At 42.8% G+C, this 276043-nt stretch overlaps 1 protein-coding gene across 1 annotated transcript; it reads left to right on the top strand.

Annotated features, from left to right (window-relative positions):
* Positions 1 to 86823: 86823 nt before the first annotated feature.
* LOC126175673 (sodium- and chloride-dependent GABA transporter 1-like) lies at positions 86824 to 246006 on the top strand. The gene is made up of 13 exons (XM_049922597.1): positions 86824 to 86868; positions 125040 to 125389; positions 156874 to 157008; positions 163986 to 164114; positions 164294 to 164396; positions 173489 to 173621; positions 187245 to 187483; positions 198322 to 198538; positions 210704 to 210856; positions 220524 to 220727; positions 221519 to 221689; positions 236347 to 236520; positions 244798 to 246006. The coding sequence occupies exons 2-12, from the start codon at positions 125050 to 125052 to the stop codon at positions 236482 to 236484; spliced, it is 1962 nt and encodes a 653-aa protein (XP_049778554.1). The 5' UTR covers positions 86824 to 86868; positions 125040 to 125049; the 3' UTR covers positions 236485 to 236520; positions 244798 to 246006.
* The last annotated feature ends 30037 nt before the right edge of the window (positions 246007 to 276043 follow it).

Genomic DNA, 276043 nt, shown 5'->3' with positions numbered 1-276043 from the left:
ATTAAAAGAGTTGAACCCCTCCAAGCCCGCACTAGTATGGTGACCATCATAGAAGTTCTACTGCACCTCTGCATTTGTTAGTTTTTTGAATACAGGCATCAGAGAATGTGGAAATGAGATGTTGTCCTTACGTCTGGCTACGATTACCCATTGAAGCGGGCCCATCGCAATATAGAAAGTGGAGAAAAACGTTTGAAGAATAGCGAGGTTAAGGGCAGATGGGAGAAAGTGCCATGGCAAGCGCCAGGGGCAAAAAAACCCTCCACGACTGTCTTGAAGGGTAGTAAGAGCAGTAGCGGAATTCTTGCTATCTGTGACAGACACACCCAAAGGTAGGGTTGGTTGGTTGTTGGTTGTTTTGGGGGAATAGACCAAACAGCGAGGTCATCGGTCTCATCGGATTAGGGAAGGACGGAGAAGGAAGTCGGCCGTGCCCTTTCAAAGGAACCATCCCGGCATTTGCCAGGAGCGATTTAGGGAAATGACGGAAAACCTAAATCAGGATGGCCGGACGTGGGATTGAACCGTCGTCCTCCCGAATGCGAGTCCAGTGTGCTAACAACTGCGCCACTTCGCTCGGTGGCTAAGTCAGAAGTCGGTATCATGTAGTTCGATACCATTGTCATAGTCATCTGTTCACCATAAAGAGATCAGTCGGAATCTGTGCGAGAGTGCAATATGCTGCTGTGGGCCCCCTCTGCAGTGCTATGTCAGTTATTTGGCGCAGCAGCAGCAGCAGCAGGCCCAAATTGGTTGCAGCTTCGTCCTCCAGCGTCGTCTTCTTGCAGCTGCGTGCCATAGTAGCTCCCCGACCAAGTCAGGCGGTAAGGCTCGAGCACTGCAGCCTTAATTGCCAGTAGGAACGTCTGGCTGCTACATCTACTACGTTTGCTCTGCATTCTATGACTGGGAGTCCTTTTCGGGCAGTTTGGTCTCATCCTGTTGTTACTCATTTAGCCCCACCCAGGAGGCACGTGTGACATAGGGTATGTCACGGACGCGAGTAACATTGCTCAATCTCCAGATTGTGACTGTGCAGCTGCCCTGCAAATAAATCAAATTGTCGGCGAATGCCCGAAACGAGCCTTCGGAGGATCAATAAAAGACATCCACCATGCATCACCTGAAGGGCTCAACTGGATCAACAGATTGGACTTAGAAATATAAGAACATGTGTAATGTGTAGATAATTTAGTATAATACACTACTGGCCATTAAAATTGCTACACCACGAAGATGACGTGCTACAGACGCGAAATTTAACCGACAGGAAGAAGATGCTGTGATACGAAAATGATTAGCTTTTCAGAGCATTCACACAAGGATGGCGCCGGTGGCGACACATACAACGTGCTGAGATGAGGAAAGTTTCCAACCGATTTCTCATACACAAACAGCAGTTGACCGGCGGTTCTAGGCGCTACAGTCTGGAACTGAGCGACCGCTGCAGGTCACAGGTTCGAATCCTGCCTCGGGCATGGATCTGTGTGACGTCCTTAGGTTAGTTAGGTTTAATTAGTTCTAAGTTCTAGGCGACTGATGACCTCAGAAGTTAAGTCGCATAGTGATCAGAGCCATCGGAACAATTTTTTCTTAGAAAAGTAGGTTTGCCTTTCCTTAATCTTTCTTCTAAGATAAGGCGTAAGGTCAGTATTGCCTCACGTGTTCCAACATTTCTACGGAATCCAAACTGATTTTCCCCGAGGTCGAATTCTACCAGTTTTTCCATTCGTCTGTAAAGAATTCGCGTTAGTATTTTGCAGCTGTGACTTATTAAACTGATAGTTCGGTAATTTTCACATCTGTCAACACCTGCTTTCTTTGGGATTGGAATTATTATATTTTTCTTGAAGTCTGAGGTATTTCGCCTGTCTCATACATCTTGCTCACCAGATGGTAGAGTTTTGTCATGACTGGCTCTCCCAACGCCGTCAGTAGTTCTAATGGAATGTTGTCTGCTCCCGGGGCCTTGTTTCGACTCAGGTCTTTTAGTGCTCTGTCAAACTCTTCACGCAATATCGTATCTCCCATTTCATCTTCATCTACATCCTCTTCCATTTCCATAATATTGTCCTCAAGTACATCGCCCTTATATAGACCCTCTATATACTCCTTCCACCTTTCTGCTTTCCCTTGTTTGCTTAGAACTGGGTTTCCATCTGAGCTCTTGATATTCATACAAGTGGCTCTCTTTTCTCCAAAGGTCTCTTTAATTTTCCTGTAGGCGGTATCTATCTTACCCCTAGTGAGATAAGCCTCTACATCCTTACATTTGTCCTCTAGCCATCCCTGCTTAGCAGTTTTGCACTTCCTGTCGATGTCATTTTTGAAACGTTTGTATTCCTTTTTTCCTGCTTCATTTACTGCATTTTTATATTTTCTCCTTTCATCCATTAAATTCAATATTTCTTCTGTTACCCAAGGATTTCTACCAGTCCCCTAGAACTTAGAACTACTTAAACCTACGTAACCTAAGGACATCACACACATCCATGCTCGAGGCAGGATTCGAACCTGCGACCGTAGCGGTCGCGCGGTTCCAGACTGAAGCGCCTAGAACCGCTCGGCCACAGCGGCCGGCTAGCCCGACCTGGAGCGAAAGCCCCAGTTCTTCTGGTGTCAGGTTGAAGGCCATATGGCTGCAATGCCGCGAGGTGTGTCAAACGCTCAGGGGAGCATGACAGTCGCACCTGCGGTAGAGGCAGAGAGGAAACGCCAACGTGTGCCCGCTGTGTAGTACCATACGTAGTCAACTGGCGAGGCTGCTCAGCCTTCACGAACAGTAGCCAGACCCTAGGTGAAGTGACGACACCAGCCGCAGGGGTGCACCACCGTCCGACAAAACTTAAGACGACTCCGCTAAAGGAAGATCCACCGGCAGCTCCCACTGCCAGCAGGTGGCCAGAATTTCCCCTCAATGTCGCAAACGGGAGGACGGGAGCAGCTGCCCGATCCTAGGAAGACGCAGCAGCAGACGACGGACGACATGAGAGCTGCAATGCGCGACGTAGTTCCTGAGGTAACTGCGGCCCTCAAAACAGTTAAGAGATACATAGCGGCCGTCCTTTCTGCAGAGAAGGAGGAGGACTGCCGCCAGCTGTGGCAGCTGCTTGCAGAACTCGCTCCCGACCTCCGAGCGGAAGTAGGCGTGCCAGCGCCACGGAAGGAGAACAACGGTGCTGTCAAGCAGGCGGCCGTCCCCCCAGCAAACGCAGAAATGCGAGGAGCCGCCTGCGCGACCCCTGACGAGAAGAAGGAAGCAGACGAACGGGCGAAAGATTAGCAGCTTCTGCCTCCCACTGAAAAGGCACCCGCAGGCAAGAGTTAACAGCCGGCCGGTGTGGCCGAGCGGTTCTAGGCGCTTCAGTCTGGAACCGCGTGACCGCTATGGTCGCAGGTTCGAATCCTGCTTCTGGCATGGATGTGTGTGATGTCCTTAGGTTAGTTAGGTTTAAGTAGTTCTAAGTTCTAGGGGACTGATGACCTCAGAAGTTAAGTCCCATAGTGCTCAGTGCCATTTTTGAGCCAAGAGTTTACATCGACGACTATCACCAAACGGGTGGTAGATTGTTTATTATTATTTATCGTATGATGATACAAATATTGGATGAAATACATAATTTTAAGAGTATACAGTGAAAGAAATGACAAGCAAAAGACACGTACAGAATCAAATGTTCAAAGTACACTACTGGCCATTAAAATTGCTACACCAAGAAGAAATGCAGATGTTAAACGGGTATTCATTGGACAAATATATTATACTAGAACTGACATGTGATTACATTATCATGCAATTTGGGTGCATAGATCCTGAGAAATCAGTACCCAGAACAACGACCTCTGGCCGTCCTAACGGCCTTGATAAGCCTGGGCATTGAGTCAAACGGAGCTTGGATGGCGTGTACAGGTACAGCTGCCCATGCAGCTGCAACACGAAACCACAGTTCATCTGGCGTATTGTGACGAGCCAGTTGCTCGGCCACCATTGACCACACGTTTTCAATTGGTGAGAGATCTGGAGAATGTGCTGGCCAGGGCAGCAGTCGAACATATTCTGTATCCAGAAAGGCCCGTACAGGATCTGCAACATGCGGTCGTGCATTATCCTGCTGAAAAGTAGGGTTTCGCAGTGATCGAATGGAGGGCAGAGCCACGGGTAGTAACACATCTGAAATATAACGTCCACTGTTCAAAGTGCCGTCAATGCGAACAAGAGGTGACCGAGACGTGTAACCAATGGCACCCCATACCATCACACCGGGTGGTACGGCAGTATGGCGATGACGAATACACGCTTCCAATGTGCGTTCACCGCGATGTCGCCAAACACGGGTGCGACCATCATGATGCTATAAAAGGACCTGGATTCATCCGAAAAAATGACGTTTTGCCATTCGTGCACCCAGGTTCGTCGTTGAGTACACCATCGCAGGCGCTCCTGTCTGTGATGCAGCGTCAAGGGTAACCGCAGCCATGGTCTCCGAGCTGATAATCCATGCTGCTGCAAACGTCGTCGAACTGTTCGTGCAGATGGTTGTTGTCTTGCAAACGTCCGCATCTGTTGACTCAGGGATCGAGACGTGGCTGCGGATAAGATGGCTGTCATCTCGACTGCTAATGATACGAGGCCGTTGGGATCTAGCACGGCGTTCCGTATTACCCTCCTGAACCCACCGCTTCCATATTTTGCTAACAATCATTGGATCTCGACCAACGCGAGCACCAATGTCGCGATACAATAAACCGCAATCGCGATAGGCTGCAATCCGACCTTTGTCAAATTCTGAAACGTGATGGTACGCATTTCTCCTCCGTACACGAGACATCACAACAACGTTTCACCAGGCACTTTTTTAACATTTGTAGACTTACAGAAAGCTTTTGACAATGTTGATTGGAATACTCTCTTTCAAATTCTAAAGGTGGCAGGGGTAAAGTACAGGGAGCGAAAGGCTATTTACAATTTCTACAGGAACCAGATGGCAGTTATAAGAGTCGAGGGTCATGAAATTATGCAGTGGTTCGGAAGGGAGTGAGACAGGGTCGTAGCCGATGTTATTCAATCTGTATATTGAGCAAGCAGTCAAGGAAACAAAAGAAAAATTCGGAGTAGGAATTAAAATCCATGGAGAAGAAATAAAAACTTTGAGGTTCGCCGATGACATTGTAATTCTGTCAGAGACAGCAAAGGACTTGGAAGAGCAGTTGAACGGAATGGACAGTGTCTTGAAAGGAGGGTATAAGATGAACATCAACAAAAGCAAAACAAGGATAATGGAATGTAGTCGAATTAAGTTGGGTGATGCTGAGGGAATTAGATTAGGAAATGAGACACTTCAAGTAGTAAAGGAGCTTTGCTATTTGGGGAGAAAAATAACTGATAATGGTCGAAGTAGAGAGGATATAAAATGTAGACTGGCAATGGCAAGGAAAGAGTTTCTGAAGAAGAGAAATTTGTTAACATGGAGTATTGATTTAAGTGTCAGGATGTCGTTTCTGAAAGTATTTGTACGGAGTGTAGCCATGCATGGAAGTGAAACATGGACGATAAATAGTTTGGACAGGAAGAGAATAGAAGCTTTCGAAATGTGGTGCTACAGAAGAATGCTGAAGATTAGATGGGTACATCACTTAACTAATGATGAGGTTTTGAATAGAATAGGGGAGAAGAAGAGTTTGTGGCGCAACTTGACAAGCAGAAGGGACCGGTTGGTAGGTCATGTTCTGAGGTATCAAGGGATCACAAATTTAGCATTGGAGGGCAGTGTGGAGGGTAAAAATCGTAGAGGGAGACCAAGAGATGAATACATTAAGCAGATTCAGAAGGATGTAGGTTGCACTAAGTACTGGGAGATGAAAAAGCTTGCACAGGATAGAGTAGCATTGAGAGCTGCATCAAACCAGTCTCAGGACTGAAGACCACAACAACAACAGTTCTAAGTTCTAGGGGACTGATGACCTGAGAAGTTAAGTCCCATAGTGCTTAGAGCCATTTGAACCAGGTCGGGCTATAGAGCTTCTGCCTTCACAGGGCAGCTCGAAGATGCAGTCAGGGCCGTCTGCCGCTTGTAGGTCGACGGTAAACACGGATGGCTTCTTCTTGTTCGTCCTGTCGCGCTGCTTGAGCACTTCGTATCCTTTCTGGACCGTTGCTTCGTCGAGAAGCAAGGGCAGCCTCCTGAGGAGCGCCTTGGTGGGCTTCCTTCGCTGCTGTGGCTTCTTCACCAGGGACACGGCGACGGTGTGGGTAGCCACAGTGCCATTAAGAGCCCCTTGCTTGCCGATATTCGCTGCCATCAGGTCTATCATTCTCAATGGAGAGATGTCTGCCGAAGTAAGAGTGATTTCAGGTGTGCCGCAGGGGAGTGTCGTAGGACCGTTGCTATTCACAATATACATAAACGACCTTGTGGATAACATCGGAAGTTCACTGAAGCTATTTGCGGATGATGCTGTGGTATATCGAGAGGTTGTAACTATGGAAAATTTTACTGAAATGCAGGAGGATCTGCAACAAATTGACGCATGGTGCAGGGAATGGCAATTGAATCTCAATGTAGATAAGTGTAACGTGCTGCGAATACATAGAAAGAAAGATCCCTTATCATTTAGCCACAATATAGGAGGTCAGCAGCTGGAAGCAGTTAATTCCATAAATTATCTGGGAGTACGCATTAGGAGTGATTTAAAATTGAATGATTATATAAAGTTGATCGTCGGTAAAGCAGATGCCAGACTGAGATTCATTGGAAGAATCCTAAGGAAATGGAATCCGAAAACAAAGGAAGTAGGTTACAGTACGCTTGTTCGCCCACTGCTTGAATACTGATCAGCAATGTGGGATCCGTACCAGATAGGGTTGATAGAAGAGATAGAGAAGATCCAACGGAGAGCAGCGCGCTTCGTTACAGGATCATTCAGTAATCGCGAAAGCGTTACAGAGATGATAGATAAACTCCAGTGGAAGACTCTGCAGGAGAGACGCTCAGTAGCTCGGTACGGGCTTTTCTTGAAGTTTAGAGAACATGCCTTCACCAAGGAGTCAAGCAGTATATTGCTCCCTCCTACGTATATCTCGCGAGGAGACCATGAGGATAAAATTAGAGAGATTAGAGCCCACACAGAGGCATACCGACAATCTTTCTTTCCACGAACAATACGAGACTGGAATAGAAGGGAGAACCGATAGAGGTACTCAAGGTACCCTCCGCCACACACCGTCAGGTGGCTTGCGGAGTATGGATGTAGACGTAGATGATGTGTGAGTCGACGGGCTCGACGCCGACTTCGTGCTTACTGCAGTTCGCCATCTGATCGTACACTGCTGTCCATCCTGTTCCTTTGTGCTGGATCTACAATAGTGGTACAGGTGTCCGATCGTCTCCTTACTGCTTCTGTGGTCGATCAGTGAGTTCACTGAGCAGAACCACTGATGGGCCCTTTGCTGAGGCGGCTTTACCCCGGCCTGCTTTCTTGCGTTTGCCCACGCTGCGGCGTGAAAAAACAACGATAAAGTTTGCTCTCGTCGTAAAAAGGACGTCAGAGACAATTGTGCTCAATTTGCGACTGCCAGCAGCACAGGCACGACTTCTCAGTTTGCCGTCAGCCTCAGCAGCGTAGCACACAATAGCAACGTTATACTCGCCTCACTGCCGCGGGCTGACTTGAGTCTCGTCAACATGACCTTCTCTGGTGTAGGGCAGCAGGCACCGTCTGCTTCCCTGGAACAGGAACCTATGCCTCGTTTTGTTATAAGTTGCTTGCTAGCTCAGGTCCAGACTCCATCACGCTGCCTCCTCTGCTGGTCACTCAAATTTGCCTCTTTCTCTATACAGTTGGCTCCATTTTACCTGCCCACTTGTTATGCTTCCTCGATGGCTTCCTGCGGATCGTCCGCCCCTTCAGCTACCAAGTCATGGGGAGGACGATAGCAGTCGCCTCGACCTCCGTACAAATGTGGCCGCTATCACTGGTTTCCAGCAGCCAACAGGTACTTGGCGTCGCGGAGTCAGCCATTCCAGGACGTAAACAAAACCAGACTCACCATCCATGGCCTGGTGCCAAAAACAGAGTCTCGTCCTGCCGCTGCTGCCCACAACCTCTAGCGCTCGCTCCAAGTTGTTGCCACTTCCTTGCACCACCACAGACTGCTCTCTGGTATCACACATTGTCACTCCCTGTGTCGCTGTGGTGTTGCGCTTTTTTTTCAGTTTTGCACATGCTCTGCCACGGCGGGAACACATTACCAAAAATGGCTCTGAGGACTATGGGACTTAACATCTATGGTCATCAGTCCCCTAGAACTTAGAACTACTTAAACCTAACTAACCTAAGGACAGCACACAACACCCAGTCAGCACGAGGCAGAGAAAATCCCTGACCCCGCCGGGAATCGAACCCGGGAACCCGGGCGTGGGAAGCGAGAACGCTACCGCACGACCACGAGCTGCGGACACACATTACCAGCACTGACGCCAACTGACAGGTGGGATGGGACAGTGTATACAGTATACAGATGTAATTGGATGTTGATTCTGGAGAGAAACGTTCTGACCTACCCGCTGAGGATAATTTCCCAAATTCTGTGTTTGGGTTCCATACTTTTTTTTTTTTGCAGGGAACAGTAATAGGAGAGAATAATCTTGTAGTGCTGCTGACCTGAGCTGTCAAGTCCAGTATATCATATTCTTAGTTCGATTAGACAAATGTTCATAAAAAAGGCAAACTATTTGCGAAGATGCTATGTATGATCTGTAGCTGATAATTTCCAATGATGTGGTTCAGTGTCGAACACCTTTCCGAAACCTAGGAAGACAGAATTTATTTACCACTTTACTTGCATCTATTAGCTGCAGTATATCGTGTATGAATAAAGCTGACTGATTTTCATATGAGTGGTTTTCCGTGGATACGTGCTAAATTCTTGAGAATTGTTTAATTCATTTAAGTGTTAAACATTGATACGGTGGTATCCTCATGGTTGAATAGATTTTTAACACGGGTTTTTACATTTCTGCTTTCTGTCTGATATCTTCACTTTCAGCACCGGACTGATATACGTGAAACTGAATGGAAGGACTGTACCAGCCCACGACTTTATGTATGAGCGCTTCTTAGGATTGTCTGATATATGTTTCATAAAGATCTGACTGCGCAAATTATTATGGGATCCATGAATGTCGCTGCTTACATACGCACGATTTGCTATTACCTTTTCTCTGTCTGTTTCTCTGCAGTCACTTCTGTAGCAAGAGTGCAATAGTCTCTGCTTCCGCAACATTCTTCAAATGGTAAGGTTACATTAATGCTGGTCTTTGCCGTCTTTTATTGCCTTACTTGCAACTTATTGATCTAGACCCGGACAACGTCTTTCAGCTTTAACCATAATTTGTTATATCTTGACTAAGTTTTCTCATGCGATGCAAACATTAATACTGATATTAATAAATTAAGCTTCCCTGGAATGTGGCTGAAGGGGAGAGTAACGAAACTACTGCCTATGGCTCTATATTGCCTACAGGGTGGCTGCAACCACTGATTACAGTTCAGTTTTAAATCAGTGTTAAATCAATGTTCTGCAACGGCACAAAAAAATAATAATGAAATGGCACGCTACTATAAATGTCCGTATTTAAGGCTAATAGTTTGTAATAAAAATGAAAGTTTATTTAAGCAAATTCATAAACACTGTTCACTGATAGCTGTTGTGAACCTGAACTGGTATTAACAACGAAGCAATTCACCAAGTGTCCTTAAAACAAAGTATTAATGTCTGTAACTTCATTTCTGAGTGCCATTACAACTGTAGTGAGGGTCACATTGTAAAACTTTTGTTCTGAGGGCTGATGTGTCCCAACTATTCCTCAGACCACAAATAAATACAGGCGACTAACTCACGAAAACACTCTACCAGCATCCACAACTGTAAGTAATACAAGTTCTCAGAAATGCAATCAAGAAATTGGGAAAGCCCGCGAAACCGCTGAATAAACTGTACACATTGCGTCTTATCAGCGAATTTTCCACAAGTCTTGAGGGCACAAAAGCGAATAATTTGAAGTTCCAACTGGAACGTACTACCGATTTACCACACAGAGTAATGCAACTCCTGGTTCTGATGTGGTCGAAATCTGAGTCCCTTCTTCTGCGTCAAGCTGACGCTGTACTTTCCGAAATTTCCTGTCATGAGGCTCAGAATTCGTTCCCAGCACGAAATAACAGTTTTTGTATTCTTACTGTCAGCTAAAACATAAGTACAGAGGAGGATTCAAGCTTTAGTGCTGATGTAGTCGGCGTGGGATGCGTGGCGTAGTCCGAATGTTTACGACAATATCGTTGTGTTGCGTTTCCGTTAATTAATCTCTTTAATAGAGTCGAGAGGGAGTTGAGCGTCCTTGGTTGTTTAGGACTGGTATTGGGAACACAGAAAAATCTTTGTCAGGCATGGTGAGCTGCCAAATTAGCGAAACCATATGAAAACTTTTAATCTTACACTATAAGAAAAGAAAAAACGCGGACTTCGAAGGAATTGTCCGAATTGGACAGAAATCCGACGATATGATGTATGATAAAATTACAGTTTCAGAAAAATTAGATGATTTATTCAAGAGAAACCTATTCGAGCTCCCGCGCAGCCGCCGGCTGCACACAGCTGTGACTCCTGCAACATTGGAACGTGTGGACACTCATTCGAGGTGATCGTCGGATCACAATCAAATACCTTCCTGCTCAACTCGACGTCTCTGTTGGTAGTGCGGACACACTCGTACATTACTTGGTGTACTCAGAAGTGTGCCCACCGGGTTTCTTGCCACCTAACAGAAGACCATAAAGAGCTCCGAAGGACCATCTGTGTGGAGTTGCTTGCTCGTTAAGAGGCTGAGCGTGAAGATGTTTTTTCGAACATCGTCACAGGCGACGAAACATGGGTACATGATTTCGAATCGGAAACAAAATGGCAATCCATGGAGTTGCGCCACAACACCTCTCCTCTGAAGAAAACGTTGAAAGCCGCACCCTCAACAGGTAAAGTCATGGGACTCTGAAGGGGATCTTATGTTTGGTATCCTCCCTCATGGTGCAACGATCACCTCTGAAGTATGTTGTCCTACCCTCAGGAACCTGAAGAAATGACTTCAGCGTGTTCGTCGCCACAAAAATGGAAACGAAATTCTACATCTACATCTACACCCATACTCCGCAAGCCACCTGACGGTGGCGCGGTTCCAGACGGAAGCGCCTAGAACCGCTCGGTCACACGGGCCGGCTTCAGTACTTTAGATGACCAGAGTATCTTACTTAAAATCTATCGTATGTTTGTCTTTCACATATATGCTAAACGATAGTCGTTGAAGGCTGACATACGTCTGTTTTTCTGAATTTATTTCATGTTGTAAAGGGAGTTTGCAATCTTACTTTTCAACGTCGCCACGAATCATCTCGAGAACGTAACGCAACTTTTTCTCTCCAGCTCATCTATTCGTAAGACTTGTCCGGTTATTAATCTTCTCCGGTTATTCCAGTAACTGACTAAAGAGTGTATAGTTTAAGTCTCATTCTTCTTGAGACAGATATAGCTCATTAACATGCGGTCGACGTCTTTTTACTAACAAAGGCCGCAGTGCAACGCTCGTTTCCAGGCACAGACACATCGTGGCATCCAACCACCTCAGGGAGATTAAAACAGGTCCTGATCTCCTTGATAGGAAAGATTCTAAGCTAACGTAACTTCCTTGACCCTACCACAAACTGACGAAGGAGATCGGACGCACTGTAACCAAGCTGTCGGCCGATGTTATCGGCCGGCCTCTGGCGTCGGCACCTGGCGACCTATGTCGGTGCCATGGTGAAAGCAACCTAAGAGCATCCACCACTCGCTCAACTGCCTGCCACCAACAGCCACTTCTTTCCTCTATGTGGGTGCGTTGACCGCGACGTGGGAGAGACCGCTGCAAGCGCAGGAAAGGCTGCACTTGCTGCCTCTGTCTTACTGTCAGCAGGAGGAAATACCTCAAACCTATTCGTTAGAAGTATAAGGCTAACCTTCCACCGATGTACCACATACAAATCCTTTCTCGCGACACTGCTTTCAGATGTGGGCACGTCCCTCCAGACAAGAGATGACGACGTGGTGTCAAACAGAGGTTTTCTGTGGACCACGTCGGCAAAACGAGCAGATGGCAATCTCCGCAGAGCCTTCGCAACTGGAGACTGTCCTGCCATTCCATCGCCTGCACAGTTCACAACAGCCATATGCGGCCGACCGACAGCTGTCAACACAGCTTTCAGCTGCCGCGATCGACAGACAATTCCATCGCGATCTCGCTACGGTCACAATCCCAAGCCATAAGTACACGTGAATTTAGTTCTTTCATGGACAAGAGCTAGAGGAGTTCTGTGGAGGACTAGATTGTGATTCCGTAAAAGCTACATGAGTAATGACAAGTAGCAGAAATGAGAACGGCGAGAAACTTAACATCAGAATTGATGGCCAGGAAGTAGACGAAGTTAAGGAATTCTACTACCTAGGCAGTAAAATAAACAATGATGGTCGGAGCAAGGAGGACATCAAAAGCAGACTTGAAATGGCAAAAGGACATTACTCGCCAAGAGAAGTCTGCTAGTATCAAACATAGGCCTTAATTTGAGGAAGAAATTTCTCAGAATGCACGTCTGGAGTACAGCATTGTATGATAGTGAAACACGGACTGTGGGAAAACCGAACAGAAGAGAATCGAAGCATTTGAGATGTGGTGCTACAAAAGAATGTTGAAAATGTGGTCTGATAAGGTAAGGAATGAGGAGGTTCTGTGCAGAATCGGAAAGGTAAGGAATATGTGGAGGCCATGGTAAGGGGAAGGGACAGGATGAGGCACTGTAGACGACAAAAACTATAGAGGAAGACAAAGATTGGAATACATCCAGCAAATAACTGAGGATGCAGATTGTAAGCGCTACTCTGAGACGAAGAGGATGGCACAGCAGAGGAATTCGTGGCGGGCCCCATCAAACCAACCAGAAGACTGATGACCCCCCCCCCCCCCAAAAAAAAAGGCAACGTCGAAAGCAATTCATAAATTTGTGCTGCTGTTGCTGTCGGAGACACAGTAGTCTGATAGCGTGTTATCAGAGACATCTTGGCTTCCACTGCAGAAAGCATGACAAACAGAACAGGTTTTGCTAGCTCGACTTCTCTCTCCACTTAGTTTCCGGTACCAGGAGATGCTGCCAGTTCAGGAACAAATACCCAATAAGAGACTTGTTGAATTCCCTCGACGTTACATCAGACTCGTCTCTGAATTCCTTCGACGTTAGAAAATATTTCATGTGGTGACGGCCATGCGTCAGAGTCTGAGAGAAGAGTACCTGCCTTAATGACAAAGTTCTCCCCCTGTTTTAGCTTCCACACAGGTCCTTTCAGAGTGATGAACAGGCGAATCCAAACGTATTAAGAATCAGCTGACTTGACGCCTTGGTAAAAGCGACAGTTCAGAAAGGACTGCTCGTCCCGAAGATGTGGCTGTCCCACAGGGTATCTGCTAGCAGTAAAGTTGTGCGTCGTTTTTTCCCTTAATTTAGGTCCACAGGTGACTGCGATAGTAACGAACTACAAGAACTGCACGAAGATAAGAAATTTTTTATCAGAATATCTTACAGATTCTTTTTGTTTACTCATACTTTGGAAAAACTGTCGGTGCATCTTTTCGATACCAAGTTCTCTGTGTAACAGATGACAGGCTGTTACAGTGTTGAAGGGATCACCGGAATGGCTAGTGTGTAAGCTACATCAGTAACCTTAAACTGCTACAGTTACAGCTACGGTGAAAGATCGTTAAGTTATACCGCTGAGAGACAACACCTGAAAGTGATATCTGGAGTCTGGCTCGCATTGTCCTACTTCTCGCAGGCGGCAAAATGTTTGCCCGTGCACAGGCGCACAGGCAGAGAGCTCCCGAAACGCAAACGAATCGGGCGACCGTCAACTGCGGAGTGTATTGATCCCTCTTCTGCCTTTGTCCACGACGGCAAAGCTCAAACAGCGTATCTGTCTCTGTACGCGTGCTACTCAAAGCGGTCTCGCGATTGTGCTCGCCCTCCCATTATTCTAGCCATTTTCACTTTTAATCTTGAGCATCCCAACTTTCCATTAAACAATATCTCATTTGAATGATTAGTGAAAATGAAGAAACTTCATTAGATAAATCGTTATTGAGTGAGCATTAAAGAGGTAATTATTAAACAAGGTTCCGATTTCTGACAAGGAGAAGATTTCAGAGAAGCAATCTCGACTTTTGATGAGGCGTTTGGTAATAGAAAGAAGAATAAAGAAAAATCGGAATACCTTCAACCATTGTTGACCTAGAGAAGTATTGTGTCAGTTTAATGCGGAATAATGCGTTTGCAGTCCCAGGGCAAGGTGTTTTCCGTACTTTGTACGGAAAACACCTTGTGAATTACGTTCAGAAAAAACGTATACAAAAAGTAAAAACGAATTAATAAAAGAGGAAGACAAAGAAATTGAAGTTCGCGTCAAGTAATGTGTAGGGCAGAACTGTTACTTATCAGCACAGTTGTTAAACTTATACTAGGAAGAAGCAGTGAAGGAAGTGAAAGGAAATTTCGGAAGAGGGATCAACGTATAAGGCGAATAGAGGTCAATGCATAAAACGAATAGACGTAAGAATAACCCCAGGCTACCCAAAGGGAGTGTTACAGAACTATTACTTTTCGCAATAAGCAATGCCGCGATCCGTTTTGCATGCAGTGTGGCCTAACAGTTACCGTCGCTAGCTGACGTGAGTTCAAATGGTTCAAATGGCTCTAAGCACTATGGGGCTGAACATCTGAGGTCATCAGTCCCCTAGACTTAGAACAACTTAAACCTAACATCCATGCCCGAGGCGGGATTCGAACCTGCGACCGCAGCAACAGCGCGGTTCCGGACTGAAGCGCCTAGAACCGCTCGGTCACAGCGGCCGGCTGCTGACGTGAGTAGAACTGTTGTGATGGTTGACATCTCGCGGCGTTGTAGTCGTCGAAAATTCGTCTTCTTTCTCTGCAGAAGCGTACAGTGTGTCATGGGCGTCCAAAGTGGAATCATGCCAGCGTGTTCTCTTCTCTTCGCCAAATGTCTATTCATCTGCGAAGCGTTATATTTAGCGGAGGAGTTCGTTGGGCCTGCGTTGGTCGGATGCTAAGTTGTCGTTTGACGGCTGCAGCTTAAGACTCTTTTGGTCGAGTGCATTCTTCCTGAAGCGTTCGACTGGTGTCGAAGGTTGGAGTTACTGACAGATGCATTTCTTCTTCAATATTCTATGTTATCTCCTGATGTATGTACCTCCTGTGACTGCTGCCTCTTTTCTACTCCCGGATGGGGTCGACATTCATGGCCTTGTCTACTCGGTCCGAGTGCCTGCCACATGAGAGAGATGGGGTCATGGCGTTCACCTACAGCTGCCATCGGGACCACATTCGGAAGTCGGTCATACCTCTTTTGTTCGAATCTATTTTTTTTTCTGTTGCATCTTCTAGATGCATTGGCACCACTTGATGAATTCCTGTGTCATCGTAACATCCTTTACCAGAAGAGCATGGTACATGTCTTCTTGCGACTCGTTTCATCAAACGTGACATTTTGTCGACAACTGCCATATTAGGCATAGGGCCAAAAAAAATCTGCATGTAAGACTGTATCGTTTTCTCATGAGGTTGTACTCTGTTCTTCAATTCTTCTTCCGCTAAGCGGACTTGGTGTTGATAGTCAACAATCACCTGGAATTTCCGCCACCCATCGAGCGTCTCTTTATTGTTCACGAACCACTGCTGGGCTGTGCTGTTCATGAAAAAGTATAAAAGTGTAAACGCTGATAATCTCTTCGCTGAATGCCCGTAAACCACACACTCACACACACACACACACACACACACACACACACGTAAAAGTGCAAATATGGCTTACCTTACACATCAAGTCATCCCCATGTTGTGTTTGGTGAGTCCATCGAATCCTTTCAGCCATTTCCTCGAGTCCTGATCAGCATCTCCAGAAAATACTGATGGATGCCTGATGTGCAGCGGCCTTCCCGCTGTTCTGGTGTCCAATGGTTTCCTGAATGTGCTGACCATGGGAACGGAAAATAACGGGCCTAAGTGAATTCATTACTACGTATTGGTCAAAAGCTAAGTAGCACAACGGATAACGCGTAAGTGAATTTACATCAATGGAAGTTACGCAAAGTGAGCCACTCATTGTATTATTGGATTGTCCACATCGCTCTTATTCCACGCTCATGGCGTGTACTGGCCTTGCCATGTTGATAATGGCGGCCATCGCCGTACAAAATGGTGGAAGTGGTGTAAGGTATGGTTTGCAAATCAAAACGTACGTCCCTCCATCTTCTTTGAAAACTTTCAACATTTATTTACACAGTAAATTCACTCTTGGGGAGAAACAGATAACTCTCTCATTTTTTGTCTACTAAAACTACTGGTCTCCTTCGTATATCGTAAACTATTGACGATTATTTTACCAAATCCCACTTTTGCTGGGAAACAATACGTTTATTCACTTTCTCCATAAAACGATTGGTCTCAAACGCAATGTTCTTCTGCACAAGGAGAGGGAAAAGGATGTGCCCTCAATTAAACATTCGCACGTACTCAAATACCACCTCGCTAATATCGTCTACGTGTCCTAAGATTTGAAGACGAAAGGAACAGTATAAGAGGAATGTGGACACTCTTAACAATCAAGCACGCTTTCTCCACAATTATTGTCATTACACCCAGCGGTCACGAGGTCCGCCACAGACAACGAGAATAGTGTGTACTCATCATGTATACGTGCTTGTCCGTATAAATGATTTCACATGCGAGTAGACTCGGCTTAATTCTACACTCCACACACAGATAATCTCCTCTTAAGACTAGCGCCGGCCGCGGTGGTCTAGCGGTTCTGGCGCTGCAGTCCGGAACCGCGGGACTGCTACGGTCGCAGGTTCGAATCCTGCGTCGGGCATGGGTGTGTGTGATGTCCTTAGGTTAGTGAGGTTTAAGTAGTTCTAAGTTCTAGGGGACTTATGACCTAAGATGTTGAGTCCCATAGTGCTCAGAGCCATTTTTTTCTTAAGACTAGCACACGCAGAAATCATTAGCAAGCCTGGCTTCAAAGTATACGCTTTCTTTAAGACAAAGGCATCTGATTCATTAAGTATTTACTATTAAACTTTCCTATGCAAGTAAATTTAAAAAATCACTTAATATTTACTAAAGAGGAATGAAGTAGGGTGTAATTCAACCTAAATATTCCGTGTACAATACCCCAGTCGTCAGCAAAATTTGCGGAGCACATACCAAAGTCAACTGCCCATCTCCAGCGCCTGCTTCCGAGTGCCTAATACGGCGACAGCAGCGACCTGTTCCCATCCGGCATGTGGCGGAGAGGGGGTGGGGGTGGACTTCCTACCAACCATGGCCTGTCACACCTGCAGAACGGTACACATCTTTAACCCCTGGTTCCTGCTTTGCCCTGCTTGGAAGATAACTTAAGTTGGCTTGGGGCTTCAGAGGCAGCACCTATGAAAGCTTCATCTATCACCTGAGCAGACGACACACTCCAAGCCATTCAACACCAGAAACCAACCACCAGAAGAAAACAAAAATGAAAAACATAAAAAATATCACTAAGGCAATAACGGACTTCATGATTAGTAAGTGATGTGCACTGAAAAATAAAATAACACAGTTTGTCTATCCCTTCTCCAGGACACACTGGTACCACGGTACCGAAATACGATGAAATTATGTGCACAAAACACGACCTGCTGTTCTGTAGAAAGTGGACGCCAGTGAAAGGGGAAAAGCGGTTCCCATTCAAGGCGACAGTTTTTAAAAAATGGTTCAAATGGCTCTAGGCACCATGGGACTTAACATCTGACGTCACCAGTCCCCTAGACATATAACTACTTAAAGCTAACTAACCTAAGGACATCACACACATCCATGCACGAGGCAGGATTCGAACCTGCGACCGTAGCAGCAGCACGGTTCCAGACTGAAGCACATAGAACCGCTCGGCCACAGTGGCCGGCCGACAGTTTTTACATTGCCTAATTGGAGCCATGGTGATGTACAAGTTTCGAAGTATCCGGCGTCTTCCCAGAACCATGCTACGTCATAAGACCAAATCCGAATCCAGGGTCGTCAGTGACGTACAGCACTTAGAAATCAAAGCACGCTTATTACAGACACCAACACACAGCCAGAACAGATATGAACTCCAGGACAGAGAGTGCTCCCTTTCATACAGACATTGAATATTTCACAACAAGCAAACATTGCACACTAAAGAAATTTCGAAACCTTCCTGAAAGATAAATACTAAATAACAAATAATTGATGGCAGTCAGGTTTCAACTAGCGACCAGCAGTTTTACAGCCAACGACGCTAATCACTATATATATATCTTGCATGCAACAAAAATTGCGGCAGTATACACTACTGGCCATTAAAATTGCTACACCATGAAGATTACGTGTTACAGACGCGAAATTTAACTGACAGGAAGATGCTGTGATATGCTTTTCAGAGCATTCACACAAGGTTGGCACCGGTGGCGACACCTACAACGTGCCGACATGAGGAAAGTTTCTAACCGATTTCTCATATACAAACAGCCGTTGACCGGTGCTGCCTGGTAAAACGTTGTCGTGATGCCTCGTGTAAGGAGGAGAAATGCGTACCATCACGTTTCCGACTTTGATAAATGTCAGATTGCAACCAATCGCGATTGCGGTTTATCGTATCGCGACATTGCTGCTCGCGTTGGTCGAGATCCAATGACTATTAGCAGAATATGGAATCGGTGGGTTCAGGAGGGTAATACGGAACGCCGTGCTAGATCCCAACGGCCTCGTATCACTAGCAGTCGAGATGACAAGCATCTTATCCGCATGGCTGTAGCGGATCGTGCAGCCACGTCTCGATCCCTGAGTCAACAGATGGGGACGTTTACAAGACAACAACCATCTGCACGAACAGTTCGACGACGTTTGTAGCAGCATGGACTATCAGCTCGGAGACCATGGCTGCGGTTACCCTTGACGCTGCGTCACAGACAGAAGCACCTGCGATGGTGTACTCAACGGCGAACCTGGGTGCACGAATGAGAAAACGTCATTTTTTCGGATGAATCTGGGTTCTGTTTACAGCATCACGATGGTCGCATCCGTGTTTGGTGACATCGCGGAGAGCGCACATGAAAGCGTGTATTCGTCATCGCCATACTGCCGTACCACCCGGCGTGATGGTATGGGGTGCCATTGGTTACACGTCTCGGTCACCTCTTGTTCGCATTGACGGCCCTTTGAACAGTGGACGTTACATTTCAGATGTGTTACGACCTGTGGCTCTAACCCTGCATTCAATCGCTGCGAAACCTTATATTTCAGCAGGATAATGCACGACCGCATGTTGCAGGTCCTGTACTGGCCTTTCTGGACACAGAAAACGTTCGACTGCTGCCCTGGCCAGCACATTCTCCAGATCTCTCACCAATTGAAAACGTGTGGTCAATGGTGGCCGAGCAACTGGCTCGTCGCAATACGCCAGTCACTACTCGTTTTGAAGTGTGCTGTCGTGTTGAAGCTGCATGGGCAGCTGTACCTGTACACGCCATCCAAGCTCGATTTGACTCAATGCCCAGGCGTATCAAGGCCGTTATTACGGCCAGAGGTGGTTGTTCTGGGTACTGATTTCTCAGGATCTGTGTACCCAAATTGCGTGAAAATGTAACCACATGTCAGTTCTAGTAAAATATATCTGTCCAATGAATACCCGTTTATCATCTGCATTTCTTCTTGGTGTAGCAATTTTAATGGCCAGTAAGTAGTATATGGGGTGTTTTAGCTGCCCCTGTGAGTTTTGTGCAACCCGCAACGCTTTTAGCGCTCACAGTCGAGATTTTAAAATTCTCTCGCTCTGTACTGGCTAATTATTGTTTTACAGAAAAAAATGAGCAGGACTTTTTTTGTAGAAAATTTAATGCGATTATTTTGTATTCGCATGCTTTTTCGCTACGGGTTCTAGGGAAACGTATTCCGGAAAAAATGTAAGTTCATTAAATTTACTACAAAAGGGCCCTGTTTATTTTTTCTGCAGGACTAATAGTTTGCACGTAGCGAGCGAGAGAATATGAAGACTATGGAAGTGGTGTTCGATGGTGTTGCGGGTTGCATAAAATCTATAGGTAGGAAAAGCTGGATCACCCTGTACTATGACCTGGCGGATGTCGACGGAAGCTCCATGACGCTGTCTGCGGATGATATGGCTGTATACAGAAAAGTTACAATGCTAGAAAATTGTAGGAAAATGCAGGAAAACCTGTAGAACATAGACGCTTATGCAGAGACTGGAAGTTGACGCTCAACGTAAACAAATGTGGCTTACTGCGCATAAACGGACGGAAAGTCCCGTTTTTATAATTGTTGTGGATTGGCGATTCAGCCAACCCACTATGAGGAAGCCGAAAGGCACGCGTTTAAGCTCACGCAGGCTGGCGTGAGGTCTGGAACAGGACAAGGAAATGAGACTAGCAAAAAACGTACGTAGCTGCTGGAATACTTAACTTTAATCCATAATTGGTGAACATCGCTCTTGACGGTACATGTTTTACAGCATCAATAGTAATTGGTAATGGCGCCTTGCTAGATTGTAGCAAATGACGTAGCTGAAGGCTATGCTAACTATCGTCTCGGCAAATGAGAGCGTAATTTGTCAGCGAACCATCGATAGCAAAGTCGGCTGTACAACTGGGCTGAGTGCTAGGAAGTCTCTCTAGACCTGCCGTGTGGCGGCGCTCGGTCTGCAATCACTGATAGTGGCGACACGCGGGTCCGACGTATACTAACGGACCGCGGCCGATTTGATGGCTGCCACCTAGCAAGTGTGGTGTCTGGCGGTGACACCACAATAATCATCACATATCTGTACGTAGGGTAACAGTACCAGTTCTGGCAAAAATCTCTGACATCAGCATTTTTTGCATCCGGTGTCAGATTACACCTAATGCAATTATGCTTGTTATACTCGAGGTCAACCTCTCCCCTTCCCTTCCCTGCCCTCCGCACCCCGTTCCCTGCTTTGCTCTGCCAATTACATTAGGTTACATCATCATGATCTCAGCCAACAGCCACAGGGCCCTACTGTTCTCTGCCAATTTGCTCTCCACTCAAAGTGTGTGCTATGTAGTGAGAGGAACGTAAGTAGTTTGGTGTTCAAAGTATGTGAACTGTGTAAAAAATGACGAATCATGTTTGCATTAAACACTCCCAAAGAATCGTTTATGGACTGGTTCACCAGCCACATAAGTAAATTTCATTTGAAGCTATGTACCATTCACTATAGAATATTGGAATGAGAATATAACATACTCTCTATAAATAATTGAAAACCAATTTTTTGCTTATAAAATGTAATCAACGATTTAGTAATACGTAATTGTCAAACATGAGTTTTACTCTAAACGCTACTCCCCAAATACTGAGAAATTCGACATAAAGTTAATTGTTGTTTCTCAGTGTCACAAGTACATGGGTGCTTCATAGAGTAAGTACCGGGTGATCAAAAAGTCAGTATAAATTTGAAAAATTAATAAACCACGGAATAATGTAGATAGAGAGGTAAAAATTGACACACATGCTTGGAATGACATGGGGTTTTATTAGAACAAAAAAAAGTTAACAGAATGTCCAACAGATGGCGCTGGAAAGCAAAATGTCAGTGACTGCGCATGACAATCGTGCATAAAAGGAGCTGTAATGAGAGAGAGAATCAGATGCGCCAGCAGTCGCAGCATGTTGACGTTACCTGAAAAGGCGCTTTTAGTGAAGCAGTATTATCAGAATGGGGAATGTGCTAGTTCGGCGTTAGGATCCTATCGCCATAGAAGGGGATTCGAAAGGGTAAAGGAAAATGCAGCTGTGGCGAGAATGATTTCGGAGTTCGAAGCCACGGGTTGTTTAGACGATAGACCCCGTTGTGGCCGACCGAGCACAAGGCGTAATGTTGCTGAGACAGTTCAGGAAGAAACGGAGACTGTAGCGGGTTCGTCTCTGCACGGGGAAGTCGGCTCTCGTGCAGTCGCACGTCGCACCGGCATTCCATACACTACTGTTTGGTTGGCACTGAGGCGTACCCTCCGATGCTAACCGCATAAAATCCATCGGCATCATGAACTGTTACCTGACGATTTAGTGAAGAGGAGGGTATTTGCGGTGTGGGCGTTTCAAAAGATGGTGGAAGATGACGATTGGTTGAGTAACGTGTTGTGGACCGACGAAGCTCATTTCACGCTCCGAGGGTCTGTCAACGCCCACTACTGCAGAATTTGGGCTACCGAAACTCCTAGAAATGTCGTGGAAACTCTATTGCACGACGAGAAAGTCACGGTATGGGTTGGATTTACCACATCTACCGTTATCGGGCCTTTTTTCTTCGAGGAAATGCGTGATTCTGGTTTTGTAACTGCTACCGTGACGGGTGAGAGGTACGCCGATATGTTACAGAATAGCATCATCTCAGCCTGGCTGATAAACACCTGCTGGAACGTACGATGTTTATGCAGGATGGCGCTCCATTCCATATTGCTAGACGCGTGAAAGATCTCTTGCGCGCGTCGTTTGGTGATGATCGTGTGCTCAGCCGCCACTTTCTTCATGCTTGGCCTCCCAGGTCCCCAGAACTCAGTCCGTGAAATTATTGGCTTTGGGGTTACCTTAAGTCGCAAGTGTATCGTTATCGACCGACATCTCTAGGGATGCTGAAAGGTAACATCCGACGCCAATGCCTCACCATAACTCCGGACATGCTTTACAGTGCTGTTCACAACATTATTCCTCGACTACAGCTATTGTTGAGGAATGATGGTGGACATATTGAACATTTCCTGTAAAGAACATCATCTTTGCTTTGTCTTACTTTGTTATGCTAATTATTGCTATTCTGATCAGATGAAGCGCCATTTGTCGGACATTTTTTGAACTTTTGTATTTTCCTTTGGTTCTAATAAAACTCGATGTCATTCCAAGCATGTGTGTCAATTTTTACCTCTCTATCTACATTATTCCGTGATTTATTCAGTTTTCAAATTTATACTGACTTTTTGATCACCCATTACATTGTTCGTCCTTCGTACAACAGATTACTGCACTGTAGAAACATGTGTAGGTCGATCCTTAAGCCACATTTCTTACTGTCACCAACAGATGTCTACTCTGGTAAAAACGACAATTACTGTTTTTCTATCTAAAACTTTTGGTTTACGACACAACAGAGTCTTAAATTAATTATTTTCCACATCAGTTATGCTTCTCAAATGCCACAGTATTCTTTCCAACCATTCTCCATAGCAATGATGCTTGTTACGTGCCACAATATTTCAAAATGTTTGTAAAAGTACGACTAGAATGCAAAGAGAGTGTAGTGTCCACATCAAGTACAGTAACGTTAATTTCGACATACACGGTCGTCAAATTAGTGTCTAAAACTCTAAGATAGGTGTTGTAATAGTATTTCTATGCCTAAAAATGTTGGAAGGTAGGCCTAAGGAATCGATGTCGTAAAACTAACGTGAACTTTTTGTAGTACTTTTTGTAGTATTTATAACTGCAGAAGAATACATGTTAGCTAAAATACTACGCTAAGCAAGCAAGCACACAGCAGATCTATAGTCTGGATGTAATGAATTAGATTTACTCTTGTAAGTCGCAGTACAGCCTCAAATAAAATATTTCCACATTTAAATTGTCTCGAAGCACAATTTAAGGAGGGATAAAGATAAAGCATCATGTTACGTACCACAAAAATACGAGGGTTGTCCAGAAAGTAAGTTCTGATCGGTCGCGAAATGGAAACCACAGTGAAAACCAGAAACGTTTTATTTGCAACAGTTAGGTACACCTTCCATCTACTTCTCTACATAGTCGCCACTCCAACTTCGAGTGTTGTCGTAGTGTTGTATCAACTTTCCAATATCCTCGTTATAGAAAGCAGCCGCCTGTGCTTTAGGCCAGTTATCTGCACTGGTCTGCAGCTCGTTGTCTGTGGAAAAATTTTGTCTTCATAGCCAGCGGTTCTTGATTCAAATGGCTCTGAGCACTATGAGACTTAACATCTGTGGTCATCAGTCCCCTAGAACTTAGAACTACTTATACCTAACTAACCTAAGGACATCACACACATCCATGCCCGAGGCAGGATTTGAACCTGCGACCGTAGCAGTCACGCGGTTCCAGACTGAAGCGCCTAGAACCGCTCGGCCACACCGGCCGGCTCTAGCGGTTCTTGTGAGCAGAGGTAAGACTCAGGGGGAGCCAATTACGGGCTGTATTGTGGGTGATCAAGCACTTCTCAAGGGAGACGCTGCAGGAGCGTCTTCATTGCCCCTGCAGTGTGCGGCCGAGAATTGGCATGAAGAAGGAACTGCTCGACAGTTGTGTTACGTGGGCTGCATGACACAGGCGAAATCTCTAACTAGGCCCTTATACAGGGTGAAAAGTATTTAAACCGACAAACTCTGGGAGGTTGTAGGGGACATAAAAACAAATATTTTTCCCTAATATCATTTTTTCCTATGAGGAGTATTTAAACCGGTAGAGGAACATTTCTCTGGCGGCAAATTAATTAAAACAACAAACACTTTTCCATTTTTTATGACCAAGAGACAACACATTAACACAACCCAATGTCAATTACAGTAGATTTTGAAAAATACCTCCATTGACACGTAAACAAAGGTTACACCGTCGGACCATGTTCTATCTGACACGGGCAAAAACCCCAGGAGTATCCTGAATTGTTCCTGCTGCTGCTACTCTCCGGGCAACTAGATCCTTTTCTAATGCTACAGGAGTTGCGTAAACAAGGTTGCGCATCTCTCCCCACACAGAAAAGTCCAGAGGGGACATATCTGGGGATCGAGCAGGCCATGGTACAGGACCACCTCTGCCAATCCACGTTTCTGGGAACCGTCGGTCCAGGAATCGACGCACACGACGACTGAAATTTGCCGGCGGCCCGTCATGTTGGAACCACATGCGTTGTCTTGTAGGGAACGGGATGTTTTCCAGTAATTCTCGCAACGCTCTGGCGAGAAAATTGTAATAGTGCCTGCCATTTAATGGCCTAGGTGGCAGATACGGCCCAATTAAACAGTCCCCAACGACACCGACCCACACATTAACGAAGAATCGCACTTGAGGAGCGCTAGTAACTGTGGCATGTGGTTTATCCTCACTCCAAACATGCGAATTGTGCATCTTGAAGTCTCCATCACGCCTGAACGTTGCTTCATCGGTAAACAACACAGAGGATGGATATGTAGGATGCATTTCACACTGTTCCAGGTACTGCTGCGAAAACTGTGCTCTGGGTGGATAATCAACTGGTTACAGGTTGTGGACACGTTGTAAGTGAAACGGACGTAACAATTGCTCTAGAAGGACTGTAAGTCTTACATTCGCCTGATTCATCCCCATGTTACGTGCAATTGCACGAGTGCTGATTGAAGGATCCCGTTCCACATGCTGCAAGGCAGCTTCCTCAAATTGCAGTGTTCTTATCATGCGACGGCGTCCCTGTCCAGGTAATCTGCTAAATGACCCGGTCTCATGCAGACGTTGGTACACAGCAGCAAATGTCGTATGATGCGGGATATGGCGATTAGGGTATTGTTGTTGATAAACCTGCTGTGCAGCTCGTCCGTTGTAGTGCCCTACGTAGTAGCTCCAGGTGTATCGCTCCATTAGTAAACAGAGACAATGCACTACTACACTGGTGGACAGCAGTTGCCTACAACTGAAGATAGTAATACGGCCTCCACCGATTTAAATAATCCTCATAGGAAAAAATGACCTTACGGAAAAATATTTTTTTTTGAGGCCCTCTACAACCTCCCAGAGTTTGTCGGTTTAAATACTTTTCACCTGTACTTGGCGGGAGACGCTACTCCCTACGCATCTTTACGTGCTCACTGTTCACTCAAAAGTGAAAGAGCAACGCGATACGATCGATGGTATACTTGAGACACTGCCCAACACATCTGTGCAAAGCTTTACCGGATTTTCCCAGTGGTTTCCATTTTGCGACCGATCGGAACTTCCTTTCTGGACAACCCTCGTATAATCGATTATGATGACTGATAATTACTGTTATTATTACAAATCACACAGGTCTGCTGCAAGTTATGTGCAATAACAATTTTCGACGAAGTTACAATCAGAAATATGGTGCAAAGGCTCTCTATAACACCATCATCTAATAAAAAATATGCGACACACTCAACATAGTCAAAAGACAAACAGCATATTAGGAAGGAAGGAAAGAAGTAAGAGGGTGTCGAATTTTCGGAAGGAAGAAGCAGTTTGAGTTTAGAAAGGAAGAAGGCTTTTTTAATTACAATATGCCATTTGAACCATTTTTGAATCAAAGTGCCGTCAATGCGAACAAGAGGTGACCGAGACGTGTAACCAATGGCACCCCCTACCATTACGCAGGGTGATACGCCAGTATGGCGATGACGAATACACGCTTCCAATGTGCGTTCACCGCGATGTCGCCAAACACGGATGCGACCATAATGATGCTGTAAACACATCTTGGATTCATCCGAAATAATGACGTTTTGCCATTCGTGCACCCAGGTTCGCCGTTGAGTACACCATCGCAGGCGCTCTTGCCTTTGATGCAACGTCAACGGTAACCGCAGCCTTGGTCTCCGAGCTGATAGTCATGCTGTTGCAAACGTCGTCGAACTGTTCGTGCAGATGGTCGTTGTCTTGCAAACGTCCCCATCTGTTGACTCAGGGATCGAGACGTGGCTTGCACGATCCGTTACAACCATGCGGATAAGATGCTTGTCATCTCGACTGCTAGTGACACGAGGCCGTTGGGATCCAGCAAGGCGTTTCGTATTACCCTCGTGAACCCACCGATTCCATATTCTGCTAACAGTCATTGGATCCCGACCAGCGCGAGCAGTAATGTCGCGATACGATAAACCGCAATCGCGATAGGCTATAGTCTGACTTTTATCAAAGTCGCAAACGTGATGGTACGCATTTCTCCTCCTTACACGAGGCATCACAACAACGTTTCACCAGGCAACGCCGGTCAACTGCTGTTTGTGTATGAGAAATCGGTTGGAAACTTTCCTCAATGTCAACACGTTGTAGGTGTCAACACCGGCGCCAACGTTGCGTGAATGCTCTGAAAAGCTAATCATTTGTATATCACACTATCTTGTTCCTGTGGTTTAAGTTTCGCGTCTATAGCACGTCATCTTCGGTTGCAACCGAAGAGCTGTATTTTCAAGTAATATTATAAATTTCGTCTGCGGTTGCTGCATTATCGGCCATGTTCGAAATTGTATGCTTATTGTAATATGCAAGACCTCTATGAAAATTCGAACAAAATAATAAAATTGTATTATATGTAAGATTTCGCACACTTTGCAATAACAAAGAGGCATAAAATGAAATATTTCCGAACCAAAATTCTCCATAATACTTAAATAAATCATAGGATAGAAGATGACAGTAGTTTGATCGCGTTAAATGCATAAGGAATGCGTAAAAATTGGCAATTAGCTGCATTACCAGCCCATTTTGTCATTTAATGTATGTTAAGAGTTTGTAAAAGATGTGAACTCAATGTAGCAGAGTGAGTAAGGTAGCTCATTTATAACACGGGCTTACGCATGTATGAAGTACAATAGACCCATAAACATACGACTGACTGGGTGAACTACGTTGACCATACATTTTTGTAAAAAAATGCATAAATTACAAAAGTTTGGTTCTTGCGAGATGTTAGATGTTTTGCATTTTAGATTCTACAAAATGACGGAAAATGTTAGTCCCCCACTACTCTAGGTGAACTGCATGTGACTGGATGCTACCCTACTTAGAAATGGTTGCCAATATTACCGTAATTAGTGCCTGGTTCAAGTTTACTTTGTTAATTAACACACTTAGCAGCAAATTATGGACTTTTTTCTGTAAGCACTACACCTTCCATTGATTCTAAGTACGAATCTGTGCAGCAAATAAACTACTGCTCTGAAGCAACACGTTCTCTCAATTCTTGCACTGCTCCACTCATCCTCCCATGTGCATTTATCTTAAATATTCGAGTGCTCTGGATATCCGTGCTATGCTATGTTTCTGCGATCGTGAGGTACAAACAGAGGCTATGGGGTCCATATGTTGGAGGTGCATACTATGACTTCGTAGAGTGTTTGCTTGATGTAGTACACCATAGACGTCGATTAGCGATCGAACTCGCAGACTAAGCATTTTTACAAGCCTCTGGCCGTCTTGAGATAAACACACATGCATTTGCGTCGTCTCAGTGATGCACAGGAGCTCCGACTTGTCAGGTCTTGTTGAGACAGAGAAATATGAAATTGCAGTTGGACATCTGCAAATCTGTCTACCAGCTAAACTGAATGTTGTGTGTATAAACCACTAAATGATGAGTATACCAATGCCATTGCACTCCAAGTCCGAGTTAAGTGCCTCCAGAGCCCTACTGTTTGCCGATATACAGGGTGGTTCACCTAACGTTACCGCTGAATATATTTCGTAAACCACATCAAATACTGACGAACCGATTCCACAGACCGAACGTGAGGAGAGGGGCTAGTGTAATTGTTTAATACAAACCATACAAAAATGCACGGAAGTATGTTTTTTTAACACAAACCTACGTTTTTTTAAATGGAATCCCGTTAGTTTTGTTAGCACATCTGAACATATAACCAAATACGTAATCAGTGCCGTTTGTTGCATTGTAAAATATTAATTACATCCGGAGATATTGTAACCTAAAGTTGACGCTTGAGTACCACTCCTCCGCCGATCGATCGTGTGTATCGGAGAGCACTGTAACACATATCGCGTTTCTACAGAATGATCTGCCAACGTTGCTCGAAAATGTCCCACTGGAAACGCGTCGACGTATGTGGTATCAGCATGATGGTGCACCTGCACATTCCGCAATTAATACTAGGCTGACCCTTGACAGGATGTTCGACGGGCGTTTCATAGGACGTGGAGGACGCATAAATTGGCCAGCCCGTTCTCCTGATCTTACACCTCTGGACTTCTTTCTGTGGGGTACGTTAAAGGAGAATGTGTACCGTGATGTGCCTACAAACCCAGAGGATATGAAACAACGTATTGTGGCAGCCTGCGGCGACATTACACCAGATGTACTGCGGCGTGTACGACATTCATTACGCCAGAGATTGCAATTGTGTGCAGCAAATGATGGCCACCACATTGAACATTTATTGGCCTGACATGTCGGGACACACTCTATTCCACTCCGTAATTGAAAACGGAAACCACGTGTGTACATGTACCTCACCCCTCATGGTAATGTACATGTGCGTCAGTGAAAAAGACCAATAAAAAGGTGTTAGCATGTGGACGTAATGTGCTGTTCCAGTCTCTTCTGTACCTAAGGTCCATCACCGTTCCCTTTGGATCCCTACGTAATTCGGTGCTCTCCGATACACACGATCGGACAGCGGAGGAGTGGTACTCAAGCGTCAACTTTAGGTTACAATATCTCCGGATGTAATTAATATTTTACAATGCAACAAACGGCACTGATTACGTATTTGGTTATATGTTCAGATGTGCTAACAAAACTAACGGGGTTCCATTTAAAAAAACGTAGGTTTGTGTTAAAAAAACATACTTCCGTGCATTTTTGTATGGTTTGTATTAAACAATTACACTAGCCCCTCTCCTCACGTTCGGTCTGTGGAATCGGTTCGTCAGTATTTGATGTGGTTTACGAAATATATCCAGCGGTAACGTTAGGTGACTCACCCTGTATATATATATAAAATTTGACTGCTAGCTGATCTAAATGTGCAAATGTTGGCCTACCACTCGATCGCGACTTGCCAATTTTTCCGTGTCCATCATCTTGGTAAGGTTTGCCTGGGGGATATGGGTAAAAGCGGCACGACGCGCTTCTAGAGACGAAACTGCCATATTCTCCTGCACGTGAACCATACTGTATCAGCAATAGGTATACCGGAAAAAATTTAACAGCTGATAAACCCCTGCTTACACCTTCTGCAAGTACACTGACGAATGATCACTTTCCTCCATATTTACTTATGTCTTTCATGGCTGACGAGAAGCTACCGCAATCTGAAATACTCTGTCAAGTTCCCTACCTATGCTGCCCCCAGATTATTAGTTAGTGACGTCTTAATATGTACTAAAATTGGCTTGTTGTCCTATTGACAGAATTACTGTAATTTAATGATATCACGGCGTTGTCAGTAAGCACTACTAAGCACGACCACCAGCCAGTATTCCGAAACAAAAATATAAATATGACATGTTTGAACGTTTTAACAAAGTCCACATTACATTGTTTAACACTGAATGCATATGAAGTCTACATTATCCCTGCGTTATTAATGTGACCCCACTATAAGACTGCCTTAGCATACTTGTAATTGACAGAAACGAAAGAAAAGATTTGTGTACGTCAGTTAACAACACATCGATTTGTACATTATTTTGTGCTATTTATTTTCTCCATAGTATTCCAATGATGTAAAATGAGGCTGGACAATTAACATACTGCAGTCTTTAAATCTGTTGGTACGAATAACTTAAATGTACATTACGAAAAACAGCTACATAAACAAACCAATGTCTGAACCGCAGACACGTGTAAATATTTACCGGCTGGACACTTCCTCGCCGCAGGTAGAACAATTGCCTCAGCAGTCGACAGGGTACAATGTGCAGACACCACGCCAGCAGGTTCTGCCTGTCAGAACTCTCGTGACCGCACTGCTGATGGACACCCCCTCCCTCCTACACATACCTTGAGGGTGCTGCCCAACAGGAAGCAACCGAGGCGACTCTAAATATTGAGAATATTACTAGTAATGACGGATATTTCCACTCTTAAAGTGCCCAACAGCAACATTAAAAGTCCCACTCTTCGTGACTGGCACGTTACAATTGGTTGGTTCTTGAAGTTATCGATTTGTGTGTTAGGTGCTTTTAACCTGTTGCCTAATGCTCGAGTAGATAACAGTGTATGTGGGAGTGTATAATAGCTCCTCCACGCTACGCTACTGTCGATACGCCATCGTAAAAATACCTACGATTACTCACCCTCATAGATCTATTCTATACTTATTTATCACTTGCATAACGCGTTTCAGGAAACGATTTACGCCTCAAACACATGTTCCCTAGAAAAAAAAAAAATACCCATCGGAGTTTCGCGAGAACTATGTTGTCGGTTCTTCGTTAGTTGTTAGTCGTTACTGGATATTCTAACAGCAGATGGCCAAAAAACTGTAAACTGGCTCTGATATGTGATACGGACGCTGGAGAGGCACATATGTTGCAGGCGCATCGGTTTAGATATCTGACACATGCTGGTACCCGACTGTCAGGCATCAACCGGTGCGCTTGGTCCAAAGTCACATGATAGCGACAAAAGACACAGAGAAACACTTTTCATTTAGTTTTCAGTCTCAGTTGCACATTTTTAATTACATGACATGCTTCACCCACCCTGGATCATCTTAAGCTCTAAAAGAAACTAAATATGTACCATCTAATATTTTACAATAAATAGAAAAGACAAATGTGTCAGCTACAGTGATACAGACACACCGTCGTTGTGGAAAATATAATAGGACATGAAGGAGAAGAAGAAAAGAAAGTTTGTTTTCCAGGTGTGATATGTACATCAGTTCACATATTAAATGAATGGGATTTTTCTGTATACGTTGAGGACCGAATGGGTCCCTGACTGCAGGCGGCCGTCAACCGCTACAGCTTCCAGTATCATATAGAAGAGGCATCCAGTTTTATATCTCTCATCGTTGATAACCCGCATAGGCAATGTGCGATGAATGCACGACGTGGTCAAGTCATGTTGATAACACGTCATTACTGGAAATATTCTCGGTGTTTAGAAAGAAGTGTAATATAAAACTTTTAGATCATCTGCATACTGTGTGCTCAGGCGAGATGAAACCTGCTAGCGATAGTCGTCTCTGCTGCTTGTCTGGCGGCACCTCTAAGGTGTGTGTATGTGTGTACGTGTGTGTGTGTGTGTGTGTGTGTGTGTGTCGGCCTCTCATTCATCTGCAGCGCAGTCACAAGTCAGACCTCGCTGTGAGATGTCTGTACGTTGGACCAAGTTGACTAAACTAAACCATTAGTTGTACATTATCTAGCTGAGACAGACGTCAAGGTTATGGAACGCTGTAATGAATAATTTACAAAACGAGAAACAGAATACACGCAACTCAGTTCTGTCTGAGTATTCGCATAAGGTGCCACAGAAAAAAAATTACGAGTAATTAAGTCGAAAGTGAAAAAGTATTTCGTTAACAAGCTACTTCTGAATAAAATTTTTTGAGAAAAAATGTAAATACGATTTTATGCCATTCTACGTTTTTTTTAACGGAGAGGCACCGTTTCCTCTTTTCGCAGTGAACCGAAATCAAGTGCAAGTGTCACGTTTTATTTTTGGGAGGAATGCGAAAACCGCAAGTTTTATATAGACTTTCTTACACTACAATTAAAAAAGGTTAAGGGTTATCTTAAAAACTAGTCCTTAAATCAGACGGACGGAACTTAAAAAATCTGCGATTAAAAACACAATCACTGCTCGCTTTTCTTGGTCAGAAAAAAAAACAAAACTGGCCGAAGAGAACGTTGAACGACCGTTCCTGGGAACGAGATCAGCCGCGGCAGAAGTGAACGATGGACAATCGTTCTTTAGAAGTCGTTCCCCGATCTTTCATCAGTGAACCGTTCCTTTGGGCTCATTCGTTCGTGAACGATACACCTCTTTTACAGAGTACATGAAGGTATAGTACTAATGTATTTTAATACTGACAAGCTGCTTAAAGACGTTCGTGCCATGACTCAAAGTGTAAGTTAAAACATTCACCTCTGCGCAGGTGCATATTAAGGAACTTTGGCTTAAGTTTAAGAGAGTAGTTGACCGTACACTGATTATATAGGCCTAGTGTTTAGCAGAACAGTACGTGATGGAAGTGTCTCTCCATGGTATACTCTCACTGTAAAGGAACTTCTAAAGAAACAGCGACAACTGTATAACGGGTGTAAAACACAACATAGCGCTATAGATAGGGAAATGCTGAATGAAACATTTTTTGCTATCAAGAGAGCAATGCGTGAAACCTTCAGCGACTATCGTAGCAAAATCTTATCGCAAAATCTCTCATAAACCCAAGGAAGTGGTGATGATACTTATAGGTTGTCAGTGGCAGCAACGTTGATGTCCACACACTCGTGGATGACGCAAGAACTGAAATTGAGGGTAACAAAGCAAAAGCATGAATGATGAATTCCATTTTCAAATACTCCTTTACCGAAGATACCGAAATATTGGTCCAGTATGTTTCTAGGATCGCAGAAAAGATGATTGATATAAGCTTCAGTGAGTTGGCAAACGGTTAGAAATGATAAAATTAAAGATTTAAGAGCCCGATGGATTCCCTGTCATATTCTATTCAGAATTTGTTACTAAGTTATTTCCCATTTTTACAAAAATATACAGTAGATCTCTTGAGCAAAGAAACTGTGCCCGGTGATTGTAAGAAAGCACATAAAAGCACAGGTCTACAAGAAGAGGAAGTTAGCATAGTCACAGAAGTGACCCACAAAACTACCATTCTACGTATCTGACTGACGTCTATCTGTTATAGAATCCTAGAACATATTCTGAACTCAAACATAACAAGGTATTCGATCAGAACCAACTCACTCAAGCCAACAAGCCTAGATTCCAAAAACACTGATTATGAGAAACGCAGCTTCTGCTTTTCTCTCTAAACATTATATGTCAAGATCAAGGCAATCAAGTGGATTTAGAATTTCTTCAGAGAAGCAAACACTTCGTGCTATCCCAACGATTATTAACGAAAGTACTGTTAGATGGGGGTCTCAAGCAAAATTTGAGACTGAACTTATGATTCTTGGTTGGGAGGACACAGTATGTTATCTTCGACGAAGAGTCATCGACAGAAGTAGAAGTAACTGCAGGTGTTCCCCAGGGAAGTGTATTAGGTCCCTTGTTGTTCACATCGTTCAATATTAACCTGGCAGGGAATGAATATTAGAATTATGTATAATTAAATATTTTGTTGAGAAGAACTGCACAATTATCGAGTGAGCCCTCTGAATAAATATCCGATGAGATTGTGACACGATTTCAAAATAGTGACCAAGATTGGCATCTTTTCCATACGTTCAGAAACGAAAAATTGTACACTTTACGAAGCGTAGAAAAGTAACTACATGCCGCATCAGTAAGTCACAAATGGAACCAGTCACTTGTACGAATATCAAGATATAATGATTTGTGAGAATGTGAAATGGTATGATGACATACGCACAGTCGTAGGTAAATCAGGTGGCAGACTCCGGTTCACTGTCAGAATTCTGAAAAATGCAGTCACTATCTGTCCCATCTTTAGGTTCAGCAGAAGGATTTTCTATTCTGGCCCCTGGTAAGCGTTCCTGGGTGCCTACCCGAATTTTTTTGTTTTGAACTTCTGCATTTTGGATAAAGTTAGAACATTTTAATGCAGAAAAAAAACAAACGACGTTGTTTTTAAGGAACTTTTTTAATGCTCGCACTGTACATTCAGGATGACAATTGTTGAACTATATGAAAAGAGGCATAAATTAGTTACAATCTACGACATGCATACACTTTATTCAAGATGTAAACGTCACTAAAGATACTCGGATTTAGGTTACGATATGTTCGATATGCCTGCCATTACTGGCGATGATGTGGGACAGACCAATAGCGAAATTCTGCATGACTCGCTCAACTGTCGGAACATCGATGCTATCGATGACATCCAGAATGAATGTTTTCAACTCAGCAATGGTTTTAGGGTTATAGCTGTACACCTTGTCTTTAATATAGCCCAGCAAAAAGGAGTCGCATGTGTTCAGATCCGGAGAATATGGCGGCCAATCGAGGCGCATGCCAGTGGCCTCTGGGTACGCCAGAGCCGGAATGCGGCCCCTAAAATGCTCCTCCAGGACACCAAACACTCTTCTGCTTCGATGGGGTCCACCTCCGTTTTGCATGAAGCACATCTTGTAGAAATCATGGTCGCTTTGGATAATGGGGATGAAATCATCTTCCAAAACCTTGCCATAAAGGAATATCGCATTGATTATTCCGTGACTAGACATTGCATGCAACACAGTCACCCACTGAGGTGAAGAGATTTCTCGATCGCGAAATGCAGATTCTCAGTCCCCCCAAATACGCCAATTTTGCTTATTAACAAACCAATCCGAATGAAAGTGGGCTCCGTCGCAAAACCAAACCATACCGCCCACACTAATTCCCATCATGCCCCGCGGCCAAACGTGCAGTTTGAGCGTCCTAACGCCAACCGTTCAGAAGTTATGACGATTTTATTTCATCTGGTTCAATAATTGTCTCTCTAGAATTTTACCTTCTTTTTAGCTTTTTTCGATGCGAACTCTTTTATAATCCTGGTATAACCTAATGAGTGGGCTAACTGACTCTTTGGCGAACATGGCTAATCCAACAAGCCGCAGTTGTCGTATTGTAGTTTTAACTCGAGCGAGAACGCTGAGTGACCTCAAAATTTCCCATAGCGAGACCGTCGGATTGCTGGTACAAATGTCCATGAATCTCGTCTCAGTCGTAGTCAAGTACAACTATTTCGAATTTAATGGACATTTGTACCAGCAATCCGACGGTCTCGCTATGGGAAATCCGTTAGGTGGTATCCTCGCTGATATTTTCATCAACTCCCTAGAAGAAATTTTTTTAAATTGTTTTCCAGCTGCGTCACTAGGTATTCTTTCTTATTACAGATACGTTGACGATATTCTAATCATCTACAAAGGACCCGCTGACAGGGTTGATCGTATCTTTACCCTATTCAATGATCTTCATGCAAAAATTTCTTTCACTACCGAATTTGAAAATGAGGCTCGTCAATTAAACGTCCTTGAGTTGACGCTTACCATAGAAAAAAATAAAATTTCTTTCAATATTTTTCGTAAAGTAACATATAACGACCAAATCGTTCCTGTATCTTCTACTCATCCACAATCGCATAAAAAAGCCTTCTTTCATTCTGTTGTTCACCGAGCCATTTCCATCCCGCTTTCTAAAGAAAAGTTCAACGACGAAATCAATTTACTTAAAACAATAGCAGTTAACAATGAGTATAAACCTAACATAGTAGATGACGTCCTTAAAAAGAAAACTGCTAAAAGAATTACTACACTGGGCTCTTCTGTTATCGAGTCTAACTCAAAAAAATTTTCTATATTTCTTTCGTGGGGCCTATCTCTTATCAGAACCAACGCATTCTTCGAAAGAAATACTATTGCAACGTTGCTTTTTCTACTAATAGCAATTTTTTAAAAAAAAACTTCATTCATAATTTACATTCTATTTGTCCCCCTTTAGAAAATTCTGGTATCTACCAAATTGCCTGCGATACTTGCTCCTCTTACTATATAGGACAAACTGGACGTGCCTTCACTACCAGATATAAAGAACACTTGCTAAGAAAAAATGGCACTAGCCCCTAAAATGCGTCTTTTGCCGACCATCTTCTAATTACAGATCATTCACCAAAAGCCATCTGCGATAGCAACATTTTGCACACCGAAAAGAACGGACGTAGACTAGATTTTCTAGAAGAATTAGAGATTTTCAAACATCTTGCTCTAAAGGATAGCCTCATCCTTAACGAACAGCTACAGCTACGAAACAAAAATTTTTTCAACGGTATAAAGCCGTTACTTGATATCTGACTTCGGGTCTCCTTGTGCAGGTTGCCGAAATGTTCTGTTCCTTCTAAGGTAGTCCTATGTTTTCTAATTATCAAATGTTTCTTGGCTGTATTTCACGTCAATATTGCTTTCTACAAGTTGTCATTCAGTCCTATCTACATTTTCATAAAGATGTTTTCATATTTTATCTTACTATTATAAGCTTCGATGTAGACAAAATGTTATCTTGTATGCTACTATCAAACAAACATTGCTTTCCATTATGTATCAAATACTGTTCATTCATTATCACTTCTGACTATATTTCAATGTGAAGTAGCCTAATTGTATCTACGGCTACTAGATGGCGCGCTCGTTGCAGTGCCATGCTCACCTGGCCGCATTTGTTAACGCGGGCACCTCAGTCCGCGTGCAACCTGTAACCGCGCAAGTAACGAGCAGCCCTTGGTGGCTCACCATCACAATTTTTTATCTTAAATATCTTTGTGACTTACGCCCTTTTGGCATATTTATTATTTTATAAATGACATATAAGTACTGCCAGTCTTTCACGATGATTCTGTACTTATACTCTGTATCATACGTTTTAAGTCATAATTCAATGAGCAAAAAAATGGCTCTGAGCACTATGGGACTTAACTTCTGAGGTCATCAGTCCCCAGAACTTAGAACTACTTAAACCTAACTAACCTAAGGACATCACACACATCCATGCCCGAGGCAGGATTCGAACCAGCGACCGTAGCGGTCGCGCGGTTCCAGACTGTAGCGCCTAGAACCGTTCGGCCACAACGGCCGGCATGCAATGAGTATTTTATAGACCATTCTTTGATTTAAATTCTGAGGAAGACACTCCTAGCAGTGTTGAAACCCGGTTAATTCGTTAAAAATTGTGACCAAGGACTGTTTTCTTGCAATTGCTGAGTGACCTCTCTGCCTGGATAACAGAAACAGACAAGATGCAGAAAATCAATAAAGCTATCATTACGTTTGGAAATATACAGAGTGTTTATAAATGAATACCGGGGTTTTAACGCTCAACTTACAGTTATAAATGATATGTCAAATGAAAGAGCAACTCAAACAGTTGTACCAAGTACCTTATAAATGTTAAATGTGTGCACCATTTGTCACACGGCACACATCAAGTTTATAGCCGAGTTCTTCCCAAACGTTGATAAGTGTGCCTTCAGTGATTGTAGAAACAGCTGCTTCAATCCGTTTTCTTAATTCAGGGAGGTCTGCTGGTAGCGGAGGCACGTACACACGATCCTTGATGAAGCCCCAAAGGAAAAAATCGCATTGCGTTAGGTCGGATGAACGTGGAGGCCATGCAAAGCAAGCCCTGTCATTGGACCCCTTGCGGGCTATTCAGCGCTTGGGTACAGTGAAGTTCAACGGATTGCGGCGGAAACATTGCGCGCTGCGCTTGCGCACTGGTGCCAAACACAACTGTTCGAGTTGCTCTTTCATTTGACATATCATTTATAACTGTAACTTTAATTTAATAAATATTATAAAGCGTTAAAACCCCGATATTCATTTATAAACACCCTGTACTATTAAAATTGTACTTATGAAAAGCATTGAGAAGCCGCAAAGGACGAAATAGGTAAGACCCAAAACTAGCTGCATAAACCCTTTTTAGGTGCAAAATTCCTTCTTTCAAATTCTGTTTATTAATGTCTACGCTATACAAAGATGCCATTTTTTCTTCCAGTTCTGATAGTGTAGAATGTCTAGGCTTATGTAGTTCCAGAAGAAACCAAATGCGGCCATTATGTTGTCTACGGCAGCACATCTTATAGTTAAGTTCCCTACAACTGTATCTAGAACAACACTGAAAACATTTACGGGTGGTATCTACTGTCCTCTGGGCTCAGGTTTGTTTCACGTACAAAGCATTTCCTTTTGCTTTCCTGTTTCTCTGTGCCACGAATCGTTACAGTCAAGTCAGGTGATATTCCAATATTTTCTGTTACGTAGTAACTTTCTTAGCAAATAGCAAATTATTTCTCGATTTGTTTCATTCTTCCACTAGACTCTTGTTATTTGCACTTTCAACATCTTTTACGTATGTTTGTTGCAGTTAATGCTTTGTACATATTGAAGACATAAAGACACACTCAAATCATTTCAAATACGTGTGAATGCCCTTTAGTTCAGTATGCACCTCCTTAGCAAAATTAAAGTTAAAAGGAGGCTCAACCGCTCTTTGTGATCCGGGCAAATGCTTAGCAAATGGACGCACGGCATCTCTCCCTGCATACCATTTCGTTTCCTGTAGACCAAGAATGGACGAGCCAAAGTTTCACTTAAAACTTTCCATCTTTGGGGACTAGAGTGAAAGAAATTATGTGTTTTCCAAACAAAAAGTGACTACATCTGCGCAACTCTCACCCGTATGGACTCCACGAAGATTTAATGAATGAGCACCGCGAGAAGAAAAAGTTAACAACCGATTTTCTTTTAATGTATGTGCTCCATCTCCCTAATAGATACCAGTCACATAAACCTGCCCGTGATAACGATTGACTAACCAGTCTTCCCGTCATAGTCAACAAAGTCGAGAAAACGTTGTCTCATTCTGTACTGATTTTCTTCATCGACGGTGAAGTATAAAAATATTGAGCACTGTTTGGGATTCATCGGGAGTCACATCTACAATAACAACAATCTTAATCAGTTGTAAGTGGAATTCTCTAACTGATGACGTACTTAGTCTGTGAGAATCCTAATCCTGTGCACTACCAGTTAAGGAAGCCTCAACGTCGCCTCCACGTCCTTCTGACTCTCCCAGCACTGCTGTTTTAGTGTGTGGCACAATGGGTAACAATCGCTATTCCATTTTCGCAGCACTGTCTTTCTCAGCCTTACGCTTTCGTTTTCTATAACCTGGTGAGGTGCTGTAACACTTTTTTCCGCTTGTATCATTCGCTTCCATTGTAAAAAAAAAAAAAAAAAACAAAAAAAAACCCTTTCTACTTCGTAGATAATGAAAAGTCAAAGTGTAAACCGTTTTAAAATGACCTAAACGTAAACATTCTCCTAATACTCCGGAACGAAAAAATCGTTTTGAAAAGACGAAAAGAAGAAAGTATCAAATGTAACAGTTGTAAATGTCAACTAAAGAAGTAGTCCACTTTTTAAATTTCAAAAAATATTTTTATTGTGCTGAAAATGTTTTCTGGGGATGTCTACTTTATTGCTAGTCTTCGTCCCAAGTTCGCCAGAAACTTCGTTATCTCCGGAAACCATTCCAGCGGGAAAGAAATATTCAGCGTGTAATTTCAACGACGGCCTAACAGCCGTTCCGGAAATTATGAACGTTCTCAACTTGAGATCGGGCCAGCCTGTTACAACTTCTGCACAAAGGCGGACGAAAAGTGTGTAGCTGGAGCAGAGGAGCGGATGACAGAAGTTGACAAAGAGGTCTTCAGGACCACAATGGCCACGGAGAAGATGGTGGAGGACCTCCTTTGGGATCTGGTGGGATCATCTGCATTTCTTCTTGATGTAGCAATTGTAATTGCCAGTAGTGTACATAATTATTTTGTTAGGGATCCAATCTGAGATTTCCGCCGGTGAGCACGGTCCCGGCTGCGAGGGGCCGTTCCACTTGGTGCAGCTGTTACGGGGAGCGCCCGATGTTGACACAAAAATGATTACTTACAGAGAAAAATGTAAGGAATGAAACTATATCATCAGAGCATTACTTTTTATATTACTTGGAAAAAAATCACGAAAATCATCTATTTTAATGCGTTAAAAAGTGCTACCCGCTTAATTAAAAATTTTGTTTTTAACATTTTTATATGGAGGGTGGGTCAATTATAAACTGCCCGACACAAAAATCGTTTCAAGACCATTAATTATTTTACTCATGAATACTCTTTAAATACCTATTATTTTCACACCAAACTAGTGAAAAAAAACTTTAACTTAACAAAACTGCTCAGTCAGTATGCGAAACCAAAACTTGACGATGGGTGTGAAGTCTTAAATTCGTGCTTGCATACTCCTACATATTATGTAACACATGCGTTCTAAATGGCTAGGAATAAACTTATTTGATAAAAAACAAATTGTCCTTACTCTGACTAAAAAAATTTCTTATACTTCCATTAAAAGACGGTATCAGTCGATGGAAATTAAAAGATATTCATTAATATTACAACACTTGCTTGTATATCACAATAATATTTTTTGCTGTACAGTATTTGATGTATTGAGCATGCTTCAGATGCAAAACCGTAGTACTATGCATTAATAGTTTTTTTTAAACAATCCCGCAGGTTCAGTGAGGACCTCTAGCGCGCTCAGGTCTTTTGCTCAAAATAATAAGGGCAGGTTTTAAAAATTGCATTTGATTTCTATTTGGCAAGACGCCCAGGCCAATAAGGTCGCCTTCAGGGCCATAGGACCACGGACGTTTTCCCCGTTGATACCCTCCTCCCCCTCACCCCCCCTAAAGCTCGTCCTGTCCGTCTTAGAATATTGTTCAAGTGTGTGGGATCCATACCAGATAGCACTAATGCGGGATATTGAACGTATAAAAAGAATTTGTTTCACTTGCGAAAACCTCACGAAAATGTCGAAAATCCTCAATTGCCAGAGACATCAAGACAGACGCCGATTATCCAGCGAAAACCTACTTACAAACTATAAGGAACGACTAGTAGGTGAAGAATTTAAGAATAAGCTTCAATATCTACGTATAGCTCCTGTAGGGACTGTGGGGGCAGTATTAGACTAACTACAGCATGCCCTGAGACGTTTAAGCAGTCATTCTGAAAAGAACGGGAAGAAACCCTAAAATGTTAATGTGCCATGCCATTCACTTTACGGAGTACATGCTCTTTGCAGGATACATGTGTAATGATAGGTGCAAATTATGAGGACATTATGTGGAAGATAAGCCAATGGAACTGTAGAGTCACTAGCAGAGCGTAAGACACTGATGAATAGAAATCGCCAATCGCAACACCAAGAAAGAGTTGTGTAACAAAAATGAAAGCTGGTAGGCGTCTATCTACATCTGGAAGATGACGTTTTCTTCATATTTAGTGTCAGTCGTATAAGAGTGGCCTTAAGTAGCGCCACTATAAGGATGCAAATCATGTTTGCTTTAAAGAGACGCTGTAACGGTAGTGAGCGTTAGTTACCTTTGAGATTTGACATTGTGAGTTGATGTTAGTCAAGAATGCCTTTAAGGCAAGAAAGACGCCGTTGTCAGCACCTCACTGATTTTGAACGGGGTCGTGTAATTGGGCAACGAAAGGCTGGATGCTCCTTCTGCGATATTTCAGAAAAACTTGGCAGGAATGTAGCTACTGTGCATGATTGGTGGCAGCGTTTGTCACAAGAATATAAGGTCCCAAGAAAATCGAACTCGGAAAGCGACGTGATTTTTTTTTCTACTGACTGTTTTGATGTTTCATGCGGCCCGCCACGAATTCCTCTCCTGTGGCAACCTCTTCATCTCAGAGTAGCACTTGCAATCTACTTCCTCAATTACCTGTTGGATGTATTCCAATCTCTGTCTTCCTCTACAATTTTTGCCCTCTATAGCTCCCTATAGTCGTTCCCTGATGTCTTAACACATGTCCTATCATCCTGTCCCTTCTTCTTGTCAGTGTTTTACATACGTTCCTTTCCTCGCCGATTCTACAGAGAACCTCCTTATGCCTCACCTTATCAGTCCACCTAATTTTCAACACTCAACTATAAAACGACATCTCAAATGCTTCGATTCTCTTCTGTTCCCGTTTTCACACAGTCCATGTTTCACTACCATACAGCGTTGTGCTCCAGACGTACATTCTCAGAAATTTCTTCCGCAAATTAAGACCTGTGTTTGATACTAGTAGACTTCTCTTGGCAGGAACGCCTTTTTTGCCAGTGATAGTCTGCTTTTGATGTTCTCCTTGCTCCGCCCGGCATTGTTTATAATGCAGCCTAGGTAGCAGAATTCCTTCATCTACTTCCTGACCATTGATCCTTATGTTATGTTTCTTGCCGTTCTTATTTCTGCTACATCTCATTACTTTCATCTTTCTTCGATTTACTCTCAGTGTACTGTTCATTCCATTCAGCGGATCCTGTAATTCTTCTTCACTTTCACTGAGGATACTAATGTCAGCAGTGAATCTAATCAATGATATTCTTTCACCTTAAATTTAAATTCCACTCATGAACCTTTCTTCTATTTCCATAATCGCTTCCCCGATGTATAGATTGAACAGCAGGGCCGAAAAACTACATCTCTGTCTTACATCTTTTTAATCTGAGTGTTTCGTTCTTGGTCTACTACTCTTATTATTCCCTCTTGCCTCTTGTACATGTTGTATATCACCGTCTATAACATTCCCCTTTTTTCCTCAGAATTTCGAAAATCCTGCGCCATTTCACATTGTCGAACGCTTTTTCCATATCGCCAAATATTATGAACGCCTTTGATTTTTCTTTAATCTTGCTTCCATTATCAACCACAATGTCAGAACCGCCTCTCTCGTGCCTTTACCTTTCCTAAAGCCAAACTCATCGTCGTCTGACACATCTTCAATTTTGTTTTCCATTCTTCAGTATATTATTCTTGTCAGCAACATGGATGCGTGGGTTGTTAAGCTAATTGTGCGATAATTCACGCACTTGTCACCTCTTTCAATCTTCGCAATTGTATGGATTATAGTTTTCCGAAAGTCAGATGGCATATCGCCAGACTCACAACCAATTTGAATAGTAGTTTTGTAGCAACCAATAATTGCAGAAATTCTGATGGAATATTATCTACCCATTCCACCTTATTTGGTCTTAAGTCTTCCAAAACTCTTTTAAATTCTGATTCTAATACTGGATTCCATATCTCTTCCATATCGACTCCTGTTTCTTCTTCTATCACATCTCTCAAATCTTCCCCATCATAGAGGCCTTCAATGTACGCCTTCCACCTATCCGCTCTCTCCTCTGCATTTAACCCATTGTACCCTTAATGTTACCACCCTTACTTTTAATTTCCACGAAAGCTGTTTTGACTTTTCTACATCATTTCTTTTCCAATTTATTTACATTTTTCATGCAACCATTTCGCCTTAGCTTCCCCGCACTTCCTATTTATTTCCCTACTCAGCGACTTGTATTTCAGTATTCCTGAATTTCCTTGAGCATTTTTTTTACTTCTTTCTTTCATCGATCAACTGAAGTATTTCCTCTGTTACCCACAGTTTCTTCGCAGTTACCTTAATTGTACCTATGGTTTTCTTTCCAACTTATGTGATTGCTATTTTCAGTGATGTCCATTCCTCTTGATGTGAATTGCCTATTGAGCTATTCCTTACTGCTGTAGCTACAGTCCTCGAGATATTCCAGCGTGTCTCTTCATTCCTTAGTGCTTCTGCATCCCATTTCTTTGCGTACTGATTCTTCCTGACCAATCTACACCCTGGAAATTGAAATAAGAACACCGTGAATTCATTGTCCCAGGAAGGGGAAACTTTATTGACACATTCCTGGGGTCAGATACATCACATGATCACACTGACAGAATCACAGGCACATACACACAGGCAACAGAGCATGCACAATGTCGGCACTAGTACAGCGTATATCACCCTTTCGCAGCAATGCAGGCTGCTATTCTCCCATGGAGACGATCGTAGAGATACTGGATGTAGTCCTGTGGAACGGCTTGCCATGCCATTTCCACCTGGCGCCTCAGTTGGACCAGCGTTCGTGCTGGACGTGCAGACCGCGTGAGACGACGCTTCATCCAGTCCCAAACATGCTCCATGGGGGACAGATCCGGAGATCTTGCTGGCCAGGGTAGTTGACTTACACCTTCTAGAGCACGTTGGGTGGCACGGGATACATGCGGACGTGCATTGTCCTGTTGGAACAGCAAGTTCCCTTGCCGGTCTAGGAATGGTAGAACGATGGGTTCGATGACGGTTTGGATGTACCGTGCACTATTCAGTGTCCCCTCGACGATCACCAGTGGTGTACGGCCAGTGTAGGAGATCGCTCCTCACACCATGATGCCGGGTGTTGGCCCTGTGTGCCTCGATCGTATGCAGTCCTGATTGTGGCGCTCACCTGCACGGCGCCAAACACGCATACGACCATCATTGGCACCAAGGCAGAAGCGACTCTCATCGCTGAAGACGACACGTCTCCATTCGTCCCTCCATTCACGCCTGTCGCGACACCACTGGAGGCGGGCTGCACGATGTTGGGGCGTGAGCGGAAGACGGCCTAACGGTGTGCGGGACCGTAGCCCAGCTTCATGGAGACGGTTGCGAATGGTCCTCGCCGATACCCCAGGAGCAACAGTGTCCCTAATTTGCTGGGAAGTGGCGGTGCGGTCCCCTACGGCACTGCGTAGGATCCTACGGTCTTGGCGTGCATCCGTGCGTCGCTGCGGTCCGGTCCCAGGTCGACGGGCACGTGCACCTTCCGCCGACCACTGGCGACAACATCGATGTACTGTGGAGACCTCACGCCCCACGTGTTGAGCAATTCGGCGGTACGTCCACCCGGCCTCCCGCATGCCCACTATATGCCCTCGCTCAAAGTCCGTCAAGTGCACATACGGTTCACGTCCACGCTGTCGCGGCATGCTACCAGTGTTAAAGACTGCGATGGAGCTCCGTATGCCACGGCAAACTGGCTGACACTGACGGCGGCGGTGCACAAATGCTGCGCAGCTAGCGCCATTCGACGGCCAACACCGCGGTTCCTGGTGTGTCCGCTGTGCCGTGCGTGTGATCATTGCTTGTACAGCCCTCTCGCAGTGTCCGGAGCAAGTATGGTGGGTCTGACACACCGGTGTCAATGTGTTCTTTTTTCCATTTCCAGGAGTGTATTAATCTTCAGCCTACTCTTCATCATTACTAAATTGTGATCTGAGTCTATATCTGCTCATGAGTATACCTTGCAATTCAGTATCTGATTTCGGAATCTCTTTCTGACCATGATGTAATCTGACTTTAATCGTCTCGTATCTCCCGGGCTTTTCCATGTATCGTTCCTCCTCTTGTGATCCTTGAATAGAGTATTCCCTTTTACTAGATGAAATTTATTACAGACCTCAATTAGTCTTTCTCCTCTCTCATTCCTAGTACCAAGCCCATATCCTCCCGTAAGTCTTTCTTCTACTCCTTCCCCTACAACCGCATTCCAGTATGCTATGAATATTAGATTTTCATCTCCCTTTACTTACTGAGGGCAACGGCCTTGCCGCAGTTGATAACCGGTTCCCGTGAGATCACCGAAGTTAAGAGCTGTCGGGCGTGACCGGCACTTGGATGGGTGACCATCCGGCCGCTATGCGCTGTTGCCATTTTTCGGGGTGCACTCAGCCTCGTGATGCCAAATGAGGAGCTACTCGACCGAATAGTAGCGGATCTGGTCAAATAAAACCGTCACAACGACCGGGAGAGCGGTGTGCTGACCACATGCCCCTCCTATCCGCATCCTCAACTGAGGATGACACGGCGGTCGGATGGTCCCGATGGGTCACTTGTGGCCTGAAGACGGAGTGCTTTACTTACTGAACAATCAGTTTAATATCCTCATATACCATCTCTGTCTTCCATCCTCACTTCGTGTCTATTCTTACGTGCATGACCGAAAGAACAGACACTACATACATATAATTAAGGAGAAGATGGCCAATGATCTCTTGAGTGCCGATGCATACCAGGCTCCAACTGTTATGGGAATCGTCGAATTTCCGCTAGTAATGAGGATAATGGGCAAGTGAATCTACATTTTTACTGTGTGGATAAGTTGAGAATCTGCGTGCAGTTGCGAGGACCATTGTGTCCGGATGGTTTAATGGTCAGAGCATCTGTCTAGTAAACAGGAGACCCGGGTTCGAAACACAGACTGGCACAAATTCTCAACCTTCCCCATTGATTTACGTCAACGCCCACTCGCAGCCAATGTCTATGATACGTTTGTGTCTTCCTTCATTTTCAATCTGCGATGTCGGCGTGTATCCTTGAACTATCGTTGTCGGTGTTGGTTTGCTGTCGATTCTGATGAGAAAACCCAGTCACTGAACTGTACACAGCAACACACTCTCTGCGCTACCTTCCCATTGATAAAGAATTCTACTCGCGTTATACCATTTTTAGCTCTGTAGATATTATCGTACACTTATCTGACCAGAAATCCTTGTCTTCGTTCCATTTCACTTCACTGACTCCCACTGTACCTACACTGAGCCATTGCATTTCCCTTTCCAGGTTTTATAGCTTCCCTGCCACGTTCAAACTTCTGACATTCCACGCCCCGACTTCTAGAACGTTCTGCTTTCGTTGGTTATTCAATCTTTTTCTCAAGGTCATCTTACCTTATGCAGGCCCCTCTCGGAGATTCAAATGGGGGAATATTTCGGAATCTTTTGCCAATGGAGAGACCATCATGATACTTTTTCACTGTCAATGATGACGAGCTGTTACAAATCGGTTACTTCAAGAACTGCTCCAATGCAGACGCTGTGTAGCGTGCATTACACTCAAACACGTATCACCACAATTTCCGGCTTCAGTGGCGTCAAGCGAGAACTCATTGGAGGGCAGGATGGAGGTCTGTCATGTTTTATGATGAAAGCTTGTTCGTCTCCGCTTGTTCTCTGAAGGCTGTGTGTTGGTTAGAAGGAGACTTGTAGAGGGCCTGCAACCAATCCACCTACATGCTAGACACACTGGACCTACACCTAGGTTTATAGTCTGGGGTGCGATTTCGTATGACAGAAGGAGCACTTTCGTAGCTATCGCAGTCACCCTAACTGCAACTTTGTACATCATTCTGATGATTCGATCTGTTGTCCTGCCATTTACGAATAGCATTCCAATGGGTGTTTTTCAATAGGATAACGCTCGCCCACATATCATTGTTTTAATTCAACATACAGAATGTCGACATATTTCCTTGGTCTGCTCGATCACCAGATCTGTCTCCAATTGAACACGTATGGAAAGTCATGAGGCTGCAATTCCAGCATCATCCACAACAAGTATTAACCCTCCCTGCAGTGCCCGCCCAAGTACAACACGCATGGAATTCCATCTCACAAACTGAGAACAGGCACTTGTGTAACACAAGGTGAGAACGTTTGCAAGCTGACATTCAACATTTTGGCGGTTACACCGGTTGTTAATGTACTAGCATTTCACAATTGCACTGGCATATCTCGCGTTTACATTAACCTGTGATGTTGAAATGGTAAACATGTAAGTATGTTACCTGTTGTTGTTGTGGTCTTCAGTCCTGAGACTGGTTTGATGCAGCTCTCCATGCTACTCTATCCTGTGCAAGCTTCTTCATCTCCCAGAACCTACTGCAGCCTACATCCTTCTGAATCTGCTTAGTGTATTCATCTCTTGGTCTCCCTCTACGATTTTTACCCTCCACGCTGCCCTCCAACACTAAATTGGTGATCCCTTGATGCCTCAGAACATGTCCTACCAAGCGATCCCTTCTTCTTGTCAAGTTGTGCCACAAACTCCTTTTCTCCCCAATTCTATTCAATACCTCCTCATTAGTTATGTGATCTACCCATCTAATCTTCAGCATTCTTTTGTAGCACCACATTTCGAAAGCTTCTATTCTCTTCTTGTCCAAATTATTTATCGTGTATGTTTCACTTCCATACATGGCTACAGTCCATACAAATACTTTAAGAAACGACTTCCTGACATTTAAATCTATACTCGATGTTAACAATTTTTTCTTCTTCGGAAACGCATTCCTTGCCATTGCCAGTCTACATTTTATATCATCTCTACTTCGACCATCATCAGTTATTTTGCTCCCCAAATAGCAATGCTCCTCTACTACTTTAAGTGTCTCATTTCCTAATCTAATTTCCTCAGGATCACCCGACTTAATTCGACTACATAGCATTATCCTCGTTTTGCTTTTGTTGATGTTCATCTTATATCCTCCTTTCAATATCCTCCTTTCAAGACACTGTCCATTCCGTTCAACTGCTCCTCCAAGTCCATTGCTGTCTCTGACAGAATTACAATGTCATCAGCGAACCTCAAAGTTTTTATTTCTTCTACATGGATTTTAATACCTACTCCGAATTTTTCTTTTGTTTCCTTTACTCGGGGAGAGGCTACAAACCTGTCACTCCCTTCCCAACCACTTCTTCCCTCGACTCTAATAACTGTCATCTACACTCCAGGAAATTGAAATAAGAACACCGTGAATTCATTGCCCCAGGAAGGGGAAACTTTATTGACACATTCCTGGGGTCACATACATCACATGATCACACTGACAGAACCACAGGCACATAGACACAGGCAACAGAGCATGCACAATGTCGGCACTAGTACAGTGTATATCCACCTTTCGCAGCAATGCAGGCTGCTATTCTCCCATGGAGACGATCGTAGAGATGCTGGATGTAGTCCTGTGGAACGGCTTGCCATGCCATTTCCACCTGGCGCCTCAGTTGGACCAGCGTTCGTGCTGGGCGTGCAGACCGCGTGAGACGACGCTTCATCCAGTCCCAAACATGCCCAATGGGGGACAGATCCGGAGATCTTGCTGGCCAGGGTAGTTGACTTACACCTTCTAGAGCACGTTGGGTGGCACGGGATACATGCGGACGTGCATTGTCCTGTTGGAACAGCAAGTTCCCTTGCCGGTCTAGGAATGGTAGAACGATGGGTTCGATGACGGTTTAGATGTACCGTGCACTATTCAGTGTCCCCTCGACGATCACCAGTGGTGTACGGCCAGTGTAGGAGATCGCTCCCCACACCATGATGCCGGGTGTTGGCCCTGTGTGCCTCGGTCGTATGCAGTCCTGATTGTGGCGCTCACCTGCACGGCGCCAAACACGCATACGACCATCATTGGCACCAAGGCAGAAGCGACTCTCATCGCTGAAGAAGACACGTCTCCATTCGTCCCTCCATTCACGCCTGTCGCGACACCACTGGAGGCGGGCTGCACGATGTTGGGGCGTGAGCGGAAGACGGCCTAACGGTGTGCGGGACCGTAGCCCAGCTTCATGGAGACGGTTGCGAATGGTCCTCGCCGATACCCCAGGAGCAACAGTGTCCCTAATTTGCTGGGAAGTGGCGGTGCGGTCCCCTACGGCACTGCGTAGGATCCTACGGTCTTGGCGTGCATCCGTGCGTCGCTGCGGTCCGGTCCCAGGTCGACGGGCACGTGCACCTTCCGCCGACCACTGGCGACAACATCGAGGTACTGTGGAGACCTCACGCCCCACGTGTTGAGCAATTCGGCGGTATGTCCACCCGGCCTCCCGCATGCCCACTATACGCCCTCGCTCAAAGTCCGTCAAGTGCACATACGGTTCACGTCCACGCTGTCGCGGCATGCTACCAGTGTTAAAGACTGCGATGGAGCTCCGTATGCCACGGCAAACTGGCTGACACTGACGGCGGCGGTGCACAAATGCTGCGCAGCTAGCGCCATTCGACGGCCAACACCGCGGTTCCTGGTGTGTCCGCTGTGCCGTGCGTGTGATCATTGCTTGTACAGCCCTCTCGCAGTGTCCGGAGCAAGTATGGTGGGTCTGACACACCGGTGTCAATGTGTTCTTTTTTCCATTTCCAGGAGTGTAGTTTCTGTACAAATTGTAAGTAGCCTTTTGCTCCCTGTATTTTACCCCTGCCAACTTTAGAATTTGAGAGTATTCCAGTCAACACTGTCAAAAGCTTTCTCTAAGTCTACAAATGCTAGAAACGTAGGTTTGTCTTTCCTTAATCTGTTTTCTAAGATAAGTCGGAAGGTCAGTATTGCCTCACGCGTTCCAATATTTCTACGGAATCCAAACTGATCTTCTGCGAGGTCGGCCTCTACTAGTTTTTCCATTCGTCTGTAAAGAATTCGTGTTAGTATTTTGCAGCTGTGACTTATTAAGCTGATAGTTCGATAATTTTCACATCTTTCAAAACCTGCTTTCTTTGGGATTGGAATTATTATATTCTTCTTGAAGTCCGAGGGTATTTCGCCTGTCTCATACATCTTGCTCACCAGATGGTAGATTTTTGTCAGGAATGGCTCTCCCAAGGCCGTCAGTAGTTCTAATGGAATGTTGTCTACTCCCGGGGCCTTGTTTCGACTAAGGTCTTTTAGTGCTCTGTCAAACTCTTCACGCAGTATCGTATCTCCCATTTCATCTTCATCTACCTCCTGTCCGCCGCTCGTGGTCTCGCGGTAGCGTTCTCGCTTCCCGAGCACGGGGTTCCGGGTTCGATTCCCGGCGGGGTCAGGGATTTTCACCTGCCTCGAGATGACTGGGTGTTTGTGTTGTCCTCATCATTTCATCATCATCCAGGAAAGTGGCGAAATTGGACTGAGCAAAGATTGGGTAATTGTACGGGCGCTGATAACCACGCAGTTGAGCGCCCCACAAACCAAACATCATCTCATCTACCTCCTCTTCCATTTCCTTAATACTGTCCTCAAGTACATCGCCCTTATATAGACCCTCTATATACTCTTTCCACCTTTCTGCTTTTCCCTCTTTGCTTAGAACTAGGTTTCCATATGAGCCCTTAATAGGTACCTAGAAAAATGCATTTCCGTTAATTAATTTTTGGTGTTGCGCTTTGTTTTCCTTCAGTGTATAACCTTTTTCATGCAGCGATGAATCTTACACTAAATAATCACGAAACATTTTACTAAGTGCGAGAAGATTAGTCTATGGGATATCTTTTGCTTTTATGTGAGTCAAGTCTACAAAGTGAAGACGGAACGCAGAACGGCAATTGGAATAAATACCCACTTGACAGTAATGTATTAAGACTTAGTTGTCATCGACGCTCATCTAATTTTTCCTGTCGACGATGCACAGCGAGTTCATGTAATCTCTCTACCCTGTTTTAGCTTCGCTAACGTATACATATTCCTCCGTGATCGTCCTTGGTGTTAAATAATATTTTTAATTATTTTCACTATTGGAGATAAAAATTTTTCGATTACAAAATGAAAAGCTACTTTTCAACGTCTAACTGTTTTCATTATGCTCATTATTGAACATCCTTCACTAAAGCCTTGCCATATACACTCCTGGAAATGGAAAAAAGAACACATTGACACCGGTGTGTCAGACCCACCATACTTGCTCCGGACACTGCGAGAGGGCTGTACAAGCAATGATCACACGCACGGCACAGCGGACACACCAGGAACCCCGGTGTTGGCCGTCGAATGGCGCTAGCTGCTCAGCATTTGTGCACCGCCGCCGTCAGTGTCAGCCAGTTTGCCGTGGCATACGGAGCTCCATCGCAGTCTTTAACACTGGTAGCATGCCGCGACAGCGTGGACGTGAACCGTATGTGCAGTTGACGGTCTTTGGGCGAGGGCGTATAGTGGGCATGCGGGAGGCCGGGTGGACGTACCGCCGAATTGCTCAACACGTGGGGCGTGAGGTCTCCACAGTACATCGATGTTGTCGCCAGTGGTCGGCGGAAGGTGCACGTGCCCGTCGACCTGGGACCGGACCGCAGCGACGCACGGATGCACGCCAAGACCGTAGGATCCTACGCAGTGCCGTAGGGGACCGCACCGCCACTTCCCAGCAAATTAGGGACACTGTTGCTCCTGGGGTATCGGCGAGGACCATTCGCAACCGTCTCCATGAAGCTGGGCTACGGTCCCGCACACCGTTAGGCCGTCTTCCGCTCACGCCCCAACATCGTGCAGCCCGCCTCCAGTGGTGTCGCGACAGGCGTGAATGGAGGGACGAATGGAGACGTGTCGTCTTCAGCGATGAGAGTCGCTTCTGCCTTGGTGCCAATGATGGTCGTATGCGTGTTTGGCGCCGTGCAGGTGAGCGCCACAATCAGGACTGCATACGACCGAGGCACACAGGGCCAACACCCGGCATCATGGTGTGGGGAGCGATCTCCTACACTGGCCGTACACCACTGGTGATCGTCGAGGGGACAGTGAATAGTGCACGGTACATCCAAACCGTCATCGAACCCATCGTTCTACCATTCCTAGACCGGCAAGGGAACTTGCTGTTCCAACAGGACAATGCACGTCCGCATGTATCCCGTGCCACCCAACGTGCTCTAGAAGGTGTAAGTCAACTACCCTGGCCAGCAAGATCTCCGGATCTGTCCCCCATTGAGCATGTTTGGGACTGGATGAAGCGTCGTCTCACGCGGTCTGCACGTCCAGCACGAACGCTGGTCCAACTGAGGCGCCAGGTGGAAATGGCATGGCAAGCCGTTCCACAGGACTACATCCAGCATCTCTACGATCGTCTCCACGGGAGAATAGCAGCCTGCATTGCTGCGAAAGGTGGATATACACTGTACTAGTGCCGACATTGTGCATGCTCTGTTGCCTGTGTCTATGTGCCTGTGGTTCTGTCAGTGTGATCATGTGATGTATCTGACCCCTGGAATGTGTCAATAAAGTTTCCCCTTCCTGGGACAATGAATTCACGGTGTTCTTATTTCAATTTCCAGGAGTGTATGTTTCTACAACTAAAAAAAGCCACGAGTGGAACCTACATTCGTGATACTAGGTTTGTACCGACCCGTGCACATAGCAAAATATTCATTTATGTACAATTATCCATAAATGAAAGTGATATAGATGGTGAGTAAGTACTTAAGGAGACCAAATAGCCAAGGGCCTGAGACTCCTATTCACCTCTCCAGGAAAGAAGCAATGTACTCAACCTGTCTGCAAATGGAGTAAATTCTGCGTGCAAGTGCGACAAAATATGCTAAGTGTAAATGTGTGTGAAATCTTATGGGACTTAACTGCTAAGGTCATCAGTCCCTAAGCTTACACACTACTTAACCTAAATTATCCTAAGGACAAACACACACACCCATGCCCGAGGGAGGACTCGAACCTCCGCCGGGACCAGCCGCACAGAATATATGCTAAATGTTAGCATAGCTTGTATGTGAGGCGGAAAATGAGAAGCAACACAGTACTCTTTTTAGTGGGACGCGGGGAACCGCCTAACAGCCAGATCCAGGCCGACCGGTGTATTCCTTGTCGTTAATCCGCCGGGCGGATATGATCAATGGCAGGCATACCTCTCAATAGCGGAAGCGCTTGCATTAATATGCGCATCATCATAGTAAATATAAGTTAAGATTCTATAACGTCAGCAATATTTCTGAAGAAAATCACTCTAGTTACACTGATAAACAAACATTTAATTAAAAAATTGTAAATTTGTGGTAAATTCCTATGGGACCAAACTGCTGAAGTCATCGGGGCCCTAGGCTTACACACCACTTAATCTAACTTAAACTAACTTACGCTAAGGACAACAGACACACCCATGCCCGAGGGAGAATTCGAGCCTCCGTGTTGGGGGGGAGCTGCACGAACCGTGGCAAAGACGCCTTAAACCGCGCTGATACCCCGGGCGGCTTTCAATTAAAGCCGAGGAGTAACTTATCTATATAAATGTCTGTATAAACATAAATGTGATTTTTTTTTATTTTTGCCTGTGAATGTGAATATGTGCTTGTGGAACTAAGTCATCTGTCACAGGCAAGATCAGGCGTGAGAATAGTCGCATACAGGTTGGGCGAAAGTATTTGTTTAACACTGAATTTTGGGGAACAGTAGCAGGTTTGGTGGCAGCTTTCCATGTGTTTGTTGTTGACAGTGATAGTAAGTAGTCATTCAAGTATACTTCAGCGGTATCCAGATGTAGGGGTATTTAGACAATCAGTCAGCTAATTGGCCCGTATATTAAATTTATCAGTCATTTTATTTGGGAACCTTGTGGCGGACATTGTTATTAGCATAAATAGTAGTGCCCGTTTACGGCTATTTGGCAGGTTTTATGCAAGGGATACCAATTAGGTGACAGTTTATACTTATTAGGGCACAAGCAATACTAAAAGTCATCAAAACGGTTATAGCTGATGAAACTACTGAATGGGTCATCAGAAGCAGCGTCGTACAGGAAGAGGAAAGGGCAAATAAAATAACTGAATCCGAAGTTCAATCAGTAGTTACTAATACTATAATAGAAGCACGTTCATTAGGAGAAACGAACACTAATGACATACTGGGTCAATTTTTCAGTACAATAAAAGAAAACAGAAGTGAGCAAATGAGACAAAATCGAAGCAGGATAGAGAAAACTCGAAGTAGAATTAAAAAACGAAATAAAGATAGGGCGAGACACGCTAGAAGCAGAAATCCGAGTCAATCGAAGCCAGCTTGAAAATAACATCACAGGTGGTCAGATTGAACTAGAGGATGTTACTGCTGAAGTGGAATTAGGACTAAATAATGAGTTGAAACATGTAACACAAGAATTTAACAAGAAACTAGATGATTTAAGGGAACAGACGGAAAAGCCAGTTGGGAAAAGAATCACGAATGTTGCAGAGTAGGTGCAAATAAAGGCTAGTGAATATGTCGGATCTGTCGATAGCAGTGTTATGGTGGTAACAGAAAAATATGAGGGAGCGAAGACCATGGTAGACGAATTACAGGAATGAACAATTGTAGTGTAACAGCAGTAAGCAAGATAACATATACAAACAGGTCCTGCAAACGTTGTCATGTATGGGGTGCAGCACGAAAATTATATTGGCATTGTGAGAAAGCGAAGTTCAATTATCTACAATTTAGAAAAGAAAGCTCTGTAAGTTGCAGAGCAGGGTCACTTCAAAGACAGGTGGTACATCACTTCCGATGATACGATGACACTGTAACTGACAAGCAATGGGTTATTATCTCAATAACTGGCTCAGATAATGATCTTGTTTCAAGGTCATCAGTAAGGATTTCCAATGTCAGGTTATACACTTGGGCGACTTACACTATGTGATCACAAATACCCGGACACCTGGCTGAAAATGACTTACAAGTTCGTGGCTCCCTCCATCGGTAATGTTGGAATTCAATATGGTGTGCAAGCCCGCTCCGTGGAAAACACGATCACACCATTACACAACCGCCTGCGCATTTTACTGTGGCACTACACAAGCTGGCACATCACGTTCGCCGGCCGGAGTGGCCGTGCGGTTCTAGGCGCTACAGTCTGGAGCCGAGCGACCGCTACGGTCGCAGGTTCGAATCCTGCGTCGGGCATGGATGTGTGTGATGTCCTTAGGTTAGTTAGGTTTAATTAGTTCTAAGTTCTAGGCGTCTGATGACCTCAGAAGTTAAGTCGCATAGTGCTCAGAGCCCTTTGAACCATTTTGAACATCACGTTCACTGGGCATTCGCCATACCCACACCCTGCCATCGGATCGCCACATTGTGTACGTGATTCGTCACTCCACTCAACGTTTTTCCACTGCTCAATCATCCAATGTTTACGCTCCTTACACCAAGCGAGGCGTCGTTTGGCATCTACCGGCGTGATATGTGGCTCATGAGCAGCCGTTCGACCATGAAATCCAAGTTTTCTCACCCCCCGCCTAACTGTCATAGTACTTGCAGTGGATCCTGATGCAGTCTGGAATTCCTATGTGTTGGTCTGGATAGATGTCTGCCTATTACACATTACGACCCTCTTCAACAGTCGGCGGTCTCTGTCAGTCAACAGAAGATGTCGGCCTGTACGGGGGATGTTTGGGAATGTGGAGATCTCGCTTACAGAAGTATGCCACAAGTGACACCCAGTCACCTGACCACGTTCGAAGTCCGTGAGTTCCGCGGAGCTCCCCATTCTGATTTCTCACGATGTCTAATGACTACTGAGGTCGCTGATATGGGGTACCTGGCAATAGGTGGCAGCACAATGCACCTAATATGAAAACCTATGTTTTTGGGGGTGCCCGGATACTTTTGATCACATAGTGTATATTCAAGATCAACGGCCACTTCTCTCCCCCCCCCCCCCCCCCACGGGGAACCACTGGAAACTGATGAAGATCAACCAGGGAAAAACTCCCCCCCCCCCCCCCCCCCTCACACACACACCTCAAGAAGCAAGTGAGCTGCTTACGAGGGCTGTTCAGAAAGTAAGCTCCGATTGATCGCGAAATGGAAACGACTATCATAATCCGATAAAGCTTTTGCACAGATGTGTTGGGCAGTGTCTCTAGTATGACCCTAGATAGCATCACGTCACTCCTCTCATTTCTGAGCTCACAGTGATCGCGTAAAGTTGTCTAGAGAATAGTGTCTCCCGCCAAGTACGAGGACCTGGTGAGAAATTTCGCCTGAAGCTATACAGCCAACATTACATAACTGTCGTGCAGTTTCTTCTACAAGGCAATATTCTCAGCCGCATTCTGAAGGGGCAATGAAGATGCTCCTGCATCGTTTTCAATTGGAAATGTTTGACTACCCACAATACAGCCCGTAATTGACTCCCCCTGCGTTTCATTTCTGCTCACATGAACCGCTGGCTATGAATACAACATTTTGGCACAGAAAACGAGCTGTAGGCCAGCGTAGAGAATTGGCGGAAAGCACTGGCGGCTGTCTTTTATGATGAGGGTATTGGAAAGTTGGTACAACGCTACGACAAATGTCTTAGTCAGAACGGCAACTACGTAGAGAAGTAGCTGGATGGTGTAGCTAACTGTTAAAAGTAAAACATTTCTAATTTTCACTGTGGTTCCCATTTCGCGATCAATCGGAGCTTACTTTCTGAACAGCCCTCGTATATTCACGGAAATGGTGTAACCTGAAACTGGTCACGTGATATAAAATTGTTGGGAAACCCCTTGACCAGTGAGAGCACATTAAAATGGCAGGAAATCCCATGGACCAATAAGATTCGAGTTGTCACACCTTCTCGTCATACTTTGCAACAAGCACTACTGTCTAGGCCTCTTCATTCGACGTCTCTGCATCATACGGGTACGAAAAGTGGGGCAGTACGCTTTCAGCTACTTAGTTTCGGTTACTTTCCAAGACCACCCCACTACCCATCCAAAAGACACATATAGATCACTGTAAAGAGGAGACATTCTAAGCGTTTCAATAGGATAGCGAATAACAAACAAATAATCTTTTACAGGAGACTTTATTAAATTTTTGCGTATAAATTTACACACAGAAAAGAGCTCGTTCTGTGTTTGATTGCTGCAGGTTTAACAACATCCAACTTAATTTTTGGCTTATAATTTAAATCATTATTCGAATCACCTGTTTCTTTCTCCAACCAGTAATTTGAGAAGTAAAAGTAAGGAATATTCTTGAATTCTGACATGTATCTAATTCAGTTCGGTTTACATTCGTCCTCTGTGGTTGTTGTCTTCGCCATATACTCCAGTTTTCGTTTTTTAACTTCCATTTCTTCCATATACAGTTGTATTATTCGTGCAGACAACACATTAACTGCACATAAAGGTGTAATTTCATTGATGGGGAATGGTTTATATCTGTGTGATACATTTACTCTTTTTTTCTTAGGACTTGTGGAATAATAGTGTTTTTGGGTACCTGATTCAATATGGTAATTCTATGTAATACTTGTATTGTCTTTGTTGGAGTCAGTGTTAAGAATCACCATTTAGTTTACAGTTAGATAATTAAACCTGAATGCAGACAGAACATAACTTATAAACTTTTCAAGTTCATGCGTGTCTCGAACATTTCTTTATACCTCAATCAATCTGCGAGTTTTCTTATTACCACCTTTAGACGACTACCAAACCCCTGTGACACTTCACCATGAGGCAAATGAAACAGCCACTGGGGAAGGCAGGACTGACATTATCCAATATGATATAACTCAAGAAAACACAGAGCAGGAAGAGGAGCATGTGGAATTGGATAGACACGGAAACAAGTTCTGCATTGTGTAGGAGGCAGAGCTGAAACAGATCTGAACCTCAGAGAAAGGGAGGTTTGAAATGAAGGAAGTTATAAATGAAAAAGTAACTGTAAGGAAAAAATCCACAATACCCAAATTTGTAGTAAAGGAAGAGAGGGCATTAATTCAATCGTTAATCAACCATGAAGAAGATATAGAAGCAGAAGCTAGCGATGAAGGAAAGGGGAGAGGATGAATATGTCAACAAATTGGAAGGGAATGATAAATATGTAGAGGCAGAAGAATGGTGGGAAAGAGGCGACGAGTTCTGGGAGCAGAAAGAAACTCATGAAAGCGAGACAGGTGAAGTTGATGATCAACAAAGCAAGGAAGGCTACGATAGTGAGAAGGAAGAGTGCGTAAATGGCAAAAGAGGAAAAGATTTTGGTGAAGAGGAAGGAGAGGAGACAAAGGTCGAAGGGGGAGAAAAAGGAACAGATTAGAAGGAAGATGAAGATGGTAGAGAGAAGGAAGGAGAAGGCCTAAGTAAGAAACAGGATTTAAGTGAAGAGGAGGGAGAGATGAGGTAAGGATGACACAGTGGTTTGGAGAATGCAGCAGAAAAAGAATACAAAACAGTGATAGGTCCAATGGAGAATTGCACAAGGTGGAAGGAGTGAAGAATTTTCAAACTACCACAAACTGAGTTGGATGAGAACGACGGCCTCACGTTATCTACAATACAGTTAGATGAATTACAAAGTATCAGTGAAGATGAAGGGAAAGGAATTTCTGGGGTTAGTCACTATTGAAAGGACCCAGATTTGTCCCCAAATTTGTGATCAAGAAACCGCTGTACAAACAAGAGGAAACCAGCACGCAGGAAATGTTAACAATGTGCACACGTAAAGAAGTAGAAGAATGTTTATTATGAAACGATAAAAACAACAGAGAGAAACCAATGATAGTTTTCAGCCTTTAACAAAGATTAAGTTAAGTGGAACAGAGAAAGCAGCTCTTGCGGACAGTGGCTGTACAGTTACAATCATCTCAGTGGTGTTTTTCAGCATCTTACTAGAAGCAGTAAGATAGATATGTTGTCAATATCTGAAGTCGAGATTGAAAGTGCCACCGGCACACTAACTGAACCAATAACTAAACAATTTTACATTACCATTCAACTGGGAACTTCAAAGTTGAACAGGACTTTCTGGTAGTGCCTAAACTTAATGTAGGTATTGTACTTGGAATGGATGTGCTAACAAAGTATGAAACCAAAACAGACTGTGAATGGAAATATGTGGAGTTTATAGGAAATGGCAGGACAGAAAGAATGCTGTAATAATAGTTGCATCAACAATGGAAGCATGAATATATCGTAGGTACATACGATTCCTGACTGATCAGACAAAATCTGATTAAGATTTATTAACTCTTTCAATCCACCTCTTTGTTCAGTGTTAATATTTTCATTGCTGTTCACTTTTTTATATTGTACCATATCCAACACCCTAAGGAAAAAGGACTACTGTGGAAGAACAACTCAGAAAAATAGGGCAGTGGTGTGTGATTGAGAGAAATAATTCAGCCTACAACAGTACATTGATTAGGGTGAATGTTCATGATGAAACTTTATAAATAGTGTTAGATATGAAAAATATCAACAAAATCAAAGAGAGCAGGAAGAAAGGCCAGAGAATACACAAAAAACAATGCAAAGATTCGAGGGAGTTATATAAATCGCAAATTTTAATTTAACATTTGCCTGCTGGCAGGGCCACTGGCTAAAGAAATTCGAAAGTGTATGGTATTTCTTTTCAGTAGAAAATGGTCGATGTATAATGTTGTGCCAGTCGGAATCAGAGTGTCTATAAGAACATTGGATCGTTTCAGAAACTGGGCTGAGTTCGAATATAACAGTTTGTGTAGATGGCCCGTTAACCACTACAGGACAATGGAAAGAACACCGCCAGATAATGGAAGATTTGTTCAACTCACTCGTTAGGATTGGACTGATTGGGCTGACTTTGAAAATTGAAAAATCTGAATTTTTAAGGAGAGGATCAAACTTTTCAGGATGCTACGTATCACAGAAAGGAACTGAACTGGACCCAGAGGAAATTAGTCATTAAAGAAACACCTCCTCTGAAGAACAAAAAGCAACTGAAATCATTGTTTGGGATATGGGAATCATTTCATAAATTCCTTTGTAATCAGGTGTTGAATGCTCCAAACTCAGCAAAACTGCACAAGGAAAAAACCATCTGGATATAGACACCTGAACGCCAAAAAAGATTTAAAGTAACAAATTTTAGGCAATTCTCAAATATTGCACTATTCAGATCTATATCTTGTCTCGGACACAAATGATACTGGCATAGGACTCCGTCTTTGTCATTATATACAGAAGGAGAGGGAAAAATAACAAAAAAACAATGCTTTGCCAGACACAGATTGACGAAATGTGAAAAGAATTACAGTACCTTCTAGAAGGAAGCTCTAGCAATTGTTTGGGATCTGAAAAAAACTTTAGTTATTATATCTGGGGACACCGTATAATAATCATTACTGATCATAAAGCTTTAACGCATCTGAAGGAGTGTAGGCTGTTACGTGATATTTATCTGGTGGTCATTGTTTCAACAACAATTTGATACTGCGATAACATGAGTGAAAAGAGAGAAGAAAGGAGTTCCAGACACACTTTCCAAAATGCCTATAGACGCCAAACAACAAGAAAACATTGGGATTGAACAGAAGATACAAAATTACGTACTTCAAAGGTACCATGCAGGAATCTGAGATTAAGAAAATATGGAGCAGATTATAACACTTACAAGAGAAAGATCGTAATTTGAAACTAATACAAGCTGAAACGGACCAAGAATACATACATATAAAGGTCCCGAGTTCGAGTCTCGGTCCGGCACACAGTTTTAATCTGCCAGGAAGTTTCATATCAGCGCACACTCCGCTGAAGAGTGGAAATCTCATTCTGGAAATATAATAAAACGCTAAGGCACCAGCTTCTCCACAAATAAATGCTATTCAGGAGAAGGTTAGGAAGATTCAGATAGAAAATTTCTTGGGCTGAGAAGTGTATTGACATATTAATTGACCACACCGATATCAGTCATGGTTATTTTGGAATGTGAAATGATTAGAAAAGTTGAGGGAAACCATAATTTCAACGAAACTGGCAGAAGAACGAAGCAGCACATTAGTACTCGAAACAGATGTCAAAAGGTGAAAAGCGTGAAAAGCAGCCCAAGGAAACATGCAAAATGTTCTAGCATGTGACGTATTAGAGGTAGTAGCTATGGATTTAATTGGTCTGCTGCTCAGAACTATCGGAGGAGGCTGATATATTTTTGCTATATTTGATATATTTTCTAAGTTTACAAAATTATACCGGATCATTAGAGTGAATGGCTAAACAGTTGCAGTGAAGGAGTACAAATATGTAGAGGAAGTTGGTTTACCAAAAGTCATAGTATCGGACAATGGTCCACAGTTTGTGTCCAGAGAGTGGAAAAATTAATTAGCAGCTCTTGGCATAAGTTACTACATACTTTGGTCTACCATCCACCTAGTAATCCAGTAGCATCGCTTGAGGAAAACATGGTGACTGCCCAAGATCTATTGTTCTGTTAAACACATTTCCTGCGGAAAATATGTAACTATTCGAGACTGTCATGAATTGCTCCGTGTACGAAAGTAGAGATTAAACACCGTATTTAGTTATGAAACGAGACTAGCACCCTATTTGAGAGAGAATGTGGAATACCACAGCAGAGAAGAGTTTTAATTGAGAATTTAAGAGCCTCAATGAGAAGAAAGCACAAGATGGAGGCGACATAGAGGAGAATGAGAGATGACAGAAATAAACATGACAGAGTTCAGAATTGGATATTGGGTCCCAACAAATGTCATGAGAAATTCAGTGAGGAAGAAGGAGAAATCGTAAAGTTGTTTGATTTATATGAAGGACCATTTATAATTTCTGACAAACCCATTGAAAGTGTGTACCAACTGACTGGCCTAGAGTCAAAAGAGAGATATGGGGCAAGAAACACCTCAGAACAGGGTAAATAATATTTCAGGAGTGATGTCTGTAAAGGAACTTCTGACATATTACTATATTATTATTACCTAAATGTGCTATGTACTAGGGTAAGTAATGCCCCACATTTTTTTTCTCAGAACATATTTGTTGTTAAGAGTCAGAATTTGGTGACAATATACATCAACATGTCTTGTCCAAGTCCTATTTTTCTACATAGTCTCCATCACGTTCTATGGCCGTACGCCAGTGTTGTGGAAGAGCGTATTCCCTGCTGGTAAAAGCTCTTGTCCTGTAGGCGTAGCCTTGTTTTCACAGCATGACTGACACTCTCTTCGTCTTTAAAATGTGTTCCCCGTATAGAGAGTCTTTAAGCGGCACGAATAATGGCATCCGCACGATCCAGCATGTCTGGAGCAGTGGCTGTGACAGGACGTCCCGAGTATGGCTGATATTGAGCTGTGTTTCTGCATTTCCTCAGATTGTAACTTTCTTACCTATCGTCCAACTGTATTCCTATCATCTACAGCATCGCCATAGATTGCACACAAATGTTTATGAATGTTCGCAACGGTTTCTTTTTTGTGCACACAAGAATTTAATAATAGCACGCTGCTTGTAACGTTAGTTGTATGTAGACGCCATTTTGACGCTGTACTACGGCTCTACCATCTCCCAGAACGGTTCGAAACTTGACTGGCGCAGAGAACAAACATCAAATGTGGAGCACGAACAAGGACGTTTGTCTATGTACACTCCTGGAAATGGAAAAAAGAACACATTGACACCGGTGTGTCAGACCCACCATACTTGCTCCGGACACTGCGAGAGGGCTGTACAAGCAATGATCACACGCACGGCACAGCGGACACACCAGGAACCGCGGTGTTGGCCGTCGAATGGCGCTAGCTGCGCAGCATTTGTGCACCGCCGCCGTCAGTGTCAGCCAGTTTGCCGTGGCATACGGAGCTCCATCGCAGTCTTTAACACTGGTAGCATGCCGCGACAGCGTGGACGTGAACCGTATGTGCAGTTGACGGACTTTGAGCGAGGGCGTATAGTGGGCATGCGGGAGGCCGGGTGGACGTACCGCCGAATTGCTCAACACGTGGGGCGTGAGGTCTCCACAGTACATCGATGTTGTCGCCAGTGGTCGGCGGAAGGTGCACGTGCCCGTCGACCTGGGACCGGACCGCAGCGACGCACGGATGCACGCCAAGACCGTAGGATCCTACGCAGTGCCGTAGGGGACCGCACCGCCACTTCCCAGCAAATTAGGGTCACTGTTGCTCCTGGGGTATCGGCGAGGACCATTCACAACCGTCTCCATGAAGCTGGGCTACGGTTCCGCACACCGTTAGGCCGTCTTCCGCTCACGCCCCAACATCGTGCTGCCCGCCTCCAGTGGTGTCGCGACAGGCGTTAATGGAGGGACGAATGGAGACGTGTCGTCTTCAGCGATGAGAGTCGCTTTTGCCTTGGTGCCAATGATGGTCGTATGCGTGTTTGGCGCCGTGCAGGTGAGCGCCACAATCAGGACTGCATACGACCGAGACACACAGGGCCAACACCCGGCATCATGGTGTGGGGAGCGATCCCCTACACTGGCCGTACACCACTGGTGATCGTCGAGGGGACACTGAATAGTGCACGGTACATCCAAACCGTCATCGAACCCATCGTTCTACCATTCCTAGACCGGCAAGGGAACTTGCTGTTCCAACAGGACAATGCACGTCCGCATGTATCCCGTGCCACCCAACGTGCTCTAGAAGGTGTAAGTCAACTACCCTGGCCAGCAAGATCTCCGGATCTGTCCCCCATTGAGCATGTTTGGGACTGGATGAAGCGTCGTCTCACGCGGTCTGCACGTCCAGCACGAACGCTGGTCCAACTCAGGCGCCAGGTGGAAATGGCATGGCAAGCCGTTCCACAGGACTACATCCAGCATCTCTACGATCGTCTCCATGGGAGAATAGCAGCCTGCATTGCTTCGAAAGGTGGATATACACTGTACTAGTGCCGACATTGTGCATGCTCTGTTGCCTGTGTCTATGTGCCTGTGGTTCTGTCAGTGTGATCATGTGATGTATCTGACCCCAGGAATGTGTCAATAAAGTTTCCCCTTCCTGGGACAATGAATTCACGGTGTTCTTATTTCAATTTCCAGGAGTGTATATTATTGGGTATAAAAATGTGGGGCATTACTTATTGAACACCCCTCGTAATAAATCGATGTAGTAATGCTGTGGGAGTGAAAGGTATCCAGCGACCACTGCAGTTAGTACTGTCAGCCCAACACAGAGCGCTAGTGATTGTTGAGAGAGACAGACGTCAGTGTTGAAAGCGTATGGATTGGTTTGTCTGGGAGGAGAGTGTACCAGATGCAGCAATGAGAAGTTATAAAGGAAGATGCTTGGCTAATGACTCGTGTGCTGTGTTGTCGAGCGCTAGCGTGAATAACTGAAGGCTTATTACGTCATCGATTGTTTATAAACTCTGGAGCGGACAGTGAATTGAAAATGGGTACGGCAAGCTGGTCTCACTAACATGCGAACGAAAATGGCGTGTGTGTGTGTGTGTTGTGTGTGGGAGGGGCTTGGGGAGGGGGGGGGGGGTACGTGCGATTAATTCAAATCTGTAAACCTGATTGTAATAAATTAATGTAGCGGTCGGAAATTCTAACAAGAATGACTGTATTTTATTAGCATTTGAGAGGCATATGTGATGGAGATTTTCTCCACCACAAACTAACACAGCACATTTTATATGATAAAACAACACATGTAGAAATGATTTTATGTAATTTGTGCATCATTAATTTTTAAAATTATTTTCATGTTAACAAATTCAATGTGCTCTTTAAATATGTTGCTATGTTCTATCTAGCTTTGAAGCTGTATACACTACCTGACCAAAAGTATCGGGACACCTGGCTGAAAATGACTTACAAGTTCGTGGTGCCCTCCATCGGTAATGCTGGAATTCGATAAGGTGTTGGCCCACCCTTGTCCTTGATGACAGCTTCCACTGTCGTAGTCATTCGTTCAATCAGGTGTTGGAACGTTTCTTGGGGAATGGCAGCCCATTCCTCACGGAGTGCTGCACTGAGGAGAGGTATCGATTTCGCTCGGTGAGGCCTGGCACGAAGTCGGCGTTCCAAAACATCACATAGGTGTTCAACAGGATACAGGTCAGAACTCTCTGCAGGCCAGTCCATTACAGGGATGTTATTGTCGTGTAACCACTCCGCCACAGGCCGTGCATTATGAACAGGTGCTCGATCGTGTTGAAAAATGCAGTCGTCATCCACGAATTGCTCTTCAACAATGGGAAGCAAGAAGGTGCTTACAACATCAATGTAGGCCTGTGCTGTGATAGTGCCACGCGAAACAACAACGGGTGCAAGCCCCCTGCATGAAAAACACGACCACACCATAACACCACCGCCTCCGAATTTTACCGCTAACGCTACACATGCTGGCACATGACGTTCACCGGGCATTCGTCATATCCATACCCTGCAATCGGAATGCCACATTGTGTACCGTGATTCGTCACTCCACACAACGTTTTTCCACTGCTCAATCGTCCAATTTTTACTCTCCTTACACCAAGTGAGGCGTCGTTTGGCATTTACCGGCCTGATGTGTGGCTTATGAGCAGCCGCTCGACCATGAAATCCAAGTTTTCTCACCTCCCTCCTAACTGTCACAGTACTTGCAGTGGATCCTGTGTGTTGATCTGGATATATGTCTGCCCATTACACATTACGACCCTCTTCAACTGTCGGCGGCCTCTGTCAGTCAACAGACGAGGTCGGCCTGTACGCTTTAGTGCTGCACGTGTCCCTTCACGTTTCCACTTCACTATCACATCGGAAACAGTGGACCTAGGGATGTTTGGGAATGTGGAAAGCTCACGTACAGACGTATAATAAAAGTGACACCCAATCACCTGACCCCGTTCGAAGTCCGTAGGTTACGGGGTGCGCCCCATTCTGCTCTCTCACGTTGTCTAATGACTACTGGGGTCACTGATTTGGACTACCTGGCAGTAGGTGGCAGCACAAAGCACCTAATATGAAAAACGTATGTTTGTGGGAGTGTCCAGATACTTTTGATCACATATTGTATGTTGTTGTTCTTGTTGTGGTCTTCAGTCCTGGGACTGGTTTGATGCAGCTCTCCATGCTACTCTATCCTGTGCAAGCTTCTTCATCTCCCACTACCGACTGCAGCCTACATCCTTCTGAATCTGCTTACTGTATTCATCTCTTGGTCTCCCTCTACGATTTTTACCCTCCACGCTGCCCTCAATGCTAAATTGGTGATCCCTTGATGCCTCAGAACATGTTCCACCAAGCGGTCCCTTCTTCTTGTCAAGTTGTGCCACAAACTCCTCTTCTCCCGAATTCTATTCAATACCTCCTCATTAGTTATGTGATCTACCTTATAATCTTCAGCATTCTTCTGTAGCACCACATTTCGAAAGCTTCTATTCTCTTCTTGTCTAAACTATTTATCGTCCACGTTTCACTTTCATACATGGCTACACTCCATACAAATACTTTCAGAAACGACTTCCTGACACTTAAATCTACACTTGATGTTAACAAATTTCTCTTCTTCAGAAACGCTTTCCTTGCCATTGCCAGTCTACATTTTATATCCTCTCTACTTCGACCATCGTCAGTTATTTTGCCCCCAAATAGCAAAACTCCTTTACTACTTTAAGTGTCTCATTTCCTAATCTAATTCCCTCAGCATCACCCGACTTAATTCGACTACATTCCATTATCGTCATTTTGCTTTTGTTGATGTTCATCTTATACCCTCCTTTCAAGACACTGTCCATTCCATTCAACTGCTCTTCCAAGTCCTTTGCTGTCTCTGACAGAATTACAATGTCATCGGCGAACCTCAAAGTTTTTATTTCCTCTCCATGGATTTTAATACCTACTCCGAAATTTTCTTTTCTTTCCTTTATTGCTTGCTCAATATGGAGATTGAATAACATCGGGGATAGGCTACAACCCTGTTTCGCTCCCTACCCAACTCGTATGACTACCATCTGCTTTCTGTACAAATTGTAAATAGCCTTTCGCTCCCTGTATTTTACCCCTGCCACCTTCAGAATTTGAAACAGAGTATTCTAATTAACATTGTCAAAAGCTTTCTCTAAGTCTACAAACGCTAGAAATGTAGGTTTGCCTTTCCTTAATCTTTCTTCTAAGATAAGTCGTAGGGTCAGTATTGCCTCACGTGTTCCAACATTTCTACGGAATCCGAACTGATCTTGCCCGAGGTCGACTTCTACCAGTTTCTCCATTCGTCTGTACAGAATTCGTGTTAGTATTTTGCAGCTGTGACTTATTAAACTGATAGTTCGGTAATTTTCACATCTGTCAACACCTGCTTTCTTTGGGATTGGAATTATTATATTCTTCTTGAAGTCTGATGGTATTTCGCCTGTCTCATAAATCTTGCTCACCAGATGGTAGAGTTTTGTCAGGACTGGCTCTCCCAAGGCTGTCAGTAGTTCTAATGGAATGTTGTCTACTCCGGGGGCCTTGTTTCGACTTAGGTCTTTCAGTGCTTTGTCAAACTCTTCATGCAGTATCATATCTCCCATTTCATCTTCATCTACATCCTCTTCCATTTCCATAATATTGTCCTCAAGTACATCGCTCTTCTATAGACCCTCTATATACTCCTTCCACCTTTCTGCTTTCCTTTCTTTGCTTAGAACTGGGTTTCCATCAAAGCTCTTGATATTCATGCAAGTGGTTCTCCTTTCTCCAAAGGTCTCTAATTTTCCTGTAGGCAGTATCTACATCCTTACATTTGTCCTCTAGCCATACCTGCTTAGCCATTTTGCACTCCCTGTCGATATCATTTTTGAGACGTTTGTATTCCTTCTTGCCTGCTTCATTTACTGCATTTTTATATTTTCTCCTTTCATCAATTAAATTCAATATTTCTTCTGTTGCCCAAGGGTTTCTACTAGCCTTCGTCTTTTTACCTATTTGATCCTCTGCTGCCTTCACTATTTCATCCCTCAAAACTACATATTCTTCTTTTACTGTATTTCTTTCCCCCTTTCCTGTCAATTGTTCCCTTATGCTCTCCCTGAAACTCTGTACAACCTCTGGTTTAGTCAGTTTATCCAGGTCCCATCTCCTTAAATTCCCACCTGTATATATTACATTTAAAAGAGAATGCATTAGTCTGATAAGAGAAATTTTATAAGTGCATATTTTTTTATGATGGGAAGCAGCAGATGAAAGTGAGTTAGTTGAAGTTCGGACATGGATGTTTGAAGAAGGGACGCGTCATTTAATAGCGGAAAAAAAGTAATAATCTTGCGGGAAGGAGGCAGTTCTCTTCGTAAAGATATTCAGAAGGTGGTACGTGGAGAAGACTGTTACAGTACTGAGACAGAAAAGACATCAGAGAAAGGAGACACGAGAGAAAATATTCAAGGACTTAAAATTCAGCAGAATCCCAATCCAAAGGAAAGAAAATTATCTAGATGAAGAATCAAGCCATCGAAAGTAAAAGGGTCTAGGTGACATAAAGAATGCTAGTATATGGTGCGGCAAGGGAGACCATTCGCTGATTAGATTAAAACGTTATTTTTACTCAGAAAAGAGGAAAGACTCTGAATCACTGTGGTAGAGTGGACTGCGTTATGAAAAGTGATTATGTATTGATTTTCCTGATTGAGAGAGGGGACAGTACATTGATCGATTGATGTCAAAAGGTATTTGATGTGAGGACCAAGGCATGCTCCAAACACGACAGTGCCATATTAATGAAGGGACGTCATGCCACTCAAATATATCGTTACTTGAGCGCCATTTTTTGTGCTTCAAAACTGTACTGGTATGTCGCCCCAGCTTACCCGACTCCAGTAACCTTTCTAAAATGTTATAAAACGTTTATCAATGACGTCTACAAAATAAAAATGGCGCATCAGAGTGGGGGTGGGATTAGATAGTTTTCCTAAATTAATATGTTTATTTATAAGATGAAACGTCCCCTTTGAACAATTATGCATGACTGTACTTAAACTGACACAATATTTTTGGCGCAAAGCAATCTGACTTTCAAAAATCCCTACAAAAGAATGGCCCTGACTAACATTAACCTATACCTTTCACAAATCACTTACCTCACAAAAATCTTCGTTACTCGAACTACTGCAATACAGCGAGCGCCACTACTGCCAGCTAAATAAAAGATTCAAACTACGGAAGGCACTAACTACTGATAGGCATAGTTAGCAAATGAAAGATTTTAATAGAGAACAAACAATGTATTTACCTTAATAGTGTTGAAAAATCATAATATACATAGCAGTTAATGACATCCAGTCTTACAAATTTCAAAACTCCGCCATTTCTCTCCCCACATCCGACCACCGCTGGCGGCTCACCTCCAACTGCGCAACGCTATGCGCTGTTCACATCCAGCTGCCCGACACTTCAATGGCAGACAACAATGCAAACTAGCCACAGACTGCACACAGCACAGCCAGTGATTTTCATACAGAGCGCTACGTAACGTTGCCAATAAGAAAACATAAACAGCCTACTTGCAAAAATGACGAAATGACTGCTAGTCAGACACTTACACGGTGCACGATCTATCCGAATCTGACAGATAGCAGATTGCGATGGCCCGGATGCTCGGCATGAGCATTTCGGAAACTGCGCTACTTGTCGGGTGTTTGAGGAGAGCTGTGGTGAGTGTCTTCAACACGTGGCGATACGTCCAGATGCCGTGGGTTTGGGCGGCCACTCCTCATTACAGTTGTCGCATGTCGTAGGCTGGACAGACTGGTAAAACGGGACAAGCGGCGAACTATGGTGGAACTAACATCAGACTTGAATGCTGGACAGAGTACAAGTGTGCCTTAACGCACAGCGCAACCGAACACTCATAACGATGGGCCTCCGCAGTCGACGACCCAAGCGTGTGGCAATGTTAACACCACGACATGGGCAACTACGACTGAAATGGGCACGAGACTATCGGCGCTGGACATGGCGCAGCAGCAGGGCATTGCCTGATATGATGTCGAAGAGACAGCGCGAATCCGTCGTCTTCCAGGGTAACAGCTTCCTGAAACCTACACTGCGGAACGGAGACAAGCTGGCGGCGACTCCATTATACTCTGGGGCAGATTCACGTGGGCAACCATGTGTCCAGTGGAGCTCGTGCAAGGCACCATGACGACTAAGGAGTATCACACTGGTTGCAGACTACGTTAACCTCCTCATGGCAATCATGTTTCCCGACAGCAGTGGCATTTGTCAACAAGATAATGCTATCGTCTGGACGGTTTTATATCGATAATAGGTGGGTTGTCATAATGTTCTGGCTGATCAGTGTAAATCCGAATGTATTAGATTTTAAGTATGTACTGGAATCTTATTAAGTTCAACTGTAGTTAGTACTACTGCAGTTTGTTTTGTAATAATATTTCACGCCAACGAATATCTGTTGAACTGTGTTTGACTGATACGGCTCCATGCACTCATCATCATCATCTCAGCCTTTTCCCACGTCATGTGGGGTCGGCGTTGCTTTGCTGGATCCTTCTGTTCCGTAAATATCTATCTAGTGCTTCTTCTCTGAGCCATCCTTTCTCCCGTAGGTCCCCTGCTAACTTGTCCTTCCATCTCAGTTTTGGTCTTTCTCTTCTCCTTGGTCCTTCGATTTCTAGGTCTTCAGTTCTTCTCCCCACGTAGTACTCCCCTCTTCTCTGCACATGTCCATTCCATCTTAGCCTACTTTCTTGGATCTTCTTCGCTATGGGCCCCACTTTCACAGTTCCCCTGATGTACTCATTTCTTAGTCTATCATTTCGTGTCACCCCACTCATCCACCTTAACATTCTCATTTCTGCCACTTCCATCTTTTTCTCTTGGGCTTTTGTAATTGGCCAAGTTTCTGCGCTATACAGCATCGCCGGCCTCACAACAGACTTGTAAAGCTTTCCTTTCATTCTGCAGCTAACCTTCTTATTACACAGTACTCCGCTCCCATTCCTCCAGTTCATCCATCCACTACTTATCCTGTGCTATATTTCGGCCCCCAGTCCTCCATCACTTCGCACGTAAGAGCCTAGGTATTTAAATTTCTTGACCAGCGTCAGTTGTTCTCCTTGCTGGTTAATATATAGGTTTTTGGCATCCTTTGTACTCATATACACTGTTCAAGCTTCTCTTGAAGTGCCTCCTGGGTGGGTTCACAGATTACAACATCGTCAGCAAACATCAAGCTCCAAGGTGCCTCTTTTTTCACATCTTTGACTAGTACATCCATGACAACATCGTCAGCAAACATCATGATCTAAGGTGTCTCTTTTTTCACCTCTTTGACATGGTCAGAGAAATATGGGCTGAGACCAGATCCCTGATGTAGTCCTACTATCACTGGAAATCCCTTTGTTGCACCTGCACTGCTCCTGACTCGTGTCATTGCACCTTCATACATATCTTCTACCACCCTGATATATTTTTCTGGCAGGCTATTTACTTCTCAGACATCTCCATATCTCTTGCCTCGGCACTCTGTCATACCCTTCTCACGATCGATAAAGGCCATATGCAGTTCGGCTTGTTCTTCTTTGTGCCTCGCCATCAGTTGCCTTTGTGCAAATATTTCGTCGGTTGTTCCTCTTCACGGCATGCCGGCCCCTGTGGCCGAGCGGTTCTAGGCACTTTAGTCCGGAACCTCGCTACTGCTGTGGTCGCAGGTTCGAAACCTGCCTCGGGCATGGATGTGTGTGATGTTCTTAGGTTAGTTAGGTTTAAGTAGTTCTAAGTCTAGCGGACTGATGACCTCAGATGTTAAGTCCCGTAGTGATTAAAGCCATTTTAGCTGTCTTCCCGACATAAACCAAAACTGTTCTTCACATACTTCAGTTCTAGAAGCAACCTCTTCTCAATTATCCTTTCCCAGATCTTCATTGTATGGGACATCAGTTTTATCCATCTATAATTGCCACAGTTTTGGATATCCCCTTTCCCCTTATATATGGGAACCAGTATACTGCTCCTCCACGCATGCAGCATTCTTTCTCCTTTCCAGATCTTCTGCATTAGTTCCCAGAGAACATCTGTTCCCTGTTCTCCCAGACTTTTCCATGCTTCTATTGGGATTTGGTCTGCCCCTAGGGCCTCCCCATTTTTCATTTTCTTCATTGCGTGTTCGACTTCTCCCCTACTTATACTTTGGGTCATTCCTTCATTTATATCTCCATCCTCATACTTCTCTCGTACATTTTCCTCATTCAATAGCTTTTCAAAGTACTCCCACCACCTACTCGGGATTTTCTCAAGATTGTGTAATACTACACCTGATTCATCCTTTATCTGCCTCATTGATGTTATGTCCTTGGTCGCCTTATCTCTTGCTTTAGCAATCCGTAGTAGTTGCCTGCCGTCCTGTCTTCTTTACAGCTCTTCATATGCCTGTTCCATTGCATCAGCCTTTGCTTTTGCCACTGCTCTTTTTGCCATCTTTTTTGCAGTTTTGTAGGCTTCCCTATCCTCCTGTCTGCCTGTTAAATCCCATTGTTTTTTGCCTCTTTCTTCACTTTTATCACTTTTTGAACCTCTTCATTCCACCACCAAGCCTCATTATCTTCCGGGTGGGCCCTTTCCTGTTGTTACACCCAGTACGTCTTTTCCAGCTTTTGTAATTAAATTGCTATTATAACTCCACCACTCCTGTACATCCTCTGGTAATTTCACTACTCTTATTACTGTTTCCTTGAATTTTTCTCGCAACACCTCTTCTTTCAGTTTCCACCACTTCATTCTTTGTTCTCCTGTCTTGATACATTTACGTCTTTTGCCCAATACCATTTCATAATCGGCCACTACGAGTTTGTGTTGCGCAGCCACACTTTCACTGTATATAACTTTGGTATTCTTTATTTGCTTTGTGTCTTTCCTTCTGGACAACAAGTAGTCTAATTGACAACTGAGTTTTATGGTCTCCGCTCCTGTACGTTATAAGTTGTTGTCTTCTACGATTAAAGTAGGTACTGGCGATCATTAGGTCAAAAGATACAGCGTATTCTGCAATTTTGTGCCCTGCTGCATTTCTTTCTCCATAACTCCACCCACCATGAATTCTGTTATCCCCACTCCTCCTCTCACCAACACGTCCATTTAAATCTCCCCCAATTATCACCCTTTCATTGTCTAGTATTTCCATTGTTACTCCATCTAGGATTTTCCAAAATTTGTCCTTGTCTTCCTCCGAACACCCTGTCTGGGGTGCATACACGCTTAGAACTGTGATGACGTCTCCTCAAGTAGTAAGTTTACTCTGATGATTCTGTCATTGATTCTGTCCAGTTCACAGACTTCCTCTTTTAGATCTTTATCAACAATAATCCCTACTCCATTTCTGGACTCCTTGTCTGCACTGCTGTAGTACAGCTTGTATCCTTCTGCCAATAGTTTGGCTTTGTCACCCTTCCACTTGGTCTCTCGTAAGCACAGGGTATTTACCTTCCTTCTTTGCACCATGTCTACAATCTCGCGACTCTTTTGCTTCAATGTCCCAATGTTTAAAGTTCCGACTTTGAGAAGTATCCATCATTGTTTTGGTTTTGGCAGGGTTTTTTCCTGGCCGGATGCACTTCCTGACGCGAACCCTCCTCCTTCATCCGGGCTTGGTACTGGCAACAACAGTTAACGAGCTACTCAATCCACTCGTTACCTGTTGCAGGCGGAGTTATACGGCTCCATGCACTATAGTAGCATTATTACAATAGACACCTTATGTGACCATTTCCATCCGATCCGCAATTTTACATACAGGTTGCTTAGTAGGTTCAATAATTCATAACATCTGCAATTTTATTAGAAAATCACTTTAGTTACTTCAATGCACAACCATTCAGCTGAAACCCAGAAGTAACTTATCGATGCAAATAGCGGCATAAAGGTAACTATTATTTTATGTTTGTTATAGTTTTATGAAAGTGTGAATGTGCATGTGTGTGTGTGTGTGTGTGTGTGTGTGTGTGTGTGTGTGTGTGTGTGTGTGTGCGTGTGTGTGTTTGTGTGTGTGTCATAGGCAAGAGAAGGCGTCTGAGTAACATCTCCCAGAAAATAATAAAAGAAAAGTTTATCTCTTACTACATTTTCACTGTTCACGTGGTGAAACATGAGTATTAGACACGACGTATTAATGCTGTCATTTCTATTCGCAGCACATTTTGTAGACAGTATCCGTATATATCACTAACTGTACCTGCAAGATTATATCGCTGAACGACACATAGTTAAAGGAATATGACGTCATAATCATTGAGATACTCAACGAAGTAGCTTTACTTAAAAATGGTGCGCAAATTACCCAGACTATACTCATCCAGTGTTTGATAATGAGAGCAATAAGTGACTTCCAACAAACTTTAAACATAATTTCAGATCTTTATTTACTTTTTCATTAGTCTGTAGGTGAATAATTTAAAAGTTAAGAAACCAGCATAATTAGGGTTTTGCGTCTTCGCCCATAGAGGTTTTACATGCCTGAAGTCAAATATTGAACGCATTACCTTATTTGTAATCAGACGTTTGAAGCTGTTTCATACATGCGAGCTCGATTCCTTAAAGAATAGGTGGTAGTCGAGGGGACGAGGGCTACTTGTAAGTGTGACTCCTACAGGCAGTCTGACTGGCACTTATCGATAAATCTGTTGTACAAGATCAAACCCCATCTGTGGTGTAACCACCAGACACCACACTTGCTAGGTGGTAGCCTTTAAATCGGCCGCGGTCCATTAGTATACGTCGGACCCGCGTGTCGCCACTGTCAGTGATTGCAGACCGAGCGCCGCCACACGGCAGGTCTAGAGAGACGTCCTAGCACTCGCCCCAGTTGTACAGCAGACTTTGCTAGCGATGCTACACTGACAACTACGCTCTCATTTGCCGAGACGATAGTTAGCATAGCCTTCAGCTACGTCATTTGCTACGACCTAGCAAGGCGCCATTACCAGTTTATATTGAGATTATATAATGTATCAACAAGAGCGATGTTCACCAGTTATGGAATAAAGTTAAGTATTACATCAACTACGTACTTTATTTGCTATATTAATTACATTGTAATGTTCCAGACCTCACGCCAGTCTGCGTGAGCTTAACGTGTGCCTTTCGGCATCCTCGCATAGTGACTTGGCTGTCTTGCCAAGTCCCAACACCATCACTCTCTTCAAACACTGCTCTGCGAACAATTATTTCTCGGGAACCTTGGCTGGCTATCCGTAGCTTGAACGATTCGGTTTTTTCGTCTGTTTCTATCCACAGTGGTAGACTTCTTCCGTTTAGGGTCGAGCTCCTCGCCGAGTTGTGAAAGTCCAGGGGATGTCTACCGACCACCTCAGCCTCGATGCGTCATGCAGATGCGATATGGAGGCGCACGTGATCAGCACACCACTCTCCCGGCCGTTTCGCACACTTTCCAGTCCGCGGAACCACTGCCACACGGTTCATTTAGTGACTCCTGTTGCCAAATTGTTTTCTGCACATAGCTCGTCTTTCTGAGCACTACATCCTGATGTTCCACACAACAAATGCTGTAAGTAGGCTGTTTATGTTTTCTTATTGGCAACGTTACGTAGCGCTCTGTATGAAAATCACTGGCTGTGCTGTGTGCAGTCTGTGGCTAGTTTGCATTGTTGTCTGCCATTGTAGTGTTGGGCAGCTGGATGTGAACAGCGCGTAGCGTTGCGCAGTTGCAGGTGAGCCGCCAGCAGTGGTGGATGTGGGGAGAGAAATGGGGGAGTTTTGAAATTTGTAAGACTGGAGGTCATGAACTGCTATGTATATTATGATTTTTCAACACTATTAAGGTAAATACATTGTTTGTTCTTTATCAAAATATTTCATTTGCTAACTATGCCTATCAGTAGTTAGTGCCTTCAGTAGTTTGAATCTTTTAATTAGCTGGTAGTAGTGGCGCTCGCTGTATTGGAGTAGTTCGAGTAACGAAGATTTTTGTGAGGTAAGTGATTTGTGAATGGTATAGGTTAATGTTAGTCAGGGCCATTCTTTTGTAGGGATTTTTGAAAGTCAGATTGCGTTGCGCCAAAAATATTGTGCGTCTGTTTAAGCACAGTCTTGTACAATTTTTCTAAGGGGACGTTTCATATGTCGACCCTTAGCCGAGGATACCTCACTGGAATCTTCTGATTTTTTCTTGTAGTTTGTGCAATCAGTGCAGCCTTTGTTTATTGCTTGCGCGTAATTGTAGAGAGAATTTCCTTTGTAGTTGTAGTTTTTCATTGTTGTACAGTAAAACACTTGTGGCATGCATGTAGATTTGCACCAAGTATTTCGCAGCTGCGCTTGCAATTAACTAGATATTATTTTCAGTGCTATGTTAATGTGTTTTCTTATTTTGCTCTTCAAATTGTGCTTTCTGTGTCGTCGTGTGAAATATTGTGACAATAATGGCGTGTGAAAAACGTAATACTAGGCTCCAAAGTAAACTGAGAAATGACAGTGAAGACGAAAGCAGTGTGTTAGCGCCACTGTATAATGAATTAACTAATGTTCGAACTAGTAATTTGGTAATTGTGCATAGGGAAATGGAGCGGGCTGCAAATAATGGTGTAGGCAGTGAAACAATTAGTGAACAGGGAAGCATTATCGATCGATCGGTCGGCAACAGCTTGCCTTAGGAATCCGAAATGACAGGACACAATCTCGCAAATGCTGTAGATTCAGGTTTTGGGGCCTCACCGTTTTCTCAAATAAGTCAAAACACATTTTCTGCTTGTCAAAATGTGAATGCTGCCGGTGCAAATGCACTGCCGAAGAACATAGAGGAACAGATTCCAGACACTAATACATTATTATTGCAATTAATGCAGCAAATGAAACAAAATCAGAGACAAACACAGCAACAGACACAATGGAACGAAATCTTCAAAAGTTAGACACAATGGAACAAAATCTTCAAAAGTTAGACACAATGCAAGAAAATCTTCAAAAGTTAGACACAATGGAACAACACCAGAGACAAACACAGCAACAGTTAGGCGCAATGGAACAAAGGCTTCAAAAGTTAAGACTCAGTGGAACATAAGCTTGAACAAACACGTGAAGATTTAACTACTGAGTTACATAACATTGAATCGAAATGTCAAAAAGTCTGTAATGACGAAAAAACACAAATTTGTGAGCATTTTCAGCCTATTTTTTCGCGGCATGAAAATGCATTACAGAATCACGAAACAGCCATAAAAGAACTGCAAACTATTGTTCATGAAAATCAGGAGACCTTGCAAGCTAAAATTGACTCAGTTGCATCTACCGATTCGGTTACGCAACTTGCAAAAACTCAGGAAAACTTAAAGTACACAGTAGATACTCTGAAAATTGGTTCAGAAAGACACATGACGGAAATTAGTTCATTATCAGAGAAAGTAGTTGAACTTTCGGATCTGCTAAATAAAAGATTCAAACTACTGAAGGCACTAACTACTGATAGACATAGTTAGCAAATGAAATATTTTGATAAAGAACAAACAATGTATTTACTTTAATAGTGTTGAAAAATCATAATATAAATAGCAGTTCATGACATCCAGTCTTACAAATTTCAAAACTCCCCCATTTCTCTCCCCACATCCACCACTGCTGGCGGCTCACCTCCAACTGCGCAACGCTACGCGCTGTTCACATCCAGCTGCCCAACACTACAATGGCAGACAACAATGCAAACTAGCCACAGACTGCACACAGCACAGCCAGTGATTTTCATACAGAGCGCTACGTAACGTTGCCAATAAGAAAACATAAACAGCCTACTTACAATGCGTATTTGCAAGTTCCTGCAACGAATAATGCTCCATCTCCGACAGCCAATCACGGTCTCTAAACAGTGGCAAAATACTCGTAATCTGGGGGCAGATCGCAGACTTTTCTGTATGAGGTCTGTTCAGCAAATTGCGGAATACTCGTAATCTCGCGCCAGTGGTGTGTTGGAGCGAAATGCGGTTGGCATCCCTACTCATGCCTGTGTTTAATGTGCGGAAGTTTTGCTGTTGTATGTCTGTTGGTTATTGTTCAGTGCTGTGCTGAGTAGAACCTTATGCCGCACACTTTGCGAGTTTCGAGACGGCAGAGTTAGAGGCACGTCACGATACCAACACAAGTGACAACGCAAATTCCGGAGCGCATGATCGTTCCTATAAGGTTGGGTAACCACGCGGTTAATAATTTTCTGTCTACGTAGGCTCAAGTAGCAAAAGTTTAATTACAACCATCCTGCGCATTGCAGCCACAGAAATAAGTACTAACATCCGTTTGGCCAAACATAGGAGGAACTGTCACTTTGAACGAACTGATATTTCGGGAGTACTGGAGTACTAATTACAGTGTTGAGATCATAAAATAGAATTTCATGCAACTAGTAATTTGGTAAAGATAATGCATTATCATACACGCTTCATATGAAGGCAATAGTAATTTATATACACCATTTCAGAAAGTAATATCGAGTTACAAAGGAAAAAACGTAGATGCTGACGTTGCGCAACAATTGATTATTTGCGTGATTTTATATTTACCTGTTGTGTGATAAGTCTGAGCTCTTCGCACTTATTTAGCAAGGTGGCGTCAATCTGGACGACCACATTCGTCTGAATAACCAAGAAGAGTTCAAGATGGATTACTAGTAATTGATAATGACGTCGCCTGTCAGAATCAATTATACACATTCTTCATTGGCTGACGAGTACTGATGCCCCGCATGAAGCTGATTATGCCCCAAGTAAATTTGAGGCTCCTTGCACACACAATTGTGAGAGTGATATCTCTGAAGTTATCCCCTGCAGATGCGAACCATACTTTAATGAGCAGTTTTATGTATTTAACACGATCACTCACCTCGGAAGTCTTTTCAGAGTAAACAACAGCTGTGAAAATCTTCTTTGTGTTCTTCGGCCATTAATGGTTTGTGGCACCCTGTGCTACAGATGGGAAAAACCGAGCGGTTAAAATCGATACCAATCTTTTAGTTCTGAATAACCGGTATGTTTTGATAGCTTATTTGTTTGATCTAGTTTATAACAGATGCTTTTTATTTTTTATTTATAATCGAGTAAAAAGCTGAAATATTAATTTTTAGCCACAGCAGCAGTGCTAAAAATTTTCGTTTTTAAATGAACCTTTTTTGAAGAAGGAGTAATTTTTATTCGTAAATCTGCATTGGTTTGACCTACTGAGTTGTTTTAGAAAATGCGAAAAGGAATCAGTGTTATTTTGATAACACTGAAAAGAGTGCCGACAGCTACGAATAGCAGTGTTGCTGAAACAATAATGTTCCAATTGCCGAATGTTGTGGCTTAAAATGCGCATTTAAGTGCAGTGTGCAAGACTTGGTCACTACTTGGTCTATACAATTGTTTCTCACTGTCTTCGCCAGACATCCATTGCATAGCAGAATGGCAACAACCCTAGCCCGCAGGTAATTTTACGAAGTGACGTAGCAGTGAAGTACAATCTTCATTTGCTTTAAAAGATTAAAGATTTGTCTGCCATTATTTTTTAAAAAAATCTTTATTAACAACAATATTAATTATACTTGTTTAGCCCACCTCCTAACATGATTAGTGGGCCATAATTACTACATAAGTCTGAAATATTTTTGCAGCTAATGTTACAATTAGTGTTAGTGAGCTACTTTTAAGTTCTTAAGCTAGTGTTGAATTCCTACAGTAACAATGGACACTTTAATTTACCTACAATTTGTATTAGTGAACTACTACTTTTTAAGTTCCTGAGCTGGTGTTAATTTCCTACGGTAGCAATGAGCAGTTTAATTTTACCTACTTCTAACCTAGAAATGACTACTAACTGTAGCGTCACAGGTGTGCCAGTAAGTATAAACCTACTTGGAGTGGCCAGGCTCCCCGAGCTAACCCCGAGGAGCGTGCCCCTGGCACTGGGCCGGCCAAGGTTAGTAATCGCTGCAGCTTCCTATGTTAGTATTCTAATCTAAATCCTACTCTACTAACTTAACCTACGTCTTAGTTGGTGCTTTGTCGTAATCGGTATGGTTGATCCCATTCCCCTAATCCCGTACGTGGCGGTTTCCAACTGATAGAAGTCGGCCATTCCACGCACAGGCGGTATGGGATTGGGATCAAGTCTTAATCGGTTGGTTGGTTGAGAATTTGGTATTTACCCTAGATCCCTTAGGTACTCTATTAAAACTTTTCGTGATACCTCTTCTGCCAGAGCATTCAGGGTATGAAAAGTGTCTTCCTGTCTTAGAAGGTCGTATGTCTCGTTGTGTGGAAGTCTGTCTCTATATGTTTCCGCCACGTCATTGAAAAGAGGGCACTCGAAAACCACATGTTCGGGAGTTCCTTTCGCCGCGCCACAGTCACACTCGGGGGTTGCCCTTTTCCCAAACCGACATAAGTATGTCGGATAGGGTCCATGACCAGTGAGAAAGTGGATGAGTCCTCGTGTGGGTTCGAAATACTTCATGGTCCCACGTTCTTTAACATTAGGTAAGAACTGGAATGTTCTTCTCCCCGTTTCATCTTCCTCCCAATTCCTCTGCCACAGTTCCTCCCCTCTGTTTCTTATCTCCCTCTTATCCTCTACTCTCACACCCATGATATCTGTTATTATTTCCCCATCTCCTTTTTTCGCCCAATACCACGCCGCTTGTTCTCTTCTTTTAATATCTAGCGGGTAGAGCCCCATTATGACTAACAGAGCTCCCCCTGGTGATGTCCTGTAGGCCCCTACTGATCTTAATATCATATTTCTCTGGACTCTTCTCACTATCATGGCGGGCACGACCCGCGTGAGCCTGTGCGCCCAGACTCCCGAGCCGTAACCCACTTCTGATGTCAGGATGCTATTATGATAAAGTTTAATGAGATGAGGGGGGAGATGAAATCGTTTATGTCCAATGGAAATGAGATTATTTAATAACTGCAAGGCTTTCTGTGTTACGGTTTCTATGTGCTTTCCGAAGTTCCATCTCTCGTCAATTATGACTCCCAGATATCGCGCCTCACGTCGCCGAAGAACTGGTGAGCCATCGATTCTCACTGTGGGATTTCTAATAAGCTGACCTTTTAGTAATAGATAAGTAGACTTAGTAGGGGAAACTTTCATTTTCGTTTTAAGGCACCATTGGTGCAGTCTTTCAATGGCCCTTTCGATTTTTGGCTCTATGTCCTCTCGGCTACGACCGCCGACCAGCAGGAGGAGGTCATCTGCGTAGGCTATCACCTCTAGCACTTCTTCACTTTGTTGCAGTTCGTCTAATAAGGGTTCCATGTGCATGTCCCAAAACAGGGGCCCCAATACGGAGCCTTGGGGACATCCCTTACTGATTACTTTTCCAATTCTCCCGCTAGGGGATGATAGCCAAACCTCCCTATCCTTACAATAGCTCCTCAGACACTCATATAGCGGCTCTGGACACTCTTTCTCCCGTAAACAGGAGAAGAGCGAAGGCCACCACAGGTTGTCAAAGGCGCCACTGATATCCACCATGATGCCGACGACATACTTATGCGGGGTCGAGCCGCAGACTTCAGCCGCCAGAGCGATGGCATCAGATGCCGACCGCCCCGGCCTGAAGCCAAACTGCCTGCTGCTCATCCCCCACAGCATCCGGTGAGCCGTCAATCTGTCAACCAGCAGTTTCTCCAAGAGCTTCCCAAATAGGTCCAATAGACAGATTGGCCTATAAGATTTGACGTCAGTTGGATCTTTCTCTGGTCCTTTTTTAATTATAATTACGTTCGCGGTTTTCCACTTCTTGGGAAACCTTCTTTGTTGGAGGCACTCGTTGAAAAGGTGAGTTAGCGGCGCGACCAACTGGGGTGCCAGAAATTGCACCACCTCAGCCACAATGCCGTCTGGTCCTGGAGCTTTCCCTCTTTTTAGGGATTTTATTTGTGCAGCCACCTCCTCTTCCGAGAATGGGTAGACTGCCGTGTTGTTGTTGTAATCCGTTAAATATGCGTCACGCAGTTGCTTCTGGTTTTCAGTTTCCCCATCCGCATTGTCGTCAGGCAGCAGGGACTGGAGAAGGACCTCAGCAGTTTCCTGCCAAGACTCCGTCATCCCATCCCCTCGCCTGACAGTTGATAACTCCAGAGGAGAGCGGATTTTTTCCCGTACCAATTTATAAGGGAGACCTCACGGATCTAAGGCCAACTGGTTCAGCACATAGCTTTCCCAGCTACGCAGTCTCACTTCGCGTAATGCCTTCTGAAAACCTTGCTTAGCCTCCCTGTATCGCAACTGCCATCTTTGTCTTTCCAGCCAGACGACACTGCGCTGGTAGTTTCTCCTTAGCCTTCTAACAGATTGACGTAACTCCTCTAATTCGGGCGACCATGGTGCTGGCGAGGCCGCCACGGCCTTCCTCCTGGTTGGTACGGCGGCCCTCACCACTCTATGTACTGCACCCACCAGTTCCTCAGCTCTTTTGTCTATGTCAAGGTCTTCGTGTACGTCACCTTCTGGTAATGCAGGAATGTCGCACTCCCTCGCTAAAAGTTCCCAATTTGCTCTGTTATAATTATACTGCACCTCCCATCCCATGGCCCAGCGGCACTCTCTTTCACTCAAGGTGAAGGTTATTAGGTTGTGGTCGCTCGTGGTGGCATTGCCTATAACTGTCCAGTTCTTTATTAGATTGGCTGCGTTGTGTGATGAAGGGTAACGTCTATGTTCGTGCCTTGTCCTCCTCCTGCTGTGTAGGTAGGAGGATTGCCCGGCTTGTTTGCCACCACGAGCTGTGAAGCCATTAGAAAGTCCTCTACTTTGTCTCCATTCGCGTCTCTGGTGCCGCTGTACCATAGGGGGGATTTTGCATTGATGTCAGCTGTTATTATTATTTTTCGTCCTCGCAACGCCGTGGTGACTCTTGCCAGATGTTCCAGGTGTCGTTCTATTTCATCTCCGTATTGAAAATACATGTTTATGAGTATAATTACTCCCATTGGTGACTGGAGCTCCACGACGTTGCAGTGACGAGTTGCGAATTGTGAGAGGGTAGTTACCCTCAGGAGTTTATTTGTTATTACTATTGCTGCTCTAGGATCCTCATCTCCGCTGACAATCTGCCATGTTGTAGCAGCAAAAGCTATTTTCCCAGCTTGGGAGTACGGCTCCTGTAGGCAGAGCACGTCTAGTCTCCTCTCCTCCACCTCTTTACGGAGCTCCTGCATAACAAGTCGACTGTTGTGCGTGTTCAGTTGTCCAAGTGTTATCTCTGTCGTCATGGAAAATATGTGTGCATATGGTCGTCTGGCCAGGTCTTACTCTAGTCGAAAACAATTCGTCCATTTGCCAGTACGGCCTGTTCGTAAATGTCCTGAAGGTCAAACTTTTCACCGCGTCTCTCAAAAACTTTTTTCAGTAAGTCCCGCAGGGCTCCGAAATCGGTTGGGAGATTCACTGACTTGAGCTGTATTCTATCTACAGCCTCCATTACCGAGAAGGTTACCTTTCTTCCCTCTTCGTGTCCTACACGGACCACATGCCGTAAGGCAGTGGCCAGGGTAATCGGCTCTTCCAGTCTGGTCAGTTGCATCGTGTACTCGATGTTGGGATAAACCCTTACCGGGTCCACGGGTGGCAATCTGACCACTGGAGTGTTATGCATTGTGGGCTTCGAGCTTGTGCTTGTGACAGCACTATCTTGGATGGGTTTTTCTCTAGGTTTTATCTGAGATATTTCTGTTCTAGGATGCTCTTGCCGCTTTGGATGGATTGCCGGCTTTGTTTCCCATCGTCGAGGGGCTGGATCTATGTTCAGTACTGGAGGATCTGTTTGTATGTTTTTATCTATCATATAAGGCTCCGTTTGTATGGCCTTATCTATTATTTCCGTCTTAGTGGCACTTGAAAGCGCCACTAGGAAGTTCTTGAACCTGGTTGCCCTCATAGCGTCCCGCCTCCTCTTACTTGGGGATTTATGTTTTGGCATCCTATTTGGTGGGCTGTGATCAGCTATAATCGATTTTCGAAATAAGTCGTTGTTCCAACATTCTGTATGTTGGGCAACTGCGTCCCGAGGCTCCGCATGACTTCTTCCCTTGGTTTTTGCAAGGGATACAAACTGCTGCTGCTTTGCAGTCTTTGCGGTTGTGTCCACTTGTGCCACACTTCGTGCAAGCCGACTCCCTGGTGCACATCCTTAGGATGTGGTCCAGGTCACCACAGTTGTGGCAGCGAGGTACCACGATGTAGTCTCTTACATTGATGGAGTGAAAACCTATATATAATCTGCCCATTGCTGTGATTTTTTTCCACATCGGTGCCGTGACCTCAGCTACGTGATGTACCACATCACGCCCCCGAGGCCCCGTCTTAAATCTCAATTTAAAACTCTTTCGGAATTCCTCCTCATTTATGTCATCAAAATTCTGCTCTTTTATTGTATTTGTCAGTTCGTCATCTGTCATGATAGTTGGTACGTCATAGAGAATTACAAGTGGATTCCTATTCTTGGGTGGTTCGCACTTGACTAGTGAGTTTAATTTTTGATTATTTAATATTTTATCTTTGTCCTCTTCTGAGGCTACTTCTACTATTACTGAGTTTCTGCTGGGTTTTATTCGTTTTTTTTTGATTTTGTCTTTGGTTGGGTTTATGGTTTTTGTAAACAGCTCTTGTATTTTCTTAACACTGGTGTCTTGCCCAGGCAGTGTCCTGAGGAAGACCGCAGTGTCTGTTCTTTTGACTGCTTTGTCAATGCTTTCTTTTGTTGTATGCGGCTTGGTTGGCGCCTGCGCAGCCATTTCTATGAAATACTAATAGAGGTAGGAAAATATGATAACAGTAGCAAGTTAAATGATTAACACCAATTAATTGGCCGGCCGAGGTGGCCGAGCGGTTCTAGGCGCTTCAGTCTGGAACCGCGCCACCGTTACGGTCGCAGGTTCGAATCCTGCCTCGGGCATGGATGTGTGTGATGTCCTTAGGTTAGTTCGGTTTAAGTACTTCTAAGTTCTAGGGGACTGATGACCTCAGAAGTTAAGTCCCATAGTGCCCAGAGCCATTTGAACCAATTAATTCGTAGTTTAGAATAAAAATAGAAAGTAACTGATCTGCTGCTGTCTACATGATATGCCTTTATCTGCTCGTAGCCATTAAAAACGTTCAAATCAACACGAAAATCAGAGTTCTTCAAATTCGGTTTTTACCCCTTAGCACTGAGTATTCGTAATGCCCAAATAGTAGCATGATCCCCGCTTACAGCATGATTTTTGAAAAGTTTCAAAAAATTAGAGTCAATAGGATGATATTTTGATATTTTTTCTATTCAATCATTTACCACGTTTTGAGAAAAGCAGGGAACGGTGCACAGTCTAAGTTTTCTTTTAATGGAATATTTAATTTAATATTTTGATTCTTTGTACCTTGAAACTGACAGAGACAAAATTTTTCAATTTTCACTCGGTTTCTGCCTTTATTACAGAAAAACAACCGAAAATAGCTAATTTTGAGTGGTTTTTTAACAGTACAATTAAACTGTCGTTGAGAAACACCGATGTAACCGAAAACCGGTCCTTTTTTGGCGATAACCGCCATCCCTACTACAATGCAAATGAATCGTTAATGAACAGTTTTATGTATCGAACACGACCGCTCTTCCCGGAAGTTTTATCGGAGATAAACACCAACTATGAAAACCTTCGTTCTGTTATTTGACCGTTAAAGGTTTGTGGCACATTTTAGCTTCGTGCAGTTTTGTTTGCTCGAAGTCGACGGTGTCCCTTTAGTGGCCTATCTTCTTGCAACGCACGAGCGTGCCAGCAGGGTTCGGTCTCGGCTCCCTCGCTTGCCCTAGTGGCGCGCTGACGCACAGCACAACGCCCTCCCTCCCCCCCCCCCTTCCCGTCCGCCCAACCCCCCCACCCCTAGCGCGCGGCTGTGCCCGCACCACGCGGCTCCGGATGCTGCGGTTCGCGGATCATGGCCGGCTACTGGCGCTGCGACTATCGACCGCGGCGTGGCGTGCCGACCCGACGCGCCCCACTTATCGATCCGCGGCACGGCGCACGCGCCGGAACGTCGCCGCGAAGGGGCGCCATCGATTCGACGCCGTGCGCTGCGGTCCGGTCAGTATCGCGTCGCGACACCCCGCCGACCACACCGACACATTTCCAGGTAGGGCAGCCAGCTTCGCGTCACTAATAAAAACTATACAACATAGTGCTCTCGATAACTTGCCAGTTAATCTGGCCGCTGTCCTGCAATCCTCTCGTGGCTGTGCCAGTCGCGTTCGTTTCGCGCGCAATTTCTAGAGACGCGAATGGGCGAGCATGCTGTGAGCTTTTAGTCCACGCTACCATTATAGCGCCGAAGCTCGGGTTGCGGAAATATCAATACATCCAATTTGCACCGTTGCAGGTGCTCCAGTCCGTGTATTTGCAATAATATCGCGCTCTCTTGCTGATCACGCCCGCCACGCCTCTGTTGCGCGGTAAGGGTGTTTACCTCATTGTTTCCTGCTCCCGCGCCCACATGCGCTTTTCCTCTCCAGAGATTACTACTGACTAAGTCACAACTAATAGTTTTAAAGGATTTCCGCCCTCTGTAGGATATTTTTATCATCTGTTCTTCCTCGTAATTTGATCCATGCTGTTGATCTATCCCAAGTAAGCGCGTGTCGTTATTTGATAATATTTGAATGCTTGGCAAATGACCATTGATTCCTCTTGTCGCCGCATCCAAAATACTGTACTTTAAGTTCACATTAAGCTTATTACATACTATTTCTGACAGTAAACTCTATAAATTAACTCTCTGTCACTAAAAAAATAAAATAAAAATGAAATGTGTCAGCTACTTATGCCTACACATTAATCTTCTGTAGGGTGAGTGGCAGAGCTAATGTCCTATATATTTACTCAAGATTTCAAATGATTCATTTTGTATGTCACGTAAGTGGCACCCAGTTTCTCGATATCGTCATGACTTTTTTTTATTTATTTTTCCTTCCTGGATTTAACTATCGATCTGCTTTCGTCGTTTTGTTTAAGCCACTTGTCGTGAATGGTGTTGGTAATTATTAGTGTCCGTCGCCAGATTCGTTTGCCTTCTGTTCTTTCGTAACACAGATTTTGCCAGTGTGTCTGTTCTACTCCTGTACACGCCGAACAAGGTGGGATAACTCTTACAAGTGTGATACGTGAATGAGAGATGGTCTCAGCCAAAAGCGTTCATCTTTCGTCAAAATTTTCATAGTTTCCTCAGATCACTTCAGACGATTTCTGAGATGATTACTTCAGTAAAGTCACGGCCTATTTCCATTTTGGGCCAACTGAAAAATGCTCTGCTCTCTGCGATCTCTACGGCGTTTAAAAATTAATTATATAGGAAATGGAAGAAAAAGATACTCTATACATCTACAATATATACAGATTTGAACGTTTGACAATTAAGCTCTCCGTAAGAATCGTAATAATATATACTGAAAATGGCATTATAATGGACGCTGTTCTGTTTTAGATGTTGCATCTGAAATATATACATAGCATAACGTTTTTCTTAGAATCACCGGCAGAACTGCGTAACTGCTCAAGCGTATTTTTTTTTCACCTTAGTACTGCACACGTGTGTTGGTTTGCGAGATTATCACGACAGAAACAAAAATTAGGTATCACGTGCTGGTCATAATACCACTTAATCAGCTAGACTGTCACCTCCGCTCCTGCTATTAGTATTGGTCAAACGCAAGCGGCGCTGAAATTAAGTCATTAAGTTTTCAATTATGCATGTGACCTACTGGCGCTCTACCGGAGAAGATCCTAATCAGTCATAAATGCGCCGCAGTGGATTTCACGCCGAGAACTAATGTGCCTGTGGACACAGTTACCCGGGAAAATCGATCATTTTTCTGCTTTGACTAAGTCTAGACCTGAATTTCTCTCATTCCGTCTCTCCCCTTCCCCGCCCCCCACCCCACCCTTCCCCTTCTCTCTCTTTCTCTGTCTCTCTCTCTCTCTCTCTCTCTCTCTCTCTCTCTCTCTCTCTTTCTTCCTTCACTTGCATACGTACACAAATATAAATACTGCTAAGAAGGAGCACCATTAAGATAACTCAAGAAAAGAGAAAACAAATACAGAGACATGATTCGATAAGTAATGAACTGAAAGAGCGTGTATAAAACTAAACAGTTCTGCTTCGTTCGGGATGCTTTCTGCAGAAGTAAATGTGCTGCGATATTTTTTTTATGCTGCCTTTGATTGATCGTAATATTTATCAGGAATAGGGAGAAGTACATTTTCTTTTATACTATACTCTGTGTTTGCAGGGAATGGTTTTTTATTGAATTAGCTATCGCTTTTATCTTATTAAAACGTTTACCACCACAAATATCAACCATTATGACTTCCAACGTTACTAACTTCTGTACTCAGGTATCTTAAGGTCATGTTCAAAATTAATCTTTCTACGGACAGTGTTCGTTTGTAACTGAACTACCTCTTATACCCCTAGCAATTAATATCAATTTTGTTTCCAAACATTATGCCAGAGTAGAGAAACTATAGCGCCTAAATACCACCTACAGACTCACCCTGAATACGTATTCAAGGACCAAACCAACACCATGGCGGTAGAGGGAGGGAAGATTTTCACCCCTCCACTTTACTGGGAACACCCAAAACTACGTGCTGCGTGTGGCCGCCGGTCACGTGGTCTGTGCCGCCATGGCGCCTAAATGGCCGGTATTGCCTTGGGGGTGCGGTTCCAGTCCTGCAACAGTTGTGCGAACATTATTCTGTTTTTCAGAAAACATTACATGAAGGATCAGCAAAAAATGTTCGTACAGAATTTGCAGAAACACGCCACAAAACGAAACGGCAAAACATAGCAAAGATGCTGTTCGCCGCCTTCGTAGTATCTGGACGTTTAGCGCCGTACTAGTCGGTGATTTTTATTAACTTATAAAAACCTCCGAAGCGACACAGATTACCCTGAGACAAGTAATTTAATATAAGACACATGGGGCCCCAAGTGCCGGAAAATATCCCAAAAGTGGATGACAAATGTTGAACATGTGACGTCACCAGATCACACCCAAGACAAGTATTCACTTCGGATTGGCCGGGTTCGATTCCCGGCCGGGTCGGGGATTTTCCCCGCCCGGGTTGGTTGGGTTGGGTTGTTTGGGGAGGAGACCAAACAGCGAGGTCATCGGTCTCATAAGATTAGGGAAGGAAGTTGGCCGTGCCCTTTCAAAGGAACCATCCCGGTATTTGCCTGGAGCGATTTAGGGAAATCACGGAAAACCTAAATCAGGACGGCCGGACTTGGGATTGAACCGTCGTCCTCCCGAATGCGAGTCTAGTGTGCTAGCCACTGCGCCACATCGCTCGGTCCCCGCCCGGGGACTAGGTGTTTGTGTTGTCCTCATCATCTCATCGTCATTCGGGAAGTGGCGAGTTTGGAACTGGAAAGATTGGGAATTTGTACGGGCGCTGATGACCACGATGTTGAGCGCCCCAGAAACCAACCTCATCCTCATCACACCTCGGAGTGGTTCCGGGCATACGAGCACGACTTTAGCGCGTGGGGTTCAGGGTTTGGTTATAGCGAGAAAATAATTTTGCAACTTCAATGTTTACGGCAGGTAACATTTACTGAGGGTATTAGACATTTGCACCATTTGCGTGAATGCAAGTGTTGCATCGCTCAGTTGTCCCTTCACGCACTGATTCGAAACTATTCTCCGTATTTTGGATATGACGTTAGATGTTCATCATTTGTCATCCGGTTTTGAGGTGTTTCCCGACGTTTGCTGCACCATGAATCTTATACACTGAAGAACCAAAGAAACTGGTACACATGCCTAAAATCGTGTAGGGCCCCGCGAGCACGTAGAAGTGCCGCAACACGACGTAGCGTGGACTCGACTAATGTCTAAAGTAGTGCTGGAGGGAATTGACACCATGAATCCTGCAGGGCTGTCCATAAATCCGAAAGAGTACGACGGGTGGGGATCCCTTCTGAGCAGCACGTTGCAATACATCCCAGATATGCTCAATAATCTTCATTTCTGGGAAGTTTGGTCGCCAGCGGAAGTGTTTAAACTAAGTAGAATGTTCCTGGAGACACTTTGTAGCAATTCTGGACGTGTGGGGTGTCGCATTGTCCTCCTGGAATTGCCCAAGTCTGTTTGAATGCACAATGAACATGAATGGATGCAGGTGATCACACAGGGCGCTTACGTACCTGTCACCTGTCAGAATCGCATCTACACGTATCAGTGGCCCATATCACTCCAACTGCACACGCAACACACCATTACTGAGCCTCCACCAGCTTGAACAGTCCCCTACTGACATGCTGCGTCCATGGATTCATGAGGTTGTCTCCATACCCGTACACGTCTATCAACTCGAAACAATTTGAAAAGAAACTCGTCCGAGTAGGCAACATGTTTCCAGTCGTCAACCGTCCAATGTCGGCGTTGACGGGTCCAGGCAAGGCGTAAAGCTTTGTGTCGTGCAGTCTTCAGGGGTACACGAGTGGCTCTTCGGCTCCGAAAGCCCATATGATGATGTTTCATTGAATAGTTCGCACGCTGACGCTTGTTGATGGCCCTGCATTGAAATCTGCAGCATCTTGCGGAAAGGTTGCACTTCCGTCACGCTGAACGATTCTCTTCAGTCTGCGTTGGTCTCGTTCTTGCAGGATCTTTTACTGGTCGCAGCGATGTTGGAATTTTATGTTTTTTCCGGATTCCTGATATTCACGGTACACTCGTGTAATGGTCTATGGGAAAGTCTCCATTTCATCGCTACCTCAGAGATGCTGTGTCCCATCGCTCGTGCGCCGACTATGACATCACGTTCAAACTCACTTAAATCTTGATAACCTCTTATTGTAGCAGCAGTAACCGGTCTAGCAACTGTGTCAGACACTTGTTGTCTTGTATAGGCGTTGCCAACTTCAGCACCGTATTCTGCCTGTTTACATGTCTCTGTATATGAATAGGCATGCCTACACCAGTTTCTTTGGCGCTTCAGTGTATTGAATTACTTGTCTCAGCATCATCTACGCCGCTACGGGTTTCTTTAAACGGTAATAAGGGACACCAGTTATGACAGTTTTTTTTTTTTTTTTTTTTTTTCCAGCTCTGTTGCAGTTTCGGTCTGAGGTGTATGAGTCACAGGGCAGTGTCACCAGGAATTTGTTGCATCGCGAACTGCTTGAGACCGTCCCAAAATTTCGAATGTCACGACGAACGATCTAGTGTACGAGCGCCTACATTTAGCAGTGAATACTTCGATGGAATAACGATCATTGCACGTCGTGCGACCTGTCACAAGTTTCGCAGGTGTGTTGATATTTCCAGTCTTTGACAATTGTTTATGTTCAGATGACCATCGCGGTAACGATTGTACCAAGAAGCAGGTATTCATTTTCCATTATTAAATCAGTGAAAACTATACGTAAGACAGTTTGGATTTATGTCAGGGTATTCTCACGTAAAGTTTCGATCTAATTGTGTGAGCTTTCTCAATACTCAAGATACATTAAAGATAACATTCGTTAAAGCAGGGTATATCACTGATGAAACAAAACACGCACTGCAATAAGAAAGATTCAAGTGCAATTTACTTGATTTTCAGTGGTGTTGACTTATGTTGTCAACTATTTATGACATGATTCTTGTACGCTACCTGAAGAGCAAACTCGACAATAGGCACGTACACCCTTCAGTGCCTACTTGTTTACTGGCCAGATTGTACTCACACACTACAATAACAAGTGCTTGTGACATGCTCACTCATTTATTATTTCTGTATTTCAAAGAGTATTTGTGTACCTTTAGGTGGGGCAGAAGTACGGAAATTCACGAGATACAACAAATGCCGAGAGCTATTCCAAGGACGTACAGAAACGTACTAATTGGTTAATAATAAAAGGAGTGGTCTTTCCCCAAAGCAAACAGTACACCAAAGTTACTAAATTTATTATTTCAAAGTCAGGAACTAAAGCACTTGTTGGCTGCTGCGTCGCTGCAGTACTGAAAGAAAAGTACACGAAACAGGTAATCGTGATTTTCGAGAACTATGGTCGTTCATAATTACAAGTCAGATCTTGACGGTGATGGGCCGTTCGACTTCATTATAATCAGCAGCAGAATACCTTATTCATATAGTTGAGTACGTTTCCTCTTTCTTTCCTAGTGGTATTAACGAAGGGCGTATACACGACGGACATTTCCTCATCCTGGGCTGGGTGCTTGCTATTTTTGGCTGGAAGCCTTTCTTGTCCGAGAAGATCAACTTAACGTAAGCTGAGAGGAAGGGCGAGAAATCCATGTGACGGAGAACGTGTTACGTGTGTTCGCTTTTTGGGCTATATAATTGATTGATATGTGGTTAGGACATAATGGCATATCCTGGCTCTTCAGCTGTGAAATGCTGCCGAAAATCTGCTGACACATGGAGTAGTCAAGTACATCTACATCTACATCTACATCCATACTCCGCAAGCCACCTGACGGTATGTGGCGGAGGGTACCTTCAGTACCTCTATCGGTTCTCCCTTCTATTCCAGTCTCGTATTGTTCGTGGAAAGAAGGATTGTCGGTATGCCTCTGTGTGGGCTCTAATCTCTCTGATTTTATCCTCATGGTCTCTTCGCGAGATATACGTAGGAGGGAGCAATATACTGCTTGACTCTTCGGTGAAGGTATGTTCTCGAAACTTTGACAAAAGCCCGTACCGAGCTACTGAGCGTCTCTCCTGCAGAGTCTTCCACTGGAGTTTATCTATCATCTCCGTAACGCTTTCCCGATTACTAAATGATCCTGTAACGAAGCGCGCTGCTCTCCGTTGGATCTTCTCTATCTCTTCTATCAACCCTATCTGGTACGGATCCCATACTGCTGAGCAGTATTCAAGCAGTGGGCGAACAAGCGTACTCTAACCTACTTCCTTTGTTTTCGGATTGCATTTCCTTAGGATTCTTCCAATGAATCTCAGTCTGGCATCTGCTTTACCGACAATCAACATTATATGATCATTCCATTTTAAATCACTCCTAATGCGTACTCCCAGATAATTTATGGTATTAACTGCTTCCAGTTGCTGACCTGCTATTTTGTAGCTAAATGATAAAGGATCTATCTTTCTGTGTATTCGCAGCTTGTCTACATTGAGATTCAGTTGCCATTCCCTGCACCATGCGTCAATTCGCTGCAGATCCTCCTGCATTTCAGTACAATTTTCCATTGTTACAACCTCTCGATACACCACAGCATCATCTGCAAAAAGCCTCAGTGAACTTCCGATGTCATCCACCAGGTCATTTATGTATATTGTGAATAGCAACGGTCCTATGACACTCCCCTGCGGCACACCTGAAATTACTCTTACTTCGGAAGACTTCTCTCCATTGAGAATAACATGCTGCGTCCTGTTATCTAGGAACTCCTCAATCCAATCACACAATTGGTCTGATAGTCCATATGCTCTTACTTTGTTCAATAAACGACTGTGGGGAACTGTATCGAACGCCTTGCGGAAGTCAAGAAACACGGCATCTACCTGTGAACCCGTGTCTATGGCCCTCTGAGTCTCGTGGACGAATAGCGCGAGCTGGGTTTCACATGACCGTCTTTTTCGAAACCCATGCTGATTCCTACAGAGTAGATTTCTAGTCTCCAGAAAAGTCATTATACTCGAACACAATACGTGTTCCAAAATTCTACAACTGATCGACGTTAGAGATATAGGTCTATAGTTCTGCACATCTGTTCGACGTCCCTTCTTGAAAACGGGGATGACCTGTGCTATTGCCACAATTGAATTAGATTCGCTTCTGATCACATACATGTGAGGCAAGTTTTGCTGTCCATGGACCTGTGGCAGACATATACAATAGGAGTACTTCTGGAGTAAGCTAACGTACTTCTCACGCTGCCAACATTTAAGCGCATTTGTCACGTGACTTGAGTATAGCCGGCCTCTGTGGCCGAGCGGTTCTAGGCGCTTCAGTCCGGAACCACGCTGCTGCTACGGTCCCAGTTTCGAATCCTGCCTCGGGCATGGATGTGTGTGATGTCCTTAGGTTACTTAGGTTTAAGTAGTTCTAAGTTCTAGGGTACTGATGACCTCAGATGTTAAGTCCCATAGAGATCAGAGCCATTTGAACCATTTTACTTGTGTATAATGCTGTTTACATGCTGTGTTTACTCGAAACATTTATGTTACACGCATTTGTCTTAATTTTTCACATAATTACTTATTAATAACAACAAAGGAAAATGATTGTTGCAAATCGACATACATGAAAGGAGGGAGAGTTGCTTTTCGTACGAATTAGTCATGTGACTTGGAAGACAATGTGCGTTAACGACAAAAATCGTGTTCTGCGCATCTAAATGCTCACTCCGTAGATATTCTTACTCTGTGAACAGATAACGCTCGAGTTAGATTAACCAGTAACCCCCCCACCCCAGACTCATTCGATTCTTTAATGAGTCGAGGATGGAGGGGGGGGGGTATTACTGGTCGGAAGTGGGAGGTTAAAAAATGGAACGCACCTGTATAAAACAGCTTCAAACTTTTGATTACTTTACAACTGTGTTAATGCGTTAGATACTTGACGTTACGCATGTAAAGCTTATGGTCTAAGACGCAAAACCGTAATTATGTGTAAAGTTTATTGGAAGTCGTTGAGTGCTATTATCAAGTTTAGCGTTCGACCAGAAGAAAAGACGTTCCTCTGCTCCACCACAGCCTTACGCTTAATTCAGGCTCTGAGCTGCTTGGTTACTATCTATATGGCTAAGGTAGTGAGGCAAATCGGCCCGTCTTGTTTAAACAGAAGGTACTGAAAAACGAACTGTTAATCTTGGGTGCTGCAAACGAAGATTTCTTGGGGGACTATCTCAACATCTAAACACTCACTACCCCTATATACAAAAAGATGGACGCTATAGGGAAATTATTGCTACCAACTTACGTAACTGAAGCTAGTGAAGGACGCCTGTGCACTGGCGCTTTACACTCTCTGATCAAATGTCTTCGGAGATCCCTATGTAATACGGGATTGATAACTAGATGTCATGAGGAGAAGGTGCGTCAGTATGTAAGGAAGCGGCCTATCTATGGACAACAATTTTCTGTTACTGCCTGCGACAAAACAGACTGATGTTCGTTTATACGTGCCGCCTTAATTTCCCAAAGTCTATAGTCTATAATTTTCTTCTGCCTCGAGTGTCCAATATAACACTGCTGATGACTGGCAGTTCCAGTGACCGTAATCAATACTGAGTCCTTTCTCTCTCTTTTAATTTAGGATGGGCTCTTTTGTACTCTTCGGATTACATGATACTTCCTCCCTTTGAGTGTGACGTGAACGTTCAAATGGCTTTCTGAAGCTTCGAAAATTCCTTCCTCATCCATCTTGTAAGCAGTTCTCTGCGGCCTATGGCCAACGATTTCATGAACAATGTCTAGTGGCTAAGTGACTATTCACTAGTCACACTGCCCGTTACGTATTAGCTCTGAATCAACAACACACTTCTTATTTCTGCGTGTAAACGCTACTGGCAGCCGCCTGATACTACTTCAGTCGAAGAAATTCATTTGGGTTAATATTCTACATGACATATACTGATATATTGTTACATGCGACATTAGTTTACCTGAAAATAAACTGATCTGTATTATACCGTACATGTGGTAGGCGAAACACGAATCTGAGAAAGTACGGCCTACTGTGAACGAACATTTTTCGTAATGGCTACAATTTGAATCGGAGCGTAAAGGAACAGTGCTGAAGGTTATGGAACGGAACAACCAAGGTTAGTTTCATGGAAGGTGGAGGAAACGAAGCAGGGTTTCTTACAATATAAGACTCAAAACTTTTGAAAACCAGTGTTTATTAATCACCAATATATTAATACTCTATGATGTAATGGGTACCTAAAATGTACTTAACCGAGAGAATTTGTATAAAATTTTTATATATTACTAAACGTCTATTTTTACATACATAATTCGCAATCCATCGTGCGGTTCATGGCGGACGGTACATGCGCCACTACTAGTCATTTCCTTTTCCGTTCCACTCGCAAACAGAGCGAGGGAGAAACGACTGTCTATATGTCTCCGTATGAGCCCTAATTTCTCTTATCTTCGTTGTGCTTACGGGAAATGTGCTTTGGCGGCAGCAGAATTGTTCTGCAGTCAATTTCAAATGCCTACTGTCGGCCGCGGTGGTCTAGTGGTTCTAGGCGCGCAGTCCGGAACCGTGGGACTGCTACGGTCGCAGGTTCGAATCCTGCCTCGGGCATGGATGTGTGTGATGTCCTTAGGTTAGTTAGGTTTAATTAGTTCTAAGTTCTAGGCGACTGATGACCTTAGAAGTTAAGTCGCATAGTGCTCAGAGCCATTTGAACAAATTTTTTCAAATGCCTACTCTCTAAATTTTCTCGACAGTGTTCCTCGAAAATAATGTCGCCTTCCCTCTAGGAATTCCAGGTTACCGAAGCTTCTCAGTAATACTTGCGTGTGGTTCGAACCTGTTGGCAAAAAATCTAGCAGCCCGCCTCTGAATTGCTTTGATGTTTTTCCTTTAATCTGACCTGATGCAGTAGATCTGCTGCTCTTCTAAGTTTTCTGTTAATAAATCCCAGTCTTTGGTTTGCCTTCCCCACAACATTTTCTACGTGTGCTTTCCAGCTTAAGTTGTACGAGGGTAAGTCAATTATTATCCGCAAAGGCCCGCATCTCGTGGTCGTGCGGTAGCGTTCTCGCTTCCCACGGCCGGGTTCCCGGGTTCGATTCCCGGCGGGGTCAGGGATTTTCTCTGCCTCGTGATGGCTGGGTGTTGTGTGCTGTCCTTAGGTTAGTTAGGTTTAAGTAGTTCTAAGTTCTAGGGGACTGATGACCATAGATGTTAAGTCCCATAGTGCTCAGAGCCATTTGAACCATTTTATTATCCGCAAAGTAGTTATAAAATTTTATTGTAATCAATCAGGAAACTTACAAGAAATAAATTTTTCGGCATAGTCTCCTTGCGTTTCAACGCACTTGGTTCATCGTTGTACAAGCTTCCTGATGCCCTCACAAATGAAGGTTCTCGGTTGAGCTGCGAGCCAGGAATGCACCGCTTCTTTCACTGCTTCGTCCGAGGCAAATCGACGGCCGCTTGCGCCTGTTTGAGTAGACCAAACAAGTGATCGAAGGGGCAAGATCGGGACTCTATGGAGGATGAGCCAGTACTTCAAATTTGAGTTTCTGGAGCGTTTCAACAGAGTGGACAGCATTATGCTGACGGGCATTGTCGTACAACAACACATCTGTTGACAGCAATCCTCGGCGTTTGCTTAGAATTGCAGGCTTTAACCTGGCAGTATGCATCTCTCTGTTACGTACACTGTTTATTGTTGTGCCCCTTTCCCCACGATGTTCCAGTTCTGGACCTTGTGCGTCCCAAAAACCGTAAGCATCAGTTTTCCTGCGGATGGTTGGGTCTTGAACTTTTTCTTGCACGGCAAATTTGGATGTTTCCATTCTGTACTCTGCCGTTTACTCTCCGGCTCGTAATGATGGATCCACGTTTCGTCAGCACTAATGATCATGTCTAAGAAGTTGTCCCTTTTGTTACCATAGCGATAGAAATGTTTTTTGCAGATGTCCGAGCGCGTTTGTTTATGCAACTGTATGAGTTATTTTGGTGCCCATCTTCCACAAACTTTATGAAACCCAAGTCTGTTGTGGATGATTTCGTAGACAGAACCGTGACTAATTTGCACACGATGTGCCACTTCGTCAATAGTTAATTGTCTGTCTAAGAGACACATTTCACGTGAGCGCTCAATAGTTTCTTCATTTGTGGTGGTAAACGATCGTCCGATTCCTTCATCGTGCGTAACACTTGTGCGACCATTTCGGAATATTTCAATCCATTCGTAGACACTCCGTTGTGGCAAAACACTGTTGCCGTACTGTACCGAAAGTCTTCGATGAATTTCGGACCCTGATACGCCTTCTGACCACAAAAAACATATCAATGAGTGTTGCGCCTCTTTGGTGCAAATAGACTGCGAAGCAGCCATGATTAACAGCACAGCAGCGACAACGAAACTAACCTAGCAGCTTGAAAATTTCAAAGATATAACAACAAATAAACAAAGCATGCGTCATCAAGGTAAAACGACAGTACTATCAAAATAAACAAAAATATAACTAAATTGCGGTTAATAATTGACTTACCCTCGTATTTAATTTTAAATCCTTGGTATCTAGTTGAATTTACGGCTTTTAGATTTGACTGATTTATCGTGTAGCCGAAGTTTAACGGATTCCTTTTAGAACCCCTGTGGATGACCTCACACTTTTCATTACGTAGAGTCAATTACCAATTTTCGCATCATACAGATATCTTTTTTAAATCGTTTGCGATTTGTTTTGACCTTCTGATGACTTTACTAGTCGATAAACGACAGAATCGCCTGCAAAGAACCTAAGATGGCTGCTCAAATTGTCTCCTAAATCGTTTGTATAGATAAGGAACAGCAGAGGGACTACCTTGGGGAACACCAGAAATCACTTTCATTTTACTCGATCACTTTCCGTCAGTTACAACGAGCTGTGACATCTCTGACAGGAAATCACGAATCCAGTCACATAAGTGAGATGATATTTCATAAGCATGCAATTTGATTACAAGTCACTTGTGAGGTACAATGTCAAAAGACTTCTGGAAATCTAGAAATACAGAATCAATTTGAAATCCATTGTCAGTAGCACTTAACACTTCGTGTCAATAGACTGTTCTCTTCGAGGTAATTCGTAGTGTTCGAACGCAATGTCTGTTCTAGAAACCTGCTGCATATCTACGTTAATGATACGGGCCTGTAGTTTAGTGGATTACTGCTATTGCCTCTCTTGAATATTGGTGTGATCTGAGTAACTTTCCAATCTTTGGATACGGATTTTTCGTCGAACGCGCAGCTGTACATCACTGTTAAGTATAGAGCTATTGTATCAGCATACTGTGAAAGGAACCTAATTGGTATACAGTCTGGACCGTAGGACTTGCTTTTATAAAGTGATTTGAGTTGCTTCACTACTTCGAGGATATCTGCTTCTAAGTTACTCGTGTTGGCAGCTGTTCTTGATTCTCTTCTGCATTAAATTACTGTAAGACAGTTAACATTCAGATTAATGAAAATACTTTCTGTGTATATTAAAATACGTAGTGCTCTGCCATATTGGCTGGGGATACGAGGAAAAACGTTGCGAATAGAAGCGTTTGGGACCAGAAAAATCCTGATACGTAGTTGCAAGTAGAATAGTGGCTGACGGCGAAATAGTTTACACAGATTCCAATACAAATGACTCTGAGTGCTCTTGTTAGAAGTCAGTATACTTGTTCTGGCTTCTGTATGTCTTGTGGCGGACGAGTTCGGTTTGAGAAGACCACAACTTTTTTTCTAGGGGGAGTGGTTGGGGGCAACTGCCTTTCCATACCCTTGCTGGGTACGCTTTTGACTCTACTATTCCTTTTCCGAGCCTCTTCCGAAAGTTTTCTGACATACGATGATTGGCAGACACCATATTTTCGAGTTTGTGAGTGTGATTGTCACCAGATGAGATCAAAAGCGTTTGTCATCGAGCGTCATTATCAAATGATCGACGACCAATTTGGCATCAGGAGACGTTAGACGTAGAACACGAACTCCTCAAGTTTGCTTCAAAAGTTTAGATGTTTCCGTAAACATTATGCCCACTTTCACCAAAAATTTGCACGTTGCATGGTTACTCCCGTACGTCAGACACTGTGAAAACCGTTCACTGTCACTGTGACACAGTTCAAACATATAACAATAGATGCGAAACAAAAGAAGGTGTTAAGAAATTGGGAGGTTGTAGCGAATACAGTGTTCACAACGGGCTGTCGCTAGGATGTTTTATTGCTGAGAGAAAAAAAGGTTAACACATCTTGCATGTTAAACAAGAGCATCGAGCTTAAATGTACTTATTAAAATTTCGTTCTTTGTAACCTTTAATTTCGTTTTACATATAAATGCAACAGACACAATGAAGCAACATTTACCAGCGTGCTTAACATGACTCACAACTGCGTCAGCATAGACCGCGAACGTTTTGTTCCTAATAGCTATCGAGGCCTTCTGGAATGAATGGCAGTGTTTTTTTCACTTTACGTGCTCGCCTCAACAGTCGTCGATTCACATCATTCAACAGGCGACAGTGGAAGCTGTGTTAGGAGCCGGAGAGACTGTTCTTCTGCAATCTAGAACTGCTAGTCGGTCACGTACACCAGCATTTCTTGTGTACACGAAAACTTCCAGAAGTCGCAGCCCCTGTAGCGTTCTTGTGACTCGAATGCTGTAAATAATGCAAGTTAATTCCCTTAAAAGGCATTTTAAAGGAGCCAGCAGATCACCTAATTCAGTCCTTTTAGGTGTCCAATGAAACGTATTTATCCTTCTTTTTAATAGTGTCTTGCCCAGTTTTTGCTTCTGTGTAAGAGGTTGTTTTCGTTCATTAGTGTGTTACTGAATAATCGTAATAGTGAGAACAAAGGTTTGTATATCACGGTGACATCTGTCTGAAGCGACGACAGAAAATTTGAGCTAGGTGGAGGATCTGAACCTATATTTGGCTTCTTTTCGCAAATTATCTTCTTACGATATTCGCCGTGCTTTCCATTAGTCACTGGCCTTCACACTTCTCCAAATTTCCTTTTTCCTGGAGATAAAAATGAACACCAAGATAATATTCCCTCGTTAGGTAAAACCAGTAAAGTCCCTCCGCCTCCTTTTTTTCCCCTGTGGTGCTGTTCTTGTAATGGGACAACGGATGCACATGAGCGTTTGACATTTTCGAAGGAACATCGAGGGGCGAGAATTTGGGTGGGTCTGGATGGAATGCTTAGATACATGCGACCGTTCGCGAAAAGCTGGAAACTCAATTACGAGTCCTCCTGCTTGCTAAATTTTGAATTGCGACTCCACACAGATATAAGTTTACGCCACTGCCGAGTAAGTATTCGTGAAGAATTACAAGGTGCTCGATAATTGAAAGTGGTGAAGCAGATAAGCATCAGTTATTCATCGACGTTCATCGTTTTAGCGAAATTATTCGATGAGCGGGCAACCTCGCGTGGAACAGTTTTTCTGGAAGTATCGTTTGAAATGCAACCACAAAATATTGTTCTCTCTTCGCTATGAGAAAGTTCTGTTTAATAGTTCATTCTGAATATTTGTCGCCAGTCCTTAGAGCCAACTGATCTGGCATACGTTTGATGCTCTACTTAATAGAAAAGATATTCGGTGAGTTGAAGTCGGGGCAAAAGAGACCAGTGTTGTAAGGTCACTTACTTTAAACTGCGATAAAAAAAAATGGTTAAATGGCTCTGAGCACTATGCGACTCAACTTCTGAGGTCATTAGTCGCCTAGAACTTAGAACTAATTAAACCTAACTAACCTAAGGACATCACAAACATCCATGCCCGAGGCAGGATTCGAACCTGCGACCGTAGCGGTCTCTCGGTTCCAGACTGTAGCGCCCAGAACCGCACGGCCACTCCGGCCGGCTAAACTGCGATACAGTGTGTACAGTAACAGTTACATTGTCACGCTAATACGTAACAGGTTCGTCAAGAACGTACCCAGGATCTGAGGTGGGATAGAGTGAGTGGGGGGAGGGGTTCGGGGGGAGGGGAATCTGTGGGTGGGGAAGGAGGGGAAGGGTTGGGTGTAACTCATATTGCTTTCGTGGGAAGGAAAGGGGATGGAGATAGCGAAGCACAATTTAACGAAACACAACGTCTCACAATATAAAATTTCAATCTATTGGAAAACTGTTTATTAATGACCAAATACACTAATACTACTACGTATAAATTACCAGGGGCGTTTAATTAGTAATGCAACAATGCACAAAAACACATGTTTTTCTCAGCCAATTTCGGCTGAAAAAATGGGGAATTTGTTGTGAGAAATCGTGGATTATTCCCGCTTCAGCCCCTAAAGTTTCATGAAGTTCCGATAGATAGCGGTGCTATACGCATCCTTCAAAATGGCGTTCGTAACGGAGGCGCATTTCAAGCAGAGTAATGTCATTATGTTTCTTTTGGAGGAAAACTAGAGCATCGCAGATATTCATTGGCGCTTACACAATGTCTGCGGAGACCTGGCACTGAACAAAACCACCGTGACTCGTTGGGCGCGGCGTCGGTCATCATTGCAACATGGTTCTTTCTGATCCACCCTACAGCCCGGACCCCGCACGTTCCGACTTCCATCTGCTCTGCCCACTGACGGATGCAATCCACGAGAAACAGTACAGAGCTGATGGGGAGGTTATTGATGTAGCAAGACGTTGGTTCCGGCGTCGATGAATAGAGTGGTACCCTGCGGGCTTACGGGTCTTCCCAATAAGACAGCGTGAGGCCGTCGCATTTAACGGAGATTATGTGGAAAAATAGGGCTTTGTAGCCAAAAGCGTGGAGAATAATATGGTGTACTGAAAACCTGAATAAAACCAAACTGTGTTCAGAAAAAAAGTGTTGCATTACTAATTGAACATCCGTCGGACTTAATTGAGAGAGTGTACACATTATCTTGCTGTCACGTAGTTAATGCTCAGATACATGTGAATACTTTTTGTATTTGTCTTTTTCGTAGTTACTCTGGTTGATGGTTAATTTAAATTTTAATTTTAAGACCCGCAAACCGTCTGGTGGCGAAAGATGAAATAGTTTTGGTATTTCACCACAAACGGCTCTGGACGCACTTGATGCCAGCCAGTGCTCATTGCATTTTCTGGCTGTACTCTACTGACATGTCAGTGTGGCGGCCAAGGATGAGAATTCGATTTGTGAAGGTCGTGTTTTTTGTACAAATACTGGAGTGCAGTTATGAGATCAGAAGGGCAGGAAAGGCAGGCAGTAGTTGAGAAAGGAATGGGACAGGACTTCGTTTTATTCAAGCTGTACAGAGAACAGCTCATGGAAAACTGAGGAAAGGCTTGGAAAATAAATTGAATTTACGGGAGAAGAAGTAAAGACTTTAAAGTTTCCCGGTGACATACGAAATGCAGGGGAAATTAGAAAATGAGCCTCTAATTTTGCTATTTGGGCTGAAGAATAACTGATGATGTCACAAGGAAAGAGGATATAAAACACAGTCTGCCAATAGCAAGAAAAGCTTTTGTGAAGCAGATAAAATATATCAGCATCGAATATAAGATGAAATGTTAATCTGCCATTACAAAAGTAATGGCACAAGGAGGAAATATAGGTAAAGATAATGTTAAATGGAGCAATATTAGAACATGTGCAAAGCTTTAAATACCTCAGAAGCAGGACAGAAACGACTGGAAGAGCAGCACAGAAATTAAAACCAGGATAGCAATGGCAAAAGAGGCATTTTATAAGAAAAGAAGAATTATCTGCAGCATTATTGACGAAGATTTAAGGAAAAACCCACTAAAATGCTCTGTCTGGAGTTCCCTGTTGTATGGTGCTAAACCATGAACACTGAGGAAGAGAGACAGAGTAGTGGTGTAGGCTTTTGAAATGTGGATGTGGCGCAGGATGGAAAGAATAAATGGTCGGATAGTGTGAAAAATGAAGAGGTACTAAGAACAGAGGGAGAGATAAGAGAGTTACTGGCTGTAATAAAAAGAAGGAAACGAAAGTGGATTGGACATATATTAAGAATCAAGGAGGGGTTTATGAGAACAGAAGGGTGTGTGGAAGGAAAGAGGAGGCGAGGGAGGAAGAGATTTCAGATCATGGATGATATGATGGACGGCAGCACATACACTGCCATTAAGAAGGAAGCAATGGATCGCATGAAATGAAGACGCAAAGGATCTGGTAATACAGCAGAAAACTAAAGATGTTAAGGAGTCTTTTGGAAAGTGTTTGTCTGGAGTGTAGCCTTGTATGGAAGTGAAACGTGAACGATAAACAGTGTTGACGAGAAGAGAATAGAGGTTTCTGAAATGTGATCCTGCACAAAGATTAGACGGGTAAATTCCAAAGATTATGTGGGCAAATCGGATATTTAATGGGGAAGTATTAAAGCGAATATGGGAGGATGTATCGTTATAGAACAATTTGATTAAAACAAGTGATTGGTGAGAGGGCGCACATTGACGTATCAAGTAGTAGTTAATTTGGTAATAGAGAGAGCTGTAGAGGGAGGGGGAGGAAGTGGGTTAAAAATTTTACGGAGAGACCAAGACTCGAGCACAGTAGGCAGGGTCAAAAGGAGGCGGGTGGAGAGTTACATTAAACCAGTCTTTGGATTGAAGACAACGACAACATAATTGGTAGTACAAAAAGAATCTACAATAGCATCACAATAGTTCATTTTATTCGGTGCAGTAGAACCAAGGGAGACGAGGAGCTTTAAGTGAGTCGGCCGTGCCTTGCAATTCTTTTTCTCCAGAGGGCCATTAGAAGCTATTTTACTCCATCAGAACAGAGGGAAGGCAATGTGCCAGCCACGCGACCGCCAGTTGCTGAAAGTCTGAAATCATCCAACGTGGTATGGCGTAAGCCAGTCGTAATGTACTTCAAGGCGCACAGTCCCAGTACTTCGCCAAAATCGCACAAAAGCTGTGTTAGGTGGATAACAGCACATACTTTGGTGATTAAGGAACGCATCTGCTGCACTTGCTTACTCTGTTATACCTCTCAACTCTCCATTTACGAAATCATATATCAAAAGAATTTTTTTAGTGTAATATGCCTAGCTTATGGCTGCACCCATACTTAGACTGATTTGTGCAGTTCAGACTCTGAAATTTGCAACTGACCTCTACTCAGTCGCGCGGCTTACCTGCGCGATTAAATTCTGTGCTACGTGCTTGTACGAGCCACTAGTGAAACGGCTACAGACAAGGAGGTACTGCTTTCTTTGTTCTTTCGTGCTGAAAACGCTAACGACGGGAAAAATACGAACATGCGACTGTAAGTTGCCACGATGTCATAAATACAATAAATAATTTCTCCGATTAATTTATTAGCAGTCAGTGATGGTTCAAATGGCTCTGAGCACTATGGGACTTAACATCTGAGGTCATCAGTCCCCTAGAACTTAGAACTACTTAAACCTAAGTAACCTAAGGACAACACACACATCCATGCCCGAGGCAGGATTCGAAACTGCGACCGTAGTGGTCGCGCGGTTCCAGACTGAAGCGTCTAGAACCACTCGGCCACTGCAGCCGGTAGCAGTCAGTGAGCTGGTAGGAAAAACACCCTCCGTTCAGACGGAACAGCATATTAAATATCGTTGGCTAAGCCCCAACAAAAATGGGAACGGGTATGTAAACTTACCGTCAGGATTGCGGTTCACCAGGGCATCAGATTTCTTTTCCTACTCGCAGACTGAATTTTGGCCAGTCTTCCCACTCAGTTACATTTGACATTATTAGAGATAGATTTAAAAATACGAGAGGCGTTCAATAAGTTATGCGACACATTTTTTTCCTGAAAACAGGTTGATTTTATGCAGGATTCCTGTACACCACATTATTCACCACTCTTTTGGCTACAAACCCCCATTTTTCAATATAATCTATGTTCACTGCGTCGGCCTTACGCCACCTTACTGAGAGGACCTGTATGTCCACATGCTGCCACTCTACTGGTCGAGTCCGCAGCTCATGAACTAGTGGCCAGTGTGGCTGTCTCTGGCTCACTGGGTCCCGGGTTCGATTCCCGGCCGGGTCGGGGATCTTCTCCGCCCGGGGACTGAGTGTTTGTGTTGTCCTCATCATTTCATCACCATAAGTGGCGGGACTGGACTGTGAAAAGATTGGGATCTAGTACGGGCGCTGATCACGACGCAGTTGGGCACCCCACAAACCATACATCACCGTCATCATCTACTGGTCGACGTCGCAGCTAACCTCTTGCTGCGTCAGTAAGCTCCTCATTATCCATGTTCTGCTTCCCCCAGAGTGCATCCTTCACCGGGCCAACCACGTGGAAGTCAGAAGGAGTGAGATCCGAGCTGTAGGGTGGATGAGAAAGAACAGTCCAATGAGGTCTGTCGAGCTCCTTCGCGTGCGCGGACTTGGGTCAGGCATTGCGTTGTCATGCAGAAGGAGAAGTTTGTTTGAATTTTTGTGGTGACGAACACGCTGAAGGCGTTTCTTCAATTTACTGACAAGGGAACCTCCCCATCGCACCCCCCTCAGATTTAGTTACAAGTTGGCACAGTGGATAGGCCTTGAAAAACTGAACACAGATCAATCGAGAAAACAGGAAGAAGTTGTGTGGAACTATGAAAAAAATAAGCAAAATAAACACACTGAGTAGTCCATGTGCAAGATAGGCAACATCAACGAAAGGTCCTTGGTTCAAATCTGCCCTCGAATTAAAATTTTAATTTTTTATTTTCAGACAATTATGTGACGCACATGCCGTCACCAGGGTCGTATAGAATATATCAGACGTGTTTTCCTGTGGAGGAATCGGTTGACTTATGACCTTGCAATCAAATGTTATCGGTTCCCATTGGAGAGGCACGTCCTTTCGTCTACTAATCGCACGGTTTTGCGGTGCGGTCGCAAAACAGACACTAAACTTATTACAGTGAACAGAGACGTCAATGAACGAACGGACAGATCATAACTTTGCGAAAAAAAAAGAAGTAAATTTTTCACTCGAGGGAAGACTTGAACCTAGGACTTCTCGTTTCACAGCTGCTCACACTAACCACGGGACCACGGCGCTCCTGAGCCCACCCTGTCCATTAAGTTGCTTATCATGCACATGGACTACTCAGTTTGTATATTTTGCTTATTTTTTTCATAGTTCCACACAACTTCTTCCTGTTTTCTCGATTGATCTGTGTTCAGTTTTTCAAGGCCTATCCACTGTGCTAACTTATAACTAAATATGAGGGGGGTGCGCTGGGGAGGTTCCCTTGTGTGTGTAGTACAGTACACGTGGTTACACCATGAGCGAGGACATAAAACGGAAGAACCCCTTCAGATCCCCAGAAGACCATTGTCATGATTTTACCTGCTGAGGGTGCGGCTTTGAACTTTTTCTTTGGAGGAGAGGTGGTGTGGCGCCACTCCATAGATCGCCGTTTTGTTTCCGGTTCGAAGTAATGAACCCATATTTTACCGTCTTGACGAAATCCGACAGAAAAATTGTTGGATCAGCGTCGTAACGCTCAAGCAATTCCGCACAGATGGTCATTCGTGGCTCTTTTATGTTACTGTTAGGCGGTGAGAAACCCAGCGGGCCCCCCAGCTGGAGTGTGTCAGTACTACAAACAGAAAAGCCTAGTTGTGCAGCGAGCTGTTTCACTGTTATCCGTCGATCACGTCGAACGAGACTGTCAGCACGTTCCAGCATTGCGGGAGTCAGCTGTGTGCGGGCGGCCGGCGCGCGGGAAATCGGATAGGTTTGCACGACCTAGTTGCAGTGATGACAGACGCCTCGCCCAACGACCCACCGTGCTTATGATCGCTGCCAGGTCTCCGTAGTCATTCTGCAAGCGCCTATGAATACATGCGATTCTCTCTTCTTCCGCCAAAAGAAACTCAACGACAGCTCTCCACGTGGAACGCATCTCCATTACAAACGTCATTTTGAAGGCTGCGTACAGCGCTGCGACCTTTTGGAACTTCATGGAACTATAGTGGCTGAAGCGGGAATGTTCCACAGAGAAAAAAAAAAGTGTTGCATTACGTATTAACCGCCTCTTGTGTACCACAGGAAAGATGCTTTACAAACACTGGTCAGACGTTGTGAACCTAGATTCTAATAAAAAACATAGATATACTGAGGCCTTCAAATATTCTGGCAGTTAGTGTTAGCAGATGTAGTAATAACAGCATTGAAAATCTGGCAAAGTGTGCATAAATAATCACACATAAACACAACAATAATTCCGGTCTTCCCTGTCCGAATAATTGAATAGCCGGCCGTTGTGGCCGAGCGGTTCTAGGCGCTACAGTCTGGAACCGCGCGACCGCCGCGGTCGCAGGTTCGAATCCTGCCTCGGGCATGGATGTGTGTGATGTCCTTAGGTTAGTTAGGTTTAAGTAGTTCTAAGTTCTAGGGGACTGATGACCACAGATGTTAAGTCCCATAGTGCTCAGAGCCATTTGAACCATTTTGAATAATTGAATAATAGAAGCTTGGAGGTAGCTTCTTGAAATCTAAGCGGTAGTAGAAGTTTGCAGCATCAGTATCTGGCATAGAGGGGACGAAGAGGTGGCAGCGTAAAGCTCCTGATCACCAGACTCGACGCTTCCTGTTCACTATTGTTACGGGAGACGAAACATAGCGTCATCATTTTGAGCCTGAGAACAATTGCAGAAGCAACAATGGAAGCACATGGATTCACCTCCAGCGGAAAAATCCAATGCCGTCTATGCCAGATCCGGGAAAGTGGTGATGACCTTTTCTTTCACTTCAAGGGCCTGCTACTCGTTGATTTTCTGAAACACGGCACCACAATTAACGCATAGCGGTCCTTGGACACTTTGCAAAAGTTGAAGCTCGCCATCAGGTCCAAGCGCCCAGGGACGGACGGCATCATCCTGTTGCAGAATAATGGCTACCCGCCTTTCGCCAAGATTGTTTCGACGACGCTGGAGGAGATTGCTGCGAAGCCCTTATACATCCACCATGCGGTCCCGATCTCAGCCCATGAGACTTCCATAGTTTTGGAGTACTGAAGAAAGACATTCGTGGCCGTCGATTTACTTCGGACGAAGAGGTGTACGCTTGGGCACGATCATGGTTCCGTAAGCAAGCGCAAACATTTTTCGGTGGACGCACTGACTGTCTTGTCTCACACTGAGATAAATATGTTACCAGATATAGCGCTTAATTTGAAATAATAAATTGTCCTTCCATCTGTCTCGTATTCATTTTTCTGCCACTTATTACAACTTTTCACTATCAGTGTTTAGGCTCTCCTCCCTGGTCGCTGTGTACGCCAGGAAGCGACGCACAGGGAAGATGGGGGGATTTTTAAAATTAGCGCGAGGCGGGACCGCACTGCCCAATATGGCTGTCTTTTGGGAAAAGGCAAAAAATCTAAAATATTTACAGTCATGTATTATTAATAAAGCTTTAATTTTGTAGTCACGAACCATTTTTTGCAAAACTAAATCTGGACATTACGTTTAACATATTTTCTGTGCAGAGTGTGACTGCTCTATTTGACATTATTTCGTCTGGTGCGCACTACAACGACTCGAGATTCAGCTCACACGTTTGTTTCACCTCTTATGAAGGTAAAAAAAAAGTGACTTAATTGATTAAGTGGTTAGCACGTTATTTTTAGCAATTTTCACTTGATAATGGCAAATGAGGTTGACATTAGTCAGTTGTAAAGTAATTACAAACAAAGAATGTAGCCTTTGAAGGAGATACGCAATGTTTCAAAATTTTTACATTTTTCGATCTTATTGTTGCGGTCCTTGAGTCTTGATCCTCAAATCACATTGGTGCTCTACATCGGTAATGAAAATTTCTTCATTGAAAAGATCTTTACCTCATAAAAGAAACAATGTGTTTATAGGACAAAGGACACGCTCGTGATTTAACACTTAAAAGTGCTGAACAAACGCAGCGCAGCTTGTTGTTTACAAATCCTAGCTTAGGAATAACCCTGAGTGTCAAAAAGGTCGAGAAAGAGGCTAAATCGCTGCGATGCGTCGCCTCGAATGGCGTTTGCGCAGCTGATGACGCATCGTGATTGGCAGATGTCATTGAGGGGAGGAGTGGGGGCGTAGCCCGCTATCACACAACAGACCGCGTGCTCACGCGATCAATATAAATCACTCCGTGTTTGGCTCTCCCCTCTCCTTCCCCCAGTCCCTCACATCCCCTCCACCCAGTATAGCCAGCTTCCCCTGGCAAGCCTCTGCACGTACCAGTAAAACAACAAACACAGCGAACACATGGAGTCCCAAAAAGAGCTGCAATTGACTGAAGCCAGGCCGGCTGAAACGTCAATCAAAGTTGTTTTAATCGAAGTATAGTGGTGCACGTACACAACTACAACGTGTAAATCAGTGAACCAGCAACAGCTTGGTCACCTGTATACATCGGACAAATGCGTATTGCATAGAAGGGAGGGGCCGCGCAATCCATGACTTGACGCCTCAAACCGCGCGGCCACTCCGCGCGGCCACCGAGTCGTCATTTAAGTACAGAAGTTGATGGCCGGAGTCCGCACCTGGGTAAGTTCGGCCGCCAAGTTGCATGTCTTTTCAGTTGACGCCACAATGGACAACTTGCATGTCGACGATGAGGAACTGATGATGAGGTCAACACAATGCTCAGTCCCCGAGCGGAGAAAATCTCCGACCCTGTCGGGAATCGAACTGCATGGCAGTCAAACGCGCTGACCACTCAGGTAACGGTGCGGACGTCATTTAAGCAATGAGCTTCGCTGAAGGGAATTGGTATGTCAAGGGGGAGCTATATGGTAAAAAGATCTTACCTCTGTTGTTCACAGACTGTGGTAGCGTTTTATGATCATCTGTTCGGGTTGAATAATAAAGGCAGATACAAATTTGCATCCACATACGTGAATGGTACGTATGCGACAGCAAGCGTTACCAATATGTACCAAAACGTGGCCCATAAAAACGGGATTTTCCCGAGGCTCATACCTTGGGTACTATTGGTGATAGAAATGTAGGTTGAAGTGTTTTGGACAGCCCTTGGGCTAGGGACCTTTAGCATACACAACAGAAGGATAGTCTTACTGTAACTATCCTACTGTACAGGGTCCAGCTTTGGCAAATGGAGCAAATCGGTTCCTTCTTTTTGAATTAGATGTAGTCTACGGTCCGCCTTAACGGACTTATGGGGGCACCATTTAAGCTCACGGACGGCTCTTGAGAAAACGCCAAAAAAGCGTTTTTCACCATTTTTTCGCCGTCAGCAGCGGATATCCGAATAACTAATCGCAGAAAATTGCTGAAAATTTAGATGCTACATTCTCTAGGCATTTATCCAGAAGTGCCATCTTCTCGTTTCCATAAATCTTTACTCGTTATCGAGAAACACCACAAAAATATGGCTTTTGGGTACGAAAACAGTGCCGCAAATTCTAAGATGAGTATGCACAGAAAATGGCTCAAAGTTTTACCATAAATTCCTAAGACCCCGATCTCGAAGATCTTTGAAAATTTTCTTGATATATTTATCCATCTCCGAGATACAGAAGTTCGAAGTTACCATACTTGCAGACGTAAAATACGCACGTAAACTCCAGTATGAGCGAAAACGTAGTTTAGAAAGTGACGTAGCATGGACGCCGTAAAGTGCCTCCATTATCATCAGAAATGTTCTGGGAACCCCATGTTGTAATACTGATGCACATGCAAAATTTTTGTGCACGTAAAACCCAGTCTGAGGTTTAAAAATAGTTTTGCGTTATTTCAATTTCGTGTAAGTAAACTATCAACATTTTGAAACTTCCTGGCAGATTAAAACGGTGTGCCGGACCGAGACTCGAACTCGGGACCTTGCCTTTCGAGGGCAAGTGCTCTACCATCTTTCTTTTTTTCTGTTTAAATCTCATTTTGTTCGCTTTCGTTCGTTGCATCTGCTCGTGGCGGACGTCGTGACATCCGTTTTAAGTTCGTTGTTGATCTATTAACTCAGTTTTTTTATTGCAGAGGGCAACTAACCCTCTGACCGAACACGCTGAGCTACCGTGCCGGCGACCATCTGAGCTACCCAAGCGCGACTCACGCCCCGTCCTCACAGCTTTAGTTCTGCCAGTACCTCGTCTCCTACCTTCCAAACTTTATAGAAGCTCTCTTCGCAGGAGATAGTAAGAGAGAGCAAGAGCAAAACAGTGACAGTGAGAGAAGGCAGTAGTAGTAGTAGCAGTGGTAATAGTAGTAGTAGTAGGACAGCACGAAAAGAGACTATGGCTGTAAGACAGGAAACAGTAAGAGTTAGAGAGACATAAAGAGATAATGACAATGAGTTGGGCTGCGTTAGTGAGTGAGAGTGGACAAGTGGCAGTGGAGTGGTGGGTGTGAGCGAGTTACAGTAAGGGGAACTTGTGGGAGTTGAGTTGCATGTTGCAAAGAAGGAGAATAGGTTCGCATTCCAAGTTTCTGGGAAAATTTTTAAAGGTGCCGAGGAAGGTAAAATGAGGCATCATTTTATACAGGAGCGTATTCGCCTTTTTTGTCTCCGATACGAGCATTTTTGCGCGGCTACACAATTCCTCAAACATCATACTGAAGATTTTTCAGTTTAACACTTGCAGTTATACTTATGCTGCTCAAAGCAGTTATGCTGCTCAAAGAAGCTCAGCCTTACATCGCGTGATACTTATAACTTCTAGAGCGGTCTTGTTTGCGGTGCATGACGTTTTTCCTTTAAAATAATTCACAATTGAAATCTGTTGTGCATAAATGCGACAGTCCCGCTATGTCTAAGCAGGTCGATGACGAATCGCATAGCTCTGCTTTGAGCATTTTCTGTCCCACTTGCTTCTTCCTTTGATCTTAGCCTTGCTCGACAACTGGACTTACGAATTTATTTCATCTGAAGCGACTGCGAAACATTTCACTATTCGAAATTGGGAAACTTTTCTTATTGTATTTCTGCGAATCAGTATAAGCCAAAAGAAAGAAGAAACAATGTTTTATTTTCAGGTTTCTTGAATTTTTGAAGAAATGTAATATGAAGCACACAGCAAATGTGTTCCAATTAGTGACAGTATAGAATTCTTGAACCTACAATACAGATATTTCTTGCTTTAGATAGTTTAATCATAACTCACTTTACATGTCATCTATACCGTTGTTCATGCATTTGTCACGACGCGGAACTGGTGTTTGTAGTACCTTGTCCAGAATTTATAAGGGGCAGTCAAATGAAAGCGACAAAGATGGAAAAAATTACGTAAAGTATTTATTATTACAAAAATAATCGCTAAATAAATGTATCCCATTCTGAGGCTAGACTGTCAGTACCTTCAAGGAAAAATTTTTCGATTGCCTACGAAACCAGGCGTTCACCTCTTTGTTCGTAGCAAATCGACGTCCATGAACCTCTTTCTTCAGGACTCAAAAAATGTAGAAATAGCATAGGGAGAGGTCGGGAGTGTTATGGAGGATGTATAAGGGCTTCCCAATGAAGCTTCTGCAACGTTGTGGGCCCTCCCAATGCCGCTGGGGTTGTTTAGAATAAGCTGCAGAAATTCCGCTGGGAAGCCCTTACACGTCGACGTCGTCCATACAATACCGAAGTCTCTCCATGCGATTTCCATATTTTTGGAGCCCTGAAGAAAGAGATTCGTGGTCGTCGATGTGCTTTGCACGAAAAGGTGCACACCTGGGTACGATCATGGTTTCATAGGCAACCACAGACATTTTTTCCATCAAGGCACTGTCCGTTTTGCTTCCTAAGTCTCAATGGGATAAATGTATTAACAGATATGGTGATTACTTTTGACATAATAAACACTTTACTTACTTTTTAAATCTGTATCGTTTTCAGTTGACTATCTCTTATAAAATCCTACTGTTGCAGGATCCTGGAGCAGGTTCTAACCTCGAACTTTATGATGTTACTGGAAGAAATGAAGATCCTTACAGAGAATCTGCGTGTATTCGGGAAAAACCTACTCGTCTGAAACACAACTCAATTTAACTACAGACGATATCTTCCAAGTAGCAGAAATAGAATAGATAGATTCTTCGATTTCCGAAAGGCGTCTGTCATTCTACCACTTTGTTGACTTATATTAAAGATGATATCGTTATGATTATATAACCATATATTCCCTCGTATTGTTGGTAAGAAGTGGAAATCAAAGACGAGTGACACTGGTGTATGGAAGAAGGATGAACGTGTGAAATAGTTACCACTAATCCTACTTCTGGAAGTCCTCGAAGCGATAACACAGTATGGTAGTGCAATCGAAGAACTATTTGTAGTGCTGAATCGCAATAATTCATGTGCTATTCCGATAGACGCCAACGGGACGAAAGAATACCTGAAGGGCGTCAATGAGAATTATGCATATAGCCTGCAGTGGGGTTTAGCCCTGTGATACCACTCATCGAGAAAAATGTTTGTTGATCTTGTTGGGCAACGTCTCGAAAGAACGTTATAAGATTATAAGGATGTCATGGAAACTTACCTAGTGTGTGCTGTAAAAATATCAAAGAAGGCTAGACTTAACGTTCTTTTGACGTGGAAGTCGTTCGTGACAGAGCTGGCAAGGGATCGAGAAAAGAATCTAACGTAACATTTAGACGTCAGAAACCACGGAAAACCTAAAGCTACATGGCCCTTCTACCATAATATATGTCCAGTGTCTTTCCCGCGATGCCTCCTTGCTCGTTGTAGATGTAAAACAGGAACATTATACATTTCAACAAGAAAGAGCATCTTTTCTAGTGTGTGGTTTATAGCAGAATTATTTAATAAGCCAGCAAATAGTTTATCGACGTGTCCTCAGACCACTGATTTGAATCCAACTGTAAATTTACGAAACTGAGAAGCCCGCTAAATCCCGCAGGGATAACAGGTAATTAGGATTGTGGAAAGGGCCAAGGGAGTTGCGGTCGGATTCATTTCACAATTGTAATTTATTGTCATATAGTTCACAAATATACTTTTGAAAGAATTAAATTTGCTTCGCGGCTGAAGGCCTCCAAAGAGATGCTTTAGAATAAGTTCAATTTTGAAAAGACATGACACACAGTCAAATTTACGAATAAGATAAATCGTATACATATATGAGATCAGCATGCGGAGCGGCTGAAGGCCACAAACTTAAATTCTGCAAATTAAGGAAATGTATATTGCAACAATTGGTAAACAATACATTAAGTTTAAAAATTTCCTTTTTGCAACACCAACGGCGGAAGGCCCACAATAACTTGTAAAATCTTTTAGAGTAAATTACAATAACCTTTCAAAAGGAGAAGGTGATAATGTTTGGAGTTGAAGGAAACTCTGAGAACATGTTTCCAGGGCTGAAGGCCCAGAACTAACCTTGCCAAATTAAAAACATAAAACAATTAAATTACAACAACATTAAAACTGCCAAAAGTATAATTAAGAGAACGGCAATCAGGAGTCTCCAGGGAGGTCGGCCTGCCCTCGTTCACTTAGGTCAGACAGGTGGTGAACCCAACTACACTTGATCCGTCGGAACCCAACCAAGGGACAGCCACGGACCGACCGACGAAACGACTTGCTTGCCACCAATCGGTACATGAGAACTCAAACACAAAATGTTGCAGACGTAATTATCCACAATCAAATATATACCATCACTCGGTGTTGCTCACAGGAAAACCTTCCCAACAGCGAACCACCGAAACGAACCACGACAGCATGAATGGACGTGGATTGGGTAGTTGAAACCACTACCCAACTTTGATGTCCTGGGTCGGTGAACCACGAAGCTCGTAGCGATCGGACAGCTCCACACACGCTCCGATCCAGCGACTGCACCGCGCGGGGATATCTTCCCTGGTCCACAGCAACCGACCGACTGCCTGCTGGTCCGTCCGCGACTGCTGCTCCATCGCGACTGCACTACTGGTGTGTCTCCCACTCACTTCCAGACACACGACGGCGGAAATACTGGCTTGACCTCAACCATGCAGAGGTAACACGCCCACTGGCTAAGCGACATCTCTGCACCAGGAAAGGACTGGCCCAAGTTCCACAAGATGGTAACTGAAGGGGCCAAGAAGCTCTCGGATAACCAGTTACACGTCGCTCGATGAGACGACCGACCTCCCAGAGCCAGTATGCCGACAACATTTAAAATAACTTGTCAAAGGAAATCACGCCAACTACACACACATAACCTGACAAACATTTGCACGAAGACCTGAACGATACCAACAATAACTCAGCACACACGAAGACAAATCGGGAGTCGAGGCACACACATAGCCGACTCATGACGATCGGCGAGCCAAAACGCGTCCTCCGGTAGGACGACCGACCGACGATCCACCAAGACCATGGCCCGGCTCAAGTGATGCGTGGCGGCAATGGTCGGGCGAGCCACGTCGACGCAGACCTCACTGCTGCTCCAACCCGACTGCACTAGCGGCCCGGCCCGCATCTCTTGGTCGTGCGGTAGCGTTCTCGCTTCCCACGCCCGGGTTCCCGGGTTCGATTCCCGGCGGGGTCAGGGATTTTCTCTGCCTCGTGATGGCTGGGTGTTGTGTGCTGTCCTTAGGTTAGTTAGGTTTAAGTAGTTCTAAGTTCTAGGGAACTGATGACCATAGCTGTTAAGTCCCATAGTGCTCAGAGCCATTTGAACCAACTAGCGTCGCGTTGCAACTCCCCGACTGGCAGGTCCGGACTGCGCTCCAGACACGTTCCAACTGACTGGCAGACCCGAACTCGCAGTCCGAACTGGCTTAGGATAGACAACGACTGGGAAGTAATAGCAATCGAGCAAAGATACTACGAGAGCGGATATATCGACAGGCGCTGTTAGCGCTGGTCACGGTCAGGCAAAGCAGCAACTCAGTGACAGTAGTAATTAAATTAACGTAGTGAGGTGGAAGTACGTTAAAAACAGGGTGTAAAAATACATGATAGCGGGAACACGAGCCACGCACGGCTCAGAAACGTATTTCGAAATCTGGGTTGCGCCATACAATGGAGGACTACACCCGTACTTACCGTTTCCATGCGCTCATCTTCACCAAACAGACTGTGTTCACAATCGGTGAAAGTAAGTGACAGTAGAAAGAAATAAAGACTTTCCAATAAGGCGACTGATCAGTCCCCCGGGATTTACTATCCTTTTCGTTCTCTCCCTCTCTCTGTTTTTGTTTTGGAGTTAGTTTTTAGTGGCGTGTTTTAATAATGAGATGGTGCCTACAATAGATGTCGTTATCATAAAAAGAAATCTCAAACAGGTATTAGACATCTTCTTAACAGATGACCAGATAACGAATTGGAGTTCAAGGTGAATGTATTAACACTTTTGATCACATACAGGGTGTTACAAAAAGGTACAGCCAAACTTTCAGGAAACAGTCCTCACACACAAAGAAAGAAAATATGTTATGTGGACATGTGTCCGGAAACGCTTACTTTCCATGTTAGACCTCATTTTATTACTTCTCTTCAAATCACATTAATCATGGAATGGAAACACACAGCAACAGAACGTACCAGCGTGACTTCAAACACTTTGTTACAGGAAATGTTCAAAATGTCCTCCGTTAGCGAGGATACATGCATCCACCCTCCGTCGCATGGAATCCCTGATGCGCTGATGCAGCTCTGGAGAATGGCGTATTGTATCACAGCCGTCCACAATACGAGCACGAAGAGTCTCTACATTTGGTACCGGGGTTGCGTAGACAAGAGCTTTCAAATGCCCCCATAAATGAAAGTCAAGAGGGTTGAGGTCAGGAGAGCGTGGCCATGGAATTGGTCAGCCTCTACCAATCCATCGCTCACCGAATCTGTTGTTGAGATGCGTACGATCACTTTGACTGAAATGTGCAGGAGCTCCATCGTGCATGAACCACATGTCGTGTCGTACTTGTAAAGGCACATGTTCTAGCAGCACAGGTAGAGTATCCCGTATGAAATCATGATAACGTGCTCCATTGAGCGTACGTGGAAGAACATGGGGCCCAATCAAGACATCACCAACAATGCCTGCCCAAACATTCACAGAAAATCTGTGTTAATGACGTGATTGCACAATTGCGTGCTGATTCTAGTCAGCCCACACATGCGGATTGTGAAAATTTACAATTTGATCACGTTGGAATGAAGCCTCACCCATAAAGAGAACATTTGCACTGAAATGAGGATTGACACATTGTTGGATGAACCATTCGCAGAAGTGTACCCGTGGAGGCCAATCAGCTGCTGATAGTGCCTGCACACGCTGTACATGGTACGGAAACAACTGGTTCTCCCGTAGCACTCTCCATACAGTGACGTGGTCAACTTTACCTTGTATAGCAGCAACTTCTCTGACGCTGACATTAGGGTTATCGTCAACTGCACGAAGAATTGCCTCGTCCATTGCAGGTGTCCTCGTCGTTCTAGGTCTTCCCCAGTCGGGGACACCTTCGTTCTGGAAATCTGTCTCGATACAAACGTACCGCGCTACGGCTATTGCCCCGTGCTAATCCATACATCAAATGGGCATCTGCCAACTCCGCAATTGAAAACATTGCACTGACTGCAAAACCACGTTCGTGATGAACACTAACCTGTTAATGTTACGTTCTGATGTGCTTGATGCTAGTACTGTACAGCAATGTGTCGCATGTCAACACAAGCACCGAAGTCAACATTACCTTCCTTCAATTGGGCCAACTGTCGGTGAATCGAGGAAGTACAGTACATACTGACGAAACTAAAATGAGCTCTAATATGGAAATTAAGCGTTTCCGGCCACATGTCCACATAACATCTTTTCTTTATTTGTGTGTGGGGAATGTTTCCTGAAAGTTTGGCCGTACCTTTTTGTAACACCCTGTATATATACGGGCGCTTTCGTTTGATTTCTGTTTCACATCACACGCCACACGTAAGTCACTTGTTCCTCAGAGATTCTTGGTCGTTAACGAATTCCGGAATTCCGTCTACTAGTGGAGTGCATCTTTGCAAGCCATGGTGAGATATATCTTGGTCGTACGCGCAGCTTTGACGTGTGACAGTTGATCAGGACGCCAACCGCCAAAATTCGTTCTTCTGCAGAATCTCGTGTGGTCGAGGAGGAGGAGGAGGAGGAGGAGGAGGAGGAGATAACTGGTTTACGTCCCGTGGACGACGAGATCATTAGAGACGGAGCGCAAGCTCGGATTAGGGAAGGATGGGGAAGGAAATCGGCCGTGCCCTTTCTAAGGAACCATCCCGGAATTTGCCTGAAACGATTTAGGGAAATCACGGAAAACCTAAATCAGGACGGCCGGACGTGGGATTGAACCGTCGTCCTCCCGAATGCGAGTGCAGTGTGCTAACCACTGCGCCACCTCGCTCGGTAGTTTTCGTGTGGTCAAGGTTTCACTCATGTCCTTACTTCCTCGTGAAACGAAAGTGATTTTTAGATACTTGTCTTACGTGTTCGAGATGGGCGCACTCGACGTGCGACTACAAAGGATTTTTTGAGAGTGCAGCTTACGTCGTTTATTCACATTTCATCTACATTGTTGGAATTTACATATATTTTAAAATATGCAAAATGTAGCTCATCTCACGCGCTGCATTTTTCATTCGAATTGCTGTGGAGAACTTGATGCGTTTGTGATCATTTGATCTCACCAGAGCACGTGGTAGCCAGTATCCGATTCTAGTTCAAACATCCGTGACCAATTGTGTGATTGGACTGAAGAGTTCCTAGATAACAGAACGCAGCATGTCATTCGCAATGGAGAGGAGTCTTCCGAAGTAAGAGTGATTTCAGGTGTGTCGCAGGGGAGTATCGTAGGACAGTTGCTATTCACAATATACATAAATGACCTTGTGGATGACATCGGAAGTTCACCGAGGCTTTCGGCGGATGATGCTGTGGTATATCGAGAGGTTGTAACAATGGAAAATTGTACTGAAATGCAGGAGGATCTGCAGCGAATTGACTCATGGTGCAGGGAATGGCAATTGAATCTCAATGTAGACAAGTGTAATGTGCTGCGAATACAGAGAAGGATCCCTTATCATTTAGCTACAATATAGCAGGTCAGCAACTGGAAGCAGTTAATTCCATAAGTTATCTGGGAGTACGCATTAGGAGTGATTTAAAATGGAATGATCATATAAAGTTGATCGTCGGTAAAGCAGATGCCAGACTGAGATTCATTAGAAGAATCCTAAGGAAATGCAATCCGAAAACAAACGAAGTAGGTTACGGTACGCTTGTTCGCTCACTGCTTCAATACTGCTCAGCAGTGTGGGATCCGTACCAGGTAGGGTTGATAGAAGAGATAGAGAAGATCCAACGGAGAGCAGCACGCTTCGTTACAAGATCATTTAGTAATCACGAAAGCTTTACGGAAACGATAGATAAACTCCAGTGGAAGACTCTGCAGGAAAGACGCTCAGCAGCTGGGTACGGGCTTTTGTTGAAGTTTCGAGAACATACCTTCACCGAGTAGTCAAGCAGTATATTGCTCTCTCCTACGTATATCTTGCGAAGAGACCACGAGGATAAAATCAGAGAGATTAGAGTCCACACAGAGGCATACCGACAATCCTTCTTTCCACAAACAATACGAGAGTGGAATAGAAGGGAGAACCGATAAAGGTACTCGAGGTACCCTCCGCCACACACCGTCAGGTGGCATGCGGAGTATAGATGTAGATGTAGATGTAGACACAGCAGGCATCACTGCGTGGACGAGGTCGATAGGCCGCGAGAGCTGCGCCGTCAATAACTTCTGAAGAAGGTCACATTATTTTAGCTGAAACCTAGGTAAAGATTGGTTTCTATTTGCAACTGAGGCTGACGTGTTGTATGTTTAATCCGTGGATTCAAGTGACACATACTCATTCTTTCTCACTAGTAGAATCACCATAAAGCCCGCCCGGCTAGCCGCGTGGTTTAACACGCTGCTTCCCGAGCGGGAAGGCGTGCCGGTCTCCAGCATGAATCCGCCCGGGGGATTAGTGTCAAGGCCCGTTGTGTTGGCCAGTCTATGGATGGTTTTTAAGGCGGTTTTCCATCTGCCTCGGCGAATGCGGGCTTGTTCCCCTTATTCCACCTCAGTTACACTGTGTCGGCGATTGCTGTGCAGACACTGTTACCATGCCAACATCTGGCGTTACTCTCGTCTGGTATGAGACGTTTCCGGGGGGGGGGGGGGGGGGGGGGTCCACTGGCGGCCGAACCGTAGGGAAAAAAATGGGGCGGCGATGGGGTGAGTGGACAGCTGTAGCCTCTTGTGGGGTTGTGAACCACTGAGGGCTACGGCGGGGACGAAGCCTCTCTGTCGTTTCTAGATCCCCGGTTCAATACACAACACACACAAAAAATCACCATCTGCAACGTTGTACTATTATTTTGAATTTCCTTTCTATGGCGATTCAAAGATCGGTTACTGAAAGTGTTAGATCTGACGCAGTGCAATCACCTATGAACGGTAACTCATTCTGTGGTATCTCTCTTTGATCATTATATCAAGTTTACAGGATTTTTGGCACTAGTGAATTTATTACTTTGCCTACTTGCCTTTGTCTATGATACCGACCGCACGTCCCTCGCCGAAGCATACACATACTTATAATTTCTTCATGAAAACGTGCCGCATCCACTTACGTTATATTCTGCTCAAGGCTGACGACATGTAATTGCGCAATACTGTTACTATTACCTTCCATAAGATTTCCACAGGACGACAGGTAAGACTACCTGATGTAGTAGTACGAGACATGCGGCCCCAAAAATGGCATCACTGGAACCCACTTCCTCTATTACACCAGTTAATACATTAGGAGGTTTTCAGGCGGTATACGTCACAAATGGCAAGCACATTTGTTCTGCATAAGTCGAGTCTGCAAGGCATTGCTTAATATACGATGAAAATTCCTGTGTTTGTAATGTGTATTAAAATCTAAATTATTCCCGATCACTTCAGACACACCCCGTTAGTTGCGCTTGGGAAAGCTGTACCATATCCGATGTACTTTTATTTCAGCCAGATAGCGTTATCAAGGTTCTTGTTTAATATACTGGGCTAAATTTCACGATGAAACCAAGTTCCTTATTATTCAGTAACATACAGATTTCTATTGGCAAGGAGTCGTAAACTTTCACCATAGAGCATCACAAAATTTTGTACGAATAAATACGTTCATTTATGGATGCAGTGGTACATCGGCTTCTGAAAAATCCTCGATACTGAAACGTTAGAGTCAATCTCAGTTGAAATATGTCAATGATGTTGAGAATGAATTTTCACTCTGCAGGGAAGTGTGCGCTGATTTAGTTGAGTCGGGGATTGTGCTTGTCGACTGAGCAGAAAGGCACAGCCATCATACATCCACGGCTCTAGATCTTTAATCCGCAAGCCATCTGACGGTGCGTGGTAGAGGGCAGTATGTGTACCATTCTCACTTCCCCCTTTTCCTGTTCCAGTCGCGAATGGTTCACGGGAAGAACAACTGCAGGTAAACCTCCGAGGGGGCTCGAATCTCTCTGATTTTATCTTCGTGGCTCTTTCCACGAAATATACGTGGAACGAACCAATACATTGGTCGATTCTTCCAGGAACATACGCTCTCGGAACTTTAACAGTAAGCTACAGCATGACACAGAACGCCTCTCTTGCAGCGTCTGCCACTGGAGTTGGATAAACGTCCGTGATGCCTTGATTCGAGTTCCAGTCCGATTTTCCATTTTAGTCTGGCAGGAATTACCCGCCAGGGCAGCCGAGTGCGCTAACGCGCTGCTTCCTGGAATCGGTCGGGTAGGCGCGCTGGCCCCGGATCGAATCCGTCCGGCGCACTAACGACGAGGGCCGGGCCGGTGTACCGGCCAGCCTGGATGTGGTTTTTAGGCGGTTTTCCACATTCCTCTAGGTGAATACTGGGCTGGTCCCCACGTTCCGCTTCCGTTATACGACTCGCAGACATCTGAAACGCATTCGCACTATTCCATGGATTAAACTAGATGCAGACAGTTGGGGTACAAACATTCCATCCCGGGGGGGGGGGGGGGGGGGGGTAGCGACAGGAAGGGCATGTGGTCATCTGAAAATTAACACGCTAAATGCGGTTAACCATAACAGCAGACTCCGCAAGACGGGATAAATGCATGGAAAGAGAGAGAGTCCGACAGGGATTCGATGTCCATATCATGTTACACTACTGCCCATTAAAATTGCTATACCAAGAAGAAATGCAGATGATAAAGGGGTATTAATTGGACAAATATATTATAATAGAACTGAAATGTGATTACATTTTCACGCAATTTTGGTGCATACATCCTGAGAAATCAGTACCCAGATCAACCACCACTGGCCGTAATAACGGCCTAGATACGCCTCGGCATTGCGTCAAACAGAGCTTGGATCACGTGTACAGGTACAGCTGCCGATGCAGCTTCAACACAATACCACAGTTCATCAATAGCAGTGACTGACGTATTGTGACGAGCCAGATGCTCGGCCAGCATTGTCCAGACGTTTGGTGAGAGATCTGGAGAATGTGCTAGCCAGTCGAACATTTTCTGTATCCAGAAAGGCCCGTACAGGACCTGCAACATGCGGTCGTGCATTATCCTGCTGAAATGTAGGGTTTCGCAGGGATCGAATGAAGGGTAGAGCCACGGGTCTAACATATCTGAAATGTAACGTCCACTGTTCAAAGTGCTGTCAATGCGAACAAGAGGTGGCCGAGACGTGTAACCAATGGCACCCCATACCATCACGCCGGGTGATACGCCAGTATGGCGATGACGAATACACGCTTCCAATGTGCGTTCACCGCGATGTCTCCAAACACGGATGCGACCATCATGATGCTGTAAACAGAACCTGGATTCATCCGAAAAAATGAGGTTTTGCCATTCGTGCATCCAGGTTCGTCGTTGAGTACACCATTGCAGGCGGTCCTGTCTGTGATGCAACGTCAAGGGTAACCGCAGCCATGGTCTCCGAACTGATAGTCCATGCTGCTACAAACGTCGTCGAACTGTTCGTGCAGATGGTTGTTGTCTTGCAAACGTCCTCAACTGTTGACTCAGGGATGGAGACATGGCTGCACGATCCGTTACAGCCATGCGGATAAGATGCCTGTCATCTCGACTGCTAGTGATACGAGGCCTTTGGAATCCAGCACGGCGTTCCGTATTACCCTCCTGAACCCACCGATTCCATATTCTACTAACAGTCATTGGATCTCGACCAACGTGAGCAGCAATGTCGCGATACGATAAACCGCAATCGCGATAGGCTACAATCCGACCTTTATCAAAGTCGGAAACGTGATGGTACGCATTTCTCCTGTTTACACGAGGCATCACAACAACGTTTCATCAGGCAACGCCGGCAACCGCTGTTTGTGTATGAGAAATCGGTTGGAAACTTTTCTCATGTCAGCACGTTGTAGGTGTCGCCACCGGCGCCAACCTTGTGTGAATGCTCTGAAAAGCTAATCATTTGCATATCACAGCATCTTCTTCCTGTCGGTTAAATTTCGCGTCTGTAGCACGTCATCTTCGTGGTGTAGCAATTTTAATGGCCAGTAGTGTATGTATTTCGTACCACATCACGACTTAGAAAATATTGGGTCGCCTGGCAGTGGTAACGTTTGAAAGTCGGCACGAATAACACCACTTCTATTTCTGTCGCAGGAGACGAGCCATGTCAGAGCGGATGTACTACTGGGGCGCCGAGCGGAGTGCGGACCCCGACGAGACGTTCATCGAGTTCTCGGCCAAGGGCGACTCTGGAGGCGGCGCAGGCGACGGCGGCAAGGGGCCGGCTGACGGGGCTGCGGACGCCGTGGTGTCCGCCCCCGCGGTGCTGCCCCCGCCGCCCACGCCTGCGCCGCCTGTGGGGGCGGAGCCGGCTGGCCGCGAGGACGACGCCGACCGCGGCGGCTGGGGGCACAAGCTGGACTTCCTCTTCTCCTGCATCAGCGTCTCCGTGGGACTCGGCAACGTCTGGAGGTTCCCCTACCTCTGCTACAAGAACGGCGGCGGTGAGTACGCAAAATCCATCGCAACTCTCTGCGTTTCACAGTCCATCCTAAGGTCAGACTTGCCACTTGACACTTGCTATGATAAGACTCACGCTGTGAGAACTAACTCTCCGGATGAAGTTACTGGCAGGGGTTGCTGACCGGTGGTCCATCCTAGCGCAGCAGCGCTGTTGGCTCTCACTTACTAGAGACAGAAGACTGTCGAAAATGAAAGTATTAGTTGCAGCGCAGAGTAAAAGAAAGGAAGATTAGAGTTAAACGTCCCGTCGACGACAAAGTCATTGGAACACTAGCGCCGCTTTGAGGAAGGATGGTAGACGAAATCGTCAGTGGCCTTTCAAAAGAAGAATCCGGCATTCACTCTAAGCGATTCAGGAAAGTCATGAAAAACTAAAACTGCATGTCCGGCCAGAGATTTGAAATATCGTCCTATGGAATACGAGTCCACTGTCTTATCACTGAGCCACTTAGATAGGTCTCACGAGGTGAACACGGCAAGTGTTATAAGCCGATTTCCCGGAAAGTATGCTCATTGGAAGAAGGATCAAAATAATCGAACACATGTATCGGCTTGTGCGTAGATAATCGTTCGTATCTGAGAAAACGGCGGTCAAACTTTTCAATGTATTTTATGTGCCTTTTAGTGAGTGTACAGTTCAACGAAGCGGCGACACCGTGGCTAGTGTCGCAGCTTCATAGTCTTGCGCTCCTTGTTCCAAACTCAATTATTCTTATATTTATTTTTCATTTGCTACCTAAGTCCTCAGAATATTACTTCACGAATGTTTTCGAATGTATTTTGAAATAATATTGTCCTTACTCGTCTACTAATTGTATGACTGGCGAATGACTTAAAATAAATAAATAAAATAAATGAGTGGAAAAATTGTTTGAAATTTTTTCGATGAAATTTCTGTATCTTGATTCATAATCAGTTGCAAGCGCCAGTTTTCGGAAAATGGATCCTTTACAAGTGGTTTGCCTCTAAATTATTGCCTACGCGTGAAGTCTTCAGTAATGTTAACGACGTTGCTTTCCCGAGTTAGGTTCACAGCCAGAAATGTCACTGTGGCAAACCTGCCTTCGTGCGATGCTCGTTGGGTTCAGTATCTGTGTTTCGAGTGTTTCTACGACCAGTATCACCCAAGGGAATGGACCAAATCTTACTGAAGAGTAAACATAGAAATTAAATATAAGAATTGAGAATTGATATAAGAATGAAATATACGAATACGAGAATTTAAAAGGTTGAAACCGCTGAAAATACCATACACACATATTTTATATAATAAATGTCTGACACTTATTGTGAAACTCAGTTGTAATTTTACAATTAATATAATGCTCATATGTCCATTAACTTCATAAAGAAAAATTCGAGTAGTAACCTTCTATGGACATACGTAGATAAATGAAAAAGTAAAATAAAATAAAATAAAAGCAATAATCAGGTTTCGAACACGGAACGGAAAAAAGTGAGAAACCGCTCCGCTAGCCACTATGCCATCAATCGGGCTGCATTTATCGTGCTGTACAAGGCCTTTAAATTACTTTGAAAATTTTGAAAGTCGTTTTCTCAGAAACAGTCGAGTATCTACGGATAAACTGAGAGACGTCTTCGCTTATTTTAGCTCTTTCACTGAGCGAAGTTTCTGGGGAATTGGTTTCTAAGACTTATCGTGTTCTCCTCATCAGTTCATAGTGTTAGTTGGTTGGTTGATTGGTTGGGGAAGGAGACCAGACAGCGTGGTCATCGGTCTCATCGTATTAGGGAAGGATGTGGAAGGAAGTCGGCCGTGCCCTTTCAGAGGAACCATCCCGGCATTAGGGAAATCACGGAAAACCTAAATCAGGATGGCCGGACTTGGGATTGAACCGTCGTCCTCCCGAATGCGAGTCCATTGTCTAACCACTGCGCCACCTCGCTCGGTATAGTGTTAGTTCCCTCTATACGATGATTTCTCGTAATTACGATCGTGTAAGAGCAGTTGGTCGATTTAGGATTCAACACCACAATGACGATTAGGTCGTTACAGACACAGAAACTATCGAATTTAATAGAAGTGGAAAAGCAAATCGACCATTCTTTTATCATAGGAACCATCCGTGCAGTTCGCCGTAGGTCGTTTAGGAAACTAGCAGAAAACGTAAGTCTGGATGACCAGATGGGGATCAGAACCCTGACCCTCTCGAACCCGTGTCTTCGTCCATTTGATGCAGGTCAGAATGTCACCACTGTTATCGTTGCGACGGAAATGGCACCATTTTAGATGTCATAACCACACGAAACTGTTGTTACTTGAAGAAGTGTGACAGGCAAATCAATATATAGCCATTTGGGCGAAACTGAACAGGGCTACGGCTCCTGCACAACTTTCTGAAGAGCTAGGTAGTGTTTCAGGCACCCAAGTTAACCCCGGAAACCATTTGACGGCGTAATATTGCTTATAAAACATACCACTCACTGTTCCTGCATTTATCGTGCTCTAAAAGGCCTCTAAATTACGCTGAAAATTTTGACGGTCGTTTTCTCAGAAACGGTCGAGTATCTATAGATAAACTGCCAAATAAGTCACTATGTTGTACCGTACATGCTCTAAATGCGTTTGTCTTATTTTCGTGATTACTACGCGAGGTGTACCCTGGAGGTAACAGAGATATTCTACCTAGAGTAGGCTTATTTGTTGGTTAAATTTATCCTTAATATCACCTTTCTCCTAAAAATTGCCGTTTAAGTTGACTGAGCATTCCTGTTACAATGTGATTTATAAAGGAGAGTAACGATCCTAACAGCACGTTTTTATGTATAGACGTCGGCTGACAAGTAACGATTCCAAGCAGAAGATGAAAGGAATATTCTGATTTAAGATCTCGTCTACTAAAAATTTAATAGGGATGGATAACAAACTCGGATTGGGAAAGGATGGCGATGGACATCCGACCTGTCCGTTTACAGGAAACACCCTGGCATTCACTAAAAGCGATTTAGAGGAATCACCTAAATCAGGATGGGCGGACGGAATTTGAACTGCTTTCCTCCCACATACGAATCAGTTATCTTACCACTGCACCCCCTCACTCAGTTTTATACTCTTATGAAACACTTTTCAGCAATGTTCATAAGATTTCAGAAAGATACAATAATATTGTCACTGACGCCGTGGAAGCCGAGCGGTTCTAGGCGCTACAGTCTGGAACCGCGCGACCGCTACGGTCGCAGGTTCGAATCCTGCCTCGGGCATGGATGTGTGTGATGTCCTTAGGTTAGTTAGGTTTAAGTAGTTCTAAGTTCTAGGGGACTGATGACCTCAGTAGTTGAGTCCCATAGTGCTCAGAGCCATTTGAACCATTTTTTGACTCCGTAGATGATTCCCACCCATACGCATTAGGAGAAATGTTCAGATGAGGAAAAGGAAAAATTGTGGTAGGATGTGTACCAATCATTGAGAGTCCAGAGTTGTATTACTGGCACTGGACGCAGAAGAGATATTCTGATCATGCGGATAGAGAAAATATGTTGAATGGCACAGAAGGACAAGATTTGATGGCAGGATTAAGAAAGTCAGGGACATCTTATAGTGACGAAAACTACTGTTTTTGATAGCTGTACTTATGGTGAGGCAATATTAAGGGCAGTCAAGGACGATGGAATAATAGTATGAGAACGAAGGAAGTAGTATTCCTGAAGTATGCAAACAGTATAAAGGGTTTCTGAGCAAATGTGTGTTCTGGACCAGTACAGTGATACAATGAGTATTTTCTTTTTACTAAATGGTTATAAGTGAGAAATCATTTGTGTACTATAGCTCGTTGTTACCAGCTTTTGTGCAACCAAACAGTAGGTTTGCGCAACTGAAACCTACATCCACAGACTAGTTAAACTGCTGTCACAAACGAAGATATTATGCAAACAAAGTAGAAAAGATTTTCTCTATAGCCCAACTGTATTATGTGAAAAATTCGGCAGCTGTTAATGAAATGCATATGTACTGCTAAAAATACACAGAGCGTCCTTTTGATAGCTTTGAGACTTACAGAACATGTGTTAAGTCAGATGATAACGCACACACAGAGAAAACGTAGAGTACTTGATAGATGCAATGAACTAAGCTCTTCTGTGACAGTATGGAGCGCAAAGTGTGCCACTGCTAAACTTATAAGGTGCGATCAAAAAGGCCGTACAATCAAGAATCGGTGTGCCAGTCAGGTAAAATCGTCGTGAGCATTGAGGCAATCAATCCACCGATGCACCCGGTTGAAGACAACCGTTTGGAAAAACACCGTATCTTGCTGCGTGAAGAGGTCTATTACTGCCTGCTGCACATCCTCGTCCAACAGGAATTGTCGACCCTTCAAGGCCCTTTTTAAGGGACTGAAGAACCGCATGGGGAGAGATTGGGACTAAAGCGCTGGAGCTCCTATGAGACGTGCGTTATCATGAAGTAGCAGTATCCTTTATCGCACCATTCCACAATAATGGTTTTCGACAGACATGATTCCCCCACACACGGTCTTCATTTTCCGATGGACGTCTTCCAGTTTATGTCGTTCGGCAGCCAAGAAAAGGATAACAGCACGTTCGTCCTATTTGTATGCATTTGGTAATAACGTCACCATAGTTCACGTTCCCGCAGTTACCGCACGCTCGTCGGAAAGAGACGAGTGCCACACTAATTCCTTCTCTACATGTCGGTGCTTATATACTTTCATCGGAGTCGTTCTACGTTGCAAACCACTGAAACTGAAGAAAACCACTGGCCAGCCCTTTCTCCAGTGCTGTTTATTCTGGCAGCTAATGCAATTAGCGCAGTTTCCCAGCGGCCGAACCTTGGGCAAATGCTTCTCGCAAGTTCCATTATAACTACAGCAGAATACAAAATCTGTTTTTAACGACAAAGAGATGGAAGCAAACACCAAACTCTATTCTGTTTCTCTGTTTCTTTGATTTTTTCTTCCTCTTGCTCTTCGGCATGTGACAGTATGACACAGTACCGAGGAACATACGAGGTACGATATTGTCTGTGAAAGGTTAACATCATGAACGAAATATGAAAACGTTAAGTAAATAGTTATCCAGAACAGGTTAAAACGTAAACAAGCTCACGGATTAGGCCTTAGGCCTGTTCTGACTGGCCCACTGTTGCCTGCAAGGCAGTAGGAGGGGGGGGGGGGGGTAATCTATGATGGTGGACCATGCAATCAGCAAGGAGCCAATCCCTCCAGCCGTTATTACCAGTAAATGAATCATGATTATGTCGCCTTTTTATTCAAGGTGCTCCTCATTTCCCTCATGAGGCTGACCGGTCCCCGTTCCCGACCTCCCTATCTCGGAAAAGTCTAAGGATGTACGGGGATTCGACCCTAGGTCCTTCTGCGCCGAACACAGCGACGCTACCTCTTCGGCTTAGGAGGTGTTCTCAGCAGAGCTCAGTACGATACGTGAATGTTCAGAATTATTATAGATCGATAATGCAAACGCGCACTTTGAGATTACTCACACGAAGACGAATATCATTAGTTAATGACAAATATTGATCTTATTTCGATATCGTTTGCACAAAAATGCACAGAAAACGTGTCGGTTTGGTTTAGATAAAGAAGAAATGTTTTTAGCGTGAGAGGAGCTACATTTTTCAATCACACCTGCTGCCGTAGCTTTGCAAAATGGCTCTGAACACTATGGGACTTAACGTCTGTGGTCATCAGTCCCCTAGAACTTTGAACTACTTAAACCTAACTAACCTAAGGACATCACACACATCCATGCCCGAGGTAGGATTCGAACCTGCGACCGTAGCGGCCTCGCGGTTCCAGACTGATGCGCCTAGAACCGCACGGCCACGGCGGCCGGCCGCCGTAGCGTTGCCCGAATTGCTGCCGCTGTTATTTAAGCAGATTTACCGCCTGTAGGTCTTCACTGTGTGCGTGACCGCGAACTTTAAGCAGCCGCATTTTTGTGCGAAGAGACATACATTTCCGTTGTATTGGATACTTAAACTCTATCATCGAAAGTATCGTGTCTTTCTGCGTACATCAAAACTTGCGTAGCACCAATGGCAATTCTTTTCAAATGATTAGCTTTTCATTTGTATACTTTTATGATATGCACTGACCAAAGAAATCACATGACCAATCACGCAGCTTCGTAATTTCGTAATCCAGCTTGGTATGCTAGCGTCCTCTGCGTCAATGACTTATATTTTTAAGGATTTTCCTAATGAACGCAGTCCAGTGTCTGCCTTTCCCACAATTTGATGTATCTGGTTATTGCAGCATTAAAAGCTCAAGATGCGTATACGGGGATTTTTTTACAAGTAGTTCCAGTAGTTGAGCAGCAATGGTGTAATCAAACACTATCGACTCTTTTCACATGTTTACGTGCACTGCATTACATTAATCCTTGTTGCCGGCCGGAGTGGCCGTGCGGTTCTAGGCGCTGCAGTCTGGAACCGAGCGACCGCCACGGTCGCAGGTTCGAATCCTGCCTCGGGCATGGATGTGTGTGATGTCCTTAGGTTAGTTAGGTTTAATTAGTTCTAAGTTATAGGCGACTGATGACCTCAGAAGTTAAGTGGCATAGTGCTCAGAGCCATTTGAACCATTAGTCCTTGTTGACGGTGAGCTTTAATAAACTTTTGCCATTATATGGGACAGCTTTATATCACTATGGTAAACAGAAATAGATCGCATGCCATAGTGAGTGTGTCAACCACGAATATCATTATGTTGGTTTGCACTGTCGGTTCCATGTTAGCAAGTATTGCAACACCATTGTTGCTACTGTTTGTAAGTATGTTTCTTTTTCACGTGGCTACGTCTCACTTCAAAGCAGCCATGACCGAAAAGCCTGCATTTTAGAAAATTGTCTTGTCTATCATAGGAAGTTTCTAGAAAATTGTAAGTGGTATATGCAACACTCTTATGCTATTTCATAGCTTAAGGTCTTAGTTAAATGACTTGGCTGTACGTTTTACGAAATGACTTTACGCGTGCCTGCGAGAGGATTTGAACTATCTGCGTGTGAACTGACACAAGAACAAGTGGCGAGTTCGCGCTGATGCGTTAACACAAATGGATGTGTTAACTTTTTTTAGTATCGATTTATGTAGAATTAAATAGTACATAAAATCATCCAATATAATATGAAGAGTAACAAGTAAGACAAAAGTAATTATTTGAGGGGCGTTCAATAAGTAATGCAACGCATTATTTTCTTAGCCAATTTCAATTGAAAGAATGCAGAATTTGTTGCGGGACTTCCAGGGTACTAGAGGGTGTTGTAGAGGGCAAAAACTGTAGAGGAAGACAGTGATTGGAATACATCCAGCAAATAATTGAGGACGTAGGTTGCAAGTGCTACTCTGAGATACATCAAACCAGTCAGATGACTGAAGATTTAAAAAAGAAAAAAAAACATGTTAAAACATAATAGGAGTTTGGGCAGTCGTAGAATTTAACGCTATTACCTGTATTGTTTCATGAAATTGTCAAATTTTAAGTGGGGCTACATCTTCATCTTCTAATTTCTTGCGTATCTATTGCACTCGCGCCTCTCGAGTCAACACGTCATTGTTCAGGCAAGCTCCGTTCTGTATCGCAAGCTGCAGCATGTAGGAAAATCTCGAACCCTTTCGAACACAAGTGTCATTTGCCCATCCCTAGCTCGTATCCTTTGTGCATGGTAATAATGCAAACCGATTTCTCTTGCGACATTTCAAACAAGGCGATGGGTGACATTGGCATCGTCATCTGTTGCTCTGATGCTAATTGAAGGCATTGTTCCGAAATGCTAGAGTACGTCTTCATCAGCGTCCAGAATCGTCACTGTTCTTCGCGCTCATGTATCTGCCTCTTTGACGGTCGATGGCCCACAGCCCTAAAGTTGGTGACCGCTGATAGCCTTGTCACGCTCACAGCCCTGCATCCCACAGCTCCATAAGCAGTGTGAGTCACAGCTTAGCTCGTTGTCATCTTCTGATGGCGACTTCGGCGCGGTACATCATACGGCGACGAGCACAGTTGAGGACAACCGCCGCATCATAACAGAACAACAGCTTAGTCGGAGGAAACCACGCTGCTCGATACACACAAATACGTTCGCTTCTCGGACAAACTCCCGTGCACTTGTAACTGAATGGCTGCCGTCTCTTGGCCATAGTTCTATAATAGTGCATTTCAGATCTTCAGTTATTTACATAATTTTGTTTGATGACGTTTCCTACCCTGCTCTGATCTAATTCACTATCGTCAGCATCATCATCAGCATCATCATCAGCATCATCATCATCAGCATCATCATCATCAACAACCATTTCTATCAAATTATGTGGCCTTGAATGGACTGAAGTCATGTACGTCTGCAACTATAACTTCCTTGAGGAACAGTTTTGATCAATAGTCAGTGAGTTGCCTTGTGCGATCTTCTGCAGCTCAGGTGTTGTCCCATCTATCTGGCAGTCCCCCTCGAGGGCAGTTTCTGTCTTTTGGACTCCATTCTAGCACCACCTTTGTCCATAGGACATCATTTCGTCTGGCAACATGACCTGTCCAAATCAAATGTTCAAATGTGTGTGAATTCCTAAGGGACCAAACTGCTGAGGTCATCTGTCCCTAGACCTACACACTACTTAAACTAACTTGCGCTAAGAACAACACACACACCCGTGCCCGAGGGAGGAATCGAACCTCCGGCGGGACGGGCCGCGCAGTCAGTAACATGGCGTCTCCAACCGCGCGGCCACTCCGCGCGGCCATGACAGGACCATTGTCATTTCAAAGTGGCTGTCCTCTGCAGGATGTCCTCGATGTTGGCAAGTGATCGAACATTTTCTGCCCTTCTTTGATTTATCTTTCCTTGTAAATGGCAATATAGACATTCCCATGCCTCGCTATGCAGTTCTAAGGCTCCGTCTTGTATATTCACCAAGTTTGCATGTTCCACAGCCTGTCAGAAGGCGGAGATATACTGACCAGCACGGATGAACAATTATACAACCTTGTTTGACCTGACGATAGTTGAATTATTCCAAACGCTTGCCAGCCTACTTTAATACGTCGAAAGATTTACGATCTTACGTCTCCCGTTGTATTTACGAGCTGATCAACACAGATCTATTTTCCGACAATGTCCTGTAGTGCGTTTTCGAGCTGTTTCCTACCCTTCTCAGTTTATTAGACATACGTTTTCACCTGGAAAGGTGTATCTTCTGTAGCGAGGCGAGTTCCAGTACCAAGTTCTGCGTACCAAATCTTTCACAGCAACGTCCTGTATTAAATGGCGTGTTGCACCGATGTAATTAGACTTGTCCTTAAATTGTAGAATCAAGAAACATGTCACAATCCCGCGTCCGGCCATCCTGATTTAGGTTTTCCGTGATTTCCCTAAATAGCTCCAGGCAAATGCCGGGATGGTTCCTTTGAAAGGGCACGGCCGATGTCCTTCCCCGTCCTTCCCTAATCCGATGAGAGCGATGACCTCGCAGTTTGGTCTCTTCCCCGAAACAATCCAACCCAACCAAGATACAAGTCAGTATCCAATGGTTGTAATCCATACATATTATAAAAATGTATGTATGTATGTGCGTGTGAATGCATGTCCCACACCTCCTAAACCACTGGACCGATTTAAACCAAACTTGGTACACATACACCTTGTTGCCAGGCGACAATCGCTACCTTTCAGAGGGGTGGAGGTGAAAGTGAAGCGTAGCCCGCGACGTGTGAATTCCCTGACTCCATTCATCCAGTATCTGAGAATGAGAGCGCTTAACGACTTGAAAAAAAAAAAAAACTATACACATAATTTCTAACTTTTAGGAAAAACGTCTGCAAAGTGATGAAAGAAAAAATGTTTTTCGCTTACGCTTTTCCACTGCTCATGCAGTGAAAGTACTGCATGTTGCATGACATTATAATTCGTTACTTCCTTCCTACTAATTGTATTCGCGGCACATATTACAGACTACATGCACTTACACCACTGAATGTAAGTGCAAAATTACATCGTTTTAAGACACATAGCCCAGTTCAGGAGATATGGTTTCATAAACGCAGAGACGCATGAAAAATCATCGCCTCTTGCTTCACGTTTAAATTTATTACTTCGTTGCTACTCACTCTATTCGCAACACATTTTATAGGCGGTACCCACGTATGTCACTGAACGCAGCTAAATAATTATATCATCGAACGACACATAGCTTAGGAGATACGACGTCATAAAGATTAAGCAAAGGCCAGACTTTGCATGGCATGGAAGAGGATGCACAGCTGTAAATAAGTGTCTGGGTAATACCGGGGTTCTCCGCTAGTAACAAATAAAACAATACGTTATGAAGTTAGTTCAATCTATATCACTGTAGATATATCACGCCGAAAAATCACGGGGCCATTTAGACGACACAGGCAATTTTTCATAACCTATTTGCGGCATGATCGCTTCGTGATTGTGTATTCCGAAACATTAAGAATTTGAGGAAGGCCCTGTATTAAGGCATAATGAGCTTAATGACTGAAGTGGGCTCTTACGTCACAAGACTGGTGCGCTGGCGCTTACGCAATTTCGTACGGGCCTCCCGCTGGTTGACTAATAGGAAAGTCACTTGTCGGACGTCGGAGACGCAAACTGGTGAGAGGTGTAGTGCGAGCTGTGCAGGACAGGGAGGGGGAGGGGGCGGGGGAGGTTTCTGGCGCCTAATGCGGACGTCCGGCCTGGTCAGCGAGGGTCACACACAGCGCCTTGCGGCCGCAGCTGCGGTCAGCTGGCCGTCCGCGCTCCCCCTCCGGCAACTGTGCGAGCTGCCGGCGATTGCACTGCCACCTCCCAGCGTTGCCGTTCGTTAGCCTCTCAACTGGCGCCGGTTTTAATGTGTATGGGTCACTTCAGCCTCTCACTTTTTAATAAGATGGTATGTAACTACTGTTTCAGAGAAATTAATTAAAACTGTGGATTTCTAGTAGATAAGGAGTCAGAATAAAACTCGTACTACCTTTAGTGATTAACTCTGAAACACCGGTTAGCACTTACAGCTGGGGATAGTAAGGGCCAGCAGCTTAAACCCAGTACAAGTGAAACTGAAGTGTGGCGGTCGGAGTGGCCGAGCGGTTCTAGGCGCTACAGTCTGGAACCGAGCGACCGCTACGGTCGCAGGTTCGAATCCTGCCTCGGGGATGGATGTGTGTGATGTCCTTAGGTTAGTTAGGTTTACGTAGTTCTAAGTTCTAGGGGACTGATGACCTCAGATGTTAAGTACCATAGTGCTCAGAGCCATTTGAACAGAAACTGAAGTATGTACATTCCATCTGAATGGCAAACAAGCAAGCACTGAGCCCAGAGTGAAACTTAACTGAAACACTCTTTGCCATAACATCTAAATCTACGTGATTACTCTGTTATTCACAATGAAGTACCTGGCAGAGGGTTAAATGAACCACCTTCAAGCTGTCTCTCTACCGTACCACTCTCGAACGGCACGCGAGAAAAACGAGCACTTAAATATTTCTGTGCGAGACCTGATTTCTCTTATTTTATCGTGATGATCATTTCTTCCTTTGTAGGTGGGTGCCAACAGAATGTTTTCGCAATTGGAGGAGAAAACTGGCGATTGAAATTTCATGAAAATATCCTGTCGCAACGAAAAACACCTTTGTTTTAATGATTGCCACTCCAATTCACGTATCGTGTCTGTGACATTATCTCCCCTATTTCGCTATAATACAAAACGAGCTGCCCTTCTTTGTACTTTTTCGATGTCATCCGTCAGTCCCACCTGATGCGGATCCCACACCGCACAGCAATACTCCAAAATAGGGCGGACAAGCGTGGTGCAAGCAGTCTCTTCAGTAGACCTGTTGCACCTTCTAAGTGTTCTGCCAATGAAACGCAGTCTTTGGTTTGCTCTACCCACAATATTATCTACGTGATCGTTCCAATTTTGGTTATTTGTAATTTTAATCCTTAAGTATTTAGTTGAATTACAAGTACTCTAAGTTCCTTGGTGTCTCCCTGGACCGTTCCATTTCATGTAAAAAAGTCTTGAAGATGCCGATGCCAAGATAAAAACTCGTGTCAATATTATTCAATAATTGTGTGAATGACGTGGGGAGCCTCAGCAGATACCTTGCGCACATCATCCATTGCGCTGGTCTTCTGAGCCGCCGAGCATTCTGCACCGGTGTCGCTAAACAGCTTTCATACCAACTTGATTGACGTCCAGTTGAGCCACAGTGTGCGGTTAATAACTGGGACAATCCGACCATCTTCCATTTATTGGCTTCTATTTCTGAGCAACATCTATCCACTCGTACTCCGTAGAAGCGTGGCCTTTCTTAGGAAATACCGCAAACTACTGGAAGACGTACCAAGTATCCGTTCAAGAAATCCACCGTTACGGCAAGCAGAAGAGCTAGATCCCAGTAATATCGAGGTGAGAGACCCGAAGAATCAGAACTGTTAGCTTATTGAAAATCATGAAGAGCGTGACTGGTTCGGAAAAGATAACTGTGTTACTGCTGCTACAGAACTCGACAGAAAACTATGGATCAAATTGGACCGAGCTCGCATTGGGGATGGTCGATGCACAGACTCACTTTAGAAATGGGGTGCTACAGAGTCTCCTGTTTGTGACTGTGGGGCTCCAAACTAAACAATCAAGCACATTAGAGATGAATGCCCCTTGCCGTCAGCTCGTATATGGATTGGGAACTTAGATATTGACATTTAGTTAGTTTTACATGTTGTTTTGTCTACCAGACGGGAAGCCCTAGCCACATGACATTTCCTTTTTACATTGCATATGAGCAATAAGAATAAATAAAAAATGAGTCAGCACCGTTGCAAATACATGGTCCGGACACATTAATGTCGCCATCGCATAGGTTCGACATCAACGTGCAATAACCACTCACAAGGGTGGGTGGCAGCATTAGCAATGGGTGGTATGTAAATCGTGTCTGGGAGAGACACGAAAAACAGTGCAGTAGTTATATGAATGTGCGGTGTCTGATCTTTCAGGCATGTCCAAAAGAACACACACCACATATTCATATAACTGATTCACCTTGGTGGGTAATGAATCTACAGTCTTCAGTGCGGATGCACGTTTACGTTCGACCATGGAGGACGTGGACGGGGGCTGCAGATGTGTGGCGCTAGGTGTGAATGTGAGACGGCCGGGTAGCGTGACGAGATAGTGCGCGCATTTGCGATAAACCGTGTCCAGGTGGCGCAGTGTTTAACGCAACTGCCTTAATAAGTGGGAGATCCCGGGTTCGAGTCTCGGTCCAGCACACATTTTCACTCGACGCCACTGATTCCACTTAAAGTCCCAAAGCACCTGACTTAATCAGTTCCTTCCCTTTTCTTTACTTTCTCACCCCTCCACCTTCAATTTTCACGAAGTTCAGTCGTTGTCGTAATACGGAAACGGAGCGATTTATCTGACGTCCAAATGAGCATGGTCATTGGGTTTCGCACCAAGGGTACAAGAATTTCCGAAACTGCTAATTCTGTTAACTGTTTGCGTGCCGCTATGGTTAAAGTATATCGTGCATCACAAAATGGTGTTATCTAAAACCAGCGCCAAGGAAACTATGGGGCACCATGGGTCATAGATGATAGGGGCGAACTACGGCTGTGGGCGACTAGATGTGCAACTGTTGAGCAACTGACCGCGCAGGTGAACCATGGGCCTAACAACAATTTCTTCTCAACGACCGTTCAGCGAATGCTGCTATGCCTGTGCCTCCACACCAGGAATCTGGTTCATGCATCCATACTGTCTGCTGTTCATCGACGATGAGGACTGGAATTTGAAGGCCAGTACCGAACTGGACGTCGACCTAGTGGCGACTGGTGGCCTCTTCAGATGAATCAGGTTTTATGCTCCGTCAGACAGATGGTCATTGGCGTGTACAGCTTGAAGCGTCTGAAACAAAACAAAGTACAGGGTGGCGCACGAAATGTGTTACCATTCGGTTTTTGAATATAAGCTTTATTATCAATACAATCTGAAAGGAACCTATAGTACAATGAAGAGTCGTCCATGGAGATTTCTTCAAACTCAGCACATGCTCAATATGTCCACCAATTCGTTTCCTAACTTCCTGCAAACGAACACTGAAGTTAGTGATTACCCTACGGCACATGTCTTCCGTAATTTCATTGCCAGCTTGAAGAATAAGTCTTCTGAGCTCCATTTAATCACGTGGACGTTTCGGGAAAATTTTTCCTTTAGTTACCCCCAAAGAAAAAAGTCACATGTATTGAGGTTTGGACTATCGGGGGGCCAATTTTGTCCGTCATTGATGCGACCTTGAAACGTGAATGAAATGATCCGCATGTCGAAATGCTCGTGCAGAAACTCCAACACAGTGCTCCATCTTGCATGAACCACTGCGTGTTGAAGGGCAAGGCAATAGCAAGAAGCTGTGGAATGAAGCTATTGTGAAGCATGCTCAAATAACGCTCGCTGTTCAGTTTCTTCAAAGAAAAAGGGTCCAATAAGTCCGTGAATGGAAATTGCTGCCCACGCTGTAATCCTCGGAGCATAATGTTGTCGTTCATGAAGCACTTGTGGGTTTTCAGTGGCCCAAAAGCGTACATTTTGTTTGTTAGCCACACTGTCTAAATGAAAATACTCCTCGTCTGAAAACCAAACATTGTTGAGAGTTTCTTCCCTATCCTCCGCCCACTGAGCAAACGGTAGTCTCTGCTGCTTGTGTTCTTCAGTGAGCTTCTGTGCACAGGTCATCTTGTATGGGTACATATGGAGATCACTTTTAAGAATGTGTTGAACGGAGCGTCTGGATATTCCCAGTTGCACTGCTGCCTTTCTACACGATATCCAGGAACTTCTCTGTATAGCAACTCGTACCGCTTCAATATTCTCCGGCGAACAAACAGGCTTAGGCCGAGGTCGCTTCGCTTCTAATACTGTTCCTTCCTGTACAAATTTATCGTACAACATGTGGATGGTCTTCTTACAAGGGACCCATCGTGTGTTAAACTGTTGTCGAAAACGCCTCTGAGTCACAACAAGGCTTTTCGTTTCATGAAAAAGTAACACAATTGCCGATCGTTGCTGTGTCGTCAGTCTTCCATTGTCAGCCATTGCTGCTTACTAGTCTCCTAGCGCCAGTATCGTGAATTACACGTCATTTCGTAACTCATTTGTTTCTCCAAGCTCTCCTGGTACTGCTGTAGAGATCCCAGCGGGGTATCTAATGTGTGTCGTAAATTGTGAAAGAAACAATTGGTGACACATTTCGTGCGCCACCCTGTATCTGCACACCGCTCTGTAATGCGGAATTGACCACTAGATGTCACGAGGGGCGGACCCGCCAGTATAAAAAGAGGCGAAGAGTATTGTGTTGTCAGTAGTTGTCCAGTAACAGCGGAATGGTTCGATAAGGAGAGCTCTGTGACTTCAAATGTGGACTGGTCATTGGATGACATCTAAGTACTAAATGCATCAGAGACATTTCAGCCTTTCTAACGCTGCCCACGTCAAATGTTTGTGATGTCATTGTGAAGTGGAAATACGAAGGAACTACCACAACGCAACGGGCACCAGGCAGGCATCGTGTACAGACGAACAATAACGGTCGACTACTGCGGAGGGTCGTTGTTGGTTGTAAATAATTGCAGAAATATTAGCAGAAAGCGTAACCATCAGTCCATCTGACACAATTACTGTGCATAGGGAATAAAAATGAACGAGATACAGTTGTCGAGTACCTCTTCGTAAATCATACATTTTTGTAGTCAGTCCTAAGCGGCGTTTTAAGTGGTGTAAGGAGCGACGTCGGTGGACAGTCGAGGACTGGAAATGAATGATTTAGTGTACTGAATCACACTGTACCCTGTAACAATCCGATGACACGGTCTGAGTTACGCGAATCCGTGGAGAACGTTACCTGCCCCATGTGTAGCGCCAACAGTGAAGTATGGAGGAGGTGGTGTTCGGTATGAGGCTGTTTTTTGCTTAATGTGTGATCCCCTAATTGCGTATAAGAAATCGATAATTGCATGTTACAACACTGTGTACTGCGTGTAGTAAAAGAACAATTTCGAGACGACGATTATTATAAAGCAGCATCTGTGAAGCGACGATTTATTGACGTGTCCAGCCGGCCGGTGTGGCCGAGCAGTTCTAGGCGCTTCAGTCTGGAACCGCGCGACCGCTACGGTCATGGATTATTGTGATGTCCTTAGGTTAGTTAGGTTTAAGTAGTTCTAAGTTCTAGGGGACTGATGACGTCAGAATTAAGTCCCATAGTGCTCAGAGCCATTTGAACCATTTGACGTGTCCAGAGTCGCGGCGTGAACAGCTTTGAGATAAGCCATAGCGTAGATGTCGCTCCATATCCCCGTGTCCAACGTCTCTGCCTTCTCTGGTTTCGACTCCTTCACGAAAAATGGTTAGCATTCCTCCACAGACATTCACACACCTCACTGAAAGTATCCCCAGCAAAGCTCAAGCTGTCATAAAGGGGAAGGGTGGCCACAACAAATATTAATATCCGCTAATAGGTGTCCGGCCAACGGCCTTGCTGCAGTGGTAACACCGGTTACCGTCAGATCACCGAAGTTAAGCGCTGTCGGTGTGCTGACTACATGCCCTTCCATATCCGCATCCAGTGATACCTGTGGACTGAGGATGACACGGCGGCCGGTCGTTGCCGTTGGGCCTTCCGAGGCCTGTTCGGACGGAATTTAGTTTTGATAGGTGTACGGATACTTTTGATGATATAGTGTGTATTCCTTAGTTTAGCGTACAACATTGACGACCACAGAACGTGTATTTCTGGAAACAGAGCATTAGGGTCATTTCTGTAGTAGCCTCCGAGTCGACTTTCTATGTTTTTATAAATGCTACAGATATTCATAATCTATTTTCACTTTAACGAATAGTCTCTATGGCCTCATAAAATAGCAAACAGCGTGTCATCGTAACTTTGCTAAAAGGAATCCGTAAAACTTCTGTTACACGATAAATCAGTCAAATCTAAAGGCCGTAAATTCAACTAAATATTCTGGAATGTCAATCACAAACGACTTAAATTGGAAAGAACACACAAAAAATGTTGCGGTGAAGGCGAACAAAAGACTGCGTTTTATTGGCAGAACACTTAGAAAATGCAGCAGAGCTACTAGAGAGACTGCCTACAGTACGCTTGTCCGTCCTCTTTTGCGACCGAGCGAGGTGGGGCAGTAGTCAGCACACTCGACTCGCATTCAGAAGGACGACGGTTCAAACCAGCGTCCGGCCACTCTGATTTAGGTATTTTGAGATTTCCCTAAATCTCTTCAGGAAAAGCCGGCGGGAGTGCCGAGCGGTTCTAGGCGCTATAGTCTGGAACCGCGCGACCGCTATTGTCGCAGGTTCGAATCCTGCTTCGGGTATGGATGTGTGTGATGTCCTTAGGTTAGTTAGGTTTAATTAGTTCTAAGTTCTAGGGGACTGATGACCTCAGATGTTAAGTCCCATAGTGCTCAGAGCCATTTGAATTATTTTTCTTCCGGAAAATGCCGGGGTGGTTCCTTTGAAAGGGCCCGACCCGCTTCATTCTCCATTCTTCCCTAATCCGATGGGACCGATGACCTCGCTGTTTGGTTCTCTCCCCCAAATCAATCAACCAATCTCTTTTGGAGTACTGCTGCGTGGTGGGCATCCTTACCAGATAGGAGTATCGGAGTACATCGAGAAAGTTCAAAGAAGAGGAGCCTTTTTTGTATCATCGAGAAACAGAAGAGAGAGTGTCACTGACACGATACAGGATTTTGGGTGGACATCATTAAAACAAAGACGTTTTTAACTCTACATTTGAATTCTCTCGCGACTCGGGACATAGTGGTTCCGTGGTTCCCTTACAGTGAATTCTAGTGACCATTGACCTGTTCGGTAACTTGTCTAGTGCATGTATTAATTCCGGTGCATGTAACCTCGCTTGTTATGGGTAATGTAATTATTTCTTTCAAATCATAAAATTTATATTCTCTCGCGATCTTTGGAGAAATGCATCTTTTCACAGTGCTTCCCAATACCTTGTCGATCCAGCATTACGTGCATTAACTGTAATTGAAACAGTTTGATACTTCACTGTATTTTGTGTCATTTTTGAACGCGGGCGTTTTTCCATGTTCAGTTTGCATCAGGTGTGCAGATGTTCACAAAATAAACGCTTGTTAATCGAATTCTTCTGAATATCATTTCAGCAACTAATTGGTCACACATCATTTCAATACAGATTAGGCAAGGGCATCAGCTATACTTGCGTATACGTGAACGACATTGCCATTCTACGACGATGAAGCGGTGTTTATTTTCTTCTAAAATTACAGATAGCTTCCGATCCTTTAATCAGTGATGCTCAGGCATCTGCGACTGTTGAACTGAATGATTAAAAAAATCAGGCAGCAACAGCTCGCATTGTTCCTCCCCCTGTAATACTAGACGTCTTTCATTTAACTCACCCTGACAGTATGCCCACATAATCTCCCCCCCCCCCCCCCCCCCCCGTGACAAAACGTCAATGCTACGAGTCAAATAACACTGCGTGAAATTAACGCAAAAATCAATGTGGGACGTACTACGAACGCATCCTTTAGGAGAGTGCGGCAAAACTTGGCGTTGATGGGCTATAGCAAACAGACGATGGACGAGAGTGCCTTTGGTAACGCCTGCAGTGTCTCTCCTGGGCTCGTGACTATATCGGTTAGACGACGATGATGTTGGTTTGTGGTTAAAGGCGCTGCAGTCTGGAACCGCAAGACCGCTACGGTCGCAGGTTCGAATCCTGCCTCGGGCATGGATGTTTGTGATGTCCTTAGGTTAGTTAGGTTTAACTAGTTCTAAGTTCTAGGGGACTAATGACCTCAACAGTTGAGTCCCATAGTGCTCAGAGCCATTTGTTGGTTTGTGGGGCGCTCAACATTGTGGTCATCAGCGCCCTAAGTTCCAAATCTTTCCATTTACAGTCTCACCACGGCCCGAATGATGAGGACAACACAAACATCCACTCCCCGGACGGAGAAAATACCCGACCCGGCCGGGAATCGAACTCGAGATCCCGTGATCCAGAGACAGCAACGCTAGCCACTAGACTACGAGCTGCGGACATATTGGTTGGGCTGTAAACGACTGAAAACCCAAACTCAGGTCAGATGAGTCCCTATTTCAGTTGGTAAGAGATGATGGTAGGGTTCGACTGTGGCGCAGACCCCACGAAGCCATGGACCCAAGTTGTCAACAATGCAATGTGCAAGCTGGTAGTGGATCCATAATGTTCAAATGGTTCAAATGGCTCTGAGCACTATGCAACTTAACTTCTGAGGTCATCAGACGCCTAGAACTTAGAACTAATTAAACCTAACTAACCTAAGGACATCACACACATCCATGCCCGAGGCAGGATTGGAACCTGCGACTGTAGCGGATCCATAATGTTGTGGCCTGTATTTACGTGGAATGTGCTGAGTCCTCTGGTCCAACTGTTGGAGACCAACTGTTTGCTTTCAGACGTTTCACGCCTTACACATCAACGACCACCTGTCCGATGAAGCAAAAGACGTGATTTATCTGGGAAGGCCACCTGTCATCAGTCATTGAAAGTCCAGCTGCGGTATTGACGTGCAAATTCCAGCCTTCGTCGCTGCAAACAGCAGTCAGCATGGGTGGATGAACCAGGCCCTTGCTGCACAGGCCAACACACAGCAACGTTTGCTGAACGGGTGTTGAGGAGAGATTTTGTCACCCCTTAGTTCATCAGCGCGGCCAGTTGATCAACAGTTGCATGTCTGTTCGTCCGAACACATCTCCGCAGCCATTGTTCACTTTTGTCATCTATGGGCCGTGGTGCACGGCAGCAGGCTCGCCGCTGGTTCTGCATAGCGCCATTTTGCCATGTACGGTATACTTTAACCACGGCGGCATGTGAGCAGTTTACAGACTAGCCATTTTGGAAATGCTTCCATCCTTAACCGGAAGTCAATGCTCATATTCTTTCGGACGTCAAATAAATCTCTCCGTTTCCGCCTTACTAAAACGTCTGCACTGTTTTTTAAGTCCCCCGAAATGCTTTGTATGTCCTCCACTGCTCGTGCTGCCACCTGCTGTCTGTGAGTAGGTGTTGCGCGTTTGCGTCGAACGTAGGCTCTGGTCACATTAATGTGTCAGGAACGTGTAATACAATGGTCTGACCAGTGAACTCTAAGTAACAAGAAGAGCGAAATAGTTCAGTTGAAAGGAAGACATTCTGGCGAACATGGAGAGCCAGTACTACGTCGGCATGCATACTCTACAAACCATTGTGAAGTGTATGGCAGAGGGTATTTCGCATTTTATCACGTATTAAGTCCGGTTTCCTAGGTGCAGGTATTTTGCGCCGCGTAGCACGAAATGTGCCTGGCGTAGTACATCGTCCCCTCGACTGTGGCAAAACAGTAAAGGTGTTTTCTGACAGAACGCAATGCGCAGTGCGCCAGCGCTTTACCCCAGGCGAGACAGACCCACTGGTTGTGGTCTAATGCGTTGTACGCTGTGTTCTGGTGAAACAATTGCTGCAACTCAGGTAACGTTTTCGTGTTATATAGCTACAAAAAGTGCTAAAACCTACAAGTGCACTTCAGTGGCGAGGAAGATGAACTGTTAATTGATGTCGTGTCTGTACATACACTCCTGGAAATGGAAAAAAGAACACATTGACACCGGTGTGTCAGACCCACCATACTTGCTCCGGACACTGCGAGAGGGCTGTACAAGCAATGATCACACGCACGGCACAGCGGACACACCAGGAATCGCGGTGTTGGCCGTCGAATGGCGCCAGCTGCGCAGCATTTGTGCACCGCCGCCGTCAGTGTCAGCCAGTTTGCCGTGGCATACGGAGCTCCATCGCAGTCTTTAACACTGGTAGCATGTCGCGACAGCGTGGACGTGAATTGTATGTGCAGTTGACGGACTTTGAGCGAGGGCGTATAGTGGGCATGCGGAAGGCCGGGTGGACGTACCGCCGAATTGCTCAACACGTGGGGCGTGAGGTCTCCACAGTACATCGATGTTGTCGCCAGTGGTCGGCGGAAGGTGCACGTGCCCGTCGACCTGGGACCGGACCGCAGCGACGCACGGATGCACGCCAAGACCGTAGGATCCTACGCAGTGCCGTAGGGGACCGCACCGCCACTTCCCAGCAAATTAGGGACACTGTTGCTCCTGGGGTATCGGCGAGGACCATTCGCAACCGTCTCCATGAAGCTGGGCTACGGTCCCGCACACCGTTAGGCCGTCTTCCGCTCACGCCCCAACATCGTGCAGCCCGCCTCCAGTGGTGTCGCGACAGGCGTGAATGGAGGGACGAATGGAGACGTGTCGTCTTCAGCGATGAGAGTCGCTTCTGCCTTGGTGCCAATGATGGTCGTATGCGTGTTTGGCGCCGTGCAGGTGAGCGCCACAATCAGGACTGCATACGACCGAGGCACACAGGGCCAACACCCGGCATCATGGTGTGGGGAGCGATCTCCTACACTGGCCGTACACCACTGGTGATCGTCGAGGGGACACTGAATAGTGCACGGTACATCCAAACCGTCATCGAACCCATCGTTCTACCATTCCTAGACCGGCAAGGGAACTTGCTGTTCCAACAGGACAATGCACGTCCGCATGTATCCCGTGCCACCCAACGTGCTCTAGAAGGTGTAAGTCAACTACCCTGGCCAGCAAGATCTCCGGATCTGTCCCCCATTGAGCATGTTTGGGACTGGATGAAGCGTCGTCTCACGCGGTCTGCACGTCCAGCACGAACGCTGGTCCAACTGAGGCGCCAGGTGGAAATGGCATGGCAAGCCGTTCCACAGGACTACATCCAGCATCTCTACGATCGTCTCCATGGGAGAATAGCAGCCTGCATTGCTGCGAAAGGTGGATATACACTGTACTAGTGCCGACATTGTGCATGCTCTGTTGCCTGTGTCTATGTGCCTGTGGTTCTGTCAGTGTGATCATGTGATGTATCTGACCCCAGGAATGTGTCAATAAAGTTTCCCCTTCCTGGGACAATGAATTCACGGTGTTCTTATTTCAATTTCCAGGAGTGTATATTTGTACGGGACTAGATGAATTCAAACTTTAAATATACACCAAGAAAGACGTGGTTGGACAAAACTAGAGGAAAGTTGTCAATAAGAGAAATAGGGAATCTGAAATGAAATACAGGGTGTTTCAAAAAGGACTTTACAACTTTGAAAATTCATATAAATTAATTCATAGTATCTACAGAGGTGATTGTAGTGACAATTTGTAGGGAAACACATCAAATTTTGTCTCGCATAGTTCGCTAGTGCCGAATCGCACCGTGAGGAGCGCTAGCGGCAGTTGCGTTAAAGATGGCTGCCTTCACTGGACCCGAGCGTGCTAACTGTGTGTTTTGTCTGGAAGAATCGAATTCGGCGACAACAGTTCAGCATAATTGCTGTACCAAGTACGCTAAAGATCCTCCTAGCAGGCTTACAGTTCATGAGTGGCATAAATGTTTTGTAGAAACAGGTTGTTCGGTAAGACATGGGAAAGGAAATCATCAGGTCGTCCAAGCACATCTGACGACGTCGTTGAACGATTGAGACAACGTTTTGTCAGCAGCCCTACGAAACTGAGCCTGCGTTCATCTCGCGAACTGCAAATCCCACCTACGACTGTTTGGAATGTGTTGAGAAACGGTTTGCATTTGGAACCATATAGATTGACGATCGTACAAGCAATAAAAGACACTGATAAAATTGCTCGCAAGAACTACTGTGTGGATATGTTAAATCGGTTACATGAGGATTAACATTTCTTGGGCAAAATCATCTTTTCTGACGAGTCGACTTTTCACTCAAGTGGCAATGACAACACACATAACTGTAGGATTTGGGGCAGTGAAAATCCACATCAAACATTGCAATATGTTCGTGATAGCCCTAAACTCAACGTTTTTTTGTGCATTGAGCAAGAATAAACGGTATGGCCCATTTTTTCCGTGAGAGAACCATCAGTGGGATAGTGTACCTGGATATGTTACATCAATATTTGATACCACATATCGATGAGGATGACCAAGAACGAAATGTTTACTTCATGCAAGCTGGTGCACCACCCCATTACCTGGCTGACGTCCGGGATTTTCTCAGTGACCGCTTTCCACGTCAATGGATTGGCCGTGATGCGCCAATTGCATGGCCCCCACGTTCCCCAGGCCTGACACCACTCGATTTCTTGTTTGGGGTTTCATCAAGGATATTGTGTTTGTACCTCCTGTGCCGGCTTCTCTATCTGAACTTGGAGCAAGAATTCACGCCGCCACTGAGCAATTTACACTTGCAATGCTCCAGCGAGTTTGGGAAGAAATTGACTTCCGATGGATGTGTGCAGGTACACCAACGGAAGCCACATACAACATCTTCAGTTTAAGGTAAAAAATCTTTATGTGTTTCCCTACAAAATAACACTAAACCCAGCTATATATCTTCTCTCAACAAATTTATATGAATTTTTAAAGTTGTGAAGTCCTTTTTGAAACACCCTGTAATGCTAGCGTAGGCAACTGTTTATGGATAAGACACCGTATTATGTTTTTCATTCGTTTGTTTTTCATTACTTGTTTTTATTAGCGTTATTTATCATTTATGCTGATAACATTTTCAGTTATACGTTTTAATACACCATAGTTCTAATACGTTATAATCCAACATTATTAAAATTCAAAATACAGCATTATTAGCAATATGTAAGTTAGTTATTACAGTATGACGTTATTAGTAAGAACTATAAGAAATCACCTTTCACACAATGTACAGGATGACCCAAAAGTCCGGTAACATTTGAAAATTCAATACCTCATGGAATAATGTAGGTAGAGTGGTAAAAATTGGCATACGGTACACGCATAAAATGACATAGGGTTTCATTGAAACCAAAACAGTTTACCAAATGACCAATTGACGGCGTTTCATGTGATACAAAAGCAATAATTAGCATAACAATTGTTTTCTTAGCAAAGACAGTGTTATTTCTAACAGATGGTCAATACGTCGGTGTCATTCATCAACAATACCTGTAGTCGAAGTGAACAGCAATATACAGCATATCAGTAGGTTTTCTGAGAAGTTGTTGTCGGTGTTGTCTGTTGGTATCCTTAATGAGGTTGGACGACCGCGGTAGACTTGCCAGTTCAGGTAACCCCACAACCACTAATCACATAGACTGACGTCTGGGAACCTGGGAGGCCAAGCATGACGGACTTGGCGGCTCAGCACGATGTCCACAAGAGATCTTTCACACGTGTAGCAATATGGGGTGGAGTGCTATCCTGCAAAAAATCGTACTTTCCAACAAGCGTTCATCAACCAGGCTAGGGATGATCTAACACCTTTCTCTACAGCTCATTTTATACATGCAACAGTACTGACGTGTTGCTGTCCAGTGCCATCTGTTGGCCAGCTTTCGCACACGTTTTTGGTTTCGATAAAATTCTATGTCATTTCAGGCACGTCTGTCATTTTTTATCTCTCTGCCTCCATTATTCCTTGAAGTAGTGCATTTTCACAGGTTACCGAACTTCTGGATCACTCTGTACCCTGTTTCATTGTATTCTATTTACCTCAGTTCGCAGCTGGTGGTATAGTGGTTTGCGCTGCTGACTCTGGGTAGCAGAGTCCCAGGTTCGATAACCGACCGGGTCAGAGAGATTTTCGTTGCTCGTGAACTGGGTGTTTGTGTTGCCCTCATCTTTTCAACTCATCTTCGTAACTAAAGAACAACTCCAAATGGGTTCCCACGGCTAGTAATGCCATAACATCATTTAATTTATTGACCTCAGAGTAACGACCAGTTTTCCAGCAGCTGATATTGATAACTTGGCCTCGTCGCAAGCGTCTGACCTCAGGTTCTCTTCCACAAAGTTCGGAAGCGATGGAAACTGACGACGAGTAGATCTGAAATACACTTTGAATGTCTTTTGGTTGTCGATGAAATGGCTGTTAATTAATATGTTCAACACACCCTCATTCTCTCGGCTCAAAAACGTGGTGCTGACTGTTTTTCTGCGCTTCGCGTAAGTCTGGAGCAAATAATTTTCTTCATCGTCCATAATACAGGGTGTTACAGTGATGATATTACAGACTTTTAGGAATGACAGAAAAGGGTAAATGGATAAATCTGAAGTAAGGACCCTGGTCTGGAAACGATCGAGGTGGGAGTTACAAGCGAAAGTCGTTCCGATAGCTCTGACAATGGAATACGTGCACCAATATTGTTGTTGCTAAGATTTGAGGGTAGGCACTTCCAATGAGATGGGTAATAACGTAACTAATCCGATGCAGATGGTGTAGTATGTAATGACATGGCTAGTCCTGGCGTGCAATGTCGGTACTGTAGTAGGCTACATTCTTTGCATACAGGTTGAAGTACTAACGTCGATCGGCCCTAATCAAATGCAGTTATACCCGCTAATGGAACTTGGAACATATTTTTTGTGTAAGGGCAAGCAAATTGAAGCAACAGAGAAATGGGAAGACTGTACAAGACCAAATATCCGAGAAGAAGACCACAGGCCCACACAATGTTTCCAAGACTGTCCGAACGATAAAGTGAAAGAGTGCAGTTGGTACCACAGGACAACGAACTACACGGACTCACGAGTTAGAAAATACATCGCTTATTCGAGTGGATGAAGCATCTGCAATCAGCACTCGATCAGTTGCATATGAAATGAATGCTTCGCGGAGTATTACTGGAAATGCAGCTACACCCCATACAATGCATGCTTTGGCCCATGGTGTCTTTTGACCTCGTGTCCCGTTCAGCCAATGGTTCCTGCAGCGCCTTACAGTCGGTCCTAACTTCCCTGCGTATCAAATTTTCACGGATGAAACCTATTTCACCAGAGACGAAATGCTAAATCTTCGCAATGTCCGTGTTTGGACTGATGAGAATCCCCACGCTACAGTTGTGAACAGCCGTCAACGCAGATTACACATGCCTGCATTTTTTCTGCTGCATCATGTTCTGTTGATGGATTCCTATATATGTTTGTGCGCTGAATCCATAAATGCCCTTAGTTTTTTTCCATTTCGTCAAAACTTTTGCAAATTACAGTTTGTCAAAATGTACTTTAAAAAAATCACAGAAATAAGACGTGTTTGACTGATTTAAATACATAGGAAATGCTTTTATCTGTCGGTTGATGATGAAAACGAATCGTTGACATCATAAACCGGCAGATGGCAGCACTTTCGCCTCTAAACGTGTTGTACATCTCAATTGTCAGTGTCGGCGCAACCGTTCGTATGACGTTTCCTCGCGATCAAAAGTGTTTGTGTCGGCGGATATACGCTAAAAAGGCAAGTATACAGTGCTCCAAAATGGCCTCAAGGGGCTGTAAAAAGTCTGTACATTTATTTTGTTCCGTTTGTGGGGAGTTAATGGAGTTAAGGTAAAAAAGACATGTAACATAGTTCGTGAGGCAAGTGTACCTCGCGTATTTCGGTGTAAAAGTAACAGGTCAAGGAAAATCTTGGGCACTCTATGTTTGCTGTATGTTTATTGAAGGACACAGAACATCTGAAAGCATGGTTCAGTTTCGAAATAGTGGCTGTACTTAGAATACAATTTACATGTTCACTCACCAGATTTTGTGAGCATTAAATAATTGAATGGCGCCGGTTGGTATTTTCTGCGACCTATATCAGGCATTTGACTGTGTGAATCACAGTACTGTCCTAGATAAAATTGAGTTTTATGGGATTGATGGTATAACCAACCAATGGGTAATGTCATATGTAACTAAAAGAAAGGTGTACTTGCTAAATCAACCAATATAGTAGAGGGGCATAATTCTGACTGGAGAGAAATCACCTATGGATTTTCCCAAGGCTCAGTCTTAGATCCACTGTTGTTCCTCATGTACGTAAAAGATCTTCGGTTCAATATACAACAAGCAGATTTAGTTATTTTTACAGACGTCACTAGTGTTGCAATTAATATAAGCATGTATACAGAACAGAAGAAATGGTAAACATAGTTCTTAAAATTACCATTGACTGAGTTTCTGCGAATGGTCTCACCCTCAATTTTAAAAAGACAAGCATGTTCAGTTCTGCACATCTAAGGGTACTACACAAAAAATAAGTGTAACACATGGCGAGGAAATAACAAGTAGGGTGGAAACTTCAAAATTCTTTGTTGTTAATATCTATGAGAATTTAAACTGGGAAACGCACATGTTGGAACTCCTAAAACAACTTACTTCAGCCACATTTGTGCTTAGAATCATCGAAATCTCGGAGAGAGACAAATCAGTTGACATATTTCACACAATTTCATTTATAATGTAACGTGGAATAATTTTCTGGGATAACTTATATTTAAGAGTGGGTCTTCATTACTCAAAAACGTGTTGTAAGAATGATATGTGATGCTCAGTCTCGATCATCTTGTAGACATCTGTTTAAGGAATTGGGCATTATCATTGTTGCTTTACAGTATATTTATTTCCTCATGAAGTTTGTTGTACATAACCCATTAAAGTTCAAATGGAACAAAGATGTACATAATTACAATACCAGAAGCAAAAATTACATTCATTGCCCCACATTAAGGTTATCTTTAGGGGAAAAGGAGTGTATAATGCTGCAACTAACATTTTTGATCGCTTGCCCAGTGAAATAAAATTTCTGACAGAAAGCAAAGTAAAATCCGAAAACAAACCGAGAACGTTTCTGCTCGATAACGCCTTCTACTCCGTAGAAGAATTTCTATTATAGTAATGTGTAAAAGGTGGTGGGTATGGACTACTAACTCACTTCTATATATTACTTTTTCTTAATGAAAGAGGCTTAGAAATGTTCAGCTCGTAAGCATATGTACAAATTAATTTATGATGTGAATGTAAAATGACTCGATCAACATCATTACGATTTATCGTGCAAAATGGTACTTGTAACATGAAACTAACTAACTATGGAATGTGGAGAGACTGTTTCACTCCCTCTCAGCACTCTGTAATTAGTCTAATCTCATGTCTGCGGTCCCTTTGGGAGTGATACCTAGGGGACTGATTCATAGATTCTTCTCTTAAATAGTAGTTATTGAAACTTAGTAATCATGCTTTCGCGGCATAGTTGGCACCATCTTCAAATGTCTGCCATGTCAGGTTTTTCAATACTGCCGTGACTCCTTCCCGTCCTTCAAACAAATCTGCGACCACTCGTGCTGGCTTCTTTGCTGAAGCCGGCCGTAGTGGCCGAGCGGTTCAAGGAGCTACAGTCTGGAACCGCGCGATCGCTAAGGTCACAGGTTCGAATCCTGCCTCGGGCATGGATGTGTGTGGTGTCCTTAGGTTAGTTAGGTTTAAGTAGTTCTAAGTTATAGGGGACTGATGACCTCAGAAGTTAAGTCCCATAGTGCTCAGAGCCATTTTTTTTCTTTGCTTATGAGCATAATGAAAGCACGACTCCAGAAACGCTCTGTTATTGTGCGTTGCTATTTAAATATACGACTGACTAAACAACAGAAATCTGAGACCCATCAGATGAATATTATTAAAATTCGCCCTGCTGCCACCACTCAAGCTTGAGTTGGGTGCGAAGGTGGATTCGTAATTGGCAGGGAGGGAAGGGGAGAGAGATGTCGTGAAGCACAATTAAAGACATGCGCGGAAAAACGGGCTAACCCTCAAATGTAAAAGCTCAGAGATAAGCGCTGCCATCAGTTGCTGGGTAGGAGAACTATCGATGTTGACATTGGTCTCACCCTAAATGATATTTAGGGGTGAGACCAATGTCAATTTTGATAGTTCCCATACCCAGCAACAGATGGCAATACTTATCTCTAAGTTTTTACATTTGACAGTTAGCCCGTTTTTCTGCGCATGTCTTCAACTCCTGATCGCCAGTCGCTGCGCCAACGTTCTGGATTAAATTTCAAACCTCCCTGCAACATCTCAAGAAGTGAAGACATGATGTGGCTGTACATAGCGGCGATCTGTCAGTCGGACTGCTACGTTAAGCCTGAAGACAACATTGGTGCTGTTCGACAAAGCATATTCTGTACTAGCAACGGGTTTCTCCGCCACCCTTCTCCCTCGTTATCATGAACATCACATATGCATTACACTCCACGTACTTATCACAGCTAAGTACGCTAAACACACAGTTGGCACGCAAGTCGCCGAAATGGCTTGCACCTGGCGTGTGCCACGAATGGAAAAAAACTGACTAATGTATATTTAACTCTAATGATATAGAGGTGATGTACAGTGACGTCAGTGGGCAGTGACGTCAATGGGAAGTTCGCTGGGAACACTTCAGAGAGCCACACACTATTCGTTCTGGCCATTGTGCTGCTTAGCTAAATCGGCCAACTAACCAGCTGTCTCAGATCATTAACGAGCTAAATCAGGTCGCTGAACACTTAATAAACTGGCAAGAGTTAGACCCATATTACGCGGTGTCTTCCTTTCCTGGTCCGCTAATTTCTTCTACTGATATGGCGTCATCATGAGTTCACGTCCTGTATCTGGTTCCCAGATAGCTTGGCAGTAGCCTCAATCATCGCTTTCATATCCCCATCCTCTGTGTATCACTCCTAGCCCAAGACTTACATTCCCGGTGTTTTAGGTTCACTACTTCAAGGCAGTCACAGTCACGAACACCAAGCATCTCAATGGTTTGTACCTGAAAGTACTCCTCATACCTTTCCAAATACATCATGATCGAGCGAGCAAGGTCTTGCATTGTGAAGACAAGCGGGTTCGTTTTTTAGAACAGTGGTGATAAATTCCCCCTCAACACATCCAATTTTAGAATTCTCATGTCTTCCTAGACCGGTCCAGGTGATTAACAAAGCTACAGGTCCAACGAAATTACTACTTCGTCTCTTATGACGTAGATTAGAAGGCGAGCTCTAACCTTGGTGTAATGTACCATGTTTACCATATTCTTAGAAACTGTCGTAGTGGCCGGCCGGTGTGGCCGAGCGGTTCTAGGCGCTTCAGTCTGGAGCCGCGCGACCGCTATGGTCGCAGGTTCGAATCCTGCCAAGTGCATGGGTGTGTGTGATGTCCTTAGGTTAGTTAGGTTTAAGTAGTTATAAGTTCTAGGGGACTGATGACCTCAGGTGTTAAGTCCCATAGTGCTCAGAGCCATTTGAACCATTTTTGTCATAGTGTAGGGACACGCCAAGTAAGCCCATACTCAAGGAAGAAAATTTAGAATAAACTTAAGGAAGACGTGTCGTTATCTTTAATCACTCCTTCTCTCTCTCTCTCTCTCTTTCTCAAACGAGGGACTCATCCTGAAGAGCATGGTCGTATCCTAAGTATCGGTGCTACTTTTAATTTCTTTCTGGAACAATGTGCCCATGACCAAACTTAAGGAGGCTTAGTGTGTGTATTGAGATCAGTGTGAATTCAGTGCTTGTGCTAATGCGCAAGGCATATAGGCGTCAAACGTTACCTGAAGGTGGATAGAAAGGGGGAATTCTGTTTCGTGACCAGCTCGTTCAACTGGTCTGCGCCCCTTGGATTTCATCTTGTGGGGTCAAATGAAAACTATTATGGAAGAGACAGCCGTCGAGACGGAACAGAATCTCCTGGCAAGAATTCTCTCTGCCTTTGACATTGCTCGATCAGTAGCGGAGTTGTTCGAATGCGTACGTTACAACATTGTCAGACCATTTTACGCATGAATAAGATCTAAGGGACGCCAGTTTGAAAACCAGTTCTGCAAATAAATAAAATCATCGCAAAATTATTTTTTCTTATGTTTTCAAACTCATCATCAGACCATCAGTAGATCTGGAATTTTCTCATTTTCGCTTACAATTTTCAACTCAATCACATTTGGAAGATAGTTTCCTAATCTTACACATTTACCCTTCCCCATCATCCCTGGGGATTAGTATCGTCATCGTGGAAACGCCCTGTACTTTCTTTAGTGCTGGATTTACTTAACTGCAAGTGGTGTATTCGTAGATAAAAGGTGAACTGCTTTTTCTAAGCCATTAACGGATTCCATGTCACAACTGTAACTGTCGTCATGATTTACGGACCACTGACAGACAGAGAATTCACTATAGCTGAAATAGTATGAATGGCTTGCCCAAATTGTCGTAATCATTCTAAATTATATATGTTGCTGCTTTTCGATCTGGACCTCTGCTTAATGTTGCATACTTGGAAGAATTACGAGGACACGTGATTCTTTTAAGTGTAGACTGCAAGTAGTTCATTTAAAGCGATCGAGATCTGTGCACTGTTGCACTGTTTTTGTCTTAGTTCATATAAAAGTGGATTTATAGGCCTTGCATCCCAGTTTCAAAAAATATTTTCATATGGGTGGTACTTTTAGTAGAAATCTACAGCATCTGCCGAAGTTTCACAGTATCGCTAAACCGCACGTGCTAGCTATAACAAGCGTTGACAGTCCGATATTGTGCTTTGTGTTTCAGGAGCGTTCCTGGTGACGTACGCGATCGCCATGGTGTTCTGCGGCATGCCCATCTTCTTCCAGGAGGTGGCCATCGGGCAGTACCTGGGAGCCGGCGGCATGACGCTCGTGGGGCAGCTTGTGCCCATCCTGCAAGGTGAATGCTGCCTCTGCTACTCCCTACCACTAAGTCATTTAGGCTCCACAAATGTTTCAGTATTTTAGATAAAAAATTGGCCAGGTGCGAGTAGGACTCGCGCACTGAAGGTTCTGTACAAACTTAATTATATTTATAAACAGTTCATCAATTCCTGGAATCGATGATCTCGACATTTTTGCCTGTTATCGATATTGATACGGGCAAGACATCTGTCCCAGTGGTACCAATATTTTCGAGAATGTTTTAATTTGAAGAATATAAGTGTGACATAGAGTCATGCAGGAGGCAGACGACCATTATACTAATCAACAGTTCTCCATTCAGGCTGACTGGGTCGCAATGATGGAAGTCAAACATCGGGCAAGGAATGACGTTATTCTTCATATGATACGTTTCATAATTTATCCATCATCAGACATCCAAGAGAGATTACGGCACGTAGATATGGTATTTCAAATGTATGTGAAGTAACCATTCGCTGACTATCTGAAGACGGATAAATTCCAAAACGCGTCATATGAGCAACAAAGTGATGTCTTGCCTGATGTTTTACTGTTACCATCGCGACCGAGTCAGCCTGAATGCAGAACTACTGATTGTTTCAATTTCATGTTTGACGTCGGTTATCAAATGACAAAGAAGCATTCTTTTCGCATGATATCATTATAAATTAACAATTTTCGGATTTTTTTCTTTTACTTGCACTGTAAGACCGTGCTTTTTGCCAAGTTTCAAGATTCTAGATTATCATAAGTACCCTATAGTTTTTGATAAGTGATTTTGCGAGTATCAACATATGTGACATAAATGGCCGTATCTTTTGATTGCATTTACTTAGAAGCTTCAAATTTTTATACTACCATTGTGACTTAAATTTCAACTTCATAAGTCTACCCATTCTTGAGAAAAAGAGGTCTTAACAGACAAACGGCTAGACACTCCGATAACAAATGACAAATTTTTTATATGATATAATTACAAATTTGCAGTTTCCGGATTTTTTCCTTTGGTTGTACTGTGAAGCCTAGCTTCTTGCCAAATTTCATGATTTTAGGCCAATGGGAGGTACGCTATGGCTTTTGATGAATGAGTTTACGGGTATCAAAGAACGTGAGATAAATGATCGTACCTTATGATCGGATTCAAGTATAAGTTTCAATGTCTTACACCGCCAAGGTACCATAGATCTTAGTACCTGACACAAATTTCAGCTTGATACGTCTACCCGTTCCTGAGAAAAAGGGTTTTGAGCAGTCGAACACACAGACAGATGGTCAACAAAGGAATCTTACAAAGGCTCCGTCTTTACAGACTGATGCACGGAACCCTAAGACTGACTTTTCATATGAATCTCAAGTCGAGGAGGAAATCTTCCCGACAGAGTGAAGTAGTGGAACACAAAAAGAGAGAGGCGGACAGATAAATCTGGTTGACTAGGTAGGCCATTTTTACTGGGTTTTTGGTTGTTGTTACCTCTGAGATAAACAGATCATTGGCAGGCGGACTGCTACGGGACATCCGTTGTTCCACCCACCTGTCAACTGTTGGCAGCCCGTCCGGACACTCCGTATTTTCTGCCTGACAGATACTTTTCACGGTCACAAGCAAAGTCCTCACCAACCCATCACCAGACGGTCAAGTCCCCTCACTCACGACATAGCAGCAAAAATCTCATGACGCCTAGACCATAGAGGACCTTCAAGATAAAGTTTTGATACGACATAGCCAGTCATATTCTTGATACGTTACGTAATTATAGCTTTCTGATGTAATTAATGAAATTGATTTTGTGAATTTTTTCTAAAGAAGATGTATAAAATACTAGCAAGTCAAACATATTGGGTACTGTTTAAAATTTGTCGTACTTCATTTATCAAACGTAATGTTGACTCACTGTACTGGTGAATCAAGCTAACGCGCTACTCTTATAATTGTAGTAAGCGCTGTATTCAATAATTGTAATTTCAGGGTGCCCCAGAAGTAATGGTCAATATTCAGGGATATGACTGGAACTACTCTAAAATGCAGACCTTAAGAGCTATGAGCAGTTCTTAATCTTCGATACGGTGAAATAAGTATTTTTCATATTTTAGGAGGAGGTGGCATGGAGCAAAACAAGAAAAAATATCTAGTAAACATGGGCCATAAAATGCACACTTGTGTAGTAGAAGAGATGTGTTTCACAGTAGCGAAGATGACCAAGTGGCTATAGCTATTATGATATGAATATAGAGCCCATACTTACTGGACTTATTTTTGTTTTGATCCACAGTACCACCTGTCGAAATTTGGGAAGCATACGGTAGAAGTGGAAGAGATTTGTTTCACAGTAACGAAGATGAAGAAGTACTCATAGCTCTTACGGTATGCATTTTAGAGCCCATGTTTACTGCACTTTTTTGATTCGAATGCGGTTCCTGTCATATACTTGAATATTGATCATTCCTGAAGTGACACTTCGTATGTTTAAGAGGGACGTTGACAGATTCATCGAAAGTACCGTATGTGACGTAGAGACAGGAGTCAGAGCATGAAGCGAAGATTTCAATGGAAGGAGTAGCCTAGAAGACCACGTTAGCCGAGAGCGCTAATGCCCTGCTATGGACTTGGGTAGGCGCGCCGGCCGCGGATCGAATCCGCCCGGCGGATTACCGGCGGTGGCCGGTGTGTCGGCCAGCCTGGATGTGGTTTTTAAGCGGTTTTCCACATCCCGCGAGGTGAATACCGGGCTGGTCCCCACATTCCGCCTCAGTTACACGACTCGCAAACATCTGAACACGTTTGCACTATTCAATGGATTACACTAGATGCAGACAGCTGGGGTACACTAATTCCGTCCTGGGGGGTACGGGGTGGCAGCAGGAAGGGCATCCGGCCATCCCTTAAAACTAACCGTGCCAAATCCGTTCCTAACCGTGCCAACCCTGCGAAACCGCGGTGCAAGGCATCAGCAAAAGAAAGAAAGAAAGAGTGGCCTAGAAGAGACTTTAGATAGCGTTGTGGAAGCTTTCAGTAATTGCGTAAGTGACCTCTATTATTGTAAACGAATCTGGATGTAAGCCAGCTCTTTGTTCGGGGCAAAAACACTGAAGAGCCATTGAAACTGGTACACCTGCCTAATATCGTGTAGGGCCCACACGGGCATGCAGCCTACAGCGGCATGACTTGGTATGGACTCGACTAATGTCCGAAGAACTGCTGGAGGAAACTGACACCATGAATCATGCAGTGCTGTCCATAAATCCGAGGGGGTGGAGGTCTCTTCTGAACAGCACATTGCAAGGCATCCCAGATATGCTCTTGTCTGGGGAGTTTGGTGGGCAGCAGAAGTGTTCCTGGAGCCACTCTGTAACGTTTCTGGACGTGTGGGATGTCGCATTGTCCTGCTGGAATTACCCAAGTCCGTCGGGATGCACAATGGACATGAATGGATGCAGGTGATCAGACAGGACGCTTACGTACGTGTCACGTGTCAGAGTCGTATCCAGACGTATCAGGGGTGCAATATCACACCAGCTGCACACGCCCCACACTATTACAGAGCATCCACCAGCTTGAACAGCCCTTGCTGACATGAAGGGTCCATGGATTTATGAGGTTGTCTCCATACCCGTACACTTCCATCGGCTCGATACAATTTGAAACGAGTCTCGTTCGACCAGGCAACATGTTTCCAGTCATCAACAGTCCAATGTCGGTTATGACGGGCCCAGGCGAGGCGTAAAGCGTTGTGTGACGCAGTCATCAAGGGTACACGAGTGGGCCTTCGGCTCCAAAATCCCATGTCGATGATGTTTCATTGAATGGTTCCCACACTGACATTTGTTGATGGCCCAGCACTGAAATGTGCAGTAACTTGCGGAAGGGTTGCACTTCTGTCACGTTGAACGATTTTCTTCAGTTGTCGTTGGTCCCGTTCTTGCAGGATCTTTTTCCGGCCGCAGCGATGTCGGAGATTTGGTGTTTACCGGATTCCTGATATTCACGGTACACTCTTGAAATGGTCGCACGGGAAAACCCCCACCTCATCACTACCTTGGAGATGCTGTGTCCCATCGCACCTCCGTCGACCATAACACCACGTTCAAATTCACTTAAATCTTGATAACCTGCCATTTTAGCTGCAGAAACCGATCTAACAACTGTACCATACACTTGTTATATTATATAGGCGTTGCCGACCTGCAGCGGCGTATTCTGCCTGTTTACATATCTCTGTATTTGAATATGCATCCTATACCAGTTTCTTTGGCGCTTCAGTGTAGAATGCACGTGCAAAACCAAGAAAGTGGGAATGGCACAGTCTTTAGCCCTTGCTAATGGCAATGATGCATCTACCCTCTCTAGAACACTACACATGGAAGACAATATAGTGGCAGCCCGTCTCAAGTGGATTTAGTTCAGAGACTTTAACGCGATAGTCGTCGACAACCATAAACAAATGAGAACGTAGACCGCCGCGGAGAGTGAAAAGGAGCGGGGAAAGAATTATCGCCTCCTTCTCAAAGTGCTGGCAATCTCCACCGTAGATTTGTGTGAGAGCAGAAACCACATAATGTCATAGGACTCGCCAATCCTTCTGCTGTCGTGGGAATCGTACTAAAACAACATGACGGACGAGATTTGTCCCTTTACTCATTGCAAAATTAAAAAAAAAAAAAACAGGAAAACAAGCAACACACAACAGAAACCTATATTTCAAAATATCCCGCTCCCCGTCCCAGAACTACCAGATTAAAGATTCCGTGGTCTAATAGTAATGACTTAAAACAAAAATAATTATTGTTATCCATCGCAATTGACGAAATTCGTAATAGTGACACTTTGCCTTAAATTTCAACCATACAATAATTGTTATTGATAGTTTACATTCCAAGACAGAGAACATGTTGAGTACAACACACGTTATAGTATAACAGAACATTTCAGAATGAGGACACTTTCACTTGTTGAATATTGGTTGAATAGTTTTCACAACTCATGGACTGGTCTGAAATTGATCGAAATCGATAGTAAAAAATAAGGTAATTAGTGCAGCTGAGTTTTGTTTAATACTTTGTATCGTCCCCACTTCACTAATTTTCTATGCGTATAAAGGGTGTTCAGAAATGACATGAAAAGCTTGTAAAGTTGTTGAAGGGTAGGGTGGGCTGAATAATAATTATCAAGAAACAAATTCGCTTCTTCGTTTGGCTTCATAAAACCGAACAAGAGAGTGATAGTGGTATGAGACGGCAGTAAGGATCGAACCCGAGCCAAAGGCTGAGCAGTCTTGTGTTCTATCATCTGCGCTATGAGAACATCTGACACTAATTGTATATTGCGGGCTGATTGAATCTGCGAGCGCAACGTCCAGATTGGCTAACTTCAATTATAATTAACTCGGAAACGGCACAACGTATCGAAATATTTTTAACAATTATCTCTCAGCACAACCTACCCTGGAACACCCTTACAAGCTCTTCAGATTTTCTGACAACCCTGTATATTGATCTTGATCCCTTCAGCTTAATCGCAGCAAGAAAATGTTAAGGCAGTCGTTTCCGAAGTGAATAACTGACTAGTGGGAAAAAATGTACAAGTTACTTTTAAAAATAACTTCCTATATTCTCTGCTTACTTGAATTTTGACTAACGTATGTAAAATAGTGCAATCATACACGATAAAGGCGAAACGGAAAAAGAGGTGCTACGAAATTCCGAATAACGCACAGCAAAATCAGTGAATTAGTTTGTAATATTAAACGATCAGCCGTCCAACTGGACAATACCTGCTCGTTAGCTAACCGCAACAGTAAAAACTAAGTATTTGTTTCAGTAAAGGTGTGCCAACAGAACGTTAATACACACACGACAACCAACGCAACAATACGGTACAAACTAACAGTGAGAAAATTTCAATTATATATTTTAAAGTAGTAAAGAAAATCGAAAGTAATAATTTCAAATAATAAGTATAAGACCTTACTGAAATTGCTGACCGATGAAAACTCTCTATTATAGCAAGAAATGCGTTGCGTCACAGTAACGTTAGTTACATGTTCAAGCTTAAGATATTTGTAAAAGAAGCTCATTGAAATATTTTAAGTAACTGAGAAATTATTTTAATGAATAAATAATAAGTAACTCTCAACACAACTGCAACGTCGGAATAGGAACCAATTAAGACGATACAAAATACCACTGATATAAAAAGGAGCGCAAAATTTATATAGTTTTACCTTGAACCTTATTTTGCCAACATTACTTCAATTAAAATCACTTTTCTGTTACTTCAGTTAAATCGTAATAATGGACACTGCTGACTTCCCCATGCATAGACGAACCTGTTACTGTCTCCATTTCTTCCTGAACTGCCTCAGCAGCATTACGCCTTGTGCTCGGCCGGCCACTACAGGGTCTATCGTCTAAACAACCCGTGGCTTCGAACTTCGAAATCATTCTCGCGACAGCTGCGTTTGTCAACGGACCTTTACCCGTTCGAATCCCCTTCCTTTGGCGATAGGATCGTAACGCTGAACTAGCACATTCCCCATTCTGATAATACAGCTTCACTAAAAGCGTCTTTTCAGGTAACGTCAACATGCTGCGACTGCTGGCGCATCCGATTCTCTCTCTCATTACAGCTCCTTCTATACACGATTGTCATGCGCAGTCACTGACATTTTGCTGTCCAGCGCCATCTGTCCGACATTTTGTGAAGTTTTTATTGGTTCCAATAAAACCCCATGTCATTCCAGGCATGTGTGTCAATTTTTACCTCTCTATCTACATTATTTCGTAGTTTATTACGTTTTCAAATTTATACTGACTTTTTGATCACCCGGTATTAGTAACTAAATGGGTTGATAGAAATTGTCAGATCGGTCGGTGGTTTGGCCGATATAGCTCTTCTTTTTTAATTAAACAATAGGTTATGTCCAAAATCTCGAGGCATTCATTTCTCAGACTGCGCTGCAATACTGCGTGTTGCAGGCGTGGGCTACGCGACCATGACGATCGTGTTCTTCCTGGACGTGTACTACTGCATCATCATCGCGTGGACGCTGTTCTACCTGATCGCGACGTTCGTGCAGCTGCCCAGCCTGCCGTGGGAGGACTGCGGTGAGTGCCGCCCCCGCCTCCGCCGCCGCCCCCGCCGCCGCCGCCCCCGCCGCCGCCGCCGGCGCGCGCTTTGCCGCTTCTTCCTGTGACACAGGCCTAGCAGGGGCGAACCGCAAGAGCTGGGAGGAGGCGCCCATCAAGGAGCTGCAGTCTAGCCTCTGTTTTCTCTCTGCTTGCAGACAACTGGTGGAATACGCGCGACTGCATTACGCCCGGCACGAACGCCACACTAGTGCACAACAGAACCAACCACACCGCCACCCCGGTGGAAGAGTTCTGGGAGTAAGGCGCACCTCATGCTTCACACTATATGTCTATGTAGTTGCCGCCCGAGCTAGCCGCTATCTCTTTCAGACAGAGAGTCTCGCGAGTAGAGAGAGAGTCAGTACCGCGCGATCGCTCTTTCGGAGCAACAGTCGCGAGTGATGCACATCCTGGGTGAGTACGAAAGGTGACATACTCATTTCAGACGGCCTTCCTACAGATGCAGGGTTCTCCGTAGTCCTTCTGGTTTGCAACCCACCGCCAGTACCCGGCACCTGTCCGAGCGACATTTGCGTCGGCTGGGCCATTTGTGAGCGCATTCCCACTGTGAGGCGTAGGGCTCAGTGAAGTGGAACGAGTAAACTCGCCTCCCCGTAAAAGTGAGTTCACGGGTCTGTAATATTCAGGTAATTTTGCACTTCGCTGGATGAAATCTCACTAATCCATGCAGTAAGTGGTTTTCATTTTTTCGTGCCAGTGCAACGTGTTTTTGAAATTACTTTTCACGCTCCTTTCGGAAGAATGCTTTCTAGCACGTAATTTGAGAGCTGCAGTGTTACCAGACTGCATCGATCCAAAGCGAGGGTGACATATTTCCAAACTGTACACGCGGACAATTTTAATTTTTGAAATTAGACTTAAATTCCTTATCACAACGTCACGTTTATATTTTCGAGAAGCTTTTCAAAAGGGAAGCACCAAATCTGAAAATCACACAGCAGTTAAATGCCATCTTGTCTTATCGATTCTACAGGGCAAACCAATAAAGTCTACATACTTTTAATTCTGTTGTAAATGAATTATGTTTCTCTGTTCGATTCTGTCTGTACTGGCATAGCGTTTAAGTCACTTGAGTCCCAAATAAAGGTAAATTATTTACAGCATTGCTTACAAAATATTTCAAATTAACATTTTCTTGCAAATCAGAAATTCAAGCTTCGGACTGCGAGACATGTTCAGTACGAATAAAAATGATACGGTTTTAGCAACATAGGTTGTCTAGAGTAGTATAGTAATATGAATTTTGTGAGGCACATGTATTCATACTGGCACAAACCATTGGCTTAAAATATCTTCTGCAGAGAAATTAATAAGAAATAGTTTAGAACTAAGACAAATTTGTATCTGATGATGTGTTACTCGACTAATGCTTTGCTGAAGAAGTATGTTATAACGTACGCAAACACTTATGAGACACCAGTAATCAGAGCCGACCTACAAGCCTCCATTGTGTGGATTAAACTGTTTTCTGCTCTCTGTTCCCCGAAAGCGTCATTTGTAAAGTGAATCTTGATACAGTCGTTCCAGCGAGATGTCACTGTTGGAGTCCTACACTGCAGTTGTGTGTATCGAGTTCGCTGTCAGCGGTACTGTCTGGATGTCAGAGCTGAAGGATACGCAACGTAGCGAGGAAAACCTCCCTCTAACAACTGTCAACAGTTAAATGTATGCGAAAGTCAGGTGCAAAAGTATACAAAGTAGAAATAGGAAAAGCTGACATTCCTTACCCAAGCAGAAGTAATGCTGAAAGATATCCGGTATTATAAGAACTAACAAAAAATAACATAATCTTTTATGTAATGATGCCACCAATTAAGTGGTATCATAGTAGTCTGCATTGGAAGTTTTTCTATGAATCCTTTCTCACTGATATTTTTTTATATATTTACATAGTTCCTTGCCAGTAACAGGCTAAAAAGGAGCACAGGTTCGGGGCAGAAATACTTCATTGTGTTTAATAACTAAACCTACCGGTAGGAAGGTACTTCATTCAGGCAACTGTGTTCCTATCTATAATTTCCCGGTAGCTAAGAGAAGCCTAGCAAACCCTAATGCTAGAATTAAGGGCTTGTGCATTAAATTCAGTACACCGTTGGTAAAATGTAATCCCATTCATATTCGATGATTCAGAATTGTGTTTACCCAACATTTTGCATGCTGAAGCAAATTAACTGAGAAACACTTAATACTCGCATGCCGAAGTACATCAAAACGGTACACACTATGTTTGTATCTTTTGTTTCGTACCATTCGTTAGTACCATGGACGGTCCATTTCACTGTGCCTTCATTTTAGCCAGAACCGATTGAGCTGTGATCGGGAAATGAACCGTCCCATTTGTGAATACATGAGAGCAGATATTTCAGATTTCCCTTAAAGCCAAAGATATTGGCTAGAAGCTAAGGATTTCGACTTAACCCATTTTACTGAAGGCACAATTATTATTGATGTGCCAGAAGATGTCCTTACAACAAAAGCTAATTGGAGGCCCATACACAGCAACGTTCGCGAAACAGTCGTTAGGGAGAACTTTTAGAAGCCCAGTTCCTCAACAGATTCGGCCTAACAGATCTGCGTGGCTGTTTTTCACTCGTATCATCTATGGCCCGTGGTGCATCAGTGTTGTCTCGGTGCTGGTTTTGGATAGAGTCATTTTGCCATGCACCGTGTACTTTAACCAAGGTAACAAGCTAGCAGTTTACATATTAGCCGTTTCGGAAATGGCTTGAAAGCCAATGATCATGCCCTTTTCGATGTCAGATCAACCGCTCCGTTTCCGCGGTACGACAACGGCTACACTATTTTCCGCATCCCTCGACACACTTTGTATACCCTCCACTGTTAGTGCTGCCACTGTTGTATGTGAATCACTAAGCCACATTCACTGCGAACATAGGTTCTGGTGACATTAATGTGACTGGACAGTGTACTGGTGAAATAACAAGTATTGTGTTTCTCTGCAGAGTAGTTACGTAAATGAATTAAATGTGTGTTACCAAAAAACTGCAGGCATCTGTATGGGTGACATTATTTTGGTGTACTCGCAGCACCATGCCTTGAGAATCCAAGCACTAGACATCCCACGTGGTTTCTTTTGGAATGAATACATGTGCTTCTTGGTGGTTTAATATATGTAGCTTAATGTTTGTACTTAATTCTGTGACACTAAATGGACGTACAAATTTATCAGCCTCAACACTGCTTGTAATAGCCTTTCGTTCAAAAACTGTTGGAGTTGTTTGGAAAGCCGACAAGGTGAGATACACATGTTGTCAACAAAGTAAGTATGTACAGGGACGTTCCCATATTACTGATATTAGTAACCATCAGCACTTTTGTTCCGATATCTATGATATTGGTGTCGATACCAAGTAGTCGATGATTTCATAATATCGTAAGAAAATATCTGTATCGGAAGTATCGCTTTGGGTTATGTAGATGTTGTAGATCTGGTAGCCGGCTATCAAGTGACCGTCCACGCTTACGGCAGCCAAATGATGTGCATCTGCCAGTTGGTTGTATGGGATCAGTGCAGTAATATGAATTGACGTGGAGGCGTCTCAGAATAGCAGAATGGAGCTATCGTGTTTGGACGTGTCCGTGACCAAACCGTGAACGAAGTTGCCAGATTTATTGGTGTATCAACGTGTCTACAAGGAATGGTGTACCACTCACAGCCATGTAGCACCCCGTAGGAACAGTAGTTGTAAAAAGATTCTAACCGACAAGGACCTGAGACGAGTGTCATGCCATATCAACCACAATAGATTTAAAACCCGACAAGAATTGTTACTGTAAGTGAATGCAGTTCCAACTCAACCAGATTCCGAGCGAGCGTTTTGAAGGGGCATTTGTAGTCTGGTGCCTCGCAAAAGGCCATTGTTCACAGAGGCACATAAAGCTGCAAGCTTTCAATGGGACGAACAACGCGAGAACTGGCAGCAGCTCTGTGGAGGCGCGCAGTGTGTTCTATGGAGTCGCGATTTTGCCTCTTTTCAAAAGATGCGAGGCGTTGAATGAAGCGACGGCTCACTAGGTGCTTTATCCACAGTGTTTGGATGGTGTCGCTCAGGTCGAAGGTGGATCTGCCATGTTTTAGGGACGACTTTCGTACCGTGACTTGGGCCCACTCATTCAGGTTACCGCTAACATGAATCACGACGTTTATTTCAACATTCTCATTTGAAACGTCCCCTTAGAAAAATTAATGAATTACTGTGCTGATAAACCCCTTACGTTATTTGATTTTCAAACAGCTGAGCAAAACTGAACGTACTCAGACATTTCTCTCTTTTCTTATTCTGATCATCACTAAACAGACACACAATATTTTTAGCGCAACGCAATCTGACTTTCAGTAATCCCTACAAAAGAATGGCCCTGACTAACAATAACCTATACCTTTCATGAATCACTTACCACACAAAAATCTTCATTACTCGAACTACTGCAATACAGCGAGCGCCAATACTACCAGCTAAATAAAAGATTCTATCTACTGAAGTCACTAACTACTGATAGGCATAGTTAGCAAATGAAAGATTTTGATAAAGAACAAACAATGTTGTTGTTGTTGTTGTTGTTGTGGTCTTCAGTCCTGAGACTGGTTTGATGCTACTCTATCCTGTGCAAGCTTCTTCATCTCCCAGTACCTACCGCAACCTACATCCTACTGAATCTGCTTAGTGTATTCATCTCTTGGTCTCCCTCTACGATTTTTACCCTCCACGCTGCCCTCCAATACTAAATTGGTGATCCCTTGATGCCTCAGAACATGTCCTACCAACCGATCCCTTCTTCTAGTCAAGTTGTGCCACAAACCTCTCTTCCCCCCAATCCTATTCAATACTTCCTCATTAGTTATGTGATCTACCCATCTAATCTTCAGCATTCTTCTGTAGCACCACATTTCAAAAGCTTCTATCTCTTCTTGTCCAAACTATTTATCGTCCATGTTTCACTTCCATACATGGCTACACTCCATACAAATACTTTCAAAAATGACTTCCTGACACTTAAATCTATACTCGATGTTAACAAATTTCTCCTCTTCAGAAACGCTCTCCTTGCCATTGCCAGTCTGCAATTTACATCCTCTCTACTTCGACCATCATCAGTTATTTTGCTCCCCAAACAGCAAAACTCCTTTACTACTTTAACTATCTCATTTCCTAATCTAATTCCCTCAGCATCACCCTACTTAATACGACTACATTCCATTATCCTCGTTTTGCTTTTGTTGATGTTCATCTTATATCCTCCTTTCAAGACACTATCCATTCCATTCAACTGCTCTTCCAAGTCCTTTGCTGTCTCTGACAGAATTACAATGTCATCGGCGAACCTAAAGTTTTTGTTTCTTCTCCATGGATTTTAATACCTACTCCGAATTTTTCTTTTGTTTCCTTCACTGCTTGCTCAATATACACATTCAATAACATCGGGGAGATACTACAACCCTGTCTCACTCCCTTCCCAACCACTGCTTCCCTTTCATGTCCCTCGACTCTTATAACTGCCATCTGGTTTCTGTACAAATTGTAAATAGCCTTTCGCTCCCTGTATTTTACCCCTGCCACCTTCAGAATTTGAAAGAGAGTATTCCAGTCAACATTGTCAAAAGCTTTCTCTAAGTCTACAAATGCTAGAACGTAGGTTTGCTCTTCCATAATCTAGCTTCTAAGATAAGTCGTAGGGTCAGTATTGCCTCACGTGTTAAACATTTCTACGGAATCCAAACTGATCTTCCCCGAGGTCGGCTTCTACTTGTTTTTCCATTCGTCTGTAAAGAATTCGCGTTAGTATTTTGCAGCCGTGACTTATTAAACTGATAGTTCGGTAATTTTCACATCTGTCAACACCTGCTTTCTTTGGGATTGGAATTATTATATTCTTCTTGAAGTCTGAGAGTATTTCGCCAGTTTCATACATCTTGGTCACCAGATGGTACAGTTTGCCAGGACTGGCTCTCCCAAGGCCGTCAGTAGTTCTAATGGAATGTTGTCTACTCCGGGGGCCTTGTTTCGACTCAGGTCTTTCAGGGCTCTGTCAAACTCTTCACGCAGTATCGTATCTCCCATTTCATCTTCATCTACATCCTCTTCCATTTCCATAATATTGTCCTCAAGTACATCGCCCTTGTATAGACCCTCTATATACTTCTTCCAACTTTCTGCTTTCCCTTCTTTGCTTGGAACTGGGTTTCCATCTGAGCTCTTGATGTTCATGCAAGTGGTTCTCTTATCACCAAACGTCTCTTTAATTTTCCTGTAGGCAGTATCTATCTTACCCCTAGTGATACTCGCTTCTACATCCTTACATTTGTCCTCTAGCCATCCCTGCTTAGCAATTTTGCACTTCCTGTCGATCTCATTTTTGAGACGTTTGTATTCCTTTTTGCCTGCTTCATTTACTACATTTTTATATTTTCTCCTTTCATCAATCAAATTCAATATATCATCTGTTATCCAAGGATTTCTACTAGCCCTCGTCTTTTTACCTACTTGATCCTCTGCTGCCTTTACTACTTCATCCCTCAGAGCTACCCATTCTTCTTCTACTGTATTTCTTTCCCCCATTCCTGTCAATTGTTCCCTTATGCTCTCCCTGAAACTCTGTACAACATCTGGTTCTTTCAGTTCATCCAGGTCCCATTTCCTTAAATTCCCACCTTTTTGCAGTTTCTTCAGTTTTAATCTACAGATCATAACCGACAGATTGTGGTCAGAGTCCACATCTGCTCCTGGAAATGTCTTACAATTTAAAACCTGGTTCCTAAATCTCTGTCTTACCATTATATAATCTATCTGAAACCTGTCAGTATCTCCAGGCTTCTTCCATGTGTACAACCTTCTTTTATGATTCTTGAACCAAGTGTTAGCTATGATTAAATTGTGCTCTTTGCAAAATTCTACCAGGCGGCTTCCTCTTTTTTTTCTTAGTCCCATTCCATATTCACCTACTACGTTTCCTTCTCTCCCTTTTCCTACTACCGAATTCCAGTCACCCATGACTATTAAATTTTCATCTCCCTTCACTATCTGAATAATTTCTTTTATTTCATCATACATTTCTTCAATTTCTTCGTCATCTGCAGAGCTAGTTGGCATATAAACTTGTACTAGTGTAGTAGGCGTGGGCTTCGTATCTATCTTTGCCACAATAATGCGTTCACTATGCTGTTCATAGTAGCTTACCCGCATTCCTATTTTTCTATTCATTATTAAACCTACTCCTGCATTACCCCTATTTGATTTTTTGTTTATAACCCTGTAGTCACCTGACCAGAAGTCTTGTCCCTCCTGCCACCGAACTTCACTAATTCCCACTATATCTAACTTTAACCTATCCATTTCCCTTTTTAAATTTTCTAACCTACCTGCCTGATTAAGGGATCTGACATTCCACACTCCGATCCGTAGAACGCCAGTTTTCTTTCTCCTGATAACGACGTCCTCTTGAGTTGTCGCCGCCCGGAGATCCGAATGGGGGACTATTTTACCTCCGGAATATTTTACCCAAGAGGACGCCATCATCATTAACCACACAGTAAAGCTGCATGCCCTCGGGAAAAATTACGGCTGTAGTTTCCCCTTGCTTTCAGCCGTTCGCAATACCAGCACAGCAAGGCCGTTTTGGTTACGTTACAAGGCCAGATCAGTCAATCATCCAGACTGTTGCCGTTGCAACTGCTGAAAAGGCTACTGCCCCTCTTCAGGAACCACACGTTTGTCTGGCCTCTCAACAGATACCCCTCCGTTGTGGTTGCACCTACGGTACGGCTATCTGTATCGCTGAGGCACGCAAGCCTCCCCACCAACGGTAAGGTCCATGGTTCATGGGGGGGACAAACAATGTATTTACCTTAATAGTGTTCAAAAGTCATAATATATATATCAGTTCATGACATCCAGTCTTACAAATTTACTCTTTCTGATGGACACAAGTCCAGATCATCCGCTCTCAAAACTCCGCCATTTCACTGACCACTTCCACCACTGCTGGCGGCTGACCTCCAACTGCGCAACGCTACCCGCTGTTAACAGCCAACTGCCCAACACTACAATAGCAAATTCCAACAATGCAATCCAGCCACAGACTGCACACAGCACAGCCAGTGATTTTCATACAGAGCGCTAGGTGACGTTACCAACATAAAAACCTAAACAGCCTACTTACACAGTATCCAAGTGTTGCTCTTTCTTCTACACTTTCACGATGAGTAGGTTGTGGATACTCTCATCTTTCAAGATGTTAGCGGCCATGTTGTCAGGGCCATACGATACATCTCTGGTTTTGCGGAACACTTAGGCATGCTATACGTACGCCAATTGTTCCGTTAAATCATCCAGTCGCAGCCGCATAGAATGTGTCTGGAACTGTTTGGAACAGCGGCTGAAACCCAACAATTTGGGAGCCCTACGGGATCTAGTCATTAATAAGCGGCTTCAACTGGATATGGCATATCTGAAGGCACTTCTAAATACTCCTCTCTGCCAAACTGAGGGCGTAATCAAAACAAGAGGCGGCGTTACACGATATTAGTGTTACGTCTGCTCCACCTATTGGCCCTGTCGGGCCATTCAGCACCGACTGGCTGCCGGGTCAACCTCCGTCTATGGCGTCAAAAAAAAAAAAAAAAAAAATGGTTCAAATGGCTCTGAGCACTATGGGACTTAACTTCTGAGGTCATCAGTCCCCTAGAACTTAGAACTACTTAAACCTAACTAACCTAGGGACTTCACACACATCCATGCCCGAGGCAGGATTCGAACCTGCGACCGTAGCGGTCGCGCGGTTCCAGACTGTAGCGCCTAGAACCGCTCGGCCACTCCGGCCGGCTATGGCGTCATTCGGATGCAGTATGGAGGGGCAAGGGGTCAGCACACTATTTTCCTGACCGTTGCCAGGTACTCAGACTTCTGTCTTTGTAACTCGTCAGCTGGCATTACGAGCCTGAGTGCACCCTGGTCCAGTCCTCCCACCAAGGAAAATCCCTGGCAGTACCAAGAATCGAAACCGGGACCTTCACACAGCTGTCAGACACGCTGATGTCTTAGTTACAGAGGTGGACGTCATGTCAACTTTTTTGCACACTGTGCTTAAGTCATTTTAAGTTAAGAAAAAGTTTAAATGTGCGAGCAAACAGTACCTTGCGATACTGTCGGTACTGACAACTTTTTCCGATACTATAGAATTGTCGACACAATGTTAGGTATTGGCACTGATACCAGCTATGGTATCGGATGTAGCTAAGTGTGTAGGAGTGGTGTGGAGTGTGGGGTGAGGGGTTGGGGCGCAGCGTGCGGTGAAGGGGTCGCGTGTTGCAGCCGGCGCGTGCTGCAGGTGAGCGCGGGCATCGACGACCTGGGCGGCCCCCAGTGGGAGCTGGCCGGCTGCCTGCTGCTCGCCTGGGTCCTCGTCTACCTCATCATCTGGCGCGGCCTCCACCAGAGCGGCAAGGTCAGCGTCACCACCACCATAACCTACCCTACAGCACGCTTGTGCTCCTCTATTCTTTACACACAGTGTCTACATTCACCAAGTGTACTTCCATGTCAATCTAATGTTTATGTTTGACAATTAAACAAGCCGCCATGAATATGGAATAGCTGGTCAAAAGTAGGTGGACAGCCCTACATAATGTGGAATTGACGAATAGGTGTCACGAGAATGTGAAAGGAGGCAAGAATTTTTTGCGTTGTCAGTAGGGAAGAAGAGAAATTTGTTAACATCAAGTATAGATTTAAGTGTCAGGAAGTCCTTTCTGAAAGTATTTGTATGGAGTGTAGCCATGTATGGAAGTTCGGAGTAGGTATTAAAATCCATGGAGAAGAAATAAAAGCTTTGAGGTTCGCCGATGACATTGTAATTCTGTCAGAGACAGCAAAGGACTTGAAAGAGCAGTTGAACGGAATGGACAGTGTCTTGAAAGGAGGGTATAAGATGAAAATCAACAAAAGCAAATCGAGGATAATGGAATGTAGTCGAATTAAGTCGGGTGATGCTGAGGGAATTAGATTAGGAAATGAAACACTTAAAGTATAAAGGAGTTTTGCTATTTGGGGAACAAAATAACTGATGATGGTCGAAGTAGAGAGGATGTAAAATGTAGACTGGCAATGGCAAGAAAGCGTTTCTGCAGAAGAAAAATTTGTTAACATCGAGTATAGATTTAAATGTCTGGAAGTCGTTTCTGAAAGTATTTGTATGGAGTGTAGCCATGTATGGAAGTGAAACGTGGACGATAAATAGTTTGGACAAGAAGAGAATAGAAGCTTTCGAAATGTGGTGCTACAGAAGAATGTTGAAGATTAGATGGGTAGATCACATAGCTAATGAGGAGGTATTGAATAGAATTGGGGAGAAGAGGAGTTTGTGGCACAACTTGACCAGAAGAAGGGATCGGTTGGTAGGACATGTTCTGAAGCATCAAGGGATCACCAATTTAGTACTGGAGGGCAAAAATCGTAGGGGGGACCAAGAGATGAATACACTAAGCAGATTCAGAAGGTTGTAGGCTGCAGTAGGTACTGGGAGATGAAGAAGCTTGCATAGGATAGAGTAGCATGGAGAGGTGCATCAAACCAGTCTCAGGACTGAAGACCACAACAACAACAACAACAACAACAACAGTAGAGAAGCATTAACAACAGAATGGGCCAGTCAAGAGAGTTCAATGACTTCGAATGGAGACCAGTTATTGAATGTCATCTGAGTAACAAATCAGTCAAGGACATTTCAATTACTTTAAAATCGCCCAAGTCGATTGTTGCTGTTGTGATTATGAAGAGGCAAGGTGAAGGAAGAGCTACAACTGAATCAAGATCAGGCACGTCTCTTGTACTCTCTTTATTTATTCGTGTCAGAGGTGCACTAAACTGAGCACATATACAATACATACAAAAAAAAAACTATACAGTATTCACCCAGAATTGGGCAACTTTGATAGCATTGGGTGCTGCAGATGTTAAGTCCTTCATACTACAGCTGGTTTGGCATGAGTTACATTTGAAGAGATGCCGAGTTGTTTTCAATTCACCACATTCGCACAGTGTTGTGTTGGCATTTGGCAGTTGGAAGTTCCATTTAAGGAGATTGTCCCTCGATCTTGCGACTTCGGTCCGTAGTCTGTTCACGGACTTTGATGACCCACTTCTCTGTGTGTCCAGGTGGCAGGGATTCTTGTGGTGTCATCCAGTTTGACAGGTGTTGGCATCTTTCTTTCCACTTGGTGAGTCGGGTAGCCGCAGCTGATCCTTCTAAGGGCTGTGAAGATGGCAACTTTGATAGCATTGGGTGCTTCAGATGTTAAGTCCTTCATGCTACAGCTGGTTGGGCATGAGTTACATTTGAAGAGATGCCACGTTGTCTGCAATTCACCACATTCACACAGTGTTGTGTTGGCATTTGGCAGTTGGAAGTTCCATTTAAGGAGATTGTCCCTTGATCTTGCGACTTCGGTCCGTAGTCTGTTCAAGGACTTCCAGATGATCCACTTCTCTGTGTGTCCAGGTGACAGGGATTCTTGTGGTGTCATCCAGTTAGACAGGTGTTGGCATGTTCAAAAAGATTTCGGGTTTGCAGCCGGTCGTCGTAAACTTCATTGCACTACGGAACCTTCGAGAAGATCCGGAAATAGTGGTGCTTAAGGCTGATAAAGGTAACTCTACCGTTTTGTTACCTCGTGGGTTGTATTTGGAGAACATGTATAGTCTACTTAGTGATACTATGTATCGGAGAATTGATCAACATCCAACAGCACGTGTGAAACGGAAGACGTGTGCACTTTTGAACTCTTCCTCGCTAGCTCCAGAGACCATCAAGCAGTTAAGACCGCATGGCAGCGTACCACCGAGACTGTATGGTCTTCCTAAAGTGCATAAAGAAGGTCTACCTTTACGGCCTATAGTGAGTAATGTTGACGCACCCACATATGATTTAGCCAAAGATCTAGCTTCTTTGTTGAGACCATTTGTTGGCAAATGCTTACACCATATCCGGAACTCGGCTGATTTTATTAACAGACTGGGGGCTCTCCACTTAAGTAGTTCGGATCTTCTAGTGAGTTTTGATGTAGTTTCCCTTTTCACAAAAGTTCCTCTTGCGGATTCCTTGATTCTAATTGGTCAACAGTTTGAATCGGACATTACTGCTTTGTTTCGACATACTCTTTCCTCAACTTATTTTATGTTTAACCAGGAATATTTTGAACAGTCTGACGGTGTCGCCATGGGCAGCCCTCTGTCTCCTCTGGTGGCTAACCTCAACCTCTTTATGGAGGATTTTGAGCAGAGAGCACTTGAATCAGCTGTCTATTAACCAACTGTTTTTTGGAGATACGTCGATGACACTTTCATAGTGTGGCCCCACGGAGAAGAAAAGTTAACGGAGTTCTTTCATCATCTTAACTCCATCCATGAGAATATTTGATTTTCTATGGAACTAGAGAAAGATGGCTGCCTTCCATTCCTGGATGTTTCGGTTGAACGGAAGAGTGACGGCACTGTGGGATATTCTGTCTATCGCAAGCCCACTCACACTGACTTGTATTTGCATTCTTCAAGTTGCCATCACCCATCCCAGACCATGAGTGTACTTAAAACCCTTGTACACAGGGCACACACAGTGTCGGATGCAGAGAATTTGCCTAAGGAACTGGCACATTTGAGGACGGTGTTCAGAGACAACGGGTACTCGACCCGGCAAATTAACAGGGCCTTCTCAACTAGAGCCAGGAACCGGGAAGTGGATAAAGAGGAGGACGCGTCAGCCAAGTCCCTAGCTTTTCTTCCCTTTGTCGGAAATATCTGCTTCAAGATACCAAGGATTCTTGATCATTTCAATGTGAAAGTGGTTTTTCGTCCGCCTTCTAAGATTTCGGATTTGCTGGGATCGGTGAAGGATGGTTTGTTTCTGCGGAAGGCGGGAATTTACAAAATACAGCGCCAATGTGGTATGGCCTATATAGGACAGACAACGCGTACAGTGGAAGAGCGTTGTACAGAACATCAACGTTGCACTCGCCTACTGCAACCCAGTAAGTCTGCAGTTGCGGAACATTGTATTTCTAACGGACATTCAATGGAGTACGACAAAACTTCGATTTTGGCCACTGCAACAACTTTTTGGGACTCCGTTATCAAAGAATCAGTTGAAATACGCATTGCGGGAAATCTAATGATCCGTGACAGTGGTTACCAATTGAATAACGCATGGAATCTCGTCTTCTCCGAAATTTGCTCGATACGAAGATGCAAGAAGACTTCGATAACTGGGGCCAGCGACAATTCCGACGGCAGCTGAGTACTGCAGTTCCACCAGCGAGGGCGCTGTTGCTGGTCGGTGTGGCCCTTCTGTCTCCGCGACTGCAACGCATGCGCGGCAGTACTATCAGCGCACTATATAAGCTGGAGCGGAGAACGTCTTCGTCAGTCCTCGTTCGGCTCACCTGAAGATGGCTGGCAGTTGTCCACCTAAATATAGTGCAATGAAGTTTACGACGACCGGCTGCAAGCCCGAAATCTTTTTGAACAGTTGATTCGCCGGGAAATTTTCAAATTTTACAGGTGTTGGCATCTTCCTTTCCACTTGGTGAGTCGGGTAGCCGCAGCTGATCCTTCTAAGGGCTGTGAAGTTGTTAGGAAACTCTTCCTGGACTTCAGTCTTGGCTTGGCAGGTTGATGTCCAAAGAGTGGATGTGAAGTCACTGTATTTGATTTATGCCTCTCTGTGTTAGCGACAGCCTCTCTTCTGATGTCACGTGGAACAATCCCAGCGAGACATTGAACTTTGTCCATGGGGGTTGGCCTTAGGTAATCTGTAACAATCCTACAGCTGTCATTTAAGGCTACATCAACCTGCTTTGCATGTACTGAATTGTACCATACTGGGCTAGCATACTCTTCTGCAGAATAGCATAAGGCAAGAGCTGTTTTTCTTAATGTTTGTGGATGTGTACCCCAGTTCGATCCCGCCAGTTTCCGAAGAAGGCACTTTCTGGAGGATACTTTCTGCTTCAGCTTCAGACAATGTTCCTTGTAGGTCAGTGTACGGTCGAGAGTGACACCCAAATACCTGGGGTGGGAACAATATTCTAGTGCAACTCCATTCCAGAATGTTTCAAGTTTCCTGTCGGATTGTTTATGCTTCGGATGGAATGAACACACTTGCGTTTTCTTAGGATTGGGTGCGAGTAGATTCTTTTCATAGTAAGTACCAAGCTGTTGCAGACCGCGTGTAAGCATTATCTCTACATATTCAAACCGATTGCCCTGGGCAGCAAGAGCAAGGTCATCAGCATATATGAAACTTTTGCATCCTTGAGGCTGTGGTTGGTCGTTGGTTTACACATTAAATAAAATAGGTGACAGTACACTTCCTTGGGGGAGACCGTTCTTTTGGGTTCTCCATCGGCTGTGTTTTCCTTGGAAGTCCACGAAAAAACGTCGATTCTGTAGGAGTGTTGCAATTATCCTCGTCAGCGCGTAGTCGTTAGTCAGGTTGTGGATTTTGTGCAGTAACACTCTGTGGTTTACGGTGTCAAAGGCCGCCGAAAGGTCAACAAAAGCTACACCTGTTATCTTCCCCTGCCCAAAGCCTTCTTCTATGAACTGAGAAAGATAAAGGATTTGTGAGGTGCAATTCTTGTCTGGTCTAAAGCCAGCTTGCTGCGAAATAAGAAGTGGATCAACTACCGCAATTAAGCGCTGAAGAATCATTCTCTCTAGGATCTCATAGAGATAGCGAAGGAGAGACATTGGTCTGTAGTTCTTCGGATCCGTTGGTGACTTTCCAGGTTTTAGTATCGCAATCAGGCGTGCCTTGTGCCATAATTTCAGGATCTTGAAAAAAGCCGGACAGTGGTTATACAGGTTTAAGAGCCAGTGTTTGGTTGCGGTGCCAAAATGTTTAATTTGCTCTACACAAATATCGTCTAATCCTGCTGCCTTGCCATTTTTGCATTTGTGAATGGCTTCTTCTAATTCACCTAGGTTGAATGGTCTAGTCAGGTTATTATTCTGAAATTGTTCCTTAAACTCTAATTTGAAGTCCGATTTTTGGATAGGAGATCTTGGCTTAGCATTCTCAAGAATTTGTGTAGCAATTTCATTTGGAGTGATGTTAGCGTGATTGGCATGTTTGGTTGGATCGTTATTTAGTTTTCTCAGCAGTTTCCAGGCCTTCTTGCAACTAATTGACAGATCTGTTTTCTCCATAAGTTTAATCCATCTTTCTCTTTTGTTTTCTGCTATGGAAGACATTACTTCTTGACCAGCCAAGATGGTTTGCTCATTGAATGGATCTTGTTCAAACAGCATCAGGTATTCTCTTGTACTGATGTATAGCGACCGTTGAGCTTTAAGGAGGGTGATTGTAAAAGTCGCATGAAATCAGTGGAAGTGATCACTTGTGAGGTCCAAAGTGCTACCATCAGTCCATCTAAAATAGTAACGTGCTTAGGGAGCTAAAAAGAATGGGAGTGTTTTTTGTAGTTAGGGCGTGGTGCCCTCGCCGCTCTTAAGAAAACACTAAATGCGGAGGGATATGAGGATATTTTACAACGCTGTGTACGGTGGAGGAACCGTTCGGAGATGATGATTCTTTGTATCAGCATGACAATACGCATTTCAGTAAAGCAGCATCTGTGAGGCAATGGTTTGTGAACAACAACATTCCTGAGGTGGACTGGCCTGTCCAGAGTCTCGTCCTGAACCCAACGGAAAGCTTTTGGGATGAATTACAACGCGACTTCGGTCCAGACATCAGCGTCCAACATCACTAACTTCTCTGGTATAGGCGCTTGAGCTACCATTCCTCCGCAGACATTCAGTCATCGCACCGAAAGTGTCCCCAGCACGGTTGAAGCCGTCATAAAAGCGAAGGTGGACGCACTCCACATTAACGTTCACTTATAAGTGTCCAGATGATTTTGACCAGATAGTGTATACAATGGGCCATTAAAATTGCACCATCAAGAAGGATAGCAAAAGCAACATTTTACTTATTGTGTGTGTGCAGTATAGTAGGAGGAGTACGCGATTGAATTTGAAAGTTGTTTGGATATATATTGTGCCAAATTTAGAACATAGTGGTAACAATAATTGCTTTAAACTGGCTAGGCATCAAATCGAACTTAGCTTGGATGACACATACGGATACGTCATTACAAGCTGCTTCAAGTATACGCCCCAGTTCATCAATCATAGTGGTGGTCAGTGGTGATATGCCACTTTCTCTATAACCTGTGACGAGATGTTTTCAGTAGGTGAGAACTCTGAAGAACATGCTGGACAGGACAATAGCCAAACATCCTCTGTATCGAGGTACGTGAGGATTTGTGGTCTTGTGATATATTGCTGAAATCTACGTTACAGAAATCTCGACAACAGGGCTAAGCTATGGATCTTACCACTTCAGAAATGTAACGTCTGCTATTCACATTACCGGCTATGTGAAGAAAGATGATCGCGTTGTGCATCTAATAGGATCACTCAAATTGGTGGGCCCGTATAATGATGACAAATGCAATTTGGCAACGTTTGCTCTCCTCAGACTTCCACACACGGTTACATCCATTGTGAAGCTGTATGCAGAACTGGAGCTCGTCTGGAAAGACGCCTTGGTACAACTCCTCTATCACGTGTTGTAATTGCGCTCACTACAGTCGGTGCGCATCTCGCTGCTGACATGTGAAGGGAAACTGCAACAATGTTCGCAATGCTGACAGTCTATGGTGTTCCAGACGTCCCCTCGCTGTCTGTGTGGGTACTTGTCTTGCTGAAACAACAATATCATTTCCTGAATCAAAGAACGCGACGTAGCTGTACAATGTTTCATGGTTGAGCGAAAAATGTATCATTCCTCTCGGGCACTAGTTACATGGCGCCTTTGAGAGTCTGCACGTTGTTGAGTGTGGCCGACCTGAACCCACTGACTGCTTATTTGTGGGACATTCATAGGACGCCAACCAGTGCAAACAGCGATGTCGCGGAAAAATAAACTGCAGTCTTGATATTCCGCAATCCTGCCTCTGTCGAATCTCCTTCTTACATGAGACGCTGTACGATCTTCTCACAAACAGCCAACATTTAAATGAGATTTTTAATCGAGTAACCTACTGCGTAATCTTTTCTTACATACAAGTGTAGATGGTGTTACCCCAAACTGCTTTATGCGGTTGGACTAAAATGCTAATCATTTGCTTATGCAAGCATTTAGTATACTATATGCCAATTTGACGTTTGTTGAATACTGCTTTCGTAGTGTTACAGTGTTTATGGCCCACAGTGTATTACTTAATCTGTACCTAATGGATGCATTATATTACCTAAAGATATTTTAACATCAGTTAGAGGAATTTAATACATTTGTACCATTCTATTACCATCTTCATTGAATGCTATAAAAGTGTTATATTTTTTCCAGTTACCATGACAGGTTATTACGTACGCTCCTTTTCAGCTATTATTCTCTGTATGTCATAGGTAGCAGGAAGAAAATACAGGGAACAAAACTTTACATACGCCTTATGAGAAACCAGATTGCAGTTATAAGAGTCAAAACAAATGAAAGGGAAGCGGTAGTCGAGAAGAGAGTGGGACGAGAAATATGGAAAACGGTTTAAAGTTAAGGCGAAAAAAGGAAAACTTTGTAGTTTGGAGGTGACACTGTAATTCTTTCAGAGACAGCAAAGGACTTGCAAGAACAGTTGAAAGGAATGCATAATGTCTTTAAAAGATGTTACAAGATGTACATCGACGCCGGCCGGTGTGGCCGTGTGGTTCTAGGCGCTTCAGTCTGGAACCGCGTGACCGCTACGGTCGCATGTTCGAATCCCGCTTCGGGCATGGATGTGTGTGTTGTCCTTAGGTTACTTAGGTTTAAGTAGTTCTGAGTTCTAGGGGACTGACGACCACAGATGTTAAGTCCCATAGTGCTCAGAGCCATTTGAACCATTTTGTACATCGACGTAAGTAGAACTCGGCCAGTAGTGAAATTCAATCGGGAGACGAAGAAAGAAGCAGATTAGAGAATCACATACTAAAACTAATCTAAGAGTTTTGCTATTACGGCATGAAAATAACTGATGATCTATATCTACATCAACACTCCGCAAGCTACTGTACAATGCATGGCGGAGAATACCCTGTACCACTACTAGTCATTTCCTTTCCCGATCCACTCGCGAATAAATCGAAGGAAAAACGACTGTCTATATGCCTCCGTATGAGCCTTAATGTTCCGTATCTCATCTTCGCGGTCCTTATTGGCAATATACACTACTGGCCATTAAAATTGCTACACCAAGAAGAAATGCAGATGATAAACGGGTATTCATTGGACAAATATATTATACTAGAACTGACATGTGATTATATTTTCACGCAATTAGGGTGCATAGATCCTGAGAAATCAGTACCCATAACAACCACCTCTGGCCGTAATAACGGCCTTGATACGCCTGGGCATTGTGGCAAACAGAGCTTGGACGGCGTGTACAGGTACAGCTGCCCATGCAGCTTCAACATGATACCACAATTCATCAAAAGTAGTGACTGGCGTATTGTGACGAGCCAGTTGCTCGGCCACCATTGCTGGCCAGGACAGCAGTCTAACATTTTCTGTATCCAGAAAGTCCCGTACAGGACCTGCAACATGCGGTCGTGCATTATCCTGCTGAAATGTAGGGTTTCGCAGGGATAAATGAAGGATAGAGCCACAGTTCGTAACACGTCTGAAGTGCAACGTCCACTGTTCAAAGTGCCATCAATGCGAACAAGAGGTGACCGAGAGGTGTAACCAATGGCACTTCATAACATCAAGCCGGGTGATACGCCAGTATGGCGATGACGAATACACGCTTCCAATGTGCGTTCACCTCGATGTCGCCAAACACGGATGCGACCATCATGATGCTGTAAACAGAACCTGGATTCATCAGAAAAAAATGACGTTTTGCCATTCGTGCACCCAGGTTCGTCGATGAGTACACCGTCGCAGGCGCTCCTGTCTGTGATGCAGCGTCAAGGGTAACCGCAGCCATGGTCTCCGAGCTGATAGTCCATGCTGCTGCAAACGTCATCGAACTGTTCGTGCAGATGGTTGTTGTCTTGCAAACGTCCCCATCTGTTGACTCAGGGATCGAGACGTGGCTGCACGATCCGTTACAGCCATGCGGATAAGATGCTTGTCATCTCGACTGCTAGTGATACGGGGCCGTTGGGATCCAGCACGGCGTTTCGTATAACCCCCCTGAACCCACCGATTCCATATACTGCTAACAGTCATTGGATTTCAACCAACGCGAGCAGCAATGCCGCGATACGATAAACCGCAATCGCGATAGACTACAATCCGACCTTTATCAAAGTCGGAAAAATGATGGTACGCATTTCTCCTCCTTACACGAGGCAACACAACAACGTTTCACCAGGCAACACCAATCAACTGCTGTTTGTGTGTGAGAACTCGGTTGGAAACTTTCGTCATGTCAGCACGTTGTAGGTGTCGCCACGGGCGCCAACCTTGTGTGAATAATCTGAAAAGCTAATCATTTGCATATCACAGCATCTTCTTCCTGTCGGTTAAATTTTGCGTCTGTAGCACGTCATCTTCGTGGTGTAGCAATTTTAATGGCCAGTAGTGTATGTTGACGGCAGTAGAATCATTCGGCAGTCATCTTCAAATGCGGCTCTCTAAATTTTAGTCGTAGTGTTCATCGAAAGGAGCATCGCCTTTCCTCCAGGAATTTCCATTTGAGTTCCCTAAGCATCTCCGTAAAACTTACGTGTTGTTCGAACCTACGGGTAACAAGTCTAACAGTACGTCTCTGAATTGCTTCGATGTCTTTCTTCAATACGACCTGGTACGGATCCCAAATACTCGAGCAGTACTCAAGAATAGGTCGCACCAGCGGTCATTTACAAGTGAACCACTTTTTTAAAAAATTCTCTCTATAACCCTAAGTCAACCACTCGCCTTCCCTACCACAGTTGTCACATGCTCCTTTCAATTCATATCGCTTTGCAACTTTACTCCCAGACATTTAAACGGCGTGACTGTGTCAAGCAGTGCATTGCTAATGCTGCATCCGAAAATTACAAGTTTGTTTTTCATACTCATCCACATTAACTCAAATTATCCCACATTTAGAGCTAACTGCCGTTCATGACACCAACTACCACCTACAAATTCTGTCTAAGTCATTTTGTGTCTTCCTACAGCCCCCTCAAATTCGACTCCTTACTGTACACCATAGCATCATCAGCAAACAACCGCAAACTGCTGCCCACCCCGTCCGCCAAATCATTTACGTATATAGAGAACAGCTGTCCTATCACACTTCCCTGGGGCGTTCCTGACGATGCCTTTGTTTCTGATGAACACTCACCGTCGAGGAAAACATACTGGGTAGTATTACGTAAGAAGTCTTCGAGCCACTCACATATTTGTGAACTTATTCCATATGTTCGTACTTTCGATAACAGCCTGCAATGGTGAAGTAGAGAGGATATAAAATGTAGACTGGCAATGGTTAGAAAAACGTTTCTGATTAAGAGAAATATGTTGACATCGAATATGGATTTAAATGTTAGGAAGTCTTTCCTCAAGGCATTTGTGTGGCGTTTAGCCTTGTATGGACGTGAAATGTAGACGATAAACTGTTAAGAGAAGAAGAGAGATAAGCTTTCGAAGTGTGGTGCTCTGGACGAATGCTGAAGAGTAGCTGGACGGATCGAATAATTAATGAAGAGGTAGTGGATCGAACTGGGGGAAAAAGAAATTTGTGTCACTATTTGACTAAATTGGAAAGTTGATAGGATCCAGCCTGAGGCGTCAAGGAATCGTCAGACTGCAAATGGATGATGGAAGGAAGTGTGTGTGTCTGTGTGCAATTCTGGTGGGGAGCGGAGCCATTTTAGGGGGAGGTGAAGGCTTGACGACTGTAAAATGTTCAAATGTGTGTGAATTCCTAAGGGACCAAACTGATAAGGTCATCGGTCCCTAGACTTACACACTACCTAAACTAATTTATGCTAGAACAACACAAACACGCATGCCCGACGGAGGATTCGAACCTCCGCCAGGAGGGGCCGTGTAATCCGTGACATGGCGCCCAAGACCGCGCGGCTGACGACTATAAGCAGATTCAAATGGAAGTAAGTTTCAGTAGTTATTCAAAGATGAAAAGGCTTGCACAGAAGAGATTAGTGTTGGTAGCTGCATTAAACCGGTCTATCCCACCACAAAACGTCGTTCCAGAATCGTCAGAGGTACCACTTATGTAATACGGAGATGACTGGTAGAATACGTGGGGCGTTCAATAAGAAATGCAACACTTTTTTTTCTGAAAGCAGGTTGGCTTTATTCAGCATTCCCACTCTTTTGGCTACAAAAACCTATTTTTCAACATAATCTCCGATAAATGCAACAACCTTACGACACCTTACTGGGAGGGCCTACATGCCCGCATGGTTGTACTCTACTGGTTGAACTCGGATCCAACTTCTTGCTGCATCAATAACCTCCCCATCATCAAATGGTTCAAATGGCTCTGAGCACTATGGGACATAACTTCTGAGGTCATCAGTCCCCTAGAACTCACAACTACTTAAGCCTAACTAACCTAAGGACATCACACACATCCATGCCCGAGGCAGGATTCGAACCTTCGACCGTAGCGGTCGCTCGGTTCCAGACTGTAGCGCCTAGAACCGCTCGGCCACACCGGCCGGCCTCCCCATTATCCACGTACTGCTTCCCACTGAGTGCATTCTTCATTGAGCCAAACAGATGAAAGTCGAAAAGTGCGAGATCCAGGCTGTAGGGTGGTTGAGGAAGTCCAGTGAAGTTTTGTTAGCTCCTCTCGGTTGACTTCGGTGAGGCCTTTCATTGCCTTGAGGAAGGAGAACCTCGTTTGCATTTTAGTGGTGACGAATACGCTGAAGTCATTTCTTCAGTTTTCTAAGGGTAACACAATACACTTCAAGGCTTGACGTTGCACCATCGAACAAAATAACCACTTCAGCGTCCCAGAAGACCGTCGCCGTGACTTTACCGGCTGACGGTGTTGCTTTGGACTTTTTCTTCGAAGACAGGTGGAGTGGCGCCACGCCATGGATTGTAGCTTTGCTTCTGGTTCGAAGTCATGAACCCATGTTTCATCGTGTGTGATGAAATTTCGATAAGAAAAAACTATCATGGTCAGTCTAGTAACACGTAAGCAATTCCGTACAGATGGTCTTTCGCTGCTGTTTATGATCTTCTGTAGGCCGGTGAGGAAACCAACGGGAGACACCTTTTAGTATCCCAACTGGTGGAGAAGTCTGTCAGCAGCGGTACCAACAGAGACGTCCAGCTGAGCAGCGAGGTGTTTAATAGCGATCCGTCGGTCACCTCGAATGAGAGTGTCCGCACATTTCAACATTGAAAAAAAAAAAAAAAAATGGTTCAAATGGCTCTGAGCACTATGGGACTTAACATCTGTGGTCATCAGTCCCCTAGAACTTAGAACTACTTAAACCTAACTAACCTAAGGACATCACACACATCCATGACCGAGGCAGGATTCGAACCTGCGACCGTAGCAGTCGCGCGGTTCCGGACTGAGCGCCTTAACCGCGAGACCACTGCGGCCGGCTTCAACATTGCAGTCACAGGTATGTAGGGCGGCTGGCACGCGGTAGATCAGACAGTCGTGCCCAACGACTCAACGTGCTTTTGTTCAGTGTAGGGTCTCCGTAGACACTCCACAAGCATCTACGTATATCTGCGATGCTCTGGCTTTCCGCTAAAAGAAACTCAATGACAACTTTGTGCTTGGAACACACATCTGTTACAGACGCCATTTTGAAGGCTATGTATAGAGCCGACACCTGTCGGAACTTCATGAAACTGTAGGTGCTAAAGCGGGAATGTTCCACAGTATCCCACAACAAATTCCGCATTTTTTCAACCGAAATTGTTCGAGAAAAAAAAAGTGTTGCATTAGTTAAGGAGGTGAGGTGACCGGTAAAATATAAGAATGCATACAGGCCGTGTTGCAGAGAGTACGGAGTGTATGTAGAGTTTACGCTGTGGCAGGTGATCTGGTTCACGGCGCTGTTCCCGTACGCGGTTCTGGCGGTGCTGGTGGTGCGTGCGGTGACGCTGCGTGGCGCTGCCGACGGCCTGCTGTACTACGTGACGCCGCGCTGGGAGGAGCTGGCGTCGCCAGGGCCCTGGATAGACGGCGCCACGCAGATCTTCTTCGCCTACAGCATCGGCACCGGCGCCCTGCCCGCGCTCGGCTCCTACAACAAGTTCCATCACAACTGCTACAGGTCAGACCCGCCACAACACGCCTCCAAAAAAGTAATCTCATGCTTTAGCGCCTTCTTGTATAACTTCAACAAATGAAGAATTTTGCCATTCGCTGTTTATTTAATCTCTTCAATGTCTTTCAATCGCCCCCCCCCCCCCCTCCCTCCACAAAGATGATGATGTTTGGTTTGACGGGCGCTCAACTGTGCGGTTATCAGCGCCCGTACAAATTACCAACATTTTCTCAGTCTAATCTCGGCACTTCTACATCTACATCTACATACATACTCCGCAATCCACCATATGGTGCGTGGCGGAGGGTACCTCGTACCACAACTAGCATCTTCTCTCCCGTGTCCACTCCCAAACAGAAAGAGGGAAAATTGACTGCCTATATGCCGCTGTACGAGCCCTAATCTCTCTTATCTTTTCTTTGTGGTCTTCCGCGAAATATAAGTTGGCGGCAGTAAAATTGTACTGCACCCACTGCATATCGCTCTGCAATGTTACGCCCAAATATTTAATCGACGTGACTGTGTCAAGCGCTACACTACTAATGGAGTATTCAATTTACATTTATCTATATTTTGAGTTAGCTGCCATTCTTTACGCCAATCTCAAATCCTGTCCAAGTCATCTTGTATCAAATGGTTCAAATGGCTCTGAGCACTATGGGACTCAACTGCTGAGGTCATTAGTCCCCTAGAACTTAGAACTAGTTAAACCTAACTAACCTAAGGACATCACAAACATCCATGCCCGCGGCAGGATTCGAACCTGCGACCGTAGCGGTCTTGCGGTTCCAGACTGCAGCGCCTTTAACCGCACGGCCACTTCGGCCGGCATCTTGTATCCTTCTACAGTCACTCAACGACGACACCTTCCCGTACACCACAGCACCATCTGCAAACAGCCGCACATTGCTATCCACCCTATCCAAAAGATCATTTATGTAGATAGAAAACAACAGCGGACCTACCACACTTCCCAGGGGCACTCCAGATGATACCCTCATCTCTGATGAACACTCACCATCGAGGACAACGTACTGGGTTCTATTACTTAAGAAGTCTTCGAGCCACTCACATATTTGGGAACCAATCCCATATGCTCGTACCTTAGTTAGGAGTCTGCAGTGGGGCACCGAGTCAAACGCTTTCCGGAAGTCAAGGAATATGGCATCCGTCTGATACCCTTCATCCATGGTTCGCAAGATATCGTGTGAAAAAGGGCGAGTTGTGTTTCGCAGGAGCGATGATTTCTAAAGCCATGCTGACGCATGGACAGCAACTTCTCTGTCTCAAGAATATTCATCATATTCGAACTGAGAATATGTTCGAGAATCCTGCAACAAACCGATGTTAAGGATATTGGTATGTAATTTTGAGGATTCGTCCTTCTACCCTTCTTATATACAGGCGGCACTTTCACGAATGATGATGAAATGATGAGGACAACACAAACACCCAGTCATCTCGAGGCAGGTAAAAAACCCTGACCCCGCCGGTAATCGAATCCGGGACCCCGTGCTCGGGAAGTGAGAACGCTACCGCGAGACCACGAGCTGCGGACCCTTACCACAAAGAAACACCCTAAGCTGCCACTTGTGCACCAACACATCTAAAACTATATCTACGTAAACAGGCCGACAAAAAAGTAAAGCATCCAGAATGGAAGGAGGAAACTAATTAAAATGTCACGGGTGATTAAAAAATCGAGTCAAATTTATGGAGAACTTGGCAGTATAAGTCGATTTATCAGTATGACGTTGCACCCCTCTGATCTAGATGCAAGCACTGGTTCGGTAAGGAACAATTTCATAAATCCATAGTATCGTCTCCTGAGGTAAGCTGGCCCACAGCTGTTGTCATAGGTCCTTGATATCCTGGATAACAGCAGTGGAACCGAGTTGACGTCCGAGCTGGTCCGACACATGTTCTATCGGGGACAGACCTGGGTATCTCGCTGGCCAAACGAGTACCTCAAAATCATGCACATAGTTCGTACAGACACGTATTTTGTGTGGATAGACACTGTCCCGTTCAAAAATGGCACCGCGATACAGAGGGATTATATGAGGACACATGATGTTTTTGTGACATGCTGTTGTGCTGTCAGAGTTCCCTCAGTCGACATCTACATCTACGTGATTACTCTGCTATTCACAATAAAGTACCTGGTCGAGGGTTCAATGAACCACCTCCAGGCTGTCTCTCTACGGTTCCACTCTCGAACGGCACGCGGGAAAAACGAGCACTTAAATTTTTCTGTGCGAGCCCTGATTTCTCTTATTTTATCGTGATGATCATTTCTCCCTATGTAGGTGGGTGCCAACAGAATGTTTTCGCAATCGGAGGAGAAAACTGGTGATTGAAATTTCATGAGAAGATCCCGTCGCAACGAAAACCGCCTTTGTTTTAATGATTGCCACTCCAATTCACGTATCATGTCTGTGACACTATCTCCCGTATTTCGCGATAATACGAAACGAGCTGCCCTTCTTTGTACTTTTTCGATGTCATCCGTCAGTCCCACCGGATGCGGATCCCACACCGCACAGCAGTACTCCAGAATAGGGCGGACAAGCGTGATGTAAGCAGTCTCTTTAGTAGACCTGTTACACTTTCTAAGTGTTCTGCCAATGATCGCAGTCTTTGGTTAGCTCTACCCACAATATTATCTATGTGATCGTTCCAATTTAGGTTACTTGTAATTTTAATCCCTAAGTATTCAGTTGAATTTACAGCCTTCAGATTTGTGTGAGTTATCGCGTAATCGAAGTTTAGCTTATGTCTTTTAATACTACTACCCGTAACCTGAAGTCATAGCCAATGGTTCCCCACACTCTAACGCGATGAGTAACACCGCTGTGGCGCTCCAAAGTATTGGAAAAGTAAGTCTTATGTCCAGGTCCCTTCCATACTCGCCGATGGTGGTCATCCGGGGTAGTGCAGAAACGTGCTTCATCGCTGAGCGCAATACGATGCCATTCGTAATTGATCCGTGCTTACCGGTCATTGTACCACACCAAACGCAGCCGTTTGTGTTTTTGTGTGAACGGCAGTCTGTCCATGGGGCGGCAGTTCCCTGGGACGGCTGCTGCTAGTTTCTGACCAACGATGTGGGATGGGACAGAATGTCGCAGGGAGCCCATTACTTATTCTCGGATGCCATGCGGTTATGTGAAGGAGTTACGATGTGCTTTGTGCACAATACAGGTATCGTCCTTTCTGGTGGTCAGATGTGGTCGATGACGACAAGTCTGTCTGTCGTTACGTTCCCATACCGTCCAACATTGGGGTACTGTTGCAGCCGAATGCCCCACAAATCTAGGTACTGCACAATTCGACAAGCCAGTCAAATGGAGACCCATAATAACATCACTTGCAAACCCTGTCAGGTATTGATAACGTTGTCTCACACGAAAACACAGTATTTCCATGTATCTACATGTCACAGGCCTGGTAATAACACTAAACACGTACAACACCAGTGCTCTCTGGTGGCTGTTGTACATGTTACCCAGAATTGCAACCCTAATGGCGCCGGCCGGGGTGGCCGAGCGGTTATAGGCGCTACAGTCTGGAACCGCGCGACCGCTACGGTCGCAGGTTCGAATTCTGCCTCGGGCATGGATGTGTGTGATGTCCTTAGGTTAGTTAGGTTTAAGTAGTTCTAAGTTCTAGGGGACTGATGACCTCAGAAGTTAAGTCCCATAGTGCCCAGAGCCATTTGAACCATTTTTTTGCAACCCTAATCATTTACATACCCACCAATGGTTTTATGTTGACATTCGACCATGTCTTCTGGGTGTTTCACTATTTGTCAGGCAGTGCACATACTCTGTAATAGGATTGTAAAAGTAACAACTAAATTTTGCACCATATTTAGGTTAACGATTATCGACGGTCATGTTGAACGGCATGAACAGTTTAATGAGCAAAAACACTACAGAATGAGAATAAATCGAAGAATGGGTAGCGGCAGAAATAAGATAACATTAAAATTGGGGACCACGAGTTGGTCAAAGTGAAGGAATTCTGCTACCTTGTAAGCAAACTCATGGTCGACGGACGAAACAAGAAAGACATAAAAAGCAGACTGTTGCACGTAAAAATGATACTCTTGGCCAAAACTTCTACTAGTGTCAAACAGAGACCTTAATTTGAGGAAGAAATTTCTCAGAATGTACGATTGGAGCGCAGCATTCTACGGAATTGAATCGTGGACTGCTGGAAAACCGGAAAATAAGGGAATAAAAATGTCTGAGATGTGGTGCTGTAGAAAGAGGTTGAAAATTAGATGAACTGATGAGACAAGGAATGAGTAGTTTTTCGCAGAATGGGTGAAGAAAGGAACATGTGTAAACATTGACAAAAAGAAGAGATAGTAAGATAGAAAGTGTGTTAAGACATCAGGGAATAATTTCAGTAGTACTAGAGCGAGCCATAGTGGGTAAAAACTGAGTGTATGAAAAACAGAGATTGGCATATATTCAACAAATAAATCAGGGTTTTGGGTGCAAGCGCTGTTTGAGTGGGAACTCTTCCTGAACTAATTTTTATCTTCTACGTACTGATGAACAGTCGCCATGGTTGTAATGGTATTAATGATAAAGCTGAAATTTTGGGACTTGAATTCTTTGTCATATCAAAGTAATTCCTAACTGAATCGCCTCACTGTCGTACAACGATCGGCATCTCCAGTGGCAGGGAAACTCAGATCGACTTGCGGCCGCTGGACGGCAGATGCTGTTCCCCGGTCACTTGTTTTAGACCTGTTAAAACCCCCGTTTCACGTTGTGGACTATCGAAAATCCGGCGATCTGCCGTACTCCGGAAACCGTACTGTGTGCACAGGAGGAATTGGAAGGCCAGCTCCGCCCACGTGAATGTGGGGAAAGAAAACATGGCGACATCACTTAAAACTTCCGGGCTATTAGGACGTGGTCGGTATGCAGAACTTTCTCCTAACGTTTCCTGTCCGATTGTGGGAGACATCTTTAATGGTTCTCCCGCAGTCGCAGTGGGAGAAAGTTTTAGGCATCGATCGCGGCCTAGTAACCCGGAAGTTTTGAGATGTCAGCACAAGCCATGAAAGCTTACATAGTATGATAAAACATACGAGTTCAAAATGTATCCAGTACTCCGTATCACTAATTTCGTTCTCCGCTGAGAACAAAAGAAATGGACGAATACGAAAACTAGAGGGTCGGCACGAAGGTGGAGGAAAAAAATAGGCGAGTAACGAGACGCTTCCTTTATTCAGAGTCCTCTGAGGGTAACGAATTTGAGGAATTCGAAAAGTACCGATTTGACCACAGTCAGACTATGAGCGGAGAAAGAACCGTGCGAGTAACGAAGCGTTTCAGACAGTAACGAAACGTTACTTCGAATGCCGTTGGTACCTGCTACTCAATAACGAACACATACGGCATGCAACAGCCGTACTCTGCAAAGAACTACGCTGGTGGAAGGCACTTAGCATCGTATCACATGTTTGGATTTCTTCTCAATCCGTTCCAGTATGGAGCGAGAGAAGAATGACAGCATAAACTCCTCTGCCCTCGCTGCAGTTAGTTTAGTCTTGTCTTCGCATCTCCTATGGGAGCGATACGGAGGGTACTCAAGAATATATCTGGGTTCTTTGTTTAATACCGTTTCTCGAAATTTTATGAGTAGGTTTCAGCGGGCTAATTGAAGTCTATCTTAAGGTGTCTGCCAATTCCGGTTTATTATCTTCTCTGTGGCGCCTTGCAATAAGTGAACCAAACTTGTGACCATTTCAGTCGTCCATCTTTGTATAGGTTCAATATGTTCTGTAAGTCCTATTTCATATGCATCTCTCAAACATGGGCAATGTCCTAAGACGGTGTGCACGAGTGATGAGTGGGCTACGTAGTCTCCTTCGCAGGGCTTGTTCACTGAATGTAATGAGATGTGATTTGTTTTCCAGATACATTTGAGGATGGAGTATGTATTTCGAAACAGACGATGATACTGTATGAATAATCAACCTCAATGAAGTTCAGCCTGAGGAAGTCTGTAGTTTTTTACATAATAAAATACACTGTCGATACGTGTCTACAAGACTTCATCGTAAACAACGGTGGAGAGATTAAAATCAGTTACTTAATATTTTCGATTCGAGACCAAATCAAACAGTTCCCTGGTACAGAAAGGCATGGAAATATCTCGAAGAAATTGGCATACAGTTGTGAGTCACACATGACCGCAACCTCTTCAGAGCAGCCGGCGTTTGGGACTTTCTGAGCTGACAAACGGCCAACAGGTGCGAAACTGACAAATGAAGATCATGATAAACATAGAGCATTGATCATAGCAACCGAATCAAGAGGAAAACCGACTAATGTCGGATTGCTGAATGAATGTTCAAGTGGCTACTAGGAAGCCGGATGGAGAGATCTTCGACGCAGAGGTAACTTCAACAGTGCACGAGGGAGGGACTCTCTCTGTTCACGATGTACATTGATGACCCAACGTATTGTGTTAGGTAACCTAAATGTTTTTGTCGACGAAGCAGTTACCTATTGTCATGTAGTACCTGAAAAAAATTAACAGTTATTCAAAGGGAGTTTGATAACATTTAAAACTAGAGTGCTGACTGACAACTTGCTTTAAATGTTCAGAAATAAAAAAATGTGCACTTCACGAGACGCTTAAAACCGTAGTATTTTATGACTACAATATCGACGGGTCACAATCGCAATCAGTGACTGCTTAAACATACTTGTATATAACATTTTATGAAGTATCAAACGGTGGAGAGATTGAAATCAGAAACCCAAGATAATGTATACACTCTTTGGAATTGAATACATGTATAATTAAAGCAGATAGAAATGAAAAGTTTTTGATGTCGTTTACATTAAGGTATAATTTGAGGTGTATATGTTCAAAATGAACACCTTCCACCGCAACGCATTGTCGACAATGACGTAGATCAAACCAACATACGAATTGTAATATTTCTGATGGAATATGATGGAAAGATTGCTGAGTTTGCTCTCTTATATCATACAGTGTTTGTGGTTTTGCGGCATGCACCACGTTCCACCGAGCGAGGTGGCGCAGTGGGTAGACACTGGACTCGCATTCGGGAGGACGACGGTTCAATCCCGGGTCCGGCCATCCTGATTTAGGTTTTCCGTGATTTCCCTAGATCACTCCAGGCAAATGCTGGGATGGTTCCTCTAAAAGGGCGCGGCCGACTTCCTTCCCCATCCTTCCTTAATCCGATGAGACCGATGACCACGCTGTCTGGTCTCCTTCCCCAAACAACCAACCAACCAACCACCACGTTCCTGACAGTACGCCAAAGCTAGATATCTAAAGAGTTTACACGCGATGATCGAGCTGGATACTTCTCTTCATTCTAACCGTCTCGAAGAGAATGTGTGTTTGACAAATTCCATCACTTGATGTTGAAAGTGAGCTGGCGCACCATTCTGTTAAAAGCAATGATTTTCATTGTCAAAAATACCGTTAAAATCTGGATTATCATGTGTAACACTTCTAGGTAAGAGTAATCTGTAACTGCCTCTTCGCGTACGGCCCAGTTAAACCTCAGACAATAGACCACACCTGAATCATGTTCCTGGTGGATTAAAGTGTCTTTCTTCAGTTACATACAGTGTTTCGTTATCCCAGTACACGCAGTTGTGAGTCCGCAAAATTCTGTAGAAACTAGCTTTTTCTGATCTCATAGTCACGAGAGTACTGCCTCACAGTTCTTTTCGGGAATGTGTGTACGCCTGAATCACTGCATCAACATTTCTGTTGTCTGTTGAACATCTTTTCTTCCGCTACCTCCCTTCTTCACATCATACACCACCCCATCTACTTCGAACTTGTATCACGTTCGCACAATGAAAGTAGTGGTGTTCCGCATTCAACTCTCCCTTGACGTCCAACCTCACTCTTATTCTGTTTTTTCCAGTAACACTTTAGCGTCCATTTCCGTCCTTCAAACGACAACGCCGTGTTTATTTCCAATTCTGCAACAATCGGAAGCGGGCTCATTACCCACAAAACAGAAATGATTTCTATTTACTATAATGAAAGAGAGATTCGGACTTCAAAGAGCGTGTACATTTTTTTTAGCTATGAGACAATGTAGTCAGAATACACAGAAATTATTTACAAAACATTCTAGAATGTTGCTCAAATTTGTGGAGCTCATATGAAATAGATCTAGTAAGGGATACTGAACACACACAAGCAAGTGAAGCAAGAAGATTCATAGACCTGTTTGTTCGATAGGAAAGTGCCGCAAAAAACATGAAAAAAGTGAAATGGAAAATGTTTGAGGATAGACGCTAATTGTCTTGTAGACACTCCTTACAGTGTTTCACGAACCGGTATTAAGCAGTGTTGCCAAACCAAAGTTTTTTAGAGCTAACTCTAGCTTCTTTATGATAACATGTTGATGTCACATAAGTTACTTAGCTGCTACGACTTTTTTCACAGTCATGTCGCTTTTGTCTGGCTTTCTTTTTCTTGACTATAGGAACGCATTAAAATCCATGTCGACTGAAGGAAAATTATTTCCACTGAACTAATATTTCAAAACATGCTTTAAGTTTAAAATATCATGAAAATTATTATTAGGTTGAATTAAAAAGCACAACAGAGCAAACTAAAGCTGTGTTGGCGTGTGTCCTGGGCTCGTCAGAATACACGTAAACAAGAACAAAAATAGAAGTACGAAGTACAAACGGCTGAGAGAATTTCTGGAAATGCAGCATAGGTGACATCAGCGAAGTATCGCAACTTCACAGTACTAAAGCACCCTGTTCTAAGCAAAGCAGACTGATTTAGGCAGGACGAATCAGAAGTCGTACGCTTCACAGCTTCAATAAACAATGTGCCAGCGACTGAACTAAGCACAAGAACAGGGAACATCTATTCAGTCCAGTAGTTTGCTAAGATATCAACCTCACTAGAACGCACAGAATTCTGTGTGGACCAGGACTATATATACTCATGCTCATAAATTAAGGATAATGCTGATACATGGTGAAACAATGCTCTGGTGGGCGGTTTGCAGGTTTAAATTACCTCAGGGTATGACCATGCCGTGCATTTGAGCTGCAGTCGTCGCACTGTAGCGCTGGCAGCAGTCCACATACGCAGAGTACGGTGCAGGGAGTAAGTGTGCGACGTTGTCAGACGTGCTAATGGTGACTGTGTGTTCAAAATGGCTCAAAGAACACATATTGATGACGTTATGAGGGGTAGAATACTAGAGGGACTAGAGGCTGGTCAAACATAGCAGGTAGTAGCACGGGCCCTCCGTGTGCCACAAAGTGTGATCTCAAGATTACGGCAACAATTCCGGCAGACAGGAAACGTGTCCAGGCACTACAGTACGGGACATCCACAATGTACAACACTACAAGAAGACCGATATCTCACCATCAGTGCCCACAGACAGCCACAGGGTACTGCAGGTAGCCTTGCCTGGGACCTTAACGCAGCCACTGGAACAGTTGTCTCCAGACACACAGTTTGCAGACGACTGAACAGACATGGTTTATTCACCTGGAGACCTGCAAGGTGCATTCCACTGAACCCTGGTCACAGGAGAGCCCGTAAAGCCCGTAAAGCCTGGTAAAGCAAGGTCATTGGAACAGTGGTCCCAGGTTAAGTTCACGGTCGAGTCCAGGTATAGTCTGAACAATGATTGTCGCCGGGTTTTCATCTGGCGTGAACCAGGAACGAGATACCAACCCCTTAATGTCCTTGAAAAGTATCTGTATGGAGGTCATGGTTTGATGGTGTGGTGTCACTGAACCCTGGTCACAGGAGAGCCCGTAAAGCCCGTAAAGCCTGGTAAAGCAAGGTCATTGGAACAGTGGTCCCAGGTTAAGTTCACGGTCGAGTCCAGGTATAGTCTGAACAATGATTGTCGCCGGGTTTTCATCTGGCATGAACCAGGAACGAGATACCAACCCCTTAATGTCCTTGAAAAGTATCTGTATGGAGGTCATGGTTTGATGGTGTGGTGTGGGATTATGATTGGTACACATAAACCCCTGCATGTCTTTGGCAGAGGAACTGTAACAGGTCAGGTGTATCGGGACGTCATTTTGCACCAGTATGTCCGCCTTTTCAGGGGTGCAGTGGGTCCCACCTTCCTCCTGATGGATGATAACGCAAGGCCCCACCGAGCTGCCATCGTGGAGGAGTACCTTGAAACAAAAGATATCAGGCGAATGCAGTGGCCTGCCTATTCTCCAGACCTAAACCCCATCAAGCACGTTTGGAATGCTCTCGGTCGACGTATCGCTGCATGTCTTCAAACCCCTATGACACTTCAGTAGCTCCGACAGGCACTGGTGCAAGAATGGGAGGCTATACCCCTGCAGGTGCTCGACCACCTGATCCAGAGTATGCCAACCCGTTGCGTGGCCTGTGTACGTGTTCATGGTGATCATATCCCATATTGATGTTGGGGTACATGCACAGGAAACAGCGGCATTTTGCATCATATGTGTTTCGGGACAATTTTCTCAACTTATCACCAATACCATGGATTTACTGATCTGTGTCATGTGTGTTCCCTATGTGCCTATGCTAATAGCGCCAGTTTTGTGTAGTGCCATGTTATGTGGCATCACATTTTGCAATTATCCTTAATTTATGACCGTGTGTGTGTGTGTGTGTGTGTGTGTGTGTGTGTGTGTGTAAGAAAAACATGAATTATGTGATTTTATTTTTTTGGGAAGTGACAGTTAAAGCTTTATGATGATCCCAAATAGGTTAGTGAGGTCCTAATGTTTCCATTTTGCCATTTTCTGAGTATGTTAGTGAGATTCTATTATCTGTGTGTGCAGGGACGCACTCATCACGTGCGTGGTGAACACACTGACCAGCCTGGTGGCAGGCTGTGTGACTTTCTCCATCCTGGGCTTTGTGGCATCTGAGAAGGGCGCCGAGGTGGCCGACGTGGTGCGTAGCGGGCCAGGGCTTGTGTTCCTCACCTACCCAGAGGTCGTGCTGCAGCTGCCCGGGGCACCAGCCTGGGCTGCAGTCTTCTTCTTCATGCTCGTTGTGAGTATCTGGGGCGTTTCCCACACCAATAATGTGACACTTCCTGCGACATAAAAAAATAGCTAGGTTTTTCGTTTTATTTGCTGCTGTTCAATGTCTTCATATGCTGGGCCAAAATGCTCATACCTCACATACAAAAGTCCACAGTAAATTATTGTTCATAGGTGAATCATTGTCTATAGCCAGGGACAAAAGTAGTGTAAGGCAGTGCAGTCGAAGTGCGTGCGATTGGCACAGTTTCAGTGATGGAGCAGCTTTGGGACAGGTCCAAAAATGACGAAGGGTAAAGGGAAAGAAGAAGATTGGGGGCGAAGTAGGAGCGGAGGAGAAGTAGAAAAAAAAAACAACAGGAAGGAAATTGATGGAGAGTACAAAAACATATACAGGGCAGAGAAGTATGTAAGAGAATCTTGACGAGAATCAGATTGGGTTGTAATGAGCAACACTTTCATAAGACCTTCTATTTACTCTTGAAGACACTCGGCACAACGGCTAACAAAAAACCGTACAAATTGAATGTGCTTGACTAGCATTGACAGCTTTCCATCACTGCCAACTTAGCCTGACTTTGCTGGAAGACAGCACTAAGTTCAGCATGCCATCTGCTTTTGTACATGAATGTAAATATGAGACACAGAGTTAACAACACAAGAAATGAAACTCACATCAGTTTACTGAGGATGGCACAGGACTGTGACAACATTGTCAGTGTGTAATACGTTGTATATCGGTCTGAGGTTGGTAGTGACACTAAACACATGAGTGATCAAAGTGATACAGTATCTCAAGCAAAGAGATAAAACACCTCTGTCCCTTTGTGCAGGACTTTCATTGATTCTGTGTTGAGAGTCTGCTTAGAAGGCACAGTTAGTTAGTTACTTCCCATGATACAGAAACACTTTATTCCTGTTTTCAGCAACTAGATGGAAGCACTCATCACACCAAGTCCGTCAGTGTAATGAAAGTATGAGAATGTTTTGTGTCTGTTGTTTTGTTTATTATGGACGCACATTGATTGGCAATGAGACAATGAAGAAGGATGAATGGTGGGCTCCATGTGGTTCCCAAGTCGTGCAGTGATTGTAAACCATAAAATTACCAAATATGCAGCAAGTCAATCTATGTTATGTTTGACCTCTGCTTAAGACAGTATTACTACACAGGGCGCATATTGGTTGAAAGCACCAATGATGGCTTTAATCAGTTGAAACTGATTTGCAAAAGTGAATAAATAAAACATGATTTTGTGACTGGTTGCTGCATATTTGGTAATTTTAATGAAAAAGGAATCACATTAGTTTTGCATGCAGTGCGACATTAGGCTAAAGTGACTTTGGTGATGGTGACTCTTATGTTGCATAATGATATCGGCAATTCCTTGACATTGGTTACAGCCAATCTGGTGATAGTGTATGGTAGCCCCTGAAGATCACTGAATCTAATGATATGAGAAAAGATCAACGTGTTCACAGGCAGCGGTGTTGCAGAGGAGAAGGACCACACATTTGCCACTACAGCATACAACACAAGAAGTGGTGTGTGGGAAGCTGGCTGAAAATGGGAGACATTTGAAAAATAACTTTGATATGGATGAACAAATGTAATAACTCCTTTTACTTGTGGAGAGTTGCACTTGTCCAAACACACTGTCACCAACTGGCACACTTTTTGTGTTTGATTGCATTACTAATGATGATGTACTTGGGGATGAGGGAACAGTTGTAGAAATTGACAAATTCATGTTTGAGACATGAAAGTTTCAGAGGATGAAATATGTTTTTTGATAGATGGATGTTCAGAGAAGCTGAGAGTGAAAGCAAGAAACATTTAATTGAAACTGTCCCTGAAAGAAACAAATGTGTCATTCTGAACATGCTGAAGAAATATGAGCCACTTGGAACTATTGTAATTTGTGATTGTTTCCAGTCTTATGACTGCTTATCAGAGGTAGGGTTTATACATATGTTGCTGAACCACAAAATGCACTTTAAAGATCCAATTACACATGTGCCCACAAGCAGTATGATGTAAAGAGCCCATGGTCCATAGTCAAAAGTTATTTAATGGACTCAATAAATGCAAGAACATCTTTAATTTTTTTTTTGAGCATATGTGACATAGGAGTGGAGCAATGACGAAGATTTATTTATAAAAGCAGGCCACAGAGTCTATAATCCAGAGTAAGTCTTTGTGTTTTCTTCCTCTTTTCTTTTTTAAAATCACTTCTTCAGTTACAATAATTCTTTTTTATCTCAGTTTGTTGATTTTTAACAATAATGTTTTCTTCTCAGATGTCAAAATTCCTGAATTATGATTACCTTGTGTAGCATAAACTGAGATATATATCTGTCTTTGCAATAACCTACGTGTACTTCCTATTTTTGATTTTGCTGAATATTCTGATGATGTGGTTAAATTCTAACCCAATGTTATTCAGTCTGTAAATTGTTGTTCAGTCTGTACATTGAGAAAGCAGTAATGGAAACCAAAGGAAAAATCTGGAGAGGGAATTAATGTTCAGAGAGAAGAAATAAAAGCTCTGAGGTTTGCCAACAACATTGTAATTCTGTCAGATACAACAAAATGAAGGACTTGGAAGAGCAATTAAATGAAATAATGAATTAATGAATGAAATCAACTGCCCGAATTGACAAAAAAATTGAAAAAAATTCAAGAGCTTGTGCTCACAGACCATCAACAGACAATTGATCAACTGTCAGAGGTTAGTGGGTTATCTTGAAGCTTGGTTAATGGAGGATTTGGGAATGAAAAGGGCTGCTGGCAAGTTTGTTCCCCAGGTTCTGACTGATAATCAAAAGGAACATCTAGTTGCAAAATGTTGTGCCTTGAAACAACAACCTGAAACTGATCCAGATTTTCTGTCAAATGTGATGAGTCATGATGCTATGGTTACAACTTAGGAACAAAACAACAGACAAGTCAATGGAAGATATCATCACACCCCGTCTAAAAAAATGTCATCAAGTCAAATCAAACATCAAAACAGTGCTGATTTGCTTTTTTGATGCCATCGGCATAGCTCATTCAGAGTTGTTTCTCCCAGCTCAGACTGTCAATAAAACATTTTATTTGCAAGTTTTAAAAAGATTGAGCAACAGTGTTTGCCAAAAAAGCCCGATTTGTGGCAGACAGGAGACTGATTCTTCCACCACGACAATGCACCTGCATGCAGACCCATCTCTGTTGGACAGTTTTTGGCTAAAATGGCATGGTTCCATTGCGTCATGCATCTTACTTGCCTGACCTGACTCTGTGTGACTCTTTCTTACTCTCACACATGAAAAGGGGCATGAAAGGATGCCAGTTTGACAACATTGAAGAAGTCAAGAAAAAAATTAGGGAGGAGCTGTCAGCCATTTCTAAAGAAATTGTTTTGAACAGTGGAAGCACCAGTGGGACATATCTATTAGTTGTAATGGAGAGTATTTTGAAGGGAATAAGGTTGTTTTGTAAACAATTTGAAAACATGTAGCTTTTAAAGAACAATTTTTTTTTGTTGTACCCTCTCTTATATAGACGAGTCTCCTGTACATTATGTGAATGATTTATATGTGTACATATCAAACAATGAAAAATCCAGCATGGAATGTAACAATATCACAAAAAGGATTATTGCTACTCTCCATATAGTGGAGATACTGAGTCACAGATTGGCACAATGAAAAAGACTGTGTTTGTGTGTGTATGTTGTTTATCTTTGACAAAGGCCTTGTTGGCCATAACCTCACATTCTGACAGTCTTTTTTTTGCCTACCTGCGACTCAGCATCTCCACTATATGGTGAGTAGCAACCATCCTTTTCATAATATTGTTTCATATATGTACATGATGAGACAATGAAATTCTTAATCTGATGATGCTTTCTGTACATTATTTGGATCTTAATCAGTGCCAACAATTGTTTCCCTTAGTTTGTTATCTTTTATGTGCATTTAAATTGTAAATTTCCATCTATTGTAGTTAGCCATACCAGCCAATTTTTCAAAATTGAGCAGCAATTGTCTGCTCAAACCCTCTTAAATAGGCTCAGCTAGTTCAACAAATAAATCTTAAAATTTTCTTCACAATATACGATGCCACCATGTTGAACATGCACAAAATACAGGAACTCATGAGTAAAAATCACAACCACAACAAGTGATGCCACACTGATTTTTGCAATCTTGATTTATAGATTCTGAATTAATTGTACTGTGTCAATGTAGGAAGTTTTCTAACTCTTCCTGATCTCATAAAATATTGGATATTGATGCCAATCAGTCCTTTAAGATATAAAAAAATTGGCCTAATAATGAGTGAAATTCACATATATCATATTGCCTGGAACACAGATTATTGAAACTATTTATTCTGGGACTTTTACAAAACAGACAAAAGATGAAAACAAACTATAACTGTACAAGCTGTCAGCAAAGACAACGCAAAGTCATTTCCAAAAAACATCGCCAGCCACACTATTACTACTAAGACAGAATTAATAATTTTACTCTGCTACTCTCAGCCATGTTACACTCTGACAATCTCATATAATTCTAGATTTGTAAATTGGATCTAATTTTAGGAACCTCACACACGTTCCTTTTCTCCAATCACTGATAACACCAAAAATGTCTGCTGTTCACAGTAAGTAAAAGAAAACCAAAGGCATGAAGTTCAAAAATTACTGTTACTTCACACTTTCTTTTTCACTCCCAACTGTCACTGTTCACTCAGTACCACTAAAGACTTGAGCATTTGGAAACTTGCCACCAAGTCCATGATAAATCACAATTTCACATTCCAAAAATCCATTGCTCTTGCCTACTTGCCTTTTACATCCTACATCTTTGCTTTAATCTGCACTCCTGTCTCATTACACTTATGTGCTGTCACCTCCCAACAAGCATGAATTTGATCAATTGTACTAGGCAAAACATGAACTTCCTTTTAAACAAATTCAGTGCATTTAACAGTGCAGTTCAAGGGCTCCATACTGATCTTGGATCTTTGGCATCAATTACAGATAAATCATACCTCAGTTATTGCAAGGATACCCAAACCTCATTAATTGTATACTCAGTCAAATAAACTGATGCATACAATCTTGGTGTCCTGAAAAATTCATGAACTTCCATTTACATCCTTAGCAGACATTTTGAATGAATTAGCTAGCATTCCATGTACCTTTATTTAAGACTTTGTTATTTTATTCTAATGTGGCTAAATCATTAATGAATATTCCATTTTGTCTTTTCAATTAAGAAATTCCATGTTCACTTATTTGGGACTAAGTTTATTGTAATTACAGACCACAAATCACTGGTAGCAGTTCTCAGGCTTCACCCAAGTCTTTCAGAATGTGCAACAGAACAGCTCCAGTATTGGGCACTTTTCGTCACCTCCTACATTTATATCATTAAATACAAGCTGACATCACAACACACAAGTGTGGATGCTCTACCTCGCTTACTCTCAGGAACAGACCCCTTGTTTCCACAAAGATGTGGAATGGGGGCAAACCTTGGACAAGTTTCCCATTACAACTGAATGAATCACTGCAGACATGCACCATGACCCAATCTTACAGTGACTGATGCAGTGTTTGCTCGTTGTGTGGCCCACTACTTTACCAAGAAAACCAATCCTCATGAGCTCCATGCCTTGGCTTGCCTCTGTCATCAGTGATGTCTTCCTGACAGGCACTGTATCATCATCCTGGATGGCCTGCAGCCTCAGATTTTGAACTACTCCATTGTGGGTGCTGGGGAATGTTATGAATGAAAGCACTAGTGCAGCAACACACTTACTTGTCTGGTTTAAACAAGAACGTGGAAGTCACGGTGTGCAGCTCTCCGACCTATGCTCAACATCAGGCCTTTCCACTGCAGTCTTTTTCCCCTTGTTCCACTCCTTATTGCCCTGGGACTACATTCATTTGGACTTTGCAGGACCTTTTTTGGGTTCTGTGTAGTTAGCAGTCATGGATGCTTACTCTGATTATCTACACTCCTGGAAATGGAAAAAAGAACACATTGACACCGGTGTGTCAGACCCACCATACTTGCTCCAGACACTGCGAGAGGGCTGTACAAGCAATGATCACACGCACGGCACAGCGGACACACCAGGAACCGCGGTGTTGGCCGTCGAATGGCGCTAGCTGCGCAGCATTTGTGCACCGCCGCCGTCAGTGTCAGCCAGTTTGCCGTGGCATACGGAGCTCCATCGCAGTCTTTAACACTGGTAGCATGCCGCGACAGCGTGGACGTGAACCGTATGTGCAGTTGACGGACTTTGAGCGAGGGCGTATAGTGGGCATGCGGGAGGCCGGGTGGACGTACCGCCGAATTGCTCAACACGTGGGGCGTGAGGTCTCCACAGTACATCGATGTTGTTGCCAGTGGTCGGCGGAAGGTGCACGTGCCCGTCGACCTGGGACCGGACCGCAGCGACGCACGGATGCACGCCAAGACCGTAGGATCCTACGCAGTGCCGTAGGGGACCGCACCGCCACTTCCCAGCAAATTAGGGACACTGTTGCTCCTGGGGTATCAGCGAGGACCATTCCATGAAGCTGGGCTACGATCCCGCACACCGTTAGGCCGTCTTCCGCTCACGCCCCAACATCGTGCAGCCCGCCTCCAGTGGTGTCGCGACAGGCGTGAATGGAGGGGTGAATGGAGATGTGTCGTCTTCAGCGATGAGAGTCGCTTCTGCCTTGGTGCCAATGATGGTCGTATGCGTGTTTGGCGCCGTGCAGGTGAGCGCCACAATCAGGACTGCATACGACCGAGGCACACAGGGCCAACTCCCGGCATCATGGTGTGGGGAGCGATCTCCTACACTGGCCGTACACCACTGGTGATCGTCGAGGGGACACTGAATAGTGCACGGTACATCCAAACCATCATTGAACCCATCGTTCTACCATTCCTAGACCGGCAAGGGAACTTGCTGTTCCAACAGGACAATGCACGTCCGCATGTATCCCGTGCCACCCAACGTGCTCTAGAAGGTGTAAGTCAACTACCCTGGCCAGCAAGATCTCCGGATCTGTCCCCCATTGAGCATGTTTGGGACTGGATGAAGCGTCGTCTCACACGGTCTGCACGTCCAGCACGAACGCTGGTCCAACTGAGGCGCCAGGTGGAAATGGCATGGCAAGCCGTTCCACAGGACTACATCCAGCATCTCTACGATCGTCTCCATGGGAGAATAGCAGCCTGCATTGCTGCGAAAGGTGGATATACACTGTACTAGTGCCGACATTGTGCATGCTCTGTTGCCTGTGTCTATGTGCCTGTGGTTCTGTCAGTGTGATCATGTGATGTATCTGACCCCAGGAATGTGTCAATAAAGTTTCCCCTTCCTGGGACAATGAATTCATGGTGTTCTTATTTCAATTTCCAGGAGTGTATATGTGGACAGCATGGCACCCAGCCACAATGGACACCATAGTTAACACACTAATCCAGAATCTAGCCATCGAAGGGCATCATATCAGACAATGGGCTCCAACTTATGGAAATAGCTTTTAACCCCATTGTGCCTCCAATAGCAGAAAACAACTTGTTAGTCCACCATATCAGCCATTCTCCAATGGTAAGCAGAACATGTGGTGTGGATGTTTAAGAAGCAAATGTTGAAGGCCACCATCACAGCAGCACTCACAATCTTCACAAATCTATACATGACCACTTCTATCCACAACTGTAGCCTGTCAGAGCTCCTCTATGGGAGACAACCACAGAATCTTCTACATCTCTTGGCCCCACAGCCCCAGGAAACCCAGGGGTCTGACACACCTGGTGATATCCACTGGGCTCAGCTGTATGGGCACATTCATAAGGGGCAAAAAGTACATGGATGCTGGCTACAGTGGTTGCCACCCACAGAGCATTATGACTGCCAAGTGTTTGGACCACTGTCTTCCCAGACAGCTCTGTCCATGCCAGTTGAATGCACTACTGTAGATGCCACAACTTCACCAATATAACTTATGTTCCAGAACACCAGAAGCATAGCCATATTGCACTGCTGGTTGTTGGTCTCTGTTTCACTATGTCTTGTTTCTCTTTTGGATTACTTGTTTGTTTTTAGTGCTGTCTTCACTGTCCGTTTTCCTCATTGTCTTCCGTCACTGCTAAGCAATCTGCCATTGGCAGCTCCAACCAGTCGGCCAATATCAGCAGGTTACCTGGGTTGTTCCTGTTCTTGTGTCAAATTCCAGTCACAATAGACAGCAGGTAACAACAAAGCCCAGATAACAGTCCAAGAGAATACCATGTAGCCCATGGTCATTATCACTAAGTACACTGAAGAGCTTGCTGTAAACATTCCCTGGCCGTGACAAGTGGTCTGCGGCAGACCTTGAATCTTCTGTTGGTGTTTTCCAGATGACCTGATGCTGGCAAATGTATCCTCCATGTCACATGAAGTGACCTTGTTGACTATGTGAATAGTTATATTGGCTGCCCCATTGATATATCCGGCACATTTACAAGAGATTCCTAACTGTCTACTACTCATTTCAGTAATACTAGGGATTCCTTCAACTTTGTTCCACAAATAATACCATTTCATTCAACCAATAGCTCCTTAAATCAAATCTTAAATGCAGGCTGACACATGTGCAACTTCTAGTCTCATGGTGTTGACCTAGCCATTTAAAACTATCAGATCCAACTAATCCTCCCACTATAATTCTATGAACATTCACCTGACAATAAGCTTGCACAAGCTCTAACCTGCTAGCTATCCAACAGAAAGTCACAGTAGACCAATATTACTAATTGGCTGAAAATGAGGCTGCATGCCTAAACAATCTTCCAGTCATTCTCGCCTACACTTATGCTGTGTAGAGCTCTGTGGGAGCTGATTCCTTACATTTAGTATTAAATCTATTTAAACCAAACACCATGTTTAATTACACTTCTAAGTTCTTTACATAGTTTGCTCTTAAGAAACAAAATTTAGTCTCTGATATAGTCAAGTCCAACACCTTATATGTGCCTACTGATTCCACTGGGTATTGACAACTACAGCAGAAAATAAAAATGTCTAAATTAATTTTAAAATATGAGTAGTGTGTCAATTGGAGCTTTTGCCTTCATTTATTGTGGATTAAATATTTTTGATAACTACTAATTTGAAAATGAAATTATTTAAACTTATGCTGTAACTCGAAATAACGTTTTGCTTACCTTTAAACTTTTTATGTAAATTTTATACAAAAATAGAGCAAGTAATTTATTTGCTAATAACATGAAGATTAATACTCTGTTTTGCTTGTAATGGTTACCTTACAATAAACTGTTCGGTATCAGTTATTGTAAATTTAAGCATTGTTTGTATAAACTTATGCTTGGTGTAAATGCAGTTTGCTGTTTAAGTTAGTTGTTGGTTTTAGGCAGTTGGGTGATTATTTTTCTGTAAAGAAGTTCAAATGTAATTGTTATGAAGATGAAATGTACTGTCATTTAGAAGACTATTTTGAAGGCAAAATACAAAACAGTGAACTCAAAATTTTGCTGTCATAATTTAATAATCATTGCTACCTGCTTGAAAACTTCAATTTATAAAGATAATTGCAGGTTCTTCATAATTTAAAATAAGAGCTAAGACATGAAGCCATTATATAGTAGACAGCGTATTAGATTAGGAAATTATTAAAGTGTACATGACCTTTTACAAGCTGCATTAAATGCCACAAATCTCAATAGTGATTATTGAAATCTGAACTTTGGTGATTTGTTACTTCATAGTAAGAGGAGACATGATAATTATACAAACTGTCAACAGATATCAATATGATTGTGTTCTGCACAAAATATAGGATTCCAGTCAATGAATAACCATGTCAACGATGATGTCAGGGCACTTATCAAATTGGGTGGTGTTTGCTGGATAGCCCAAATCCACAATCACTTGTACACAGTCATAGATGGTGCCTTATGGCACAGTGAAGATGCCTGCCAGACTCTCAGCAGTGGAGGGACATAGGAAGAATGAAAGCAGGACATTCGCAAATTCATGTGGTCCGATGGCTTAACATGAATCATTCTGCTGTTTTATGGATGTGGCAACAGTTTATAGAGACCAGAACTGTATCCCAGAGACCAGAGCAGGGCCAACCACATGTGACATCAGAAAGAGAGGCCTGCTATTTGCCTGCAAGGGAACAACGGTACTGCCTTAGACTGCTTGACAACTGGCATCTGACCTCACAGCACTCTACTGGACACGTATCGAGGCAAATGGTGTACAGAAGGCTTCTACAGAGTAACCTCTATTGCCAGAGACCTGCTATATGTGTACATCTGACACGTTTTGACAGAAGAGAATGTCTAGATTGGAATCATCAACATGCCACCTGGATGGTCAAACAGTGGGCCAGATGAGTGCCAATTTGGTCTGGAAAGTGGTTCTCAACAGATTTGCATCTGGAGGGAATGTGGAACATGATTTCGGTACCCAAACATCATGGAAAGAGACTGATATCAAGGAGGGTCCCTAATGATGTGAGCAGGGATTATGTTGACACTTAGACAGCTCTTCATGAACTTATACAGTTGAATCAGCAACGTTTAACTTCTGTCAGTTACTGTGATGAGATTTGGGACCTCATGTAGGGTTTTTGTGAGGTGCTGTGGGCACAGACTTCCTACTGATGGATGATAATGCTTGAACTCATACAGCACGAGTGGTTAATTCTTGGAAATGGAAGAATTTGCAGGAATAGAGTGGCCTGCTCACTCTCCCAATTTGAATCCCATAGAGCATGTCTGGGATGCATCACTTCAGCATCCACTAACCACTCTCCAAGACTTGTGAGTAGCTCTGCAAGAAGAATGGGCATTATTGCTTCAACATGAGATTGGTGACATCATTTACAACATGCTCCATCACTGTCAGGCCTGTACTGATGCCAGAAATGGTCACACCCTATACTGAGCACATTAACAAGTTGTTGGAATGTGTGTTTAAATCCGTTAAGTTGGAAAAAATGAAGAACCATTACGCATGCTGCAGTTGTTTAGGATCTGTATCCTTTATATTGTTTCTACTTTACTATCACCTGTTCATATTATTTTGTAGCAAAATAAATGCAACTTTGCAAAATGTCTGTTGTTACTTTGGTTTTGGACACCGGTGTAGAGTAATTAAATTTTTGTCATTGTTTACATTTTGTGTATCTCCCCACAAGCTCCCTCCCCTAAAAAATCTATCCACCTGTAGAAATCCTTGCAGATCTTGATCCCCTCCTATATTTCCTCATCTGCTTGCCCTTGCCAAAATAAATCCTCTACCCCCCCCCCCCCCCCCCCCTCTCCCAAATGAATCTCCTACCGCCTCATCAGTTTCAGGACCCTTTTCACCCATATTGAGCATCATGCATCTCCTACACAAACTTTAAATTCTGTATTGACAATTTTGCTCATAGTTTCTAATCCTAGTATTGCCATACCTCTCAACATTATCCCAAGGCATCCTTCCATCCTGTCACAGTACAACTCCAACAGACTTCCATGTACAGATCCTGAAATCCACTGTGACATTTATCATCCTCTTCTAATTTGTTTTCTATTTTATCCTCACTTTCTTCCTCCTCACCTTTAAGGTTTACAACCCATCTGCTCCTTAAACCTCAATCTGGTTGCTCCCCTAGAAAAATCTTTTCACACACTCACCCTTCCCGACATTAGGAACTCCCCCACTTGATAGACTTCATCTCTAAACTATCCACCCCTCACCTACAACAGCAGCATATGACCTCCATTCCCCCCTGCCACTAGTTGTACATATCTGGCACAATTTCTTCACTAGGACTTTTCCTTCAAGCAACACCACCAAATTCCAGTGTCTCATTAATGATGATAAGACTATGAGAAACAACAGTACTGAGAAGATGTCACCAATCTGTCACCACATCCTTTGAGACATCACAATATAATTTCATTCATTTTTAAGTTAGTAAAGTAGTAAATATGCTGCATTTATTTCTATAGTTAAAAGATGTGGTGCAATTTTGAAATTTGTAATTTCCCTTGGTTGAGGAATGATGGTTCATATCTGTTGACAGGACTGAAAGAATAATATAGATGAAACTATTATGAGAAGTAGGAAATCCAGAATTCATGACCAGATAATTATTTTTTGGACCAGACACTGGGCATCGACAGTGAATTCTGCATTGTGGAGAGCTTCGTGACGGGGGTTGTTGACAACTGGCCTGATACGCTGCGCCCGCATCGCCGACGCTTCACATTTGGGGTATGCTGCCTCATGTTGTTGCTGGGGATCCCCATGGTCACACATGTAAGTACTTCACAGTATGTACTGTTTGAGATTTTTCCAATGTTATAACTGCTTGAAAAGTTCTCAGAAACTGCATTGCATGGTGTTGTGTAAACTTCAATTATACAGCTGCTCATTGTCTTCACATTCATATCTGAAGATGACGAGCAGCTGCCTGATTTAAATGTTGTGTCTTTTCCAAGATACAATCCAATAATCCAATAAAAGACCCAAGAATGTTAAAAATATTTTACAATAATTACTTAGTATCAGTGCCAGTCTGATGTACTGTCATAATCACTTGTTGACTTCATACAGGAACAGAATATAAGGCTTAGTAGATATACGTTCATTAATACATTGACAAATATGATAAGGTGTCAGTCAAAATATCCTAATTCATTCCAGAGTGAATGTCTTGTGTGAGGCATCTTAGCATAAAATTGCTTGCTGTTACTATTTGAAAAGAAAAATGACAAACCAATCTGACTTTTGATAGCTAAGTGTGACATTACTCAAATACCATGGCTTCAGAAACCATAATTGTTTGCTGCTGGTGTCCATTGTCATAACTGTTTCAATTTGTATTTTAAAATATTTCTATAGAGTTACTTTATATCACTAGGCAACCTTTTAGAGACATGTCTTCCAGCAGCAAGTGGGCTCTTATCCATAACTCTTTTATTACTCAATATCATATGATAATCTACTCTGGTTCATATTCTCTTTTCTACATTATCTTTTACAGACATAATGGTCTTAAGGACATACAAAGAGAATACAGTTAGTAAATTGTAGCTAATTAAACAGTCCCTTGAGGACTGACATTAACTTATGACAGCAGTTATTCCAACTGCTCTCATCTAATTGAATACCATATACATGTAAACTGCAGGTACCCCACTTAAATCTCAATGACATATTGAAAATGTCAGTGGATTAATCCATAGTAGATATGTTTTAGCTCTGGGAGAGTTATGGTTGTGAGACATTTTAGTAAGTTCCTAAAAATTGCAGCTAATCTGTCTACAGATGTAGCTGATGCATTCTTTTCATGTAAAATGCTCATTAGTCACTCTGCCTAAAATTTTATGTTTATGAGGTAGGAAAAGGGAGAGAAGGAAACACAGTGGGTGAATATGGATTGGGGGAGAGAAAAGAAAGAGGAAGCCGTCTGGTAGAATTTTGCACAGAGCATAACTTAATTATAGCTAACACATGGTTCAAGAATCATAAAAGAAGGTTGTATACGAGGAAGAATCCTGCAGATACTAGAAGGTATCAGATAGATTATATAATGGTAAGACAGAGATTTAGGAACCGGGTTTTAAATTGTAAGACATTTCTAGGGGCAGATGTGGATTCTGACCACAATCTATTGGTTAAGAACTGTCGATTAAAACTGAAGAAACTGCAAAAAGGTGGGAATTTAAGGAGATGGGACCTGGATAAACTGACTAAACCAGATGTTGTACAGAGTTTCAGGGAGAGCATAAGGGAACAATTGACAGGAATGGGGGAAAGAAATATAGTAGTAGAAGAATGGGTAGCTCTGAGGGATGAAGTAGTGAAGGCAGCAGAGGATCAAGTAGGTAAAAAGACGAGGGCTAGTAGAAATCCTTGGGTAAGAGAAGAAATATTGAATTTAATTGATGAAAGAAGAAAATATAAAAATGCAGTAAATGAAGCAGGCAAAAGGGAATACAAACGTCTCAAAAATGAGATCGACAGGAAGTGCAAAATGGCTAAGCAGGGATGGCTAGAGGACAAATGTAAGGATGTAGATGCTTATCTCACTAGGGGTAAGATAGATACTGCCTACAGGAAAATTAAAGAGACCTTTGGAGAAAAGAGAGCCACTTGTATGAATATCAAGAGCTCAGATGGAAACCCAGTTCTAAGCAAAGAAGGGAAAGCAGAAAGGTGGAAGGAGTAGATAGAGGGTCTATACATGGGCGATGTGCTTGAGGACAATATTATGGAAATAGAAGAGGATGTAGAAGAAGATGAAATGGGAGATACGATACTGCGTGAAGAGTTTGACAGAGCACTGAAAGACCTGAGTCGAAACAAGGCCCCGAGAGTAGACAACATTCCATTGGAACTACTGACGGCCTTGGGAGAGCCAGTCATGGAAAAACTCTACCATCTGGTGAGCAAGATGTATGAGACAGGCGAAATACCCTCAGACTTCAAGAAGAATATAATAATTCCAATCCCAAAGAAAGCAGGTGTTGACAGATGTGAAAATTACTGAACTATCAGTTTAATAAGGCACGGCTGCAAAATACTAACGCGTATTCTTTACAGACAAATGGAAAAACTGGTAGATGCCGACCTCAGTGAAGATCAGTTTGGATTCCGCAGAAATGTTGGAACACGTTAGGCAATACTGACCCTAAGACTTATCTTAGAAGAAAGATTAAGGAAAGGCAAACCTATATTTCTAGCATTTGTAGACTTAGAGAAAACTTTTGACAATGTTGACTGGAATACTCTCTTTCAAATTCTGAAGGTGGCAGGTGTAAAATACAAGGAGCGAGAGGCTATTTACAATTTGTACAGAAACCAGATGGCAGTTATAAGAGTCGAGGGACATGAAAGTGAAGCAGTGGTTGGGAAGGGAGTGAGACAGGGTTGTAGCCTGTCTCTGATGTTATTCAATCTGTATATTGAGCAAGCAGTGAAGGAAACAAAAGAAAAATTTGGAGTAGGTATTAAAGTCCATGGAGAAGAAATAAAAACATTGAGGTTCGCCGATGACATTGTAATTCTGTCAGAGACAGCAAAGACTTGGAAGAGCAGTTGAACAGAATGGACAGCATCTTGAAAGTAGGATATAAGATGAACATCAACAAAAGCAAAATGAGAATAATGGAATGTAGTCGAATTAAGTCAGGTGATGCTGAGGGAATCAGATAAAGAAATAAGACAATTAAGGTAATAAAGGAGTTTTGCTATTTGGGGAGCAAAATAACTGATGATGGTCGAAGTAGAGAGGATATAAAATGTAGACTGGCAATGGCAAGGAAAGCGGTTCTGAAGAAGAGAAATTTGTTAACATCGAGTATAGATTTAAGTGTCAGGAAGTCGTTTCTGAAAGTATTTGTATGGAGTGTAGCCATGTATGGAAGTGAAACATGGACGATAAATAGTTTGGACAAGAAGAGAATAGAAGCTTTCGAAATGTGGTGCTACAGAAGAATGCTGATGATTAGATGGGTAGATCACATCACTAATGAGGAGGTACTGAATAGAATTGGGGTGAAGAGGAGTTTGTGGCACAACTTGACAAGAAGGAGGGACCGGTTGGTAGGACTTGTTCTGAGGCATCAAGAGATCACAAATTTAGCATTGGAGGGCAGTGTGGAGGGTAAAAATCGTAGAGGGAGACCAAGAGATGAATATACTAAGCAGATTCAGAAGGATGTAGGTTGCAGTAAGTACTGGGAGATGAAGAAGCTTGCACAGGATAGAGTAGCATGGAGAGCTGCATCAAACCAGTCTCAGGACTGAAGACAACAACAACAACGAGGTTTTTCAGGTAAAAACAGTTATTTGAGATTCTTGACCACTTGAGGCTACTAATAATTTAACAAAAACTTCATCATTACTCTCTTCTGATTATTTAATTGACTTTGTTCATGACGAGATATTTATTACCGGGCCAAAGTTCTGGTTATTGTTTTTCTCTATTAACTGTTTAGTACAGCCCCATCTTGCATTAAAAACAAAGCAATGCAAATTCATTACCATCTTGCATCAACCCACCATAGGAGGAAATAGACACAACTTCTACATATAAATACTTACTGTGAAAGCTTGAATTTTGAAATTGTATTAAGAAAAGGCATTCAACCTCCCTCACATCAGTTGTAAATTACAACAGTGCATTTGCTTTACATTTAAAGTTAACATTGAAAAACTATAAAAACTATTCTATTTACAGTTCTTTACATACATCACCATTTATCAAATTACTCCTGAGTGCACCATAATCTAATTTGGATTAAAAATAGGATCTTATTACAGGTTATATCCAGCAGGGCATAGAAAATCTATCACACTCTGGACATATGGCAATTGCAATGATACAAATTAGTAAATTCAAAAGCCATTTCAGTTTACGGTGCTAATGGAAACTTAAACACTGCTTGGAAATGAAGGTTTTTGTGATTCAAAAGTAATATTGCAAACTATTAGGTCCACCATACAAGACACTCACATGTTACTCTAATTGGCACAAACATTCAGATGGAAAAATCATATTTCCATTTCCATGAAGATCTCACTTCAGAACCGTGGAGAAGTGCATATAACCTCAATATGTGTGTCTTGCAGCATCTGAGGCAATATTTCATGCATCTGCGCTTTACACTTGTTTGATCTGGACTCTTTACTTGTTTGCTCACTCTGAACATGGCTGTTTTCTGTTAGCTCCTCTGACTAATGATGCTACCTCCAATTTTGGTTTGCTAGTCTCAAATTCTATTTGCACTGATACTTTACACGTTTATCCGTTTGTAATCTTCTCTGTAAAAATAATCAGAGATTATGTAACACATGTGCACTTCAGTCATAAAATGACAATCATCTGGAAACTTTAGATGATTAATACAATGACATTATAAGAAGCATAAGCATGAATCATAATTCACTTTTTCAGTAACCATGCCAAACATTTCAGAGTTAAAGAAAAAAATCATTTGTCTTGTGTACGTAACATTAGGTTGCTGTGTTGAAAGTTCTGAGGCTGAACAGCTTGCAGATGACTGATCTATGTGGTGCAAGCTGTTACCTAAATATGCAGAACAAATAAACAGCTTTGCAGGTGTTGAATAAGTGGGCTGCAGTAAAATCTAGGCCCACACAGTACATCTATGTCTACACTGTGAACAACATCCTCAAGTGCATAATCTGTCAGCATATCTTCAAGACAAAATTTGGATTCATCAGACATGATAGGTGTAGGGGAGGTACTATGCCACAGTCACTGGTCATACAAGGCCAAGACTTTATTTGTAAGTGTAAACAGCCTATATTATTGATACAAATCTTTAGTGTATCTGTTATATAAAGTTAAATTACAATGTGATAATTTTTTATTATTTATTATCTACACGGTTAACTATTAAAATTGCAAACCGCAAAGGCAGCATGCACCAAATGTCAAATGGGCATTAAGTGTGCTATATGCTTGGAGATGAAAATAATTAGTAGCCTTTACCTATAATTTAAACACAACTTGTATGCATTTTTACACAAATTATTACTATAAATAGGAATTTTTACCTTTACGTTGGGAACTCATGGTACAGTATGCATTATTACATCCAAGAGAGGATCAATTCCCATCATCCTAACTATCTCTATTATTAATAAAAATTTCACTTATTTCAAAATCTAATTATGTCTATCACTATTATTGGTCTACAGCTTGATCCCCCTTTCGGTCACTTTTATACACTATGTTTATATCTAATTGGGACAGACTGTAAACAATAGTAACATCACTTCTTTCTGCCACATTTCACAACACACTCCATCACTCCCCAATCCATAGGAATATTCTGCCAGCACCTTTGGCATTATTGTGGCATTATGGTTGCATCTATGTCTATTGTTGTCTGTTGACTCCCTGGTTGGAAGGGATGACTCTTTTATTCCAAGGTAGTGTTGTTGCTGCTGGTGGAGAGTGCAGCCACATGCTGGTTCACATCACCCTGGTTCTAGTTTCTTGGCTGGTGAGAGGCAGCCCATAGCTGCACTTCCATTCTGTTGTTGTTGTTGTTGCAACTGCTGCATAGGCACATGTTGGCTGTTCATCTGTCACAGCTTGATCTTTGCTGCCTTCACTGCATTGCTTCTTGACCTTCTGCCATAACCTTCAACAGTGAAGTAGATGGGGATTGATCAATAAGGTAATGTGTTATCCAAGCTTTTCTTGAAACAGCACCAGCAGTATTGGCTAAGACCTGCCATTCTGTCTCACAGTGCATGATACAACAATCAGCAATATTGGCATACTGTGGACATCCACAGATGTTGTGTTCTGGCAAGCCTTCTTCATCACAGGCACAGTCAGAGATTTGTCTTCAACCAGCTCAATTCCAGTAGGTGACATAAGGCCCATGACCCATCAAGAAATGTGTCAGGCCTCTTGAGGGACTGTGGTGACTCCTTCCCTGTCTCTGTTTTGTATTTTGGAGAAAACCATACATTCACCTCACTGTTTGAGCATCATGCTGTTATTTCTGCCACAGGCGAAGGATCTGATTGTGAATTTGCTGCTTGCTTGTAGCCTGTATTCCTATTATGTTCAGCACTTTGTGGCATTGTTATTTCTTCAGCCAGTATATCATCATTCTTGTTTTTTCTCATATATGGAGATCCAATGGACATAATGTAAGTGTTAGCTGCAGTGCCTCAACTGACAACACAAAAAGCTCCTATCAGCAAAAGGAATAGTTCTCATTGCACTCTATTGATATCCATGGAGGTGTTATCATCAGAAATCTGTGTGCCAAAACAATTGCACAGTACCCCATAATTGCAGTTAGGATAGCATAATGATACAGTCATATTGTTTGCATTTACATGTTCTTATTGTTTACATTTGTAGTTTACAATAGTAACAGGCTAAACTAATACTTTTGTGTATCATGTTCCTGCCCTCTTACTCATTTATTCAATAAATGCACTATAATTTTGTTGCTTATCAAAGAAGGTGCCTGTGTATCTCTTTTGGGGACCTATTGCTTAATTTCAAGACTGGGTGTCTTAAAAGGATCTGTTTTTAACATGTACAACTACATTATATTTTCAGTCACAAGAAACAATTGAACTCCTTGGCACCTTTGACATAACTGCTGAAGGACTATCTTACATCATTCTTCCAGGTTACTTCTGGAGCTGCCCATTACAAATACCATCAAGTCATTGTGATATGTCACTACTCCTATGACTGCTTTGTTATCCTACAGCTTTCCTAATACTGGACCGAGAACCAGATCCCAGGAGATTGAGTTATTTATTGCTCCCTATGGGCAGCCTTTTAAAATTTGTTTTGTAAGGGTCTCTCTTTGGTATGATAGAGTTGCTTCTTTGTTTTGACAACAGTTCTTAAAACAGTTACAGAACACTCAGGGGCAGTCTAAGCTCCTCAGGTGGCCACCATAAATGATCAGAAGTCAAGTTATAGTCCGCCATTATGGCTACAACAGCTTATGTAGAACAATTTTTGCAAGTGTTATTGCCTCATTTACCATGTCCTCTGTTTACTTCCCACTTCTGGATCCAAACTGTAGTGACTTCATTCCATGAAGAAGTCTTTTCTGTGGCCTACCAAACAGCAGCTTCTCCAGCACTTCCTCTTAGGTATTGAGAAAGCAAGTTGATCTGTAGGAGTTTGGAGTGAGGGGCTCCTTGTCTTCAGCCCTTTTCAAGATAATCACATTTAATTTCTTCCATATATCTACTATTCTTCCTTGTAGCTAACATGTGTTACAGAGTTGGCAGAAATACAAACTTACGTGTGTATGAAGGGCATGTAGAACTTCAGTAGGGATGTGATCGGAGCCAGGTGATTCATTCCTTTTCAGTTCCAGGATTATTTCCTCAGTTCCTTTTCCATAAATGGAAAAACTGTCCCATCTCCACTATATGCTTCCCTACTTTTGTTCCACAATTCTCTGTGTTCATCAAATTCATCCTCTGAAGTGTCATGTGGGAGGACAGCGTCAATCAGTAATTGTGCAGATTAGCAGCAGCTTTCTGTCATTCTGTTGTCTGCTCATTTTAGAGTTGATGACATTGTCAGAGATGTTATCTTTTGACAGACAATTTTATATGGTGTACCCCACTGAAAATATCTGGGTTGTCGAGAGATGAGCCAGTCTCTCTATGACTGATTAACTCTGGCACATAGTTGAAGGAGCACGCATTGATGTACCACATGTCATCCAGGCTTAGCTTGACATAATGCCCGACTGGGTTACAGTTGCTGCTGCCAGAGGTGGCAGCCTTGCTACTACACTGTACATGCACAATAAGTAAAATTTTGTTATTTGCTAACATTCTTAGCATTGCAAGTTTAATGGCCAGCAGTGTATGAACTTAGACCTATGTCCACTTCTTTCACTGTTGAAGGGTTTCCAGCACCAGATGTGGGACTATTATCCAGTACTTGTCTAACTGAATTGTATATTAGCATAGTGTAACTCAGTTGCAATACATGCAGAGCACAATAACCTGCAGAAAACAGACCAAAACTGTCTGCAGTTGCCTTTGTGAAGGTGGCCTCTTTCCTTGCAGGTCCAAGATGTGCCACTTACTAATAATATGAAGCAGTATCAGGGGTTTGCATACTGCCACTGTTCAGTGTTCATGGTGTGCTAACACAGCAGGTACTAGCCGGGTACTGTCAAATCATGAATGAAAAATGGCAGCTTCCTTCCATCACAGGGATGGGATAAACACATGGAAGACACCCTTTACATGAATGATGGCAACCTCACCTAGGAGGTATTGACAAAGTGAAGAATAAAGTGAATGGCTGTTTCAGCGAAAATTTGGTGTTCAATTACAACAGCACAAGGAAGAGATAAGGGACTTTCAAGTCTCAGACAATAGCCAGTTCGGCATATCATCTCACACCCAAAGCTATTTTGTAGAGGAGCCCCATGAATAGTGAGACATTAGATGTGTGCAAGCTATCTTTTCTGAAGAGTTCTCAGTCGGCAGTAAGACCATCAGTTCAAGGAATTATGTTAAGAGGAGTCCATAGCATTTTTGAGGTGAGTCTACAATTCATCAGTGTGTCAGGTCAAGGGAGAATGCATAATGTGATTGGGCATTGCCATATTGGCAAAAACAGGAAAGTGTGTAGAGTTGGAGATACGCAAAAAATTTCCAAAAGGAAATTTCTTTTATAATGTGCATGTCATTGGCTATATTCTTCCACCCATAACAACTGAAGGCATTAATGATTTACTGTCATCGTAATCATGGTTTATGGAGTGTTATAACAGGCGTGATGCTATGTTACATGAGTTTGAATGAGTGTTAAGAATTAATTGCACATGGCCCAGCAATAACTACTACCCGTGTGAAACTATAGGCATCAAACTCTTCCTTTAACAACATTACCTGCACTTTATTCCCTAAAGACAATGCACAGCCTCATGATGGTCAGAATATCATAGTCTTCTCTGCAATACAGCAGAAAAATGTTTCTTATTCGATGTGCCCATTTGCGAGACACCTTATAAATGGATACCTGGATATATGGTTGACCTCCAGGATTCACCCACACACACACACACACGCACATGCACGCACACACACACACACACACACACACACACACACACACACACACACACACACAAGTGTGTCAGTTATTTATATTTCAGTAAGGATTTTCTATTACCAGACCACCTACTCTCTCAGGGAAACATATGGTTGATTGAGTGAATAATCTTGTTGTATAGTTATGATGAAATGAAATGGTGTCTTAAAAGTTGTATGCTGCCTTTTTGTAACCCATGATATGTGTGTCAGTACAATGTAGTTCTAAATGCAATGGGAGGCTTGATCCCACTGTAAGATTCTGTGTCCTGAAGAGGATATTATACCACACTGTAATTCAAAATATAAAAACAATAATCTTCTTTTTCTTATCCCACAGGGAGGTGCATATGTCTTTCAGCTGATGGACTTCTATTCTGCAAGTGGAATGTCTCTGTTGTGGGTGTGCTTCTTCCAGACAATTGCTATATCCTGGATATTTGGCGCTGACAAGTTTTGTGACTGTGTGCAGCAGATGATGGGTGTCAGGCCAGGTCGCTTTTGGTATGCTTGCTGGGTTTTCTGTGCACCACTTGTGATGCTGGTGGGTACAAGGATTAACATATGAGACAATCACTAGAAAGCACAGTAATAAGGTCAAAGATTTATTTACTCCACATTACTGCTTTTAGATCCCTGTTGGACTATATTCTCTGTTTATAAACAGAAAATATGTTTTAATTTAATTAGAGCCTTATTTCAAATGACTGGTACTTAGTTATACCTGCAAGAAAGGAACTTCACATAACAATGATATTTATAACATGCTATATATACATACAAAAATTCATCAAGAAAGAAATGATTTACTCTGTAAGTTTCCAGACTCTACTATGCATATGTTAGTAACTAGCTGAAAGTTCACATCACTTTCTTTTATGGTTCACCAACAGCTTAAGATGGACAAACCCTGTGTTGCACTAACATGCTCTGCAAGTGATGCTACAAACATTGGTTTTTACTTGAGAGCAGATTGTAAAATTCTCTATCAATTCCATAGATGTGCTTTTTCCTTTCTTCTCTACTAAAACAAATATTTATCATATGACATCATCTTTTCCTATCTCAAATGTACATTCTTCATTTTATTCAGGCACAGCTATAAGAAATCTTTTTGTGTTGAAATTTACTTAAGTGAATTGTTTGTATCTTAATATTATGGCTTTTCACAGCAGCTTGTTGATTTTGTTTTTTAAAATTGTGTGACTCTGCTCCTTTGAAACTCATAAGTAGTAGCTAGCAGAAACTTATCCCGCTACAGTTTCAGTGTTAAGTATTTGTACAGTGTTTGTTTTGCTGCTTATAATTTTCCTAATAGGTTATTTCATTTCACAGGCAATATTCTTGTTCTACTTTATACAATATAAACCTGTTACATATGGCAAGGACTACACTTATCCTGTGTGGGCAGAAGTACTGGGTATTCTCATCAGCCTTTCATCTATGCTGTGGGTGCCTGCTTATGTCATATATTACCTAGTCACATCACCAGGATCTGTTAAGGAGGTAAATATTGCACAATAGAAAGCTAATTATCTATTTCACTCCATACACAATTAATAAAATATTTTATTCTCTGTAATTCTGTAACTGCTGTTGTGATTAAGTTAAAGAGACATTTAATAAAACAACACACACACACACACACACACACACACACACACACACACAGAGAGGAGAGAGAGAGAGAGAGAGAGAGAGAGAGAGAGAGAGAGAGAGAGAGATATTTTATATTGCAGTTTTGATGAAATTTTGTGTAAAACTACACAAATATTTCCATAATGAGCAACACATAAATATATAATTTTCTTGTGACATTAATTAATATTATACAAATTGTAAGGTTTAGAAAGAATGTGGAAATAAGCTTTTTTATATAATTTATTTTCAGGTGTGTAATTTATGTATTGAAAAGCTGATTTTTGTGAAAATTCCAGACGAGTTGACTTCTAAAAATTATTTTGAAAATATTACTAAATTTATTTATTGTTTTCACATCAAACATATTGTTTTTATCTTACTCTATTATGTGAGTACCCCAGGTGCAAATCTGCCTGTGTGGAAAAAAAATTGAGCTGAAGCCTCCCTCTTGTATTAATATTAATTTTCAACTCTCTCTAATGCTGTATCAATCAGAATGCAAAAATGACTCTAAAACCTTTAAAATGAGCTTGGAAATGGTGCATTGGTGCAGAGGTGGCCATGTCTTCAACACAACAACACACTGGGTTGTAAAACCAGCCAAATCCTAACTAGATTCAAAAGAGGCCAAGATTTAAGGAATCATGACTGCTGACAAAGGGTATGGATGGAGAACTGGACATGTCATCTTGCCACACACAACACTTTATAAAAATTGCAGTTTTGAGCAGCCTGTGACCAAAATGTTTAGGTTTGCAGTACTGGAGAGAATCTCACATGTTTTTTCTTCTGTTGCTCCCTCATAAGAAGGAAAATATGAAAAGGCATTGTTTTACGAGTAACAGGAGCAGCCAGCATACTTGTTGTATTTGTTATTTTAGAAGGAGTTTATGGTCAGTTTTATTGTAGGACAATCCAAAATGGATGAGGATAATAAAGAGGAAACTTCTGCTATTAAAGAACATGTTGATGAGCTTGATAAAACTAATGCTGAAAGTAGTGTTAGTGATGACAGAGAAGAGGCCACAGGAAACTGTAGTTCAAGGAAGAGACAAAGAAATATAGAGCAGAGGATTCAAAAAAGCTAAAGTTATGGATGTGATCCATATCCTAGCACTTCTCTGGGGAGAGACATGGCCCAAGGAGGAAAAGTTAAAATTCTGCATCAAAGTTTTTGAGCTGCAGGAGTTAATGGGAATGGGCAAAAGCAAAAATGGCAAGGCTGAAGGGTTTGATTTTGAGCTTTTGGATGATGACAGTTCCCCAAACATTGTTTCAGTCATTTTACTTCGGGATTCTGTCTTTGAAATATTTCATTTTCCAAAGATTTGTTTACAAAGATTTCCTATTATCATGAAAAATGTTATTAACATTAAGTGTGAATTGAATGATTAAACCTGGCTAAAATTATTACTGCATCTTGTAAAAGTTCAAGTCTTATATTTTTATTTAAAGGCTTAAACTTCTTTAAAGATTTGAAATAAAACAGCATTTCAGCATTTTGTTCATTTAAGATTCTTTGTTTCACGTTACTTTAAAATACGACTGGTGTCTACCATGCTTCCTGACATAGCCAAATATGAACACAAATTACTTTTGTGACCAGTTTTGCAAGTATTGCACAAGCAGCCAACTGACCATTCAGTTGCAAAATGGGCTACATGTAAATTTTGATATAAAAATAATAATTTAGCCATTAATGTAGGATTGTAGAGACATTCATCATTACATTGTTAAGTTTTTTTCCTTTTTATTGAGAAAATAACCACCTCTGTATCATTACTGAGAGAGTGAAGGTACTGTTTTACTTTTGCCCAAAATCTTTTAACATGAACTTATCTGTGTTTTCACTTGGGCTGCTCATATCTCTCCTCAGTGACATCTTGGGTCTTTTTGTAGTCATCAGTTTATGTATCATGTGTACATTACTTACTATCCATAGTAGTTATCACTTTTCTACACTGAGATTCATATAACATCTGTGAGGCTATTTTTAATGTAGAAAGGATTGTGATGTATCCTGATTTGAGGGGGAAAAATTGCACCCTACATTTTGAAGTGTAGCAAACTTGTTCAGCACTCTGCATTTCCCCTGTTACCTTGTAACATTCCATTAGAAAGTCAGTGCTGTGTTGAGTTTGACTTAGATAATCAAGAAATATCTGTGTGCAATGAGTGTTTAATTTATAGTTAACTGTAGATTTTCTAATATGCAATAATTTCTACTGCTGCAAATGCATGTTTTCGTACCTGATAAAATGTCAGTTGTCGCCCATGAAGCAGTGCCATCTTGAAGCAATGTTTCAATAAGTTTCCAACTCATCATCTTCAGGTGAAATCCTGAAGATAACAAGTGTGAAACTTATAAAAATTTTTCTTCACGATGATGCTCACTCTCAGCTGATAAATTGAGAAACTGCCATCAATTTATGCTGATTTAATGTACACAGCATTTAAAACATTTTTTTACTTTTATGAATTGGTTCATCTTCATACAATATCAATAAAATTGATTATTTGTGAGCGGTATAGTGTAGAAAGAAAATTGTGTGCCAATATATATAGGGTAACATTCCACATGGGAAACGTATATCTAAAAACAAAGATGTTGTAACTTACCAAACGAAAGTGTTGGAATGTTGATAGAGACAATAAAAAATACACACACAAATTTCAAGCTTTCGCATCCCAAGGTTACTTCATCAGGAAAGAGGGAAGGAAAGGGAAAGATGATGCCGTCATTTTTATTGTCTCTATCAACATACCAACGCTTTCGTTTGGATATGTTCGTGTGTGTGTGTGTGTGTGTGTGTGTGTGTGTGTGTGTGTGTGTGTGTGTGTGTGTGTGTGTGTGTGTTTGTTTGTTTGTTTGTCTTACTTTCCCCAGCTGTCTCCAATGAAAAGGCAAAAGGAATCTGTTAATTTTACTGTGGTTTAAGTGCTAATTATACTATATCAAATTCATGAGCATATTCTACTTTAGAAGCAAAATGAGATCTCTGATGCAGATAATAAGGTCACAAACTCAAATTTTTCAAAATTGTTTATATAAAGACATATACTTGCTTTCAAAAAATATCCACAACAAATGATACAGTTTCTTGGGCTCCTTTCAAAGCTGTTTTGAATCCATTCAGTTTTGAAATTTTAAACAGACTGGTTACACACTAGCAATTAATGAAAGAGGTAGTCCAAATAGCAAACTAATATAAATCTGCAATTCAAAATTATTTTTAAAGATTGTTTTTTTCGTATTTCTGAACTGATAGCACACAACTGGCCCACAATAATAGCAGGTGTTTTCCTCTGCTTTGAAAAGACATTTCATAAAGTAAGATTGAGTTAACAATCTGACGATGGCATCATTAGAGATGAAGCACACACTCTGATAGGACAATGCTGGTGTGACAAAACTGGTTATATCCATCTCAAAAACCCCATCTGGCATTCTCTTTAATTGATTTTGTGAAATCACAGAAATTGTAACTTAGGATAGCTAGTGGGGTTTTGAATCCTGCTCCTCATAAATAAAATTCCTGTATGCTAACCACAGTGTTATTTTTCTCAGTACTCTGTGACAGAAAATTCTGGAAAACAGAGCTTCATCTACATCTACATCAACACTCCACAAGCCACCTGACAGTGTGTGGAAAGGAGGCTTCTGGTATCACTAACTGATACCTGATCCCTGTTTTAATGGCATGTGGGCGAATGATTATCAGTAAACCTCTGTATTAGGTCCAGTTTCTTGAGTTTTCATGTTGTGGTCATTTTGAAAAACATAAATGGGAGGAAGTAATATGTTGTAAGACTCTTCCTGGAATGTACTGCAGTGTAAATATAGTAATAGCTGCACCACTTACCAACAAAGCAAAACTGAGTAACTTCAATTAAACCAATTATATGAAAGAAAATGCATTTAGTATCTTATGTCAAAAGACAGGAAGCCTCATGAAGGAACTACTTATGTAGTGAATATATCTTGAGGGAAAATACAAAAACAAAGATGATGTCAACATATGTATTACGCTTACCACAATGTTTTTGGGAAATTATGCAAATACTTGTTCACAGACTGTAGCTCATACCACATGTTGTAGAACCAAAAGAGGAAAATAAACAGTAACTACATGCTTAAAAATGAAAAGTTTCTGACAATATGGGTAAGTGAATGTAACGCTGAATAAGTCTTTGAATGCCACTCAACAGTAATACATTGGTAAACATGCAAGACAATTATCTTTAGGAATTCTCAATTGCAGAGGCTTTAATAAATGTTTTCTGTGTAATAACTAAGAAGGTGGCACAATATTTGCAACACTAAGCTTGCATTTGGGGAGATGGCTGTTCAAATCCATGTCTGGCCATCATGATATAGAGATCAATAAGCTTTTCTTCTTTAAAAGAATAGTGGATTGACTCAGGCATATAAGGCATCAGTAAAATAATCATTATTATTGTTATTGTTATTATTATTAAGAATAGTTGTAATTTTGAAACTATTATCATCATCATTAAGAAGAGTTCCTACATAGAAAGTTGTCTTGATGTTGCATTGTATATACAGAAAGAGGGAACAGACTGTGCTATTCACACAGCCGCGTCAGCTAGGCATGAACAGAGTTACAGAATTTTAAGTTGCCTAGATGCATTTCATGTACAAAAGAAAAAAAATCATTCTGATCTTCATCTGTACACTGTAAACTACTGCAAAGTGCATGGAAAAGGTTGCCTCCCACTGTATGATGTATTAAGGTTATATTCCTGTAACATTCACTTATGCAGTGCAGGAGGAATGCTTAAGTGCCATTATGCATTCTGTACTTAGTTTAATCCTGATGTCATTGTTCTTATGATAGTGATGCAAATGGGACTTTGGTATATTCCTCAGTTCTACACTTCATATGTGTCACTGAAATTTTAAAGTAGGCGTTAGCTGAATAGTTAGTATCTTTAAGTGTGTTCAGTTAAGGCATATCTATCTTCTGCATCTCCAAGATGCTGACCCATGTGTTAAGCAACTATGTGACCATTCATGCTGCTATTATTTACATATATTCAATATACTCTGTTACTCCTAAGTGGTATCACTCCCAACAAACTTGAAACATAATGTAGGATGAATTGTATGAGTATTTTGTAAGTAATATCAACAATGTAAGAGAAGACTGATTGCTACTTACCATAAAGAAGACATGTCAAGTTGCAGACAGACACAGTCAAAAGATGCTCATGTATAGCTTTCAGCAATAGCCTTCACCTGTAAAAGACACACACACACACACACTCACACACACACACACACACACACACACACACACACAAGCAAGTATACCTCATACACACACAAACTCCAGTTGGCCCAAGATGCACACACAACTGCCAAATCCAGCATTCTTGCTTTATACATGACTGAGATTATGTAATAATTCCATTTTATATCTATACAAAAAGCTGCACCCAGGTATTTGCATTAGTTGACTGATTCCATCAATATTATAGTCATATGATACCGTAATGTAATTAAACTACAGCTATCCACAGAGGACCAGTGTGGGGCATAATTGTCATATGACATCAAAACTTGGTAGATATTCTTCTGCATTAATGTGAAACCTATTTTTACTGGAAAAATTAGTTGTGGTTCTGGCCACCAGGTGCAGATCTGGCACTGTGAATCCAAGAAAGACATGTGGAAAAAACTACTATATGTAATGGATTAGGAATTGGATGTGGGCAGAAAAGATCAAATAAGTGAGAAATACTTAATGTTGATTTTATTATAAACCACCACTTACACAAAGTGTTCAATATGAGCACCAGAGACTTCAGTGAGATGCTACATCTGTAAAATGATGTGATAAACAGTTGCTCACAGAAGTTCCAGTGGAATCTGAGTACCAGTTCTTGTACACTGGTCTTCGTATCATATTAAGTAGAGACCACACATCAGGTGATCTTGCAGGCTATGCATCTGTAAAACCCCTGGAGATAGCACATTCATGGAAGGTTGCATTAAGTGGATTTTTCATTGGATAAGTGACATGGGGTGTTGCCCCGTCTTGCATGAAATCTGTGGTTTCCACACAGCTGCACTCTTCCAAAATAAGGAATCACATGCTCTACAAGGAGGTCTTGATAACTTGCAGACATCATGTTATACCTGATAGGCCCCCTGAGTGTATTCTCTACAAAGAAGATAAGACCAAGAACAAAGCTGCTTGTGAATCTGCACCACACAGTCACATATGGGAGTGCCATAGCTCTTTTTGCACAACATACAATTTAACAGTTCCCCAAATTGGGCAGTTCTGTGTATTCACTGTACCTTGTAGTGTAAGATGTGTCTAATCACTCCACAGAATATTGCCTGGCCACATGTTGTCAACTTCAGTCTGTGCCAGTAATCGAAGAGTAAATTCAGAACGTTGCTGCAGATCATTAGGTTCCAGTTGTTGCACCATCTGGATCTTTTATGGGTACCACTGTAAAAAAGACATCAAAATTTTCTGTACTGTTGACCATGGGATGGACAAGTCTCATGGCACTGCATGAACACTAGCTCTACCTGGGGCATATGCTGCATGATCAGTTACAGCAAGAGCAACCTCATCAGTAACTTCCACTAGGATATGATGCCTTCCTCTTCCAGATGCCACACCAAACTCACCCATGTTTCCAAATTTCATTATCATCTTCTTTCAACCATTTAATGACAAGAGTGTCTACTCAGACCTTTTATTCAGTGATACTCTCTGATACTCTCAATGCATCACCATAATGGCTGCTGTTCACATAAAACAGTTTTACTAATAGCACATGGTCTCTCATCTCGAGAGTCATACTGTTTACTCACATTATGGCTTGTCAGAGGAGAGTGTGGATGTCATACCATGACACCAGTGACATACAGTGCCTGATTTTCCCCTGGTGGCTAAAACTGGAACTTAATTTTTTCCAGCATAAATCAGTTCCGAATTAACCCATGAGCTCAGGTACCAAGTTTCGCTGCCATATGATAATTACAGGATCTCTATGAGTAACTGTACTTTATTTATAACCACCAGGCACATTTTTTCATTTTGTGAAGTCCACAATTTTACATTCTTGAACATATAAGGCAAATTTCCAGTCTTTGTACCATTCTGAAATCTTAGCAAGAGCTGACAGGATGTATTTGAGCAGTTTCCTGCAGATAGTATTTAATTATAGATGACTGCATCACCTGCAAAATGTCATAGATTATCATAAATTTTATCTGCTAGTGATTAACATACAACATGAGCAACAAAGAATCCTATATACTTCCCTGGAGTATGCTTGAAGTTACATCTATATCTGTCAATGACTCTCCATGGAAGACAACATGCTGTGTCCTCTCTACTGAAAAATCAATAGCCCAGTCACAAACTGTCTTTGATGCCCCATATTACCACACTGTCATCAATAATCAGTCAAATGGGATGGGTCAAAGGCTTTTGGAAGTCAAGAAATATCACATTGAACTGACTGTCTTGATCTGTGGCTTGTCATATGAGAAAAGCATAGTCAGAATTTATGTGACTAGTGTTTTCTGAGCCCATGTTGGCTGGAATGGGCTAGATCATTCTGAGTAAGATACCTGTTACATCTAAGCTCAGAAGATGTTATAAGATTCTACAACAAATGGATTCAAAATATTTTTGACAATAATTTTGTGGGCTACTTTGAGTACCATTCTTGTAAATGAGAGTGACCTATGCTTCCTTGCAACTACTGTACACAGTTTTTTGTTCAAGAGATTTATGCTACATTATTGTTAATGGAGAGGCTCACTCCATACAAATTATCTATAGAAACTGTTAGGTTCTATTGGACCCTGCAGCTTTGTTTGATTTTAGCAGTTTCAGCTATTTTTTCAACACCACCAACATCTGTATCATTAATGTTTACAGCAGTGCAAGAATTGAATTATGGTAATACTCCTGGATTTTTTTTTTTTTTGTAAAGAAAGATTTGAAAATAGAGTTTTTAATTTTCCTGCTCACATATATGACATAAATTATAATTTAGATAACACATTGAATTGTGCTCTAAAGTGTCACCAAGTTTACCGCAAGTGGAAGGAAAATATTTTTTATGGAAAGGATAGATTGCTACTCACCATAAAGAAATATGTTAAGTTGCAGCCAGGCACAATGAAAAGACTGTTACCTTTGTGCGTTTGGTCAAAGTCCTCTTCAGAAAAGAAAGGAAAACACAAACACTTTCACACAAGCTGGCAATACAACTCTCTCTCTCTCTCTCTCTCTCTCTCTCACACACACACACACACACACTCACACAACCCTATCTCTGGCCTCTCTAACCAGACTGCCTAGCTGATTGTTTCTTTTGACCTGATTTTAATCTTATATTGCCCATTTTAGTTGATACATTCATCACCTTTTTGTCAATTTCAAAACGGAGCATGTAAGCTTAGTTGTGACAGTTGCATCAATAACTTTTGATACTGCAGGAACTGGCAAAGGTTCTGGTTCATCCTTGTTTTCACTTTCTCCTTGTTTCTCTCCCATCAGTTCTTTCAAGGCTTTATCAGTTGTCATGGATTGAGAGATGGCATTCCCTTTGTCACATTCAACATATGCTTGGAAGCTAAGATAGTCAGTGTTTTCTTCTTGGCCCATTATTTGCTGCCATTGTTCAGCTGTAATTCCTTAATTTTCTGGCATGATGTCTTTTGTAAGTATCCAATGAAAGGCAGCAGTCTTGAAGCAGTTTGAAATTGTGCTTTCTTGCAGAAAATCCTAGGCACTTCTTATAAAATGCATAGCATCCAAGGTTGTTACCTTTCTCATTGTTGTACAAACACAGGCCAGCCTCAAATGTCAAGAACTTTCCTATATTTTTGTTTCACTCATTTTACAATAGATTTATTTGAGTAACAATCACAACCAATCATGATCACACGAATTTGTCTGTCTGACATTATCTCAGAAGGAGATTTTCACTCTGTATTTGACATTATCTCAGTTCCACTGGGTATAGGGTTATGACTGGACAAAAGTTATTCAAGTGCTGGCCAATGTAGGGTCATGACTAGTCTTGAATGGACACAGGAACTACATCTGGTGATTCAAAAGCATTTGAAACATTGCTCCAAAGAGATTGGTCCATGCATACACATAGCTTTTTTCCACCCTGGTACTCTTCTCATTAAAGGAAACAACAACAAGTTTCCTGATAGCCCTTTAAAGGGGTAGTACTTCTCAAGCTTGTGAATATCTAATACAGGCTAATGTAATTTTACTTCCTTAAGAGATTTTATTCCTTTCGTGTGCTGTGCACATGAATCCTGGGATGTGGCAAGAAAAGGATCTCACTACCCTCTGTTAATTTCCCTTCCAAAATGAGTTATTTTTTCCATCTTCCATACAAGAGTCAGGTCACAAGATTTGGCAGTTGTGAGTCACATGCTACACTCATTGCTATAAATGCAAGCACACATTAATTTGGCTGACTTTAGAGGGAGGTGGCAATATGCATGCATACTGTTACATATACATTGTACAGGGGAAATTAAGCTGCATACCAGATTTATAACCACTGTTGGCAGTGACCACACAAACACTATCTGCTCAAAGTGTTCAGATGTGTAGTTTTGCACATTTCATACACAGTTTTAAAGTAACAGAAGTGCACAGAAAAATGAAATATTTGCTAAATGTTGTTCTCAGAATTATAATTACACTGCCACTAATTTACTTGCTGTCAAAGGCCTGACAGTGAATGATAAAATTTTGAAAGATGTGTGGATGACAATGCACTTCTCAATAGCATACTAAGGTATGGTCCTGATCACTTCAACTGACTTTTAAACATAATTAGCTTTATGATACAATATTAATGCATCAACACTAGCCTTTAACACTTGTGTTTATTAATATACTTAATGCCAATAGCACTACCCATACATTTGTATGCTGGACACATTGCAGCCACTTCCTAAAAATTAACAATTGGTAATTTTTCTTGGAATGGTAATTTCCAACATTTGCAATGTTTCAGCTTTTACTATGTTACAGTTTATTGAGACTGACAATATGCAGAAGATAATTGGTAACAATCAATGACAAAATTGAGAGAATCTTAAAATTAGTTAGAATACACATAAAATCAAAATATTAAAAAAAATAATAGGATCAACGAGGGAAGTCGTAAGTAATGTGAATAATTCAGAACTTCTTCGGTTAGCATTTTGTATCACTGTTGCTCATGGTGTTAGATGATTGCTCCAAGAAGTATCAACCAAAAATGTGGACTAGAAACGTTTAGGTAATCCAAAGAACATAAAGGTATCAATTAGTGCTACAGATTGCTAAACAATGAAATAAATTGAATATGCATTTCAGTAACACAATGGTGTTACAAAGTGCGCAAAGCTGTGCATGCACAGCAGAGACAGTTTACAAATAGCTGTGATCGATCATAACACCGTTACTCAAATGTACATAATGCCTTGTTTGAATAGCTGAAAGTGCCACCTTCAGTTTGCCTCTGCCTCCAATAGGTACTTGTTGGTAGAAGCTGGAAGTCATTAGAGCTAATGCCAACCTATACAAGCTACTTCCGTGCATCATTTCTGCCATAGCAAACAATCTGTACAACATAGAAAGCTGCAGGTACTGCACAGCATTGTCTGCCTGCATGTTTCTTCACCATAAACATCCTACTTCCACCATTCCCAGAACTCTCAATGGCAAAAGATGCAGCAGCCAAACAGTATTAAGTGAGGATATCCAGCATGTGAATGAGTCATTTTAACAACAATATTAAAAAAATGATAAATTGCTACTCGCTATACAAAGGAAACACTGAGTAACAGACAGGCACAACAAAAAACTGCTATACAATTTAGCTTTCAGCCAAAAGGAATTCTGAAGTGGAAAAAACACACACATTCACATAAGCACAACTCACCCATACATGACCAATGTTTCTGGCCACTGTGGCTGATTGAGTTGTAAACATGCATGACAGAAGCATCAGTCTGGTGGTGGGGGTAAGGAGGTGGCATGGGGCAGGGAAGGAGGAGGGAATAGCAGGGTGGGATGGGGGACCATGAAGTGCAGCTTGTGGGATCATGCAGAGATGTGGTTGGGACAGGGTGGCTGCTAGATGTAGTCAGATAGTTTGAGAGGGGAGGAGTGGGCGGTAAAGTAAAGGAGAGAAACGGACAAGTGGATGTGTTGGTGGAATGGGAGGCTGTGTGATGCTGGAGTGGTAGCAGGGAAGGGGATAGGTAAGTTGAGGATAGGGCCTAGCGAAGGTTGAGGCCAGGAGGGAATGTGGGATATATTGCAGGGACAGTTCCCACCTGTGCATTTCAGAAAAGTGGGTGTTGGAAGGAACAATCCAGATGACACAGACTGTGAAGCACATTGTGTTAGGCAGCATATTCAGCAACTGGGTGGTCCACCTGCCTCTTGGCCACAGTTTGTCAGTAGCCATTCATGCAGACAGACAACTTGTTAGTCATCATGCCACATTGAATGCAGCACATTGGTTGCAGCTTAGTTTGTATATCACATGACTGCTTTCACAGGTAGCCCTGCCTTCGATGAGACAGGAGATGCCTGTGACAAGACTAAGTAGATGGTGATGGGAGGATGTCAGGCCTTGCATCTTTGTCTATTGCAGGGATACGGACCATGAGGAAAGGGACCGAGGGCAGGAGTGGAGTAAGGGTGGTAATGGATATTGCATAGGTTTGGGGGCAGGGGAATACCATTGTGGGAGGAATGGGAAGAATAGTGGGTAGGATATTCCATATTTAAGGGCATGATGAGAGGTACTTGAAAATCTGTAGGAGAATGTGTATCAGTTGCTCCAGTCCTAGATGGTACTGAGTCACAGGGAGGGGAGATTTCCCCTTTGTGGTCAGGTGCTGGGAATGTAGGAGGTGATTGATGACAGGAGGGACAAGGCATGGGAAGTTTGTTTCTGTACAAGGCTGGGTGGGTAATTTTGGTCAACTCACTGAGACCCTTGGTATATTTTGAGAGGGCTGCTTGTGACTGCAGATGTTATGACCACAGGTTGGTTGGCTGGTTGATTCAGGGGAGGGGACCAAATGGTGAGGTCATTGGTCCCTTTGGATTGGGAAAGGGTGGGGAAGCAAGGCAACCATGTCCTTTCAAAGGAATCATCCCAGTATATGACTGAAGTGATATAGGGAAATCACGGAAAACCTAAATCAGGATGGTCGGATGCGGGTTTGAACCATTGTCCTCCTGAATTTGAGTCCAATGTGCTAACCACTGTGGGGGGAGGGGGAGGGGAGGGGGAGCTGTTGAAGTGGAGGTATTGCTGGTGGCTGGTAGGTTCAATATAGATGGAGGTACTGATGTAGCCATCATTGAGGTGGAGGTCCAGATTGAGGAAGGTGGGTGGTTGGGTTGAGGAGGACCAAATGAAATGAATGAGGGAGAAGGTGTTGAGGTTCTGGAGGAATGTGGATAGGGCATCCTCACCCTTGGTCCAGATCACAACAGTGTCATCAATGAATCTGAATGAGATGAGGGGTTTGGCATTCTCAGTGGTTAGGAAGGATTCATCTAGATGGCCCATGAATATGTTAGCAAGAGGTGGTTCCTTCTGTACTGTGGATTTGTTTGTAGGTGAAGCTTTCAAAGGAGAAATAATTGTGGGTGAGGATATAGTTCGTCACTGTGATCGGTTAAGTGGTTGCATGTTGGAGTCAGCTAGGTGTTGTCCTTGTCAAAACAGTCATGTGATCTACAAACTAAGCTGCAACCACTGTGCTGCTTTCTACATGGGCATACGTTCTGCATGAATGGCTACAGACAAATTGTGGCCAAGGGACAGTTTGGCACAGGTGGGCACTCTCCCCGCAATATATCCTACATTCCTGTAACTCCCCCCTGGCCTCAGCCCTCACTCGTCCTGTCCTACATTTACTTATTCCCTTCCTTGCTCCTACTCCAGTACAACACAGCTTTCCATTCCACCAATGTACCCACCTGTCCTCTAGTCCTTTTCCCATTCAATGCTTCTCTTCTCTTCCACTTCCCCCTCACTCCACCCAGACCTCCTGATTGCATGTAGCAGCCCTACCCTGTCCCCACTATGTTCCTGCATGATTCCAAAAGCTGCACTCCACATCTGTCCTGCACCTCACCTGACTTCCTCCCCCCCACCACCACATGTCACCTCCGTACCTGCACCCCTACACTGCTACTCCCATCACACACAGTTACAACTCAATCTGACTGAAGTAGCCAGAGACAGTGGTCATGCATGTGAGAGTTGTGGTTGTGTGAATGGGTGTGTGTTTACTGCTTCAGAAACATGGTTTTTGTATGTAAAATGAAATGTATAGCAGTCTCTCTGTTGTGCCCATCTGCTTCTCAATGTCACCTCTATATGGTGATTAGCAATCTATCAGTTTCATAATAATGTTGTTAATTCATCATGGACTTTCCATTTCTCAAGTTATGTCAATGTGTGTTTAATGAAATTGAGACTGGGACTTCCAAAAATGGAAATACTATGCAGGAAAATGTGGTAATTAGGGATGTACTAACAAGGTTCCACTAGCTGTCACAGATGTCTGAGAAATATGCAGAGAACAGCAGCCTTTTTCAGACAATATCAACTACAGAAGCCCATATATTGCCAGATATACATACACATGTACAAAGAAGTGAATTAATTTTTAATTGTTAGAGAAACAGCATTTTTTATATAAATGGTTGCTTTTAATTGTCTGCTTTGTTCCCAAGCTTACATAATATGCATATGTTCATAACATAATACTCTCATGTATTGAAAGTCAAGTTTTTTCATAATACATGTGTGTAGTAGTAGCTTCATCTGAAAAAAAACTTTTGATTGACTAAAATACAACAGATTTTCTAGAACCCTTATTGAGTTAAAAAAGCAACAAATAACTAATAATTTTGGCAGTGTTTAGAAGCCATTTGTAGCTTTGTAATGATTCATCTAAATTCAGGGTCTGCAGTGTGATGTTGATAATCAATTGGGACTTGTGTAGCAAAATATAGGAGAGATTTCGGTAATCAGTGGATCTGCCTTGGAGACTAAGCTCTGGTTGCAAATTTTTCTTTTATCATTATTAAGCTAGTCTGGTTATAAGTTTCAAGAATGCAAATTTTGACAAAACTTCTCCTTAGTTAAATTGCAAATTAGTGTGAAGTTTGTGTCTGTTTAAATAGTTTAATCTCTATCATGCAATCATTAAGGTTAACTTAGAAAAGCTGTATTCTGTTGGCATAAATTCTAGCAAACCTGGTGATAGTCAACAATGTATAAAGTCCTTGAGACATATAATGTCTGGTCTGAAAACCATAAAAATATAATGTAATTACATACTAATATAACAATTTACATATTTTTCAATGTTTAAATTTAAAAAGTAATGTTAACCTGTTGATAACTTTTGCAATTATTATGAACAAGTACATTATTATAGAAATTAATAGTGATATAAATATTTCCAGAATTTAATACGAGGCCTCAAACCAAATATTAAATCACGCCAAAAGTTGCCTGCAGCCCAGAAGACAGCAGTTATTCCAATGTCTGAAAGCAGTGCTGGTTTGCTCACAAAGAACAGTTCATTTCTTAGCCAACAATAAAAATGAACCTAGTTGCTGAAATGTGGAAATGAATAAGTAAGTAACATGTTTAAAACTCTAAACTCTTAGAGCTATTAACATGTGCAATAAAAGATGTGGTGAGTGGGAGCATCAGCATGAAAGTTATGAGGCAGTGTTTAAGATACTGTTGTTCAAGATGAGCAAACTGAAAGCACAGCAGCTGTGATTTGATAAAATTTACTACCATAAATATTTGTCATGAACTATTACTAAAACACAATGAATTTTAACCACAGAGCAAACACACATCAGGTAAAAGAATTTGTTTATTTTAAATTATTGTTATGAAATTGTATGTTCAATAATATTTATGATTTGTTCTGTAAATATCAGTCTGTGAAATACTCATGTATTTCAGGTCACTGCTTTAAATAGCAGTTAATGATAGTTTTGAGATGCAGCTGTTTAAAACATTTCTTAAATGGGACAGTTTATTTCTAAAGAGCACAGAACGTATGTGATTGGACTCAATAGCATAATAAGTATTGAAATTCAATTGAGAATGTGACAAAGCAAGAGCTTAAATGAATTAAAATTTTCTGTTGTATTTTAACTCCTGGTGTGCTCATCAGCAACCACAGACATGTCAAAACAAACATAAACCTCAGTTCCTACCTTAAACCATATGCAACATATTGAAGTGAACTCTCAGCTACTTGTTTTCCTTGTATAATAATATGTTAAATTACTCATTTTAGGTATAAACTGTGTGAAATTCTTTTCAAGTGTCATCAGCAGCAGATTTCAGTTACTACAAAAAATAAATTGAAAATGAAGTCCTGCAAGAGATTACAAATGTTTGCCAATGAGTTGTCATTTAATATTTCAAACATAAAGGCAGTAAATCATTTATGTAAGTTTCAACTGGAATAGTTTCCAAATTTTTCACTTATAATGGTTCCATCTGTGCAAATGAAGAATATGACTTCTGCACTAAAGATTTTCTGTGACAGACTGAAGCTATCAAGACCTCATTCAGTGTAGAGGGAGATAAAGTCCAAACTGTTGCCTAAAATGTTCCATTAGACATAGGCAGTACCGAAGCTTAAACATGATAACAGTGTCATTTGATTCTAGTTTTAAACATTGTGATAACTAAGGGGGGGGGGGGGGGGAATGTACCTCACAACAGAGAACACAACATTAAATGATGAATGATTTGTATTAAAATAATAAAAAAAGGTCATAGAGACACTTGCATCCACTATGTTTCTAGCACTGATTTTATGTCAAAAGAATAAATGCAAATGTGATTTTCATGTCAATAATGCAAAAATTGAGATCCAAATGTAGAAAGACAAACCACAGAAAACTGAGTGTATGCTCATGCTTGCTGGGTAAGTATATTGGGGAAAGCATAAAGATCTGTGAACTGTTGATGTTTTTACATATTAATTGATCTAATTTGTACAACAATTAATTTATGAACTTCACTATGTCAAGAACTACCAGACAATTTTTCCATCACTTTCTTTGTGAAACTTCTTTACATCAGACAGTCTAGTCTGAGTAAATGATGTTTTCACACAATGTTTCAATTATAATCTCATAATACTTCCAGGCCTCTACCAACACCTTGTCAAGCTTTGTCACTTTTTTTATGTTGATTAATTTTATACTAAATTAGATTTCTGGTATCTGTCTTTATTTATAGTTATCAATAGTTTGAAACAAATTTGAGCAACTGAGACCATTAGTTATGGACTGATGACCCTGTAGTTTCGTCCCTTTCTCTCCAAATCAACCAACCACTAGCTATAATTGCAAGAAAGAGGAAAAGAAATTCACAGTTGATTTTCACATCCTTTGTTATAATGAAATTGAAGTGTCTCCATATAGTGGTGTAAAGTTTCAGTTGTGCAGAGGTAGTTATTTAATGTCACTATCTCAAGAAAGTTTATGACACATTACTTGCATTTGACATTTACAATCAGTTTCAGTTAAAATCGATGTTATGTAAATTGAATATTCTGTATTAAATGAACTACTTGTACCTAATTATCCCTTTTGAAATTAAAAATAAAATAATTAATCTTCCTAGCCATGTAAGTGAAGTTCTTAGTGACTGTTTCTGGATTACTGCAGTCAGTGACAAATAATGCCCTTCTAAAAGATGCTGCTCATATTTACAACAGCTATGAAAATTTTGTCTCTGGTACAAATATCAGTAATGCGACACATGAAATCAATTTAGATCTGAGACTAATTGTTGTGATAAGCTAATTAGTTATTAGATGTATGTGTATATAACTGATACTCTGTTACTGATAAGAGACCTTTATATTTCTTACAACATTACATTTCATAGTGTAACTTATACACTATTCATAAAACATGAGAATATGAATGAAGAAGATCATGTATAACAAGTGTTTCCTGACAACTGCCTACCAGTTTGTAAATTTAACAATATATGTTAATGGGATCTTTTACAGAAATAAATGCAATAAGGGAAAGGATGTGAGAGATGCAAAAGAAGGGATAGTCATTACATTCCTAGCATTTGTTCCCTTGCCATCAGAAAGCTGATAGAAAAATGGAAAGGAAATCAGGGTGCACATTTTGTAAGGAGAAAAGTTACTCCAGGCTTAAATCATGGAAGACAAAGTGCAGGAAAGAACTAAGAAATAATAATCTTCTGATTTCATTCCTGCATTGTGTCATGTCTGATTCTTTGTTCAGCGCAAACTTAGAATTTCTCACTAGCAGATGTAATCAGTTCGTTCCTGAACCTTTGTCTTTTTGTTAGTGTGTCCACTTTGTTGATACTGTTTTACTAACAATTAAGAAAGTGCTGTTCAGCTTAGTATTTGGGTCTCATAACTTCAAGTTAGTATGCAACACATATGAGTGCTGCTGAGTAAGTAACAGTTACATTTATTTCCATAGTCAGTAGTTGCTTCAGTTTTGCATGAATGATGTCCTATAAAACACGACTTACAGCTGACAACCAAACTTATTAATGAAAGTCATGGTATAAAAATAAAGAACAATTAATATTATAATAATATTATAAGTACTTTACCATATTTTATTCATGGTACTTGTAGGGAAAATGCATCAGGAACTAACGCCATTGTGTTTTTTGTCCATCAGGTTAATTTCTATAAGTTCTCATAGACAGCAGATACTAAGATCATTTTCCTTACAAACATCAAAGAGATAGGCAGCTGGTTAAGAATATGTTATTTAATAAAAACCATGATTTAAAAACAAACACAGATGTTTAATTATCAACATACTGTTACATCTCATGTTCAGAAACCACCAGAGTTGCCAGTTATGAGTGAAAGAAGTTTTTTTTTTTTTTTTTTTTTTTTTTTTTTTTTTTTTTTTTTTTTTTTTTTTTTTTTTTTTGGACATAGGCTTGTTAATATCAAATTATATTGTGAACATACTTTGTTCATTGGCATAAGAAAACAGTACATGAAGGACTATGTTCATTGGCATAAGAAAACAGTACATGTAAGAGAACAATACAACTAAGTATGAACTTGTTGATATGAATTGCACAAGAAATGCAGTACGTGGTTATCAGACCAGAAATAATCATTCACCTTCTGTACTGGTAAAGGATAGATCCACAGTTGTGTAACAAATCAGCAAAACATTTGTTGTAAAAAAAAAAAAAAAGCATCAGAGCATCAGGTTTTGATATTTTATTTGAGATGGTTGTTCTTCAAGTTTGTGAATATCTATTGAGATATTTTAATGAATAAAACTGCATATTATTAAATATTTGAGGTACAAGAAACTGTATTTGGTGATGTTCATGTATATTATGTGACTATCTTCTATTTTAAATAGGAGTACAGGCACAAGGTATGTAAATAATGCTAATGACTTTTTTGTGAGAGTGATGCTAATGCTGGGAGTAGATGATAATTGACATAGTTACTCCTGTGAAAATGGATACAGAATATGTTGCTATTACAACCATTAGTTATGTCACACAATCTGATGTTATTAGAGATTACCAAATAGTAAATACCAAATAGTACACTTGTTAAATCAGTAATTTTCATTTTTATATTCTTACTGTCCAGTTTCACATATGTGTGCTGCAAGTCAATGCACTGTAAGTGTCATATTCAGTCAAAAACATTTTAATAACTTTATGCTGAACTGATGTGTACTACCGAATTTGTGAAAGTAACATGTTGCTTCATAAAACTATGTCGAACTTAATGATTGGTAGAACTTGAGAATAACAAAGAAGAACTTAATTATAGTATGTGTTTTGCCTGTTTGATGTAAAATGCTTACTGAAACTTGTTATTTCCAACAATTACAAAATCTAAGTACTGTTACAGTGCCATATTTACACCTGTGTATAATCTGCATACCTTTCTTTAGCAGATTTAACTAGCTTCAGTCAGCTGAATGCAGTAGTGTGCAGTTAAGGAAATGTAGGCTGATGAGAAGTGAAAACATGTTACTCTTCTCTAGTAATTTTTTCTACTGTATCTGTTTTTCTTCATGACTGAGCACCAAGTCCTCAGTTTACATCATTCATTGCTGTAAATTATGGATTTCCCTTATGTTCTGCCTTAAACACACTGGCAGCTATTGATTCACTGTGTATCTCTTATAAAAGTCCTCTTACAAATATCTTTTGCAGCAGTTCACAGATTAAATACTGTACTATCTTTGACAGTCACCATTTTTTTCCATATTAGATGTCTTGATATCAGTCTTAAATGAGGAAAAATGAAATTATTACTTTATATTTTCTTTATCCTACTTTTCTGTATCCTTTCCCTTCTTTTAGCATACCAGGCTCCTTTTTTCTAAAAAAAAAAAAAAAAAAAAAAAAAAAAAAAGTTCTTAACGTTTCTATTGCTGCGTGGGAATATGAGTTTAGAGGATGTCATTGCCCTTATTGTTAGAGAGAAAATGGCTGAGAGTTAGATCTGAATGCACTGCGTTAGTAATTACTCTTTTTCATTTCTCTATTACAAACATCTGTTCTATACTTATTGCTCATATAAAGTATTATAAATGATGATTTGCTCAAGCTGCTCTACAAGAAGACAAAAATCATAGCATGAAGTATTCTCTTATCTTTCTTTATCTCCACTCATAACAGAGGAATACCACTGTCAGTGAATGCCAATATTATTGAAGCAAAAGGCCAAATTTCAGCCATTGTCATGTTAACTCCTGAAACAAAAGGATTTGCTAACTAATTCATTGCTTTAATGCAGTATTAATTATGACAGTTGATTTAAGAAAACGATGCCAGTATTGGGCTAGTGATATTATATCATATATACTATAATTTTAGAATTAAAGAACTATTGTGACAGATGTCACCAATTAACATTTACTAATAAATGCAGTATTATTGAAGTATTATTACAGTTGTTGTAAATCTGTTTTGAAGATTAGTTACGTGTGTGGCAAATAACATTTAATTACTTTTGTGTCACTTTTAACTCAACTAGAAAAAGTGCTATGAAAGTCTTCCTTTAGTTTGCTACTAAAACTTTTCTCAAAGAGTTCTGAAGAATTATTAAATGTTGCTGTAAGGAAATAAATTTTTAGTTTGGAAATAAAATATTTATACACCAGAAACATGTTAACTAGAAGGATTTGTACTGTAACATTTGTTTACTGTATATGTGTTTGTCTGTAGCATGTAGAAATTATGTTAATGGAACAAGAAAATAATAAAGGAGTTAGTGGCTGGCTCATTAACTCCATTTAGACATTAGTCTTAGTCTAGTGTAAAAGACCATTTCAAGTGTACATAAGTAAAACTGAAAAGAATTCTGGTTGAGTAATAAATGTTGCAATGTTTAGGTCAAACAGGAATTTTTCTACTAAATTTTTGCTGTATGTACAAAGAAAATAAAACAAGAAAATAGTTCCTTATTGGCCTGACAAATCTGGAAAATGTAGACACCACAATGAAAATATGTCTACTGATTATGTAAGGAGCTTCTTTATGTAGCAAAAATATAGGTATTTATCAGAGCATTTTCCTCTGGAGAAATGTCTATAATGAGGGGAGGAGACTTATGTATTTGATAGTGTCTCTTCTGAGTATGCTTTACAATTATGTTGCCCTGTCTCTTCTACAAAAGGAGTTTCTGCTGCTCCAAAAATGTAGTGTGATATATGTTTTCTGCGTTTTCCTGGCAGTATTTACAAAGAGAAAAAAATGTGTGCAGCTTCCTGTATTTTAGGTATTGTGTGTCTGAGCTTATGATGTGCCATGATTCAAATTAACATTGATGAAATTACATTTTATATGGAAAAAATTGTCAGTGTTGTGTTTGAAATATAATGATATTAAACTGCTATTAGCTGATCCTGTAGCACATTGTTTCATTCACAGTTTTTGAAGTTTTTCATGTATGGTGAGTAAGCTTTACTTAAAGCAACATCAGATTTGTATGGATGATTTTTTTTTTTGGTTTTATACAATTTGTTATAATATATAGGAAAAAACTATGTAATGCTAATTGTATTGTATGTTTATTGGTCCTTTATGTCATATTCTGGGCAGAAAGTGCATCATGAAATTGAACAAGTCAGAGTAAGTGATATGATGGTATATGACACGTGCAGACCCCCCAAAAAAAAGTTTTCCATAGAAGTGTTTAATTTTTAAATATGAGGTGTGAAAAAAAAGGTCAAATTTGTATTTTTGAAAATAATTTTATTTACTCCTCTACTCAGTGTTAAGCCCTTCAAAATATCCTTCATTAGATATTATTCACTTATGCCATAACTTCTTCCAACTTCTGGAATCTCTGTGATAGCTTTTAGCTCTCTCTGTGATACATTTTTAATCTCATCCATGCTTACAAAATGATAACCCTTTAAGATTTTCTTTCTACAAACAAAAAAAGTCAAATGGGGCCTTGCATGGAAAGACGGATGCTAGTGCATCATTACAGTATTGTTTTCGGCCAAGAAGTTGCAAACAGGGAACAAAGCACATTATTGTGACACAAAACCTGTGGTTTGTTCATCAGAAATCTGGGTGTTAAGGTACTGAGCTTGTAACTAGTACTCCTTACTGATTACTCAAAGTTATGAAACTAAACTGCTAAAATCGAAAAACAGAGTGTGTGTATCCTTCACATCTGACTCGTCATTGAGCTTTTTTCATTCTTGGTGATCCAGAATCCTTTCCACTGGGACCATTGAGCTTTAGTTTTGATGTAATATCCATACATCCTTTTCAATAATCTGTTGTGAGACATTTCAGTAGTTCTAGCTGCTCATGAGCATCTTGCACTTGCCACCATTTTGGTTCATAAGCCAACAATTTTGGAACAAAATTTGCTGTCACAAGTTATGAACCAAAACGTCCAACATAACCAAAATACGGTACGAGCCAGTTGATATATCTTTCAGCCCCTGACACAAAAGAATGTATGGGTCAATATGTAAAGTTTTTTCTTGGCGTATTTTCATTTCTGTGGCTCTCACCAACTTGAATCAGTCATCTGGGCCTGTGCCTGCTGGTACAGCTGAAATTTGGATTCCAGTTGTTGGCAGCATACTCCTTACACAGAAAATTCAATATGTCGATGAGTGTGGTCACATCAGTGAAGTAAGATATTTCTTATTTTTCATTATACTTTTTAAATGAGAAATGATATTAATGGTTTTTAACCAAAAGAGGTATAATAACTACAACTGAACAAAGTTGTTCGTAATTCTTTTCAAATTACGCTGTTTATTGTGGAACAAATAACTATCACCAGTTTGCAGGTTAGTATTTTGTATTTTTAATACCCACACAATTATGCCAAGCTAAGAAATATTACTTAAAATACATTTTCACATTAAAAATTATTTACTGCAAGTGAGAGATTGCTGCTTTTACTCCACAAATGCCAACTAGTAAATGTATTTTGTCCAAAAGTGAAATACCTAAGAACAAAATGTCAGACATCGGTTATTTGTATGAAGATGACAATTCTAATGTGGATTGCCTATTACAATGTCTGGTGAGTAATATAAAAAGAAAAATATTCAGAAAACAGCAGCAATAAAGAAAATTGTCTCAAAAGCACTAAAACAATAATAAATCTGAAATGTTTCTCACTGTGCCAAAATTTCTATCTGTGAATATATCTCATGGTGCTTCTTCACAACAACGAGTGATACCAGAAGATTCCCATAATGTGTATCCTCAGCCTTCTCTATTGACACAGCAGAGGTGATCATGGAGAGAGAAGGATTTTCATGAAAAGCTTTCTTTCTGCAGATGCTTTAACTTTTTTTTCTTTTTTTTTTTTTTTTTACTTACACCACATATTTTTCTTTCAGGTTCCATGGATACAGAAAAGCACTATGCATTACTGGTCTCAGTATTTCTCTGAAGAGTTATTTACTTCTGCATCAAAACTGACAAACGTGTAGTCAGTAGGAAAAAAGTGGTAGCAATGACGTTGAACTTTAAGTATTTCTTTGGTTTAAATTTAATAATAGTCAGGATCTAGTTTTAGTACAATGGTAAAAGAGCAGTTGGGTTCTAATGACATGCTGATATTGCTGGCCCAAAAAGAAAGAAAATATACATTTAGCTACCATGTCTGCCTGCTGTATGCAGATATAACCAGTCAATGGGCATGATGGACATCTGTGATCAACATTAATGGAGTGTTACTGTACTTGGTTTAGAATAAGGAAATTGATTTTAAAGTTCAGTCTACATTTCCTCAAAACTGCTGGATGTTTTACAGCAGTGGTCATCAAACTGTGGCTCTTGGGCCGCATGTGGCCCAAATCAAGTGTTTGTGTGGCCTTCAGTTTTCAGCCATATTTTTTAATAATATGCACCTAGCAACCAGCAGTCAAATCTGAAAATGTCACCTAATGTTCAGAGTTTTCTTAAGAGTGTAGTTTTCTTGCTCAGTAACAAACAAAAATGTTTGGAGAGTTGTGCTTAATTATAATTGATGCTGATGAATTCGGCTGTGAGCTAAATAAAACTGGGCACTTACCCAGTGTCTTATAGTTTGTCTTCCAGCTCTGACAACTCACAGGAATATGTGACTTGTGCCAGTCAGCTGCAATGGTATAAATTTTGACATGGAAGTAAGATGGATTTGTGAATGTGCATTATAGAGATGGTCATCTTCAAATGTGGTACTTATTTATAGCAAGGAACATTAAATTAATTAAGAGTGTTATAATACAATGCAATAAGTAGAAGAAAAATGATATTCAAACCATTTAGTAAACATTTGTGAGCATGTTTCATATTGCATAATGCATTTAAAGAAACATTGCTCAGAAAAATTCTGAAAAGCTTTTAAGGGTGTTGCAGGGTAGGTTGTAATGAGAAATAACTATTAAAGAAAAATGCAGTATGTTGTACCATTTCTGACATGAGTTAATTAATGCATGCATGCACAAATTCCATTGGCCCACCAGGTACAATCAGTATCAGTTGTTCTCATAGCATAGATGACAGCACATGAGACTGCTCAGCCTTTGGCTCTGGTTTGATCCTTACTACTTTTCCATGTCCAATTTTTGTGTCACTCTTTTGTTCAGTTTTAGACAACGAAACAAAGAAAATTTTTAGCGACACTGTCTCTGGTGGGCCACTTGCATTTGTGCACACAGTGTCCTGATTAGCTAACTTCAGTGTCAATTAACACATAAATGGTGCAACATATTGATTTTTTTTTTACTTAACAGTTATTCCTCAGCACAACATACCCTGCGTAAAACCTTCTCAGACTGTTTCTGACCACCTTGTACAGCCAACTCCATAGTTCAGCAGTTGCCGGCACAGTTACTCAGCATCTTTGGTTAGAGGAATGGCTATTCTTTGGAGGGGGCAAAAAAAAAAAAAAAAAGAACCGTGTAAAATTCTCATGAGAGAATTTGAAAGGTGTTATGCAATATCCATACAGAACCACTGATGACATAACATCAAAGGAACAGACCGAAAGAAAGAAGATGGGAAGAAATCGATCAGTGTATCTGGCTGCTTTGTGGGGAACCAAGTTTCAACTCCCAGTATTCCTAGAGATTTTCCTTGGTGGGAGAACTGAAACAGGATGCACTCATCCTTGTGATGCCAATTGGATAACTACAGTAGAGCGTCGATTATCCGAACGTCGATCAACCAAACGACCGCTTAACCGAACTGTGTACTCACTCGCACCTGTTACTCTCCCACCCTACCGTCCATCATCCCCCTCACTCCAAACCAAGTTTCCCACAGTAGTCGTCGCACTAGGCCACCGCTGGTGGAACATTGCTTCTAATGGGGCCTTCACAAGGCGCTGCTGACTGGCCAAGCCACCAGTCGCTGTGTTTCAACAATCAGCGCACTTCTGTCGGCTTGGCACTGGCAGTAGAAGTAGCGGTAGTATCAAAGCTGTTCACAGCAACAGCTGTGCCATCTTAGAGTTGAGGCGTGCCGCTCCACGCAGTTTGAAGGATTGCACGCTCTCAAGAAGAGCTTCTCACGGTGCAAACAGTCACCTGTTCTCTGTTACGACCACTTGTGTGCTGCTGCATGAAGAAGTGAACTTGACGATACAAATTGCTTAAACGTAAACGTGTTGTCCTTTCTATGAGGGACAAGTACGAGATTATTACTATATATTCCTACTGAAGTTGGCTTTGTATGTTACTTTGTAATACTAAAAGAGATGCCTGTTTTTATTAATAAATTTACTGTACAATACTTCTTTTTGGCAAATAAACATGTACAGTTTGATTATCCGAGCAAACCAGTTTTCTGAACACCCATGTCCCACAATTACTTTGGATAATTGATGCTCTACTGTACTTGAGTGAGATGTAGTGACTCCAAAGTGCTGAAACCCACCAACTGTTGGGAGCATGGTGTGCTGACTCCTCACCCCTCCATACTGCATTCAGTGCCACCATTGGCAAAGGATGACCTGGCAGGTGGCTGGTCCCATTTGGCCCATCAGGGCTTGAAGGTGGAGCAGCTTTAACTATTTAAGTGCAAGTAGAATTACTATTATTAATAAATTAATCTTCTGCTCTCTCTCTCTCTCTCTCTCTCTCTCTCTCTCTTACACACACACACACACACACACACACACACACACACACACACACACACACACACGACACAACACTTTGTCAGGCAATTAGAGTGTTGCAGCTTAGGGATCACTGAGAGTGGCACCAACCTGAAACAGAGAACAGTCAACAGGAAGTGCTCCAAATGATTAGTACTTGGGTTCAGTGGTAATATATTGGGAGCCTACTATAGGTAGTCTACTAGAGTCTCATAACTTACTCATTTATGCAGGTTTCTAGTTAATAATAAGATCAGTCTATATGTGATGCAAGGTGCCACTACACAATTTCTGTATTGGCTCTTGAACCAAAAAGTTTGACAACCACTGGTATACAGAATAAACACAAATTGAAATGAAGATCCACAGAAAGACATTACATTCTTGATGGAATTTCAGCTGGAAATGACAAGTCCCATGAATAAATGACCTGAGATGTATGAGCCTGAGAATGAAACTGAGCCTGACAAATGTAAAAGGTACAAACATTGCAAATTGGCCAGTCCCTATTCCTTGTGATGACAAAAGATGTGATGTTCATTTCCCACTCACTGATGAGCTAACTTCTCCAAGAGTGTGTAGATTAACTTCATGTAATAGCAGAACAAAAATCCATTGAAAAAAATGCAATGCATAATTATGTGTTCTGAAGCACAAACATCCCTTCAAACTGTTTCACACATGGAGGAAATTGGCTCATAGCCTGTTAGATTATTGTCAGTGATTTTTCAGTGACTGTTTTCCAATCACTTTGGCTAAGAATTTCAATTTACATTCTAGTTTACACATGAATGAGTAAAAATGTTTCATGCAGTTTCACACACAGAAGTACTACTACATAATTACTTGTGGATGTGATAAATATGCAACTCATCTGTCAATCACAGTTTTATGTACATGCAAGGCATACATAACATACAGTATCTTATAAATAACTCCTAGCCTGCATGGATGTGTGGATGTCACAGTTTTATGTACATCCAACGCATAAATAATGTGCGGTAACTTATAAATAAATCCTAGCCTGCACGGATGCGTGGATGTGTGGCTCATTTTTCATAAACTTAAGAAAAAAGAATTTTTTACATGATTTCACTGTCTAATGGTTTGCTGAGATGTCAAGGGCTCCCATTATCTTCAACAACTTTGCAACCTTCCTCAAAACGACTTACAAATCCTTGATTTACTCACAGAAGGAATATTTAACATTTCTAAAACTCTGCCACATTTCATTCCATTCTTATACCAAAATTATATATTAATACTCTGAACTGCATTTATACAAATTGCTGATACTAGGAAGACACACCTAACCTTTTTGACAACTCACAACAGACCAAATATACAGTAAGGCTAACCATGTACTGATATTTTTCAGACATGTTCATCCATGCAAAAATGAAAAATTGTGTGAATCAGTCAGTAAAACAAGTGACATAACAAAATACCTATTACTTTTTGAACCCATGTTGTATACCAGTTTACAAATATCAGGGCTAACTTTTTGGAGAACAATATAGCATCAAAACTAAGAGTCTCTGAAATGGCAATGGATTTCAGAACTTATAGCCTACTTTGAATGTTTCATATATTTTATGGTGAGTAGTCAATTTATTGCTATTATTTGTATTAAAATATTTATAAATTTAATCATTATTAAAATTATAGACATCTGTGACTTGTTAAAAGTGATGGTGATGGCAGGCTACATTTATGGGGAAGCGTGGGGAGGGGTGCAGCTGTAGTTATAGACAGTGACAAAAATACAAACAGTAACCTGTGACCCCTCCAGAACTCCAGAAACAAACCCTGGATTGTCCCCTGGTGCATAATGGGAAGTGCTGTGATGTTTAGATCTAAGAAAGGTGCTCTATGAAGGTGTTATACAAATGGTCACAAATGGATATTCATTCAGATATTCTTGGAAAATGCAAAACTGTAAGCTTCGGTGGCTGGTGGATGAATGTGTGACTGTGCAGTGTGCAGTACAATTTCACAGTTTCACCATGCAGCTGACAAGAATGATAAATGGGAGACACGTTCCTACTAGGGCATAAAGTCTTTGTGAATTTCATTCCATATACTCAGTTGCACAGTAACTATGCCTCGTAGACAGGTGCACAAAAAATATATGCAGATGTCAGCATTTAAGGGAGGATGTATAGTTGGACTCAAAGAAGCTGGTTGGAGTAATCAGTGAATTACATGACTTTTGAATACAAGCAACGCCACTATTTAATGATGTTGGGAGGAATGGGTAAACCACGGCTGAACACAGCATCAAGAAGGAAGTGATCGACCCGGAGGCATATCAGAACATGAGGCCTGAGCAGTCACCAGAGAGGCACTCTGAACCCCATCATTATCATTGATCTGATGTGCAACTGGTGCTTCAGTGACTACAAGGACCATTAACAGGCAGCTCACAGAAAGGAGACTGAGCTCATGGCACTCCTTCAGCTGACTACCATTAACCTCTGTACACCTACAAGCCTATTTGCAATGGTGTTCAGCACATTCAGCTTGAAATCTAACTGACTGGAGTAGAATTGTCTTCAGTGATGTGCTTTGCTCTGAACTGAGCCCTGATGACCAGCAGAGATGTGTCTGGACATGCCATGGACAGCAGTGGGTACCAACCTGACTGTCACCCAGCATACTGCCTGATAACCAGGAGTGATGGTCTGGGTTGAAATTTAATTTCATAGCAGGACCACTTTTGGTTGTCATCCATGGCACACTCACTGCACAGGGGTACATTGATGATATTCTCTTTTGTTGGTGAAGTAAGTGTCTCTTAATCATGCCTGTGTGCAACTTAACATGTCTTCTTTACGGTAAGTTACTATCTGTCTTTTCCTACATTGTTGGATATATAACCATCTTTCACGTTCTCTCTCAGTTCAAGCATTTCAGGAGAGAAATTCTCAGATTTATGATTTATAGCTTTGTTTAGTTCTTTTACTAAAGGGCACATTTTCATTTAAAGTTTTATTGAATAGCTTATAGAGATTCTCCCATTTACCAATCACACCAAATGCATTGTATACCAGTCACCATTTTCCATTCCCTCATGCCTTCCTACATTTATCAGAATTAAATTATGTTTTATGAAACATACAAAAGTATCACTTTTTGTTAGCCTACATTCCCTATATGACTTTACATAGTAAGGGCTCTGTGGTCAGACACATAGTTTTTAAGGCTGTTATGTGAGAATGTGATAATAGATGTATGTGTGTCTATAGTAATTCCTGTAAGTGCAGATTTCACCTTGTTATAGCTATAACATTTTAGTATTTTGACATAATGCAAATAATTAATGCTATTATTAAATGAGCCTATTTTGATGTCTCCAATGAACAACATATTCTTTATATATTGGCATCTTTTCCAGCAAATTGTCTAGACAGTTAAAAAATTCTTAAATGTTGCTTGCAGGTGACCTATACAGAGTTTCCACAATCATGCTGTTGTTCCTTAGTTTCAAATTTATTGCTGCAGCCTCAGGTATCATGTAGGTATACAGTTTCATTTAGCTATACACTCCAGTACTCTGCATCATTCATTGTATACTGAATGTTCTGGTAAGTTATTTTAACTTTACTCCCTGAAGTAGCACAATCACCTGTATTGGGTAATTTGCTACAATTTACTTTAAAAAGGCATCTCTATTGCAATTGCAATTGAGAATTTTATTTAACACATCTCTCTCTCTGTGATAATTTTGCTTATCTTGTCACACACAAGATTTCTGATTTTGAAATGTAGGTGCATCCCACATTTGATATGTAAGCATCCATCCCAATTTACCCACATACACTATTATACATTTTCCAACTGAAGCACCAATATTTACTGCATTTCTTACTGGTCTGATTATAAAACATACTTCACTCAGTTTAGTACTGAATGTGGTATTTCCATTTTAGTGTGTCAATGATGAAATCTTCTAGGAATTTGGTATCATTCACATTTCAACATGGTTATCACTTAATGATATAGTGGGGAGTTTTATAGTGGGAAGTTATATAGTCTGGATTTTTAGTTTGAGCAGTATGAAAAGTTGGGCCATCTGTTTTATTTACATTAAGGAACGGTCAGTTTGATTTGTGCTATGAGTTTATTTGGGATGTGCTACTACTCACTACAGTCTGAACTGGTTCTTTTCTCAGATGTGGGAATAGTGGTGTTGTCAGCAAAGAGAAAGGTTCTGTTGGTGGGTAAGTTTAGCCAATATCATTTATGTAGAGCAAGAAAAATAAGCAGTCTAAGACTGAGCCTTGTGCAACTTCATTTTTTGTGGTTTGTATAGATGAAAGTGCAGTAGTATTGGAAAGTTCAGGAGCCTTGACATCATTTATTTGACTGTATTTAGTCATGGCAAATTAGTCTTATTCCACAGGAATAAATCTTTTGCTGTGAGATGGTGTGATTAACCTTGTTAAAGGTCTTTGTAATAGTACCAGCCAGCTACATATAAGAATAAATCTAGGGGCAATAAAAACATTAAGTAATTGAGCAGTTGTGAGGGATTAATCAGGTTGTTAATCAGAGTAAGGTCTCATGCTTCTTTTCTGTTACTGACAGCGTTAATACTCAGCCCCATACAGGGAATAAGCTATTTTACTTGTGCCATGGCCTCAGAAACTTTTGCATCAATAGCACATACAATGAGTGTCCACCACAATGCATATCACATTCTCAGAACTAACAAGTCTACCTCGGTGCTATTGTGTAAGTAAAATTTGAGGTTGGTGGCTTATTCATTGCTATGTGAAAGCAATCATAAAAGGCCAGACAATGAGGAATAACATGTTGACTGTTGCACACACAGTGAAGGATGTTTCACTGCCAGGTCATGGCATCATGTGTGACACTCTGGTGTGGCCACAGGCAGGTACACAGTGATAGGTGTAAGGCTCTCCTGTGACAGCTAGCACCCTCACAGCAGTCAACATATTACTGCTCTGAAACTAATGTCATTACTAATAAAGTAGACTATAGAGGTGGTGAACTTTTATTTAATGTGTAACAAAACGCTTTTTATGGACCAGTATAGGGATAGGTTTTAGTGAACAAAAATATATTGTAGCAGAAATTGTTGTCGGCCACAGTGGCCGAGTGGTTCTAGACGCTTCAGTCCGGAACTGAGCGACTGCTACTGTCACAGGTTTGAATCCTGCCTCGGGCATGCATGTGTGATGTCCTTACGTAGTTAGGTTTAAGTAGTTCCAAGTTATAGGGGACTGATGACTTCAGATGTTAAGTCCCATAGTGCTCAGAACCATTAGAAATTATTACCAGAACTGAAACAGAAATTTTGAGTACAAGAAGGAAGCATTATAGTTTGGAAATATGTAACAAGAATAAACAGAATATTTGATGCTGATGATTATTTACCACACAGTTGTTGTGTTAAAAATTGTTGTGTACATAGTTCCGCGTAGTCAGTGCATACACAACTTTCCCAATAGAGCGCGCCCCGCTAAGCACAACAGCGCAGGCGCAGCGCTCGTCCGTCTCCGCACTACGAGATGGCACTACCTAAGAGACGGACCAAATTCTGCTTCCGCCGGTCCGCGTGTTAATATGTAACGCAGCCAATGAGATTGCTGCTAAAATAGAACCTTTCCTCCTCGCGGATCACACTCGCGCAGTGATACCTGAACGCGCGAGGTATTATAACCAGTGTACAGACCTCCGATTAGTCAGTCTGCACCAGTCTGTATGAGTCTGCATTAGTCTGTACCAGTCTATAGTCAAGTTTCAGTCTGTGCCTAATAAGATTACCATATTCCTGTACATAGCCATGAAGATAAATGTACAGACACTTTGTCAAGTATCAGAGATATGTGAGAATAAGATTAACGTACCAAGACCAAAGGAACTTCAGATTGTCAATTGTAAAGAGCATCCAGAATCAAGTTACGTAATGTCTACGATTATTATTATTTTAATAAATGTGTGTGAACATTAATAAAGTTCTGTTTAAAGTCGGTCACCGTCAATCTGCTACTCTAAGCGTGCAAGTGGCATTTCTATCGTCTGACCTAACAGCAGAAGATAAACACGCCACGATAAGACCACGAGACATATTGCTGACACTCGCCTACTTCGTTAGAGCGACAAGTAAAATAATCTGATGGTGTCTGTACCGAAGGTCTTACAGTATGCACACCACAAAAATATTATGAAATCACTAGATTGCTACTCACTGTAATGCTGACGTGTTGACTAGTAGACAGGTACACCAAAAAGGTTGTTATGTATAAGCTTTCGTGCAAAGATTTCTAAAGCAAAGGAAAATGCAGACATATTTAGGGTATTGTCCATGGGGGGATTCTAACCCCCAGCCAGAACAGGCTAGCCGTCCACAGCACGGCCATCCTGGCTGGCTTTTCTGGGAATTGCCCGCTGGGATTTCCCGTCTTCCGTACCCCCGACGGAGGATGCTAAGTTCACCGGACTTGGATACGATGTGACGTCATTATGACGTATACACGCTACATCGAAAACGATAGAAACTGTATATCGACTATTCGACTTTTGTGAATTTTCGAGAGGTTGTGACAGGGTAGCGCTGTGCTCTGCGCCATTCGTTTAAATGTGTTTTGCGTTCCTTGCGTTTAAATCGTGTATTGTACTGTGTTTGTGTCCTGTGTGTTGTTTTTCGTTTGCTCGTCTCTAATTATGTGTTCAGCATTCAAGAGACTAATGAGAGAAAAGCTGAAAGAGTTCAGCATCGATGACGACGGGCAATTGCGTGGTTATTGTGAATCTCAAGCAGAAATTGATGTACTTCTGACCCAGCTGAAGTGCGTCAGTTATTCGTACTCGGTGGAAGAAGCACTCAGCAGCCAAAAAAATCTTTAGATGCGTCAAGACAGTAACCTTTGGTTAAGATTACATTGAGAAATCCACTTCCCCTCGTATTTCACCTCCGGTCGACGATTTTTCTTCAACAATGCCTCATATTTTTCTTTTTAAGTTCGAAATTCAATCATTCTACACACCAGTCATTACTGGACACTAAGGTACCTGTCTCTGCGGTCCGAGTGTAAAATTACTTGGAATTATGGTTGATAAAAGACTATCTTGGGATGGACATATAAATTACTTAGCTAACAAACTTGCACATGTTCTCTTTCAGCTATATAAATTAAGAAAAAAAAAGTCAGCAAGAGTATGCTGCTACAATCTAATATGTACTGACAAAACCAATTGTATGAAACCATACTAAAATATTGATAATAAATAAATATTATTTTCGGCGTAAGCGTTCAATACAACACTCACACAATCTAATCTGGTCGGGACATAAGAAGACTTCACTTTTTTACGAAACGTGTTGTCCGTGGTGTTTTCAAGGCCACGGTCAGGAATATTTCTATTAGACTTGGCCACTGTTTCTATGTTTCGATACAGTGTATCGATACGTGGAACTGTTTCAGTGTTTCGGAACGGCTGTGGGTCACTGTTTCGAAACATGGTGTTTCATTCCGCCCCCGTCTCGGATAACCGGACCAGATTCGATCTCGAGCCAGACACAGAAACTGTATCGTTGTTTCAAAATAAGGCTGTTTCTGTCCACCTGTGCTTGGAACGGACTAATTGTATCGAAACAGTGATGTTTCATTCCGCTCTGTGTCGGACGAGATTCGAGCCGGCACAGGTACTGAAACACAACATACCACTTCATGAAACACTTTCAAGAGTGTCGAAATCTTTTTGACAGGCAATAGCATGAAGCTTAAGATATCCGAAAATAAAGCTTCGTTTCTAGCTGACTGTCCTATTCCGAAATGGCGTAACATCTGCTTTATAAACACTAACCGAACAATAAAACAACGCATACTATTCACATTCAAAATAATAAATATGTGAAAATCATTCAGTTAAATTACACTTTTTTATAACATACGCTTCTCTGTTCATGTACAGCAATCATATTAAGAAACACAAGTAAACCTACAACATTTTGAATAAAGAAGGCGTAGAGTGACAGTTATTAGACACATACATAAATCTGACGTAGGTATAATTGCAAGCAATCTGTTTGACATATCACTTATAGTGTAATGGTGAACAGGAAGGGCTGGGGAGCATGGTGAATTTATAGTAACGGTTCGAAACACCTTGAATTTTGTTATTTATTCGAATTATCTGTGAGTCTATAGTCAATGTGCCTATTATCCACAATGATTCCCTTTGTGTGCATGGAAATTAGCAGAATGGGTATATTACCCGTACTAACGGAATGTGGGAATCCCAGTAGCACGTCCGTAGTTTCTGCAGTTTGCTCCCACCTGCAGTTCCGTTCCTGGTGGTTCTTCTGTCTTCAGCTATGGCTGTCCTCATCCAATTGAAAAGTATGAAAGTCACACGACAAGAAAGCAGTGCATTTGCTGCAGGAAATACGAAATGCCTATACGCCTAAGTGATAATTTCATACTTTCTGCAATATGATAAGCGCTCTCGCTCCTCATTTGTGTTTATATGGACATACTTATACAGTAGACATTCAAGATGATAAAATGTGTAGGTTTATTAGATTACTAAACACAAACTGTTTCACTGTTTCGAAACAGCGTATTGAAACATTACATTGTACTGTTTCATTTGTTTCGAAACAGTTACGTGTTTCAGTTTGCCCATCTCTAATTTCTATTAATATCCAGCTCTTTTACTTTTATTTTGGCGAAAGACATATACGCTGCCACACCGAGCTGTTATCAGAATCGCACGTGTCAAAACAAACCACTAGCTGACGACAGTTTAGAATCTCGAACGTTCGTAAAAGTCGATAGGTGTGTTAATCGACTAAAGCGTATATACGTCATAGTGACGTCACATCAAATCCAGGTTGGGCTTCATTTCTGTCATTTATGTACCATGAAACGAGCTTCAAAGGTAACATCTTTTTTCTCTATAAAAACAGACTGCAGGTGAGTTTATTAAAGCGTAAGATTATGGATCGTGAGGTGTTATATGGACAAAAGTTGCTTGTTCATGTATATGTATTACTTAATTTGGAATTGAGTTCTTGAAGTGAAGCTATTTGAGATTACACTACAATTTTTGTAGAAAGAAGCGTTTGGTATATTTTCTTCCATAGTTGTTAAATTGTTTTCATACGCTGCGGCTGTCTGCTTAAATTGGAAAGTAGACAGTTTTTCTATGTATGTTATTTTACTTATTGGGCATAAAGTGTTTTTATTGGCACCCATCATCTTTGTGATCGATGAATCAAACCAAATTAATTTTATGTTTGAAACAGTGACAAATAATATTTTTATGGGCGGAAGTACTTGTTATAAGGAGTCTTTTTGTGGAAATTGTACGATATTGCAAAGAAAAGCCTTATCTTTCCTGTTTCCTTGTATTTTTACGAACTGTTGATCTTGGTATCAATGACGTCCACGGGAAGTACCTTTGCCTCGGAAGTTATTTTCAGCTTGGGAGGCGGCTTTTTGATGATAAAATTGCCAGTGGTCGGTCTCGTTTGAGATCTGCAGGCAGATTGACCGTTTTTGAGAATACATCGGATGGTCACATTTGAATATGAAGCCTCAAAAAATTCCAGATTCAAAATCTTGGCAGAAGCGATTCATATTCTCCTTCCCCCTACGTATCTATCCCGCGAGGGCCGGCCGGTGTGGCCGTGCGGTTCTAAGCGCTTCAGTCTGGAACAGCGTGACCGCTACGGTCGCAGGTTCGAATCCTGCCTCGGGCATGGATGTGTGTGATGTCCTTAGGTTAGTTACGTTTAAGTAGTTCTAAGTTCTAGGGGATTGATGACCACAGATGTTAAGTCCCAAAGTGCTCAGAGCCATTTGAACCATTTTTATCCCACGAGAACAAAATTAGGTAAGTAAGAGACTAAGAGCTCGCACAGAGGCGTATAAACAGGCCGGGAATGGAACAGGAAGAAACCTTAACGTATGGTACCCTAGAGTACCCTCTGCCATACACCACACGGTGACTGGCAGAGTACGGATGTAGATGTAGATAGTGTTAAGCCTTTGATGCGCATTTAGGCCAAAAGTCTATTAGCAGAGTGAGCAGCCAAGCATTCATTTATGCCAACAGCTGCTCGTGTGTACTGTGGTATGGCATGTAAGTCTGTGAGGCAGGAAGGTTAAACACATATCATTTATGACTTTGGTGCAATGTATTCTTTTCAGGTTCCACATCAGAGGAATATAATGAGATTGAGGACTCAGCACCGCCAATGCCTGCCACTTCGAATGATCCAGATGATCAGATGCGCTGCGCTTCAACTTTATTACCTGTAGATAACACTTCCTTTTCAGGGGTACATTACGAAAACGACATCGCTCTACACATTGGGACTAAACTGTCTGGTAGTGCGCTTGCCAACATACTAGAAAACCACTGGAAACCTCCTGCTGAATATAGTTATCCTCATTCTACTCATAATAAGGGTACGAAGACTGAAAGAAGGTTTCTGAAAAAAGAGCACTTAGATAATTATAAAGCATGGTTAGTTTTGTCTTCATCCAAAAAAGGTCTATTTTCCAAAGTGTGTCCATTCTTTGCTCCTACTCTTAACGGTGGGTATCACATGGGAATGAAGTTAAACACATTAGTGACTGTACCTCTGAAAAAAATTTGCTAAGTTATTAGGTAAAGATGGTGACCTGGGAAATCACAGTAGAGCAGTATATCATCGGCAAGATTTAGGACGTGCCAAAGATCTTTTGGTTTCTTACCAAAAACGGTTGAAAATCAAGTTGGCACCTACCGACTAAAGAGAATGGAAAAAAACAACCGAAAACTGTTGTCATTTCCTTTGCAAAACGCCATATTTCTTGGAAGGCAGAACATACCTTGTAGAGGACATCGAGATGACGGCTCTGTTTTTTCTAACGATCACGGACTATCAAGTAAAGGCAACTTTAAAGAGTTGATGATATTTCGCGCCGAAGAATGTGGGGAAATTGAATTAGAATCACAGTATAGCTCTGGTAATAAAAGACGCACATTTTTAAGTAAAACTGTTCAAAGTGAGTTGATTGAATGCTGTGGCGAAGAAATTATTTCTCAGATAGTAAATAGAATCGAAGAAAACAAATTCTACAGAATTGGGTCTGATGAGACAACTGACATCAGCCACAAAACTCAGATGTCAATTTTTTAAAGATATGTTTATATAGGTGTGATCAGAGAAGATTTCATAGGTTTCATCAATCCACGGGAGCCACAGACAAATCTGTGGAAACAAAACTTCAAAGCTGGATCCAAAAGTAATAAAAACGGAGATTTCTCTTCAATATCTGACGATGAAAATGATCAACTTGAGTCTTTTGAAGATGGCTGTGATTCTAATAAATGTAACAAAGATAGAGCAGATGAAGAGGATAAAGATCCCAGAATGACTGGAATACACTTAGGTAAAACTGTGATAAACACTATGAGACATCTTAATCTCGACCTCAGTAAATGTACTGGTATTGCAACCAATGGCTGCTCTGTCATGAGTTCCGAGATTGTTGGAGCAGTTGTCACAATAAAGAAAGAATGTATTAATACTAAAAGAGCCCCATGTTTCAACCATTCTTTGAATTCATCTATTTCTATGTGTTCTGGTGTACAACAAGTGAGAAACTCAGTTGGTATCGTTAAGGAGGTTGTTTCATTTTTTACAGCCTCTCCAAAAAGAAATGCTGTACTCTTTAAGCATACAGGCAGTCAGCTTGTCACCATGTGTGAAACGAGATGGGTAGAAAGGCAGTTGTCTGTAGTGTCGTTTCTTAAAAAAAATTGTGTTGTGCCTTGAGGAAATTTCACAATGGACACGTTTTTCAAGTGATGCCTCTAGTGAAACAGCTATGACGCTTTTATACGCTATCAGTAATGGAGAATTTATCGTAACTCTAGTGTACATTGCTGATGTGCTCTGTCAAACATTGCCTCTCAGTAGATTTTTCCAAAAAGAAACTATTGATATTACAGAAGCAACTGATACCGTAAACGATACTTTATCAGTCGTAAAAACAAAGCGAGATAATGCAGTTGCAGAGTTTAGCCTCCTTTATGATGAAGCCAAGAGAATCGCAGAAATTGTTGGAAGCACCATCCAAAACACCCAGAATTTCATCTCGCCAAATTAACAGATCTAACGCTGCTCCATCGAGTCCAGAAAGTTATTTTAGGGTTAATGTCTTCATCCCAATTCTCGACACAATTAGCAACGATCTTGAAAGCAAATTCTCTAAAATCGTTCTAATTCTCTTCAACTTGACCACGCTTCTACCAAAAGTGTTCTTCGTCGACAAGATCCGTGGAGTCAGTGATTAGTGATACCGAGACAGTGTCTAGAAAGTATTATAAACTGTTTGGAAAGGTTGAAAGTGACTGCATATGTAATTTGAGGGCAGAAATCAAGTTGTGGGTGACAAAATGGAAAAGAGAAGATGCAAAGAATACACTTCTACCAAACTCTGCTGTTGAGTGTTTGCAGTTTTGTACTACAGACATTTTCCCCTTGATTACATCTTTAATGTTGATCTTTTATTGTCTTACTCTCTCAACTGCAACATCCGAAAGATTTTTCTCTACACTGAAATTGATTAAGACTTAGCTAAGAAATCGTTGTGGTAAAACCGCTTAACTGGGATTGCTTTATTTTACATACATAGGGACATAGTTATTAACAAAGAAAAAAATCATAGATAGATTTATTGCAAAGGGTGAAAAGAAGAGAAGATGTATGCTTTCTGAGGTCTAGATGTTGTAAAGCCAGCTGATGAGAAAAGATAGAGTAATTAATAATTACGAAACTATATTAGTTTTTGCGCTTTTATAAGAACTGTAAGAACAACAAACCACCTGCTAATATGCATAAAACGGATCAAATATGTACTTTACAAATAGAGAGCCAATACAAAAGTTGTTAACGTAACTTCTACCAAAATTTAAATCACTTACTACACAGAAATATATCATATTATATTCAAAATTATTGTTTTATATCTCTTATGTAAGTTTGTAATGACTATTGCTCATACTGTTTTTTCAGAGCTACTATGATTCTAAACTGTTTAAAAATTGAAAACATAAAAGAACTATGGATTTATTTATGGCTTTACTAATATTGTTTTAAAATAAAGTATTTGTGTTTACAAAACACTTATGTAACTTGATACTTTCCTGTTAACAGTTATGTAAATGAAAATATCTATGTAACGACTTTGAAGGCCAGACGTTTGAAGAAATTTTAGACGTCTGTATACCCAAAATAAAGCACGTCCTTCCCGCGTCTTTGATATGTTTTTTAAGTCTCAAAAAGCTTGAAATGCTACATTTTAAAGACCTTTTTTTCTTTGTTTTCTGCCCCCCCCCCCAGATTCTCTTTCTCTTCGAGGCAACCGCCCCCTCCCCCATAAAATTCCTTTCTTCCGCCACTGCTGTGCCACCAAGAAATATTGCTCAGATTATTCTGTCACTGGGCATCGCACGCCACACAGTCACCCGTTGAGGGTGAAGAGACTTCTCGATCATGAAATGCGGACTCTCGGTTCCCCAAATCCGCCAATTTTGCCTACTGACGAACTCATCCAAATGAAAGTGAATTTCGTCGCTAAACCAAACCACACATTTCCCATTATCACCCGCGGCCAATCGTGCAGTTTGAACGTCCTAACGGAAACCGTTCAGAAGTTATAAACATTTTATTTCATATAGTTCAATAATTGTTACCCTGTACCTTTATAATGTGATCTGTTGTATCATCATCATCATCATCATCATCATTTAAGACTGAATATGCCTTTTAGCGTTCAGTCTCGAGCATAGCCCCCCTTATAAAATTCCTCCATGATCCCCTATTCAGTGCTAACATTGGTGCCTCTTCTGATGTTAAAGCTACTGCTTAAAAATCATTCTTAACCGAATCCAGGTACCTTCGCCTTGGTCTGCCCCGACTCCTCCTACCCTCTACTGCTGAACCCATGAGTCTCTTGGGTAACCTTGCTTCTCCCATGCGTGTAACATGACCCCACCATCTAAGCCTGTTCGCCGTGACTGCTACATCTATAGAGTTCATTCCCAGTTTTTCTTTGATTTCCTCATTGTGGACACCCTCCTGCCATTGTTCCCATCTACTAGTACCTGCAATCATCCTAGCTACTTTCATATCCGTAACCTCAACCTTGTTGATAAGGTAACCTGAATCCACCCAGCTTTCGCTCCCATACAACAAAGTTGGTCGAAAGATTGAACGGTGCACAGATAACTTAGTCTTGGTACTGACTCCCTTCTTGCAGAAGAGAGTAGATCGTAGCTGAGCGCTCACTGCATTAGCTTTGCTACACCTCGCTTCCAGTTCTTTCACTATGTTGCCATCCTATGAGAATATGCATCCTAAGTACTTGAAACCGTCCACCTGTACTAACTTTGTTCCTCCTATTTGGCACTCAATCCGTTTATATTTCTTTCCCACTGACATTACTTTCGTTTTGGAGATGCTAATCTTCATACCATAGTCCTTACATTTCTGATCTAGCTCTGAAATATTACTTTGCAAACTTTCAATCGAATCTGCCATCACAACTAAGTCATCCGCATATGCAAGACTGCTTATTTTGTGTTCACATATCTTAATCTCACCCAGCCAGTCTATTGTTTTCAACATATGATCCATAAATAATATGAACAACAGTGGAGACAGGTTGCAGCCTTGTCTTACCCCTGAAATTACTCTGAACCATGAACTCAATTTACCATCAACTCTAACTGCTGCCTGACTATCCATGTAAAGACCTTTAATTGCTTGCAAAAGTTTGCCTCCTATTCCATAATCTCGTAGAACAGACAATAACTTCCTCCTAGGAACCCGGTCATATGCCTTTTCTAGATCTATAAAGCATAGATACAATTCCCTGTTCCACTCATGACACTTCTCCATTATTTGCCGTAAGCTAAAGATCTGGTCCTGACAACCTCTAAGAGTCCTAAACCCACACTGATTTTCATCCAATTGGTCCTCAATTAATACTCGCACTTTCCTTTCAACAATACCTGAGAAGATTTTACCCACAACGCTGATTAAAGAGATACCTCTGTAGTTGTTACAATCTTTTCTGTTTCCATGTTTAAAGATTGGTGTGATTACTGCTTTTGTCCAGTCTGATGGAACCTGTCCCGACTCCCAGGCCAATTCAATTATCCTGTGTAGCCATTTAAGACCTGACATTCCACTGTATTTGATGAGTTCCGACTTAATTTCATCCACCCCAGCTGCTTTATTGCACTGCAATCTATTGACCATTTTCTCCACTTCCTCAAATGTGATCCTGTTTCCATCATCATTCCTATCCCATTCTACCTCGAGATCTGAAACATTACTGATCGTATTTTCACCTACACTGAGCAACTCTTCAAAATATTCCCTCCATCTGCTCAAGGCATCCACAGGATTCACCAGCAGTTTTCCTGACCTGTCCAAAATACTTGTCATTTCCTTCTTACCTCCCTTTCGAAGACTGCTAATTACACTCCAGAATGGTTTTCCAGCAGCTTGACCCATAGGCTCCAACCTGTTTCCAAAGTCTTCCCAAGATTTCTTCTTGGATGCTGCAAGTTACAAAATTATTGTCCTCGCTGTAACCATGCAAAAGCTGTTCTTATTTTCTGTTTCGTTCCTTTTCCCCCTTGTATTGTTTATGGACTATATTTAGTAAAGAAAACGTAGGTCATTTACTGGTAGCGACGCAGTACGGAAGCTTATACTCATTTACTTGTGACGCAGTGCGCTAGGTTTTTGTTGTACTGTTTTGTGCAATGAACCAGTGGAGCCATCAGACTGGTACATAAAATAGTAAGTCTTACGTCAATGTGAACAAATAACTGTCTAACGCAATGTAAAAAACTGCTGCCTGCCACATACAAAATTCGAAACCTGAGTCCCATGCCTTAAAGTCGCGCAGTAGGCCCAGAGCCACGCCGACTTGAATGCTTGACTTGATTGTATTGATCAGGTGTGACGGACCGATGGGCTCAACCGTTGCTAATGCAGCTAGGTACGTCATCTGGTGACGTCACATGTTGAACTTCTGTCATACACTTTTGGGACGTTTCCTGACATTTGCGACCCCATGTGTCTTATATTAAATTATTCGTCTCAGCGTCATCTGCTTCACTCGGAGGCTTTTAAACGTTAATAAGAATCGTCCAGTATAGAGAACAATAGCAGTCCTATCACATCTTCGCAGGTGCGCTCCTGACGATACCCTTATTTCTGATGAATACTCGCCTTCGAGGACTACATACTGGGTTCTGCTACTTAAGAAGTCTTTGAGCCAAACATATCAGGGAACCTATTCCATATGCTCACACCTTCGTTAACAGTCTGCAGTGGGACACCATATAAAACGCTTTTCGGAAATCTAAGAATATGTGAAAAGAGCACTGGGATCCCCATCAAGCCTCATAGCACTCAAACCCTGCCTAAGCGAACTTTTCAAGTTGCCAAAACTCTCTTTCAACACTCACTAAATCCAGAGCTGAAACAATTCCAGAACACTGTTGTTAACCTTTCCTCCAAAATCATCAGCCCCACAGAAGTTCCAGTCCTCTCCAAATGCCTCACCTTAAGCCCTACACCAAAACTTAACTATGTGGGACTTGTCAGAGACCTACTCTCCTACTCTTGATCCCTGCAATTGAAACACTACTTTACCACCAATTCCTCCAATTAAAGCCAACCTATTTCCAGCATTGAACCCTGCCTCTCCTAGTTCATACCATCATCCAACCGTGTCCTCGCCCTCTCCCCTCCCACCTCACCACTTTGTGGTCACCTCCCAGGAATTCCTTGCCTCCAATTTGGCCTCACCATCATTCCCCAGATCCTTCTTAAGAACATCAAGCTTTCAGCAAAAGAAAACACACCCACACACAGCTCCAAAACAAATCCTGACCTAATAAACCCACCTACAGACAAAGGTTCCACTACTGTCATTATGAATCACAGTGACTACCTGCTGGAAGGCATCTGTCAATTGTCTGTTTCGTCCACTAATAAACTTTGAAAGAGTGATCCCATCCCAGAAGCCCAACATAACCTCCAGTACCTGCTTAAAACCTAGGGTCCTTCTCAGAACCTCTCCCTTGAATCAGTTTCCCTCCTCATCTACATGACCACCATACACGCCTTCTACAGGCTCCCCAAATTCTACGAACCCAGCTGTCCTGGACGCCACATTGCCACTAGCTGTTGTACTCCCACTGAAAGAATTTTGTCCTTCATTGATCAAAACCGCCAACATATTGCCTGAAATCTTGCCTTCCACAGAAAAGATACCAACAACTTTCTCCACTGACTCTTCTCCACCCCCACATATGTAACTCCTGAATCCCTACTCATCATTGCTGATGCCACTTCCCTATACACCAAAATCCCTCATGCACTTGGTTTTGTCACTATTGAACACTACATCTCCCAACGTCCTTCAGACCCCAAACCCACTACCTCATTCCTCATACACCTTATCAATTATGTGCTAACATACAACTATTTCTCCTTTAAAGGGAGGTATGCAAACAAATCGGAGCAAGCCCCTGCATGATACCGTCCTTTACCAACCTGTTTGTGGACTGTCTGGAGGAAACCTTTCTAGCCTGTCAAAACCTGTTACCCCTGGTCTGGTTCACATTCATTGATATCTTCGTGATCTGGACTCAGGTACAGGATACCCTATCCTCATTATTTCATAACCTCAACACCTACTCTCCCATCTACTTCACTTGGTCCTTCTCAATTCAGCATGCTGCCTTCCTGGATGTTGACCTCATCCTCTCTGATGGCTCCATTCAAACCACTGCCCATATTAAACCCACCAACCACTAACAATACCTGCATTTCGTGGTTGCCATCTCTCCCACACCAAAAAATTCCCTCCCATACAGCTTGGCCAGACAGGGACAGTGTATCTGCAGTGATGGGAGCTCCCTTGTCCAGTATGCTGTAGGTTTGACAAAGGCCTTCACTGACAGCCACTATTCCTCAGACCCTGTCCACAAACAGAATTCCCAGTTGTATCCCCACCCATCCCCAATCCTCCTATCAACCCTCAAGAACCAGCTACAAAGGAGTAACCCATTCATCAACCAATATCACCATGGACAGGAGCAACTAAACCAAGTCCTTCGTCAGGACTTTGATTATCTATCATCCTGACCTGAAATTAGGATCATCACACCCAAGATCCTTCCCACCCCTCCAAAAGTAGTGTTCCATCACCCATCCAACCTCCACAACATTCTACTCCACCCCTATGCCCTTGCCACAGCGGTCATATCCGTGTGGAAGCCACATCCACTTACCCAGCCCAATCCACTCACCCAGCACTTCCTATTACAGTCCTGTTATTGGCATATCCTAGTCCAGTAGACGCTGGGCCACCTGTAAAAACAGGCATGTCATATACCAGCTCTGCTGCAACCTTTGCACAGCTTTTTATATTGGTAAGACAACCAACTAGCTGTCCTCCATGATGACTGCCCACTGTGGCCAAGAGCAGAGTGGACTACTCTGTGGTACAAAATGCTGCTGATCATAATAATCTTGATTTTAGTTACTGTGTCACAACCCAAGCCATCTGGATTCTCTCCTCCACCACAAGCTTTGCTGAGCTGTGTGATGGGAGTTATCCTTACAACACATTCTCTGCTCCTGAAATCATACCGGCCTCAACCTACGGTAAGCCAATGTCCCAGTACCCTCCACCCAACTGTTTCTGCGCTCCCTGTCGTGTCATTTCTCACAGTTCAGCTCCTGTAACCCTCACTGAGTACTGTTTTCTGCTGGCACACCCACTGGAGTGTTCCCCTCTCTCCTCCTCTCCTTTCTGCTCCCCATTTTCCCTTCCACTCCCTCCCACATAACCTGTCCTGTGATTCTACTTTGATTAATGCAGTTGTATAGGATAAGTCACAAGCAGTACGTGGACACCAAATTTGACCTGAAATAGAACATGGAAATGACCAAAAAGATTAGAGAAAAGCAGATAAGAACAACAAAGTGATACACTATAGATGTGGCTAAAATGGGGTACCACTTCAGAGGCTAAATTTAAATTTTAAATAAAAAAAATTTCCCAAAGCATACAGCAGGGTGAAGGCATACGAAGCCGGCTGAAGTGGCCGAGCGGTTCTAGGCGCTTCAGTCTGGAACCGCGCGACCGCTGCGGTCGCGTGTTCGAATCCTGCCTCGGGCATGGATGTGTGTGATGTCCTTAGGTTAGTTAGGTTTAAGTAGCTCTAAGTTCTAGGGGACTGATGACCCCAGATGTTAAGTCCCATAGTGCTCAGAGCCATTTGAACCATTTTGAACCAAGACGTACGAACCTTTTTCACTTAGGTAAAGCAAAGTAAAGGGGGTGCGACCGCCTCCCCCCCCCCCTTTAATCTACCAGTGTGGGACGGTGACTACCGAATGGTATGTGAAGGTTTTGGAAGATGATTTCATCCCCATTATCCAAAGTGGCCCAGATTTCGACACAATGTGGTTCATGCAAGACGGAGGTCGACTCAATCGAAGCAGGAGAATGTCTGATATCGTGGAGGAGCACTCTGGCGAATGCATTCTGACTCTTTGGTACCCAGAGACCACTGGAATGAGTCTCGATTGGCCGCCATATTCTCCAAACCTGAACACATGCGACTCCTTTCTGTAGCCTACATTTAAAGCCAAGGTGTACAGCAAAAATCCCAAAACCGTTGCTGATTTGAAAACAGCCATTCAGGAGGTCATCGACAGTATCGATGTTCCTACAATTCAGCGGGTCATGCAGAATTTCGCTATTCGTCTGCGCCACATCATCGCCAATGATGGCAGGCATATCGAAAATGTCATAACCTAGGTCAGAATTCCTGTAGTGACGTTTACGTGTTGAATAAAGTGTGTGCGCACCGTAGTTTTTAACTAATTTACGTTTTTTTAATGTATAGTTCAATAATTGTCACTCTGTACTTCGAAAAAAGAGTAGGCTAGCGGAACGCTGCGCAACACTGCCCCCTACCGGCGAGAGCAGATTCGACAAGCCCAACAAGTGCACGTGTGGCTAGGTACCTTATCTGGTGACGTCACACGTTCAGTATTTGCCATCCAGTTTTGAGGCGTTTCTCGGCGTATGCGGCTCCATGTGCGCTGTATTAAATTACTTGTCTCACCGTCACCTTCGTCGCTTTGGGGTTTTCAAATGTTAATAACAGTAACTCTATAGGCATGAATGATCTGACGGAGAGGATGAGCAACAATCTGGAGCTTTTTGCTAAAGCGTCGTTGTTGAGTAATTCCAGGAGGATAAAAGATGACTAGACAAAATTTCCAGCAGGTATGATCAACGGCAACTGGCTCTAAATGTATAAAAATGTAAATTAATGCAGATAGGTAGGAAAAACAATCCCATAATGTAACACTACGGTATTAGTAGTGTAGTGTTTGACACAGTTACGTCGGTTAGAGTGTGACGGGCATGGAAGAACAATAATAGAAAAATAGAATGATCGACTACATTTCATTCGGAGAATTTTAGGAAAATGTGGTCAACTTGCAAAGGAGACGGCATGTAGGACACTAGTTTGACCCATTCTTGAGTACTGCTTGAATGTTTGGGATTCCCAGCAGGTTGGATGAGAAAATTTAGAGAATCGACGTTTGAAGCTGACTGCAGAACGACTCTTACGCCACCAACATACATCTCGCTTAATGTCAACGAAGATAAGAGAAACTAGGGCTCTTACGAAATCATATTTGGTTTTTCGCTCGCTCTACACTGAGGTGGCAAAGGTCTGCGATAGCGATATACACATACACAAATGGCAGTGATATCGCGTACACAAGGTATAAAAGAGCAGTGAAGTGACAGAGCTGTCACATGTACGCAAGTGATTCACGTGAAAAAAATTTCTTAGTTGATTACGACTGCACGACGGGAATTAGCAGACTCTGAACACGGAATGGTAATTGGAGCTAGGCGCATGGGAGATCACATTTCGGAAATCGTTAGGGAACTCAATATTGCGAGATCCACAGTGTCAAGAGCGTGCTGAGGATATCAGATTTAAGGCATGAGCCCTCACCACAGATGACGCAGTGGTCGATGGCCTTCACTTAGTGACCGAGAGCAGCGGCGTTCGGATAGCGTTGTCAATGCTAAATGACAAGCGACACTGCGTGAAATAACTGCAGAAGTCAATGTGGGACATACGACGGACTTATCCGTTAGAACAGTGCGGCAAAAGCTGGAGTTAATGGGCTATGGGAGCGGACAACCAATGCGAGTGCCTTTGTTAATAGCACGACATTGTCTGCAGCGCCGCTTCCGGACTTGTGACCGTATCGGATGGACTCTAGACGACTGGAAAACCGTGGCCTGATCAGGTGAGCTCCAATTTCAGACGGTAAGAACTGATAGCAGGATTCGAGTGTGGCGCAGACCCCAAAAAGCCATCGACCCAAGTTGTCAACAGCGCACTGTGCAAGGTGGTGGTGGCTCCATAATGGTGTGCGCTGTGTTTGCATGGGAAGGACCGGGTCCCCCTGTCCAAGTGAACCGATCATTGACTGACAATGGTTATTTTCGACTGCTTGGAGACCATTTGCAGCCATTCATGGACTTCATGTTCACAAACAACGATGGAATTTTTATGGATGACAGTGCCGCCATGGAAAATTTCTGGGCAGTTCGAGCCAATGATCTGGCCACTCAGATCGTCCTACACGAATCCCGTTGAACAGTTGTAGGTCATAACTGAGACGTCATTTCGCTCAAAAAACCCTGCATCAGCAATACTTTTGCAACTGTGAACAGCTATAGAGGCAGGATGGCTCAATGATAATATTCTTCTCGGATGTGCAGCCGTATCATAACGTCTTGACACAATATTTCCGCGGTCCAACTGGCCGCCATCTTCAGTGCTGGTACACGATGTCGCCGGAACTGACTTCTCAGCGCAAGCGGCGGCCCCTATATAGGCCGCAGAAGGCCCATAACGCGTGCGCGAGAAGGTGCCGTAACTGCCCTCTAGCGCAAGTAAACATACCGCGCCGCCAGTGGTGCAAACTGGCGAAATCGAGATATCGCTATCAAAAATTAAAAATTATTCCGACGATCGAAACACAGACCGTTGTTTTTTTAATGTATGATAACACCGGTTTCAAGTCTTACTTAAAAGGTAACCCTTGTGTCTATTAATAAGATTATCAGATAAACGAATCTCTATGAATTCTTTTAAAACACAGTCCCAATAGCGAGATACAGGGGCAACCATTTGTGTCTCGTCATACAGCATTCTATGTCCCTCGGTGAGACAGTGCTCCGCCACTGCAGATTAGCCTGATAAAGTGTCCGGTTTATTATGCAAATGATTATGATGTTTACGAAGTGTCTATACCAAATCCACAGCACCTACGAAGAGGATCTGTTTGTACTAGCGATGTAATGACATTCTAAATGTACAAGGCACTTTACGGACGAAGTACGGCATCCCGAGATCACGTGACCAGGGTGGCTATGTATGTTGACAACATACAATCTGTTCTACGCATCCGAATGCTCACTGCAGAGATATTTCTACTCTATGTATCCGATGGGAGGCAGCACACATACGCGCCACCAGTGGACGCTGAATACACATTGTCTAACTGCAACTCTGATACGCCAACTCGACAGTCTTTTCAAGCAGCCGCATTGGGAGCTTGTAAACATAAAGTTCCCTGCTGCGCGGGAAAGACATATACTCCGAAGAATAAATGAAATTCGCGGAATACAGGTGCAGTTATAACAGAATCGCAAATGCTTTCCACTTGCAGCAACGTCGACAGGAAGTAAAAACTCAGTTAAAGGAGTACAAAATTTGGCTGGACGGAATTACAGTAGTTAGTTAAATTTGAGAAATGTTGTAAGTTTAGTTAATGAAGTAAAGAAAATTAACAATCGACAGCTCACTACCTGAACAAAATTACTGTCGTTTTAATCACTGTCTGTTACGGTGAAAAAATGGCGTAAGAATGCTTGGTTTTGTAGTAAGGCGAAAACAGCACAAATTTGGTAAATATTGTTCTAGAGCGATTTCAAATGGATATGTTACAGTGGACAAGTAGCTTTCAATTAGACTGCAGCTCAAGAAAATCAGTTAATAATAATCAAAGAACAAAATCTCGTCATTAGTTAACAGTGAAGTAAATGGTAAAATTCTTTGTGTCACTCACTGTGATGCTTAGTGTCCTTAATTTTACTCTAAAAGTTATTTATGTTTATTGATTGCTGAATGCAGTCATGTAGCATAAAATTTACCGCAGTGATATAGCGTCATTCGATAATCACGTTCTGTGAGTTACAGTTACGTAATTTGCAAAGTCAAAATTTCGATTGTAAAATAACGGCAAAGTTCGTGATGTGATTTTAATGACTAATTGGTTTCCTACAGCTTCTACTTTTATTTTTAGTCATTGACATTTATTGTTAATCACTCTGTGCAATTACTACTTGCATTGGCTCAAGAGCCTAATACTCATTTCTGGCTGATTGCAGTTGCATAAAAATGGAAACTTATTTGTCGATGAAAAAGTACAACAAAAAATATGTTTCAAATTACTACTTACTGACTGAAGCACTTGTGTTAATTGTTGTTTTCCAAATGATTTAAATTTTAATTACTATTATTTGGATCCGGCTTAGGTATTTTGTTTTAGGTGAAGGTGAAGGTCATCACTTTCATTTTACTCGGTGTTATTCAAACACAAAGAACTACGTCGCTGGTTAGCTCTATACAAGTCTGAGCAAGTAATTAGTTGGATGTTACTTCAGGCTGAGATGTCGTTGGTGCAGTGTAAGGCATCGTGCGTTGACAATGTGTGACCCAGGCTCTTCTTCTTGTAGCTCCGTAACAAATGAAACTGAGCCCACAGCACCCTTCATTAATTTGCATCTTCTTGCGGTAATTGCACTGTGCCCATTTGGTGCCATACATTCCACCCGTCCATACCAAACGTACGCCGAGCCATTACATACTTTACAACCACTGCTTTACGACCATTTCTCAACAAAATACCGCAGCCCGACTCAACTCTCTCCTACTTTCTGATCTGCAGTGTACTCAACTGCCATTTCACTATACTCTCTGACAGTATCTCGCATCGCGCTGACTAAGCCAGCGTATGCCGAAAAGTAAAATTGCGAGGACAAATTTGGTAGCCCACAGAGTTGTGTTACAGATTTATCAGCGAGTATGGAAGACTGTAGTGAGCAATTACATCAACGTAACATGACGCTACTAAGCGTCAACGCACGTCAGTGACTAATCGAAGCGCATCAGCGTGCAAGATTACTTGTTAATATCAATAACATCGCTCTACATCTACATGGTTACTCTGAAATTCACACTTAAGTGCCTGTCAGAGGGTTCATCGAACCATTTTCGTACTACTTCTCTACCACTCCACTCTCGAATGGCGCGTGGGAAAAAGGAACACCTAAATCTTTCCGTTCGAGCTCTGATTTGTCTTATTTTATTATTATTATTGTTTTATTTTATTTTTTATTATTTTATTTTATTATTGTATATAACTCAGCACTACAGAAGGCCCTAAAGCACTTCAGAGTTATTTATAGTTCAGTTATTAAATATACATATTGTAAATAAATATTAATGTGTTAACTTCAATAGGTGTCTGGTTGTATATACTATCCACCTTCACTACTGACATCCTTCCATGACAGATTTCCTTCCCCATCCTTGAAACAATCCAATATTCGGCCGCGTTTCTAATGGCCTCTGTCTCGATGTCGAGGTGACGTTGAACGACTTCAAACACTGATCTTCTTTCCTTTCGACATGGAAGCGACTGCTAAGTGAGTGCTGGTTTTCCTTGATAGGCTGCGGTACAGTGTGACCGGTGCAGAGTGGCCTGACTGTCTTGGTGTAGGGTAAAATTTTCCTGTCTTACAATGACATCATTGCATTGAATGTGTGGCGGCGGGACTTGAAGTCCTGTATCACCCTCTGATTGTGGGAGTTCAAAGTTGCCGGTAAGAAGTGACACAACTATATAGGTAGTTATGGTGTGGTCTTACGAAGGATTTCACATAATTAATGGCTGTATCAAAAGTGACATATTATTAGTGGCTGTATCAAAGCTGTCGTTAGCATGGTCCGAAACTGAGTCCTTGAAGGTGATAAGAGGAACAGGGTGATGGTGCCAGTGTCAGGGAGTCGTGGTCCCAATTTGTTGCAAGCCATTGACCATGTCACGCAGGATGTCCACTTTGTCGTAGAGTCGCCATGTCTTCTCTCGAATGGACGTCTTTAGAGGGACGAAGCACGTTATTCTGCAGGCGCTGCAGGGTCTGCCGCCTGGAGGCACTAATGGTTCAAATGGCTCTGAGCACTATGGGACTTAACATCTGAGGTCATCAGTCCCCTAGAACTTAGAACTACTTAAACCTAACTAACCTAAGGACATCACACACATCCATGCCCGAGGCAGGATTCGAACCTGCGACCGTAGCGGTCGCGCGGTTCCAGGCTGAAGCGCCTAGAACCTCTCGACCACACAGGGCCGGCGGAGGCACTAATCATGGCCGACGCAGTGGAGCCATAGGTGACTGAAGGGGCGACTGCTGTGCGATACGGTCGGAGCTTGGTGTCTGAGTTCAGTTCCCTGCTGTTGAAGAGTGGGCACAGTGCTTTTATCAGCCTCTACCCCTTTTGGGTGACATATTCTGCATGTCGGTTGAAGAGCAGTTTGTTATCCATCCGGCCTCCTAGATATTTGGTATCCAGGGACAAAATGCCTGTAATATTGGTGTTGTGGAGGTGTACAGGGCTCCGTTTGGTGAAGAAGACCGCCGCAGTTTTGGAGGTATTGAGGGCAATCTTGTTTGAACGACACCAGGTGACTGTTGTGTTCACCTGCTTCTGGAGACGAGCAATGAGCTGGTCAGTACTGTGGCCGATCGTATACTAGGCTGTATCCTCGGCGTATTGCATCATTTGGCAGTGTGGGATGGTTGGAATATTATTAACATAAATGTTATAGAGTGTGGGGGACAACACAGAGCCTTGAGGGGTACCTATCGACATGTGACTTATACTCGAGAATTTTCCTTGTAGAGTAACGAAGAAGGTCCTATCACAGAGGAAATCGTACACGATCTTGATATAGATGTCCAGGCTGGTCGTCTACCTCAGCATTTTGTACGTGACATTGTCCTGCCAAATCCTGTAGTAAGCATCTTGCAAGTCGAGGAAAACCGCTGGCGTCGACATGATGGAGTTATAGCCCTTGCTGAACGTGTTCTGTGGCCCTAACAACTTGTAGTTCGTCCGACAGGTGAGAAGTGAAACCGAAGTGTTCTGGACGGATGGTCCCAGCTGCCGTCAGAGGCTAGGAAGTGCGGTGGAGGATCAAATATTTCAGGACTTCCGCCATTTTATTGAAAAGGCTAATGTGTCTGTTGTTGGTAGGGACCATAGAATCCTTCGTGGGCTTAGTAGTAGTGAACGCATTGAGACAAACTTATAGCCTATCCCCGACATTATTCAATCTAAGTATTGAGCATACAGGAAAAGAAATTTAGGAGAAATTTAGAAGAAGAATTAAAGTTGATGGAGGAGAAACAAAAATCTGAGATTTGCTGATGACATTGTAAGTCTACTAAAGACAGGAAGATCAGCTGAAGGGTATTGATAGTGTCTTGAAAAGGGTTATAAGATGGACATCAACGAAACTGAAACAGGGGTAATGGAATGCAGTCGAATTAAGGGATTGCTGAAGGAATTAGGTTAGCAAATGAGACATTAAAGTTAGTAGATGAGTTTTGCAATTTGGTCAGGAAAGTAACCGACAGTGGTGGAAGTAGGGAGGATATAAAATTCAGACTGGAAATAACAAGAAAATCATTTCTGAAAAAGAGATATTTGTTAGCATAATATAAATGCAACTACCACTGGTCAGTTTTATGGATCTGAAGATGGCAATACGTATTGCCGAAGCTAGGAATCCAGTAATCATTTTAACAAAGTGATCTTGGTAAATAAATTGGTCTTCACAAGAAAACTATTGGACAACTTGGTAGGTCGCCTCCTCCGCTGAATTATCATGTCAGGTAACCATAAATTTAAGTTTGGGAAGTCTTATGAAGATCCAGAACGAAATTTTCACTCTGCAGTGGAGTGTGCGCTGTTATGAACTTCCTGGCAGATTAAAACCGTGTGCCGGACTGAGACTCGTACTCGGGACCTTTGCCTTTCACGGGCAAGTGCTCTATCAACTTACTACCCAAGCACGACTCACTACCCGTCCTCACACATTCAATTCTACCAGTACCACACCTCCTACCTTCCAAACTTCACAGAAGCTCTCCTGCGAACCTTGCAGAACAAGCACTCCCAGAAGAAAGGGTATTGCGGAGACATGGCTTAGCCACAGCCTGGGGTATATTCCCAGAATGAAATTTTCCCTCTGCAGAGGAGTGTGCGCTATTATGAAACTTCCTGGCAGATTAAAACTGTGTGCCGGACTGAGACTCGAACTCGGGACCTTTGCCTTTCGCGGGCAAGTGCGCTACATCTTATGAAGATATTTCACTGGAGTGCAGCCTTATATGGAAGGGAAACGTGGATAACAGACACATCAGACAAGAAGAGTGTAGAGGCTTTTGAAAAGTGGTGCAACAGAAGAAGCTGAGGATTACATGGGGAGAAGGGATTTATTACCTAGTGACTATTGTAAAGAGATATCTGGTATAGCATGGATGGGGCTGATTTACTGCCAGCTGCTGGGTCTGACATCGCATCAGAAGCACAATTACACTGACGAAAAAAAAAAAAAAAGAAAAAAAAAGAAGCGAAACACCAAACAGTAATTAATATAGAGCAGCGAAATGTCGGGAATACATTTGTCTAGGTGACATATTTAAGTGATAGCACTACGAGACCATAGGTTAATACAAGCGCGAGATAAGCCATTGCAAATGTGAAATGCTGGTACTTTAATAATCAGTGTAACCGCCAGAATGTTGAATGCAAGTATACAAACTTGCATGCATTGTGTTGTACAGGTACCGGATGTCAGTTTGTGGGATGCAGTTCCATGTCCGTTGCATTTGGTTGATCAATACAGGGACGCTTAATGGTGATCGTGAATGACGCGAGAGTTGTCGTCCGATGATGCCCCGTATGTGCTCGATTGGAAACAGATCTGGTTATCGAGTGGGCCAAGGCAACATGTCCACCCCCTGTAGAGCATGTTGGGTTACAACAGTGGTATGTGGGCGAGCGTTATCGTACTGGAAAACATCCCCAGTAATGGTGTTCATGAATAGCAACACACCAGGTCGAACTGTCAGCGTGACTTACAAATTTGCAATCAGGGTGCTTGGGATAACCATGAGTGTGTTCCCGCTGTCATACGAAACCGCTCCCCAAACCATAACTCCAGGTGTAGATCCAGTGCGTCTAGTATG

The sequence above is a fragment of the Schistocerca cancellata genome, chromosome 3 (genome assembly GCF_023864275.1).
Source record: "Schistocerca cancellata isolate TAMUIC-IGC-003103 chromosome 3, iqSchCanc2.1, whole genome shotgun sequence".
In the NCBI taxonomy this organism is placed as follows: domain Eukaryota; kingdom Metazoa; phylum Arthropoda; class Insecta; order Orthoptera; family Acrididae; genus Schistocerca; species Schistocerca cancellata.
This window is presented reverse-complemented; position numbering and strand designations above follow the sequence as displayed.

What these genes read in the sequence shown, in the direction of transcription:
- LOC126175673 (XM_049922597.1), top strand. Translation starts at nt 125,050, where the DNA reads ATGTCAGAGCGGATGTACTACTGGGGCGCCGAGCGGAGTGCGGACCCC. An exon ending in TTCCATCACAACTGCTACAG is followed by an intron (nt 187,484 to 198,321) that starts GTCAGACCCGCC and finishes CTGTGTGTGCAG; the next exon opens with GGACGCACTCATCACGTGCG. An exon ending in GTGCACCACTTGTGATGCTG is followed by an intron (nt 220,728 to 221,518) that starts GTGGGTACAAGG and finishes TTCATTTCACAG; the next exon opens with GCAATATTCTTGTTCTACTT.